The following is a 288,358-nucleotide window of genomic DNA, read 5'->3' as shown; positions in this document are numbered from 1 at the left end:
AGACCCTAAACTCACTACATGCCTTAACAGAATGTGGAAATTACATGGAAGTCACTAAGATAATTCTTTGGCTGTATCAGAGACAAATTGCCTCTTGTTTCTATAAGAGGGATGAAAATTGATCCTTTTGTTGTTCTTGGTTTGGCCTTAATAAGGAAATCATATTCATATCTCACAATCACTTGGAATGTCATGAAGCCAACCATGTTTAGGGTCTTATTCATTCTAACCGACACACTTTAACAAGGAAAATATCTTTGAATGGTTTAATCAACTGTGCTTAGAAAGTTAGACAAGGGATACCATTTAAACCCACTTGAACCATGGAAAGTGGCATACATTTTCTGGATTGTTTAGTTAAACATTTTTAGAAGAAAGACCTAATCCTATACTTCATTGCCAAAAATATAGTTAGGGTCTTCAATGAATTCATGGATACAATTGGAGACCTATGGGTGACCTTTGAGCCAAAGAAACCTGAGATTAGATGGGTTCGTTGGGAGCCTTCCTTCATCCTTTATCAAGCCTAATTTTTATGTGAGGTGGATTTCGGGTGCTTAATTAGCAAAAGATCATGTGGAAAAACTAGGATTTACCATTTTAAAGAGATGGTGTGGTATTCATGGCTATGGCTGAAGCAAAGATTCAAGGTCCTTTGGCTCAAGTGTGGTCATCAACAAGCCATGTCAAGACCCATGGAGAATTCATCATATTACTTTGGACACTCTATGCAAATTGGTGAGCTGAGAGTTCATGAAAAGCATCATGGTGACATGAGCATCACCTAACTTTCCGCTCATCATCTTCTTCTTCATATTTAAATCCGTGTCCATCTAATTGCCATATTGGAAGGAGAGCAAGCATATTGCACTTAATTATCACTAACTATATTCTACAAAGTTTCAGATAATTGTAGAAAATGTTGTTCTGCAATGAAGTTACACAAACTATATTGTGGTTTACTTTTGATTAAAATCGTGATTAAGATTGATTACGTATCATGCCGATGGCTTCTCGATACGCTCCTCCAGGGGTTGTATCGGGTCAGACACTGAATCAGAGGGTAGTCGGGCCTTAAATTGACCCCTTTGAACTGGTTTCGAAAAAAATAAACAAAACCTAAAAAAATACCAATACAGGCCGATACGCCGGTGGGACGTATCGGCTTGTGTCGATACTTTGAACCTTGCACGCAACAACTACACTTTTATTCTATTTTGCATTTGATTTTGGCATTTTCTTTTATTTTTTCATGTTGGTGTTGTAATTTCCATTATATTTAATCTCAGAATATTTGATGGTTTTCTATAACATTGATGAAATTATGGGTGGAGCTAAGCTTAAGATATTTTTTTCCAAATAAAATTACACCTTCCATTAATATGGTTTGAAGGAAATCAAAGAGGCTAAACCAAAGTTTTGCTTTCTCAAAGATAATAAGTTTTAATATTATATCATACCACATATATAAAGTAAAAAAACCTAACTCCAAAAAAATGAACATAAGAAAAATAAAGCATGAAATAGTTTAGTTGTTTTTCTCCTTTTGATTCTCCTATAATAAATAGAGTTACATAAAAACAAGTTTAATTAGCATGTATGTACCTAGTAGAGAGACACATTTTGAAAGAAATCCGCATTTCTTTCTTTGTCTCTTAAACCAACATTTGATATTTTTTTCCTATTTTTTATTGCATTCAACATTCTCATTGAGAGGCCTTTATGTTGGTATGACCAAAAATAAATCATTTCAACCTTTTAGAATTCTATCTATTGGGAAAGCTTAAAGTATTTAACAGAAAGTGTTCCTTAACAGGTTAAGAATAATGTATTTCAAGTTGTTTCTTAAAACGACTATAAAAGAAAAGATTGTTTCTTGAAAAAGTAAGGGTTCCTTCTGCCTTTAATGAAAATTAAAATACTAATACTATATTAATTCAAATCATGACTTCTGAATGACTATTAACACTTAACAAATGAAACCTTTAAAATGTTTGAATTAACCCATACCAATTTTGGAATCACTTGGGTATCCCTAAATTTTTAGATCCAAATTAATTATTTGGTCAAACTTATCCATAAGAAAAACCGACCAATGAGGATCACATGTGTGGCCCAAATCCTAGCCACCACATGTCCTAAACTGGGCCAGAAAATTGGGTGATGACCACCCAACCAATCAATTCATATAGATGCCTCTAGCACACTAGGTTCCAAAAGGGATAACACTAAGAATCTTGAGCCAGGCCCGACCATCGATTCTTAAGAGGATTACAACTCTTCAACGAGCACGGAACCTCTATAAATAGGTAAGGCAACATCTCTAGAAAAAGGTACACACAGTATAACTCCCTCCTTGCTCTCACATTGACTTTTAATCTCCTCCCCAATCAGCCTCCTCAACTCAGTCTAGCAACTTCTTGCTCACTTACTAACTTAAGCATCAGAGAGTTCTTTCTTGGGGACATACCTTAGGGCTCTTTATCTCTTGCAGATGAAGTTCGTCTTGCCAAGTCATCTCGGCTCATCCGATTGCTAGCTCTTCTATATCCTTTTATCTATTACTCAAATTCAAACAACAATAGATTGGCACCATTTGTGGAAATAAACAAAAATCTTGATAACCATGCCTGCAAAGACTTGCACCAATGCCAACAAGCACTCACTGAACTAGTCCCTCTCTAAATAGATTTCCACAACCACCAAAAACTGACCAAAAAATCAACTGCCACCACCAAACCCGACACAATAAATTTAATTTGTTAGACAAGAGCAATTCTAGAACCTTTTAATGTCAGATTGACAACCACCTCACCATACCAACTAATGACTATGGAGCACCTTAGCAGAAAGCCAAGGACCTAAAACGTCCAACTGACTAGGACAATCACATGAATAGTCGAGCTGAGCAACCATCCAAGAACAATCCTCTTCAGTCTGAAGGAAATCAAGCACATTCCTAAGCAACCAAAACAAGCAGTAGACCCCAAGGTGCAACAACGACAAGACAATGCTCAAAATCCACCGAATTAGGGACTAGCTAACATGAACCCCCTCTAAAGACTTACAAAGTTAGACCTAACTCGGCGGTGAACAAGCATAAGTAACCCCCAAAAATCAACTCATAAACCAAACGTTGATCAAGGGAGGAAGAAAGTCATAACCCAACCTTGATCAACAATTATAAAAGAATCCTTCCTTTACTAAACACATCGATGACGAGCCACCCCCAACCAACTTCAAGATGTTAAACATATAGGCCTACAATGGCATAGGAGATCTAGTGAACAACCTAGAGAATTGTAAAGTCCCCATGCTTCTTCATGGTTACAAAAATTCAATCACCTAATGGGCCCTTCAAGCAACATTAGTTCTCTAGATTGCCACCTAAGTTGATCGAGTTGCGGCCCTAGTTCACTAACCTATTTATGAATCACTTCATTAGTAGCAAAAAGTATAAAAGGAATCTAACATCATTGAGGTCAGTTTGACAAAAGCAAGACGAACCATTACATGACTACATTAGAAGGTTTAACATTAAGGCCCTAAAAGTGAGGAACCTTGACCCCTTCCTTACAATGGCCACCCTTACAAATGGCATTTGAAATAGATAATTAAGTTTTTCATTGGCAAAGAAGCAACCAAAATATATGATCGACCTCCTTCGCTGAACCAAGTACATAAATGTCGAGGAAGCACAAGTACACCACCAAGCAATAGAGGAAGAGAAATAGATCAAAGAAATGACTACAAAGACAAAGACAATGACAACTATAAAAGTTCCCAAGCCAACAACTTCAATGAACTCTGAAGGATTCAAGCTACAACCATCACACCCTTTGAACATTTCATAGATGTAGGTTCTACTTAAAGTCTAAAACAAACTCAAATGTTACAAATCCAACTAAAGAGATTAAAACAAATGTTACAAATTCCAACAAGGTTACGGACTAGATATCAAGGGCTAATAAGAACTCAAGAATGAAATTAAATACCTCATTTGACAAAGATACCTTGGTAGTTACATCTCCCTTAATGGAACAAGGAAGACAAAATTATGGAATGAGAATTGACCTAGACAACCAACCAACAGTGGGAATTATAGCTAACACCTTGGGGCCATGACACAGGAAGCCTTGACTCAAAAGTCACTTGAGTGATCACAAAACACTGACTTGTTCAAGAACACCTCTTGTACCTTGCAACGTAAGTGTTAATAAAATTTGGTTTAGATTCCAAATATCTTATTGTTCATGAAAGATAATGGAGCCCTAAGCCCCAAAGATCTAACCTAAGTCATCAATTATATTTTGTTGATTCACTTATTGTACTGATGAGCTAAGGACCAATCACTAGTATAAAACCCAACTCAATCAAGAAGGGATGGACAGTTCATCCAAGGAATTGAATGGTTAAAAGCCTTACACAAGCCACTTGAGAAAACAATAGGGTCATTGCCCTTGGTTGGGCAACTGAGTTGTTACACCAACCCCCCCTCATAACTTGGCCATCACAAAAAATGTGGCTTACCCATAAGACATTAGTAGGGTTGTTCACGGGTTGGGTTGGGTCGGTTTACCGAGGTTTTTCCAACCAACCCGACCTGGTCGGGTTACCTGAGACGGAAACTGAAACCGACCCAGTGTTAAGCAAAACCGACCTGGTCAGTTTGAGTCGGTTTGGGTCGGTTTCAGCTCTAAGTTCATCCATACCCCCCATGGCCCATGTGCCTGTGTGGTGCAAGTTTGGGTTGTCAGATATTTTAGTTTTTATGTAAAACTGAAATATCTTTATTTAACAGTTTTAAATATAAAATATACTTAAATTAAAATCAAAATATATATTTAAATAGATTAGATCGATTTAATTTAAAATCGAAATATATATTTAAATAGTTAAGTAGGAACTAAGTCGGTTTGGTTCGGGTCGGTTTCGGTTTCCACACAAGAAAACCAAAACTGACCCGAACCATCGGTTTATGAATTTGTACAACTTGAAACCGACCGGTGCTGATGAAAACCCAGCTGACTCGGGTTAAATTGGTCCGGGTTGGTCAGTTTGGTCGGGTTGGGCCTTCTTATGAACAGTCCTAGACATTGGGCAGCTCAACCAAGGAACTAAATGGCTAAACCAAGCCTCGATTAGGATGCTACAACAACTAAACTGTCTCAAATCATTTGCAAGCCTCAATTGTGAGACCTCAATAACCGACTTACCCTAACTCATGTATAGGCCTCAGACAAGCTGCCTCGATCACCAATTTGCAATTGCTTAGGCACAACTATTTAGATTTAAAAGCAAAGTTTTCATTACCAGTTGTGTAAAGGTCTTGGAACCCAATGTGTAGATCCATCGAAAATACAAAGAAAAACAAGAACTTTGAGAGCATGTAAGCCCCAAGCAAATGCAAAAAAAGGAAGAAAAAATGACATTAGGCATCAACATTAGGGGCATGTCCCCATCCCTTGGCTTAGGCACCTCCTCTGCAGCCAATGACTCCTCTAAGGCAACTTCAACATCTAGGAAGCTTAGGTCCATGTCGGGGTATTGATCAACAACCTTAGCCCTACACATAATGAATCCCTTCATGAAGGTGATCATACCATACTTCAAGTCATCTTGGTAATCCTTCAATTCCTTGAACTCCACCATAGTGCGGGCCCTCTCCCTAACCACCCTAGCCTTCAACTCGACAATCTCTTGCTTGGCTACCTTGTCCTTGTCCTCAGCCGCCTTGGCCCTCTCCTTGACCGCCTTTACCTCACCCCTCAGGTTCTTGATCTCAACACCTTCTACTCTTCTAGCACCTTGATGCATTACGGTGACACTTGGTTGAGGCGATCATAGATGGTGTTGACAGAAAACACCCCCAACATGAAATCAAGTTAGTTAGTATAAGGTAAAAGACATAATGAACCAAACACAGAGAAAAAAGAGATATTGACTTCCATGGCCATACAATAGGAATGGCACTAAAGAACCTCAATAGTGTGGGGTGAAGCCTCCTCCTGCTCCATTGGTAGGTACCTCCTTAAGCCAAAGCCTCAACCACCCATTTATTCTAAAAAGAGTTGTACACCATGACCAAACAGTATGGAATGAAGACCTGCCTATCCTATACCTGCAAGGTCACCTCGGTTGCATTGGTCATGACTTAGTCATCGTCTAGAATCTCAATATGCTCAAGTTCCTCTTCTTTGCTCGGTTCAGAAGTCAACATTAGTATGAGCATATAGAAAGAAGAAAAAAGAAAAATAACAAGTCTACACTAACCGGCTTGTCATATTCCTCTACCATAAATTCGCCTAATTAATTCTAGCCTCGAAAAAAAAAACGTTTTCACATTAACCTTAGTGTTGACCAACTTGTTAAAATTCCTTTCCTCTGCTCTAATTAGAATGGATTCCTTTAGACCAGTAGCCAATGCCAACCACCTCGTAGGCAAATGCCATGTCTTGTAGCACATATGTAAAAGAACTTCTCCTTCCAACCGTGAATGGAGGAGAAAGTCACAAGGAACCTAGTACCCTTATTTCAAGCTAAGAAATAATACCAACCCCTCAACTAGGGATGGTCCTTTAGAACAAGCAAGGCTTAGAGAATCCATGCACTTAGTTCAACCAGGCAAATTTGAGCCACACACATAGCCACGATTACATGATTAAAAAACTCACCAAGTTCAGAACCAACTTAGAAACGATCACCTAGTGAAGCATCAAAATCTGAGCCACCTACTCATCTATTAGGAATCATAACTCGACTGTGTGGTTGTATTCATACACGTACAACAAGTCCATGGGGGCATGGTAGGCCTGCTCCTCGATATAAGATATTGGCATCAAATCCCCTTCATGTCACCATGCCTCAGTGCACTTTTGATGAGTTGAGAACCCTCCTCAATCAATTCCTCAATTACAAGAACAATAGTCCTCAAGGTCCCAACCTCGAAAGCACCATCATCCTTGTTGTCCATATCGACGGCATTTACCTCAATGCTTTCAACCTCAGCCCCAGTCTCGGTCTCCTTGACCTTGACCTTGGGATCCTAATTCCACCAGACTCTGAATCTCAAACTCCTTAGCCTTAACATCGAGAATATGCTTGTCCCCAACCCGGGGACTACAAACTTTGGTCTCCTTGAGCTCGACAACTATGACCTCCTCAACCAAACTAGAGTGGGCACTTGCCATACAGAACCAAAACGCTTTGTTTCGGAATCAGAGTAACTAGAACCTGAACTAGAAAACAACAAAATAGTGAAAGAAGACAAGCAAAGGAAACTTACTGAATTGACAACCTAAATTGAGGAAGACACCAAGCATCGAGCCAATCTCTCAAACAATCGAGCTCCACTCAACTCTCCCTAAACTCCAAAATAAATTGGAAAAGTCCTAATTTCATTGGACTCCTCCCTTACATAGTAGCCCCAACAACTCAAATTGGCCTCCAATTAATAGCCCAGATCTCACCCCAATTTGCCATTTGTCCCACCATCAAGGGGTCATTTTAACAAAATGACTCAAAAGGTGAAATGGCTACTTCACAACTCATACCTAACCCTTTCTCCATCTAGTAGCACTACTTTCCTAGACTAAGCCAACCTCTTGTTGTATGAGCAATACATCAACCAGCTCAGTCTAAAAAATGGGGGCAAGTGATGAGGCTCATATGTACAGTCTAACTCCAAGCCACCACATGTCCAAACTAGACAGAAATTTCTCCAATGACCTAGACCAACTCAACTAAGAGGAGTTTTCTCCAACATGCTAAATTCCAATAAGGATAACACTAAGAAACTTCGGCAAATCTTGGAAACCATTTCCTATGAGGACTACAACTCCTCAATAAGCATGACACCTCCTCTATAAATAGGTAAGGCATCCCTAGAGAATGGTAAGCATAATGTAGCTCTCTCCTTGCTCTCACCTCATCTTTTAATCTCCTTACCAATTAGCCTCTTTAGCTTAGTTCGGCAACCTCTTGCTCACTTATTAAGTTAAGCATTAGAGAGTTCTCCATTGAGAACATACCTTAGGGCTTTCTATCTCTTGTAGGAGCCTTTGGAAGTAATTCGGCTCGCCTAGTCTCCTCTACTCATCCAATTCCCAACTCTTCTATATCATTTTATCTGTTGCCCGATTTCGGATGAAAACACTAACAATGTCTAATCAGAAATTATAAGATTCTTAATAAAAAAAAATACCAAATGCTACCTTACCTTCCTATTAAATCATAGTTTTCTTATATTCCTTTTTTGTTTAAGAATAATATTAAAATCAGATGATTTTCTAATTGTTGCTTTAAATTAATTTAAAAAACTTTTACTGGATGCAATAGTTAAACCTTAGGCTAACAACCATGAGAACGTAGGTTCAAGTATGAGAGCGACCATTTTCTATGAAAAGACAATGCAAAAGGTTAAATTAAAAATTAATCGAATTTGTTACTGTCAACTATGTAGGGGTATTTTTGTCTTTATGCTTATGTTTAAGCTGTTGATGTGTAAGGTTATGTTGATGTTAGATCTTATGTCCCTCACTTAAGTAGGGGCACATATGTCATTTCCAGATTAATAGTAATATAAAAACAAATTTAGCCGAATGGGAGAGGAGACTTTACTCTCTTGTTCGAACCAGAACTTTCTCTCATTCTCTTCTCTTCTTTTCTTCTTCTTCTCTCTCTTTCTCTCTTTCTTTTACTTCAACTGTTATCAGTCTAACAGGATTCAAGGGCAGACCGAATCCTAATAGAATCCATCCCTTCCAAAACCCCAAATAAGTATGACCAAAATTGAGTAGTGCCTTGGTTGTATGCCCTTGTCATTTAAAGTCAATATCAAACTCAAAGTTTCTTATTATTGCTGGTTTTGAATGATTCAACCATCTAATAAGTTCTGATTTTATTAAAAAAAGTTTGACCTTTTAATAACCTTTCAGTGGAACGAAAAGGGAATAATCTTTGAGAACGACTAGTGTGTGAATGTCCAAGCACCCTTAAGTCTTTCTTGGTGTGAGTGTACAAGTTGGTGTACCTAAGTGACATCACATATTCTCTTTTACAATAAATATTCCCCACTTGTTTGTCAAATAAAAAGGGGATTATTACATAACAAAATGTTGGTTTCCTTTTCTATATTGGTGACCGAAAGCTGAAGGCAGAAAGCAATTATCATAAAGTTAAAAATGATCTCATTCGATTGTTCTTATAGCCAAATTGAGGAACTCTATTAAATGGACGTATGCAACTATTGGAGTTCACCATTCACACAAGACTGAGTTAGACAGGTCTTTCATTAATTGATCTCACCTTGTGTATTAGGGAAATGAATGCAAGTCTTATACTTGTATGTTGTTTTTTATCAGAAAATCCAGTTCGTGTCAGCAACTTATGATTGGTGAATTGGTCAATTATAAACTTCATATAATTGTATATAATATATATACATAATTATACTAATTTTTTATCACTTGGATTTTTTAATCAGATTGTATGGGGTTAAATTTACATCTGATCCAATTATGCAACTTTTAACATCCAAGCCCAGGATTATTGGATTTGGAATCAAATTGGATGCCAGGCTTTTGAAGTCCATTGACAGCCTAGAGGTCCTAGACCCAACTCAGCATTTTGATGGATTACTGTTTTTTTTTTTTTGTAATTTTATATTTTTTGAAATTTTGTCGAGTGGATCCATTGACCAAATGGTTAGACCACTAACCTATTGACCCAGAAAAAAGAGTAACTCAACCTCTGGTCTAGGTTTTTAAACACTACTATAAGGCCCATTCTTACTCTCATTCTTTATCATTCATTTTGGTGAGAGTTGGCCAATATTGAGAGGTTTTGTTTTAGCAAAACCTAAGCATTTTTGCTGATAAGACAGTTGTTTTTATTTGATAAGACAAAATCATTCATATTGACAAGCACCCCCTTAATGGATATGCAAGTGGCACTAATCAAAGACTGGTCAAGTGTCTGATAATCAATTGTCATTACTTGGTGTACTATAGCCCAATATGGAACATCTGGCTCGCTCATGATCAATCATGAAACCAACACAAAATGGCTGAACTCGGACAAGATCAAGACAACTCCGTAGCTTAAACTTTTAGTTAGGCTTATATGTTTTTGGTTTTTAAAGTTAGGCTTATATGGCTTAAATGACTAAATAGCTAGTCATGAACCTTCCCATCCATACATTTTCTTAGGATGCAAGTCACGCCAGGTTAGATTGAGTTGAGGTCAAATCACCCGTGGGCCGGCATGGCCTGGTCACTATAGCAAGCAGGTCTTGCCAAGCCTGGCCAAACCCCCGTGCCATGCTAGGCTTGAGTTTTGAGGCCCACAGGGGCAAGAACAACATGACATAAAAAAGTGGATTGTGCCAGCATGGCCCAGATGGAGGCCTATTTCAACATATAATTTAATAATACGTATATTATAATTATATAACAACATATTAATATATTTTATTGTAATTTTTTCAATTTCGTTTTATTATTCCATATATACACAACTGTAAACATCAAAACTCATATGAAATAAAATTTTAAGGCTTCTTTTTTTTTTTAATTTCTTATTTATAACTTAATTTTAGCTTTTTTATTTTTTTTTCAATTTTTTCTAAAACAAACGTGCCACCCCTGGCTTGGACTGTAGGCCATGTCAGGATTCCCTTTTAAGGGATTCTAAGATAGGTAGGCACGGCCAGCTAAGGTTCGTGTGTTGGTACGGCAAGGACTAGGGGTGATCATGAAATACCAAATAACCAAACCGAAATGGTCGGTTCAGTTTTTGGTTAACCTAGAAAAACTAGTGGTTGACCAAACCGACTACTATGTATGGTTAACCTACCATATATATGTATGTATGTATCTTATATAAATTTTTTAATATACGTCATACATTATGTATATATTATATATAAATATATATGCATTATACATAAATGCATACATATATTATATTTATAATTATCTATTTATAAATATATTATATATTTATTTAATACATGTTATAAATATAAAAAACTAAAGAATCGATCTGGTCAAAAACTGAAACCGTTCAATCATTGGTAACGGTTCAGGGAAATGTAAAAACCGATAAGACTAGTTCGGTTTTAGAAAAATGCTCATGGTTCAGTTAATCGAACCGTGAGCACCCCTAGAAAGGCCAATTACAGTGTGGGTGGCTCGCAAAAGCCGGCATGGCCTACATTACATCTCTAACCCTAACCCAACAGGGACTGTTGAATTCCCCACCCTAACCCTAACCCAACAGGGACTGTTGAATTCCCCACCCTAACCCTAACCCAACTTTCAACTTTCTCTTCCCAAATATTCTCCTTTCTTTAGGCTTGAGATCAATTCCATTTTAGCATTTTTTTATACAAAAGGACATAATTATCATGGTACTAGGGTTATTCACGGGTCAGGTTGGGTCGGTTTACTGAGGTTTTTCCAACCGACCCGACCTGATCGGGTTACCTAAGATGGAAACCGAAATCGACCCAGTGTTAAGCAAAACCGACCTGGTCGGTTGAAGTCGGGTTGGGTCGGTTTGGGTCGGTTTCGGCTCTAAGTTCATCCATGCCCCCCATGGCCACCTAGTTTTCTGAAAATATATTTAAAACTAAAATATGTATTTTAGAAATATATATATATATATATATAAACAAAAATATAAATACAAATATATTGGAATATATATTTTGTGGAAATATATATCTGACATATTTCATAATATATATTTTTTAGATACAGATATTGGAATATATATTTTCAGATATTTCAGTTTTTAGTTAAGTAGGAACTAAGTCGGTTCGGTTCGGGTCGGTTTCGGTTTTCACACAAGAAAACCAAAACCAACCTGAACCATCGGTTTATGAATTTGTACAACCCAAAACCGACCGGTGCTGATGAAAACCCGACCGACTCGGGTTGGGTCGGTCCGGGTTGGTCGGTTTGGTCGGGTTGGGCCTTCTTATGAACAACCCTACATGGTACAACAAAAATTTGCCTTCAAACTTAAAAATTATTTGAATATATGTATATTATTATTAAAATTATAAATGAGGGTGTGGGATTTTTCTTAACTAAAACACCCATATTTATGAATGTATTCTACTTCTAATTGTGAGGGCTGAAAAATGTAATTTCAACTATCACTTTTCACCTCATTTAATCCCTCTCATGAAGTATTATTATATTTAAGGTGTTAACTCCAATTCTCTCTAATTAAATCCTATATTTAAATTACTTTTTCACCGATAATTTACTAATTAGATATATATGTACAATACTTTTGACAATATAAAACCCATGTTTCTAAAATTGACTAAAAAACAAAGCCATTCTTCCATCTAGGTGGTGACTAAGAAATTCAAACATCTAAATCAAATCAATTTATCAATGATATCATAGTTAAATAATTTTTTAAAAAATAAATAAATATATCAAACTACAAAAGATGTAGAAAAATTAGGTACATTTTTAATATTTTATATTAACCAAGTTAAAGAAAATATGTGTGGTAAACAATAATTATTTTTATTGACAATAAAAATGAGATAAAAAATTTAAAATCAAGAAAAAATTAAATTGTTTTCTCATTTGGTGGTGAGTCAATAGTTCAACTTTTGGGTCAAATGTGTCAACCTTTGTGTTATAATTAAAAATGTATAAAAGCACAAAAATATCAAAAAATGCATAAATTTTATAGAAAACATTTGTGCACATGTCTAATATTGTGTATTCATCATATTAAACAAAAAACAAGTGTGAGAAATCAGAATTATTTTTGTACACAAATAAATATAAAAATGTATAAAAATTGAACACATCCATATCTATACTACTATTATAGGTACCAATGAGACCTTAGATTTCTGAGCAGAATTTTCCTTAATTACTAAAAACAATTTCATTTTTGGGTTAACTTTAAATTTTATATTTCATTTTGAAAACCAATAAAAGAATTATTATTTGTTTCACATATTTTCCTTTAATATGATTAATAACAAATATTAGAGACGTGCCCAATTTTTTCTTTAATTTTTTATTTATTTTTAATTATTTTTATTTATAATCTCTATTTTAAAATGTTTATTGTTTAACTATGACATCATGGGTTGACCCATTTCACCTGGATAGTTGAATTGCTTATTCGTCACCAAGATAAAAGAATATTTTTTCCTTTTCTCATCATTTTTAAAAATTTTGGGTTTTATATTATTAAATGTATTGGATATAAATTTAATTTAAGGAATTTATTGGCGAAAAAATAGCTTAAATATAGATTTGATGAGAGAAATGGAAGTTAATACCTTAAATATAACACTTAGGCTGTGTTTGGTTTGAAGGAAAAAGTAGGGAAATGAAAGTAAATGTAGGGAAACCCATACAAGGTTTGTAAAGGTTTCCCTACCTTAATGAGAGGGAATTGAATGAAGTGAAAAAGTAGTATTCAAAATTACATTTTTTGCTTTCCCAAAAAAGGGATACTAAATTTAAAAATAAGGGCATTTTAGTCAAAAAAATGATTTAATGAGAGATAATAGGAGATAATACCTTAAATACAAGACTTAATGAGGTGAAATTAAATGAGATGAAAAATAGTACTTCAAATTAGACTTGTTCATGGGCTGAATAGCCTAAAGGGGCCACCCCAACTCAACATGTTCTTTGTTGAGCTTGGACATTATTTCAGACTTGAGGGTTCGGGCTTGGCCTAAAACACTAGGCCCAACTTTTTTTTTTTCGGGCTGAGCTCAGGCTTTCTCAAAAAAGCCCAGCCAGAACTCGAGCCCAAGCCAAGTAATATTTTATACACTAAAACATGTTTTTTTATATGTATTTTCTTCATTGTTCGTCTTCTTTTTTCTCAAGCCATAGTGAGATCTTTCAACATTTTGGGGTTTTAAGGTCATTTAATATTTATTGAATAAAAAAACAACAGAAATCTTTTTCCCACTTTATAGCTATTGGTTGGCCTTTAGGCTCACGCCCAAACTTTGAGCTTTATAGTAGGGCCAGGCATGAGCTCGGGCTCAAATGTATTTTGATAATAAATAAGCAAGGCATGGCCCAACCCATGTATAGAGTTAGTTCAAATTACAATTTTTTCTTTGGCAAATAGAAATAATGGACCAAATTCAAAAATAAAATATGGGCATTCTGGTCGATAAAAGTTCTACACTACGGGTTCATACTTTTAATTTTTTATAATAGTGATGTATAGACATAGATATAAGACTTCTATATCTCCTTCACAACGTTGGCACTCAGGGTTAATCTAAAACCCCCAATTAGGGAAGAAAGACTCGGAATATTTTCATTTAAGCGGGGTTGTGAATATGATTTTCAGCAATCCAATAGGTTGTTTTAACAGTTAAATTTTCCAATGACCCAATAACTGGGATGGTCATTTGGCATCCCTCCACATGTGGAGGCATGATATCAAATCCATGTAACTACATTATTTTCATGGTAAATGGACCTCACGTGCATCCTGTTCTATCTCCATTTTGTAATCCTCTTGCAATGTGTGATACCTTATGGTAGAAACCGGACTCAGTCAATGCAAAGCCCGTTCGAACAGCCATCATAGCCTTGCATTGGGAATATCTCCCCATAAAATAAAGCATAGAAGTGTGGAAATATTTCCGATGCAAAGCTGTAAAAGCTGTTCGAACAGTATTCAAATGGATCTTGCACTGACTGAAGTCGATCTCCTTATAGTATACCTATAGGCTTTCTATGAGTCAGAGTAGCAGTGATCTCATGTAAAATTTCAGGCGAGAAAGGATGATCAACACTATTTCTCTACCAGTCTCTACAATACTAGCCAATAAGAGGGACCTTTTGATTAAGGTTTAGCATCATTACTAAAGGATTTACCATTTATATCTAGAGGTGAAACTAAGGCAAATATCAACATGATATAATTAAATTTGATATATACATCACTGAGGACAAAGCTGGGTGCATATATGTCACAAAGAACTTGTACTTGTGTAATTTTGATGTTACACCTCCATATTGAAGGGGCACTGGGCAATCTCATTTGCAGGGTCATTGGCAACATAGGTTTTAATTTTATTCTCTCTTTTATAAAAAAAATCATTAACTTATATTCACGTACCTAAATACTCAACCTGAACCAAACCCAAATTTATTATTAAATCGGAGGTGCAGATAGGATTGGTCCCAAGTAGAGCTGTAAACCATGCTATGTCGTTCGTGGCCCAGCATGGCCTACACAATTTGTATTGGTCGATGGGTCATGTTGGGTTTGGGGTTTTAGGTCAGTGGGTCAGATTGGTATGGCCCGCATTGTCATGTCGTGTTATCCAATACGGCCTATATATAAATTATATATATAATATTATATAAATTATAATTATATAATTATCTATAATATATAATATATTAATAAAATAAATAATTTTCTTTAATTATATTATACTATTTTATTTAATTATTGTATATATAAGCAATTGTATACATCAAAGTTGATATAAAGTCAAAATTTAAATTTTTTTAATTTTTAAATAAATAACTTTGGCCTGATCCACAACCCGGCCTGACCCAAGGCTCAGCTTGACATAGGCTTGCACGGGCTTGAGCTATGGGCCATGCCAGGTCGCCCCCCCAAAATATTCTAAGGGAGAGAAAAACGGCCCGACCCACACTTTGTATGGGCCGTGTTGTACTGGCCCAGCACTTCCCGTTTTACACCTCTAGCCCCAAGTAGCTCAAAATGCTCTTACTACCTCATAGAAACCTAGTTTTAGCATCGCAATGATCATCTGTATGAATAGGGCTTTAACTTGGGTTGGGTCATGTTAAAGTTTAGTTAGGGTTAAGATTGAAAAGTATGAACCCAATCCAAGCATAACTTAGCTGCATATTTTTTTTGTATAAATACTATACATTTATTTATGTACATAACAACTTGTATGCAAGTAGTATAGTATTCGTGTATATGTGCAACTATATATCTATTAATTAATCTAAGTATGCATATATATTTATATATGGCTTCAAAAGAAAATGTATTTATGTATCTATTTATCTATCGACATTTTAGTCTAAGAAATAAGAACCAACCCAAGCCTAACATCAAAATTTGAGGTTGGGGGTAAGGTGTTATCGAGTTTAGTCGAGTTGAGTGTTGTGTTTAGAGGTGTAAAGTGGGCTGTACCGGGCTTGTATGGCCCAGTTCGTGGGTGGCCTGCACTTTGTGCGAGCCATGCCATGTTGGTTTGCGGGTGGTTACGGAATGTGCCACCCTTCTCGATGAAAAATTTGGGGGTTGGCTCGACATGACCCATGGTTTGGGCCCGTGCGGGCCTGTGCTGCGAGACAGGCTGGCCCGTGGGCCGAGCCTTGGGCTAGGTCAGACCATGCATCGGGCCAAAGTTATTTATTTTAAAAAAATTGACAAAAAACTTAAAATTTTAATTTTATATGAATTTTATGTATAAAATTGCTTATATATGCAATAATTGAATAAATTAGTATAATAAAATTAAAAAAATATTTATTTTATTAATATATTATTATATAATTATAATTTATATAATATTATATAACTATATATATATGGGCCATGCTGGGCCGAGCTATGGGCTGGGCCGTGCCGACATACAGGCCACGGGCGACTGTCGTGCCATGCCGTATCGATCCGTGGGCCTCGAACCCTCGGCCCAGAATGGCACGGACCTCCATACCGGGCCTGATACGGCCCGTAGACCTTCATACCGTACTGTACCCACGGGCCGACCCGACGTCATTCGAGCTTGACTTGACTCAAAAACTTAAAAACTTGGAACTCAAAACTTTACTCGAGCTTGGTCGTTTTTTTTTCAAAATCGATTTGAGTCGATCACTACTATCGAGCTACTCGTCCTTATTTCGATTTGAGCCAATTATAAATAAAAATAAATTACGTATTTTGATTGTAAATTTATTTATTTATTAATTATAAATAAAAATATTATTGAAAAATTAATATTTATTATAAACTCGATTAGAATTCTGAGCCACTTGAATCAGGTATTGCGAAACTCAAACTCAATTTGATTAGCTGTACTTAACTTCACTAAAGCTTAACTTGAGGTGAATCAACCAGGTCGAGTAAGTGGTGAGCAGCTTGATCCACCTAACCCGGCCGGGTTGCACCGCCAACCACGAGCGGCAGGATCGGTGAGAAAAACCGGGACAGAGACGTAGGAATTAGGAATTTGAGAGATGGCAGGATATTATTAGGACAGGGACGTAATTACAAATTTGGGAAGCTGACGATAATAATCGAAAAAAGAAAGTATAAAAACAGAAATTATACAGTCACCGAAGGAGCAGTCGATCCATCAAAGACATAAAAAGGGTTTTTCTCTCTCAGCCTCACCTCTCTTCCCCCCCCCTCCCCTTTCTTTTCTCTTTGCTGCAGCGAAGAGAGGTAGAGAGATAGAGAGAGAGACGCAACACCTCTCTCTCATTAAAACTCCCATCATTCTTTCTCTCTCTCCTATCTTTCTCCAAACAAATTTTCCATCTCGCCACTGCGATTCGGCGTCGGCGTCTCTCGTCGTCGGTTATTTGTATAAATATACATATAGTCTCCATAGCGTCGTTCCCTTTGGTCGGACGGCGGCGATTCACCAGACCCAGAGTGAAAGAGTGAGTTATGCAGCAGGCAGATCAGACGGTCATTAGCTTGAGGCCTGGTGGTGGAGGCAACCGAGGCAGCAGAATCCTTGCCCCTCGCTTCGACTCTGCTTTTGGCAATTCCGGCGCTGGCGGTGTTGGTGGTTCTTCGGTGATCTCGACTTCGTCTTCCTCCGATCTTCAGTTCCTACGTCCCCATGGCGGTGCCCATCCCACTTCGTCCATCAAGGTCCGCTTTCGAAATATTTTAAAAAACCCTAGCTTGGCGTACGGATCTAGGGTTTGCTTGCTCTGCTTTGCCTTCTACGTGGATTTTGTTTAATCTTTATGTTGATTAAGTACGGTATTGAGCTAAGGATTCTAAAGATTCGGCCCTTTTTCGATTTAAAGATTCAATCTTTTTTTTTTTTCGATTTTGTTTGTTTTGAGTCGTTTTCTGTTATGAGGTCGGACGATTTGTTTAGAGTGGTTTATCTATTGTCGATATTATTTCAGCATGATGCAGATGTTACTGCAATACGACTTTATTCTTTTTAGACGGTGGGAAGATTGCTGATGCGTATGCTCTTTACTGAGATTTGACTCTTAAATAATCGAAAATTTCTTTATGTCTTTTTCTTTCTTAAATCTATGAAAGTAAAGATGAAGCTTCTATGCTGGAAAGAGTTAAGTTTTTTTTTGTGTTTTTATGTTTTCCAATTTGTAGAGCAGCAATTTGGACAATGATTACAAGTCTGGTTATCTGGATTTATGTCCTAATTCTTGGTGGGGCGCTTAAGGATGCGTTCTTGCTGTAAATATGGACAAACAGCAATTTGTAGGCTTTAGGTGGGCATCTGGTGAGTATTGAGGTGCCCATAAAGAACCTACATACACCACGATACTAGAACAGTAGACTGGAAAGGAGACGGAAACGTTGGTAAGTAAATACATAATGCCGACGTGGATGGGGAATTACCTGCTGATTGAACTGTTGGTAGATGATCCAGTCATTTTGTAGTATTTAGAATTGCTTTCCCAAAACCCAAAAGTGGCAGGAAATCTTTGGAGACTGTGAAAAGAAGTCAAATCAACATGCAAGTGCTATGCATTATATTCCTTTTTGTACCAATTCAGTTTACTTGGAGATGGTATCAATATTTTCTTTAGATTGTCCTTAAAAATTATTCTCTTACATTTTTTGATAGGTAACATTATTCTCTTACATTAGAATAAGAGCACAATTGCTATGCATACTTATATTTGTATTTTTTGGTTTTCCTTGAGTTTTTCCTTATCTTTTATGTTTGCCTTCGACATATAATTATTTGGAATGCTTAAACTTATAAGTAAAAATTGGAGGTTATTTGACTCTTTTATATTTTTCTTTTGTTATAGATTGGTGACTCACGGTTTGAGGGTCGTGAGCGTGTTCGTTACACTCGAGATCAGTTGTTACAGCTTAGAGAGGTAATTGGTCTAGTACTCTTCTTGAGTCCATGTATGCTGCTAAGTTTACCAGCACTGATTACCCAATGGGGATAATACCACTTTCTTCTTCCATCCCCAATCAAGGTTCAAAGTATTGAAACATATATCATGTTGTTATTGAAGGCCTTGGATATGATAAATATTGAGAGGTTGGAGGTTTTGATAGTTTTAGATGTTAGTAGTTATCCTATGTAGATTAATCGTCAATTATCAGACTGAAATAAAAAACCACTGTTTGAAAAGCATGATTTTATCGATATTTTAAACCCTTTCCTTGATATAATTGTTAAAGCATGGAAAATAATTTGTGGGATTTTAAGTAAAACTATGACTTGTAGAACGTGCCTTCTATATAAGGGTCTCCTGTTGACTGGGCATGCTGTGTACATGTGCCAGCATTTGGACATGTTGAGTAGGATCTGCACTCTCTTCTGTAGTAAAAGAAATGCTATAATAGCATCAATGAAAACAAAAATTGAAGGATGAAGAGGAGGTGGTGACTGGTGTGAAGCACTTTCCTTTTATCATAGACTGGACCTCATTGCATGTGGAAGTATTTTCCCTCTTCTACAATGAAGGAGAAATAAGAGGTAGGGGAGCACTTTCCTTTTTAGCACAGACTGTACCTCATTGTGGTGTCCAGCATTTGCACTTGTCTATCATGGGTATTTTGGAGATGATAAAAGGAGCTCTAGTTTCATTCTTCTTTCTCTTAAAAGAATCTAGGTTTTTTGGTTTTTTTGTCTTTCTTATAGAATGTGACAGGTTGAGCTACTCAGGTGCACCATGCAATGGCAAAAGGATTAGAAAAGCAGTGTTATTTATTTCCTAGAATAAATGGTCAGTTTGCTATATGTAATTCCTCGTAGAAAGTAATAGTGAGCCATGGGGTTGGTTCACTAAACAGATTGAGTGGTTGTCATCAAGTCTAAATCTTTATAGGTCACTGCTCATGTTTGTAGTTTTTTCATAGATTTTTCAACTAGATTTAAGAAGACGTACAAAAGCATAGTTGAAAGAGACTATCTTGATGTAGAGAGTTCATGCCCATGTCTACAGTTCACAGACCACAAAATTATGCAGGATATGGATACAAACAAATAGGGTGGGATTCTTGTGGCAGTGGGAAATAGACCATTTTACTTGATATAATTCCATGCTTGCTTCCCCTCATTTTCATGTCATCTACGTGTCAGTTTTCTCAAATATATTTGCATTACAGTTGAATTTTTCTTCTTGAAATACAATGATTGACTATGAAATTCTTATATTGATCCAAGATCTTTGTAGTATTATCATCTTATTCTTCTTTTGTTATTCTGACTTTCAGGTTGTTGATGTCCCTGAAGATATCTTAAAAATCAAACAAGATATTGATGCTGAGTTTTTGGGTGAAGACCAGAACTGGATTCGTGGAGATACTAATGTGAGTTTGTTTATTTTTGTTGATCATTTTGCAGCAGCTAAATGACTGTGGCAGTTTGAAAGGCTTTTAATTATTTTGAGTAGGGATTTACTTCAGTTGTTTTCAGTCAAAAATTTGAGTGTTGTTTTCTTTTTTCTGTTTTCTCTAGGTGCAACCTCAGTCCCAAAGTCGTTATTCTGAGCCAGACAACCGTGACTGGCGTGGCCGATCAGCACAATTACCTAGCCCTGGAGAAGAGAGATCCTGGGAAACTCTTCGAGACAATAAAGAGCATGTAAGTCGGGTAGAGTCAAGACAGCAGGATCAATATAATCGCCAAGATCAACTAAACACTCAGTTTGCAAGGACTCAGCTTTCAACCAACCAAGGGGGGGTATTGAGTTTTTCACCACCTAATGACTGATTTATGTGAAACTTGGTTTCTTCTATTAACGGAGTGCTTTTGTTCATTAATGTGTGAACTTGTCTCTAGTTTCTTATCCATTTGTGTATAAAATTATTCATTAAATGATATTTTTGTTGTTTAGAGATATTTTATTCACAATTAGCTAGAGTTTTTGTTTGCAGTGGAATTGATTTTAGTGGGCAAATTGGTATTGATTGTTATATCTATCAAAAAATTGGTTTTGGTGGTTATCAATGATCGGCTACATATGTATGATTGCAGATAGTTATATTAGGATTGTTTTCTTTGGATAGTTTCTGTTGAGCCATGTGGTTTATGCTTCATTTGTACATACATGCTAATTGTTTTTCTTTTGGGAGTGAACTAGCTGGTGACCTATCAGCAAAGAAATTTGTACTGGAGAATTAGAAATTTTGTTGACTTTTTCACACTGAACTGATTTGAGGGTAAATGTTTCATGATGTTGTTCCTTGGCTGGTTTTTGGAAGGAGTTCTTCCTAACATGTGCATGATACCTGTCTTCCTTCATTTTGGTTCTGGATGGCCTATAGGATGAGGATGATGGTCTTGCAGAAGGAAAAAAATACAAAAAAAAAAAATCCTTTTTATGTTCTGTTTCTTAATCTTGGACTGGAAAATTGAGCCATTAATCCCTAAATTTAGAACTTCCCCTATACAGAAGACAAAATAAATTGAAAAAATTGATTAATGTCCAGGAATTAATTGCTTATTATGCAATTATGTGATTTTGTCCATTTTCTTTGTAAATTGAATTTCAGGGTTGTGCTAAAGTTGGTTTTGCATGAAAATATGTACATGGAAGTTGGAAATAGGAAACTGATGGTTTCAGTTTATATTGAGAGGTTAAGAATGTATATTATTTGCAAAAACAAAAGAATCATTCTATCTTACTTGGGGACTTTCTGTTTGAAAAGATGAAATTCATATGTAGCAGATGTTAATTATGGTAAGTTCAGGCTAAAAATTGGGAAGTGCATCTTTATTCATATGTAGCAGATGTTACTTTGACAAGACCCCCCCCCCCCCCCCCAACTAGTGCTGTGAATCTTTATTCTTCTTAATATAAAAGTTTTTTTTTTTTTTTAAATAAAGAACAAAAATGAGATCTCCCCGTCTTCTTCTTCCTCCTCCCCTTCCTCTTCCTCTTGATCCCCCCTCTTCTTAAGGAGGCTTACACCTCCTTGTGTTTGGGAGGCTTACGCCTCTTATGTTTTGAACTATGCCTCATGCCTCTAGGTAATGGAATGCCTTGTGTCACACCTCTGTTTTAAAACATTGCTTTATACTTTCTAATGTATCCTGGCAACAATGGGTTAAATATTCTTGAACTATTTCAATTGCAAACATTCAGGTGCATTACATCCTCACCATTTTAATGCTACCAAAGTAAAGACTTCTGATTCCAAACTCAGGCTTACAGAAAACTAATACAACTTCAAAGTTAATTTTCTGAAGAAGACTAGAAACTTACTAGTGAGACTTTCTTCAACTGTTTTGACTGCTTAGACCAACTAGATCTATTCCCTGGACACTACAATCTGATGCTTTGAAGCTGTATGGTGTGAGAAAAGATTATGCCAAAATAAATGTTCTGCTGTCAAGGCAACAAGGTGAGATAGGCAAACTGCATGGGTGGCACTTAGCTGCCAGTTATATTTGATAAAATAGTTAGATAATTACTTGGAAATGTTTCGTGTTGACATGTGTCATATTTTTTATTTTATTATAAAATACTGATTGAAAGCCAATAGTTAATAAACTTTGCATAGAAAGACACACATACATAATGTTTTTGATGAATATCCCATCACGACAAAATAGCGAGATATGTATAATAAAATCATGCCCTTTTAGGGCTCAATTTGGGAAGAGTGCAAATATAAATATATTCAGTAAAAACCTTGTATACAGTATTTATAAACATTGTATTCATACTCTTCCCAAACTAAGCCTAGATAACAAATATTCAAGCAAATAAGTAAGGCAACGGCAAGAATCATCCACAATAAATAAACATAGAAGTCTACATCATTGTCAATTTGGTGACAGTAAGATTGGCTAATTCTATGTCTGCAAGGGATGAATTATAGGGGGCAGAGTAGTGGCTGGTTGTGCTAACCAAAGAAGACTGGGGATCCAAGATTCAGAGGCTCCAGTTAGTGATGTGATTTTGTTTGATGGTTGGGGTACAGAACTCTGTTGGGTTTGAATTTCTTACACTATAAAAGCTGGCCTATTCAGGTTGGCTTGATTTTAGGAGTTTACCATGTGGGTGCACAGATATCCACCAAGTGCAACTGTGCATAGCTTCTCAGATTTCTCATTAAAGAGGCTAAATCTCTGGCATATTGGATGAGCACAGCCTGTTCAGATGGTTTCTTTGAGCAGTCGATGCTTTAACTGATTCTCTTGCAAGGGGAGGGTAGGGAGAATTATTGATTTTTATGTGTGCTGGCGGAGGGGCAGGTAGTATATCTAGGAGGCTATGCATGTTTGTGTACCCTATTTTCTTTATTCTCTTGCTGTACTTTTTTTTTATCTCATCATTTGTCTGTCATACTGTGTTTTGTTCTCTGGATGCAGGGTTTCTCATACTTCCAATCATGAATAAGTTTTGATCATTGTTGTTTGATAATTTTTATCATTGTTATTTGATCACTGGTAAAAAATACTCTTATGCTTGGATGGTGAAGATATTCATTTTTAGTAGGAGATGAAGTGGCTTGGTACAACTGCACAGCTGTTTAAATTTTCCATGGAGGAGGGTGAGGTTGTGAGCCTAGCTAAATTTCTCTGTCCTGTAAATGAAATTTCCAGATTTTTCCTATTTCTTCCTCCATAGATTTTTGGTTGTTTTCTACCCCTGCTTAATTTAATTTTGTTGGTTTATTTGCTAGGGTGTTACTTTCTCTTTATTTATAATTTCTTGATTTTATCTTCAATGCTTTGCTTTAACGTCTCCATTGCTTTGGTAATCTTTTGGAGGTTATATGGGTTGCATATAGTAGTTTCATAGTTCTATGTTTGATAAAATATGATTTCTATTTCCAATTAATATTTTAAGCTAAATTTATATTCTGGTTTCCCTAGTGTGATGTTTATTTAAACATTTGGCATTGTTTACTGTTTCAATTAATTTAGTTGCTTTCCTTTATGCTGTTTATATAGATTATGTGTCTTATTCTGATTTATTTTCTAGTGTGATGATGTGCTTTTGGTTGTCTTGAATGCTGTATGGCATTAGTTTTGAGCTTTGTCTGTTCTTACTTGAATCAGGCGGGACCTGCTCCTGCTCTTATCAAGGCTGAGGTGCCATGGTCAGCTCGTAGAGGGAACCTCACTGAGAAAGAACGTGTCTTGAAGACTGTGAAAGGGTAATGTTGTCAGTTTTTCTACTTATCTGCACATTTCTTCTGCTGTGCTGTAATTTGTATAATTAATGGTGGCCCACCAAATCAAACTTGGGTTCTTAATTAATAATGTAATTTATTTGTTTGAATTACTATTAATCCACTATTGTTGCTACTTATCCCTGTCAACTTATCTTTCTTTTTATGACAATGAAATTATTCTTTATTTTTGTTTGCAGCATACTGAATAAACTGACACCAGAGAAGTTTGATGTTCTCAAGGGCCAGCTTATTGACTCTGGAATCACAACTCCAGATATCTTAAAGGTTCCCATTTCTTACTGATATTGCATACCTTCTATAGAGGGCTTTGCTTTGTAGCTTCTAATGGAAATTAGGCGTTTGCTTGCTTTGCAGGACGTCATTTCTTTGATATTTGATAAGGCTGTGCTGGAACCCACCTTCTGTCCTATGTATGCTCTTCTTTGTTCTGATCTGAATGAAAAGCTTCCACCATTCCCTTCTGAAGAACCTGGTGGGAAAGAAATCACGTTCAAGCGTATTCTCTTAAATAATTGCCAAGAGGCGTTTGAAGGTGCTGACAATCTTAGGGCAGAAATTAGGCAGATGACTGCCCCTGAGCAAGAGTTGGAACGCAGGGATAAAGAAAGAATGGTGAAGTTGCGTACCCTTGGAAATATTCGACTTATTGGTGAACTTCTGAAGCAGAAGATGGTGCCTGAAAAAATTGTTCATCACATTGTTCAGGTTCTTTTTTGAACATCATTTTACCATTCTTGGATATTGTAAGATGTTTTGGCTGCCTTGGAGTTGACCAACTCTGTTGCTTTTGAAACAGGAGCTTTTGGGACATGATGGTAAGACTTGCCCAGACGAGGAGAATGTTGAGGCTATTTGTCATTTCTTCAATACCATTGGTAAGCAGCTGGGTGAAAACCAGAGATCCCGCCATATCATTGATATGTACTTCAACAAATTGAAGGAGCTAACAACAAATCCACAGTTGGCACCACGGCTGAGGTTCATGATTCGTGATGTTCTGGACCTGCGGGCCAATAACTGGGTTCCAAGGCGTGAAGAGGTGTGTATATTCTCAAGTTCATAAACCCAAATATGTTTTATTTGAACCACTTGGTTGCCATCAATTTTCAAACTAACCCGTTTCTCATTTTCAGGTGAAGGCCAAGACCATTAATGAGATCCATTCAGAGGCAGAGAAGAATCTTGGGCTGCGCCCTGGTGCCACTGCAACCATGAGAAATGGACGTAGTGCTGGTGCTTTAGGAGGTGTTGGCCCTGGAGGCTTCCGACCTGGCTCTGGGGGAATGATGCCTGGAATGCCTGGAACCAGGAAGATGCCAGGTATGCCAGGGCTTGAGAATGATAATTGGGAGGTTCCTCGTAACAGATCAATGCCAAAGGGAGATGGTTTAACTATGCAGCCTGCTGGACGCATCCAATCTCCCCTCGTCAGCAAATCAATGTCCCTCAACTCAAAGCTGTTGCCGCAGGGTAGTGGTGGTCTGATGACTGGTAAGAATAGTGCATTATTGCAAGGTAGTGCTTCTTTTGCACGTCCATCCAATCTAGTTTCAGCCACGGACTCTGTAGCTGCAAGGCCTGTAGTTTCAGCATCACCTACCCTTCCTGTTCCTGAACGGCCAGCTGCTTCTGTTACAAGATCAAACCCAGCTGGTCTTCAGAAGAAAACAATCTCTCTTTTGGATGAGTACTTTGAGATACGTGACTTAGAAGAAGCACTGAGGTGTGTGGAGGAGCTGAAAGACCCTGGGTACTATCCAGAGGTAGTCAAGGAGTCAATCTCCCGGTCCCTGGACAGGAAGACCCCTTGCCCAGATTTAGCTGTGAAGCTCCTTGAGTTCTTATTTGCCAAGAAGCTTCTTTCGGCTAGAGACATTGGGACTGGCTGTCTTCTCTATGCATCAATGTTGGATGACATTGCAATTGATCTACCCAAAGCACCAAGCTACTTTGGAGATGTTATGGCTAAATTAGTTTTGTCTGGGGCTATAGATTTCAAGGTAATCATGGAGGCTCTGAAGAAAGTGGAGGATTCCTATTTCCGGGAACTCATCTTCAATGCTGCTATGAATAGCGTCAGTTCTGACCCTTCAGGGAAGACGGTGTTGAGCGTGCAAGGAGCTGAGATCCAAGCTTGCCAGAACCTGCTTTCCTGATCGAGCCAAACCCATTCTTAGGAGGTAGTTTTTTTTCCTTTTCAACTCGTGTAACCAGGGAAAACAAACATTCATGTTCCTTTTTCTCTTGGTTTTTGTCTTTCCACCTTTTACCCCCCTCTTTGAGGCGAGCAACTTGTGTTACTACAATTTGTGACAAGTAAACAGATAATTTTATTGAGTTGTATATTTTCCGAGGTCATTAGTGTGTTTCATTGAATCAGTATTTAGACAAAAAATGCCGCCATGGATATTTTGCTCTCGGGTGCGGCTAATTATGCCCCGAGATGCTCATGGTGAACAATATGGTCCATTTGTTTTGTCATCATTGTTGTTCAATCAGATTTTGAGATTCCGGACTTTTCCGGTTTTCTTATTTGTTGTGCCAATTTTTATGTTTATATTTTTCATCTTTTCTATGGCTTAAATAGAGGGAGGGGGGGGGGGATAAATGAGCAGTGGATGTGCGGTGCTCTTTTTAAGCTAATCTGCTCGCTCTAGCCTTGCTTTATGATCTTGGACTTCTCTCGCGAGTCATTTTGGTTGTCCAGTAATTGAACTCGGTCAATCAATTTGTGTTAACTGTGACGGAATGGCTCTGGTGCTTTGTCCAATGAGTTGCATTCTGTCACCGCCACATAGCTCGCCGCCCACAACCAGCTTACGCGAATGGAACCGAGCCATTAAGCACCAGGTTCTAGAGGGAAAACTGGCGGGGGCAATCCTATTGTATACAAAGATGCAGGAGACTGTTTTGTCGGGCGACAATTTTACGTTCCCTCTGCTGCTTAAAGCAGCTGGAAACCTTGGTTCTCCCCAATTGGGCTTGGCGCTCCATGGCCAAACAGTAAAGACAGGCTTCTCGATACATGTTTTTGTCCAAACTGCTCTTCTCAATATGTATTCTAACCTTGGCTATGTGGAGAGTTCGAGGACAGTGTTTGATAATATACAGTGGAAGGACATCGTTGCTTGGAATTCCATGCTTCGGCGTTATGCTTCCTGTGGTCAGATGGACAATGCTGAGGAATTATATCATTTGATGCCCTGCAGAGACCAGTTGTCCTTCAATATCATGATCTCTGGCTATGCGAGTATGGGAAATGTCGAATGTACAAGGCGTATGTTTGATGCAGTTCCTACTAAAGATGTTGTCTCTTGGAACTCGGTGATCTTAGCATGTACCAAGGCCGGTGACATGGAGTTGGCTCGCAAGTTGTTTGATGAAATGCAGGAAAGAAGTGTTGTTTCATGGAACACAATGATAAGCGGTTACCTGCAGTCTCAACGTTATGCTGATGCTGTTGATATGTTTAACAGTATGAAGACTGGTAATATTGTTCCTAATCATCTAACTTTGAAGATTGTGCTATCTGCTTGTGCTCATTTGGGATCACTGGAGACAGGTTTAAAGATACACGCCCATGCCATGATTCTAGAACCAGATGCCCATGTGGTGACCGCTCTGATAGACATGTATTCCAAGTGTGGGAGCATAGAGAGAGCCTTAGAAGTGTTCTACAAGTCTGAAATGAGGGAGTGGGACATATACTGTTGGAATGCCATGATCTCTGGACTTGCACTTCATGGTTATGGCCAAGCTGCTCTAAGACTATTCGATGATATGAAAGACAGACACATAAGGCCTGATGATATCACCTTTGTTGCCCTTCTAAGTGCGTGTAGTCATGCAGGTTTGGTTGAGGAGGGCTACCAGATATTTGAGTCCATGGAGGACTTTGGGGTCCTGCCCAAGATGGAACATTATGCGTGTATGGTTGATCTTCTGGGTCGAGCTGGTCTCCTTGACCTTGCATACAGTTTCATGAAAGTCATGCCGTTTGAACCTGGTGCAACTGTGTTAGGCGCTTTGCTTAGCTCTTGTCTGGTTCATGGGGATGCTGAATTGGCAGAAACTGTATCAAAGCATATCATCGATAAGGTCGGTTGTCTGAGCGATGGAGAGTACATGATGCTCTCTAACATGTTTGCATTGCATGGTAGATGGAAAGAAGCAGATGATTGGAGAAGAATGATGAAAGAAGCAGGGATTAGTAAAGTTGCTGGTTGTAGTACTATAGAGGTCAATGGTAGAATGTACAGATTTCTGGCCGGAGACAGAGAAGGTGGTTAAGCCATAGCTTGACGACATCAAGACCTCAAGAATACTTGATTAGAAAAGCTGGGTTGTATGAGTTCGCTTGATAGTTGATAGTTGATACAGGTCTTTTAATAACTTTTACTCAATCTGGCATCCTATGTTAGTCGATTGGTTGCCTTTGAATTCAAGTCATGTTTATAATTGAGGCAATGGACGGTGTCAGTATGCATGCTTTTAATCAAGAGGGTGCCATGAACAAATGTCCTCTCTCTCAGTCTCAGACTGAAATCGCATTCTAAAGAATGCTTGTCAGCTCAAGATTTTACCAATGAACCACAATGGCGTGACATATTGTAAGTACCGATCGACTTGATTCAATTACGAATAAATTAATAAAAAATTATAAATAAAAATGTATTAAAAATTAATATTTTATTATATACTTGATTAGATTTACAAGCGTCTATGTTACAGTCTCACAGACAAAAGAGTCACTGGTGTTGTGTCTTCAATTGCCAATTTGGTCGTCTCGTTTTGAGTTTGGTTCATCAGGATCTGCTTTTCTTTGTGCAAAGAAACAACTTTCAGTCAAGAACCATAGCCGGAACTTTGGACCTTAAATGAATTCTTGTTGGTCTTTTACTACATATCTTAAACCATCTTCTATTTATACCAATCTCATTCTTTTGGGTGGTGGCCTAAGTGGGCAAGCGTCTGGTGGGTGGCATCTGTCTGTCCATCTTACGCAAGTCATCTGTTTGACATTTTGACGCAACTGGCTTCCTTTGAACCTGATAACAATTGGGTTCAGGGTCTTTGGCTCAAGGAGAAAAGAACTCAAGAAATCTTTCTCCCAGAAAAGCTTCTTAGCTAGTCATTAGGTTTTCACGCTCTAGGAAAACTAAAAAATGGGCAATAAGATCCACGCGCTTAAACAAACAAACAAACGATGGAGAGATACTACCAGAGTTTCATTTTCTTGTGATCAGATCAGAGATTTGGGCCCCTGGACCATGACCAATTTAGCTTCTTCTCTCTGGGTTGGTTCTGTGAAACTTCACATACATGTTACATCCTACAGGCACTTGATGGCTATGGTGGGGTTGCTTTGAATATGCCCAAAACCACACAATATCTCAATTTGCATAAATGGCTGATGTGGCGCATTATTATTCATAAAATAGTTTAGTCCCTAATACAGCTATCAAGTGCAGTTCATCATCCACTTCATCCCATCTCTGATTTCACTTTGGCTACATCTTTTTAGCCGTGAATCACGGCCTTTGATGTATTGTTGTGGCCCCATTTTAGACCTAATTTCATCTGATTAAATTGATGCCACAACAATATATTATTGAATGCTGCAAACCTTTGGATTTCAGTCCGTGGCCAAACCCATATTGTAGCAAAAGTGGTACGGCAATGGTTAATATTTTATTATATCCTATAGAAATGAATATTTGTGATAACATTAAATCTTATTACGAGTCAATTACATTAAAAATGTCATATGTATATTTACCTTTTTGATTGGTTCATGTTTATATTTACGAATCATGTTAAGACTTGATTGATGTTAAACGTATCAACCGGAAGATCTCACTTTATCACTTGACCCAAAAATGCCTTGATTGCTTCTCATTGGGAAATACTTTTGTCATTTTACTAGTGACACTCACCTACCAGGCATGGATTTTGGAAACTTTGGAGAGGCTTTGATACTTCGATTACATAAACCCCTCTAATCCCATATACTCACCTACTAACCCAAAACTGTTCAAGGTCGAAAGTTATATTTTGAAATCCACAAAAAGAACCCAAAGAGGGACGAAAAAAAAATCACATTTAACCTAACAACATGGGAATCATTCTTAATATAATACCATATTAAAATCAACAAAATAAACCTTCCTGAGAACCCCAGACGAAACCAAATTAGGTTATGCCAATTTCAAATAAACCTCACTGTTTACAAATCAACAATGAACTTGTAAATCATCTCATTCGGGTTAATGAATCGTTGATCAATTCAACGGTTTTTGACAAGGATCAAGTTTAGAATAAAACAGAAACGGTTGGTTGCCTGAATGATTCCTAGGCCAAACGGGTCAACAGCGGTTCCCAAACATTGGCCCTAACATTTTATTTTGGTTAATGGCAGATTTGGACTTGCAATTAAGTATAACTTTAACTCAACCCTATAAATATGATAAGAAGCCTATCTATCTCATGTCTCCGTTTCCTTAGCCCCATTCTATTCCCACAAAATAGTCGGTCATTTCCATTATCCCCATAATTAGAAGCACTCGTTCGCACACATAATTGATCTAAACTGATTCATCAAAGGTTTGTTCATGTGTAGTCTACAGCCACAAACTCTTATTCCCATCTCCAGAGAATCTTCTTAGCCCAAGAAAGATGCTTAACATGAAACTGTTACTATCCATCACACTCATTATTCTGCTCTCATCCTCTCGATTCTCTGAGTTCACTTGAACCTGACTTGATTCCAGTAAATGGAGATTCTGGGTTTTTTCTCCAACAGGGGAAACCCCATGAAGCAGCTGTCGACAGAGAGAGAATTACAGTCCATCATTCTCTCCATGCCCGAAAGCTCAGAATCCACATGAAGAAAAGAGGGCGTTCCATACCGGCCGGTGGCCGCGGCAAAACTTCATCTGCTGCATTCAAGACATCCATATCCCATACCCATGTTTATTCTGTAATTGCTTCTTTGATTTTGTTTAATTTCTTCTGATGCTAGTTAATCTTACAGTGATGTGTATGTCAAGTAGATGATTTCTCCGATTTATCTATTTATTAAAGACGCGAAGAATCTTATCTCTATGTTATTTACTTGGAAGATGCAACAGAAATAAGAGTTACAAGCAGTGACAGAAGCAGAAGCAAGGTTCTTAAAACCATATGAATTGTTTCTTTTTTTTTTTTTTTTTGAGTTCCAAAAATAAATTAAAACGATCTGGGTAGTCTGAAAACAATTTGGTTCTAAAATACACAAGAGAACATGGTTTTGGTTATATCTGTGTTTTTTGTTTGCAAAACTGAAATAAGAAAACATGTTTTTGAATTTTTGGTTTCAACATGTTTTCATCTAGTTATTTAATAACGTGTTTTATAAGTTACTACAAAATTTATTTTTGTTTTAAAATGCATCCTTTTGATGGTTATAATAACATGAATGGTTTTTTGTTTGATACAGAACAAACTTATTAATTAATTTTCTTTTCAAAACAAAAAATCAATTTTTTTAGGTCGAAAAACAAAAATGCGGTTCAAGAACATATTTTTTATTTTTTTGCTGATGTAACAAATTAAAAAGACAAATTAAAAGTTGAAAACTAAAAACATTAATAATGTTATAGAGCACTCCCTTAATTGTGAATTTGGATATTCTATCTACAAACTGTTTCCACATCCCTCTACCTAGGACATCGGGCTACACAATGGGTATAGTCCATCCCCATCCCTCATCCCCTAAACCCCCCAACCCTCGTGGCAGCAGAATTTGGTCTTTGGACAATTATAATGAGTAGAGATCCTATCAATTGAGTCGTTATGAATTGGGAATATCTCCCTTATCATTCATTAGGAGTAGGTGTGTTTACAGTTCGGTTAACTGAATTGTGGATTTTTTTTGAAATGAACCAACTTGATTGGTTTTTTAAAAATCTGAATTGAAATCGAAATGATGTAACCGGTTGATTGGTTAACTGCGGTTTGGTTTTTTTATTTTTTTATGCACTCAAAATTAAAAAAAGGGAAAAAAAAACCTGAACAAACATGGCAGAGGAGCGAGAGCGAAGTGGTGGCTGATGATTTGTTGGTGCCGGACTAGTTGGTGGTTATTGTCGCCTGAAGTGAAAGCCTGAGAGGTGGCGGAGCTGCAGAGATGAGAGATGAGAGAGAGAGAGACAGAGCCTGAGAGGTAGCGGTCCTGGCGGAGTTGAGGCGGTGACCGACGTCTTAGTTGGTTGCTGTAGCTGAGTCTGGCTAAGCTGGCTTGGTGCTTGTCGGCGAGGCGGCGACCAACATTGCTACGTGCTTGATGGTTGGTGCGGCGGAGAGGCCATCGGTCAGAGGACGACTGGCACAGGAGGAAAGATGGGGATTGGGGAAGACGAAGAGACAAGAGAGACTAAGAGAGTGAGAAAGCCAAGGGTTAGCCTATTAGGTTTATTGGTTTAGGTTTCGAAGAATGGAAAACTGGATGACACCCCTCCAAGCCGTAGGAAAGGGCCACCCCTCGGGGTTACGGACCACAAAGTAGTCCCGCTTCCAGGTGGGAATCTTATTCGACAGCTCGTACAAGTGCTTATAGCCGCAACGGGGAGAGAGGTAATAAAAGCGCCTCTCCGGAGGAACCCTAGGAGCAGCGTTCTTTATACAAAGGATAGAGACAAAAATATCAAGGTCCAAAGGAAGGCAGTACTCGTGACACAGGGATATAGTCCCAACCATGTTTCGAATGGCGTTGGGATGAAGCTGGTCAATAGTGACATTGAAGTGATTTAACACCTTCACTATCAAGGGGTGCAGGGGGAGACGCAAGCCGGCCTCGAGTTGTTCCTGAAAGGTTACTATGTCATCGGGGTCATGCTCCCAAGGGAAGTTACCAGTAGGAAGGCTGTAAACCAGGTCCCCAGGGAGGTGAAAGTAGCGGATCAGAGACCTGAGTCTCTCCGCTGTCATTAAGGAAGGGCCAAAAGTATCAGGCTCCCTCCCCCTAGAAGTAGACGCCATGTCACCAGAGGCCTCCCGAGCCTCCAGGATCTGCTCCCAGGCACCCTCCGAGCTTGAGGGAGCATCATCATCCTGTCTATTGCCCCTGTGATAGGTGTGATATGGATACCTAGACATGGCTGGCAGCAATTGGGACTCACTAGAGTAGATGGAACGAAGCAAACTGAGGAACTCGGGTAGACTAGGTGAAGTGCGCAACCTCAGAATCCAAAGACAGCAAAATGGCGTGGGAGAAAGTAGAGCCCGAGGGGGCCCCCTATTTATAGTCTCCACCCTTTCAAATTGACGGCCCAGATCAAAGCAGATCCAACGGTCCGCAGGCGCCCCGACCGCACGCCTTCTGAAAACCGAAGGCGATTGGCGGCACGTCTTCCGTAGTTAAGGTAGTTGCAGCCGCACGACGTTCGGAGTTAAAGGCCACCTCAGCACGTTTTCGGAATCCGAAAAGTCAGGAGAGTCAGAAAATCTCTTGATTCCTGTGAATGCATTTAATAAGGACAGTCAATCAAGTTTGAATTTCGGTCAAATCAGTCTGTCGCACTTCATAAACTCCCCGCACTAAGGCGGTACTCTTAGCTCAAGGAGTGGGGGGCAATTGATGAGGGATGATTTGACCCAACCTATGAAACGGTGACACGTAGGCGCCGACTTAGCATGAGCGACAGCCTAGCACTGAAGCCCGGAGCGACCAAGTGACGGGCCCACGAAGCAGTCCGCTACGTTACAGCTCGAGGGGAAGAGCCCGCCGCAAGGCGAACTCCGGGTTCCCCGTGCTATCTTGGAAGAGATACCCCGAGGCAACTGTAGCTCGCGAGCTAAAGTTATTACCTCGCCCGAGCCCCCTAACAGAAGTCATTCCGAGGACCAATTCCACTAAGGTAACCCTGGAGTATCCCGAGCTCGCTACGAGATAGCTCGCGAACGAGCCGCGCTAGCACCCTCCAGGAAGCTTCCGACTGACAAACCGTACCGGTCAGACTGCGCCATATCCTCTACCAACGGCGCAGTCCCAGTCCTTCCGATAGTCTGCATCCACGTCTCTCAACGGGCAAAGGCATGCCTGCCACTTTGGAAACGTGTCACTCACCCGGGCGAAGCGTACACCGCAACGGCCACCTGTGCAGCCCTGGCAGGTAACGGCTGTGGCAGGAGCCCAGTGGCGGTTATGCCCGACCTAATGTGAGTGTCTCTATAAAAGCCCTCAGGATAGAAGGGAAACTTCTTCTAAGATCTTCAACCTCGTGAACATAGTGATAAGGCACTATCCTCACTCTTAGCCTTCGTTCTCCTTTCGCTTCTTACACACAGTTCTAACTTAAGCATCGGAGCGTTCCCGTCGGGAAACCCCTCGAGAGTTCTTCCTATTTCCTTTCATCTCAGTTACCTTTCAGGAGTCATGTGAGCGCCAATTAGGAGTGACCGGACCGTGCTACATCATTTTCCAAAGTGTTGATTGCAAGATTTGATTCTGCATTAATACTGACACCAACATATAATTTATTATATGTATAAACTAAAAGAAATCACTTTTTTTGAACATTTTTAATTTATAGTCATCTTAAAAAGATTGGATGTGGATTAAATCCAAACCCATCCGAGTTCACCTAAGTAGATTGCGGATAAAATTTAATTGGATCCAAAGTTTAATAATCAGTTCGGATGTTGATATATAATGCTAGAGGTAATACAGCCCTAAGAAGGACAAGAAGGTAGGAAAAGCAAGTTAGTCCTCATTTGACTTTCTTGGCAATGTATCATATTTAAAAGAAGGGGTTTTTATAATTCAGTCTACTTCAGAAATCTGAGCCTTACCGGTGAAATAAATCTTGATCATGAATTGATGACAATGGGCAGAATCCTCAGGATGTGATTTATAGGAGGCTATTAATAGATTTTAGGAGAAAATTGTAATTTTAAATTTTCGAGGTCGATTGCAGTCTATTTATCCCTAAAAACAAACAAGTTCATCTTCGAGAGAACCCTCAGGTGAAATGTACTGGAGTTTCCATCCATAATAAGCAACCAAATCCAAAACCTAATATAAATAAAACCAATTTTGATGGATACCTTTCTCTTTCTGTGCCGTCAAATCATGCCACCTTACCCACCTAACAGAAATGTTTGAAAAGCTTTTTTGTTTTTATTTTCTTGTATTGGGATGATTTGATAGCAAGAAAGCTCCAAAATCTCACCAACCCAGTACTATGAAAATAATAGTATATTGACAGATGTGGGCCCTGATCTCACGCCTTACCCACCTAAAAGAAGTGAGAAAGCTTCAAATTGGAATGACATTATAAAGTAGCTAGACATGTAAGTAGCATGGTTAATCTTCCAAAATTGTTAATTTAGTTGAAATTAGAAACCAAAAGTTCCCCTAATCGACTAGGATTTAGGACTAAGGTTATCAACTTCATTATATTTTATTTTATTGATGAGTCATTTGACTGCAATATATGGCAATCAACCTTTGTTTATCATTTAGTCATTTTGATAGATCCAAATTATTTGGTTCAATTGGTGCTTGACACATGGCAGCTTCGTAGTCTTGTCCTTTTACGGGCATGGGGCAATTGTGGGATTTCACCCCTAGGTTTAATGGTGACCTCTCTCTAACCATTACATCCTCAACCAAACCCTCAATGTAGGCACCCAAAAAGCGGACACTATAACTTCCTTTGAATTGCAAATTTCCCTTTGAATACTTCACACCATTAATCCAACACCTCCTAAAGACTCGAGGTACCCTAAAACACATGAACGAGTTTGAGGTCATTCACTCTACCGTATCTAAGATGTTTGAGGTCAGATGAACGAGTTTATGTCCTTAGAAAAATACATGAAAGCCTCTATGACAACTATTTTTCAGGGGTATGTTCTTAGCCCATAAATTTTTAAGGCAAGGTTATTTCTGACCCATAATGAAGGAAGACACAAATTTAACTCATCTATAAATGAGACTAATGCTAGAAACATGCTAATATATCACATTATCCTATGACTTCCCTTGTTTCCATCAATACTCCATAGCCTTTTTTTCAGTGTGGAATAGATATCCTTGGACCATTTCCCTTGACCTCAAGTTATAGGTAGTGGCCATTGACTATTTCATGAAATGGGTCAAAGCCAAGCCTCTAACATAGATTAAAACAAAGAACATCCAAAGTTTCTTATGGAAGAGTATCATTTTCCACTTTGGTCTACTTAATATACTGATTGTAAACAATGTCTATCAATTCAATGATTCAAATTTCATGGACTTTTGTGCTAGTCTCAAAGTAGAGTAATAATTCACTCCAATTAACTACCCCCAAAATAATGGAAAAATTGAAGTACCAACAGGGTTATACTACAAGACCTCAAAACCAAATTAAACCAAGCCAAAGGTTTATGGGTAGAAGAATTCCCAAGTGTGTTTTAGGCCTATTGGACAATAACTTGAAGTGACATGGGCGAAACATCTTTTAACCTTCCCTTTGGTAGTGAACCTATCATGGTAGAATAAATCAATTAGTTAATCCTGAGGGCTAACTCGTATAAGGAATATGGGAACAATGAGGAACTCAAAGCCAACATGGACTTACTAGAAGAAGCCTAAAAACAAACCCAGATTAAAGCCATGGCCTACTAGTAGAGGGTGCCTGGTATTACAACTCTCGGATTTAAGGGCGAAAATTTTAGAAAGGCGACTTTATCCTCAAAAAGGTCACCTTCCTTAAGCCTAGTTTGGGAAAACTCGCACCCAATTGGGAGATACCCCATAGGATATTGAAAGCAGTAGGGACTGAAACATATCAACTCAAACACCTTGATGGAAAGCCCATACCTTGTATTTGGAATACAAAAATCCTTTGGATGTATTGTCACTAGTCATCATCAATGTAATCATTTTTATCAATAAGAGTTCCTCTTTTTTCTCACTTATGTACGTTGGGCATAATTTTTTAATTTTATTGCTTCGGCTTTCACCGAAATGACATCAAATAATTCGAGTGCTCATCAATTGTGATATTGAGCTCTCAAACCCTTCACCCTTGTTAGGTGTTGCCAGGGATGAAGGTATACAACCTCATTAGGTTCATGCCTAAGAGGTCTGCTCTAAGGTTCAAAATATCGAAATAGTTTGATACACCGACTGGGACGTAAAGGATTGTATTGAAGCTCAGCTTTATTTATTATTAGTTTTTTTCTTCGAATTTGGTTTAAAGTGTTAGCCTAAATATCAGTTTTATTTATTATTATTTTTTTGTCTATTTTGTTAATTTATTTTAAATTTTTATTTTTTTTCAATTTTTAAAAATATACCTTTCATGATTTGGCCCGATTCACAGTCCGACTTAACCCAAGTCTCAATTCGTAAATCAGCCTAGCCCGTAGCACGACACAGGCCTGTGTGGTCTCGGGCCATGAACTGTGCAGGCCAATCCCTCAAAGTGTTCCAAGGGAAAGAAGCATAACCCAACTTGGCCCATAGGCTGGCACAACACGAACCACCCGTAGGTCGTACCATATCCACCCATACCTTGTACAAGTTGATCAAGTTAAGTATTAAGCGAGCTGAGCTTGAGTAACTTGCAAGTAGATTTGCTCACAAGATTCTAAGTATCAATATGTGTTATTAACAAAAATTAAGTATCACGTGATTCAAAGAAATGACACATCAATTAAAAAGTTTTTAAGTTCAACAATTGAACCAATACATTATACATCTCTAGGAAGGGTATTAACCATCAAAAGTGGTCACATGTCCCAACTCCTAAGATTGTCAATGGACTAGATATTGTTCTATCCCAACCTGATCCAATATGAGTCCATTAAAAATGACCAAGTCCAATCCAATTAGATAATTATTGACTGAACTAATACAATTCAATTTATCTTATTGGACTGCCAAACCTGCTCACGTTGATTTTAATTCATATAGGATCCAACCTAAACCTAGTCCATTCACATACCTATTCTTATCTTCTGTTAATGGATTGGATATTGATTCAATTTGATCAATTCTAATATAAATCCATTACATATGGAGCAGATCCAATAAATACTTTGCACCATTGAATATAGGATACTTAAACTTTGATAAATCTGCTTACGAACTAAATGCTATTTATGCTGCATTTGGCATGCGTTAAGACTTGTCTCCTTTTTAGTTTTTAATTGAAAAAGGAGACAAATCCTTAAAATAAAGAAACGATTTCCCCAAATTCTATTTGTGTGATTAGAAGGAGCTGAGAAACTAAACAAAGAGACACAAATTAAGAAGAAAAACAAAAGTAAGAAAAATGAATGTTATAGCAAGTTATTTTTACTGTCTTAACGTATATATATCATTCAGAAGGAAACAAGCAAAACCAGCAGAACAACCAAAAAAAACTCGGCCAAATATCCGAAATATCGGCCCGCTTAGTAGTTTTATGGGACCGATATATGGCTTGTTTCGGTTTCTTAAAAATCGTACAGAATCTTTTGGAAGACCTTCATGTGATCCGACTGCAGCGAGATGGCCAACGACAAGTTCCCGTCATTCACCGGGCTCGGTAGAAGAAAAGCCAGACCCTCGTAAGCGATCCCACCGGGCCCCATAAATATCGGGCGGCCCCATCCGAAATCCGCATCGTGTATCGGCAGCCGAACCCAGCTGGTGATCCCTATATTGGGGCACCGGAATGTGTGAGCCCCTCGTACGAGAACCGTCAGATCAGGCTGCAACTCAAGATAATCAAGGGCTGATCTCAGGTACTCATCATCCATCCTCACCAGCGCATCATGAATCCTCCCAGCGGCGTATGTCAACGGTTTGGATAGGAGATCGCCGGAGACGGCGATCGGTGTGGCGGTGAAGATGCCGTTTCCGAAGTAACCCGGCGGGAGTGGGGGGCGCAATCTGGACCGTCCATCAGTGGCAATGTACAACTTGGTGTCTTGATCATCGGGGAGGCCACGTGCCTTACAGACGCAGCGCCAGACGTGTCCCGCAAGCATCTCGTAGGAGCTGTAGTTGACTGAGTTGGCTCCGTCCTTGGACTTTGCCTTGAGGATGTTGAGTTGATCCCGGGAGATCTTGAACATGGTGACGGTGGTGCTCTCGGGACCTGATTGGGAATTGGGAGTTTCCGGAGGGTGTTTCATGGGTGGAGCTGGCTGGTACTCGATGTGGTGGAAAGAAGGAGTGGGTGGGTCCCGTGCGCGTAGGAGGGTTCGATCGATGAAGGGCGGGATGGTTAGATCGAGGCCACGTGCCATGTCGGACCATGTGTTGATGAAATGGAGCCCGGATGATCCGTCTGCCACGTGGTGCTGCATCCCTACTCCAAGAGATACTCCTCCGCATTTGAAACGTGTAATCTGATTAAGAAAAAAAAATGCATCATATGGTGCCACATGCAAAGATCTTATGCACGTTTTAATTTTACGTCTCTACCCGTCCGGGTCGAAATTCCCACTTGGGTTTGAGATCTTCCGGGCATGATACCGTGGATTGGTAATTAGTAAGTAAATCCTCAGCGCCTTGGGCCGATGGTTAGTATGGTATGTAGCCCTTTTGCCCCTCTTTGTGACGAGTCGTGAACCAATGCACCATATGAGATGTAGAGTGTCACCGTTAACAAGTAATAACTTTCCCTTCACCCTTTTTCCCCAAAGTATTGGTTGCGAAATTCGATTCCTAATCAACCCTGGAACAAAGCAACTAACCCATGAGCCAGCCATCGGTTATTTGTATTGGAATATATTTTGTTAACGGGTGATCTAGGTTCGAATATAGAATTCGATCACCCGGTCCACTCTTGATTGGTACAAACTAAATTAACAGGTGTTAATATATAAAATTTAAAAATTGTAAACAAAATAAAAAATTGTTTTCAAATTATAGAAACTAGAGAAATTGAAAAACAAAATTAGAAAATAAAAATTGTAAAAAAATACAAAAAAAATAAAGAAAAATACAAAAATTAAAAATAAATAACAAAAAGTACAGGAAAAATTATAGATTGTAGAAAATATAAATTATAAAAAAAAAATTAAAAAACATTGGAAATCGTAGCAAAATACTACAAATGTAAAAAAAAAAATTGAAAATTAAAAAAGACTAATTTTCTTTTAATTCGTTATTCAAAAATAATTTAATCATAAAAATTGTTATTTATGCTGACGTAGACACTTTTATTAAAAAGTGTTAAGGGTGGGAAAGTGAATTTTGGAAAATGAAAAGTTACAATGAATTTACATTTTGAAAAGTTGTGATGAATTTAAAAAAAATGTTAAAAATTCATGATAAATTTTAGACAATTTCTCAATTTATAAATATTTCAATGCTGCAATGCCAGTGAATCGGTTTTAGCGTGGATTTGCATCGACCCAAAACCCAATTAAGGCTGATCCGATCTTTGGAGTTAGTGTCGGGTCCGTGCAGGTGTACCACTTAGCCTACCCACTGACATCGAAATCTATTAATGTTCGAGTTCAAATCAGAGACCAAACGCGTGCCTTAACTTCCAAATAATAGTAATAGTAATAATTAAAAAGAAAAGCACGAACCTGCAACACAAGGAGAGGATACGAAGAGATGTCGCCGGAGTAATCCACTGCCGGAATAAGCTGCTTGAGCTCCATGGTAGGCGCAAAGTCGCCGAAATCATCGATGACGGAACCAGTTTCTGCTTCCACGAACAACACCCCTTCGCCGTTACAGTTGATCTCAATCCGACCATCTTCGTCCCTCTTCAACCTCCCGGCCATGGGATAGAACGGCACAAGAGCCTTGCTCAGAGCTTCCTTGAGCACTTTCGGATCGAAGAAATTGGTCGAACCGGTTGGCCGGTAGAAGTAGACGCTAGGGGTGTGCATTCTCGGCACCACCAGGTCCACGTTAGAGTTCCACAGGCTCCGCTGCGGCGTCTCCTGCGCCGGGCGCACCATAGTCGACTCCTTCACGCTGATAATCATCTTCTCCGGCGTCTTCCGTCAGTCACCTCACCTGCCGCAACCAAATAAATAACCGCGTAAGTACTCATCACCGAGCACAGTATTTTAGCGCCACCCATGTTAGCCCACTGGCTATTATGCGCTGTATGGGACCCAACGACTGAAAATCTTTCGCATATTACTATTACGGAGATTTCATTTTAAGCCAAGGTTTTTCATGATTTTCCGGAATTAGAATTTCTAGGAAAGGAGTGATGAAAAAGAACAAATAGGGAATAAACAAATCTGAGAAGAAGAAGAAGAAGAAGAAGAAGAAGAAATGATGCGTCGAATACCTGCGACGATAGACGGAGAGAATCGCCTGATGAATAATTTGGAAGAGACTCAGACCCTAAGAGAGAGAAGAGAGGGAGTCTCTGGTTTGGGGATTGGTGAGAGCTTCCTTTTTAAGAAAGGGAATAGGGACTTAGGGAGCGCTGATCCGTCATTTACCTACCGCGCCTACTGACGTGGACCAGTTGTGAAGCCGGCGTGAAGAGGCCGTCGTGAGGGTTGGTGAACCAGTGGCACAGAATGGGCAACCTTCTCAGCCGGTTCTTCTCAGTCTCGGGCTCTCAGCCCCTCACCAAACCCCATCCACCCCCAATGGTCGTAATGGGAGTATGGGACCCACGGCCTGGTTGATGTCAGAATAGTAGAGAACCAGCCTCCTATAGAAGTTGTTGGTGAAGATTCTTGTTTTGGTGGCCTGTGACGTAATGTTGACACAAAGATGTGGCCGCAAGTTGGGTCGGGTTAAATTGGGTTAATGTCAACCCTAACTCAACCCGAGTTGTTGAAAGCCCCTAATTCAATTAATTTTAGGTTGTCTTTGGTTTGAGAAAAATAATATTTTTGTTTCTTAAGTTGGATTTGGATCGAGGTTGGTATGAGTTGGTTCATTTATGCACTTATTGCCTATAAACTGTTTTTATTTCTCCACATCTCCCCATTATAGAGTTTGGCAATTTAGGGTTGTTTCGTTTGTAATTGGAATCGGAATCAGAATGATCTTTTTTTCATAATGTATTTGATTAAGACAAGAATTGAAATAGAAATTAAAATAAGATAAAATGAGATTTCTTTGGCGAGGAGGGGGAGGAAATGGTTATTCCCTCAAATGGGGGAATGGCGGAATGCCATTTAGAGTTGTAAATTAGGTCATCCTGTCCATAGCCTAGCATGGCCCTACGTGATTTTGGGTCAGCCTAGAACAGCGAAACACGAGCCGTGTCGGGCATGGCACAACTGTACGGGCCATGCCAAGCCTGGGATTTCAGGTCCATGGACCGATACGGCTGTGCATGTTGCACCGCTTGCGGCCGCGTGTCGACACGACCCAGCACGAGACACAGCCCGGCCTAGCCCGTAGCACAACCCATATATATAATTTTATTATAATATTTCATTTTATTATTGCATATATAAACAATTGTATACATCAAAATTCATATAAAATAAAATTCTAATATATATTTTTTTCAATTTTTTGTCTACTTTGTTAATTTACTTTAAATTTTTATTATTTTTTTAAATATACTTCTCATGGCTTGGCCTAGTCCGTGGCCCAACCTAGCCCAAGGCTCAGCACAAGCCGTGGGTTGTGCCAATCAACCTCCCAAAGTGTCCCAAGGGAGAAAAAGCACAACCTTGCTTGCCCCGCGGGCTAGCATGGCATGGTCTGCCAAAAGCACGACCTGATTTACACCTTCAATGTCATTCCACCTAGGGGTGCAAGTCAGGCGGGTTGGGTCGGGTTTATGGTCAACCCAAGCCCAGCCCTCCCTGTAATTTAATGCACTTGGGTTGGGTTTAGACTCGGCTCAGGATCGGGTTGGTCAATGAACACACTCTAAAATTACACATATATAAATGTATTCATGCAAATATATATTCATATATTTATGTATGTATATAAATATGTATGCAAAATATCTATAAAAATGTTACATATACAAATATGTATGTATATATGTAAATATGTATACAACTTTTATATATATATATACACATATATAATTGGGCTACCTAAGGACTAGGCCCGAGCCCAACCCGAAAAATAAAAAAACCTAACTTCTTGGTACCGAACCCAGCCCGAGGACCGAAAACCCAAGGCCAACCCATATAAAAGTCCGAATTGGGCCGGTTTAGGCTCAAGCTAGACCCACCCAAATTACACCCCTAATTTCACCAGAAATAAAAATAGGATTCTAATTCCACCCAACCAAGTAGTTGAAATTAGAATGACCCATTCTGATTCTAATTCCAAAACCCTATTCTTGCAAACCAAATGGACCCTAAGATGGAGTATGATATGGTCTTCAAGAATACCATCTCTATGGATAGGGCAGTAAGTCAAGTTGTATAACATTTCGGATCTACTGCTTGGTGTATAACCATTCATGCTTGGTAACTTCACATGAAGAAAAAACTCACAACCACCAATATAAATCCATCACATCACTTAATTATAACGGAACAGTGGCAGCTGTTTTGTTACAAATGAATAATTTATTATTTTTATTAAGAATTGATCACCACCCAGTTTTTTTTTTCCGATTAATTAATGTACTCCTCTCCGCCTCCTTCTCTCTCTCATTTTTCTTATTTCCTCTTCTTCCCTCTTCTTCCGAATTGGCAATCCAGCACTCCGACTGAGCCACCGCTTGCTACAAATCGACAACGGTTGGTAGAGAAGTTGTTTTAGTATGTTATACATGTACTTCTTATATCTTGTATCTTCTCCAAAGTGGCAGTGGGCGTTATTCAACCTTATGGATTCGAGAATTCCAACATTTCAATGTAAAGGATACTTATCTATAATCTCATTTATTATTATTTTTTTTCTGCTCATTCTGATATTGTTGGCAAGAGTAAGTCCAAGATAAGTGGTAAAAGGTAGGAAGAAGATTAATATAACAACCATAAGCAAGGCCCTTCACGGGCAAGATTTCACTGATCAATCTTAGCTGAAGAGAAGTTAAATTTTACATTGGAATCAGAACCGCTAGATTTTAATTCTGAAAAGAGTAATGTGTTCAGTCTTATTTCTCTTCGAATTGTCACAGGAAAATATCTGCCTCAAATCCATTAGACATGCTAGCTGCACCAAAAACATTCCTCTCAAACGTTTGTAGTTTGAATTATCAAAACAAACACAGTTCTCCAAGTGGATAACATCACCCATTAAGCAATTTTAGCGCAAAAATGTAAACTTGGCAGGAACAATGATTATCAACAATGAACCGGTTTAACCTTCATGTAAAGTAATCCAAAGAAATAAAGAAAAATAACAGAAAAAATACATATCAGGTATAGGAAGCAGCAATGCATGCATTCCTATGCTCTTTGCTTGCATGTAATCCTCCTGCAAGCTTTCTCCAATATCCAAAGCTTTTCCCAGTGCAATATTTCCGGCCTTATGCGGCACATTCTTATAGACTCTAGGGTCTGGCTTTTCCACATCTTTAAGATCAAATAACACACCAAAATTTCCAACCTTCTGTGGCAATATTTCCGGCTTTCTGCAGTACTGTGTCCAATGCCGGGCCGGTGGTTGCAATGACTTCCTTTGAGCAAGCAGTGGCTCGATCGGAGTGCTGAGTTGCCGATTTGGAGGAAGAGGAAACAAGAAAAATGGGAGAGAAAGAGAGAGTTTCAGTATGGAGTGTGTGTTCTGATGGCGCAACCGTCGCCAGTGGAGTAAAACTTAGAACGGAAGCGGGAGGGAGGGCAAGAGAAAGAAAGTGAAGGGCCGAGAGGAGTGCATTGATTAATTCAAAAAGATTGGGCGGGTGTTCAAATGACCCGTGTGATGCACGGGATTTATTAAACGAAAGCTAAATAATAGAAAGAGTTATTTACTAAAATATCCTTTATAGTTTCATGGCTTTATTAAAATCTATCCTATAGTTAGCATCTTATTAAAACACTTTTTATAATTTGCAATGGATTTGATCAATCTTTCATTAGATGGTAGTGGAAAATGATAGTGTTGACCGTAATGTTCATTTAAATAAATTTAATCAAAAGAAAATAAAAAATAAAAATACTATTTTTGCCCTTAATAAGACACGGGCAACAACTTTGTTGGTTATATTTGGTCAATTTTTTTTTTTATAAAAAAAAAGTGAAGAGTATTTTTTTAATAAAAAATCATGGGCCTAATGGCAAAACAAACACTCCTTAATGAAAAGTTGATTAAGTAAATAAGTTGTAAAATATATGGGATGTTTTAGTGAAATGAAAACTATAAGGCAGGTTTAAGTAAATATGTAAAACTATAAGGTTTGTAGAAATGGCAATAGGACATGGATCATATTCCCCATCCCTGACTTCAATTTTGAAATTAACCTCCATCCCCGATCCCCGACAAGGAATCCCAGTAAGGACCCAAATCCCCAAAATGTTTTTAGATAATAATATTTTCTTAAATAATTTTATTTAAAATAAATAAAAATTTTAAATTATAAATAATATTTTAAATATGTTTTGATATATATATATATATATATATATATAAATAATATAATACTATATTTAATATAAATAACATTTATGATAGATAGATAGATAGATAGAATCAGGGTCGGGGTGGGGGTGGGATGGGAACCTCAATCCCCATCCCCAACCCTGACCCCGATCCCGACCCCGACTTGGGATTCCTATTGTATTGAATGTACAACCTGCAATCCGATTACCGGATCGAACGGTTCTTGATCACCCAGCGGGTCTTAGTTGAATTAGACTCAGAACTTTGACCGGGTGACGATTCGACCGACCAATCAATGACATGTTAAAAACATTATTATTTCCTATTATATATTAATAATAAACAAATAAAATAACATAAACAAAACATCAAAAAGTCTAATTATTTGATTAAATCATATAAACAATACAAACTACTAATACCCTTCAAAATTTACAATTAAATATCCTCTGGTATGTTGGTAATTTAATTATAGGCACTTAACGGGATTTTTATAAATTCAATATATATATATATATATATATATATATAGGGCGGTCAGGGCTGGGTTTTAACCTAATGTCGTACTTAAGCTAAAAAGTATCAGAACATGATTTTTTTCTAAATTAAAAATATATTTTTAAATTTTTAAAAATAAAAATGACCCAGAAACTGTTGCATGGGTCAAACTATCTAGTGGTTTAATCTGATCACTGACCGATTTCGACCGGGTGAACAAGGATTTTAAAACCATTCTTTGCCCAAGACAATAACAATGATGCGCAGAGGCAACATTCCAAAAGCACCAACTCCGAGTCACTTCCTCCCTCGTGTTCCTCATCAGTGCACGAGTGGTCCAGTCCAGCTCTAGACTTTGTCTTCGATTCAAACTAGTAAAGTCAAGCAAATATATTGTGTTTAGATTATGTACTCAGCTATGAAGACGGTATTGAAGCCATTAGAAGACTATCGTGATTTTCATATTTTTAGGTAAATAGAAGCCATTAGAAGATTGATGAAGATAGAATATGAATGTTAACACTTCCAAGCTCTGTATTTTATATACCATCAAGATCTTCATGGAATGAGAAAGAGGAAGATTGTCAGACGTTTCAGACGATTATTGTAAGAGGGAAGTTGGTCCTTTGTAGGGTGAGCATGGGCTGTTTGGTACAGGGTAAGTTTCAGGTTTTTGGAGCATGGGCGGAGCCAGGGGTGGAGTCATGCCCCCGCCCCCCATGTCTTGAAAATTTTCGTAGTAGCTATTTAAATTTCACATATATTTTGCCCCTTTTATTCATGTTTTTTATCTTTTGCCCCCTATCCATGTTTATTACGTTTTGACTCCCCTTAATAAAAAATCCTATCTCCTCCCCTGCTACCTTGGGAAGGTCAATTTTGGCCTTGGTGGTTTCAGGGTCTGTTTTAAGGTTTACTTGTGGAACCTATTTTTTCTTTACTCTCTCCCTTACTAACAAAATTACACTAATTTATCTTTTATTTTTCAATATAAATTAATTAATAATATTTTATTCCCCATTTTATAATATTTTGTTCCCCATTTGTATTTAGTTATTAATATATATATATATATATATATATATATATATATATATATATATATATATATTAAAATTGGCCTATCCATGTCAGCATGTTTCTCATTTTCTCCATTTTTTACATTTTTTATTTTTTTTTGTTTTAAAAATATAAAACAGTAACCATTGCTCATCTTGATTAAATTAATAAATCTTCACACTATTAAAGAGAGACCTTTGAATTTTCCAATGCCTCTTATTTTAATGCATGTTATTATTACATTTAAAAAAAGAAATTTAAGAGAGAGACATTTGGGTTTTCCAAGGCCCCTTATTTAAATACATGTTATTATTACATTTAAGAGAGAGAGAGAGAGAGAGAGAGATAACAGTAATAAAATAAATCAAATAATATAAACAGCTTGAGGTTAAACCATGGTTTTCAAATTCAGACCGGACCAGAAGGTGACCGGTTTCCAATTTACCCCATAATTGTTATTTCCTCCAAAACCGTTGATTTGGTCAGCAAACCGCTAACCCGAGCATTTGAACCGTTCAACGGTTTGGCCGGTTTTTATTTTTTAAAATTTTTTAATTTTTTGTAGGAATAGGCCGTCTATTCGGTTCAAACGGTTAGACCCTTTGCGATGCACAGGAATCGGACCCCTGACCAGTTCATTGTCCGAGTCAGTTTTAAAACCTTGGGTTAAGCAATCAAAAAATTATTAATTTAAAAATCCACTAAACTTTCACTAAAAATAAATATTAACAAAACTTAATAAACTTTTAGATTCAAAGTCTAATTGGGTTTAGCTGAGATATGCACCATGCCCACACATTATCAGGGATAATTAGATTCGAAGTCTAATTGAGTATCAAGCTTTTAGAGTCCAATGATGGCTTTAGCGGATAGGGCCCAAGCTAAACAACCCCTAATAAGCTCAACTTGGAAGTTATATTCATATATGGTAAATATTATTATATAATATTTAAATAACAAATTTTATATTAATATATATAAAAAGGTTATATATATTTTTATAATAGACTAGAATTAAATAAAATTTTTAATTTGTAAAAATCATAGTTTTATAATTAACACGAGCCTCTTTATCAACAAAAAATGTATCAGCCTGAGCCTGAGCCTGGCCTGACCATCAGGCCTAGATCTTGAGCCTAAGCTCGGCCATTATATAAAGCCCAAAGCTCGATTTGTACACAAAATGTCTTATTTTTTGTATACACTTGTAAACTAATATTATATTAATTTGGTAATAATTTAATAAACTAATTTATATCTCCTAATAGTAAATTGATATTTATTAATAATTTAAGAAGCATATATATATATGAAACACAAATACTTTTTTATACATGTAATTGTATCGGGCTGGGCTTATTTGAGAAAGTCTAAGATCGAGCCCACGGGGCCTGAAATTTTGTCCAAGCCTGAAAAATAATGGACCTCTCATAACTTGGCCCAATCTACGACTTGGCCTAGCCCAAGGCCATGGACCAGCCCGACTCACGGCACGGCACTGCCCTGTGTGGGCTTGGGCCGTGGGCCATGTCGAACCGACCCCCCAAATTATCCCAAGGGAGGGAGGCACGGCTCGAGATGCCCCAAGGGCTCGCACGACACAGTGCGGGCCGCATGTAGGTCGTGTTGTGTCGGTCCAACATGACCCAATTTACACCTCTACCTGAACCCACCTAATTCTGGGGATGGGGCAAGGAAATTTGAGGATTCCCCATCCTTGATGAGGAATTGGGTGCCTTGCCCCTGAACTTGCCCGACATTGAGGAGTGGTTGCCTTGCCCAAAACCCGCCTAACACTTGGGATGGGGCGAGGATGGGGTAGAGTGTCTTGACTATGGAGTAGAGACAGGGATGGGGTGCCCCGCCCTGAACCCACCCCGTTGTCATTCCTATATAATTGTTAATTATTAGTGAAATTAATAAAAGTGTTAGCTTTTGTGATTATTTTTATTTATTTAAAGTTAATCAAAATTTCATTTTAAAAAAATAACAATTATTAAAATTACTACAAATTATTAATAAAACTAAATTTATTAAAAATATTTATTCATATTAAATTAACAATAATTATTTTCTATAAATCAACATTAAATAAAAAATACAATTATTAAAATTTTAGATATTATTAATGACTTTGAATACTTTTAGTCAATTAACAACAAATTTTGATTATTAATTTAATATTAATTAATAATAAATAAAATTTATTAAATCTCTCAGATTTTCTCGTTCATCGCACGAGTCCCCGCTAGTTATAATAATAACAATAACTAAAATTTTATACTTTTTGATAATTGTTAAATATAATTCTCAATTTTATAGAAATTAGTTAGAGTGTTCAATTTCTATAAAATGTTGTTAATGAGTTAATTGATAACAATATTTTTTAATTTTTGGTAATTTACTAACCGTACTAATAAGAATATTTAATTTTTGGTAATTTATTAATAGTATTTATTAACTTTTGGTAATAACGCTATTTAATACTCCTTGATTATGGGTGGGATTAAATATTAATCGTATTGAACTATTTATTAATTAATATGAATATTTTAAATGAGGGAGTGTAGATATAGATTGGGGGGATGCATTTTAGGAATTCATTAGGGAGTGGGGCAACATGATACTTTCCTATTGGTTTAAATGAGATACCTTATGAGAGAGATTATAGAAATATTTTTAGGTAGTTGGGTGGCATGGTTTAATGGGAGTGGTTGGAAGGGGAGAGGAGAGAAAGTCAAAGAGATGTAGGGTGGGGATAAAGGAGCAAGGAGAGGCATGGTGATGGGGACTTGTGCTTTGTTAAGGGAAACTTAAACAATAAAATACATAAGATTATACAATTGTTTTATATTTGAACTTTTTGATAAACAATTCGATCAAAATCAACCCGAGTTGGTTGGTTTTCTAGTATTTCATATCAGCTTTGGTTTAATAAATATATATTAATATTTTATATTTTAAAATTAATTTTTAAGTTTAAATCTTTTGAACAAACAAACTAAACTGGAAATAGACCCAAATCGATACAACCCTAGTTGGTGGGTTTTTGCTAATGGGCAATTGGTTTCGAGTGACAAACTACAGACTTGACCAGATCGATTTGGTTGGCAAAACAACATACAACTGAACTGAATCAATCATTAAACACTCTTAATTTCAACTAAAATTATAGTCTAATCTCTAATAAATAACAATAGTTTAATTTCCAATAATTATTGAAAATTTATAGCAAACGTACACAATCATTGAAAATAAGTTTATAATGAAAATACAATAGATATATAATAAAAATACAATAATTACAAAAATATACTAAATTAGTCAATAAGTAGTATAATCTTAAATAATAGTTTAATCTCTAATAAGTATTCATCTATAAATTATAAAAAATATATATAATTACTAAAAATAAATTTATAACAAAAATACAATAAATACGATAAATTAAATTTCAATAGTTAAATAATAGTTGTTTAATATAGAATAATTATTGATAATTTTATATTAAATAACAAAAATAAAAATACATTTATAAATAATTATTCAAAGCATATTTATAAAAAAATATCAATAATTACTAAAAATAAAATAAATATTAATTATAGTAAATATAAATATATAATGAATATACACTATTATTGTAAAATTATTACTAATAAATATAATTTTTTATAGTTATTTTCTATAATTATTAATTGATTTAAGTGAAATTAGTTATTTACAATATTATTTACTTAGTTCAATAATATTGTTATTTAAATTCTTAAAATATTAATTATTTATTGAATTTAATAATCAATAAAATTATAATTGTACTATTATTACATAAATTGTTATTAATTTTGTAAAATATTAAATTATTATTAATATGAATATTATGAATTTTATTATGATGATTTTTCTACTTTTATTTTTTTAAAATTTATTACATAATTTTGTTATTTTAACTATTTGAAATTTTGTCATGTTAAATATTTTGTTATTTAAACATTTATGTAATATGGAAAATATTTAAAAATTTTCATTATTTGAATTTTATTTATTTTAATGTTATTACATAATATTAAATATTTTGTTATATTATTTAGCTACTTTTTAAGTTTTTATTTAAGATTTTTAGTTATTGAAATATTTAAATTATGTTTTATTTTTTAATGTTAAATTTTTTATTTGAATAACATTTAAATTGAATAATTCGTAAAGTTATAATTTATATTTTTAGTACATACTTTCATGATGAATTTTGTAAAATTATTGAATTATTAATAATATGAATATTATTAAATCTATTAATTTTTTGTGTTTTGAATAAATAATTTAAACTTAGTATATAATTTTAATTTTTTTAATTGAAACTTTTTTTAGATAGATATAGATAAAAAGTGGGGGAGAGGATAAATAGGAATTAGAAATAGTTTAGGAGAGAATCTCTCTACTAAATTAGAGATGATTTAAGAGATAAATAGGAATTAGAGATAATTTAGGAGATAAATAGGAATTAGAGACAATTTAGGAGGAAGTGGAGGAAAGTGGTGCCACTTGGCTAAATATTAGAAAAGCAAATCCCTATTTCTTTATGGTTGTTAGAAATAGTTAAGCATATGTGGTACCCTTATTGGTTTAATGGCTAATTATGTAGAATTAAAAAAATAAAAAGTTCAAAAAAAAAACAGAAAATTAGGAAGGGGGGTTTGAAGCAAGGAGATGGCTGCTGACAAGGCAGAACCAATTTATATATATACTAGCGGGGACCCGTGCGATGCACGGGAAGTTGCAGTTTTTAGACTTTTGGTTTAGAAACTTACCCGCACATGAAAATGTAAAATCTTCTTGGACCTTACCCTTCTTACATTCAAGGGTAGGGTGGTTTGGGTTTAGAACCCGTATCTAATTTTCTTTTATTTGTCATGTATAAGTAATAAATAAGAAAAATAACACAAATAATAACAAAATTTTCAATTATTTGATTAAGGCATGTAAAAAAACACATAAACTATCAATTGTCCTTTAGGTAAAATTTAAAATATTACTGAATTCAAGACCTAGTACATAAAATTTATATGCTTTCCAACATAATGCAGGTCAGGGAGGGCGTGTTTTGCCTAAAACGTACCCTACCTGTACCCGTACGGGTTGTAGAATCTCAAAACCCATTCTTAAATTAAAAAAACCTGCCCCATCGCCGCCGTCGAGGAGGGTAAGGGCATGTACCCACCGGGTATGGTAGAAATTGCCATCCCTAGTTTAAATGTTGCATTCACTTGTCACTATATCAAAGTATGAATTGTCATCCCTAATTATTAAAAAATACTGTAATTATTTAAATGTAGTTAAATGTATTTTTTTTAAATAACTACAGTTAATTATAAAATAACAATATGTTGATTTTTTTTAATTATAAAATAATTACTGTTAATTACATATTTTCATATTTTCAGAAACATAGTTACATTGTTTTTGGTTATTGTTTTGAAAATACTGTTATTTAATAAATACATTATTTTTAAATAAATACTGTAATTAACAAATATTTATTGAAAATACTGTTAATTAAGTAATGCTGTAATTTTTAAAATAATGTTAATTATTAAAAATTAGAGAAACACTGTAATTTTGAAAAATATTGTAATTATTAAATTACTGTTAATTAATAAATACTGTTAATTATTAAAAATACTGTAATTATTTAACTGTAATAAAATGTAATTTTCTGATAATTACCGTTAATTCATAATTATTGTTAAACATACAAAATAATTACTGTTAATTATAATTAAGTACTGTTAAATAATAAATATTGTTCATAAATAAATACTGTATTTATTGTTAATTAATAAAAACTGTGTTTATTGAAAATACTGTTAACTAATAAATACTGTAATTTTTAATAATTACTGTTTAAAGTATTTAATTATACTTAAATATTGTCAATTAATAGCTGTTAATTACAGTTTATTTTTGTTACTTTGTTTTTGGTTTTTCTTTTTTAAATACTGTTATTTAATAAATACATTTTAATTAAACAGTTATTTAATAAATACATTTTGAAATACAGTTATTTAATAAATACATTTTAATTAAACAATTTATTCGACCAAAAATTGAACAGAATAAATTGAAATTTTAAAAGCCAAATTAAAAAATAAAAACTGAAGCGAAACTAGACTAGAGAAAAATTGAAATAACTCGGTTCAATTTTCGATTATTTTGGTTAAAACCAAATTTCAATAATTTATATAACATATAATATATATTATGAAACCATGCTTGATTAGAATCTATTATATTATATGTTATATTTAAAAACCAAAATATTAAAAAACTGAATTAACCAAAAACTGAAAAAACCAAATCAAAAGAACTGAAATCAAAATTTTTGATTCATTTTTTCAGTTTTAATCGAATAATGCTCACCCCTAATACCAACCTAGGATAGAACAATAAGGCTAGACTAGGTTTGAATTGTCTTGGTTAATTTTTAATTTGGGATTTTGATTTGGATTGTTGTTAGATAAACTTCCAGCTCGGTTCATCATGCACCATTATCTGAACCAAAGCCCAATTATTAGTTTATCCGGCCGGCTTATTCCATGTTGACAAAGTTTTGCTCGGTTTTGCTTTGTTTAGAACTGTGAAATTGCTGGTGGTGGTGGCTCAGTTGGTAATTAAGATCTTTGACTCATTATAACATATATCTGGGATCGAATTCCACTGCCACCAGGGTTGGGGGAAGGAAAAAAAAAAAAAAACTCTGAAATTGCCATCAAGTTACACCATTAATGGATCAGGGGATTGAGTCATACCTCGTAGACACAAGAAAATAAAAAATTATATGCTCGGAATTTTTCGTGAAAGAATGGCTATACAAGATAATTAACAATTGGGTCATCACTTTTGACTTTGAGGATTCCAGTATATGAACATTCAATTTTGGAGGATTCAAATATTCAGTGGATATTTTCATGAAGGGTTAAGGGACCACACTTGATAATGACCGAATTGATGGACTTGATGTTTTGTCTTAATAATCAGATAATTAAACATTCAATAATATAATATATCAGCTTCAGCACTTAAAAGAAACCAGCAACTTACAAAAAACAAAATTAATAAGAAGCCATTCAATTCAACAATGTGTTGGGTAATTAAGGCTGTAACAAGCTCATTAGTTATAGGTTAAGGTCTTCACAGATCTGTATCAGTTAGAAAGCCTGTGGAGTGATTGACCATGTCATCAAGTCCATTAGTCCATGCAAACCTCTATCCAAGTTGCATTGAACCTTTCTTTCATCAAAGTGATGTTAACTACTAACTTTTTGAATTCACGGAATTCCAAGTAAAATAAACTTTGTTTGGACATCTGGCACGCGTGCATATCGTTGGATGAATTGAACTGAATGACTTAAATCTTTGTCTTTTAGGCTGTGTTTGGTTGCAATACAGTCTTATTTACACTAATACAAATGCAAATTTTGATTAATTTTGTTTTGGGTTTTACTTCATTTCGTTCCACGTCGTATCTTGTTTCATTTGTATTGCAATCAAACAAAATAAGGTAAAATTTGAAATAAAAATAAATCAAATTTTGCATCTAAATCATTTGCACTACTTTATATAGTTTTGCATCAGTACAAATTTATTTGTACTGCAACCAAACGCAACTTTAGTAGATAGAATAATCATATGATAAAATTTTAAGAGCATGATAAGCAATATGACATGCCATCAACCATCAAGAAGCTGGCAACCTACCTAACAACTTATTCACTAAAAACAAATAAGTCATTCAGTTCACCTACTTCAGCTCTTAAAACCCACGAAATTTCCGTGTTAATCTCTTCTCAAACTGCTACTTAATTCCCACATTTCCATGGCCCATCTCTGACATATCCATCCTGCAATCTAGAGAAGTTGGGTAGACTACTTGGTCCAATTTTTGGGGAGACTACCACCGATAACCGGGAATACTGGTGGTTGCCAGTCAAACCTACAGAATCTTGGACAAATAGAATTATGTATAGAACCTACTCTCATGGGACCCACCCTTTGTTAATTAGTGTCACCAGAGACACCAACTTATACGCCGAGGCTTTGTCATCAAGTGGTCAAGGTTGAGAGACACCAACTCCCTTAGAAAGTTAGAAAACGAAGCGTCACCAGAGACAAAGACATGAATGTCGCAACAAATTAAGTATATAGAAGCAATGAATCTCAATCAACCGATTGGTCTCCGTATATATACAACGTAAAATAAACTTATAAGCCGAGGCTTCATCTTCAAGCCTGAAAATGGCGGACTTTGTCATCAGCTTCATCTTCAATCGACGAGTCTACTGATGACTTATCGACTTTGGTGGTAATTAGACCTTCTTCCCTTTTCTGGCAATGACTTTCATCTCAAATTCTAAGTTGGATTATTTTCAAATATTCAGTCAAATAGCGTGGGCTCACAACTTGTAGTAGCATTAATAGTGGTTCGTGTGGAAAAATATAATAATAATAATAATAATAATAATAATAATAATAATAATAATAATAATAATAATAATAATAATAATAATAATAATAATAATAATAATAATAATAATAATAATAATAATAATAATAATAATAATAATAATAATAATAATAATAATAATAATAATTGTTCGAGTGGTTGCTAAGCTGGCCCAGGGCACCATGTCGCTGATTCCGTGGCTGCCCTCTTAGGGCCACATCGGTATCATCAACCAAAACCATGTGAATGATGGGCACGACCAAGAAGGAGTGCCCCACACGGACAAGGAAGCAAACTCCACCAAGGAAGGGGGGACCCCCAAAGAGCTCGACGGACAAGCTCATCCCGACAACCCTGAAAACCCTATCCAACCCAAACACGAACGTCTAATTATAAATAGGTATGCCACACTCACGGTGGTAAGGGACTTTTTGATTCAGAACTCAATCAAGCACCCTTCTTGCATTCACCTCGGTTCGTCTTGACCGATCTCTTTACCACTCACTAACTTGAGCGTCGGAGTGCTTACCTGGGAAACAACTTCTCGGGTCTCTAACTCTTCCTGTGATTGCAAATTTCAGTGTGCAACTTCATTCTTCCACCTCGGCCTTGTCCTGTTGGTAGGATTATTTAACTGCAGTCTCAATTCAAAACACCTTAGATCGGACAACATCAAATTAGTGTCATTTGTGGGAACCGTACAAAAAGCTTATTCCCTAACCTCCTAACCGTGCACCAAATGCAATCATGCAAAAGAACGCATCCAATTGCTCTACAACTCGCTCCTCGTCTCGGGGATCTTGCTCATTCCGAACATCTCCACCTCAAGAACCTCAGCCATAGGCTACGGTCGACCCCACTCGGTTCTAGGCCATGTAGCAAAAGGTCGATCATATCCTAGCCATGATGGAGACGCTGGGGCAGCTAGCTCAAGCTCCCCCAACCCCTCTCCCCGTCACGCAAGTGCCTATGATGGCTGATCCTCAAGCCAAGGACCCCAAAAGGTTAGGCCAACACATGCACTAGTCTCCACTCTTAATAGCCGAATCCAGCTCGATACGAGACCGGCGGGCAGTCCCGAAACTAAAAAAGACCACGGACATAGCCCCAACTGACCAAGACGTCGAGATTAGAGATCTACGAGAACGGTTGAGCAAACTGGAATGCAGCCAAGCAAATTGCTATGTGGCTCCTCTTTTGACCTGATCAATAGAGCAACACCATGGCCATCAACCCGCAAAGGAACCCATCTTCGTCCAACAGATCGTCAATGAGCTCTCCCCAACCAGATGGCGACCCCCTTAGTTCGAGAATTACAATGGAACATTGGACCCTAACGATCACATTGAAGGGTTCAAGGCGATAATGATGCTACATTACTCATTCAAGGGTCTCATGTGCAAGGCCTTCGTCGCCACCCTCCACGGAGTCGCTAGAACCTGGTACACCTCCCTTATGTTGTGGTCCATTTCCTCTTGTGAATAGTTGGAAACATAGTTCTTGGTGTAGTTCACTACCACCCAAAGGCACTGGAAGACTTCGGCCAGGCTCATGCAAGTGCACTAGAAGAAATGAGAGACCTTGAGAGAGTACTTGGCGAGGCTCAACGCTGAGGCCCTTTAGGTCCGAGCTCTAGACCAATCGGTGGCAATGACTGCCACCATGAGCAGGTTGCACTCCTTAACGTTCAGCTTCTCGCTACAAAAAAATCCTCCACCCAACCTAGCTACACTCATGAAGTGCGCGAAGAAATATATGAATGCCAAGGAAGCCCAAGCAGTATGCAAGAGTAAAGAGGACCAACACAATTGGAAGCAGAGAGACCATGATGATTGGAGATCGGACCGAGATAGCAAGAAGCAGGACCGCTGGCCTGACCGCAAACCGAGAACTCCACAACCGATGTATCGTAAATTTACTCCACTCAACGCATTGTGGGCCAATATATTGATGCAGACTGCAGACTCGTCAAGTTGCCCAAAAATATGAAAACCTAGGGTAACAAGAGAGAACAGGACAAGTACTATGAATTCCACTGTAACCACGACCACAAAACCGAAAACTGTCACGACCTCCACCACCACCTAAAAGACCTCGTTTGGCACGGATACCTCCATCAGGGTCATCGCCGCCATCTGGAGTGAAATTGCCTCTGAGGTAGAGTGCTAAATACAAATAAGTGTTTATTCTAATAATCACTTGTTTTTAATCACTTATTTTTTTTTAAGATAAGCACTTGGCCTAAGTTAATGAAAAGTTTTTCATCAACTCCGAGTGGGACTGAAGCTTTTGCTCTCACATCAAAACTTGGCAGGAAGTCTGAAAATTGTTAATGAAAGCGAGGCCATACAAAGACTTTCCTCTCCATTTGATTTCTTTTATGTTTTCCCATTTCCAAGCCATCAAAGTAGCTCCGCTGTCAAGTAGGTAAAAATCGGGTGCACTATCAAGATAAGGTGAGACAGCTCTCTTATCTCCTCTGTGGAAGGAGATCCAATCAAGCTTTTTGAGTTACCCTCTTGGCTGCAATGAATGGTGAGCAGACCAAACGTGATTAAATATAGGCAGGAATAGTAAAATCTGCCAACTTGATAAAAACATTTAAAACAATATAAACAATAACCAGTTCTATACGGTATATGCGGAAAAGAGAAACCCATAATCTATGGTACCTGACCGCATATTTAAACATCAGTAGTAGGTCAGGATGGATGAAAATGTCTCTTCATTTGATATCCAATTATCATCTAAAGTCTAGGTATCACATAGATTACGAAAAGTATTTGTTTGTAGCATTTCTATCGTACAATTTCTATATCGAACATTAAATTAACCATATAATCAGACAAGCTCTGATACTATATTAAGAGATCACTCAACCTTTGCAGACATGGAACTACGTACTTGCCTCGAGCATGGTTCATTTCCATCTCTTCTCCTAGCTTAGCCTCAAGCACTTGTGACATAAGCCCATCTGGTTCATAGTGTGGAGGACTTTTTTGATCCTGCTTTCCAGATCATCTAGTTCCCACAGTATGATGGTGGAAGATTTAGGGGGAAAATTATCAACATTTGAATGAAACAAAAAATGTCCCTTTTAATAATGAATTTTTATGGATAAATGGTCATTCCTTATTTACATGAAAAATAAAAGAACATGGATAAATGCACTTACTCGAATAAGTATTTTTCAGGAAAAACTTACTCAGGTAACTACATTGACCCGGGTAAATAACTTACGAAAAGCAAACAGGGCCTAAGAGACTCCACCAAAAATTCTTCTCCCTTTCATTATACTGCTTGATATTGTATATGAATCAATAAGACTTACATTGATTTCTTCATCAACAACTTATAAATGTCAACTATCCCTGTTTTCTAATTTTATTTCTAGTATAACTAATAAAGTTGAATGTATGTAAATCTGTTCATGTAGACATTAGTTATTTGCTCTCTTACCCTCTTCTGTTCAAGAAAAAAAGAAAAACAAACAAACACATCTTGAAGTGAAAACGATCTGCTTTCTTTCCACTTTTGATACACAAAAAATGAAAAACAATTAAACACAATTAAAGATGTATACTAACATGGTATCAGACAGGATAAACACAGGGCATATGGGTGGAATGGTTTGATAATTTAAGACCATTCCTCCCGTATTGTTTGTATCGATTGGTATAGTAATTTTTAATAAGCTGTTTATAGTAATTGACTAGCGTATTAAGAATTTCAAATGAAGTTGGCATATTTTTTGTTTATATACAAAAGTAGAAATAATAACAAAAAAAGTTGGCTTAGTAACTAAAATATAATAGTTGCATAATGACGAAAGCCCAGACACAATTTCTCAGAAAGAACAAAATATAAATAGTTTTAGTGTTATTAATGTATTTATCAAATTTGTAAGAATTTTTTCAAAAGTATCCATATATTTACACCATATACACGCATATCGCCATTATCAATATGATTTGCGACATTTAAAATTTTGAACCTTGATAGACAAATAGGGTATATGGTCTATTTTATGGCTTCAGAGCTTGCCTTTTTATTTTTTATTAATATGGGATGCATGAATCAAAGTTCAAACTTCAAAAGTATTACAATGTGTTCTACTATATTAGTTGTACAATATGTATTAGAAACCTTCATAATATCATTCCTGAAATATCAGACAGAAAAGTACCAAAAACAGGAATGTGCTTTACATGCCTGATTCTGAAAATTTTGGCATCAAGCAAGTATATCCATACTTTGAACCTTGGCCTGAAGAGGTTATTCATGGGGTGTGGTCATATGGAAGGACTTACAAGAGGCTGCTTATGAGGGACGTTGATTGCAAATACAAGACATTGGTTGTTTAGGAATTCTCTGCTTGTTCGACTGGTCTCTTCCAAAGTCTCCAAATCAGCATTCTTATTAAGTCTTAGTGTATTGGACCGACAAACTTTGACCATTGGATATAATCCCACAGCAATGGATGATTTGTAAATCGTAGGTCACTCTTCCAAAAATTGCAGTGAACTACCAAGGTATTGGATGAAAAAAAAAACACTGGTTTTATCTCAATAATAATAACCATCACCATTAGTGCCCATTGTCTGGATGGTTTCTTACATTGTGTAAATGCCCACTGAACAATGATAATTATTAAAAAAAATTAAATTAATTGTATTTTATTGCAGAAATTACTGAATAATAATGAAAAAATAATGCATTTTAATTATTAATAGTAATATAAGTAAAAATAATTGTTTTTAAACTGTAATTAATAGTAATTATAATTTAAGTTATAGATAGTATAAAAATTACATTTAATTACCAAAAAGTTATATTTAATTATCAGAAAATTATATTTAATTAGTTTTAGCCAACAAATTAGTAATATTTTTGAAAATATGATAATTTCCAAAAATTACTATATTTTAAATAAATACAGTAATTTAATAATTACAATATTTTAATAATTAATAAAAAGTAACAAATTGTTTCTAACTTAAGCAACTATTAAATCTATAAATTTGTAGGTTCAAGCAACTATTTTCTTTTGAGTTAGGTCTAGCTGAGATATGCACCATGCCCACACATTATCAAGGACAATCAAATTCAAAATCTGATTGGGTATCAAACTTTCGGAGTCCAATGATGGCTTTAGCGGATAGGGCCCAAGCTAAATAACCCCTAATAAGCTCAACTTGGAAGTTATTTGCATATATGGTAAGTATTATTATATAATATTTAAATAACAAATTTTATATTAATATATATATATATAGAAATGTTATAAATTTTTTATATTAGACTAGAATTAAATTAAAATTTTAATTTATAAAATATCATAGTTTTATAATTAATACAAGCCTCTTTATAAATAGAAAATCTGCAAGCCCGAGCTCGAGCTCGGCCCGGCCATCGGGCCTAGATTAAATCCAATGGGTTTGATTGGTCAATTACATGAGAAATTGCACCTACACACTTGATTGAAAAATTAGTTTTTTTTCTTACAAAACCCAATTTTGAACTTGTCCCACATTGGAAAATTATAAGCTTTGTTTTCAGTATTTTAATAGGAGTTGAATTGCACTCTTTAGAAATAGTAGAGGAGAGAGTATGGGGGTTTGATATTGTGCAACGCGTGCGCACGTGTGTGTGCAGCTCAATGAGGCACTTTAGAGGCGCACTTTGCTCGCACCCGCGTGGCTCGCGAAGGGCGGCTTTGGTTTTGGTGCGATGCTGATCGTTGATCACTGTTGATGAGATTAACGGTCATGATTCAATCGGGTGTAATCAAGAGGCACAAATCAAAGTTAACAGTCATTAACTGTTAACCACTTTTTGAACAGTCACAATATTTGAAATTGTGACTGTTCAAGGTGCCTTCTCTAAACTAACACCTACCTTTTCTTCATACCTATTCATAAACTATTTAAGGAGCATGAATCAAATTCCAAAAACACACAATTTCGAAATTCACTCTCTCTCTCTCTCAGTCCGGTCTGTTACAGTCTCACAGAAGGTTTTTTTGGAGACTCTTCAACTTTGCTGGTTGCAGATTCTCGCCCAAGGCTCTATTGTATCGTGGGAACGAGTTTGCCTGTAACCCAACAACAAATTCAGTGATATTGAGTGGGGGCAAATAACGTTCTAAAGACAGTGTCTTCAGATGCGTCTCAAAGCTTCTCCTCCAACGTTACAATGAACCCCTTTCCCCAACACTTTTTCTCTCTCTCTCTCTCTTCCCCCCTTTGTCGATCTCTCTCTCACCCCCACTTCTCTGTTTCACGCCACTTTCGGCTATCTTTGCCCTCTATCTCGCTGCCACTGTAATTCAATTGAGCCACAAAGCCTAGCTTGAGCTCATACCCTCTCTGTCTTTGTTTGGAGTAACAAAACTTCTCCTTACACCTATCAAAGTTATGGTTGGTGCCTTTTCTTTTCTTCTTGTTCTTTTGTTAAGTCGTTAATCTAGAGTCCTGTTTTCTTTGTGGGGAAGGGGAAGTGAGGAAGTTCTCTCTCCACCTTTTGAGGTAATGAATGCTGAAAGTTGGGGAGAACGCCCCCAATGTGTGCAGGAGGTTCGTGCGTAACCAGATTAAATGGCTTGGTCATCCAGAAGTCATATGTTCACAAATATCCACTTTCTTCTTGTACTTTAGCTTAACATTGCCAGATTAAATGCCTTAATATGTTCACTGGTTCATGCGTAACCAGATTAAATTTTGCCAGTGCAAGTTTAAATAAAATTTTGCTCTCTTGGGATGAACAATATTTGAAATATTAACTAGTTTAGTGGCATGTTTAGCTTTTTGTTTTATGTTCTTATTTAAGTTGTAGAGTGGTTAAATATTCTCAATCAAATGATCAATTTCTGTTGAAGTCTAGGAATGTTTCTACAAGTAGAGCTTGTTGGCTATAAAACATCAATACGTACGTAGGGACGCCATATATGTTGATTGATGTGAATTGTTTTGGTAAATATGCATAACATGGTTTGTTGTCAGGATGAAATTTATTTATACAATATTCCTTCTTCAGGATCCACAAGTCGTAACTGGTTATCATGACACGACTTAATTGTGAAACTCGAGGTTCATATTCTCCGCTTCTCATTGGAATTGGTAATGCAGTTAAAAATCATCAGGAATGCACCATGGGATAGATGGGGTTCCGCTACGAGAGAGTAATACATCATTAAAAATCATGCACACCAGGCTGGGCATGATTTTGTGTGTAGTAGCCCTGCCCAATGTGCATGATTTTGTCTCCAACTCATCATGTTCTTCCCACACCATTCAAGATCTAATATGGGCATAGGGCATTATCATTGGTTTCACATACTATTATACAGTTAAAGCTTTCAACTAATTCGGATTTCCCATACCCACCCATTCGTAGTGGCGGGTGAATATGGATTGAGTTATCCATTGGTGCGATCCTATCCACTTGTTTTTGCGATCTTGCATCTCACAACCTTTTCATCCCATCTCATTGCATTTTATGAAACAAACACTAAAAAACTAATTATTTAGAAATATTCTATTTTTTATCCATTTCTCACCAGTCAAGGATGGGATGAGTAGGGATGGGAAAATTTATTTTCCCCATTTCTGCCACTTTGTGTTTGATTGTTGAGACATGGGAAGAAGATAAAGGGTTATTAGATGAAGAAGACATGGGAAGAAGACAACGCATTTGACCTTTGCATAAGAGATCTTGATAAAAAAATACAAAAAAAAAAAAAAGATGAACAAAGCAAACGAAATACATCTATAATGCTGCCTTCGCCGGAGAAGAAGAAGATGCTGACCCGGTTCCTTACCGTTTGGGGATCTTAACTCGATCGGAGGGAGAAAGATAATGAGATTTTCAGGTGAAGAAAATACCAAAAAAATGTTAAAATGGCGATGAAAGTGATGACAGGAGGCCCTACCTTCGTTGGGGATGAAGGTTTCAATGGTCAGAGTTTTAGCCATTGTAGCGGTGGGAGATGGATGTTTTAGTGTACCCTGGATAGATTTCTCTTTCATTGCGCTGTTTTCGTTTCTTAGGGCTTGTCCGTTTTCTCTTAATTGTTATCTCCTAAGAAGAATATTTTAATTGTAAGAGAAAAATGGTTGTTCGTTTCCTCTTATTTCTTAAAATGCAATTATACAACTTTTTGCTTTTTAATGATACTCACAAAAAAGACAAACAAAAATTTTCATATATGGGGTCAAAATGGATATTTGATAATTTTCATAATTCAGAATTCATAACAATCTTCTCAGTATTTAGAGTTCAGAGAAAAGAAAAATTCACCCATATCAATATACCTCCTCATGTAATTATATTTTTAGATGTCAGACTTCAGAACAAACAAACAAACCCCTAGTGATAAGACCCTATGTCTCGGATATTTAAAAAATTACTTCTTGTCATATCCCATTCTTTCGTCCAAAACAAGGCGAATATTCTTATTTTCTCGTCTGATCGCACGAAGCAAACAGACTGTTAGGGTCAATGCGGGTACGTTGAGGGTTAGAGTGGGCTGGCCGGTTGGGTCGAGGGTTCATCGGTCTGTTTAGGCTTCGAAAGTCGGAAATTCGAACTTCCACAGTTTCTCCGCCATTCCTAGTGACAGTGAGGTTAGACGTACAGTTCGAAGGCTTCCCTCCAACTTTTCACCTCCGCCGTTCTTATTGAGGTCAGAAGTTTGGTCTGTTCGAAGGTTTCGGCTCTGACGTCGCTCCGTCACTCCCTCGTCTCAGACATCTTTCCGCCTCTCCGTCGTCTCAGACGTCGTTTGGTGTTTCTCTGTTCATTCTCCTTTTCGGATCAACAGAAGTGGTAATCCAGGGTTCTTAGTTCTGTCTGGTTCAGATTCCTTAATCTATTCTTTCTTAAAATAAAGAACCTCCGACATTATATTGTAGATTGTTTCTACTGGTGATTCCTTATTTTTTTTTCTCTTTTCCACTGGAGGTTCATATACTCGTATTCCACTTTAAAAGGAGATGGACTCGTGTTCGATAACTGATCAAAATAAGCAAAAATTGTCCCTTTTAAAATTTTCCAATTTCTTCTATTTTTCTGAATTTAATTTTTTGCTATTTGCTGTGCTCTGTTTTATTTTTCATTTGCCTATATAAAAAAAGAAATCAGTATCATTTGGTCTGAGCTTTGAGCTGTTCTCTGTAAATATGATGGCAAAGGGATGTATCATCATCCGGATGAAAGAAAGTTGTTCTTTGAGTAATTACTGTAACTTCTTGATTCCTTGCAAAATCTCTAGTGCTAGTCCTATGGAACCTTTAATTGGTTTTACCAATTGTGATGCACTAGGGCCTTCTAGCACTGGAATTTCTGATACTTTTTTTTTTTTAAATTTTCTGATAACCTATTTTGATGTAAATGCAATTTGAATTGAACTTATACATGCATTTTAAATTGTTGATGCATCAAAAGTCAGTCAAAAAACTCAAAACTTGTTGATGCTTTCTTTGTCATCCCCTTATAGGTTCCCACTTGATCATCCTGATGCTCCTCTGCTATTCTACCCACCTAGGTGTATCAAAAAACATCTCTTTTTTGATAGGTGTAAGATGACCCAACCCAACCCACCCATTTGCCACCCCTAATTTGACCGTTGCAGCATGAAACCCTCATCCGACCTTTAGTGGTGTTGCATCACTGCAATCGTTAGAGAACAAGAACACACAATAGAGGGAGGCAAATGAGAACATCCACGTTATCTCCGTTCTTTGCTTTACCATTGGTGATTTACTTTCTTCTTTAGTTTACTGTTGGAAAGGAAGCAAACATAGAGGAAAACACTGGTACATCTCCATTCTCACTCATTCTCATTCAATTATTGTCTTGGTGTTTTGGCAAAATGATTGGTTTGCAGCAAACTTTGTTCATTCTACCATTTCTTGCTTATTCTAGAATTTTATTCTTTTCCAGAGAAAGAGTGAACAAGATCAAATATGCTTGTGGTCAGGGTTTGTTTTTTTTGCCCAAAATATAATCTTTGCTGAATTGATCTTTATCTTATTTTCCACTTTCAGGAAGCCTGTGCTACTGGTTAGGGTTTTCTTGTTGATTTGTGCTCCACTAGTTATTCTGGGTGGTTTGGCATATATGCTGCTCAGTTTCTTCTCTGTTTCACTGCTAAAACATTGAGCAAGTGAGGAAGCCAGTCTGAAAAAAAGGAGTTGAATATTTTTGTAAACAAAAATCCCTCCTGGTTTCTCTCTCTAACACATTTTTGATAATGGAATTTGTAAGCCCTGAAGGGCTTCGCTTAGATGGCCGTCGTCCTATGGAAGTAAGTCTCTCTCTCTCTCTCTCTGTTGTGTAGAAAAATATAGTTTTTCTTGTTTCTCTGTACAAAGTTTAAGAATCAATTTTGCATTGCAGATGAGGCAGATCCGTGCAGAGATTGGTGTTGTGGCCAAGGCAGATGGGTATTTTGTCATTACCCAATTATTTTTTTTTCTTTGGAATATACAGATGAAATCTTTTTTCTTGAATGTATTGTGCATTTAAACTATTAAATATAATTTGAGATGTATATTTTAGATATATATTTTGTTTATTCTTTTATGAGAGGTGAGAAACTAAGTGGGTATGAATAATGCCTGTCTTTGTTGCAGTTCTGCTTCATTTGAGATGGGAAATACTAAAGTTATAGCTGCAGTATATGGCCCTAGAGAGGTACAACTCTTTACTTTTTTCTTTAATTTTCTTTCTAAATGATGCAAGGACCTGTTGAGAATTTATATTATGTTCTCTTGTTTGAATTTTATCAAGATTTTATGAATTATCCATGCCCCACAAATGCAAGGGAAAGAATTTGAAAAATGACATTTAATTATCACATGTTAAGATGTTATTCATATGGTAGAGCATAGAAGAGAAATATTTATAAGTAAAATAACTTAATGAAGTTATCATAATTCTCAATACCATGTGAAGTAGAAAAATGAGTTTTTAATGTTTTGGTTAAGTCATTTCCATGAATTTTAATTGTTTGCAGTTGGTAGTAACCTTCATTGAAACTCAGAAGCAACTTGACTAAGGAATATTACTTTCAGTTTTGTTGAGTTTCACATAGTGAAATTAAGCTTTCCATCTTTGAGACAATCCTATTTGCACTGTTACAGTGCTTGATCCATAAACTACGTTTTAACAGTTTTGAATACATGGAATTCAACATGATATGCTCATTTTAGTATATCTGTTATGTAAAAGAAATGATATGGCTTGTATACCATTTGATGACCAATTAGTTTAGCAAATCTTTATTCATAAAGCTCAATGGACATGAAAATACATTTCAGTAGCTGGTGATTAGGGCAAAAGGAGACCCTTAATCTGATCCATAAGTCTACAAGGTTTTAAGCTAACTATTTCTCAAAGGCATGCATTGAGTGGACTTATACTCACAAACAATGCTCATTTTGTTGTTGTTGTTGTCATGTACTTTAATCAGTAATTAATTAGTAAATAAATGTTTATTTGCTGATAAAAAATGTGCATTTTGTTGTCTGAACTTCAGTTTGTTCACCTGGCTTGTTGCTACATTTTTCTGAATTAACCTTGAAGTTGATGTTGAATATGTATTTTTTTTTCGATAGTAAACACAAATACTTTTTAAGGAGAAAAAAGTGAATACAACAGTTTGAGGCTGATGAGTGGCACTCTAGAAGCTCATATGAGTAGTTAAGATACAAAATTCACCCAATCCATTGTTTCTCAAAACTTTTCTATAAATCTGATCTATTAACATTCACAAATTCTGGATGAACCAGTGCCCAAACAATCAACATCTTTCCTAGTCCTATAGCAGCACAAAGTCTCTTATTTCTCTTCTTCCGGAATCCTTAGCAGGCAAGGGAAAAGCAATGCAACTCCAAAAAATGCTAGCCTTCTTGCTTCCTTGGATCTAAGGCCACTTGGAAAAGATCTCCTTAGGAGACAGGAATGCCTGATTGATGCGAGTAAACCCCAGATATACCATGGTGCTGAAACTGTCTTATACTTAATGAACAGATGAACCATGTCCTCTTCACTGTTCTGACATAAATAATATATGATTGTAATCTTAAGAACCCTCTTTTTTAAATGATCAGCTGTTAGGACTTTTGAACCTTTTTCCATATTCCCCTGTTGAATCTCTAAGTATAACAGTTGTGTGCTTGGCACATGCACAACTGCTAGTATATACAGTGAGATGATGACAACTTTGATGATTATTAATAATCATTAGTCCGTACATATGTATACCTGTATGTTGTTGGTTGGGTAATGTGAATGAACAAATGATCTTGTGGTTGCAAGCATGGTTCTATTTTTGCTGAATTTCATGAAACTTTGCAAAATTTCAATTTTAGTTTAATTTTGGAGTTGCATTGAAATTTTGGTAACTTCAGCCAAACATTTTCGGAAAAAAATAATTAAATAGATTGAAAATGTATTTATTTTAAATACCATTTTCAGTATTTTATAAGATACTGCTTAACTCAACTGAACTTTTTCTTAACCCCAACTATTTGAGTTGGGCTACAATAATCTTGTCCCACTGTTATGCTCTATCAAGAGCCATGTTTTCTGTCAAATTGTAAATCCTTATGTACTTGTTACATTTTTCCACCTCAATACAATTTTCTTTGGGCTTCTCCTTTGCTCTTTTAGAGTCCTCTAGTTGCAGCAAGTCATATGATACAGGCATGGAAGTAGGGAAATAATCCATGAAGAAAGAAACCAGTTTTCCATGTAGTCTGCTACCCTTGGGGAGAAGTTGGATTCTCCGTTAAGAGCTACAATTGGCCTAGGGGGATTTGTTATTGCTTCCTACATTTATCAATATCAATAAATTTATTAAAAACTATGCGTCACTAAATTTTAAGTAATGGATATTATCACTTTTTAATTAGGGAACTCCTAGTTAGTATATTCTTGGTTTTCTTTAAAAAATAACCATGTTATAGTTAAAGTAGTTATTAATGAGAAACATGGATTAGGATACTTAATGGAGGGGAGAGTAATGTGTTGGTTCGGCTGATATGTTGTTATTCTCTTGTCTGGGCTGGGTATTAGAGTCTCTAGTAACTGGGCCTAGTAACTTGTATCTTGTGTTTTATTAGACTGGGTGTCCCATCACTAATCAGGGGCATCCTGGTCCTTTCATGTAAATTATGTATTGCTCTTATATTAGTGAATTGGGCCGGCTGATGAATAGTGCCCATTCGAACACATCAGACTCTCCTCTCTTCTTCCTCTTCTTCTTCTTCTCAGCTCTCTCAACAGGTTCAGTTCGGCAAACATGGTATCAGAGCTCTTGGTCTGGTCGTAGAACACCCTTCTCGCCTGGTTGCAACAGCTGTCTCGCACCTCTCTCTATCTTGGTACTGCAAAGAAACCCTAGGTCTGGTCGTAGAACACAGCAGAACCTATACCTAGGATTTCCCTTGGTTGTAGGGCCCAAGGGGAGTTAGTCCCAGTAGCTGATGCCCTAAGAGATACATAGAGCAAGGTGTAGCCATTCGGCTAAGTGAGATCTGTGTAAAACAGATCTAGAAGAGAGGACTGATTTCAGCAGTCCTAGAGCAGCTCGTGGGTGAAGGTTAACCTGTGATAGCAGTGATTGGTGTGGTAGAAGCCACAACAGCTAGGTCAGGGTTGCGGCAACAGTGGCCAAACGCAGCAGAGTTTTTTTTTTTTGGCTCGGCACTTCAATTGTTAGTGGCAGCTTGCGACAGCAGTGAGTGGAGCAGTACAGCAGAGTGGGGAGGGTATTACAGCCCTAAAACAGATCCTCAGGTCTGAGATTACAGTGCTGCAAGGTCCGGAAGTCTGAAGAGGTTTCACATAACTTGTGTGACAATTTTGGTACTCTTGCAAGTCGGAGAAGATGTTTTCCATATCTGGGGAAGTTTCTTCTAGAGATATTAGGACTAGTGGGAGGTCTCATAATCTGGAGAACCCTAATTTGCACAGCCTACCCATAACAAGTGTGTTACTTGATGAATACAACTTTAGGGAATGGTCTGTTTCGGCTATTCTCTTTATCACATCCCGGGATCTTACAGGCTATTTGGACGGGCAGAAGAAAGAACCCGAAATAGGGAGTGCTGAATATGCTGTTTGGAGAAGAGAGAATGCTATAGTCATGTCCTGGCTGCTTGCTTCAATGACTCCCAGGGTAGCTAGGACGGTTCAACAATTCTCCACAGCTGCCAAGATATGGGAGAAGGTGTCTAAGACCTATGGGTAGAAAAAGAATAATGCCCGAATCTATAGACTGAATCAAGATATTGCTGCCCTGAAGCAGGGAGACATGAGTGTTGCTACATACTTTGCTACATTAGAAGGATTATGGGAAGAGTTGGATCACCACTCACCAGAGATAAGGAGAAACACGACAAACAAGTTGAAGAGGGTAGAGCATTCAAATTTTTGGTTGGCCTAGATCCGGTATATGAGAACATAAGGTCCCAAATTCTGGGAAGAGATGAGATGCCTGATCTACATCATGTCTACTATCTTGTGAGAAATGAAGAGGTGAGAAGGAAGGAGATGCAAGTTTATGCCCAAACTAAACCAATAGAGTAGTCTATAGAACATTCAACTCTCATTTCTACAAGCCAAAGGGGGAACAAGTTCTCTGACAAGAGACACCTGAAGTGTACTCACTGTGGGGGAGAAAAACATGTGAAAAAGAACCGTTGGGCTCTCTACCCTCATTTGAAACTAGCAGCATTGAGGAAAGAGAAGAAGCACCAGAAGGGCCATTCGGCAAGTGGGAACCTAGCAGCAAGTCACAGTGATGGAGGTTCCAAACACTCATCCACAGTTGCTTCCTCTTTTTCGGGACAGACTACCAGTTCCCAAGGACATGGGCCTATGGATTTCACAGCTGATGAGGTAGAGGTATTTAGTCGGGCATTGGCCCGCCTAAGGACAAATTCTCTTGCTTCCACTTCCCTTGCCAGATCAGGTATTGTTTCAGCCTTTAGTGCAACTAGTTCCATTGATCTAGCCTCCTGGATTATTGATTCCGGTGCAACTGACCACATGACTCACATGTCTTCCTTATTCTCTTCCTATCATTTAATGTTTGGTCAAGACAAGATGAAGGTTGCTGATGGTTCCCTCTCTACCATATCTGGGAAAGGAGTGGTTGACCTAAGCAAGGACATCTCCCTCAAATCTGTCTTACATGTTCCAATCTCTCTTCAAATCTTTTATCTGTTTCAAAACTTACCAAGAACTTGAATTGTAGCATAACCTTTTTTCCTACCCATTGTGTTTTTCAGGACAGTTTGACGAAGAGAACGATTGAGAGCGGTCGTGAGCGAGGATGCAGACATCAGTTCAGTCCTTCAAACATCTACTACTAGTGGTCAATCTAATGTAGAGTCATTATCTAAGTTGCACCTGTGGCATTCTAGACTAGGTCATTTACAGTTCTCGTCATTGGAAATGTTGTTTCCGGAATTGTTTCAAGGTGTGTCAAGTCAAAAGTTAGTCTGTGAAGTCTGTCAATTATCAAAACAGTGTAGAAATGTGTACTCAACTTCTAGTAATGAAATTCAAGCACCTTTTGACTTAGTGCATTCTGATGTTTGGGGTCCTCCCATTGTTTCTGTGGATGGCTATCGATACTTTATCAGTTTTATTGACCATTATTCTCGATGCACATGGATCTACTTATTAAAGATTCTACACAATTTGGCAAGAAAATCAAGCAATTCAGGTTAGATAATGCTGCTGAATATTTCAAAAGATTCTTAAACTTGTTTATGGAGGATGCGGGAATGATTCACCAGTCATCTTGTGCTAGTACCCCCCCAACAGAATGGGGTTGCTGAGCGCAAGAATAGACACTTATTGGATACTACACGAGCTTTATTATTTCAACACAAGGTTCCAAAAGGCTATTGGTCTCAGGCAATCCTCACTGCATCATATCTGATAAACCGAATGCCATCTAAGGTCTTGGGAATGAAGACTCCATTTTTGGTTCTTTGCCCTCATCTCCCTGTTTTTTCTCTTCCACCGAGGGTCTTTGGGTGTGTATGTTTCATACATGTCAAGGATCCAAAGAAGACAAAACTGGATCCTCGAGCTACAAAGGGAATCTTCTTGGGTTATTCTCCTACTCAGAAGGGATACAAGTGTTACGATCCAGTCACCAAGAAAAGATATGTCACAAAAGATGTGGTGTTCTTTGAGTCTCAATCCTACTTTCAATTTTCCTCGGATCCTCTTCAGGGGGAGACTACTAGGATGGAAGAGGACCCTCCGGTTGATTCTTCTATTCCCCATTTCTTTGTGCCCCTCTCTGCCTCGGATCTTCCATCTTCTCCTCTTGATCCTCCTAGTTGTGGTATCCCAGTTGAATCTAGTGGGGCTCCCATTGGCCTAGTTACTACTAGTGATATGGAAAATGCTACTAAAGGCTCCAACAGGCAGCAGAAAGATATCAGAGTTACCTACAATAGAAGGGAGAAGAGCCCTCCAACTCATGGCAGCAACCAATTGGACTCGGATCAACCTGCCTCAGTAACTCAAGGTAGTCCTATCAATTCCTTTGACTTGGATCTTCCAATTGCACTTCGTAAATCTACTCGTTCTTGTACTATCAGATACCCTATTGCGGATTTTGTGTCTTACTCACACTTGTCCCCTACTTATTGTTCTTTTGTGTCTGCTCTCTCTTCTGTGCATGTTCCTACTAGGTACTCAGAGGCTGTGTCTGACCCAAGGTGGAAAGAGGTTATGAATGAAGAAATGAAGGCCTTGATGAAAGTAGGGACTTGGGAACTAGTAGATCTACCAGAAGGGAAAGGTACTGTTGGATGCAAGTGGGTGTTCACCGTGAAGCATAGGGAGGACGGGTCCATTGAAAGATACAAGGCTAGACTCGTGGCAAAGGGGTTTACTCAAAATGAAGGAGTTGACTACAAAGAAACATTTGCTCCCGTAGCAAAACTCAACACTATCAGAGTCCTACTCTCATTAGCTGCAAACTTCTCGTGGGAGCTTCATCAGCTGGATGTGAAGAATGCCTTTTTAAATGGTGATCTACATGAGGAGGTATTCATGGATCCTCCACCAGGTTATGAATTTGGCAGAAAAGTTTGTAGACTGAGAAAGGCACTATATGGCCTTAAACAGTCCCCTCGTGCCTAGTTTGAGAAGCTATGTGGAGCCATGAAGAAAGGTGGTTATACTCAAAGCGGGGCAGATCATACTCTATTTATAAAGAAGTGGAATGGGAAACTTACTGCTTTTATCGTCTATGTAGATGATATGGTAATTATTGGAGATGATAAGGAGGATATCAATAGACTGAAGGAGGTCCTAGCTGTTGAATTTGAAATCAAAGACCTGGGTCAACTGAGGTACTTCCTAGGGATTGAAGTTGCTAGATCCAAAGAGGGCATCTATATATGTCAACAGAAATACATCCTTGACCTTCTACAAGAGACAGGCATGTTGGGGTGCAGGCCAACAGATACTCCAATAGAACCGAATCATGGTCTACAGAGACAGTGGGAGAGGACTACCTTGATAAGGAGAGATACCAGAAGTTAGTGGGGAAGTTAATTTACTTGTCCCTCACTCGTCCCGACATTGCTTATGCCGTTCATGTTGTCAGCCAGTTTATGCACAATCCCAAAATTCCTCACATGAAGGCTGTAGAAAGAATTCTCAGATATTTGAAGTCTTGCCCTGGGAAAGGGATTCTGTTAAGAAAAAACAATAGAATTGAAGTTGAAGGATATACTGATGCAGATTGGGTTGGTTCTGTGGGTGACAGAAAGTCGACTTCAGGTTACTGCACTTTTGTTGGGGGAAATCTAGTTACATGGAGAAGTAAAAAACAAAATGTTGTTGCAAGGTCTAGTGCAGAGGCAGAATATCGGGCTATGGCTCATGGTGTTGCGGAACTGTTGTGGCTTAAAATTCTTCTTGGTGAACTGGGAGTGAAGACTGAGTGTCCTCTCAAGTTGTACTGCGACAACAAGGCTGCTATCAACATTGCAAATAACCCAGTGCAACATGATAAAACAAAACATATTTGAGATAGACCGCCATTTTGTTAGAGAAAGAATAGTTACAGGAGAACTCTGCATTCCTTATACTCCCTCAGAGATGCAAATTGCAGATGTTTTAATTAAAGGGCTAACCACAGTGAAATTTTTGGACTTACTGGGCAAGCTAAACATGATTGACATCCATGCTTAGCTTGAGGGGGAGTGTTGGTTCGGCTGATATGTTGTTATTCTCTTGTCTGGGCTGGGTATTAGAGTCTCTAGTTAATGGGCCTTAGTAACTGGGCCTAATTGTATCTTGTGTTTTATTAGACTGGGTGTCCCATCACTAATCAGGGGCATCCTGGTCCTTTCATTGTAAATTATGTATTGCTCTTATATTAGTGAACTGGGCCACTAATCAGGGGCATCCTGGTCCTTTCATTGTAAATTATGTATTGCTCTTATATTAGTGAACTGGGCCGGCTGATGAATAGTGCCCATTCGAACACATCAGACTCTCCTCTCTTCTTCTTCCTCTTTTTCTTATCAGCTCTCTCAACAGGTTCAGTTCGGCAAACATAATGCAAGAGACAGATAGACAAAATTGGATTTTTCTAAAAATTGTTTGTATTTTTGTATTCTGGTATTTTGCTTTATTGCCTGTGGGGTCTGACATAAGAGTTTCATTTTTCTAGTCATTGTCGAGTTGTGTTTAAATTTCAGTCATTGTTAACTCTTAACTGCTTAAATAGCTTAGTTTTCTGTGTATATACTTTGTGAACAATCACAAGCTTTTTATGAAAATAGTTCATCCAGGTATGTTGGATGTACTCTTTGCAAATCTAATGGTGAGAGTTGTTTCCACTACTAGTCTCCTGTTCTTTTACTACAAATACTGGGAATGGTTGTTTTTTTTATTTGGTGTAGGTGGAATTTTCCAATAGAGGTTAGTTGCCTGTTTGATCTGTCTACTTTTGTTTGGTTTAAGAAAAGAGGAAAAGTTATGTGGAGATGTATAAGAGCAGCTTCGATATGGACAATATGGGCAAGGAATTTTTTAGAGAAAGAGAAAAGCAAGAAAGTGATAAAAGATTGTGTGATGACCATAGTTCATAATTTCAATATCGATGAAGATTTTGTCATGTAAAGTTGGAGGAATTTCAGAGATATTTTGCTAATTTTGCTAAGATATTTTGAAAATCTAAAAAAATAGGAATGTTTTCTAGAAACATATAATTAATTAATAAACCTTCAAGAGATCATTAGAAGAAATGTAATTGCACATTTAGGGCTCAAAAAACCATAGCAAAGAATTGTAGAAATCAAATAGGAAAAAAATTAAGAGACTGTAATAGGTATCATTCTCTTTAACTCCCTTTTGGTCTTTAGCCATCTTCTCTTCTTTAGATATGTCAATTACTTGCCATTTTAACTTTTGTCTTTATTATTACTGTTGAAAAACAGTTCACTTGATGTATGGAACTGTTTGAGATTAGATGCAAAACAGCAAAACAGCAAACAAGAGAGGAAGAGAAGAGAGAGAGCTGCTTCAATGAGTGTTAGAGAGTGAGAGGTTCGAACATTCCTCACTCTAACACTCTAAACATTTTATTAAGGTGTTAATCTTTGATAAATTACAGAGAGGCCCTTGAGTGGGCAGAAAAATACAAAAGAACAGAACATTACAGAGTATGGGCCCAAAATAAGGCCCATAACGAAGAGAAACATAACATAACATGAAATGACAGTCTATGGGCCATTCGGCCCATCTCCTCTACAATTACTATATGTTTTGATTAGATTGAGAATACTTTTTGTAGTTGTGTGCATTTTTCTTTTTCTTTAGAATTATGGTGACTTAGAGTAAGTTAATCATATCAAAGTAGTAAGCCAATTATCCAATTTCCAATTCTTTGATGGTTCTTTTAGGAACAGATTTTTGAAAAGCTATGATGATTTTAATGAAAGTTTTTACAGAATTTCATTCTTTTGCTGGGGTTTTCTAAAAGAAGACATTATGAAAATTTTCACAGAATTTCATTCTTCTTCTGCAATCTGTACATGGGCTGTCCAGCTTTTCTCCTTTTTGCAACCTGGACCTTTTGTTGGCTCATTTTTGTATATTCCCATTGTACAGGATCTCATTGTACATGGGCTGTAATTTATGTTATTCCTCATACTTTAATACAATTCAATACTTTACTTGTTTCAAAAAAAAAGTTTCATTCTTCTGCTGCACTTCAAAGAAGCCTAAATTCTACTTTCATCACCCTAATCCATAATAAAAAGGTGCTGAAGAGCTTAGGAATTTTAGGCCGGTTAGCCTCATTGGGAGCATTTACAAAATTTTATCAAAAGTATTGGCCAAAAGGTTGAAACCAGTGATAGGGAGTGTTATGTCAGATTTTCTAGGGGCTGTTGTTGGAAGGAAGACAGTTACCAGATGGGATTCTAGTAGCAAATGAACTACTCCAGGCTGAGGAGTGAAAAAGCTGGTTTGCTATGCAAAATGGACTTTGAAAAAGCTTATTACCATGCAAATTTGGACTTTTTCAACTATGTTTTATGGAAGATGAATTTTAGTTCCAGGTGGAGGAATTGGATGAAGGTGTGTGTAACTACCGTCTCCTTCTCTGTGTTCGTTAATGGTGTCGCTTCTGGTCATTTTAAGAGTTCAAAGAGTCTAAGACAAGGTGACCCCTTGTCCTCCCTTTTTTTTTATGTGTGATGGAGGCTTTGGGTATAATGGTTTTGAGAGCAGTTTTGGGAGGTTTTTTTAGAAGGTGGGAGAGGAAAGAGTAGAAATTCCCCTCCTACAATTTGCAGATGACTCGATGTTCCTTTTTAATGCATCTCACAATCAGTTAGATTATTTGATGGCAACCCTGTGGTGGTTTGAAGTGGTCTCAGGTTACATCTAAATGTTCGTATAAGTGAACTGGTGGCAGTGGGGGGAGATTCAGGAGCTGCGACAATGGGCAGATTATTGGGGTTTCAAGGTGGGAAAATTACCAATCAAGTATTTGGGAATGCCTTTAGGGGCCAAATGCAATGCAAAATCCATTTGGGAACCAATGGCAGAAAGGGCAGAGAAAAGATTAGCTGGCTGGAAGGCAAAATACCTATCTAAAGGAGGCAAACTCACTTTGATTAAGAGTGTGTTGTCTTCTCTTCCTGTTTAGGTAATGTCCTTGTACCCAATTCCAGCAGGTATGGTATTCTTAATTGAAAAGAGGATGAAGCGTTCTTATGGAAAGGTTGGAAGCACACTAAAAAGACTCATTTGGTAAAAGTGGGGAAAGGTTTGTAAGCTTAAGAAAAATGGAGGGTTGGGTATAAGAAAGCTAAGAGAATTGAATATTGGTCTTCTAGGCAAATGGTTTTGGAGGTTTGGGCAACAAGGGAGTTGATGAGAATGAAAATTATCATATCTTTATCCCTTAATATTCAGTCTTTTATACTTGTTTAGTGCCTAATTGGATTCACTATTCTTATATTTCGATTTAGGGCACGAAAGGAGGCGTTAGGTGAAAAACAAGGCTAATTGGGTAATTTTGCACAGTTTCGGCGCCGCGTGGTAATTTGGGCATAACTCTCCCATCCGGACTCCGGCTGAGATGATTCAAGATGCATTGGAAAGATAAGGAAAAGCTCTACAACTTTCATGTTTTGAGCTTTGATAGATTTGGACTGCATCGAGGTCAAAATCGGGCCCGAAGTCTCTGCAAATTCGTAGAGAAGCCCTAGTTCGCTGGAGAAGCCCAAACCAATTCAGCATGCAGTAGTAGGGCCCACTCATCATTCCTAATAGAATTCGGCTAAGAGTCTTAATCAGATCCGATTTTTATTGTAATCTTAAAGAAAGAAAAGAGTTAGAGTCCAACTTAGTTAAGAGTTTCTATTTAGAGATAAAGATAAGATTAGATCTGAATTAGGAAATAGGACTTTCTATTTTTGAGAAAGAGAACTCCTAAGAGGAGCTGAAAACTGCTCCCTTCTAAGGCTATATAAAGGGGGACGGACTAGCACCCAAGGATCATCAAATCTTGGAAACAAGAATTCAGCAAGAAGGGAGAAAAGAAGCAGAATACGCCCCCCTCATCCGGAAGCTGCGATTTCTACATGAAGTGTGTGTAAGCTTTTGATTTCTGGTTGAAAGGTTAGGGAAGTTTGATTCTTAAACATTGTGAGATCTAATTGATTTTTATTTCAGTTCATTGTTTATGGGTATTCATATGTTTTCTGCGATTTCCTGTGAGGATTATTTTTATTGATTAAGCAAGAAGGATCCCTTGCTCATTCAATGAGAATAATCCATGGCCGATTGCACCTCCAATTTCGTATATGATTGGTAGGTTTAATCATGGTGGCAACTAACATAAATTGATTGTGGACAAGTTTTCAATTTATGTTAGGAGGATATATGATCTGGTTTAAACGGTCCGAGCTTGTGAGATCGCTGACCAGAATTGGGTCTCTCCTCTCTTAATGCTATTAATAGATTAAATCCTAAGAGCTTGTTTAGGACTGTCTATTAATAAGAGAAGCAATCAAAGAGCTTGTTTTGGTTGCCGAGAAATACGATTTGAGGCTGGCTGTTAGAGCTTGTTAATGGCTGTAACCAATTTATTCATAAACCTATGAATTTAACCTTGCATTGATGATCAATGATAAGAATCAAGGCTGAACTTGTCCCTTCAACCAGAAGCTATCTCCCATCGATTTAATCCTTGCTTTATTTTATTTTATTTTATTTCCTTGCTTTTATAACAACCCCTCTATTTTCTTTTCTCTTGGAAATAAATCCACCCAATCCCTGTGGAGACGACCTTGCTCATCACTATCTACAAAAATATTTAATTTGAGCAGGACATTTATCTTTGGTTGGATTCGACACCCACTAGGAGTAGCCTGTGGAAGAGAGCCATTCAAGCAAAATATAGCATAAGAAATGAGGACTGGGATCCTGGAGAAGCAAATCAATCTTATGGCTCCTTGGTGTGGAAGGGAATTGAAAAAAAGCTACAGTTTTTTAGCAAAGGAGTTAAGTTTGATGTGGAAAGGTAAGCCAAAGTCAAGTTCTGGAAAGATGTGTGGTGTGGCCATCATTGCCTGATGGATGATTTCCCAGAGCTTTTCACAATTGCAGTTGATAAAGATGCCAAAGTAGCCCACTATATGCAGTCCTCAAATGGTGAATGTGTATGGATTCCCCTTTTTAGAAGAGATTTGAATGGTTGGGAGTTAGAACCTTTTGGAGGTCTGTTCCAGAGACTCTACAGCTTGGAAATTGACACCACATGAGAAGATAGAAGACTGGCAGGAAGAAAAATCTGGGCAATTTACTGTAAAATCTTTCTATAACAAATTAACCCAGGAACAGGAGCAGGATTTTCCTATGGGCATAATCTGGTGCAAATATGTCCCCTCAAAGGTGTTTTTTTTTTTTTGTCTGGTCTACCTATATGAATAAGTTCCTGACTAAGGACAACCTGTTAATTAGAGGAATGACGTTTGATTCAGCATAACATGTCCTATGCAATGGGGTGGAAGAGTCTGTCAATATTTGCTATAGCATTGTAATTTCACTTATGTCATTTGGGTGATAGTTTCTAAGATCTTTGCTCTTAAGGGATCCTGTCCAGCATCTATTGAAGGCTTTTTGAAAGGCTGGTGGATCAAAGGTCTGAGTAAGAATGGAAAAGAAATTTTGCAAATGATTCCAGTGTATGGCAGAAAGGAACTCAAGGGTTTTTTCAGAACAAAGTTTGTCAAGTTGATATAGTGTGGCAGAAAGTAGTGAGCAATCTGTTCTCTTCGTCAGCATCTCAATTCTGTTTGGATAGATCAAGTTATTACTCTCATTTTTATTTTGAAAATCTTTTTGTAAACACAAAAAGGATAGTGGTCTGATTTTCTTTTTGTTTTCTCTCTATTGTACATCCTCTGGTTGTACAGAGTTTTTTTATTTTCTAATGAAATCATACTTCATCTCTTCTCAAAAGTATTTCAAATATGCTGCTTTGATGAAGTTTTTTTGGTTATGTGCTATGATCCTATTATATAGTCCAAGTGTGTTCCAGAAACTTTAGTAAACTGACAAAGAATAATGGATTCAAATAGTAAAAGTTGGATTTTTTTTGAATTTTTATGTATTTTTTTATTTTTAGATGATAGGGCATTTTTGTCATTTTGTATGTTGTCATAGTTCAGTTATATTTAAAATTCCAAACTCATTGGTTAAGCACTTGATTAGTTATTTAGTTTTCTTTGTATTAGAGTATGGGAGGCAAAATCATAATTTTGGGTTTTCCTAATATAGGAAGGATTTTGTCTGATCATGTATTTTCTTTCCCTTCTTTCTCATCATCTTCTCCCTGGTTCTGGAAACAGTATTACAACTATCAACAGCCTATAAATTTTTCCTCTAGGAAGTACATTCTACATCCTTGAAAGGACTGAAGTTGATCCATATTACATTTTTCTTTAGTTTCCATTAGAAGCTGAAAATTTTCCAAAAGCCCCCAATAGATTGTTATCGCTTTTGATCTTACTAAATTTATTGTCAAAATTCCATTTAAAGCGCTAGTTTCTGGAATTTGGGCATTTTCCTTATAAGGGATATTTTTATTCATTTTTGACAAATGTCCCCAATGTTTATAACCGGGGAAATTCTTTTCTTATGCTTAATTTTCAAATTTTTGCAGTCCTTGATAATTTAGCTTAGAACATTTCTAACTCTCACAGTTCCCTGTATATTTTTCTTAAAATCATCCTAAACCCTATGCTAACCAATCAATACATTCTTAGAATGATGCTTGGGTTATACTCAATCCTACATAAGAATTATAGAGAAATATTATGAAGGTTGGATTATAGATCACTTTAGGTACAGGAAGAGAGTCAATTAAGAACTAAGGTATGTGAATGAAAAGTATACGGGGGTATTTTAGGAACAAGTCATCTAATAAATTGACAAATAGGTCAAAATTGGAATTAATGACTGGCTACTTTTATAGAATGAGCTATATATATGTATTTGTTGGGGGGAGAGATGGAGGGGACATAGACTACAGTCTCTTTCTTTTCCTACCAAGGAAACATTGTATCATATCTATTTATTAAAAAATTGTATCATATTAAATCAAACATCTATTCTGTTCATCAGGTTCCAAACAGGAGCCAACAAATTAGTGACCAAGCACTGGTAATATTTTCCCCCCTGCCTTTTATCATTTCATTTATTCAGTATTCATGCCTTGGAATTTCTTAGGCATGCTGATTTTGTACAGGTTCGCTGTGAATATAGCATGGCTAACTTTAGCACTGGAGATCGTATGAGGAAACCAAAGGGTGACAGGTCAATCCCTCTCTCTCTGTATAGTAAGAGTATTCAATATGTTTTCCATTCCCTGTTAGAAGAATATTTTCTTGTATGTTCCAATAACTCTTTTAATTGACAGCGTTTCTGGAGGTCAAGATTTTTGTTTTTGATCAGTAAAAGAGAGCTTTATTTAAAATAGGTTTAAAATAAGGTTTTACAACATGTAGATGGGAATATTATTCCCAATTTAGTACAATAGTACATATTTCTGTCCCACTTTATAGCGCAGTCGAAAACAATTGTTGCCTCAGTGCCCCTTGTTTGGCAAGATAGTCAGCTAGCCCATTTGCACTCCTTTTGACCCATTTGAATTCAGTCTCTACCTCCTTTGCTATTTTTTCCACTTCCCTAATCACTTGTTTAAAGGTCCACTGAGTAAGTCTATTGTTTGTAGCCCAAGAGATGACCACTTTTGAGTCCCACTCCACCTCAATCTGCCTAAGTCTTAGCTGCTTAGCTAGCTTCATCCCTTGTAGCAGTGCCAATAACTCAGCTTTTAGTGAATCGCTAGTGCTAATCGGTCTTGATAACAAAGCCAATATCCTCCTTTGAGAATTTTTGATTGCTCCTCCTATACCTGATAGTCCTGGATTTCCAAGGGAGCTCCCATCAAAATTCAGTTTAATCCTGTTGCCTTCTGGAGGTTTCTACTCCATCCTTACTTTCTCTTTCACTCTTGAAGATTGTGCTACTTCTGTCCAGGTTCTTAGAATGCCTATGACTGAGAAATCTTGGAAGCTATGCAAGGATTTTGCCCAATGAGCTACTTCTGTCCAGGTTCTTAGAATGCCTATGCAAGGATTACCATCCCTCTTTTCTTTGGTTGGCTCAGGAAATCACGGTTGAAAAGGCCTGCCACATCTTGAGGGGGAACCCACTTGCAACCAAAGAGGATACAAAAGAACTCTCAAATGTGATGCGCAAAAGAACAAGATATTAATAAATGTGAAAGGGTCTCACCACTTTCCTTACAAAGGGAGCACATGTGAGGAGAAAGGCAAGCAAAAGGCCTTCTTCTCTGCAGCATATCACAAGTATTTACCTTGCCAAGGAAAATTTCCCAACAAAAAGCTTGAATTTTTGGGAGGATAGGCTTACTCCAAACTTCTTTCACAGGGAACTCCCCAACTGATATGCTATGCGAGGCAAGAACACTGAAGAAAGAAGAGCAAGTAAAGAGACCATTTGAAGAGCCTACCCATATTCTGGAATCTTCCAAGGATGGGTCCAAGTGAACTTGTCCTAGTAGATCCAACAAATGAACTAAGGACTCACATTCATTTTCCCTAAGGCCCCTTTTGAGACCCAGATTCCAATTAACCCCATTTAGACTAGGTGTTCCCAAATTAGAAACAGTTCCCCCTTAAAGTTTGACAGAGTATAGAGATTAGGAAAATGATCTTTAAGTGGGATTTCTCCTACCCAAAGATCTTCCTAGAAATGAACTTTGTTGCCCTGTCCCACATCAAATTGAATGGAGTTGAGGAAGGTAGAGTAGATTTCATGAATTTCTTTCCAAGGAGAAGTTGTTGAAACATGAGTGAAAGCTAGTTTAACTTGTATAGACTAGAGGGTCTTACCCACCCGTCAAATACATTTATATTAGGAAGGCACGTAGACCAAGCTAGTTTAGCCTCATGCTTGTATTGTGTGTTTCATGATGAAAACCATATATAAGCAAGTTCAATGAAGAAAAGGAGAGATCTATTCTTCCCTTGCAATTTCTTGTCCCTCTCTTCTCCTCTCTTCTTGAATCTTCAAGAGGTAGGGTTCCCTCGAAGTAACCCCTAAAGTGGCCAAGTTTTCACCAAATTGGTATTAGAGCCAGTTTTAGATAGCAGTGACTAGATTGGCTTCAATGGAGGATAGGGTCGATAAGATTGAAGTGGAGTTGCATAAGGTGTTTGGAAGTATACGAGAGAGGGAGATTAAGGACGGTTTGCTTGCAATGTTGTCACAAAAAACAAAAGAGCAAAAAGGTGAAGGTTCGAGCCAAGGTAGTGCTAGAAGGACATGTGGAAATTTCTTCAGATTGACCAAACTTGATTTTTCAATCAAGTTGGCCATCAGAGGATCCGATCTCATGGATCTTTTAAGTGGAGCGATTCTTTGAATACATTGAATACAATGAGATACTTGGTCATTAGAGGGTGTCAGTAGCTTCGGTTCACATGAAAGGAGAGGTGATCTTGTGGTATCAATAGTAAAGGAGAACTCATTCTCACTTGACTTGGCCAGATTTCACAAAAGGATTGTGCGCTTGATTTGGCCCTTTTAGTTGCAAAGACTTTGATGCATCTCTTTTAGAACGGTGGTAAACTGGGTTAATTTGAGAACATCAGAACGAATTTGAGAGATTAGCCTCTCGAGGGAAGGTGCAAGTGAAGGCTCTTTAGCTAGCAATGGTGATAGCGATGGCTAGTCTAGCTCGACTACATGAAGATCTCCTCAGTTGATTGTGGTGGACGTGGATCCACACACACTAGGAGCCTATTTTGAAAACACTATTGACTCGATCTGATATGGTGGGTCACCAACCTAACTTCTAGAACCAAAATTTTCTTCTCAAAAAGCTTAACCGGTTGGAGATGTTGGCCTAATGATAATGCAGGTTCTGTTTCAATTGTGATGGGTTCTCCCCTGGTCATAAATGTAAGAAGCATAAACTATTCTTATTGGAAATTGAGGATGATGTCGAGGAAGTGACTCCAAAGAGTGCCATGAGTTGGAGAGACAAGAGGAGATGCCAAAGATCTCCTTATAGGTCTACACTGGTATGCCCACCCTTCAAACAATGAGGATCAAGTTATGATAAAAAATCACTCATTTTCTATTTTTGTAGATAGTGGGAGTACTTTAAATTTCATTACCAAGTTGATGGCTCAACAACTGGAGTTGAAGGTTTAATTGGTGGACCCATTTCTAGTCTATGTGGTAAATGGTAGTCAAATGACTTAGATCACTTGTGAGGGCCTTTGTCTTGATGTTGACTTAATGATCTAAGGAAATTGACTCTAGGTGGACCCTTACCCTTTGGGCTTTAGGAGAGTTGGTATCACACTTGGGGTCCAATGGCTTCGCAATCTAGGCCCGGTTACTTGTGATTGGGCCAATTTGAGCATGCAAGTCACCGTGGAGGGTTGCATGTGCTATCTTAAGGGGCTCGGTCTATTTGGGCCTAGATACGACCTAAGCAAATTGGTCTTAAAATGCTGCTATCATATAGACCCTCTGGTTTTGATGTACATGGGCCCAGACCTAGAAGAGCTAGAATTACTTAGCCAAATCATTGAGATTCCAAATCCGAAGTGAAGTTGGGCCTACAACAAACTTCTTAAGGCTACTAGGGCATTTTCAATGTGCACAATGGTCTTCCTCCACTTGTACTTGGGGCCCCACCTGCCAACATTTGGCCCTATAGATATCCTCATTCCCAGAAATCTGAAATAGAGAAGATTATTTAAGACTTGCTCTCAAAGGGATGGATTCAGTCCAGTTCCAACCCTTATTCTTCCTTGGTCCTTGAAGGAGGGCAGGAAGATTCTTTTGTTTGTTGGGGAGGAGTGATGTTGGTCGATTGTAGGAGCTTTTGGGGGGCTTTTTTGGGTGTCTGAAGGAAAAAGTTCTTGTTTACATTGTTTGTTCCATGAATTTTAATTGGGTAGGGAGGTTTGCTTTGTATTACTTTGGGAGGTGTTACCTTAGCGCCCGCAAAGTGGTTTGCTAGCTTTTCTTTTTACCTTGTAATAATATTTTCTTTTTATTATAAAAAAACTTCCTTGGTCCTTGTATAAAAGAAAGAAAACACCAAGTGTTTTCTTTCTTTTACAAAGCCATGAACCACGTTATAGTGAAAGACCGGTTCTCAATCCTAATAATTGATGTGCTCTTGGACAAACTCAAGGCTGCCACATTATTTTCCAAGCTTGATCTCAGGCTGGGTTACCACCAAATTTGTGTACATCCTGATGATATCCACAAAACCGCTTTTAGAACACATAATGGCTGTTATGAGTTTTTGGTCATGCCATTTGGGCTGACTAATGCACCAACCACTTTTCAATTAGTGATGAATGAGATATTCAGATCATTCTAAGGCAAGTTATCTTAGTCTTCTTTGACAAATATAGTTTACAGTAAAGGTTGGACTTCACATCTCCTTCATCTCCAAGAAATCTTGGGTATTCTAAGACAACATTAGTTTTTTGCTAAACCATCCAAGTGAATGTTTGGAAGTTAAAGGTCCACTATTGGGACATATTGTGAAAGCTAGTTAGATGGCATCCAACCAAAGCTTAACTCAACTCACAGCCTAAGGGGGTTTTTAGGCCTAAGCCTGACTGGCTATTATTAACAGAAGAAGAGAGGAGAAATAAGGAAGAAGAAAAGGGAGAGAAGGGAGAAGAGAAGAGAAAGGTTTTGGAGTCAACTAACTAGCTGGCGGCACTAGCTTATATTATTATATATAGGTTGACCATAATTAAAAGGGAAAAGACCCTTATGCCCCTGCTTTAGTTAGAGTACATAAACAATGATAAAAAACTACTTTTTAACCAGACTAAACAGACCCTAACTCAGCAGAATACAAACAAAAAAAAATAAAGTAAACTTCCAAGAGTCCCCCTCAAGTTGGGACATAGATGTCAATCATGCCCAACTTGCCATGCAAATTATTATGCTGCACATGATGAAGGCCCTTGGTGAAGATATCTGCAAGTTGTTCATCTGAACTGACATATGGAGTGCACACTTCTCCGCTTACAAGTTTTTCTCTAATAAAATACTTGTCCACTTCAATATGTTTTGTTCTATCATGGAGGACTGGGTTGGCAGCAATATTGATAGCAGCTTTATTGTCACAATAGAGTGACATAGGTTTGTTAACTACAAAACCCAACTCTCCTAACAAGTTTTTTATCCACATGATTTCAACAACTCCATGAGACAGCTCTGTATTCTGCTTCAGCACTGGATATAGCCACTACACTTTGCTTCTTATTTCCCCAGGTGACTAAGTTTCCTCCCACAAAGGTACAATACCCACTGGTAGATTTTCTATCATCAACTGCTCCTGCCCAATCAACATCTGTATACACCTCCACCTTCAAATGCCCATGTTTCTGGAATAGCAAACTAGCTCCTAGGAACTTCTTGAGGTATCTAAGGATCCTTTATGTAGCTTCAAAGTGAGTTGTCTTAGGGTTATGCATGAATTGACTAAGGACACCCACTGCATAGGCAATATTTCAAGCGTGGTCATAGACAAATATAAGAGTCTCCCTACAAGCATGGTTCAAAGTATCGATACGCCTTTGCGTATCGGCAGAGGTGTATTGGTACTTAGATACAAATGGAATTAACTTTTTTTTTCAAATTTTGGTTTTTGGGGAGTTAAAAAAGGTTTTTTTTTTTATTAGAAAAAGGTGGGGTGGACCCAAAAGATATGATACCATACGCCAAATACGGGGTGTATCGTATTGATTTTTTAAACCTTGCCTACAAGTCTCTAGAACTTCTTCACATCTTTCAAAAACTCCCCCTAGCTATCTCCTAGTTGATGGTTGGGTTCAATGGGTGAATCAATTGATTTCACCCCTAACTTGCCTACATCCTCTAGTAGATCTAGTACATATTTCCTTTAGGAAATAAAGATGCCCTTTTGAGAGCGGGTGACTTCAATCCCAAGGAACTAACGTAAGGGGCCTAGATCTTTCACCTTGAATTGAGTGGCTAGGAATTTCTTTATCTTCTGTATTTCAATCTTCCAGTCTCCTGTGACCACTGTCATCAACATACACAATTAAAGCTGCAATTTTTCCTTCACCTTTCTTCACAAACAGAGTATGATTTGACTGGCATTGTTTGAACCCCATCTGCTATACAACTAAGTGAAACTTACTAAACCAGGCCCGAGGTGATTGTTTCAACCCATATAATGATTTTTTTAACCTGCACACCTTTGGCACAGGAGCCTGGAGGTTGAGTCATGTAAACCTCCTCTTCTAGGTCACTATTCAAGAATGCATTTTTAATATCCAACTGGTGAAGTTCCTAGCCAAGATTAGCTGCTAGTGAAAGGAGGATTCCACTCGAATTCATCTTGGCTATTGCAGCAAAGGTCTCTACATAGTCTACTCCATATACTTGTGTAAACCCTTTGGCCACCAATTTGGCTTTGTACCTTTCTATCGAACCATCAGCCCCGTGCTTTACTGTGAATACCCACTTGCATCCCATTGGTTCCTTTCCTTCATGAAGATCCACCAACTCCTAGGTGCCATTCAGGTTTTGATAAAGCTTCTGCCACATTCTTAGGAACAGAAACACTATCAACGGAAGAAAGGAACACACGATATGAAGGTGAAACATGACCATAGGACACAAAGTGAGATAGGGTGATTAGTAGTACAAAACCTAACACCCTTTCTCTTAGCAATAGGAGCATCAAGATCATTAATAACAAGGGGATCACTATCAAGAGGTTCAGGAACATCAATGGGAACAAGTGTACCTGGCTGACGAGGAGGATCTGCCTTTAGAGAGTTTGATGGTGTTGGTTGCATAGTTTCAGGTTCGATGGTTCTTGAACTCTGTTGGCTCTTATGGCGGCGATGAAAGACATGAAAAGGAGGAGGATCAGGAAGCAGAGGTAATTGAGTCTGAGCCTGGGTGTGTTTCTCCTCCTCAACCCTACTCTCCCCTTGAGGAGAAATCGAGAGAAAAGGTTGACTCTTAAAGGAGACTTCCATGGAGACATAGTACTTGCCTGAGATAGGATCATAGCAACGGTAACCGTTTTGAGATAAAAGGTAACCAAGAAACACATAGGGAATGGCACGAGGATCAAGCTTACCATGAGTAGGAGACAAATCATGAAACAAAGCAACGACACCCAAAAACACACATTGAAATAGGAGACAGAGGAGCTGTAGGAAACAAAAGTTGATGTGGGGCCTTATACTCGAACAACCAAGATGGCATACGACATAGTTTTCAAGGTGCCAAGGCGAACTTAGGCGACATGGGAGCGCTTAGTCGGCTGGTCGCTTGGCGGGTGCCTAGGTGTCGCTTAATGTCTAAAAGAAAAATAAATAAAAATGGGATGAACCCCACTTTTTGTCGTTGAATTAGAAATACAGAAGGGCATATCCCCTATCTTTCTTCTAGAAAAAGAAATAGACCCCTATTTTTTGTTCCAGAAGAAGAAGAGAGGAGGAAGAGGAAAGAAGAAGGGGCGGAGCCCCTCTTTTTTTCCAAAAAAGAAAAGAAAAAGAAGGGCAGAACCCCTGTTTTTTGTTCCAGCAGCAGCTGTAGAAGAAGAGCGGGAGGAGGAGGAGGTAAGAAGAAGGGGCAGAGCCCTTGTTTTTGTTCCAAGAAAAGAAAAAGAAGAAGGGGCAGAGCCCTTGTTTTTTGTTCCAGAAGAAGGAGAGGAGGAAAAAAGAAGGGGTGGAACCCCTGTTTTTGTTCCAAAACAAGAAAATAAGAAGGGGTGAAGCCCCTGTTTTTAAGTATGAAAGAAATAAAAAGAATGATTCGGTGCATCATGTCTATATTTATATTCTAGACTTAAAATATAAACAAATATTAAATATGAAAAAATTACAATATGTTATAGATACATCAAATGGCGTTTGGGCGAGGCGAGATCCAAAAAAAGCCTATACGCCTAGGCGTTGCCTTGATAACTATGGCATACGGTTGATGATATATGCAACACACATAACAACATCCATCCAAAAGCATTTCAGGACATTCATATGGAGTAATAAACCACGAGCTACTTCGAGAAGATGATGCTTTTTTCCTTCAGAGACACCGTTTTGTTGGGGTGTCCTAGTACAAGAGTTTCGATGAAGAGATCCACACGAAGCAAAGAACTCTGTGAGATCACTATGGAAGTACTCCTTTGGGTTGTTTGACTGAAAGATATGAATCTCAGTTTGGAATTGAGTGAAAATCATGCGTTAAAAATCTTTCACAATCTTTGGCACTTCGTCTCTAAATCACATAGGATAAACCCATTTATACCTAGAGTAGTCATTAATCAAAGTAATGAAATACTTATGTCCAATCTCAGAAGGGAGAGTAATAGGGCCCCAAACATCGGAATAGACAATATGAAATGAAAATTCAGATCTTTTATTTCTTAAAGGAAAATAATTTCTACAATGTTTGCTCAATTGAGATGTCTGACACTGCAACTCGCCAATTGACAAAGACTTAAATAACTCAGGAAACATAAGTTTTAAAGACTCAAACGAAAGATCACCAAGATGATTATGCCATAAATAGGCATGATTCCCATTAGATGAACTTAAGGATTCTGTAGCCACAAAACCGGCTTTATTCTCCAACATGTATAGACCATCCACCATGCTTCCTCTACCAATCAGCTTCCCCAAGGCCAAATCCTGAAACACACACGAAGAAGGAAAGAAGGTCATAGAACAATTCAAGGAGTGAGTAATACTGTTAATGAAAAGTAAATTGATAAGTAATTTAGGAACATGCAACACATTAGAAAGGGTAAGACCGAAAGGAAGGGAGATGGTTCCTTGACCGGCTATGGTGGAAAAAGACCCATTTGCCAATCTCACCTTATCTCTCCCAGAGAGGAGATTATGCTTGAAATAAATTTGACTTACCAGTCATGTGGTTTGAGGCTCCATAGTCAATCTGGCGAAGTGTTGCACCATATAATTCCAAGTGGTCACGAAAAGAGTTGATGATCTCTTCTTTGGGGTCAGAACCAGAGTGTCGCTCCTGGTGTGCCATGGGACTAGTCTCTTGAGATGCCACATTTGCTGAGTTATATTTCTTCTGACTTTGCTCTGAATAGGTAGATTTGGCTTGTTCCCATATTTCACAAGCTATTTCATCCCACATAAATGTCTTCCTTACTTGTGGCAGCATGGAAACCAAGAGCCATGACATCACCATACTATTTTTTTGGTCCCATCAATCATGTTCAACACTTTCAGTCTTTGGTTCCTTCACTTTACCATTGATATACCCTATTTTCCCTCTACCAGTAATGTAAAGTTTAATTCCCCCAGACCATTCAAGGTAGTTCAGTCCATCAAAGGGGATTACAGCCATGGGGAAATTCATATCTATCCCCCTACTCATTCCATTTTGACCTCCTGAAATTCCAGAAGTTGCAGAATTCTCAGAGGACATGATTCAAGCACTTTTCATATTCAACACATACCTTATGATCCCTCCTGACACCAAAAACAGTCCTAGAAACACACCAAAGATGCAGCCCACATGCACACACTGCAATTTGGACACAATCTGAATACAAACCAGCTTTGATTGTCCAAAAAAAAGATTTTAGGTTGATTTCAGTGCTGTATTGCCCTAATAGTCACACTTCACCAACTTCTAGACCATCCAAACACATCAACTACTAGGAGGGGTCATAAAATAGTACCATCACACCACAAAGGTTAAAAACAGGCCATCCACGACCTACAGGTTTTCTATTTTCAGGTGTGGGATCACGCGATCCATAAAAAAAGAGGTTAGAACCTCACAACTTCTCTTATGGCATTCAGCAGTCCTGATTCATTTGTTTTTTCTTGGTACACGACCAAGAGAAAAGAAAAAAAAATAATAGAACAAGTTTGTACCAGTCATAGGTCAGCCTTTCTAATCTCAGTTGAAGAAGGCAGCAAGATAAGGAAGAGAGAACTTGTTCAATCTGCTCTCAGACCCAGTAGAACCTTTGCTCTAATACCATATTAACAGAAGAAGAGAGGAGAAATAAGGACGAAGAAGAGAAGGGAGAGAAGGGAGAAGTCGAGAAGAGAAGAGAAAGGTTTTGGAGTCAACTAACTAGCTGGTGGCACCAGCTTATATTATTATATATAGGGTGACCATAATTAAAAGGGAAAAGATCCTTATGCCCCTGCTTTAGTTAGAGTACATAAACAATGATAAAAAACTACTTTAACCAGACCAAACAGACCCTAACTCAGCAGAATACAACCATAAAAAATAAAGTAGACATTCCAACAGCTATTATGGATGTTTTTTTATTTTTTTATGACTGTGGTACCATAGCTGCTACACTCACCCAAATCTTGAAAAAAGAGGCATTCATTTGGGACACCAATGTGAATTAGGCCTTTGAAGCCCTTGAACGAGCGGTTTCTTCTCCTCAAACTTTAACATTGCTAAATTTCTCTTAGGAGTTTGTTATCAAATGTGATGGTTCAAGTGTCAGTATAGGGGTGGTTCTTACTCAGAATAGCCCATTACCTTCTACAGTAAGGCCTTATCTTTAAAGGCCCAAGCTAATTTGGCTTGTGAAAAAGAACTCATGGCCTTGTCTCTTTTCAGTCCAAAAATGATGACCATATTTGCTGGGCTGGCCATTTGTCATTCGAATAGACCATCAAAGTCTTTAGCACATGCTTGAACAGCAAATTCATGGCCCCAAGCAAGAGCAATGGTTCTATAAACTTTTGGGCTTTGATTTGATTACAAAGTTGAATACAAGCCCAGAGTAGTCAATAAGGTGGCAGATGCATTATCTTGAACCCATGAAATCAGTGCCATCTCATTCTCTAAACCTATGTACCCATTACTATCAGAATTAAAGGAGGCAGCCTAGCAAGACTTGGCATTGGCCCAGCTTCGGGCTCAACTGCTATGAGATTCTCAAGCAAAGTTGGGTTTTACACTCAGGGGAACTGATCTACAAGGGCCGCCTAGTACTTCCACCTACTCTTCTACAAATGACTTGCTTCAAGTTATTACTGGCCATGCATGAAGAAGATAATCCGGGAATTCATTACTGAGTGTTCAGTTTGCTAGCAGTACAAATATGATGCTCACCGTCCAATTGGGTTACTTCAGCTCTTACCTACACCAAATCTGGTATAGGATGAGGTTAGCAGGGATTTCATTATAGGGTTGCCACTTTCTTTTTGGCAAATCGGTGATTATGGTGGTTGTCAATAGGCTCAACAAGTATAGTTATTTTGCCTCCCTGCTCATCCATTTCAGCATCTCAGGTGGCTCATCTCTTTGTTCAATAAATTACTCGGCTCCATGGCACCCCTTTGTCAATCCTCTTTGACAGTGTCCCAACCTCTATGAGCAAATTTTGGTTAGAATATTTCAGTGATTTAAAAGGCGTGTGCCTTTTGCGCCTTGTGCCTCAGCCTAGGTGTGCGACTTTTTAAAATTCTGTGCTTTTTGCTTTTTTTTTTTGAGCCTGACGGCTGGGTTGGGGGCTTTGCCCACGCTCCTCGAGTCAAGCCCGAACATGTCCATGTTAGGGTCTTAAATTCTTATATCGCTTGCTTTGCTCACTCACCGAAGCCCACCTAGGCGTCGCCTTATGCATGTAGGCGCTTTTTGGATCTCGCCTCGCCCAAACCCCATTTGATGTATTTATAACATATTGTAATTTTTTCATATTTAATATTTTTTTTATATTTTAAGTCTATAACATAAATATAGACATGATGCACCAAATCATTCTTTTTGTTTCTTTCATATATATTATTTTTTTATTAATTTCTTATCTTTTTAAGGTTTATAGATAAAATATATGAAGGTGGGTTCTGAGAAGGTATGGCTTTTCGAAGACGAGTCAAGAGGTATCCTCATCAAGTTCCAAGCTGTATGTCTTTGAAGAAGAAAGGCAAACCGATCACAGAAGGTATGGCTTTTCGTTCTTCTTCTTCTAGAACAAAAAACAAGGGCTCCACCCCTTCTTATTTTCTTGTTTTGGAACAAAAATAGGGGCTCTGCCCTTCTTTTTTCCTCCTCTCCTTCTTCTGGAACAAAAAACAGGGGCTTTGCCCCTTCTTTTTCTTTTTTTTGGAACAAAAACAGGGGCTCCGCCCATTCTTCTTTCCTCCTTTCTTCTTTTTCTGGAACAAAAAATAGGGTATTTTTATTTCAACGGCAAAAATTGGGGTTACCATTTTTATTCTATTTTTCTTTTAGACATTAAGCGATGCCTAGGCGCCCGTCAAGGCGACTAAGCGCTCCCCTGTTGCCTAGGTTTACCTTAGCGCCTTGAAAACTATGGTTGTTCATTTATTCATTTCAATAAAATTTCTTCTTAAAAGGCAATTAAAGTTATAAAATCATTATTTTTTATGTGAGAAATAAGAATTTAAGACCCTAACATGAACTTGTTTGGGCATGCCTTAAGATGCATGGTACAAAGGCGACTCATAGAATCAAGAATGCAATATGTTTTACATCACATCTACTTGAGGTAATGCAATTGAGAAAAAAAAGAAATTGTAGGTTTTACATGCTTGAAAATGCTTTATATGTTTGCTTTTATTTTTAAATTTTCATTCGAATATGCTTTACATGTTATGTTTATGTATTTTAATTTTTGATAATAGGTTTTTTAAAACATTTATTTTAAAATTTATGTTTATATTTTTTATTAACATTATGTTTAATATTTTTTGATTTTTTTTAAAAATTGGCATTTTTCTGAAAATTTTGGCATTTTTTATTATTTAGTATTTTTTTTTTGTAATTTTGTGCCTTGCTTCAAAAAGGCGTGTGCCTCGCCTTGTGCCTCAAGTGCAAGTTGGCCCTTGCGCTTTTTTTGCACCTTGCGCTTTTAAAACATTGGAATATTTTAAGCTTTAGGGCACCGACCTTGTTCATTCCACAAATTATCACCCTCAAACCAATGGTTATTTGGAGATGATCAACCATTTCTCGGGAACATACTTGTGGTTTTGGTAGGTAGAGGGCCGGGCCGCCCGTGGCCCGGCTCGATTTTGGATCGTTTTGGCCTGACAAGGTATGAAGGCCCACGGGCCGTGCCAGGCCCAACACGAAGGTTCGTATCGTGCTGGGCCGGGGGTTCGAGGCCCATGGGTTGGCACGAGCTATCGTGCCATACCGCCCGCGGCCTACGTGCCGGCATGACCCAGCCCGCAGCACGGCCCGCAGGGCTCGTAGCGTGCCGTGCTTGGCCCACCAGGAATATAGCCGTTGCCCCCCACCCCCCGCCCCCAAAGGGGCCCAACGGTTAGTTTCAGCTGTTTGGGGTTTTTTATAGAAATACCCCCCAACAACTATAAACAACCATATTAGGGTGGTATTTGTGTATTTTGCCTATGGGGGGTTGAAAAAATGACATAAATGCCCCCCAACAGCTATATAACAACTAGTTTAAGGGGGCTTTTTGGGTAAAGTTATAAATAACTTTACAATAACCAAAATACCCCTCCTAACAAGTTTTTTGGGTATTTTGGGCAATTGAATAATGTTCAATTCCTATAAATAGCCCTATCCTCCACCATTCTCATCACACCAATTCAACAATTCTCTTAATCTCTTCTCTCTCTCATACTCATACATTCTCAATTCTCTACAATCTGAGTAATTCTGATTAGCTGATTGTCTGATTCTACATTCTCCAATTCTCAAGTCAACTTTATTGAAGTTTCGACTTTCAACAAGAAGAATGCTTGCTCAACCAGCTCAAGTATCTCAATTGGGAGGCTTGGACGTTGAAAGGCTTCAACCATTGAAATCAAGTTGGGATTTTGAATCGGCAATCCGGGTAAGTTGAATTAGATTAATTTTTATCTTTTCAGAATTCAAAAAAATGGCCGGCTCTTTTGAAAAACAATTCCCCAACATGTTCACCATTGATGATATTCAATCACATCATGATAGTGTCAGCACTGATGTGATTGATGTCGATGGAAGTGGAACTTTCAACCCCGGTATTGATATTAGGGGAAAAGGAGGGTCTCTAAGTTGAGTAGCCCGGTTTGGAAAATTTTTGAAGTAGAGGATATTGAAGGGAAGGGGAAAAGGGCCGTTTGCCAAAAATGTAGGAAGGACTTTAGTTATTGTAGCAAGGGTGTTACGGGTCATTTGAGCAGACATCTGCTCACACATGAGCAAGAAAAATATGAAGGGAGATAAATAACCCAAACACAGATTGGGAGGGGGAGTAGTTTTGGTACTTTTAAATATTCACAAGAAAAAATGAGACAAGAACTTGCTAAGTATATTGTACATGCAAAACAACTATTTATATTAGTTGAAGATCCAAAGCTAGAAAAATGGTTGTGTGGTTCTGTAAACCCACAATATAAAAAAGTTTCTAGGAATACTATAAGAACCGATGCTTTAAAATTTTTTTGTTCATATAAACAAAAGTTAATTTCTTTGTTAGCAAATCTTAATTCTAAAGTTGCAATTACTTTGGATGTTTCGACATCCAAATTTAATATTAGATATATTTGTGTTACCAGCCATTTCATTGATGTGGCTTTTGAATAAAAGAATTTTAAGTTTTACTAGGCTTGAATGGCCACATAGTGGCCCAACTATTGCTGCAAGTATTTTAAATACTTTGCATGCTTATGGAATAGAAAATAAATTAGTTTTGATAATGCCAGCTATAATCATTCTGCAATAAATATTTTAAAATCTCAATTAAGACCATGCTTAAATAGTAAATTATTTCATATTAGATGTGCATGTCACATATTAAATTTATGTATTCAAGATGCCTTGAATATTATTTCTACTCATATTTCAAAAATTAGAAATTGTATTATATATATAAAAAGTTTAGGGGCAAGAAAACAAGAATTTAAATATTTGTCAAAATTATAGTTTAAAATATAAACATTTTATATTAGATGTAAAGCATAGGTGTAGAAAGTTGTATATCTCATAAACAAATTCTTTTTGATTTTTATAATTTAAAAATACCTAATGATATGATATTTGAGGAAGACTAGGAAATGGTAGTATGTATAAGAGATTTTTTAAAACATTTTTATGATGTAACTAATGAATTATCTGGAATTTATTATCCAACTAGTTATAATTTACCTTATCAATTAATGGTAATTAGTGATTGTTTTGCAATATATAGAAGTAATCCACAATTTCAATGTATTGTTCAAATTATGGAAAATAAATTTAAAAAATATTGGGAGAACGATTCTCCCCTTTATTGTTTAGCTACAATATTAGACCCTAGGATTAGGAAAGATGGTTTAGATATTTTACTTGAATCATATTGTGAAAATATGAATATTGATATAGGAAATAAAAAAGAAGAAATTAATAATTTATTATTTGAAATGTACAGTTTGTATGAATCTGGAGTTGTATGAAATATTCTTACAACTTGTTCATCATCTTCTTCTACTTCTGACCTTGAGCCCAGTAGTAGAAGAGAAAAACTTTTTTATTTAATAAGTAGAAGGCAGAAATCTGCTAGTTCTACAAGTTCATTTACTGAACTTAATTTTTATTTACAAGCAAATTTTTCTAATTTAGGTGAAGGATCAAACAATTTTGATATTTTAGCCTGGTGGAGTGAATATTCGAAAAATTATCTGGTTCTTGCTGCCATGGCACGAGATCTACTAACCCCTCCGGTGTCTATAGTTCCATCAGAGTCTTGTTTTAGTGCAAGTACCAAGGTGTTGGATGACAAAAGAAGCTGTGAACAATGAGAGCATAGAGATGTGCATCTGCTTCAAGGATTGTCTAGATGCAGAAGATGATGAAAGTCATGAATGATGATTCATGAATTTGATTACTTGTATAGAATTTTTTATTTTTTCAAATTATTGTATATTTTTTTAATTTTTTTAAATTTATTTGATATATTTTTTTTAAATTTTTTAACAATGTAATTTTGTATTTTCATTTGTAACCATATTGTGTTTTTTATATTTTATTAATTTATTCCATTTTCATATTTCATTCATCCAAGTATGCAATTATCCAATCATTGTATTTGTAATTTGTACCATTCAAATTTAAATGAAATAAAATTCCTATTTTTCTTCCAATTTGTTATTCCATCACTCTTATTTCAAATTGGTTAAGTATTTTTTTTTTCATTTATGTGTTAGATAACTTAGATTTCTCATTTCTTAATTTTTAAATAGTTCCAAATTCCCAAAGTTCAAAGGAAAGTTAAATATTTTAGTTTTACAATTTTACTTAGAAAAGAAATCAAAATTTTCAAAAAAAAAAAACAGTGCAGCCTGGTTCGGCCCAAGCCCAAGGCCCGCCCTGTGGCCCAAGCCCACGGCACGGGCCCGCCTGGGCCTGGGCCATAGGTCTTGCTGGGCGGACCCCCAAAATTTCCACCGGGGAGGGCGGTACGGCCTGTGATAGCCCATGGGCCAGCACGGCATGACCCTCCTTTAGTGCGGGCCGCCCACAGGCCGTGCCGTGCCGGCCTGGCCCAACCCACTTTAAACCTCTGTTTGTAGGAGAAAGACCTCCTCAATGGCTTTGCTGGCTACCATGGGCTGAGTTTTGGTACACTTCCACGCACCATGCATCGATGGGAATGATTCCTTTTCGGGTTGTCACTGGTAGGACCCCTCCCCCCCCCCCTCTTTTTTGTCTTATGAAAAGGGATCTTCCTTGAACATTGAAGATGATGATCAGTTGTCCTTTGAGTGGCATGATCAATTGTCTTTAAGTGAGATGAAATTTTTTGCTCACTCATGGCACATCTGTTGCATGCCCAACATCATAACGTGGAATACCAAGTTGGAGACAGGGTTTGTCTTCAGTTGCAGCCCTATTGGCAGTAGTCCTTGGCCAAGAGAGTGTGGCAGAAATTTGCTCCCGAGTTCTTTGGGCCATTCTGCATTATTGAGAGAATAGGGGTTGCAGCTTATTGTCTGGCTCTCCCGACAACCTCTAGACTCTATCCAATCTTTCATGTTTCCTTACTCTAGAAGGTTCTTCCTCAGACAACTTATATTAGTCCTACTTTACCAGTGGTTAATGATGATGACCAGTCTGTAATATTATTGAGCCTAACGGACTCTTGGATGTGCAATGGGCCCAAGTTGGAAAAAATATGACCAAGTGTTGGTTGAATGGACTTAGTTACTTGTAGAGGAGGCTACATGGGAAGAATACTCTTCCTTTATAGCAATTTCCCCACATAAATCTTGGGGACAAGGTTGCTTTTAAGGGGAGGGGAATTGATGAGATTGAGTTCAGAAAGTAGGACCAAGCCCATATTTCTCAGCCTGCCTAGACTAGACTCTAGAGGCTCTTGCCCACCCATCAAATGCATTTATATTAGGAAGTAGGGATGTAACAGGGCGGGTTCAGGGAGGGTTTTGTAAATTCTAGACCCTACTGCCTCCCTAGACCTCCCAACCTGTATCCTCCTCAAAACCCGTAGCGGGTTGGATTTTCAGATTTCAGACCCTCCCCGCATGTGAAAATGCAAAACCCTCTCCGACCCTACCCTCCCCACATTTGAGGGTGTAGTGGGTTGGGTCCAAAACTTGCATCTAATTTCCTATTATTTCATGTTATATATAAGCAATAAACAATTAAAATAGCATGAACAAACATCGGAATTTGCAATTATTTGATTAAAACATGTTAAACACACATATACTATCAATTATTGTTGAGTGGGCCGATTTGTGTTTAGTTTATTTTCTTTTAAATTAAGAAGTTGTTGGGCCTTGGGCCCATTAGTTTTTATTTTTAAAAGGGTTGTAACTATTTAGTTTGAGTTGCCGCCCTACTAAGGGCATCTTTGTAATATCTCATATTTAAGTTAAATATAAATAGAATGAGGGGCTGGCGGCTAGGGTTATCACACACAATCCTAGTTGACCTTCTCCTTTCTTCCCTTTTCTCTTTCTATTGCTGGAATCTACAACTTTCTCCTATTCCTTTCACAAGAAGCTTGACCGAATCAGTAGATGGTGGTTTCTACTATTATCCTTCACAAAATTCAAAATATCATCACAATTAACATCTAAAACATAAGTTCATATGCCTTCCAATAATATGCAGGTTGGGGTGGGTCAGGTTTAGCCTAATACCGTGCCTTACCCATACTCATACAGGTTGTGAAATCCCAAAACCTGTCCCCGCCCCAAAATCCATTTTTCAAGGGAAAAAACCCTCCTTGTTGGGGCGGGTACGGTAGAAATTGCCATCCCTATTAGAAGACACGTAGGTCAAGTTAGTTGTGGCCTCATGCTTGTATTGTGTGTTCTATGATGTAAACCATATATAAGCAAGTTCAAGTAAACAAAAGGAGAGATCTGTTTTTTCCCTTGCAATTTCTCTCCCCTCCCTTCTCTTTCTCTCTTCTTCCATATTCAGGAGGTTGGTTTCCCTTGAAGTAACCCTAGGTAAGTAGTTCTCACCATAGGCCCTCTATAACCAGAGAGGAGGAAAATCAATAGGCAAGTAGGAGAGATCCATTATTAGTTAATATTGTGTTATAATTTTATATCTTTCTAAAAATATAATTGATTAACCTAGGAAATGGATGTTTCTATTTTGGTTTTATTAATTGCAGTGAAGCTTCTATGGCTGCAAATGGATGTTTTTATTTTGGTTACCAGTGTATGGGCCCATTGAGTCCTCTCTGAAATCCTTGTTGTGGGAGGAATTAGACAAGGTAAGAAGCAGATGGTCTGGACCTTGGCTAATAAGGGGAGATTTTAATGTAACTTTGAGACCTGAAGACAGGCAGGGGGAATGTTGGTATGATAGATGTAGAAGATTGTTTTCAGATTTCTTACAAGGATGGGAACTTCTGGACTTGCCTCTTGCAGGTGCCCGTTAGCCCATTACACTTGGATCAATAACCAAGATAGACCATCTCTAGTGTGGCTTGGTTGTTTTGTTATTTCTTCAGTTGGGGAAGACTTATTGTCTAATTCATCACAGGAGGCTCTTACAAGGGTAATATCAGATTTGTTGGATATTGTAGAGAAGATGGGCCGAATGGCCCATAGACTGTCATTTTATGTTATGTTATGTTTCTCTCTGTTGTGGGCCTTATTCTGGGCCCATACTCTGTAATATTCTATTTTTTGTATTTTCCTGCTCAGTCAAGGGCCTCTCTGTAATTTGTCAAAGATTAACTTATTAATAAGATGTTTAGAGTATTAGAGTGGGGTTATGTTCGAACCTCTTACTCTCTAACACTCATTGCCGCCAGCTCTCTCTTCTCTTCCTCTCTTGTTTGTTCATTTTCTGGTTTGCATCTAATCTCAAACAGTTCCATACACCAAGTGGGTTGTTTTTCAACTTGGTATCAGAGCAGGTCATTGCTTGGCGTGTCCCTCATGTGGTTCTAGTTCAGCCAACTACATGAGGAGGTTCTAGGGCTGAACGTTTACAGTCATCCGCCTGGTTCTTGGAGGTCATTGGAGGGTGCCCAAGTTTCTATACACTTGGAGAAGGGTTCGGTGACCAGGAAGAATCAGAGAGCAAGTTGTTTGGCTTGATTTGAAATCAGAGAAAAGACTTTCGAAATTATCTCAGAGAACAAGTGTTCGGCCTGGTTTATAGTTGAAACCAGAGACTCTCTTGCTGTAAGTCTTTTCTCAGTTCTTTGCTGAGTTATTCTTTTGTTATCTGGGAGGATTGTTAAAGCATTCAAAACACCTCCATTCGGCCCACTGTTGCTGGACTGATTTCTGGGTTATTCTGGAAGTGTGGTTCGGCTGTTATTGGGCTTCCAAACTGCTAAAAAAACTGATCTAAATTAAGTGGTACAAGCCTCTACTTAGTTCAGCTGCTTCTTGGACTTAGACAAAGTGTTCTTGAAGTGATTTCTGCTTGTTAACAGTGAAGTGTTGACTGTTGCATACATAGTGTTTGTAAAAAGTCCTCTTAGGTACTGTGGACTGTTTTCTTTGTTCTCCTTGGGAAATTATTGTTGGGAACCAAGAATACATATTGTTTGGAGGCCTACTGATTGTTCCTTGAAGGCTGAATCAGGGTTTCTCCTCTTTGAAAGTGCTGCCACCGAACTTGGTTCTCACGGCTGTCAGTTCTGAACTGAGTTTGTGAGTTGTTGTGTTTGCTACTGTTTCAACTCAATCTGAGTTCTTTGAAATCAGATCACTTTTAAAGGCCTGTCGAAACCCTAATTGAAGCTGTTACATAATGGACTTCTCAGAAATTGAGAACAAGAGCACTGCTGAATATGGACATAATTTGGGAACTACAACTGATTCCTTGTTGGCTGTAACTACAGTTAAATTGGATGGAACCAATTATTTGGCCTGGTCACAATCCGTAAAAATTCATATTTGCAGTAGAGGAAAGTGGGGGTTTATCTCTGGGAGCAAGAAAGCTCCCCCAGAGGAGGATCCCTCTTATGAGAAATGGGTGCAGGAGAATTACACAGTGATTGGGTGGCTTGTGAACTCAATGCAGCCATAGATTAGCCAACATTACTTGTGGATGAACTCGGCTAAAGAAATCTGGGATAGTGTTGCAGAAACTTACTCCCAGAAGTTGAATGTTGCCAGAGCTTACAAACTGAGAAGTGATGTGAAGATTCTAAGACAGGGGGAGAAGTCACTTGCAGCATACTTCTCAGCCCTAAAATCTATATGGCAAGAGATTGATTTGATAGAGGCCGTGACATGGGATACCTCTAAGGATGCTGAAACATATAGGAAATTGGTTGAAAGGAATAGGGTCTTTGAGTTCTTGACAGGGCTCAATTCTGAATATGACATTACAAAGCAAAACATCTTGTCCAAGGAAGATGTTTCATTGTCTCAAGCATATGCTTTGGTCAGCAGTGAAGAAAGTAGGAGGAAAGTGCAGGTTCAAGGGGTCAGTATCAATGATCATTTTGCAAATATGGGAATCAAACCCAAAGGGGTTACAGGAGCTCCCAGTGGCACAGGAAAGAAGGAGGTGGTGTGTGAATATTGCAAGAAGCCGAAACACACTAAGGACAAGTGCTGGAAATTGCATCCCAGTCTTGTTCCTATTCGATTCCAGAAGAAGAATGACAGTAGAAAGACAGGAAGTGCACATACTGCCACAAGTACAGATACAGAGTTTGAGTCTGCAAGTGCACAATTGGCAGCCATGAAAGCTGAATATGAGAAGTTTGGAAGGATGATCAGCCAGCTTGAAGGTGTAACTTCATCATCCAACCCTTCTGGAAGTCCAGCCACCACTGCATTTGCTCACTCAGGTATAAGGGCTTCTGCTAACCATGCATCTACCTCAGGTAATCCCAATACCCCTTGGATCATTGACTCAGGTGCTTCTGATCACATGACCAACCTTTCCACTTTGTTTGTGTCATATGATTTGCTTCTTGGTCGTGACAAAATCACCTTAGCTGATGGTTCTCTTGCCCCCATTTCTGGCAAGGGAACTGTCAAGCCTACAGACTCTTTACTTTTATCTTCCACTCTTCATGTACCTAAGTTAAATACCAACTTGTTATCTGTAAGTAGCTTGACCAAGTCATTGGATTGTTGTGTAACCTTTTTCCCTTCTCACTATGTGTTTCAGGACCTGAAGTCTCGGAAGGTGATTGGGAGTGGCCATGAAGCGAATGGAATATACTTGCTTGACACCCCTGGCCAATGCTTTGATCATCCCAAGAATGTTGCTTTTGGTTCTACTTCTTCAGAGTCTGTCAGTCAAGTTATGTTGAGTCATTGTCGGTTGGGTCATTTACCTTTTTCTGCTTTAAGTCATTTGTTTCCCAAACTGTTTAAGGGAGTCAGTGTGTCCAGTCTCAATTGTGAGTCATGTCAGTTGTCAAAGCATTGTAGAAAAACTTACCCTGTGAGCAATAAAAGATCCTCTTTTCTTTTTCATATTGTACACTCTGATGTGTGGGGGCCTTACCACTTACCCTCTATGGGGGGCTACAAATACTTTATCCTGTTTATTGATGACTTTTCTAGATTCACTTGGATATACTTAATGAAATCCCGAGACGAAGTCCCAAGACTTGTGAGGCAATTTCATGAGCTTGTTTTAATTCAATTTGGTACCAGAATTAAGGTTTTCAGATCTAACAATGCAAAAGAGTATTTTGAGAAGAGCTTATCCTTGTATCTCTCTGACATGGTAGTTATTCACCAAAGCTCCTGTGTTAGAACCCCTGAACAAAATGGAGTTGCTGAGAGGAAAAATAGACATATTGTTGAAGTTGCAAGGAGCCTTTTATTTGCCTCACATGTTCCCACAAGATTTTGGGGTGATGCTATACTTACTGCTACCTATCTCATAAACCGTATGCCATCCAGGGTTTTAGGGTTTAAATCCCCCTTCAGTCTTCTTCATCCAGATAAGGATCTCTTCCCAATTCCTCTTCGTGTGTTTGGTTGTACCTGTTATGTTCACATTCCAAGTGTGCAGAGACACAAGTTTGAACCAAAAGCCCACAAATGCATCTTCCTTGGTTACTCCTCCACACAAAAGGGTTATTGTTGTTTTGATCCAAAGACTGGCACCAGACATGTCTCTATGGATGTTACCTTTGATGAACTTTCTCCTTTTTATGGTTCCTCTCAGGAAGGACATTGTCAACAGGGAGAGAGTCTGTCACAAGTTTTTGCTCTTCCCCTTCCTGTCCCAGTTCAGTCTCTTGACAAATCTGTATCCTCACAAAATGAATCAAAGGAGGATCAGCCACTTCATTCTTCTTGTTCTAGTGCTCCTATTTCTTTACCTCCTCGTCCTACCCATAATCCCAAAGTGTATCAAAGGCAGAGATCCGGGAATGAGCAAGTGGTTTCCCTTACAACGGATGAGGCTCATACCCTCCCAATCACAGATGAGATAACCGGTATTGCTTCAACTCCCTTGGAATCCTCCTTCCCAGATCTTGATGTCCCCATTGCTATTAGGAAAGGAAAGCGGAAGTGTACTACACACTGCATTTCCAAACACCTTTCTTACGACCTACTTTCCCCTTCATATTGTGCCTACCTCTCTTCAGTTGCTTCTAACCCCATTCCTAGGTCTGTATCAGAAGCTCTTGGGATTCCAGAATGGAGAGATGCCATGCAGGCTGAAATGGATGCTCTACATGAAAATGGTACTTGGGAGGTGGTGGATTTGCCTGAAGGGAAGGATCCAGTTGGATGCAAGTGGGTTTTTACCATTAAATACAGGGCAGATGGGACTATTGAGAGGTACAAGGCCAGACTTGTTGCAAAGGGCTACACACAGACATATGGGATTGACTATCTGGAGACTTTTGCCCTTGTTGCTAAGATGACATCTGTGAGGGTTCTTTTATCTCTGGCAGCTCACTTTGATTGGCCTCTCTATCAGTTAGATGTAAAGAATGCATTTCTGAATGGTGACTTACATGAAGAGGTCTACACGTGTCTTCCTCCAGGAATGTATGGGAAAGATATGCAAGGAAAGGTATGTAAACTGAAGAAATCTCTTTATGGCCTCAAACAATCTCCTAGAGCCTGGTTTGAGAGATTTAGAGCTGCACTTGTTAAATTCGGCTATGTTCAGACACAGTCAGATCATACTCTTTTTGTGAAGAAAAGTGGGTCTCTAGCAGTGCATCTCATTGTGTATGTTGATGACATTATAGTGACTGGTGATGATGCCTCCGGCATTCTGGGCCTTAAGTCTTTCCTCCGTACAGAATTTGAGATTAAGGATCTGGGGGAGTTAAGATATATCCTTGGCATAGAAGTTGCCAGATCCAGGGATGGGATTCTAATTTCCCAGAGGAAATATGTCCTTGATTTGTTGTCTGAAACTGGCAAATTGGGTGCAAGATCAACTGCAACTCCTATTGATATGAGTCACAAACTTTCAGCTTCGGATGGAACTTTGTTGGAAGACAAAGGGGTCTTTCAGAGACTTCTTGGGAAGCTTTTGTACCTGTGCATGACTAGGCCAGATATTGCGTATGCTGTCAGTTGCATTAGCCAGTTCATGCATGCTCCTAGAGATACCCATATGGCAGCAGCAGAACGGATTTTGTGCTATCTGAAAGGCTCTCCAGGAAAAGGAATTCTATTTGCCAAACATGGTCATCTGAAACTTGAAGCCTATACTGATGCTGATTGGGCTGGAAATATTGATGATAGAAGATCTACTTCAGGGTATTGCAATCTGGTGGCTGGTAATGTTGTCTCTTGGAGGAGTAAGAAACAAACAGTTGTGGCTCGATCCTCCGCAGAAGCAGAATATAGAGCCATGGCACATGGAGTTTCGGAATTGTTGTGGCTAAGGTCCTTAATGGAAGAACTTGGGGTAGATCATGACAAACCCATGATGTTGTACTGTGATAATCAGGCTGCCATCAACATTGCTCACAACCCGGTCCAACATGATAGAACCAAACATATTGAGGTTGATAGACACTTTATTCGTGAAAGAGTCTCCTCTGGTGAAGTGTGTCTTCCATTCATTACTTCTGAAGGACAATTGGCAGATTTTCTCACCAAGGGCATTTCCAAGGCAAGGCTTCAACATGACACTGGCAAGCTGGGCATGATTAACATCTATGCTCAGCTTGAGGGGGAGTGTAGAGAAGATGGGCCGAATGGCCCATAGACTGTCATTTTATGTTATGTTATGTTTCTCTCTGTTGTGGGCCTTATTCTGGGCCCATACTCTGTAATATTCTGTTTTTTGTATTTTCCTGCTCACTCAAGGGCCTCTCTGTAATTTGTCAAAGATTAACTTATTAATAAGATGTTTAGAGTGTTAGAGTGGGGTTATGTTCGAACCTCTTACTCTCTAACACTCATTGCCGCCAGCTCTCTCTTCTCTTCCTCTCTTGTTTGTTCATTTTCTGGTTTGCATCTAATCTCAAACAGTTCCATACACCAAGTGGGCTGTTTTTCAACTGATATCAAAGGAATTAGGCAAAAACCTCCTCCTTTTAGACTAGACCATAGATGGCTGGGTATGGAAGAGTTTGATGCAAATGTGTTTAAATGGTGGTCAGATGCAAATTTTGAAGGTACAACTAGTTTTATAATCAGCAAAAAATTACATTTTCTGAAGGCACACATAAAAGATTGGCAATCTCATCAATTGAGAGAGTTAATTAAAATGGAGGAATGTGGGAAAATCATTGCTGATATCAACAGGGAGGAAGAACTCACTATAATTGATGAAGGAAAGAAAAAGAAAAGATGGCTAGATAAGAAGGAATTTGACATATTAACCTATCAAGGCGAAATCCATTGAGGCAATGCTCTTGAGTACAATAGTTGAAAGACGGGAATAATAATACTTCTTTCATAAGGTGACAAATGAGAGGACCATTGAGGCAATGCTCCCGAGTACAATGGCTGAAAGAAGGGGATAATAATACTTCTTTCTTTCGCAGGGTGGCAAATGAAAGGAGGTGGATAAATACAATCAAGAAGTTAAATGTTCAAGGAAGGGTGATTAAAACGGAAGAAGAACTAGGGAAATCATTTATTGTCTATTATGAGAACCTTTATGCTGATCCAGTGTTTTAAAAGTGCAAGGTGCAAAAACAGTGCAAGGGGCAATTTGCACCTGAGGCACAAGGTTCAAGGCAAGGTGCACGCCTTTTTGAAGCAAGGTGCAAAAATATAAAAAATGCCAAAAAAATTCAAAAAAAAGTAAGCATAATATTAATAAAAAATATAAACTTAAATTTAAAATAAATAATTTCCTTACGTTTTCTTCACTCCTTCCCGGCCCGAAAGTTTCCTATTGCCTTTACCCAGCGACAAGACGCTTATTTTTGTCGGAAAGGGAATGCTTCTTCCCCTTTACTGTGCAGGTGCTAATACTAGGCGAAGAATTAAATGAATCAGCTACAAGGGGTAGACTCGGAAAGCATAAGTCAACGCTTTCAAAAGCTCTTTTGTGAAGCCTTGGATACCATCAAGTTAGAAGCAACTAGTCATGAGCTCATTAGAGGGACTACAATCTCTTGTGCGACTCTGGTCTTAGGAGTGTTGGTGTCCATCAAGCGGGAGGGAGCCTTAGAGATGAGGGCGCCCATCAAGCGCTTTAAGTGAAAGCTAAATCAAGCGCTTGACAATGGCATAAAGGAGATGCAAAAGAAGCAACTCAACCGCTTTTTGAAGCTTTTTAGGGTTTTCATTTATCTCTAAAAACCTATTATCTAAAGTTGAAGTACATAAACATAACATGTAAAGCATCTGCAAATGAAAAGTTAAAAATAAAATCAAACATATAAAACATTTTCAAGCATGTAAAACTCACAATCTCTTTTTTTCCTCAATTGTATTACTTCAAGTAGCTAATGTGATGTAAAGCATATTGCATTCCTGATTCTATGAGCTGCCTTTGTACCAAGCCCCTCAAGGCAAGCCCAAACAAGTCCATGTTTGGGTCTTAAATTCTTAATTCTCACACAAAAATAATGATTTTATAATTTTAATTGCCTTTTAAGAAGATATTTTATTAGGATTAGACTTGGCAAAAAGTTGACCCAACCCAACCTGAAAAAATAGGGTTAGGGTATCATATATAGCTACCTGAATTTCAGAATGACCTGATCCGATCCAACCCAGAAAAAACTAGGTTGGGCCATGGGTTAACCCGCTAACCCGATTGTTAGGTCTAATTGGGACTATTTATGTATTGTTAGAAATTTCCACTCTTTAATCTTTGCTATTTAGTGTTTACTCTTATTGTTTACTCTTTGAATTGTTAAATGTTCAAGTTTTTTATTTTATTTTTGGAATTTTAATATTAATTCCTTTAATTTTGGCATTTTCTTGTATTTTTTTTTTGAATTTTAGTTATTTTTTTGGATGACCCGAATTGACCCATGGGTGAACCCTAACCCAAACATTTAGGGCTAGGGTCTAGCATTTGCCAGCCCAACCCGAAATCAACCCGAAGTGTCTTGACCCAACCCGAACCTGATCCACCCACCCAACCCCATTGCCAGGTCTAATTAGGATGAATGAATGAACAACATTACCAATTAGGAGGTTCTCGAAGCTTTGGTGAGCGACTGAAAAAAAAAACAAAAAAGTGTACAAATTTAAGAAGGCACACGCTTGGGCTAAGGTGCAAGGTGCATCACTTTTGAAAGTGATGTGCCTAGGACCTAAGCGAGGTGCATACCCTAAAATGTGCCTCCCTCTACGCCTAGGTGCGCCTTTTAAATCATTGTGCTGATCCGATGAATATTTGGCCAAAATTAGATGGGTTGCAATTTGATGGTTTCTCAGAGGAACATGCGGCAGACTTGGAAAAGCCTTTCTTTGAGGAAGTCAAAGCAGTTTTGGATGAAATGGAGGGGTACAGAGACCTAGGGCCAGATAGCTTCACAATTATATTCTACAAGAAATATTAGGAACTGGTGAAGGAGGATTTGCTAAAGGTTTTAAATGTATTTCACTCTTCAGCAGCTTTGGAGAGAAGGCTCAATGCTGCTTTCATTTCTCTAATATGAAAGAAGAAAGGTGTTGCTGAGTTGAAAGACTTTTCAGGCTAATAAGCTTAATTGGCAGTGTCCACAAAATCATAGCAAAATTGTTGGCATCAAGGTTGAGAACAGTGATGAGTTCAATCATTTCAATCTCTCACGGGGCTTTTATTCACAATAAACATATCCAAGATGCGGTCCTAATAGCTAATGAGTAAATAGATTCAAGGAGAACCAATGGCATGACAGGTATAGTTTGTAAAATTGAACTTTGGGAAAGCCTATGACCATGTAAATTGGGCTTTCCTAGATTATATGTTGGCCAGGATGCATTTTGGGAAAAAGTGGAGAAATTGGATGAAGGTCTGCGTCCAAGTTCTCGATTATTTTAAATGGTCTAGCAAAAAGAAACTTTAAGAGCTTTAGGTGACTGAGGCAAGGTGACCTCCTCTCACATTTCTTATTTCTCATTGTGATGGAAAATTTAAGCAAGATGACTGCTAGAGCTGTAGAAAGAGGTTGTTTGGAGGGCTTTGCTGTCAACAGCTTAGGTGAGGACATTCCCCTCCTCCAATTTGCCGATGAGTGTTGATACTCTATTTTTTTGTGATGCTAAAGCCGAACAAGTGATACACCTAAGATACTTGTCAGTATGGTTTGAGGTGGTTTCAGGACTGAAGGTAAGTCTTGCTAAAAGTGAGATGATGGCAGTAAGAGAAGTGGAAAATTTACAAGAGTTGGGAGACCTGTTGGGTTGCTAAAAGTGAGATGATGGCAGTATTTGAGACTACCACTAGTGGCAAATGTACCTGAAAAGGCGTATGGGCTTAGGTGGTGGAGAATGTGAACAACAAATTGGCTTCTTGGACCTTGGTCCCTAAAGCATATTCTAAAGGAAGTAGAAATAGTGGCTGAATTTTAATGGGTTAGGATTGCAAATGGTTTAGCTGACACCTTACTAAGCAAGGCGCTATGAGGCAAGGACTGTTTTGGGTATCCTTGTAATTTGGAATAGCAAATTGGGCTAAAACGTTTTATATCTTTTCTTCTTTCCAAAGTTTTAATAAAATCAATTTTCTACTGATCAAAGGGGGGGGGGGGGGGGGGGAGCTGACTTTGATAAAATGTGTTTTGGCTAGTATTCTAGTTTAATTCATGTTCCTCTTCCCTATACTGTTGGAAATAGCTATGAAAATTGAAAAAGCAATGGGAGATTTCTGGTAGATTGGCTGAAGCATTCTCAGAAATATCACCTGGTAAAATTGGGAGCAGATTTACAAACCCTTCAAAGTGGGTGGTTTGGGCATCAGAAAGCTAAAGGTTTTTAACATGGCACTTCTGGGCAGGTGGTTTTGGAGATTCTTTGATGAACCTGATCATCTGTGGAGGAATACTATTGCTCAGAAATATGGGTTAATAATGGTTGGGATGCAACTAATTCTAAGCGTCCTTATGGGTCTGGTGTTTGGAAGGAATTTACAAAACTTAACCTCATTTTATGAAAGGGATCAAGCACAAGGCAGGGGTGGGTGATAGGCTGGAGTTCTGGAAAGACAATTGGTGCGCAGAGTTTCCTTTTAATGGAAGTTTACCCAGATCCGTATTCACTGGCTTCTAATAAAGGGAGTTCAGTGGCTGCCTTCTATGTTAGTCAAGGTGATTCAGTTCTTTGGATCCATTCTTTTAGAAGAAACTTTTATGATTAGGAGCTGTCTCAATTGTTTGAACTGCTTTCCCTACTGCAAAACTTGACATTAAATCCACAATTTCCACATCAACGGGTTTGGTTATGGTCTAAATCGGGTTCTTTCTCAGTTAAATTGTTATATAATGGCCTGAGGTTGGAGTCCACCAGCTGTTTTCCTAGTAAAGCCATCTGGGGCTGGATTGCTCCTTCGAAATGTAGTTCTTTTCCTGGTTCACTGCTGAAGAGAGATGCTTCAGAAAGGATATGTTGATCAGAAAGGGGCTGAGTTTGCCTGATGCCCTATGTGTGCTATGCAACCAAGAGATGGAGACTTCCAATCGTTTGTTTATTCTTTGCAAGCTCTTCGCTAGAATTTGGTTAATTGGTTACATTTTCTCAAAGCCATAGATATTCCAAAATTGCTTGCCTGCTTTAGTCAAATCCCTTTTTGAAAGCTGGAAATTTGGAGGTGTGATAGAAAAAGGGCAGATATTATGGTCATCTATTCCATTGGCTGTACTTTGGGCTATCTGGGGTGAAAGGAACAGGAGGATCTTTGAGCAAAATCAGAATCAAGAAGAGGTTGATTAATCTAATCATTGGAAACCCAAGAGCATGGCTGAGTATTAATCTGCATTTCAAGGATGATTTTGTCTTCTTTTTTGGCTGTTGAACTTTTGGGGGTTCTTAATGGTGTTCATATGTACATAATCGTTTTGTACAGTGAACTAGCATACACGTATACTTCTTTTTGAATATATTAATACAATTTTACATTACCTTTTCAAAATAAAAAAGAGTTACAAAAATAGGTGATGAGAAATCACTGAAAGAAGAAAAGGAGAACAACTAATTCCAGCTTTTACAACATTACAAGGAGTTACCTAAAATTGCCATCTTATACAAGTGTTTCCCAAAACTTTGCTTCAAGAGTCTCTTGGGATATCTCTGAATTCTGGTAGTAGTGCCCAACCCATTATCTTTGGGCCAATCCTTGAGCATATCTTCATCCTATGGCAGGCTTTTCCTTCGAAGATCCTTCTATTCCTTTCTTTCCATAATTCCCAGCAAACAGAAAAAGGAATACAGCTCCAGAAGGTTTTATCCTTTTTACTTCTTTGTAATGTAGGCTGGCAAGTGAAAATTTCTCCTGGTGACCTTGGAGTTGAGAAATTACAACCATAATATAGGTGAAGAGCATCCTCTTCCTTTGACTCACACAGAATACATATTTTGGCTAGTTGTAAACCTTTTCTCTTGATGTGATTGTGTAAGGGTGCTATCTAGAGAAACCAGCCAAGCAAAGGCCTCCATGTTTGGAGGAACTGGGTTTCCCCAGACACCTTTAATCTTGGATCCTTCCACCTGATTTCTTGACAGTGCCTTGTAGAATGATTTTACTGTGAATCTACCATTCCTGCACTCTTTCCACCATCTTTCATCAGGTCTGTCCACATTAATCTCTGCTTCTTGTAACTTCGACAGTGGTTGAATGCATTCTTCCACTCTATCCAGCAATGGCCTTCTAAACCTTGGAGACCAAACTACTGAACCCTATCTTAATTCATGGTGTCATGAAAGCAAGGTGACTTTCCATGGCTGCCTTGTTTCCTAGGCATCACCTTGACAATTTGCATCTTTCTTTCACAACAAGTTTTCTAATGTTCTGCACTGTTCTGCACTAGCAGTTTCTTCAGATTTCAGCTAGATTAGAAAGACTTGGTCAAGTAGGGTCCTTGTATCAAACCTCTGGAAGAGTTGAACCTCTGACCTCATTAACTGTCACAGAGAATTAACTGTTTGAGATGCAGTTATCAACATTTTTGAGGAAAAAGGTTGTGGAGAATCAAATCATAAAAAGAATGTTTGGTGAAAATGGCCACCCAGCAATCACAGGCTTTAGCCATATCAATATCAGGGGATGCCATTATTTTTTCTAGATTCCTTTTCAAATCTATGCCCTCGGCTAGAAGTAATGTGTTAGTGATCTTCACAAAGTAATAAGAGTATATATGCAACCTGAAAATATCTTTGTGCCATAATTTTCTATAGTCACCAAAATCACCTTTGATTTTGATTCTAAGGTTCCCTTGGATGTTTTTTTCTAGAAACTATCATGGTAAAATATTCTCTCTGGTTGGAGGCCTAACCACTTTCTTTTGGAGCAGGAATCTTTGGCACTAGTTTTGAAATTTAGTATACTATTTTGCACTATTTGTACCATATGATGTTTCTTACAAGATTTATCTTGTCATATTCTTAGAAAGCCAATGTTGCAATAGCTTACCAGATCAAAATGGATCTATTGATTGTTATCTTGTAAATAGATTTACTCCATAAACAAAAGGCTTTTTTTCTTGTTGTTTCGTGAATGTTTCTTTTATCATGTATAGGCGATCAATGGAGATATCCCTTGTCATTCGCCAAACTATGGAAGCATGCATATTGACACACCTAATGCCTCGTTCTCAGGTTTTTTTACTTCTCTTTTCGCCTATTTGCCTCTCTTACTGCTGCATGGGGACATTTTCCACATTTATTTGGGGTGTCTATTTACTAAAGCTCCCTTCTGTATGCATCTAAGATAGATATATTTGTTCTATTCTCTAATGCTTGTTTGTATATACATCTCAGATAGACATATTTGTCCAAGTTCTACAAGCTGATGGAGGTAAGTAGAAACTCTCCTCTGCAAATTTGCAACAATGGCAACTATGGGAGCAACAATAACAATGGAGTGTAATAGGAAAAAGTGAAAAGTAAAAACTTGGGTGATACCTAAATCATCTTGGGTCTGGTTTATGACAAGACTCTCTCTCTCTCTCTCTCTCTCTCTCTCTCTCTCTCTCTCTCTGTGTCACACACACACACAAATAGGAAAAGTTCAAATGATAAAAAAAGGGGAAGTTCAGAGTGACCTAAATCTTTTCACTTGAGTCAGCCATGGGGAACCACCCTAATGGATGGTATGTCAATCCCTTTTGGATGCTGAGATTAATATACAGTACTTGGACAGAGTAAACCGATCAAGGTTTAGTAAATATTAGATTTCAAACATTTTTGTTTATTTTCTATTCTTCTGAGGATTATAAGAAAATACTGTAAGAGACTAAGAGGTTGATGATCTTTTACAATATTTTCTTTTATCATTTTGAACTTTTAATTAACTATGATTCAATTAATTCCTTTTTCTTAATTTCAATTTCTGTATTTGTTGATAAACTGTAGCAGTACTCATCTTTGTGTGTAGGAACAAGATCTGCATGTATCAATGCTGCAACTCTGGCTCTTGCAGATGCTGGGATTCCTATGTGTGACCTCATCACTTCCTGTAGTGCTGGATATCTCAACAGTACTCCTTTGCTAGGTATTTTCCCTTAAATTTGTTATTCAGAAGTATTTAAGAGTTCATATATTTGAGCTCTTAAACTTCTCTCATTTATTTATTTATGTACTTTTTGTGATATGGGCAGATCTGAACTATGTAGAAGATAGTGCTGGGGGCCCTGATGTCACTGTAGGAATTCTATCAAAGTCAGATAAAGTGACACTCCTTCAGGTCCCAATCTGATATTTCATTTCTTTGATTGGTCTTCTGTCCATTTTCAAACATGATATTTTACTAGTGTACAATACTCTTTGAAAATGTCATAGTATGTGCTCTTTGTCATTTCAGTTTTCAGTTATTTTTAAGAGATGATTATACTTTTTATTCTGAAATTTTTAGTTAAAAGGACCCCAGACTGAGGAAACACAGTGTGGGGACATGCATGCCGGTTTACTTATTAGATTTAATTCACTGTGGTCTTATTTTTACTTACGGAACACATCAGATCTGGAATGCTTTGGATGCATCAACATTTTGAAGTTGCCAATTTTTATCATGCATTCTGTCCTTGATTAAATCAATATTTTCTGTTTTGAATTTGACTATTACTTTTATGATGTGGAAGTTAGAAAGTTGTCACTTGAATTATGCATAGAATTTTAACTTCTAGAACAATCCATTACAGATGGATTCTAAACTACCTATGGACATCTTTGAAAATGTCATGCAACTTGCAATAGAAGGGTGCAAAGCAGTTGCAAACTACATTCGAGAGGTGAGATTTTTGCTAGGTTTACTATGTTCAAGATTTATGCACATTCTCTTTGCTATTTGAATGTATTTGATTCCATAAGCTTTAGATTTCATTGCAGTTAAATTACATTTTCTTTTAATATTGTTTAATAAAACTGCGATTCTTGATGAAATATAAATTGATTACATTCCACAAGCCCAGTGGGTGTTATTGATATTTAGCTTTCTTCTTCCTGACAGATACTGTTGGAGAATACCAAACAATTGGAATACCGCCGGGGCACATAGTCTTTCATCATCTAAGGAGCTTGAGTGCTTTCTGTAAATGTAAAGAATTGATATTACTTCCTTTCATAATTAAACTGATTTAATTATTGCAAGAATGTACTTGAAATGCCAGAATGGATCTTTAGTCCAAATGTGGCACACGTTGCCACTTGCCAGTTAGATTTTTCTTATTTGTATACCATAGTGCCAGCATAGACTCAAACCTATGAAATGGTGTTCGATTCCTTGTTCGGTAAAATATGGTGGGTGGGACCCAGAAATTTATTTGGCTAGACATTCTTGAATTCTTTTTGAAATAAGTTTTTTGAAATGGTGTTTCGATTCCTTGTTCATCATGCTATTCTAACAGGTTTTTAAATTCCCAGTGCATAGGATTCTTTATCAATTTACACCAGTATTGACCTGTGGCTCAAGCACCATGAATGATTCTCGTATCGGTTGCACGCTTTTTTCTATTTAGACTCCTGAATTTCCTTTCTGAGAATAACTGACCTTGGGATGCTCTTTGATGCCAATTTGGGGTATAATTATTTACCAGTGGTGTATCATGTCCCTCCGCCCAAAATGTATATCTATTGACCGTATTGTATCAATGTTTTAAACCTACTCTCAGGAATGGAAACAGTTCAGCATATCAAACATATTGTTGCAATGACCAGAAGAGAAAGAAAATGGATACTGCTTGTAATGCAAAACAAATGAAAGTGTATTCACAATTTTCACATTCATTAGTAAATATGTATGTAAGTTTGTACGTGGCAATTTTAGATAACAATAATTTCAATATCCTTAGAACCATTTCAAAAGGATAAATAATCGAAGCATGGTGTGCTCTTGGATTTAGATTTTATAATTCATTTAGATTGTTAATAAAAATAGTTCTTATTTATCATAATTGTTTTTGTTTAATATGACAAATATATAATATTAGAGATGTGCACAAATTTTATACATAATTTTTGTGTTTTTTATATTTTTATTTTTATCTATTTTTGAGTTTTTATTATATAATTATGATATCATGTGCTAGCTTATTCCATTTGAAAAAAACAATCTCATTTTTGGGCAATTTAATTTTTTTTATTCTATTTACATAATTAATTCTATAAGTAATTTGCATTTATCACACTTATTTTTGTTTGATATGACAAGTTTATAATATCTTCAATATGTCAAATTTTTCTATAAATTGTGTTTGTATCTATTTTTTAAATTTTTATTATTTAATTATGACATCATTAGTTAACCCATTTATCCAAACGAATGGACCCTTATGTTGCAAGTTGAGTAGGCCCAACTTGCATTGAAATTTGGTGCACTATGGTTACTTGGTTATGCCAATTAGCCCCATATATGTATTTATGATTGTATATATATAATTAGGCTTGACTTTAGCTACATAATGGCTAAGCTTGGGCCTAACCCGAAAATAAAAAAGCCTAAACTTTTGAGCCTATGATTAGGCCCAAGTCGAGTATTGAAAATCGAAGCTAGCTTGTCTAAAATTAGGGTCAATTTGAGCTTGAGTTAAGTCACATAATTTACTTCTCTATGGACCATTGATCATCAATTAGATGCAAAAACAGTTTTCTTTTTATGCTAGTTTACTTTTTAATTCTATTTTTATTATTAATAAAAGTAACTCTATGAAGGTGTGGTGTGAATGAAAACACACCATTCAATTTCTCATCTACGCTACAAAGCACCCCCTTAATTTCTATCATTGCCATAGCTGTGTTTCAGGTCACAAGGGAATTCTATGACAGTGGTCGTAGAAATGTGCTCTCTTTAGAATACCACTTTGATTGCCTTGATTTGGTATATTTTTTAGATAACCTAAATTAGTTGAAATCTAGGTTTACATAGACGATTCAGATTAATCAATTAATCTTAGTAGATTACTTTATTGGCTTGGATCTTTGGCTCGACTAATTTTAGTACTTCATTTTGATAGCTTAGATCAATTGATACAAATGAAGTGGACAAGGGTGTGTTTTGGTAGCTCCTACCTGTACATGTTGGATTCTTTTCTGTTTTCCACTATTTGAGAGTAAACGTATGGTGGGCTGGTTACACCATTATTGTAAAGTCCTATGGATGGTTGTGGAGATGCTTCTCCCGGTGAGTACGTACAAGCTATTTGAGGGTTTTCCCTTTTGATTCTAGAATGGTATTAGGGAGAAGAGTGTAGATGGATTTCTCTTGGTATACAGATCTACTGAAGAAGAAGAGGCGGAAGGGAACCTTTTTGGATTTAAAGGGCTTCAAGAGAATAGGGCTTCCTCCTAAAATGGAAAGAGGGGGCAAGGGAGAGGAGAGAGGAAGAGGGGAAACCAAAAATGGGTGGAGAGGAAGACAAAGGAAGGAAAAAAAAGAATCTAGGAGGGAGACTGCAGGGAGATATGGGGAAGAGAAAAAGAGAGGTCGGAGGAGGAAGAGGGAAGGGGGAAAGAGGGGAATGAAGAAAATAATGGAAAGGAAAGAAGGAAAGAAGGTGAGGCCTGCAAGGGGAGAGAAGAGAAGAGGAAGAGAAACTAAGAGAGAAAGGAGAGGAGAGAAAGGAAGAAAAGAAAACGAAAAAGGTGTGGTCCACTAGAAAGGAAAATAAAAGAAAATAAATAGGGATATTATCTAAACTCACCATGACTTTTTCACATCTCTTAAACTCACCATGCATGACTTTTCAAATTTTCTAAAGGGCCCTTGGTGGTGAGTTTTATTATCCAAAAGTCACCTTCCCTTGAAATTTCGGTTAGATTATCATTAGTGATCATTAATGAAAATTGTCCACATAAGCATTTAAGTATTTTACATGACTAGACTATCCTTGAATGACTGGTCAACCTTACTAAACATTTTGTGACAAAATAACCCCTGATGCCAATATATAATAATTATAAATTTATATTCCTTTGTTTAATCAGGATTGGATGGATTAAATTTAGGGGTGATCATGGGTTAGTCTGGGCCAAGCTTGGGTCAAGTTTTGTACCTATGATAATTGCTATAGCCTAGGCTTGGCCCAACCCAATTTCCAAGCTTGAAATATAAGCCTTGGGCTTACATCTTTTACATATAATATATAATATTTTATATTAAACTAAATTTATTGTATACATTATTAATATATAATATCATACATAATATATATTATATTATAATATTTCAAATGTAAAACATATAATATATCATAAAACAACAAATGTACATACTAAAATTTGCTAGCTTAGTGTGGGTCCAATGGCAGTTTTCTATTGAAGCTTGATTTATCAAAGGCCTAGAATTGGGTGGAATGGAACTTGCTTCTCTAGAGTCTACATTTGCGTGGTTTCTCTCCTCAATTCTGTAAGTTGATCAATGCCTGCATTACCTCTAGGTCTTTCTCTATCATTCTAAGGCTTTGTTTGGTGGAGAGGTTTGGAGAAAAAGTATTTGTTGCATAAGTACTTTTTAGAAGTGCTTCTTTTAATAGGGCCTGAAGGCTATTTGGTGTCCTACTTTTCCCATAAGTGCTTGTATTACTTAAATGACACTTTTAGCCTTCACTCCACACATACTTATAAACAATGTTTTCCATATCATTATAATTTACATTTCAATGAAAAATCGCCACATCACCATATCATGACACATGAGAGCCCATGTAGGCCCACACATGGAGTGCCACATGGACAATAATAATAATAATAATAACAACAACAACAAAGTACTTTAGGAAGCATTTTCGAGGATCAATTTCAAAGCATTTTTAATGATTAATTTCCCCAAAGTACTTCCAGAAAGCATTTTCAAGGATTATTTTTCATAAAGTGCTTCTAGAAAGTGCTTTTAAGGAGTAGTTTTTACAAACTACTTCTATAAAGCACTTTCAAGGCGCAATTTTTACAAAATATTTTCAGAAAGTGCTTTTATGGTGCAATTTTCAAAAATTACTTCCAAAAAGCACTTTTAAGGACCAATTTTCATAAAATACTTCCAAAAAGTTCTTTTAGGGAATAATTTTCACAAATTACTTTCAGAAAGCACTTTTAAGAACCCATTTTCACAAAATACTTCTAAAAAGTGCTTTAGGGAGCAATTTTCACAAATTACTTTTAAGAACCCATTTTCACAAAATACTTCTAAAAAGTGCTTTAGGGAGCAATTTTCACAAATTACTTTCAGAAAGCACTTTTAAGGACCAATTTTCACAAATTCCGTCCAGAAAGCACTTTCAAGGCACAATTTTCACAAAATACTCTCGGGTAGTGCTTTTAGGGAGCAATTTTCACAAATTACTTCTAGAAAGTGCTTTTAATGACCAACTTTCACAAAATACTTCTAGAAAGTGCTTTTATGGAGCATCTTTCACAAACTACTTCCAAAAAGCACTTTCACAAAAAACACCACCATTATCAAATTAAAAAAAAAATAAAATAGGATGACTAAATTCAGATTATTCAAAAAAAAATGAAAATTTAGGTTATCAAAAAAATATTAAAAACATCACCAACAAAAATTCATGAAAAAATTCACAAAAAAAAATCACAAATATTCACACTTCAAGAATATATTCACACAAATATTCACAAATAGTCATATCAAATAAAGAAAAAAATTCAATCACAATTGAAGAATATATTCACACAAATATTCATCCAACTTCAGCAAAATTTCACACAAATATTCATCCAACTTAAGCAATTTTTTTGCATGATTTCTAACAAAAAAATGCCCAAAAGAATTTCGGATTTCTCATATGAATACAAAAAAAAATCAGAGAAATAATTATCCAAAAAACCTAAAAAAAAACGAACATGGAGGGGAGGAGTTTAGGCGAACTCACCTTCTAGTCATCGGTAGCTAGATGGTGGGAAGTGACCATTGAAGTCACCCAAACATAGGACCCCCAACCGTTTTTTCTCACCATCGAACGCCACCGGTGGATCCACAATGTGGGGGTATTTCTGTCATTAAAAAAACAAGGACAAGTTCGTCCCATTCAAATGAAGAAGCACTTTTTCAGAAAGTGCTGAAAAAAAGCTACATCCTGGTCATTTTTTTAAGAAGTGCTAATCCCACTTGGTAAAAACCTATAAGTACTTAAAAACCACTTAATGTATGGTCCCATGTCTTAAGAAAAGTACTTTTTAAAAGAGAAATCAAACAAGGCCTGAATGGCTTTCCTAGTGAACCTTTTAAGCCTCAAAGAGGTTTGCGTCAAGGCTGTCCTCTTTCGCTATACCTCTTTGTTCTTTACATGGATATTCTCTCTAGAATGCTTATAGGAAATTTGGAGAATGATACACTTTCTGGCTTCAAACTTGCCAGGAAACTGCCCCAAATTGAACCACCTGATGTTTGCAGATGATATCTTACTCATTGGCAAGTGTTCTTCAAGAGAAATCACAAATCTTAAACATATTCTCTCTCTGTTTAGTACTTGCTCAGGTCAAGAACTCAATTTAGCCAAATCCTCTATGTTTTTCAATTCAAATGTTCTTCGAAGACACAGAGGTGAGATTGCAAAATCTTTGGGTGTTTGGATTATGACCGGCCATGAAAAATATCTTGGCATGCCCTTTCTCAAGCAAAGTTCTCGGGCGAAATCTTAGAATTTCATTATTGATAAATGTAAAGAAAAAAAAAATAAAACTCAATTCTTGGAAAACCAAATCTTTTATCCCATGCAGGAAAGGTGTCAATTAAATCTACAATTGAGGCTATTCCTTCCTATTTCATGGCTACCCAAGTATTACTCTAATCGATCAGCTCCAAAATCAACTCCATGGCAAGGGATTTCTGGTAGGGTTACTCTCATGTCAATCCTCACATTTACCTCCAAAGATGGGGAAACTTTATGAAAAGCAAAGATTTTGGGGGCTTAGGCTTTCAAGATTCTACCACCAGGAATGTGGAATAGAATATTGATTATGGAACTTTCCTAGAGATTCTTAACCAATCAAAATAGGCCCTGGGCCAATCTTCTATCTCTCGAATACCTGAATGGAAATGAGTCATTTTGGCAAGTTGAAAATAGGGGGCAACACTTCAGCCACTTGGTGCTGCATGCTTGACTCCAAAATGAATTTACTTAGGGGAGCCCGTTCCGTGATTTCAAATGGTTGGAGCACCAACATTTTTGACGACCCATGGGTTCCTGGGCTTGTTCTTGATTCCCCTCCTCATTCTATTAATAGGAATGTGAAAGTAGCTGAGCTCATCGATTTCTCATCTAATAGGTGGAATACCCAAGCTCTTAATTCTAGGTTTGGACCTGAAAATGCTAATAGGATCATGAAGTTAGAGCTCCCCATGAACCCTTACTCAAAACAAGATCACCTTGTTTGGACTCTTAACTCCTCACGGAAAATTTACTTGTGCCTTAGCATACAAAGAATTTCAAGCTTCGCAACCAAGCACTTCTGGTAACACCCTTGCTTTATCGGGTCTCTCCTGGAAATCTTTCTGGAGCCTTAATGATCTCCCCCCACCCCCAGGATTTTGGTTTTCATTTGGAGATGTATTCAGAAGATTCTCCCTATTAAGTCATTGCTCTCTAAAGCTTCTGATCGATTTGATCCCACTTGTGTGCTCTGTAATAATGGTGTTGAAGACTTTTCCCATCTATTTCTCAACTGTTCTGTAGGTCAACCTGTCTGGTTCGGTTCTTGTTTTGCACTTCGATGTGAGGACATCCAGGGGAGGGACTTGGATTGTTGGCTTGTCTACTAGTGGAGAAATAGCCAGGACTCTCCAAATGGGGATATCGGTTTCTTCAATAAATTTGCTATGATTCTATGGCTTTGCAGGAAAGCTCATTGCGCCCAAGCTCTCCGTGCTGGTCTCCTCGTAGCTAAAGAGGAACTCAAGCTCTCTCATGTCTTCTTGGAAGGTGATGCGCAAAAGGTTATTTCTTTCTTGTCGGATACAAACTCTGATGTCCATTGGCAACTTCTAGCTATCATCGCCGATTGCAAGGACCTTCTAAAGGGTTACGGTCACTCTTCCGTCTCCTACATTTCCCGTACAGAGAACGTGGTGACTCACAAGCTTGCAAGATTTGGATGTAACACTCACAGAATTATAACTTGGTCATCACCTGCTGATTTCATCCGGCCTGTACTGGAAAAAGATTCAATGATCTGATCTAGTCTTCGGGCTTTCTTAAAAAAAAAAAAAAAAAAAAAAGTTAGGAAAAATAAATTTAATTAACGGAACTTCAAATTCACTTTGGTTCACATCACATATTGATTAGTTCTCATTCCCATGAGCAAGCGGCTCAAATTAATTAGGCTTTCAAGACATTACATTTCTTTGGATTCGGTTCTTAATTGAAAATAAAATGTAATTTAGTCTACTAAATCAAATAAAAAACCCAGTCCAGCTCATCTGCACAAGGTGGTGTAAATCCTGGCTCAATATTTTGAAAACCGTATAGGACTAGTGGTCGGACCGGAACTTGGCTCCTTTCTAGGTCCTTGAGAAGTGGGAAAAACTAGGATCTGGACAGGTTGAAGCCCAGACTGAACCGGGAATAGGGCAGCACTGTTTCCAGTTTGATGGCCAATCAAGTTTTCAAAATCATTGATTTTTCCTCCAAAAATGATATCAGATTTGTCTAACAATGTCTTAAACTCTTAATCACTCAATTGAACTCCCACCCTCATCCTTCTATCTTTTTCATCTCCACCTCTTCCTTCCCCATTTTCTAGAATATAAAAATCCCTAATCTTCCTTACGTTGACAAAACGAAAAAAAAAAAAAAAAAAAATCCAATCCAGATTGTGGATAGCCCATGCATATGCCGAAAGGAAAAAAGGTTAACAATTAATCTTTGATTTATGTGATAAGTATGATAAAATTGCTTTGCCACATGGCAAAGATACATAATGTTATGAACTATTCTAAATTAAAACTCTGAAAGAAGAAATTATAGGTTTAAGTTTAAGATGATAGGCATGAACCTACAGATATAGGGTGTAAGTGGGCCGGGCTGGGGTTTTATTTTTTAGATGGGCCCCAGCTCCAATCAGGCCCAGTTTGTTTCAATACAAATACTGAAATACTAGCAGAGATGAGAGAACCAACATCACAAAATAAAAAAAAAAAAAAAAAAAAAATACTAAGACAGTGATGATGATTGATGAACTGATGATCCCATTTCCTAATTCAGCTCTCTGTGACTGAGAATGGATTGAAGTGGATGATGGGCTGGCAGACCAAATGGTGGGCCATGGGAGTTGCTAAGCCTGTTCCCTCAGCCATGTCCACCAGCCCATCCTTTCCAACATTGAGAACCTTCCAGTCAAAGCACTGGATCATAGCAGCTATAGTTACGTGCAGAAGATGTAGGGCCAAGGTCGTCCCCGGACAAGCCCTCGTTCCGGTTCCAAACGGCATGAAATGGAAATACTGGCCCCTTACATCCATTGAATTCCACCCGTTCTTGCCTGAAGGCATGAACCTCTCAGGGTTGAATGTGAAGGGATCCTCCCAGTAGTTGGGGTCTCTTGAGATGGACCACAGATTCACAAACATCCTAGCATTCGCCGGTATGTCGTAGCCTCTGATGTTGCAGTGGCGAACTGATTGCCGGACGATTAGTGGGGCGGGAGCATGCAGCCTCAGAGTCTCCTTTACGACTGCCTGGAGGTAAGGTAGATTAGGGATGTCATTTTCTTCGACCAACTTTCTCTTGCCGACGACGGAATCCAGTTCTTCTCTTAGTTTCTTGAACAGTGGAGGATGGTTGATCAGCTCTGCTAGCGCCCACTCAATTGTCAGAGCAGTTGTATCCGTGCCTGCTGCAATGATGTCCTGTACCAAGAAAACCCATTAATATATATATATATATATATATATATATATATATATGATGATTAGATTTGAGTTTCATGGTGAAAGAAGCGTCTGAATTAAATTACCAGAAGAAAGGCCTTGATATTCTCTCTGGTTAACCTGATCTCAGAGTTCTCGTCCTCGGCTATATCAAGCAGCATATCAAGAATATCCTTCACGCCGTCGCCTTTGATCTCCTCCTTCTTCCGTCGAGCCTCTTCGTGCTCTGTTATGACCTTCTCCATGATCACATCGAACCTCCGGTGGACATCCTTCACCCTTTCATCAAAACCTTTGGACCCAAAGCTCTTGAGTAATGGAACGAACTCTCCTATATTAAACGCCGCCAGGAGGTCAGCTATCTCCATTATCAGATTCTTAACCTCCTCGGCCTCATCGTCGTTCCCTGAGCACCTCCTGCTTATGGCCATCCTGGAAATCACGTTGTTGGTCAGTCTGATGAGCTCCCCGCTGAGATGAACTTCTTGTCTAGCTTCCGACTTGTTCACCAAAAACTTGATAAAGCTCTGTGTCTCGTCATGCCGGATAGCGAGGAACTTGTCGAGCATTCGGCTGCCAAAGAGCTCGGACATGATGAGCTTCTTCATGAACTTCCAGTAAGGGCCGTAGGGGATGAAGGAGAAGTCGGCAAAGTTGTAGCTAATCTGTCGTGCGGCTTCGGACTGAGGGCGGGCGGAAAAGGCCAACTCATGGGTGCGGAGGAAATCTTTGGCGATTTCAGGGGAGGAGACGACAACATGAGGGACGGAGCCTAGGCGGAGGTAGAACAAGGGTCCATAGCGGGCGGCCAGCTTGTGGAAGGCCTGGTGAGGGGAGGGGCCAAGGAGGTGAAGATGTCCGAAGACGGGCAAGGCCATGGGGCTGGGAGGGAGGCGAAGGCGAGGCCGACTAGTCCTGCTGAGAACTGTTCGAACCAGGATGGTGGAGATGAGCCCGACAAGGAAGAGAGTGGCCAGGGACTGAAGGTCCATCTCCATCATGGTGAGGGATGCTTGGGGTCCTAATAAGAACTGTAAGGGAAGAAATAATGTTCAAGAGATGGGTGAGGCTTAATTTCAGGAGAGTAACAAAGTTAGGTGTTGATTTATAGTAGTCGTGGTTCTCAAAATCTTACAGTTATTGATCATGCTGAGAATTGATGACAAAAAGGTTTCAATGGCGTCGTGGCCATTTGGTTGTAGAAAAGCCAAAAGCCCAGCAGCCCAGCCGCAGAAGTTCATCGCATCAAGACATATATTTGAATTAAATATATTATCAGTTTATCACATCCAAAGCTTCCAAATTTCAATGCTGAGTAATGAAATTGGACTGGACCAGGGCCTATTCCATAGAGCTCCCAAAATCAAAATCCAAGATTATGAAAGTTCAACTCAGTTTCCATTTTTCCTCAGTAATATGAATATCAAGTCTGTGAGTATTTTGGGTGCTATTTTTGATGCAACTAAATTTGGGAAAAAACGAAAAAGTAATGCTGTGGATTCCACGTTTTAGGAAATGCAGAATAACGGTATATGAAGCTAGTTATTCAAAACCATTGAGCTTTTCTGATCCAAACGCAGCCTTGGGGTCCATAACTTGCATTGTGTTCTAATTCCATCGGGCCCCATGATGAGATAATCCAAGCCCCAAATCAATCAGATCTTTAAAAGTTTTCTAATTGTGTTAAATTTTTGGTTCGTTCTCTCCCATGCTCACGGACACACAAGACACCAACAACTATTTGGAAGAAGTACAAATATAAATATAAATCAAGAATTTCTAAGGCTCAGTACAAATATAAATATAAATGAAGAAAAGCCGCCAACGTAAAATAATCAAAATAAAATTCAAAGTTGTAATAAAATAATAATAAGTAAATTACAGAAAAGGCCACCAAATTTGACTGAAGCTCACAAGCATCGACCTAATATTAATATCACTCTTCACAAGCTATATATTTCCTACCAATTCCATTTTGTCTACACCACGTGCTTGATTATATAATTGGGCTTCTTCGTCCTATTACCTGATAAATGTATCCATTTTCGGGGTTCATAGACTGTAGCCTTGGTTGGGTTCAAGGTTTAAAATTTTGATATTATACGTTTAGAGTGTATCGTATTGAAAAAAAGATATGAGATATACATAGAAATCAGACGTATCATCTTTTTTCATGCATATCGGATCATATTGGGGTGTATCAGGGCGTATCGGGGGTGTATCAATAACATATTGATGAATTAAATTCTATGGATGAATTAATTAATTATATTTTATCATTTGATCACAATGATTGAATATATTATAATTCTATGGATGATCTATCATATCCACAAAGCAATTGAAATTTCTTCTTTAATAACTATTTTTTGAATATATTATATAATATTTATTTATTTTTATAATTTTTGAAAATAAATAATTATTAATTATATTTTTACTTAAAAGTTGTGCCAATGCATGTTTTATGGATAGGAAAGTTGGGTCTTTCCCATCCCATAAAACATTAAAACTTAAGAATTATAGTTAAGCATAGGATTTTTAATGAAATTATAATTAACCACAATATATTTCTTTATAAAACCATTAAAATATATTAGTTTAATGTATATACACCTCATTAAGGTCTTATATTTAGTATTATTGATGTATTTTTATGATTTATTAAAGTATTTATAGTGTTTCCAAGCGTATTTTTATGTATCTTGGTTTTTCTCCGATATGCATGTATATCTAAGACGTATCCTGATACATCTCTTAAAATTACCTTTCCGATACATTTGATGTTTCCGATACTTTGAACCTTGATTGGGTTGACACTCTCTGATCCTTTTCTAATAGAGAGGACATCTGATTCCTGCAGGCCCACTTGGGTTCATTTGATGTTTTCTTATGTAAAGCTGTTGGATGGGAATCTTTGAGGGGGTTGGTAAAATATGATAGAATTAAAAACCCACAAAAAAAAACCTCAATCTATGGGTTTTTTCTCAGAAATTACAATCCCATCTGTGTAGTTAAACCAACCCTAACAACGAAAAAGTTCCCAATTCAACCACTGTTGCACTTAAATCAGTGTAGTCAAATAATCTGGAAATGTTGGCTCCTATCTGGAATATTTGTGTCAATCAAATGCATTTTATACTTAAATTTTAATATTTAAGAGTGTTTTAGGGATTAAGGTTAAGGTTTAAGATTTAGGATTTAGAAATAGAAATCAAGAGGTGGTTGCCAGTTGGATGACTTGATCCTCATTGGTTGCTTCTACTAATATTAGAATTTTCTTTGTTTACTTCAACAATAATAATCTAAAAACGTCTCATCATCACCGATCACTAAAACCACAAAAATCCATGTTTTCAAACAACCAGCTTATCTCCTTATTTGTTTGGATATGAGAAATGAGAAAGATAACTGAGGCCTCGTATGGTTCACAAGAATGGGGTTTGGAATTGGAATTGGAATGGGCTATTCTGATTTCAATTGTTTGATTGGGCAGAATCAGAATTCCATTCTTATTTCTGTTAGAATGGCATTCTCCCATTTGAGGGAATGGCCATTCTCTGCCCCTCATTTGAGAATGAAATCACATTCCTGCTTATTCCAATTCTTATTTATATTCCTGTCTGAACCAAATAAACTATGGAAATAAACCATTTCGATTTCGAAGAATTTTGATTCCGATTTCAACTGCAAATCAAATGGGGCCTGAGAATCAATAAACAACTGAAGGCAGAGAAAACGTGGGAGGGGATTGGTCAGATAGATGGCTGAAAAGTATCCCTCACTCCCTCAGTTCCACATCATTGTTTGCGAGCACACACTAAATGCAACTCATTGTTGGACTATTAGTTCAGACTTCAGAGAGGCTTCGATAGTCAAGGGTTATGAATATCTTGTCCCCCAATATAAAATCTTAAGTCACCAAGCACATGGATGACTTCTCAGTGCAACTTGAAAGTTTTGTCATCAGTGAATAAGAACTTTTGTAGGAAAACAAATAATTTAATGGAAAGCATTAGGCAAGCCCTAGACTATCATCTTATGTTTAGAAGCCAAAAGCAGTGGAGAAAATCTGTGATTACTTTTATTAATCGGAAGAGTTGAACTAATAAATCATATAATTAGTTAACCAATTACAAAACTAAATCAGTTTTTGAATAGTCAAAAAAAGAGGGGGGGGGGGGGGGGGGGGGGGGACTAATGAAATTGAGATAGATGAAAGTCTTTAGTGACTAACCAGGATCATCAGTAATGAAGCCAATGATCCAGTAGTTAGAGGTAAGAGTGTCAATGGACCTGTTTTGGATTAGGCACCACCCAAATAAAAATCAATTTGGATGGATTGGATGGATCAATAAAGCATATTGAATTGGACCAGTCTAGACTTAATGGTCCAACGTGTTTATTGGGTTGGATTGGATTAGACCTGATCCATCCATAGTAAATTTACATTGGATTGGGTTGGATTGAACAAATATTTGGTCCATTGATAGAAGAAAACAATATAGGTGTCAATGGACCAGATTTGGGTTAGAACCAAAATAAAGTAAAATCAATTTGAGCAAATTGGACGATCCAAATATTAAATTGGACTAGTCCAAAACATTCATTGGATTGGATTGGACATGGCCCATTTGTAATGGAATCACATTGTACTGGATCAGATTGGATCTAATCCAGACCAATTGGCACCCCTAGTCAGATGTGGTCATTTGGCATTTCCTCCAACCCATAATAGCAGGCTCTTCTCCGGTTCTCCCATGTGCATCAGCTTTTTGCTCTATCCTCACCTAATGCGTTTTATGTAATACCAAAAAACTAGAATGCTTTGTCAAAAAAAAAAAAAAAAAGAAAAGAAAAGAAAGAAAAAATAGCATGTATGTTACGTAATACCTAAAAAACTTCAAGCTTCACATCTAGTTTGTTTGTGGTGCAAATTTCTTTTGCACTGGTGTAAGTGCATGGAAGTGCAAATGTGTCAAGTGTAAATTCTGGTTTACTTTTGCTTTAAGGTTGCCTACATGTATCCCTCCCCACACCCCGCATTGATGGTAGCCTTGTGCACTGGATTTGGTTCGATCGAATCCAGTCCAATGTGAGTCCATTATAAATAGACCAGGTCCAATCCAATCCAATGAATGTTTTAGACCAATTAGGACCGGTCCAATTCAATGTCTGGACCATCCAATATATTCAAATTCATTTTGATTTAGATTGATTTCAACCCAAACCCAGTCCATTGACACATATATTCTTATCTTATATCAATGGACCAGATATTGGCTTAATCCAACCCAATCCAATATAAATTTGTTACGGACAGATCAGGTCCAATCCAATCTAATAAATATTTTGGACTGGATTGGTCCAATCCAATATATCTTGTTGGTCTATCCAGTCCATCCAAATTGATTTTGGACTGGACGGGGTCCAATCCAAAACCGGTGCATTGACACCCTTATCAATGTTTAGGGAATTGCCTACAAATAGTCCATCGTACAAAATCAATTTTTGTGAACTGAATACAAATTTGTTTAGATTTTTCTCTTCTTGTGAATCCTAGACTCTTTTTTGAAGTAGACAGTGTTCTTCCTACACACTTTCTGCAACATCATTCCCACTTTATACAAACACTGCCAATGAGTGCAAATCTTATTGGCAATGTCTGATAAAATCTTTTTGAAGACTGAAATTAAACTGTAATAATTGCCCAACATCTATTTAATGGTATAATCAAAAGTGCCTAAAGTATATTTGAATAAATAATGCTTTTATTTTATTGAATAGGCAGTAAATATTTGATTGGGATTGGATCAGGTAAGTGTTGGATCACCACTTAACCCAAACCAATAACATGTCCATTGGGATAAAAGTATTGACTATTGTGTCTAATATGGTTCAACGGTTCAACGGTTTAGGCGGATCCAGTCTATCAAAACATAGAAATGCAGGGAAACCACTAATAAAAATAAAAAGTATTATAGAACTAATGCTCTAAAAATCAATTGGAAGAGTTCCCAATTTATTTAACAAGTCAACTTATAGTGATGTTATAAATTAAATAAATAAAAATAAAAAGATAGAAAATTTTATAAAATTTAAAAAAAAAATGAGCATGCCTTTAACATTATATTTATGATATTTAACAAAAATATGACTGAAAATGAGAATTATTGCTATTAATGATGGAAATGACTAAAAATTATAAAAAAAAAAAAAACATGAGAATTAATATCTTGCTCACGTCCCATTGACCTGGCCAAATAGGTCAATTGTTCAACCATCAAGTTCATCCGGTTGTCGGCTAAGTCAATTGTTTGGGTTATAATGTATACTTATAAATTTGTCCGGGTGATAGCTCAATCAATTCAACTGTTTAGTTTGATAGCAAGTCAAAAACACTTGTATGACTAATGAATTACAAATAAGAAGGCTTATAGATAGACGCTTAGATTTAAGGCTATGTTTGGTTTGAAGGAAAAGGTGGGGAAAGGAAGGAAAACCAATACAAGGTTTGTAAAAGCTTCTTTGCCTTTCCCTAGCTTTTCTTTCAAACCAAACACAGCCTAAAGGCAACAAATGCACCATTACACCATCCTCCAATTAATTTCCTTTGTTATATAGATTCTAACAAAGATGGATCTTTCCTTTGCACTCCCACATAATATAAAGATAGATATTTGAAATTATCACGTAAACATTTACTACCGAGATAAAAAAGTACAAAGTTTATATTAGGTAGGAGTGCCAATATATGGTTTTATTTCTCGAAACAAAAAAGAAGTGCTACATCAACAAAACAGAAGAAATCACACACCAAACGCAAGTAAATATGTGATGGGTCTAGCCTAGCTTCAAAACATCACACACCACACATTCCAGCTTAGAATGAAATGATATATGTGCTTATGCCTAACCCTTCGTCAGGGTTACTCCATATCTGAGTCCAGTTTCATTTTCAGTAGTGCCTTTGCCAAGCTGACTGGGCCGGGTTAGCTTTGACACAGTCACGTTAGAGGCACGGAACCATGCGTGTCACTCCCTGTATTTGATCCAGTGAAACCAAAACTGGCTCTCACTGTCTCAGATAACCTATACAATTGAGTGATTTGTGCAACAAAACCTAACTTTAAACTCTCAATTAGCAATTGATTAGGTTGGGCCTGTGTCCCACTGCATTGCCTGTGCCGAGTTTACCATTCAAAGTGGAGAAAATTGTTCATGGAAAGGAAATAGATAAGGCCACGGTAGGAATTCAAGAAAATAACTCGTTTCTTTCTTGCTTGCAAGTAAGTGTGTGTGTGTGCGGGGGAGGGACAGGGAATTGCCATAATCATCAGTCTTATTGGGTAAGCAATTTCAGAATATAAACCAAAGTTCCTAGCTGTAAAGAAGGAAAGGATCTCCATCCAGCACCTATTGCATGTTTTTAAATCTCAAAATTTGGGGCACATAACTCTCCAGACTGTGCATTCATCAAGGGACCATTTGATGGATATCCTAATAGAGAGTGATAAGTGATAACACAAAAAAAAAATCATCATGATCAGGTAATTTGAACCATCTGATTTATGCATTGTTTGTATATCTTCCTCTAATGCATAGGGTGAAAATTAGAAACAGAACCCTTAACCTTTTGGATGGAGAGAATAGAGTGATTGCACACAAAAAAAAAAATCATCATGATCTATTTGGGACCCATATATGGTTGGCCCTGAACCTTTGGATGGAGAGAAATATGGTGGAAATTTATATGGCCTGACATATTTGTGTCCTGTAGCTCCAGATTCAACGTTTTGACTATTGTTAAGTAATGTGCAAATCCGTCAAAATCAACCATCCAACTAATGTGGACAAACTCTCGTTCCAAATTGAAATTTGGCATGCATATGCAAGGCAATGGAGAACTGGTTGCAACAACTTCTGCGTTCTAGGGGAAAAACTCAGAATTGAAACAAGCCAAGGGACAGGATTTGAATTTTGATGGTCAACCCTTATGTTTCTATCTGAACTAATTGATTCTGCACAGGGAGTATGCAAAGTTCTTGATTATGGCACTGTGGTGTAGATACGGGATGTCCATGAGAACTGCTGCTGTATTGGTAAAGAGACAAAATGCATCCCCATCACCAAGTAGGCCACACTGGTAACCATTGATTCACAGAATCATCAAGGACTAAGTTTTGACGACCACAAAGTTACCCAAGAGGAAACCTATTCAAATGTAAGCATCTCCCGACTCCCATAAAGCAATATTCCTAAAGTAGTAATCCAATTGCCAGCCACTTGTATTACATGAGTAGCATACAGCAATCATATAAATTGCAACTTAGCATCCCATTATTTTCAGGGGCCATTGTTTGGTGCGACGATAAAATCTCAGGCTGACAAGAATGACAAGATTGGTATAAGTCTGAGTGTAGCCACATTGTGCAAAAATAAAATGCCAAAAGTTGCCTATATATCCACCCCCCCCCCCCCTCCCCCAAGATAGCTGGGGACCAACATTGGGTGAAGGCCTTCATCCCACACTTTTCCTTAATAGCAGCTAACTGTATTCTGTGTCCAGAATGCAATTACGTATTCCCTCTAATAGTTTCTTGTTTTTCCTTTCCAACAAGGACAAACCATATTTCTATCCAGAAATTTGCATTGGGAGAAGGTTATTGATCTTTGTTTTGTTTCAAACATTTACACTTCATTTGATGCAATAATTTAGCCATAATTCAAGCTTTCAAGTTTATAGTGGATCAGTCAAAACTCAAAAGTACCACACTTTGAATAATGAATATAAATTCCAAAACAAATGTCATGATCTACCAAATCAATTGTCCATACCCATCATTTGCACCAGGTAAATGTAATTCCAACATTCAAATAAGCCCCATATTCTCTTATGAGTTCATCTTGGGATTTGTTCTAATGGCAATTCTTTTTGACTGATTCAAAATAAGTAAACTATCAAAGGCTCATAAAAATTAAGAAATAACTGTTATCCAACTATTTCAGCTGTTCACTAGCAACTCAGAAGCGGCCCTTCAAAATTCTCTATCAAGTCCACCAAACCAGTTACATTTCTATCTTCTCAATTACCTATTCAAGAGGGCAGAAGGTCCTAGAAAAGCTTTTGTTATTGTTTTTCTCAGAAGAAATCCACATGTTGCAGAAGGGAGCAAATTATGCAACTCCTAGTAACCAAAATCTCTTACCACCAAGACAACAGCATCTCCATGTCCTATGTTATCATACAACTCCAATTAAATAAAGCATAGAAAATAACACCATACTTTATAGGGAAAGAACGGTTCTTTGGTTTCAATTCAAGGATCTTCCTGCCCTTCAATTTGATTTTGTATCCTTGGTTTTCCAATTCTTGCACCCCAACCCACCTCACACTACCACAAGTCATAATCTTCCTACTTGATGTTGTTTTAATTCCTATTTAAGACCTCTCAATCCTTGAATTTGATCTTGCATCCTCTATTTTCTAGTGACGTGGACAAACAGACTTCAATATTATTTGCCTGAGCAATGAATGCATCATAACCCCTAAGACCACCCACTAAGGAAGTCGCTTCTATTGAAACAATGGCAATATGGTATTCTGAAAATATTCTTCTCCTTTTTCTCTTAGTAAGACCTTTAACCCAACATACCTATCCGATCACCCACCGACCCATAAATCCTAAATTTGCAGTGGATAAGAAGATGGTTTCCGGAGCTCCATATCAACTAAACCAAATTCCTCAAAATCGGCAATGATCGAAACAAAGACAAACATAAGAGAAATCCATTCCATGGTCATCACTCATCATAGTTACTATTTCTCATCATTTGGGACCAAATTCCAAATCATACAAAGAGAGAAAAGTGATATATAAATTTCATTTGAACATGAAAAGTAATAGACGGTATGAAGAGAACATTACATTACAGTATACATAGAAAGAAGAAGATTGATGGAGTTAGCCATTGATGGGCTGCCAGTAATCGGTGCGGTACATATCGTGCTCCACTACCACGATTGCATATATGGCGTAGATGATACCCGGAATGTAACCCAACAGAGTCAAGAGCAAGCAGATGCAGAACTCAACCTGTAACAATAACCGCAATGGAAAATCCACCTTTATTTAAAACAAAACAAATGAAAAACTTCTTCAAGAGAGGAGATGTACACTGCAACCATGCCGGAAGAAGACACCCAGTGGAGGAAGCAGGACGGGCTATCAAGATGTCGCAGAAGATCTCAGTTCTGGTAGCCATCTCAGTCGAGTCAGTCTCAGGCTCTCAGCACCACGCCACCACCGTCAACTGCCAGACACTGAAAAAGAGAATGCGAGATCGGGGATTTGGTTTCTTTTGACTTTCTACTCCCTCTAGTTTATCACACGTGGTTATTTATTTTAAATTAAATTATTAAAAATACAAGAAGTTACAAAAAAAACTCCCATCTCCTTTATTTTAAATTAAAGGATATAAGTCCAGAAATGTCAAATGCAGCCTTTATTTATAAATTAAATGGGTTAAGGGCCAACTTGACCCTAAACATAGACCTGGCCTGGACCCAAAGTAATACGAAAAGCCAATTTTTTCAATTCAAAACTAACCAAATTTCTATTCAACCAGATGCATTTGCATGGGTTTACTTGCTAGTTACTTATTTGAGTTATAAAGCAATTTAAATTAATGGGTTCAATCCAAAGCCAAACCAGCCAGTTGGAGCAATTGATCTATCATTAGGCTAGTCTGTTTCACTTTCCAAATTGTTCTCTTGTAAAAAATCATTGACTTAGTTATGACGTATTGCCTTATATGGTGTTTAGAAGTCTGGGCGCTTTTTAGGACTGATTTTCAAGAAAAAACATTCATGCTTTCAAGACCCTTTTTTCACAAAAAAAAAATGTTTCTGCCACGTAGGCAGTGAGCAATACTATGCTGTTTGGTAAGGTGATTTTCATCATCGTTTTTCATGTATGTGCTGACAGGTAAGTACCACATAGGATAATCATTTGACGTTTCATGCATCGGCAGGGTCCCGATTTTCAAAGCATGCCCAATTTTTTTAATAACCGGCTGAACCAAACAATGAGATACATGAACGTTTGTTGAAACGCCTATGTCGATTTGATGTGGCATTGTTTTTTAAAAAATGGCTATTGTTCCAAACATCCCCTTAGCTAGTTGGATTGTTGAATCAACGGGTCACAGGTTAAACATTTATTCTCTTTTTCTTTTCTTTAGTAGTAGTAGTAGTAATAATAATAATAATAATAATTCTCATTTATCACATCTATTTTGCTTAATATAATAAATATACAATATTAAAGACACCCAGTTTTTTTGGAAATTATATAATTTTTTATATTTTTGTATTTTATTTTAACAACTTTCCATCCTTTCGCTTTTGGTCAATTTTCATAATCAACGTTATCATTTTATATTTTTATTTAATTGAAGGTATCATGGATTGACCATTTTGATCTGAATAGTTGAACCGTTGATTCACCACCCCAATGAAAAAGAGATTCCAATTTCGAGTCGATTTTGAGAACATTGATTTTTAAACTCGAGCAATTGATTGACAAGGTCGAGTCAAACTTGTATAACTATAAATACCTTACTTTCTCTTGTCTCTATCTGATGAGGGCGGATTTGGCTCTCTAGTGAAATTGTGACACCTGGCACCTCATGCTAACTGTGCAGCCTCTTGACAACTAAACAGCTCGAGCTAGCCACAGGCAGCTCACCATAGGCAGCTCACCCTTAGCCTAGCACAGGCGCGGCCTGGCCCTGGCGTGAGCTGGCCCTGGCACGACCTGGCAGCCTGGCCCAGGCACCAACTTGGCGGCCTAACAGGCGCCAACCTGACAACCTGGCCCAGACACCAACCCGTCGCCTGACACAGGCGCCGACCTGACAACCCGGTCCAGGCGCCGGCCTGACCGCCTGACACAGGCGCTGACCTGATAACCTGGCCCAGGCGCCAACCTGGCCGCCTGACACAGGTGCTAGCTTGACAACCCCAAGGAGCTCACCACCATACCCCAGTTCTGACGGGATGTGACGAGTCTTACCGTTTGAAGGCTTTTCACCACCTAACACGCAACGGGTCCCATCACAGTAGGGATCCAGTGACCGTTACACTAACCCATGAGAACTCCAATATATAAAGACCTCACCCCCCAGAGGGGAGAAGGAGGAAAAAATGATGGTAACCCCTGCTCTCTAGCTCTCTCATTCTCTAATATCATCTTCAAGCTCTCTACTATCAGAGTGCTAACTTAGCCATCGAAGCGACCTCGCCAGGTAAACACCCCCGGGTTCTCTGATTCAATTCTCGTAGGTTACGTCAATTGCCACCGTCTACAAAGAGGAGCAGATCATCTCATGCAGGGAGCAGTCGGGTTGCACTACACTAGGGAGCTCGCCACCAAGGCAGCGCACCAAGCAGCTCATCAAGGCAGCTCACCACCTAGCATCTCATCGAGGTAACTCACCACCAAGCAGTTCGCCACCAGGGAGCTCCACTTCAACCTCTGAATTGTCTCTATTTTTAACTTTTCTTCAAACCTCTTATCCATGAAATTAATGGCTTGCAATTGTCTCTATTTTTAACATGGCCTCATTCATTTGCTTGTAATGAATTCAGCCTTTATGTTTATGTATCTATTGGTGGTGCAGATTTCTTACCAAAATACCTGCAAAATTGAATCAAAGTACAAGCTATAAATTCATTTCAGTCTTACATTCACTCCTACACACTCTTGCTTGGAGTAAAATTTGCACTTCTTTATATGCATTTTTTTTTTTTTTGTTCGAACGCTGCCTCTCCCAAAAGCATGAGTCAGATCTGCTGGTAACAAACAATGCTAAGTACATCATAGGTTTGTTCCATTTGTCCACAACACTAGAATTTTCAAAAATTAATATGAATAAATGCATCTTGCTCATGTTCTGTGGACAAATGGCTGAAAACTAAGAAGTTGCTAGGGTTGTTTATTACTAATGCACCTTTGTCATCTCCCCTATAAAATGGGGATCGCATCATTTTAAAATTTATAAGTATCTATATCTATGCGACTTCTATATAAAAGAGATAGTTTCAGGTTCATTCCCTTTTGCCCTACTTTCGAATACTTAATACTCCTATTTATACAAATTTCCATTTTATCCTTATAAGTTAATTCATTAATATATCTATATTCAAACTTTTGTATGTTTAAAATAAAATTAAATATCCTTCTTTATCTAATTTTATATTCTATCCTTTCTTTTATGTCCCAAATTTAGCCATTGATTTGACCTTTCTACTCATATTTAGAAAATTTCCCATCTTATCCTTATAATCTATTAATCAATTAATAGGACTATGTAAAACTTCTATTTTTTTTAAGTATATATCTGTTATTTATATAATTTCCTATTCTATCCTCAACTTGTATTCATTATGCAACATTAGTCAATGAGTCCATATACTTTTCTTTCTCCACTATCTCCTCTTACGCTTACAAATGCATTGGTTACTATTCTCTCTTTTTTCACATGCAGCTAGTTGATACAATATGCATTCATTAATTTTGGGGGTTGAGGGGCACAATACACCAACCAATTATCTAAATACAAATTGATATTAAATTTATATACTTTTAAATTTATGAATGCTAATTCATCACAATGGGTTCATGTTAGTTTCACTCACAAATATTAGTTATGATTGATTCATGTCCCATAAGTAGATGAATGATGAAGACCTGAAGTACGTATTCATACCAAATCAATAGATTACAATCTGAGAAATTCTTACATCAAATCAAACCATTTTAGTATTGAAACCAAATCGAATCAAACCATAATAGTACGGCTTGGTCAGGTTTTTAATATAGTTTGGGCCATTTTATCAGGTTTAATCCAATTAGAAAGCCCAAGTAACACATATACCTACATAAATAACAAATATAATTAAAATATCATATAGCCTGGGAAATTCTTAAACCAAACCAAATCGTTTTTAAAGCTAAGCCAGACCAAACTGGTAGTTTCAATTTGGTTCATTGTAATTTGGTGGAGATCATATTGGCACCCCACAGCACCTTTCTCCCGTGTATTGGGAACATCTTCCCATGATAAGTATGGGAGATGTTCCCAATGCCTGCTGAGATGTGCATGTGGGGTGCCCTGTGTGGAGCGCCAATCTGATCTCGGTTTGGTGGTCTAGACCATATAATAAACACCCTTAGTGTATCTAAAACTCTTTGACATATCTATAATTTTGAACATTGAAAATATTATTTCCCATTTTACTCCTCTAAAACAAATAAAAGAAAATTAAAACATAAGGCAGAATTTACACTTCAGGTTCTGAGTATCAACATTGCAAATAGTTTTGAAGGCAATTTTTGGGAGAAATATCAAAATACACTTTGAGAAACACTAGGGCATAGTATATAGTGGAGCGATGCATGAATAGGGTGCAACTCAGGTAAATTGGATTAGGTTGAGGGTCAACCTAAGCCCAACCTTGAAAGTTTAAACCTTGGGCTCAGGCCTTAACCTATCACAACTTGGACTGGACTCATGTTGAAGTTAGGTTGGGCCAAGCTTACTTGGGTTTAGACAGGTTGGTCAGGTTTGAAAGAATTTATTAACATATTTTTATATGATCATCTTTTATTAGGATTTTATATCCAATTTAAGAATTTAATTGATCGAAAATATTAATGGGATTTGTGTCAACTCAATTGGATTGGAATTTTTTACCAAACAAAACCTACCAAATGAACATGAAAATCAAATTGAAATGTTAACAGTCAGTTTTGTTGGGTTGGTCAGTTTAAGAGTGTGTTTTGTTCCGTGGGCATTTCATAATAAGCATTTATCAAAACATTCTCTTGTCATCGCCAAATCAACATTTTTCTCATCATATTCATCTATATGCATTGATATTGACAAAAGTGAGTTTTGATTTATGTGCGCACCAACCGTTGGGGAAAACATTATTCACTGTTCTACTGATGTGGCCCCTAATGGCACCTAGTGGCGCCTAGTTGTCTATAAAAAGTTTATTAAATACTTTTATAGGTTTTGAAGACAAATCAAGTACAAACTTAAGCTATACCAAACATATACTAAATTCAACCGAGTGAAGACTGGTCATCAATGGGATTTGGGCTCATTGCCCAAGAAACGGAGACCGTCAAGCATTTGATTTTATAATTATTTTGTTCTTAGTTGGCTATTGAACCCCACAACTTTTATGAATATGGGAAGATCATGGTTTTCAAACTGCCGTTGATATGGATGGTCGGACCATTCAGCCCAAGAACCATCTAGGCAATGAGTTCTGTTTTATCCTGAACTCAGCCTTCGGCCAAAAACCATTAAATTGGTCAGCAATCCGCTGACCTGAATAATTGAACCATTGGCCCATTTAATTCTTTCAATGGTTTTGACTATTTTTTATTTTAATTGTTTTTTTAATTTTTCTTACTTTTTAAGTTGAAACAGACCATCCATTCAAATTAAACGGTCAACTAATCGACCCAAAAACTGGTAATCAGAACGGTTTCAGTTTCGGATTGATTTTTAAAACATTGGGAAGAGGAAAAGTAAAACTGTAAAAGAACATGTTGGTTGAGAATTTACCCATTTATCCATTTATTGTGGGTAAAATACAATAATTTAATGAATTTTGACGTTTTTTTGTAATCATAAAGACAGCCAACCGGAACATTGAGGAAAGAGAGAGTGGGAGACAATTCCACTCCCTTTCTTTTGGCACATTGGACTTACAAATTTTAAAATTACTCCTCTAGTTGGTTAATTCGGATTATCTGGGTTTGTAAACTCAAAAATCGAAACCGAACTGACCGATCGGATTATGCATTTTTCTAAATCAAAACTGACCGACCAACTTTGAAAACCGACCATCTCAGATCGAATCGGGATGCTCGATTGGTTTAGTTAGACAATTAATCTATACTCGAGACAGTTTTGGTTAGATAATCCTGAACTTGTTTAGCAATTTGCCGAGTTCTACCTATTGATCAGAGAGTAAGGTCTGCCTCTTTAGTCTACCTTCCAGGAAATTCTAAGTTCCTAGACTTCATCTAAAGAAAATATTAGTAGGTCTTTAGCTCCGAAGGAGCTTAAGGTGGTGAGCTTGGGCTTGGCTTTTTTTCGTTTTGATATTGTCGATTTTAGCCTAAAATGTGTGGATAAAGCCCACAATTACAGGCCCACATCTTCTATTCAATTATTAATAACTTTTTTTTAAAGAATATTCATTTTCTTTAAACCTTTCTATCCCATTTGTCTCCAAACCCTACCTCATGTATTCCCTATCTCGTTTTCTTGTTGAACTAAAGAAAATTCCTAGCTCCAGCACTGAGCATATCTATTACCTTCTCTTAAAGTGTGAGTAAAATTGATACGCATTGAAGTGTCTATCTTCTTAATGTCACGAAGAATATGAATCACCCTCCAAGAAATGGAAAAGCTTTCAAGAAAAATGTCAATTAAACATTTGTTGTCACTTTCCACCCCCACGACGATGATACCATGATTGCAACATAAGCGGAGGCTATCAAAACGACTCTTACCTATTTTGTTTATCTATCATAATTATATACAAATATGCATTATAATATTTAAAGGAAGACAAATTCAAGCTTCAAACAAGTGAGCGTGGTCAGAGGGATGGAAAATTTTCAAACAAATAAGCTTTTGTTTCAACACTTTTTTTATGGCAAAGACTTGGTAATACATTCCTTTTAAATTTGCATCCATGTAAATGAGAATAAAAGCCAGCTTAGTTTATATATATATATATATATATATGGATTCGTGGCAGCCTGGTAAGTAAATGGCATATCCACGAGTGACCATAAAGTGTGCGTGTGAGGTTTTTCATTGTTTACGCACACGCACGTGATATCCTGTTCCAACGGGTGATTCTTTCACCCTCTTCTCTCAACTTTTCTTTTTTATAATATTGTTCCCCACCCGTCTCTCTCTGTTACCATTTTTAGGTTGACGGTTCAATCATCTTGTTCGAACGAATGGCCCATTTTAACAACAAAAATTATGGAACCGTTTTAGCCACTGGTTTTTGGCTTGATGATTAAAATCGATGGCCCGTTTTGATAATAAAAATTACAAGCAAAAAATTGAGTGTGAGAGGTTCATTAAGCAGTATCGTACGTGTTATATCATTCGAACGTGTGACTCATACGACCTGAAAATAGAACCGTTCTGGCCACCGGTTTTCAGGTCAACGGTTCGACCATCTTGTTCAAATGGATGGCCCGTTCTAACAACAAAAATAAAAAAACAATAAAATACCATTGAACGGGTCGATGGTTCGACCGCTCGGGTCAATGGGTCAATGGGTCATTGGCTGATTGCCTAGATAGTTCCCAATTAAAACGGAGTTGGTTGCCTAGATAGTTCCCAATTAAAAAAAAAAAAAACATAAAAAACAATGGATCGTCGTCCGATTCGGATGGATGGCCTATTCTGACAACAAAAATAAAAAAATAAAATAAAAGAATGGACAAACACCATTGAATGGGTCAACGGGTCGACGGTTCGACCGCCTAGGTCAATGGGTCATTGACCAATTCATCGATTTTTGGCCAAGGACAAGGATTGGGATAAAACGGAATCGGTTGCCTAGACGGTTCCCAATTTAAAAAATAAAAAATGGCCAAAAACCATTGAACAAGTCAATGGGTCGACAATTCAACCGCCTGAGTCAATGGGTCGTTGACCAATTCAATGGTTTTTGTCCAAGGACCGGAATTGGGGTAAAATGGAAATGGTTGTCTAGATAGTTCCCAAGCTAAATGTTCGTCCATCCAGGTCAACGGTGATTCGAAAACCATGGTTTTTATGCTTTTGGATTTTCATTATTCAAAGGTATGTTCCTTTTTTTATTTTTTGTGTTTTCTTTGTATTTGGTCTTCTTCTTTAAGATCCTCCAAAATAGTCTAGGGTTTACCACCATTTTATTTCTTCCCTTCTATTTTTTCTTTAGGTTTTCTTGTGCAATGTTTTTTTTTTATTTTCTTACAAGACGATTTGCTTTGTCTCTTTCTTTGATTGTATGCATGTTTAGCTCCATCTCAAAGCGGAATTTTGGACTCGATTTTCTGATTTTTTTCCTTAGTTTTTCCAATTTGGTGGATTTACCACCAATTTTTTCTGTGTTTAAGGTCACTTTGGATTTGTCTTTCAAGATTTTTGAATCCTTTGCAATGTCCACCATTCTCATGACCGTCTAGTTCGAACGGATGGCCTGTTCTAACAACAAAATTAAAAAAAATATACAAAACATTTAAAAATAAAAATGGCCAAAACTGTTGAATGGGTCAATGGTTCGATCGCCCCAGTCAATAGGTCATTGGCTGATTCAATGATTTTTTGCCAGGGACCAGGTTTGGGGTAAAATGGAACAGATTGCCTAGATGGTTCCCAAGCCGAACAATCCTACCATCCGGGTGAACTGGGAGTTTTCGATGTGAAGCAAATGACAACTATGAAGTAGAACTCAAAACTATCACTGTATGATCGTGTTCTTTTATATGATATGCTTTGTTGAGCAATATTTAAAAAACGATCACATGATGATCTCTTTTAAGTCTTTATATGAGTTTCAAGACTTGAGTATTTATAATTACAAGTTTCTTATTAAGAAACCATGGTCTTTTTAATGTTACAAATAGCAATGTTACAATTTCAATCCAGCCCCTGCAAAGCAGGGGCCCCTCTACTAGGCTAACTATTATATAAATGATAAATTCTACTATAAAACTCATCATTATAAAATTGTATATCCCCATGTAAGGGAACAGAATTATCTATGCTCTTTATAGGATTAGCTGAATGCAATACCTAGTTGTTCAGTGAGCTATGGAATTAAAGATAACTCCCCACACTAGTCCTAAAATGCATGAGACCCACAACCACTCTCTATGGGCTCCAGCATTTTAGGACTAGGGTGGAGTGTTATAATTGGTTCCACAACCTGCTACACAGAGAAAGAGTCACCTGCAACCAGGCTAGTGTGTGGTGAAAAAGATAAATATCATATCAAACCAATACCTAATTAACATCAAGGATTAAAGTATCAGTATCGGATATCATATCGGACAACTTGGATATGGATATGGATGCAGATACATTTTGAAAACACATGGATACAAATCCAAAATATGAAAACATTCGAATACGTTAAGGGAATGCATACAAATTCCATAAATATATCGATAGCATTAAGTTTAATGTCAAAATAACTATAAATAATGTATAAATACATAGGAATTGTATATTTAAATGGTATATATAAAAAATATATTATAATTAATATAGCGGGACACGTATATATTATACAATTTTATTAATAATGTATCAATCAAGAGTCCAAGGCACATATTATATAGATTTTTACAAATTAATACATGTAAAAAATCCATTATTATTTTATTATCTATTCAAGTGCAAGGCATAAAACATATGCAACTATTATATTTGAATTATAATATCAATTTTTTCTATTTTTCTATTTTTAATTTTTAATATTAACAAAAAAATAATTCTCAAATGTTTGCTAAATAATATTTTTATTTTAATAAAAATAAATATATTATTATAAAATTAAAATTAAAATATAAATTAATAATTTATAAAAATGTGTGTGTGTGAATTTTTTAAATTATTTATTCCGTTTGTTTATAAAATATTTTTTTTTTATATTATTCCTTTTAATTTGTAATTGAAGTTGTTAAAAATAAATTTATGTTAGTTTTTTATTGCATGTAGATATTAATCTTAATAAAAGTCGATTTATTTACCCTTATTGACATGAATTAAAAAGTAGTTTGGTGGTTAAGGAGGCATAACTGTCTAAACACTAAGGTTCAAATCACACCACTCCCAATAACCTATTGAGTTAGACACCAAGGCATAAGTGTCCAAGTACCAAGGTTAAAGAGGCATAAGTGTCTAAGCACCGTGAATCCTGTATCGGTGTTCAGCTAATCCTTTTTTATTTTTTTGGGTTGCATTATAGTCAATTATTGACTTATCGGTTTATTTTTTCCATTGATCAAGATGGTTAAATCGTTGATCTGTTGACCCATACAGAAAAGCAATTCAACATCAAGGCCTGGTTTTAAAACATTCCCAGATTTGACTATCATTTTAAAGCAATTCCTTGTCCAGGAAATTTATAAGTGCTCTTAACATAACATTCTCGGCCACCTGTAGACCTATTTGCAGGCCGGGCTTTGGATTTGGCTTAATATTCTTTTGAGCCTGGGCTTCGGGTTGAATCCATTCAAATTTTGATAAATGTTAAGCTAAAGTCCGGCCTAGTATGATGCTAAACGTACACCACATCAATACTCTCTCTTTTGAAGAAAAGGAGATCACCATCGATAAAACTTTTGACTCTTATCAAGTTGTTTGGTGGGATTGCTTTTCATGGTAGATGTTAAAAGCAACTAGGCATAACCTTTTTATCACCCACCGTACAAGGCAATTATAGCCACAATTTAAAAGGACGGAAGCTGTTTGGATCACCGTTAGCTGCTTGTGCATTATTGTGCATAAATGGAATTAACATTTACATTTGAAAAGAGAAGAAAGTTCGGTGGTACATCATCTTTCATGCAAAGAGAGAAAACCAGAAAACATATGTAAGGTCTGGTCTCTCGTGGACAACCATCCATTTCCATTTCCCCCTCTGAAAGAAGCCAATCCAAGCTGTCAATCATGTAATATCTTTTCAGGGGTTTTGAGTCCCCTACGGCAACTAGAAGATATCTGCAATATTGCCAATATGAAGTGTGGACGACTACATGAAATGTACTGTTTCCCCATTCCTTTTTCATGGCATGATGGCATAGTGCATCATGACTTCGTCCCATCTATATATAAATCCTATTTCGCCATTGCATTCTGCATCATGATCTTAGCAATTTTATTAGTAAAACTGTAGATGACCTAAACACTTTTTTAAGGTTCCCGTCCTTTTAAAGTATATGGGGAAGCCATCAAAAGTCTCTCTCTCTCTCTCTCTCTAAATTTACTCCCTTTGTACTCTCTTATTCACCTTGACACACTTGACACCTTGGCTTCATACTAAATTCTTCAACTCGTCTTCATTTCAAGCCTCTCTATTTAATTTGACCATTGACCAATAGGGTCTTTACCCCCAAAAGGCCTCTTACAATTGTTCATGATCTCAAGTGATACGCTTTTACCAAGGTCTTCAACCCAGCTTTCCAATTCTACCATTGCCTCTAGATTAGGCATCAACAATTATAGACCCAACATCTTTCTTTCCAACATGACTTTATGTTCTTAGGTTGTGTTTGGTACCATTTCTATTTTTACCTAAAGCATTTTGGATTGATCAATACAAATAGGTGAGAAATATGTCTTGTCACATCATATATGAAAGTGACTTTAGTTAGAAGAATGCATGTGTGAGTGATCATTGATGTATATATAGTTGAAACTTTGATGTTGTTTGTAAAAAGTACAATTTGTATTGATCAACCCAAAAGATTTCAGGTAAAAAAAAAAATGTCTTTCTCACTAATTTATATTGATCAACCCAAAATGTCTCAGGTAGAAAAATGCAATGGTGCCAAACACAACCTTAAATTTAATCTAATTTACCATACGGTTATTGCCTTCCTCTTATTCTCTTTCCTTTAACTTCCATTTTCCTTTTTATTTTGTTTTCAATATAATTACTATTCTATTCTCAAGTTTTAAAATAAACATATAAATTTGATAGCATCTGAGTCTGTGACTATAAAAGTGGTGTGTTTAATTATTTTCTAAATTTTCAGGTTCTTATATATTTTATTATTACTAAAATCCATTGTTTAAGTACTTAATCATACAAGCTTCTTTGGTTTTCTATAGAGCATGTCCCCGTGAAAAAGACAGGAAAAAGTATCATTTGTAATAAACTATTAAGTATGGTTTTCAAAACCGGACCGGACTGGATGGTTGGATCAGAAAAACTGGGAACCGGTCAGGTGATTGGTTCCATTTACCCCAAAACCGTTATTTCCCCACAACTGTTGATTTGGTCAGTAAACCGCTGACCTGGGTGGTTGAACCGTTTAACGGTTTGATTGGTTTTATTTTTTTAATTTTTTTTTTTTGTCAGAATGGATTGTCTGTTTGATTTGAATGATCGGACTATTTAACCCGAAAACCGAACCCCTGACCGATTTGTTGTCCGGGACTTTTAAAAACCTTGCTATTGAGTTTCTATGTGTCCTATCTACATTGGAAATAGAATTGAATGGAATCAACGATAGGCCAATTCCAAAAGTCTACAAATCCAATTGTTTGAGTTCAAATTCACACTGGAATAGACGTTGGAAAAGGGACGGTAGTGGATTTTAAGCCTTAAATTCAGCAATCTTGTGGGACTCAAAATTCTACATAAAGTTTTGAGAATTAAGCCAGCAATGAAATTAAGTAAGATTAAGAAACTCATTGTCTCTATGCTGTCAATTAAGAAAACCATTACATTCATTAAAGAAAAAAAAAACACAGGAACAAACAACTGCATGCGCATCAGCCAAAACAAAAACCTTGTGCCATCACAGCTGCTTCTGTCAAACTGATGTCTTATTAATTTCATCAGATAGATTTCGAGTGGGTGAATCATGACAACTACTTCTGTCAAACTCTTGGATCTTGGGTTGTCTAAAAGAAGGTTATTAGTTGAACCATGGACCATATCCTATGGTTGTTAAGATCCATTTTCAACATCTATAAATTAATAATAGATTTGATAAAGTGATTTTAATTACAGGTTGTGGGCAATCGATTTGTTCTCTAGTTCATCGTCTTCAAGTAAAGATCTATCATCTCTGTTAAATTCTCAATTCCTCTTCTATTATCACAATTCCTTTTCGTTAGGGGTGAGTAAAAAAAATAAAAAAATCAAACCGACTAAAAAAACGACCGAAACCAAATCAAAAAATCGGTTAATTGAACTGATCAGTTTGGTTCCGGTTAATTAATATAGAAAATCGGCAGTTAATCGAACCGACTGGTATACATATATTTCTATATATTTTATATATGTGTATGTATTATATATATATATATATATATATATATATATATATATATATATATATATATATATATATTATGATGCGACGCAATCCGGCTGCTCTTAGCTGGTGATGACTTAGCTTCCAGTAGACGATAGATTTGACTAATCTGCACAAAGAGAATCAGAGAACCGGGGGTGCTTACCCGGCGAGGTCGCCCCGATGCTTAAGTCGGTAACTTGCGAGCTGATGGTAGCTTAGAAAGTAAGAGAGCTAGTGAGCAGAGATTACGCGTACATTTGCCCCTAGAGGGTTGGGGTCTTTATATATTGGAGTCCTTGCGGGTTTCTCAGAGTGGTTCCGGGATTCTTGCTATGGTGAGGCCCATTTCCGTATTAACAGGAGATAACGCCACTATCCGATAAGGCATATCACTGCCGTCCGAATCGGTCGGAGGAGATAAGGCTAGCTGTTACGAGGCACGATCCCATAAAGCGTGGAATCTGGTGGCGTGATCTTTGGGGTTGTCATGCAGAGGTCGGCTAATATTACCTGAGCTAGTGCCCCTTGGATCCGACCTGGTACGAATGCCGAAGTGCCTTGGAACCGAGGTGATCCTGATGCGACCGTATTCTGAAGTGAACTTGTCCCGAGGTGGACTTGCTTCGAGGTGGTTCGGTTATCCAAGCTCGGTCCGTTGCAGATTTGATACATCGGGATGAGTTGTCATCTTGTCAGTTAGATCATATCCACGTGTCCCCCTATTAGCAGGTTGGGCCAAATCACCCTACATTATATTATATTTATATAATATATATTATAAAAACTAAAAATCCAAAAAACCGACGAACTGAACCAATCAACCAATTAACCGATTGACTTTGATTCGATTTTGATTACTGGTTGGTTAGCTCCCGTACTCTTCGTCACATATTTGATCATTTCATTTTCCATTATTTCAATCTGTGAGTCTATCTTCATTTAGGTCTGATTTGATCGTTGTATTTGATAATGAGGAAGAGGGAGAGAGAACTCCTGGAGGGTCTATGGGAATTATCACAAGTATGGAGAAGGGGAAGTTTGTGATCATTGTATTGATTGGGCTGCCGCAGAAACTATGGATGCTCAAGATCTTTTGGAGGAATACCTCATCTAAAAAAGGAAACCTGGATTTGATTGGAGTAAGAAGAATCCACAATTCCACATGGAGGTAACTTGTGATGGTTTGAACTTTTTCAGAAACTTTGAATTAGTGGAGGAAGTCCCTCCATTGCTGGAAGCATTAATATAGGTCAATACTTAATTGATCTGGGAAATCCCAGGGGCTAGACCAAAAGTGAGTTTCTAAATGTATACAAGTAATTAACCCTTATATCAATTTCAGATAGATGAATCTTTATTATGTGACAATTGGAAATAGTGACAATGAGAAATTAATGCCAATACAAGGAGGGCAGAGTATCGTAAGTGTGGGTTTTGGAAATTACAATTTGTTATGACTATATGGACAAATAAAAATTTGTTAGGTGGGCTCTAGTGAAGATTTTCCTTTTAATTTTTAGTGTTTTCAACCATTTACAATGAACTTTTTTTGCCTTGCAAGGTCTACATAATTTTGATCATGTTCAGGCTCCTTTTTTAGGTGGTGTTTGGGACCATTAATTGTCATTTTCTATGAGATGGTGACATGTGATGCTACCAATTAGTGTTTCAACTTTAGTAGGCAAAATGCTTATTTATCTTTTAATTTCTATGTTTTATATCTGTTTTCTTTCTATTCTCTAACAAGCAATCCCATCATTCTCTATTTCAGGTCAGTGGAACAAGGAAGAACCAAGGCCCATTGATATCTTATCATATCACCTAAGAGATAAGATTTAAGAAGTAAGGGGGAAGAGAACAAAAAACACTACTGAGAAAGAATAATAAATAAACAACCATTGCCTTTTTTTAGAAAATGGCTTACATGGCAGCAGCAATGGAATCAAACAAAAACATTATCATCTTTGGGGAAAATAGTACACTATTGCAATGAAAAAATGACAATAAAACCAAACATCACCTTAATGTTTGGTTAATAAAATATGGCATCCATCTGATGGTTGGTACTGATCCACACAAAATTAAACGTGTAGGGCAGTAAACAAATCTGACCAAATTTGGATATGGGTTATCCGAATCCGATAAGGATCCAAAGATCCCATTAATCTGACCCCATATCTAACATATATGCAAAGCATGTATATGAATTCAATTTATTTGGATATTTAGATATCTGATCTGAATTCCATTTGATTAAAATAGATAAAAAACAATATATATTATAAATAAGAATATAAACAAATACAAGTAAATTTAATTCTGATGATTTTTTTAATGCTAAAAACTAGTATTGTATATATATATATATATATAATCGAATCTAAGTGGATCAGGTCAAACAATATCGGAATTCAATCTGATTAATAAACATATCATGTTTTATTAGATCCGATTATAATTACATGGGTTTTTAAATCTGTCACAAACAAATTAAATTCGAATTCTAATTGAATTAAATTCGATCCAGTTGCAGCCCCAAACATGGCAAGATTGAAGACCCTAGACATTTTTTTCTTGTTCCCATATCTACATAACTTATTCCTGCAATGTAAATACTTAATATATGGAATAATGGAAATCATTCTATTTTCATTGATAGTTTGGCCCCTTATCTAACTAGATTCCCAACTTTGTAGTGATAAATAATTAAAACATTTATGTTCTTGGAGAAAGCATTTGAAATTTTGAATATTAGAAAGTAAACTCGTTACCAAACTACCTGCCAATACTAAAAAATACAAAAAAAAATAAAAAAAAAAGACCTCTATCTGTGGACTGTGGAATCATCCATCAAAAGATTCCCTTATTGCCATTGGTTGCTATATAAAGAACTGCAATTGAATGGTGAGTTGCTGAAGACTTTTATAAATGCAAATATATGCTAACATGCTTTTAGATATCTGCTTTTGTCTGGTTAATTGATTTGAAGAAATCTATTATATATTCTAATCAACTTCATTATTTTTTTATTTCTTTCTTTAGTTGGCACTGTACGGCATCTCAGTTAAAGGGGGGCAAAGGGTGGGTGGCTGAACCTGTGGGCGAGAATCCACAGGTTGATTGTACTCACAAACATTCAAACTGTAATACAGCGATTGAAACCGGGCCTCCACTATATTGGAGCTGTTTCAAAATGGGACAGGATTTTCTGCAAGCAAAATCTCTACATACCATAAAAGCAAGGGAATTTTCTCTCATGTTTCTATAAATTTAACATATATTAGTAAATGTAGACGTGCGTTGCGTGTTGAAATTTTAAATTATAATAATAATTATTATCATCACCATTATTATTATTATTATTATTTAATTTTGTATTTCATTTCTATTATAAATAAAAATAATTTTTTATTTAATATGATGAATATATAACATTAGAAATGCCCCCAAATGTTTTCAATAAAAGTATATATTTTTCATATTTAATTTTATTTAGTATAATGAATATATAATATTAGTGATTTGCTCGATTCTTTTTTTGTGTTTTTATATATTATTTATTTTGATTTGTTTATTATTTGATTATGGAAATATTGATTAACCCATTTGACCCAAATGGTTGAATTGTTTACCCACTACTAGGAGGGAAGAAAATGGTTTTATTTTCAAATTATTTTTTAAATATTTATTTTTATATTATTAAAATCAATGTTATGGATTTAATTAATAGAATTTAATGATGAGAAAATATATCTTAAATATAGGATTTAATGAGAGAATATATCTTAGATATTAGACTTAATGAGAGAGAATAGGAAAATAATTTTATTTCCAAATGGTTTCAAATTTTATATTCCATTTCCATCATTAATTAAAGTATTTCTTATTTAACATACTTATTCATGTCTAATATGATGAATATATGATATTAAAGATGTTCCCAAAATTTTCTTTAATTTCTATATTTTTTGCATTTTATCAAGTTTTAATTTTTTTTATTTAATTGTGGCAACAATGCAACATGGGTTGGCCTATTGGACCCAAAATTGTTTAATTTCTTACCACCACATAAAAATACTGCTTTTCTAAGTCAATTTCAAAAGTACAAGTTTCTATGTTATTAGAATTATTTATGTATGGATTTAATTAATGGAATTTAGTAATTAAAAGAAACAAAAATGTTTTAAATGTATGGCTAAATGAGGGTGAATGAGATTTAATACCTTAAGTGTAATTTAATGAGAGTGAATTAAATGTAATAAATAATAGTATTGAAATTATATTTTCTACCCTCATAATAGATAGGGACCCTATTTCAAAAATGGGGTATTTTAGTTCAAAAAAAATTCAGAAATCTTAGAGCCTATTCATACTTTTTATAGTGTATATATATAAATATATATATATATATATATTTATTTATAGTAGTATAAGATGTATGAAAGATATTTTAAATGTACAAATGAATCTTATGTAAATAGAATTTTTGTTTGCGAGAGATCCCAGCTCTTTTAAATTGGGCAATTTCTATGGTTCTAAATTCTGCTTTTAGTGGATTATGTAAACCCATTTTGACAAATGAGCACCAGTGTAGGGGTGTAACTTGGGATGGATCAGGTTGGGTTTTGATCCGAATGCATTGGATAAAGGCCTCTTTACCATGAAAAGTATGTATATGCGTATCATTGTTGACAACTTTTGACTATTTTGGTGATAGAAGTTTGCATTAATTTGGTTGTTGAGGAAGAGTGAGCTTTTTCTGTTTACATTAAAGGGAAAGGACTAAGGGGCCATCACTTGGTTGCATTCCTTTGGCCATCCCTACATTCTCTCCCGAATGTGGTTTTTGAGTATAAAGGTGGCTAATTTGTGCTAAAATATGCCCATGCTTAGAACATATACCCAATCTACTCCTCTTAGACTTGGCAAAAAGTTCACTCAATCCATGAATCTGAGCCAATCCAATCCCAAAAAATAGGGTTAGGGTCTCATATTTAGCTACCTGAATGCGAGAATGGCCGACCTGACCCGACCTGAAAAACTGGGTTGGGCTGGGTTGGGTCATGGATCAACCCGTTGACCCGATTGTCAAGTCTAATTGGGACTATTTATACATTATTAAAAATTTCTACTCTTTAATTTTTTTTCTATTTAGTCTTTACTCTTTATTATTTACTCTTTAAATTGTTAACTGTTCAAATTTTCTTATTTTATATTTGAAATTTTAAGGTTAATTCCTTTAATTTTAGCATTTTTATAGTTTTTTCTTTATTTTTTAAATTTCAGTTATTTTTTTAGATGACCCGAATTGACCCATGGATCAACCCTAACCCAAACATTTAGGATTAGGGTCTACCATTTGATAATCCAACTCAAAATTCAACCCGATGTATCTTAACCCAACCTGAACCTGACCCACCCAACCCAATTGCCAGGTCTAACTCCTTCCCAAGGCCCCATATAGCTGTGGCCAACACTGGGCCACATGAGCCCTAGAACAACTTGTTCACTCCTATCCCAATTTATGTCAGTCAATCTTCCATAAACAGTTAATTAACAAATCGGTAATTTGATCTCCTTCACCACATATGCATGAAAAAAAAAATAGAATCTAAGCATTTTTTGTATTAATTGTAGAGATTAAACTTTTCACAATCAACTTGGAAATAGAGTAAAGAAATTGGCCCATCATCCTGGTTAGAGATGCCACTATTCCCTTCATAAAAAAAAAATGCAAATTAACTTGAGTCTAAGGGTTTATTTGGGAGGATTGAAGTTTTGATTGAACTACTTTCACAAAACTGCTTTTGGAAAAATCACTGAAAGAATCTTAAGTGGATAGCTATATTTTTAGCTGATTGCTAGTTTGGGCTTTGTAAGATTCTCACCAAACATTGCTTATAGACTGGATGGGAGGGGCTCACCTTGTAAAGCTAGAAACCATGTAACAAAGCCTGTTTATGTAATGTGTACAGTGTGCCCCATCTAAGAGATTCATGGTGCCAAAATTTCTTAGGTCCAGAGCATTTTTGGCTGTCTGATTTTTTGTGTGGTTTCAGATTTATAGTACATTATTTTGCACAGTCCCAACAGATGATGATATTAATTTGATAGTGGGTCCTGATTCTTTTTTATACACTTGAATCTGCAATTCAGGAATCAAGGTAGACTGATGACTTGATTTTTTAAATATAAATTTGTTGGAGTTTGTTGCAAGATGATTCATACTTTCCTAGTCGGTCCAATTAGAGTAGACCACTGCTTTTCTATGCTTCTATGTAAGTTATCATGTGAAAAAGACAAAAAACACACTGGACATCATCATATGAAACAGAAATGGTGGGGTTTTGCCAATGTATTACATTTTGTATCTCTAAACAAAGATGATGGCTACAGCAACAAAATCATATTGATTTTTTTTGTATTAACTGTTCTGAAGGTTCTATTTGGGAGTACAAATATATATATATAGATTAGAAAATCTTGTATTTTATATTATTTTATATGTATTTATATTATACATATTTATATTTGTGTTCTTTCTAAATTGAGCCGAAAAAATAAAATCATACATATCAAATCTAAAAGACTCTGTAAGGCTGCTGTGTATGGTTTAAAGGAAAAGGTAGGCAAAACAATGAAAATGTAGGAAAATTTGAGCAGATTTACCTTTTCTTTCAAACCAAACACAGTCTCCACGTCCAGCCCCTAATGCCCTACTGGAAAGAGTATGATTATAATTCCTATTTGGTTCGATATTGTCAAATACAAAAAAGCTGTTTGAACTTGGGTCAGGCTGAGAAGTGGGTTCTAGCTTGCTCTTAGTTTGAAGTTTGAACATGAAAACCCGAGGAAAAATCTTCTACAACCAAGGTCGCATCAAATACGGCTGTGCTTAGACCTGGCAATTGGGTTGGGTGGGTCGGGTTTGGGTTGGGTCAAAGTACTTTGGGTTGATTTTAGGTCGGGTTGAATTTTGGGTTGGGTTGTCAAATGCTAGACCCTAATAGTGAAATTTTGGGTTAATCCATGGGTCAATTCGGGTCATCCCAAAAAATAATGAAATTTTAAAAAATAAAGAAAAATTACATGAACAAATGTCAAAATTAAAATAATTAACCTTAAAATTCCAGATATAAAATAAAAAATTTGAACATTTAACAATTTAAGAAGTAAACAATAAAAAGTAAAGACTAAATAGAAAAAAAGAAAGAGTGGAAACTTCTAAAAATGCATAAATAATCCCAATTAGACTTGACAATTGGGTCAACGGATTGACCCATGACTTAACTCAGTTATACACGTATAACCTTCACTACTAAAACATCTAGTTCTAATAGATGAAGAGAAAATTTTTGGTCTTTAACAAATAAAAGGCAAAAATCAACTACCACTTCATCATCAAGTTCATTTACTGAACATGATTTTTATTTACAAGTTAATTTTTTAATTTAATAGATTCCCTCAACTTGAAGGAATTAAATAATTTTGATATTTTAGTTGATTGGAGTGAACGTGGAAAATTTATTTTAGCTTTTGCTACCATGGCATGCAATTTTACTAACCCCTCTAGTGTCTATAGTTTCATTGGAGTCTTTATTTTAGTACATGTATTAGAGTACTAGACAACAAGAAAAACTACGTGAACGATGAAAGTCTAAAAATGTGCAAATGCTTGAAGGATTGGTTGGATGCTAAGGATAGACTATAAGATCAAGGAGGGCATGACACTTCTCCTAATGTTTCACCAAAAGCAAATGATGTAGATCAAGTTTAAGGAGATGGAGGTGGAACTTGAAAAAAAATAATGAAATCAATATTTTTGCATACTCAATAATTGTATAGCATTTTAAAATTATTGTAAATTTTGTTTTTTTCAATTTTATTTAAAAGTTGTTGCTTATTTGTTATTTTTTCAATACCATTGTAAATTTATATTTTCAATTTTATTATATTGTTTTTATCTATTTAGTACCAAGTGTTTTTTGTTAAATTTTTATTTTTCCCAAACATTGTATCATCTATGGACTTAGCAAAAAATAAACAAAAAAAAAAAGACTTGGCCCTACATATAGCCTAACCCAGACTAAGCATGTGACACGGCTGGTCCAGCATGGGCTTGCCCGGGTTCATGCCATGGGCCATGCTAGGCCTGACCTTATAGGGGTTTCAGGCCAAGAAAGCATGGCCCACTTAGGCCCACATATCAGCATGACACGACCCGTTAAGGCATAGGCAACCCAGCAAAATCATATTATGCTGTTATGACACAACCCACTTTACATCTCTATGTAGCCCCATATAGCGAAAACAAAAAATAAATAAATAAAATAAAGCTATTTACTCTAATATGAATCCATATCACCACCACATTAGTAAATTCACTTTTTCCTAGTGGAAAAATGAATCATTACCAAGGTTAAGGGATATTGGTATGGAGGAATGCTACCCCGTATTGGGTACTCTCATATAGAAAAAAATAAAAATAAATAAATAAGTCATTTGCCCAATAAGAATCCATATCACCAAAATACTAGCAAATTAATTCTCTCCTAGTGGAAAGAAAGAGCCATTACTCATGTTTAGACCTGTTCATGGGTCGGGTTTGGGCTTGGTTTTTGCCAAAATTTCAATGGGTCTAGCCCGAAACCTGAAACCGACATAGTGTAAAGCCAAACCCAAAGCCCGACCCATGAACAGGTCTACTCATGTTGGAGGATATCAATATGGGTGTGTGCTACCCCTTGTTATATAGACCCATGTAGAAAAAATAAAAATAAATAAATAAATAAAATAAAGTTTTTTGCCCCAATAAGAATGCATATCACCATCACATTAGCAAATCCATTTTCTCCTAGTGGAAAAATGAGTCATTAGCAAGGTTAGGGGATATTGGAATGAGGGTGTACTCCCCCCTATTGTGTAGCCCCATATAGCAAAAATAAAAAATAAATAAATAAAAGAAAGTTGTTTGCCGCAATAAGAATTCACATCACCACCACTTTTAACGAATCATTATCTCTTGATGGAAAAGAAAAAATGTCATTATCTAGGTTGGGGGATATCAGTACAAGGGCATGCTACCCCGTTGTGTAGTCCTATATATCAAAAATAAAAATAAATAAATAAGGCCGTTTGCCCAAATAAGAATCCATATCACCACCAAATTAGCAAATCCATTGTCTTAGTGGAAAAAATTAGTCATTATCCAAGTTGAAGTTATCGGTATGGGGGCATGCTACTCCTCATTGTATAGTCTCTCATGTAGCAAAAATAAAAAATAAAAGAAAGTTGTTTGCTCCAAAAAAGAATCTATATCACCATAACATTAGCAAACCTATTTTCTCACAATGGAAAATAAGGTCATTATCTAGATTGGGGGATATCGGTATGGGGACATGCAACCCCCTGTGGTAGGTATAGCCTCATGTAGCAAAACTAAAAAATAAATAAATAAAAGAAAGTTCTATGCCACAAATAAGAATCCATATTACCACCACATTAGCAAATCCACTTTCTCCCATGGAAAAAAAAGGTCATTACACAAGTTGGGGGATATTGGTATGGGGGCATGTTATGTCTCATTATGTAGCCCCATGTAGCAAAAATATAAAATAATAATATAAAAAAAAAAAAGTTGTTTGCCCTAATGAGAAGCCATATCACCACCACATTAGCAAATTCACTTTCTCTTGGTGGAAAAAGGGATATCACCCAGGTTGGAGGATATCAATACAGGGGCATGCTACCCCCATTATATAACCTTATGTAGCCAAAATAAAAAACAAGAAAAAGAAAGTATTTGCCCCAATAGGAATCCATATCATCACCACATCAGCAAATCCATTTTCTCCCAAAGGAAGAAAGGGTACCATTACCCAATCTTGGTCCTCTCTATCCAAAGTTGTAAGAGGGATGGATTGGATATTAACCTAACTTTCAGCATTTTCTTGCAATAACATGGATGCTTTCAGACTCAAGCCCATTTTCTTTACCAATCAATGGCCTTAGTTTTTTCAAGAATGGACATGTTCTTTTTTTTTTTTTTTTTTGACAGTAAGAATGGACGTTTGTGATTTTAGAACAAGATCAATAAATATGCTTTCATATTACAATGGTACACAAATGGTGCTAAACAACTTTTTATTTTTGTTACATGGGGCTACACAACACCCCATACCAATATTTGTCAACCCAAGTGATATCCCCCAAACTAGGAAAAGGTGGGATTTGATCCAAGTCTTTGCTGCAGCCTGCTAGAGACCTTACCTACTTAAACTAGTTGGTACTTTCATTGGGATTTTGAAAGTTTCAATGTTTTCAAGGGAATGTTTAAGAATCCATTTTACCACCACATTAGGAAATCCACATTTTCCTAATGGAAAAAAGGGTCAATTACCCAATATTAGTCCTTTAGATCTAGAGTCCTAGGAGGGATGGATTAGATATGAACCTAACTTTCAGCATTTTCTTGCACAAATGGTTGCTTTCAGCATTTTCTTGCACAAATGGTTGCTTTCAGACTCAAGCCCCATTTCTCATGATATCAGGTAAGATTTTATTATTGGACCAAGCAAAGGCCCAATTTTTCAAAATAATGGACATGTTTATGATTTTGAAACAGGATCAGTAAATATGCTTTCAAATAATGGAATAATGAGACCTACCACTAACATTATCAATGACATTGATGATCCCAAATATACTTAGCTTTAGAGAAGCCAAGTTATGTGGACAAGAAAAGAGTTGGCCCTATATTACAATGGTAGACAAATGGTGCTACTACCGGTCTAACTGCTTTTTTCTGGGCTAAACCTGAGAACTCATTGCCATGGTCCACCATATTTGAGATGGTTTGGTCATGGGTCTTGGATCCTCTAAACCTAGCTACGACCCATGAAAGTAGACTCGAATATTTATAGGATCTTCCTTTCATACATTAACGAAGAGAGAAGAAAATGATCTATTTCTGATTTTCTCTGAGGTATTGTTTGGGAAGAATACAAATATAAATGCAAATCCATACAAAAGGGAAAATCTATAATGCGGGAAATACTAGGGGTGCAAATGGATCCGATTCCAATCCGATCCAAGATCCAATCCTATTTTGTTGGATTCATATCTCTCCTGTTCGGATCTTTGGATAGGATCGGATTATAAAATAGGATCTGATCAGAAATCGGATTGGTTTCAGATCATCCCCTATCTGATTCAAGAAAATCTGATTCGATATATATAAATATATATGTTATTTATTTATTTATAAATATATTATTTATATATTTATTATATTAATTATTTTTTTTATAAAAACATGTATATATACTATGAAAATATTGTATTTTTAAATGATTATATTTTATTTTTTCTTTTAATAATTTATTATTTCTTAAGAAATTTAAATCAGATTGGATTGGATCCGAAAATCTGACTTCATCACCCGATTCAAATTCGAATCCATACTTATGAGTAGACCTGTTCATGGGCCGGACTCGAGCTTAGCTTTTGCCAAATTTTGAATGGGGCCCAGCCCAACACAGTGTAAGTCAGGCCCAAAGCCCGGCCCATGAACAGGTCTACTTATGAGATTCGATCAAATATTATCAGATTTTAACAATGTCGGATCGAATTCAGATATACCCTAATTCTAATCCCATGAATTTTGACCCCTTTTTCCCTAAAGTGTTGGTTGCGAGATTAGATTCTACATTAATGCTAGAAGCCTGGAACAAACCAGCTAATACACCAACGAGCCAGCCCTCGGTATAAATGGCATCTAATTGGCTATCACGTTTATGATTCACGCTGACTAGTTAGAAGTTTTTTTGATATCGTATATTTCCCATATCACGTGTATTATTGGCTATGTTTGGAATTAGTGTAAAAGTACATCGATGACGTTTTACAGTGAACCATAAAAGTGGTTGTTGCTTTTTGAAAAATGTGATGGGTGAAGAGTGTAAAGTTTTACATCGATAAACGTTTGATAGGTTTTACATCGATTGTCGACATAAAACTCCACTCCATCCAAACGTATGCAAAACTGAACCAGAGTGGAGTTTTACATCAATCATGATTACACTCTCCTTCTAAATGCGAACAAAATCGAACCAGTATAAATTTTTACGCTATTCTTGATTTACTTTAATTCCAAACGCAACCTACATGTGGGGGCAAGGTTTTAAAAACTAACCTGGAAAAGGATTTGTTTTGGCCATCGGTTTCCAAGTCAGCGGTTCGACTGCCTAAGTCAAACAATTTAAATATTTTAATAGGTGATATATCATCTTACTCATTAGTTTGGAATATTAGGGTAAGATGCATATAAATATAAGAGAAGTAAGGTTTGACCATTTGAGGATGAGAGAGATTTGATAAGCTGTCGGTGGCTAGAGAGTTTAGAAGAAAAAGAAGAGAGAGAGAGAGAGAGAGAGAGAGGGAGAGGAGAAGAAGAAGAAGAAGAAGAAGAAGAAGAAGAAGAGGAGGTCACTTGCAGGTTGCAACGGCAATGGCAAACTACAACGGCAAGAATGTCGACAACGAAGTAGATTTGATATTTCTCTCAATCTTAGATTTCACTCTCTCTCTCTCTCTCTCTTGCAAATATGTTGTCTAGACTGCTCTCCCAGATCTCTAAACGTGAGATCTCTTAGATCTCTCTCATTGTCTCAGACATCTGTCAACTGATCTCTTTCTCTCTCTAGTAGATCTCATATCTGAGTCTCTTTTTTCTTGTTCTAATTTGTTAGAAGTAATAAACCGTGAACCATTCTTCGAGTCAAATGGTTCAGCGGTCAAACCATCCGGATTAACGAATCATTGACTAATTCAATAGTTTTTTACCAAGGATCGAGTTTGGAATAAAACGAAACCGGTTGTCTGAACGGAAATGATTTTCCGTTTGACCATCTGAATCAACGACAGTTCAAAAACATTGGTTTTGAGTTGTGCACTACATGACCCACATGGATAAGGACTTGATTGGTGACAGGTCTACATATTTGCCACGTGTACGGCAGATATGGAATGAGATGAATAATGCGTAGTCTGAATTCAGAAAGTCTGCCCTTTATTTAATGCTTATTGTAACTGGAAATCTAAGATCTTTTCGTATACATAGAAAACACATCGGTAGAAATTTCAAATTAAGAGAATAAATCAAACAAATTGTATTTTCATGTAATATGTAACGAAGAATGTGAATTACTAATTTGCTATTCAAACCAAGCACAAGAAGAATGAGCGAGCAAGTGAGAAAGCAAGATAATAGTTCTCTAGGCGTCAATTGAAAGGTCCAATTCCAATACTCCGAAATTCTCTCTTTCTCCCTCTGACTGGCCGCTGGCGTCTGCTGTGATTTCACCGACTGGCGATCTCTCTATCTCTCTTTGCTCTGCAATCTTTTTTATCTTTCTGCGTCTTTGATCAGTCTGAATTCTTGTCTCAATTAGTTACAACTTGTTATTTTCTCCAGTCAAGAACGAGCAAGAATCGTCTGGGTTTTTGTTGCAGTCGCAGGAACAACCATCTCTATTTTACCCACTTGGTGTTTCTCTCAGTTGGGTCTGATTAGAACAGTGTACGGTCGCACGCCCTGGCACGTGAGTGCATCAGGAACCCTAGAACTTCCGCTTTTGTTTTTAATTTTTAAGATAAAAATTCCTATTATTTTATTAATATTATCAAGAACTGTCTTCCGGGTTTCCAGTATTTTAGTCAATCTGATGTTTGGAAATTTAGTTTTGGGAGACATTTAGAACTTAGATCGGTTCTGCAAGCCTCTTTCTCCCTCTAAGTTGAAATTTCCTACTTGGGTTTGCTTTCAGGGATTGAATTTGGGTTTCATTTTTGGGCTTTGGTTATAGCTAGTTTGAAGCAGTTTCTAGTCTTTGGTCATTCCTGCTGAGAATCTGTAGTCTGGAGATTCCATATTAGTGGAATTTGATAGGATAACACTCGTTTTAATTTGACAAGATGCACAGTTGAGTACTCTTGAATTAATCCACTGGTCACATAAGATAACCTTGCAGAGGGTAATCATCTTGTTCTTTTTGCATTGGTTATTTTTCTTTTTAATTGCATCGTTCTATTAATCTGATAGTTAATAACACTTTTTCTTAGATCCAGGAAGGAATGGGGATATATCTCAGTAGTCCCAAAACTGAAAAATTTTCTGAAGACGGTGAGAATAGCAAACTTAAATATGGCTTGTCTTCCATGCAAGGGTGGCGCGCAACCATGGAAGACGCAGTGAGTATACTCAATGAAACCTACCTTTCTAGTTCTTTCTTTCCTACTTTCTAGTTCGGCAATAGATATTTTTGTTGTTCTTGCTGATTTTTGTAAGTGAACGTAACTTGGATTTGTCTAATGTGTTTAGAGGGTGAAATCCTTGGTCTTAACAAGTTTGGTTTCATATCTATCAAAAAAAATTAAATAAAAAAAGTTTGGTTTCAATTTGTTTGAGTAAATTGGTTCAATTGTTGTGGGTAAAATCAATTTGGATGCAAAATTGAAAACATTAGTCAAGGGAGGAGTAAATCTTGTTTGATTAATTAAACGGTTAAGGAGTGCTGAACCACTGTTTAAAATATTGGGTTTTCTCCGATCGGTTAGTTGGGGAAATTATAACTTACTGCAAATTATTGACAATTCCTATGTTTTAATAATTCATATTCTCATTATGCTATACTTGCTGAATATTTTGATTTAAGTAATGCTTATATTAAAAATGTTAGCAACGATCTCCCCCATTTGTGTGTAAACATTAGTCAAGGGAGTCCAATTGTTGGCTTTGAAACATCGGATGTAAGAAGGAATACTGCCATAGCCCATAATTTAAGGGCTATGATGATTCCTTGTTTTTGGAATGTCCTTTCCAGGGATGCCTTCCTAATTGACTGGTCTTTAGGCCTTATTGATTTATAGCTACTGATAAGATCAAAATTAGTGAGTGAAAGTATTAGATTTTCATTGATTTCTATAATTTCCTACCATATTTCCATGTGTGGAATTACCAGTGTTTTCTTGTAGACTACTGAGACTTATTTCTTCAACCTAGAATTCTCCTATGTTAAGATGGCTGGGTCCTGATGTTATGCCTCTGACTAGGGATGTCAATGGACTGGTTTTGGGTTAGACCCCATCCAAATCAAAATCAATTTGGACGGACTGGACAGGCCAATAAGACATTGAATTGGACCAGTCCAAACTTAGTGGTCCAAAGCATTTATTGGATTGGATTGGACCCAGTCCATCTGTAATGGATTGGATTGGATTGAACCAATATTTGGTCCATTGATAGAAGATAAGAATACAGGTGTCAATGAACCAGGTTTGGGTTGGAACCAGTCTAAATTAAAACCAATTTGAACATATTGGACGGTCTAGACATTGAATTGGACCAGTCCAAAATGGTCCAAAGTATTCACCGGATTGGATTGGATCTGATCCATCTGTAATGTGCTCATATTGGACCAAATCCGGTCCAATTGACAACCACTGAACTTACCAGAACCAAGAACCCCATAGAAGTAAGGAATTGACTCATCAAAGTATTTATTTTTTAATTGATAAAATAAAACATTTTTCAGTGGTTAGTTAATGTAGGGAGTAAACCACTGGTGTTACTGGGAACACAAATCTAGGGCTGTCAATGGGTCGGGTCAGACCTGATAGACCTGATGGAACCGGACCGATTGGGGCGGTTCTGGTTCCAGAACTTGTTCCGATGGGTCGGTTCCGGTTCTTAAAATTTTCCGAGTATTACCAGGTTGAAACCGGGTCCACCTTGTCCCGAACTGATTTGGACCCAACCCGACCCACCCACACCCCCACACACACATCAATACAGTTATTATTATTTTTTATCAGTTTCCTTTTTTAGCAGGGTTTTTGTTGCATCTTAGGTTTTTGCAGGGTTTTTATTGCATTTTTAGCAGGGGTATTATTAGCATACATATCAAAATCGGTTTGATTCTGGCTCCAGAATTACAGACCCTATAGGGTCTGGGTCGGTTCCAGGTCCATGAGTTCTCCTATCGGTTCCGGGACCAGTTCTACCTGGTTCCGACCCAGAACCGACCCCTTGACAGCCCTACACAAATCTCCCTTCAGAATAGATTAGCTACATCAGTATACAGGGTAGTGTGGGTTTCCAGAAAGTTGTGTAATCTCATATTATCAGTCTACATTACATTTCATAGATCTTCTATCTTGTGATTTTTCTTTTTTTTTTTTTTTTGGTATTTGATCGTATGCCTGAATCCCTCATAGGGGCCATAATTCTTTTTTCCTCTTTTTTTTTTGGGAATAGCACAGCATCACACTAATAATAACTCTCTTCCAAAGTCAGTGGTAGCTAGCGGGATTCGAATCCGCACATCTGCTGGAGAAAACCAACTAACGTACCTACTGAGCCACCCTCAGTGCCTGTGGAGGCTTGCAACTTCATTTCTGATCTTCTTCTTATTCTTCCTTTCTGTCTGTTGCTGTCTTCTTATGAGTTCCTGATTTATGAACCTTGTCAATATACTAAGCAGTTCTGATTTATTTTATTTTATTTGAGTTGTAATCTTGTAAATTGTTGATGGAACAGATAAACCTTTGTGGTAAATCACCATTTAGTTGGTTTTAGTTTAAAGTGTTTAGTCTTTGTAACGCATTAATTGATGTTTTCTAGATAGTCACTCCCATCTCAAAATATCATTCTTCATTTTTGTGTTTTCACTATTAACTTTCATATCTATAGTTAATGTGGCTGTAAGTCATTATGTTTTGAAGTAAAAGCATCACTATTTACTACTCATACCATTTTTTCTTGCCATATTCTAAAAAAGAAACCAAACTTTAATATTGTCATTGTGATGGAACAACAGACCATAAAATTTGTTCCTTGTGATCATGGCAGTTTTCCCTTATAATATTGGATTCTCTAAAGGCTAAAAGGGGGACATTATGCATCTATTTCCTTTTCTTTGCCTCGTACCACAAGGACATGATCCGCCATCAGGATCACCTTATATGAAGTGAATACGTTTATGGCCTTTTGGGGATCGATTGACCTGGGTTTACAATAGGAAGTTAACCAAATGCTTTTTGTAAAACTCTTAAGGCAAAACTTTATTTTCTTTAGATGAAAGCTGTACTGTCAGAAACTTCAAAATATGTCATTAAGCATTTGAAGTTAATTCCATTATTTTTTCTTTCCTTTATTTATATATATTTATGCAATGGAAAGTTTTAGAAAGGTTTGAATTATCATGGATTTTCTACATTAAGCTTTCTCTCTAGATCTTCATTTTAGTTCTAGTTCCTAACTTCGTCTGGCAAAATGATGTTAGTGCCATTAAGCATTCTATACTTCTGCACGTATCAGCATGTTGCTTACTCTATGGTGTTAGGATTAGGACTATCTCTGGATGCTTTTATAACCACACATGTTGTTCAAGTTTGGTTGTAACTTGGGTAGGCCTTGGTTGAGCATGTATTAGTTTTTGAGGAAGCCAGTTTAAGGTCCCAGGATTGATGCAGTTGAAATCCTTCAAATTGGGTACCCAATTTGTACCCTTATGTTCAAGTAGTTATTGTTTTAACCAGACTTTTAATTTGAACTTGCATTATCTTGATATCTGTTTAGCTTTATTTTGTATTATATTCTGTTATTATCCTTGCTTATGTGTTTTTTTCTATAGCATGCAGCATATCCAGATCTAGACAGTACCACATCATTCTTTGGTGTTTATGATGGGCATGGAGGTAAGTATTAGATTCTGGTATTTGAGTTATTTCTTCCCAGATGATTTCATTTCTGTTTGTTATCCTATATGGATATTTCTGATAGCATCCATTTTTGATAGCTCTGGTGATTCAATAGATAGCAGTTTTGATATATAGCAAAAGTTTGGTGCAGAAACAAGGTTCATGCCTCCTAGAGCTGTAGTACAACAAAAATCCAGTCAAAAAAAAACAATATGGAAAAGATTCTTTTAGAGATATCTTTGTTTTTAAGATACTTTTATTTTAAAAAATCAGGACGAAATTATTAGTATATTTATGTGGAAACATGGGCATTATATATTTGATATATTCAAATTTAACATTCTACCAAAAAAAATTAACATTATGTTTATAGATAAATGTATATAACCTTATTTTGTTAAAAATAATTCCCTCTTTCCCATTTCCCATAACATTATCAATATTTGCTTATTTACTACTAGCAGAGAGTCTAATCTTTTCAATAGTTTGTGTTTTAAACATGTATTTATGTATATATTTGACAAGAGCAGTTCCTAGCCACTGGTTCAATTTTTCCTTTTTAGCCTGATTCAAACGCTCCAAGCACCACTGCTTCCACTGGATAACTAGTCATGCGCTGCTTTGTCCATGTATTTTTTTGTACAATCTTTTATGACATGAATTTAAAGGATATTGAAAGACTATCCAAAGGAACTATGGTTTTTGTTTACTGGACTCGTATGTAGAACATGTGGCTAAGACACTTCGCTTTTTGCAAATATTGTCATGTTGAAAGATCAATGCATTTCATGCAAAAAGTACTGTTATTCCAAGTAATCATAGTGCATCAAATGTATTTTTCACTCATTACTTGCTTAGGGGTTCTGTAATTTTAATTGATACCAATGTATCAAACAATTTTTACTCTTATTTGGAACCTTATTTGCCTCTCCATTCTTGCACATTTTTTATCCATATAGATTGAAGTTGTGTAGAGATCCATCTTTATGGACACATAACACTGATATGTTTTCAACTATGCATTTATTTATTTTTGATCAATAGCTGTGAAAATTTATTAAATTAAAAGAATTAAGTACAATCTTTTATGACATGAATTTAAAGGATATTGAAAGACTATCCAAAGGAACTATGGTTTTTGTTTACTGGACTCGTATGTAGAACATGTGGCTAAGACACTTCGCTTTTTGCAAATATTGTCATGTTGAAAGATCAATGCATTTCATGCAAAAAGTACTGTTATTCCAAGTAATCATAGTGCATCAAATGTATTTTTCACTCATTACTTGCTTAGGGGTTCTGTAATTTTAATTGATACCAATGTATCAAACAATTTTTACTCTTATTTGGAACCTTATTTGCCTCTCCATTCTTGCACATTTTTTATCCATATAGATTGAAGTTGTGTAGAGATCCATCTTTATGGACACATAACACTGATATGTTTTCAACTATGCATTTATTTATTTATTTATTTTTGATCAATAGCTGTGAAAATTTATTAAATTAAAAGAATTAAGTACAATCTTTTATGACATGAATTTAAAGGATATTGAAAGACTATCCAAAGGAACTATGGTTTTTGTTTACTGGACTCGTATGTAGAACATGTGGCTAAGACACTTCGCTTTTTGCAAATATTGTCATGTTGAAAGATCAATGCATTTCATGCAAAAAGTACTGTTATTCCAAGTTATCATAGTGCATCAAATGTATTTTTCACTCATTACTTGCTTAGGGGTTCTGTAATTTTAATTGATACCAATGTATCAAACAATTCTTACTCTTATTTGGAACCTTATTTGCCTCTCCATTCTTGCACATTTTTTATCCATATAGATTGAAGTTGTGTAGAGATCCATCTTTATGGACACATAACACTGATATGTTTTCAACTATGCATTTATTTATTTTTTATCAATAGCTGTGAAAATTTATTAAATTAAAAGAATTAAGTACAAAGAGGCATATGAATGGGAGAGATTGTTCTCTTTGCTCTCCCCATTTAAACTCTCAAACAAGTTACATTTGAGCCCAAAACATTTGATCTGTACCCACCCCTTGTTTGACCAGTACGCCAGTAAAGGAATTAGCACTTCTTGTAACCCATTGTAGTCTTACTTCCATTATCTTGTGTGAGCCATTTAAATCTCTTCATTTCATTTTTATTGATATCCACAAACCAGCTTCCTCCTTTTGTAACCACTCCTCATTTAAATCTCTTCTTTCTAATGCTCATCTCCTTAGCCCTTTTCACCCCTTCCATTGCAGCCATAATCTCAGCCCTTATGGAGTTACGTACACCAATTGGACCTGAGTAAAGGGCAATGTCTATGTGCCTAAAGCTTTAATATGCAATGTCTATGTGCTCCACTATCACCTGACATGACATATACCTGTATATTTAATATGTGAATAGGTTATGCTATGATTATGATAATGGAATATAATGATTCATGATACAATAAACCACCTACATAACCATTTTACAATTTGTCAGGACAGGTTGAGTTGGCCTTTTCTGATATATTTGTAATTTTTCTTCAGACAGCATTTTTATCACTTTCATATCCCTCAATATGGGTTTGTCTATAGATTTATTCTGTGCTACACTAAGCATTTTCCCCACAGTTTAGTGTAATAATGCCTTCTACTCCTATTGGTACTGTACCATAGTTGTCAAGGTTTCTAGGTGATTATGAGCAATAGTGGGGCGCTTAGTCGCCAAATCACCCTAGGCAATAAGAATTTTATAAAATAAAGAACTAACTTTTGGCTAATTCTCTAGTTTTATATGCCATCAAACATGCATATTGATTTTAAAAATAGCAATCCTTTTTATTAAGAAAGTAGATGTTCAAGACTGCTATCAGTCTTGAACCCTAATGGATTTCAGGTTCGGAAATAGAAGAAAAGGTATAGAGAAGAGAGAGCAGTAGAACACAAGAGTTGAAAGGAGGAGCCGAATCTTAATGTTCTGCCGCTGCCACTTTATTTAGTATTTATAGGTTATGCTCATTACATGGAAATGACAGATCTGCCCTTAGTATTTACATAACAAATAGAACAAAATAAAACTGAAATAAATAACAACTGAAATAACCAACTGACCACCAGCTAACCCTAGGATGACTAGAACACCTTCTACCCTACGAACACAGTGGGACCATAGCTGTGGGGCCCACATCAGTGTTCTCTACACTCCCTCTCAAGTTGGGAATAAATGTTTATCATTCCCAACTTGGAGAGATCCACCTCTAGCTTCTTCCTTGGTACAGCTTTGGTGAGGATATCTGCTAGCTGCATGTTGGATGTGATGTATGGGAGACACTTCTTGTGATGAGACCCTCTCTCATACAAAATGTCGATCAACTTCAATATATTTAGTTCTGTCATGCTGCACCGGATTGTGTGCTATATTAATAGCCGCTTGATTATCACAATCCAATATCAGGGGCTTCTCATACTCAATACCCAACTCCTCAAGTAGTGATCTCAGCCATAAAATTTCAGCCACTCCATTAGCCATTGACCTGTATTTAGCTTCAGCACTAGATCGGGAGACAACACTCTGTTTTTTACTCCTCAAAGAGACAATGTTACCTCCCACAAGGGCACAATATTCAGAGGTAGACCTTTTGTCATCAACACTCCCAGCCCAATCGGCATCCGTATAGACCTCCACCTTCATGTGGTCATTGTTCTTGAACAGTATACCTCTACCTGGGCATCTCCTCAAGTATGCTAATATTCTTTTTGCTGCAAGAAGGTGCGTGGTTCTAGGAGAATGCATGTACTGGCTGACAACACTAACTACATAACTGATATCTGGCTGAGTGAGGCAAAGATATAGGAGCTTTCCCACTAATCGCTGGAACATAACTTTGTCTTCAAGAGGCTCCCCACTCTCTGCACTAATCCTGTGGTTCTGTTCAATGGGTGTATCCGCAGGCTTGACACCTAACTTTTCAGTTTTCGCCAATAGATCTAGAACATATTTCCTTTGAGAGACAAAGATCCCCTGTTTAGATCTAGCAACCTCAATACCCAACTGCATGTAAACCTCTTCTTACCTGTTTCTGTATCATAGAATCCAGGAGACAACTGCATGTAAACCTCTTCCTGTAGGTCTCCATTCAGAAAAGCATTTTTAACGTTCATTTGGTACAAAGGCCAAGTATGGCTTGCTGAAAGAGATAATAGAACTCGAATTGTGGTCATCTTGGCTACCGAGGCAAATGTCTCCAAGTAATCTATACCATAAGTCTGGGTGAACCCTTTTGCAACTAGCTGAGCTTTGTACCTCTCAATGGAGCCATCCACATTGTGCTTCACAGTAAATACCCATCTGCATCCAACTAGTTTCTTTCCTTTGGGCAGATCAACTAGCTCCCAGGTATTATTTTTCAATAGGGCATCCATTTCAACTTGCATTGCACCTCTCCACTCCGGGACTGATAGGGCTTCTTGCCTTGTTCTTAGAATAGGGACATTAGCAACGGAAGTAAGGTAGGACCTGTAGGAGGGAGATGGGCGATCATAGGATAAAAACTGGGAAATGCAGTGGGCTGTAGATGTGGTGCAATGCCGTTTTCCTTTACGAATGGCAATTGGAAGGTCAAGGTCGTCTGCAGGAGGTGAAGTGGCAACAATGGAAGGAGTCTCTGTGGGCCCTGGGACTGTAATACCTGGACTTGGAGCCGTAGAAGAGGTTGGAGCTGGCCTGGACTCCTGATGACCGGGATCAACCTGCCTGCATCGCCTGTGATAGACTCTCAATTCCTGATCCCTCTGACCACTCTCATTACTGCAGCCCTCATCACCCAATGGAATAGGTAAAGGAACAGCCCCAAAAGTATGAACCCTACCCTCACTGTGCTCCCCCTGAAGAAAAGGACCCAAATCCCCACTCTCATTGCTCTCCCCCTAAGGAGAAACCCGAGAATAATAGGGTGTCTTCTCAAAGAAAGTGACATCCATGGAGACAAACTTCTTCCCTGAGACAGGATCATAGCAGCAATAACCCTTCTGAGTTTGTGCATAACCAAGAAAGATGCATTTGGAGGCCTTTGGTTCGAACTTGGAGTGATGGGGTTTGAGAAGCTGAACAAAACAGGTACAACCAAATGTTTTAAGGGGAACAGTAAACAACTCCTCATTTGGGTATAGAAGGGAAAAAGGAGGTTTCATATCAAGAACCCGGGAAGGAACCCGATTAATAAGATATACCGCTGTGAGGATAGTATCACCCCAGAAGCGAATAGGGACATTGGAGGTAACATAATACTTCTAGCCACCTCCAAGATGTGCCTATTCTTCCTTTCTGCAACCCCATTCTACTGAGGTGTATGAGGGCAAGTGCTTTGGTGGATAACCCCATGATTAAGAAGGTAAGATGCCAATGGCTTAGCAAAGTATTCCTTTGCATTATCAGATTTAAGAACTTTGATCTTGGCATCAAACTGGGTTAGGATCATTTGGTGGAAGTTTTGGGTCAGGGCGGGAACCTCATCTCGTGAATGCATAAGATAAACCCAAGAAAATCGAGTATGATCATCAACAAATAACAAAAAATATCTGTACCCACCCATAGAAGGGATGTGATATGGCCCCCAAACATCAGTATGCACAATATCAAAAGAACTATTACTCCTTTTATTACTCAATGAATAAGAGTTTCTACAATGTTTAGCAAACTCACAACTTTCACATTTCAACTGGGACAACTCAACAGACTCAAACAAAGTAGGGAACAAACTCTTTAAGGACCGAAAATACAAATGACCCAATTGGTTATGCCAAAGCATAACCGGACTCACAATCTGAGAAACAAGTGACTTCTTATCCACTGACTCTTCCCGACGAGAACTCTCCCCGAGCAGATAGATCCCATTTGTCTCATGGCCAGTCCCAATCACCTTCTTCATCTCCAGGTCCTGAAAAACACATCAGTCAGGGAAGAAAGTTATTGAGCAATTCATATGTTTGGTAATACTACTAACTGAAAGAAGGTTAGTATCAAGTTTAGGGACATGCAAGACAGAAGACAAGGAGATAGTATCTGACAATTTGATGTCACCCTTGCCAGAAATGGGGACAAGAGAGCCATCAACAATAGATACTTTATCCCTACCAGAAGATAAATGATAAGTGGTAAACAATGAAGGATGAAGATTGGTGGTTGTTGTTCCTTTACCTATTCCATTGGGTAATGAGGGCTGCAGTAGTGAGGGTGGTTAGAGGGATCAGGAGTTGAGAGTCTATCATAGGCGATGCAGGCAGGTTGATCCCAGTCATCAGAAGTACCGTACGGATAAGACTTGTAGTAGGGTTAATATGAAACCCTAAAACTGATCAATGTTGAGGAGAGAACTTAAGAAAAGCTTCACAGGTAGATCACAAGGTTTGGCCCAGCATTAGGGTTTGCCGTAGGGTTAAGACAAAACCCTAGAGAATAGAAGGAAGAAAACCCTAGAGTGGTTCGACCGCCCTTTCTAGACAGGTCCAACCTATCTTCTCTGATAGTACTTCTCTCAAAAAATAAAAAACTTACAAGAGAATGCTGTTCGCTGCCTTCCAAGGTTATCCGAACCCTAGCCTTCTCTGATTCTTCCTGATCACCAACACTCTGCAACCGTGGCAAATCTTCAAACAGCTACTAAACCCTCTGGCGATCTCCAAGAATCAGTCAACGAACTCTACTTTCTCAGCTTCCAGCCTTAGATGGTTCTCATGTGGTCGGCTGGACTAAACTCACATGAGAAACCTGGCTCTGATACCAAGTAGACGTTCAGGACTGCTATCAGTCTTGAACCCTAATGGATTTCAGGTTCGGAAATAGAAGAAAAGGTATAGAGAAGAGAGAGCAGTAGAACACAAGAGTTGAAAGGAGGAGCAAAATCTTAATGTTCTGCCACCACCACTTTATTTAGTATTTATAGGTTATGCTCATTACATGGAAAGGACAGATCTGTCCTTAGTATTTACATAACAAATAGAACAAAATAAAACTGAAATAAATAACTACTGAAATAACCACTGACCACCAGCTAACCCTAGGATGACTAGAACACCTTCTACCCTACGAACACAGTGGGACCATAGCTGTGGGGCCCATATCATTGTTCTCTACAAAGAACATTAAATTGCCTCTTAAAACATGGCAAATCATCCTATGTAAAAGAAAAACATCTTAAATATATTAATTTCAATATTTTCAAAAATAATTACTAATATAATAAGTATTTAATAGAGCAATTCCATATAAATTAGCTTCTAAAGATGGCTATAATTTTATATGATAAAAATTTAAGATAGAAAGTAAAAGTGAAAAAAAAACAAGGATGGTGCTGCTGTTTTATATATAGAGAGAGAAACCTCTTTATATTTCTATGCTTCCTTTTTTTTTGTCTTCTCAAAACCCTTTTGGATCTTTTAAACTTCAGTATTAAAACTTTAAAATAAAGTATAAATGATATATTTAGTATATAATAGAATTGTTTAACACAAATATTAGTAAGAAAAAGCAATATGAATGATATTGTAATATAGTACCTGTCTTGCCATTTTGTTTTGCTTGGGTGGGTGCCTTTTTGCTAGAAGTCAAGGTGTTTAGGCTGGCAGGGCACCTAGTTGCATAGGTGACACCTTGACAACTTTGGAAGATAGAAATTTTATTTTGTAAATTAGTAATATCTGACTGCTGAAAAAAATGTAGAAATATCTTACACCAGGGTTTGCCGTGATTGATTTGTTTTATGCTATTGGCAGGTAAAGTGGTTGCTAAGTTCTGTGCAAAATACCTTCACCAACAGGTGTTGAAGCATGAAGCATATGCAGCTGGAGATATAGGCACTTCTGTTCAGAAAGCATTTTTTAGGTATCTTGATTCAATGTATTTGAAAATTTCAGTTTCTAATTAGATGAAATGGTCTACTTTTAACTTCTAGGAGGGGAGATCTTTTCTTTAACAACTCATAAATTACATCAAAGAGTTTTAAACCAGGCAGAAGTTATAACTTTGAGATCATGTATCAGTTGTCAAGAAGAGATAAATATGAATTCAATACCCTCCAGTGAATGCAAATATTTGCTTATGTAGCTGCATTTTTTTTCTTTTGTTTAATTTATGGCACTATTTCTATTGATGCAGGATGGATGAGATGATGCGCGGACAAAGAGGATGGAGAGAGTTGGCCATATTGGGAGATAAAATAAACAAGTTTACTGGAATGATAGAAGGGTTGATATGGTCTCCTAGAGGTGGTGAAGCTAATAACCACTTTGATGATTGGGCCTTTGAAGAAGTATTCTCCAATATCTTCATTAATGATATTTATTGTGGTATCTAGCTATTTGTATGCTGTTCATGTATATGTTTGTCCTTATTTGTTCCTTTGATTGGGATCCACTTGAAAGTTTGTGATCATACAATCAACATTGACTTATATAAATATTTATGTTAACTAAAATACTTGAGAACATTGTCAAACAGTTAGGATATACAAATGAAAAATTTGCATATGGGAGATTCTGTGCTTTCTGACCTGCATTGATATCATATCAGTGATAAACTATGTTGAGCATGTTGAAGCATCTAGATATCATAGTAGAAACTTTATAGACATGTTCTATTGAGCTTCATGCTAAAGCAGTATATAAAATATCTTCTTCTTTTTTTTCATGGGGGGGGGGGGCAGGAAAAAGAGAGTTACTTGTCTTTCAATGAACACATGTCCCTGTTCTCAGCTAACCAGAAAGTTCATGCTAGAAAATATATGTAACCATAGTTGTGCGTATTATAAGTTTGACTGTCGGACATGATACCTAAGAAACATATTGCCTTTATCCTAAAGAGTCATAGATTTAAAACTCAGATTTGAAATTACTTCCTTTTCTCTCATCTTTTCAGACATGAAATATACCTCAGATTTGAATTTTCTTTGTCCATTCTTTTTGACTTACTGTTTCTATATCTTTAGGACGCTGTCCTCCCATCCTACATAATATCTGCATAAATTCCAAGTGTGCCTTGTCAGTAATTAATAAATGGTCTAAAGTTATCAAAGTTCCTTGTCTATTTGGATTGGAAAGCTTATGGAGAGGTGAATGTTTATGATATTGTGTCCATTTCTGTCTTTATTATGTCAAAAAAATCCATATAATGATTGAGAAATTGAAATAGGAAGGGAAAGAGCAAAGTGTAGGTTTACAGTGACATTGCTATCTTCTCTGCATTGGAGTTTAATATAGATTCTGAAACAAAAGTTGGTTCATGTGATAGAAGGAACCATAGTTGTATTTCATATGTAACTGCTGTATCAATCTGTTATTTAAACTAAAGGCTGCATTTGTTTTTATGTAAAAGAGGTGGGAAACAAAGTTTTTGGCTGTAAAAGGGCCAAAATATCTAAAGTTCTACAAACTGAAAAGTTTTCTGAATGGGCCTAAATAACAGCATTCTCTACTTAAACCTTTTTTTATACATGGACACTAAAAAAATGGGTACCATACCTGTGTCAGACAGACACCGATACAACACTTGAAGGGACTCTTCCTGTCACACTCATACTTTGTGACTAAAGAACCTCAAACTCCTGTTGTAACTTCTGGACATGGATAGTAAATTTGTAAGACTTGATATGTTTGCTTATGTTCTTTGTATTGATTTATGCATCTAAATATACTTTTTTTTAATAATTATCCCATTATTCATATAACATAAAAAATATTTTAAACTAGAAACTAAAGTACAGTAGTTGATTTGTTGTAACTTATTTTTCTGGCTTGCCAAGTCTGAAATTTGTACCCATTGTCAGATTTTGATACTCATACTAGTTAGTATCCATGTAACATAGATTCTCTTCTCATGTAAAATAGCACAAGCTTTATTATTTTTGTAAGTATTCTTTTTGGCACTTTCAGCATAATTTAAGATTCTCATCTACTGTAAAAATTGCAATTAGGGGCCTCACTCTGATTTCTCTGGACCAACTTCTGGATGCACAGCATGCGTTGCTATTATTCGGAATAATCAACTTGTTGTTGCAAATGCCGGTGATTCTCGCTGTGTAATATCTAGGAAGGGTCAGGTATACCTTCTCCTTTAACATGATGGTCTTTCTGTACATTATATTTGGAAATTCTATGAAGAGAAACTTTTATGCTCTCAATGTGACATACACATAACCCACATCAGTTATTCCAGATAGTTCAATCATTAGACCACCTTTTGGATGGGACTGGGACAAAGAATCATTTCAATAAAAAAATTCTATGATTCTAAGCTGGCCATTCTATTTGCATTTTTATCATATTGTTAGCCATACTTTACTTCCCTTGGTTCAAAGTGTATTTTTGTCCCTCTTAAGTGGACTTTTATGATAATGGATTATGAGTTTTGGCTCATGGTGCACTGAGGATATGATTCACTTTTACACAATTCAGACAATTCTCCAAGAAGAAAACTTTTTTTTATACTAATCATCAGCGAAAGCTTGCCCTACATGCATGTATGCAAGGTACACGTACATGTAAATGTGTATTCATTAATATATGTGTTTAATATTTTGTAAGTGGGTAATGTGGCTTCTTTTGTGCAGGCATACAATTTATCAAGAGATCACAAGCCTGAGCTTGAGGCTGAGAGAGAAAGGATTTTAAAAGCTGGTGGTTTCATTCATGCAGGACGGGTTAATGGAAGCTTAAACTTAGCAAGAGCAATAGGTACTTCATGTCTTCCTTGTGGGCTTTGTAATTCCCAAATAAAATAAATCAATATCAAGAGGAACTCATTATTGGTTGCATTTTTTTTGAACCTAACCTACTTAGTACTGAATGCAGGAGATATGGAATTTAAACAGAACAAGTTTCTGCCTGCTGAAAAGCAAATTGTAACTGCTAATCCTGACATTAACATTGTATGTTTCCTTTCATTCTTTCTGGTCTTTTAACTGTTTGCAAGGATCACTCATGGGATTGTTTCTGGGAGATCCCCCTAGTTCAATACGAAATCTCTTTCCTCCAAGAAATCACATCATTTTCCTATTATTGATTTGAAATGCATCTAGATGATTCTATGGGTTGAGATATTGCAGGACTTTAATGTTCTGTAGGTTTTCTTTGTTGGGTCTTGTTTTAAGGGGGGTTTAATTTTATTGAGTTTTGTGGGACAATGTTTTTAGGGGGGTTAATAATAGATGGAAAGATTAGTCGTGTTTAGGAACTGTTGGTTTGTTCTTCCAGAATATGGAACATTGGGTTCATCTTAGTTAAAGTCTTGAGAAAGAAAATGGTATTGGGTTTTTGTTTCTGTGTGGGTGATATCTTATCGCCCTTTCTGTAGTCCTCTTTTCTTTCTTAATAAACTTTCATTTTCATTTACTATAAAAAATAATGTTTCTAATCCTCCAATTTAAGGACCACGCCCTGAGTACCTTTGACCCTATCTTTTTTGTTTGTTTCCTTCTAACTTTCATTTTTCCAGTGTTTAGAAAACCGGACCGGACCAGCCAATCGAACTGGTTGAACCATGACCCGGGGTCCTGACCGGTTTGGTCACACCCCAATAACTGGACTTGCTCAAAACCGGCTGACCGGCCGGTTTAATCAGAAAACCGGTAAACCAGTCCCAGTTTCATGAAACCGCCCAGGTCCATATATAAGTAAAATTTTAAAATGTTGTTAACAAGATTTGAACCAAAGACCTCTTATTTGCAGAGATTACTTAATTACCACTAATCAACCTCTTTACTTATGTTAATTAATGATTATTTATTGTACATATTACATTATTATGCACGTATTTTAAAGAAAATGCAAGTTAAAAGGCTTGAACCCTAGTCATTTGTTTTAAAATTTAAGAAGCTTACCATCCATCCACCATATTTAAGTACATTAAAAGTTGTAAAATATATTATATATAGTATTTATGTGACCCGTAGTATATATATGTATATGCCATGTCATCACGGTTTGACCCCGGTTGAATCTCTGACCCTTGGCCGTGAACCTCTCCCTTCTCTGGTTCTATGCCCGGTCCAGTTCTCTAAACATTGCATTTTTCTTTCTTTCCTTCTTTCTTCCTTCTATTCTTACTGTCAATGCAATAGATGAATGATTAAGTTGATTTTTTCCTTCCCTTAGTTTTGATATTGGAGATATTATTGTAGTCCATTTACTGGTGTATTTGTAAGCCCTATGCATATAGACATGTGAACCATAGTTGTCAAGGCGTCTTGGTGATTCTGGGGCACCTAGGCGATAAAAATTTTATAATATAAAGAAAGTAACTTTCATTAGTTCCCAAGTTTTATATTCCATTCAGCATGCCATATTGATTGAAAAAATAGCAATTCTCTTTATTAAATTTCCTCTAAAATGTGGCAAATCATCATATCTAAAAGGTAAAAAATCCTTTAAATATATTAATTTCATTATTTTCAAAAATCATACTACTATAATAAGCATTTAATAGAGCAATTTCATATCAAGTGGCAAAGGTTATTAACTTTACATGATAAAAATTCAAGGTGGAAAGTAAAATAGGAAAAAAAAAGTATGCAGTTTCTGTTTTATTTAATTGAAGAGATGGGGGGGGGGCGAGAATAAAGAAACGAAGCCTCTATACTTCTATTATTTCTTTCTTTCTTTCTTTCTTTTTCTCTTCTCAAAACCTTTTGGTCTTTTAAATTTCAAGTAAAAAATTAAAACAAAGTATAAGTGATATATAGTATATTATAGAATGATTCACACACCTATTAATAAGATGCATCAATATAAATGTTACTATAATAATGTACTCCCGCCTTATCATTTTTGTTGCCTTGTCAGGTGCCTAGTTGCTTAGACGGGTACCTAGTTGCCATAAGTCAAGGCATTTGGGTGAGGCAACCAGCCAAGGGCGCCTAGTTGCCTCAGTGATGCCTTGACAACTATGATGTGGGGATGAACAATGTGTAATGTGAAATCTCTTTCCTGCAGGAAATCACACCATTTTCTTGTTATTACTTTGGAATGCTTCTCTTTTCAGTTTACTGAAACCATTTTCATTTGGTTTTGACTTTTGACCATTTGCAATTAGGTTGAGCTTTGTGATGATGATGATTTCATTGTACTAGCATGTGATGGCATCTGGTGAGTCTTTTCTGTCCTTTTCCCGTATCTGATATCTCTAATCTTATATGATTACTGTGTAGAGAAAAACTGATTTTGTAAGTTGAGTTTGATTTCAATCAAAGACAATACCTAGGAGACAAGGCGCCCTTGAAGTTTCGCCTCGCCTAATTTCCAAGCAGTTTTGTACATTGTGATATAAAATACTTTTATAATCTTAATTTTTGGGATTGTAATTATAAATAAACATTATTAAACTAAAGTATTCATATTGTTTGTTTATATACTAATTTCTTTTTTATTATTTTCTTATTTGTTAGGGTTTAATCAACACAAACATTGCTAAATGCTGTATTTTCTTCTTTTCCTATAACAAAATAGGGGTTCAGCCCACATTTTTTTGAATTTTCTTTCTTTCTTTCTTTTTTTCTTATGAATATGTTGATTTTCTATACTTTAACATGAAGTTTATACTTTTCTTGTGAAAATGATGGATTATTATTAAGGAATGGAACCTAGGGAACTACCCTAGGATATCTGTTTTTTTACTTTAAAAAAATCAATCGCCTAGGCGGGGTGCCTAGGCGACAAGGTGCTCCCCTGCCACATAGACTTGCCTTGGCGCCTTGATTGGAGATCATGTTGGCTTTATTTAAGGGATCTAGTAATGAATGCACCCAAAAAATGTCACAAGTTTAAAAAAGGGGATTAGAAAACACCAAGCAATCAGGTAGCAGGTCAAAACAAGTTGAACAATGAACAATTCACAATGCCTAGGAAAGGAGCTAGTGATGGAGGAAGACTCTGACTTGAATCAGGCATCAAACTTGTGCTAGGAAACTGGTGAGTGCATCTCTCCCATGAAGCAGTCCGAATTGTCTAGGTGGTAGGCTTGCAGGGACCATTGATCGACATGTGAGAGAAATAGAGTTTGAAATGTAGAACCCCATTTCTGGCCACTGGGAACTCCCTAAAGGAACTAATAAGGGAAGTATTATCAAAGTCATTCTTGGAAAGGGGTAACAACTTCTGGGCCCACCCTAAGGAGGCATAGACAAGCAAGTCTAGGTTGGGATGTAGACTGACGGATGAACTTAGTTAGACCAAAACCTGGGTGGGTAAAAAGAACATCTAGTTGACCCCAACCTAAGTAGGGTACATTCTTGCACCATCAAGGATCAAAGATCATCAAAGGTAATTTGCCAATGGCTTCGGCAAAGGCAGTGTAAAGTAACCAATAAGGCCAAGCATCCAAGCAAATCTAGGTTGAAGACTTGCCAAAGGGAGGTGAAAGGCTATCGAATTTGGGGAGGGTAGACCCAACTCAAACTCCACCTACAAAGCCCGTGGTCTTGGCAAGACCTTCGTCTTTGCTCCAATCAGCTCAACTCTAGGTCAAGAAGATTATTGATGGCAACAAAAATATAGAGTAGATGCTTGGGTTCGTTATGTCAATCATCAAGTTCCAACAAACTCCCTCTCCACTGAAATCAAGTTCTACACCTAGCAAAGGAAAGAGGGCAGTTCACCTAGGGAGTGTCTAGAGTTGTAGTGAGTGGAAAAACAAGTTATCTTTGTATTTCCACTTGTAGTGGTGGAGTCCCTCATAGAAAATGAAATGGTGATTCAGGTTGTTTCGATGAACAAAGATGATTACTATCAGAATTGATCAGATTAGGAAATCAGAATTGGGGGAGAACTTCTGGAATGTTCTTGAGTTACAGTCTTGTCCCTGCGAAACAGCTCTTTCCTTATACTCGGTTTCATTGTACAAAAAAATGAGTGTGTGTCAAGATTTATAGTTCCTCGACTGATAAAAAAAAACCTAATAAGTATATTTGCCCCCCCCCCCCCCCCCACACACACACACACCCTAATGTTGTGTTTAGTTGCAATGCAAATAAATTTGCATTAATGCAAATTTATGACAGTGCAAATGATTCTAGTGTAAATTCTTACCTATTTTTTATCAAATTTTAGCTTATTTTATTTGATTGCAGTACAAATGAAGTAAATTAAGACATGAAGCAGAATAAAATAAAACTCAAAACAAATTTAAATGAGAATTTTCATTTTTTTTTTCATTTGCACTCCCATGCATTTGTACTAATGCAAATAAAATTGCACTGCAACCAAACACAGCTTAAGGGTTTGTTTTCTTGTGCTTCTTTGTTCAAGACCTTTTGTGAATCCTCAGCTTCTTCCTTTCCCTTTAAAGAGTTTTGGTGTAGTCCCATTCCACCCAAAGTAAGAGCTTCTGTTGGGAAGTAGTTCACGGGAAGATAAACATTCTGGATATGCTACAAAAGAGAAGATGTAAGTTGGTTGGAGACAGTGTGTGGAAGAGTAGATAGGTCTCTCATCAAATGGGCATCCATTGTAAAAGATTTTTTTTTTTTTTTTCTGGTTTTGAGTATCTCACTTTTGTAACCATTGGGAGCGGCCTTGGCCAGTGGCCACCAGTCAACATGTGTAAGGACACACCAGCACAATTAAAGTGGCCTGTTCCACATGGTTTTTTTTTTTTATCAATGCCTGTTCCACATGTTTTGCTTTGGATGTAATAGTAGCCTTTTAAATGAATGAATAAATATATCAAGTTTTCCCTTCTCATTCTCCTCCCTTGAGAGCTCTGTTTCAAAGAGGTCTGAGCTCCCTTGAAGCAGCTCAAAGAACCAGATCTTATCAGTTTACTTGACCACAAGGCAAATAAATAAAATTGATTGAAGTGCAAGTAATTGATCAAAAAAAAAGTGCAAGTAGGCCCAAGATTAGCAGATGGGATTCCGATAAACTTTTGTTTTGGGGGGAATATATGTTGTAGTTTCCCTTCACTCTGAACTTTGTATGTTATCAGATGTGTAAAAGATATGATGGCTTATTCTGAAAGTGAAAAAACAGCAATCAAGATGAATCAATTTCATAGTTTACCCAAGATCTCCATTGGATCTATTGGGAACTAGATATGAAAGTTTTCCCTGAATCCCACAATTCAATCAACCCAAGTTGTTCACCAATAGAAATCACACTACTTCCATTCTCTTTCACTAATCCCCATGTTTTAGGCTGAATAGAAATCTGAAAGTTTTTCCTGAATCCCATGATTCAATCAACCCAAGTTGTTCATTAATAGAAATCACACTACTTCCATTCTCTGCAACTTTCACAGCTCTCTAGCTTGGATCTATTGGGAACTAGAAGTTGTAGTTTGTCCTCCTTTCTCTAGGGTTTGATTGGCTCACTCTAGGGTTTGGAACAACATCAATTCTAAAGCTCTCTATATCTTATATAAAGAGGTAGGTGAATTGGGGTGTATGAGATCCTTTTATGGTTTCCATAACATAAGAGTTAAATTAGAACAGGAGTAGAAATCCCTCTCCACCTTGAGATAGGAATATTATTCTTTTAATATGTGTGGTCAAAATTAAAATATCTTTTTAAATTTCTGTTAGGTCCAATAATTCCTCTACAATTGCTGTTAAGTCCCTGGGCTCTCTTATGCAAAGATGATTTCAGCTCTGTCCCTCCACACATCAGTGTTTTATCCTAGTTGGGAAAACCATACTTGTGTCACCATTTTGACTTATCACCAATGAAATGAGATTTATCCAATGAGTTTTGCTCAGACCGGAAAACCCCCTAAAGATGTCAGATCTACTAAAATCTCTTTCCAGGGTAACTGCTAGCATATGATAACTCAGGTATATCAGGGATTACTTAATCAATCAAGACACTGCAAGATAAGCCCTAAAAACTATCCTGTGGCTCCAAGTGCCACTAGGACACTTTCCATATTCATCCTAGGGTGATTTGGGGATAGAATATAAGAGTCCTAGTGCAACCTGGATTCCTTCCCAAGAGTCCCAGTTTGACTAGGATTCCTCAATACTCATCCTGATATTACCTAGAGATCTGTACGAGTCCTCTTACTGGGATTCTACTGCTAGAGTCCTAGGCTCCTAGACAAAGTCCTAATGCAGATCAGCTTCTTGACTGTAACACTCTCCTCTTGTCTGAGGGTGTAGATTCTTTATTGACAATCCCCAGTACTGCAATATCACTTTCAGCCTCCCAACATACAGAGTATGTTAGTTACAATCCAATAGTAACCTCACACATAGTATATCAAAGTGTCTAGATCATGATATCACGACTTTGAGAATTTCTTAGGTCCAAGAGTAAACATCTTTGCATCTGAGTGGTCACAATCACTAATAGTGACTGATAAATCTTGTGATGGATCAAGCTCAGTTGGATCAGTATCAGTATGCATATGATACACACCCGGAGTTTTCACTCCAGTCGCTGAGATATCACTGTTGACTATCCACATGCCAATCATAAAGTGAATCACCCATAGTTGGGATATTCTAGGTTCACAAGGAACCAAGCCCTTCAGGTCTCTTGTGATAAATCTCACCCATCACCTGAATGCCCTATAATTTAACCTCTGGACTAAAGGAATGCCCCAAAAAGGTCTCACTTTTATTAAATAAAGAAACACAGTACAAAGACATAAAATGGCTTTAAATGAGCACAAGGAAATCATTTTCCAACATATTCTTCACTTGAGAGAGGATATATTCAAGTGGGTAGGAACTTTGTGTGATGGTGTCTTCTTTGCTTTGGTTAGATGTGTCTTGGGATGTCCAAATGCTTTTTCTTTTTGCAAATTATGACATTATTATTGAGGAGGATGGGATGCCTTAAAGCATATTCAAGCCATGATGCCACTGAACTTAGATCACTCCAACATACTTGGACCACTGTTGCCTACAGTATCCACTAATAGTCCCCTTATTTTTCAAGTTTGCACAAAAATTGATGCCTACCTTAGATTGGATCCTGGGAAGACATTGAATGCATTTTTAATTAAAACCAATCAAGTGCCCCTAACACATGGCTTCAAACATACTGTGAAGTGCTGTTATATTTTTTAACTAGCAATAAAAAGAATAGTATATTTTCATGAATATTGAATCTATTGTTCGACAAGCAACAGAATTCAGAATAGAACATTTATGTTTAATAGATCATAAGAAAAAGGGAAGATTCTGAGCTCCAAGGTTCTGTTCCCTTCCAATACAGAATACCTGTCACTGGAGTGGTTTTATGTTAATACAAATCATGGGGTTCCATCTTTAGCCACTTCAAAGGCTCTATACTCTCCAGCCCATCCTTAAGAATCAGAATGCAGAAAGCTACAGTTGATAGAGCACAAGCACTGGAAGAACAAGATTGATTATGTCTCTCTTTTTTTTTTTTTTTTAAACCCCAAAATTTACTCTGGGTGGAGGTCGGAGGGAGGGGGGCACCTTAATTATGTCTCTTGTTTTCTTCTTTTGGCATTTGCCTGTTTTATATTATTATTAAGAACTACTTGATTAGGAATTTCAATAATTCAGTTAAACAACTTTTTTTTGGTAAAGATCAGTTAAACAACTTAGTATGTGGATCTTGTTTTTCAAAATTGTGATTATTGTTGTTGTTATTCCTGTTTCCAGGGATTGCATGTCAAGCCAACAACTTGTAGATTTTGTTCATGAACAGTTAAACTCTGTAAGTTGACTAGCCCTTCAAAGTTGAAAAATACGCTAATAACTATGCATAATACAAATACGTACCTATGCATCTATCAATGTTGTAAAAGGCAGCAGTTTGCTTCTGAGACGAAACACCCTATGTGGAAAGAATATTTCATCTTCTGAAAATTTGCTTTATTGGACATCTTGTTGAACTTGGACGTTTGATGCATGCTGGACTTTTAGTTCAGAGACACCTTAAAATTACCATCTCTTGCTTCAATGTTTATTTGCATTTGATTTCTAGAAATTTTCATGCAAATCAATCTCTTCCTGTTGGTTTTTATTATGAACCTAACTTCTATAGGAACATATCTTATGGTATGTGAATAAACTATATGGGTTTGTCTATATCTTGGATTTCCTGATGTTGTAGTCAGTCAACTGGTATTGGTTTTGGATGCTGATGTGCTAGGGTACGCTGCATATAAAAGACCATGATTTTGGATAGTGAGAATCATTGATCTAAATGATCTTGTCATTCCACAGTTGGGCTTCATTTGTAACCTGATTTACATGCAAGGGGTGGTCTTATATGCATCAGTCTTGACATTAACCATAACAAATGGTGCAGGAAAGCAAGCTTTCAACAGTATGTGAAAGAGTTCTTGACAGATGTTTGGCGCCATCAACTGCTGGTGGCGAGGGATGTGACAACATGACCATGATATTGGTGCAGTTCAAGAAACCTAGTGAATCCAAAGCATCTATGGAGAGGTCATCATCATCCAAGCTAGCAGATGTTGATTCAAAATCAGCAGATAATGAATCAAAGTAGTAGTTATGGTCACTCCATAGATGAAGTGGGTGGATCATATTATCTGTACACTGAATCTTGTGGATATGGCAGTTGTCATTTTCAGATTTCACACCTGAAACAACTTGGATTCTCATATAGTATCTGTATATTAATGATTCAGTATGAAATCAATAGATTAGCTTTTCTTGAAGGTGTAGGCCTGTGTCTTGTGGATATATGCCGATTTGACCTGCTTAACTGCCATTTGTTGGAATAAAGTGTACAGATGTTTCTAACTGTCCAGTTCCATAAGAATCAGTGAGAAAAGTTTCCTACCCAAAGATCTTCCCTAAGGCTACGCTTGGCTTGACAGAAAATGAGAGAGAAATTCCTTGCGAAGCATCTGTTTGTGTGGTGTGCACTCCAAGGAGAATCTGTTTGTTTGCACTGGTGTAAATGAATAGGTGTGCAAATGGGCTGTTTGAAAATCCTGGTTTACTCTTGCTTCAGACTTTGGCTTTGTTTTGTTTGTTTGTAGGGTTCGACTATAAAAGTGGTAGCCAATGTATTCATCAAAATTTAACCGGGAGGGGGGGTGCGGTGATTGGTCAGAGTTCCTCCAGCATCATGTCTTTCCGGCAAATGTTGTGGTCTCCACTTACATAAGATAGAATGGAGGCTGGAGGAAGGTTATTTGTTTGGGAGGAAGCAAACAAATTGATGTGATGATGTGATGCCCACTTTATGTGCGAGAGAATTGAGGTAGGAGGAAAGTTGTACAAATTTAATATGTGATTTTAGATGCAAAAACCACTGTTAATGAGTACAAATGAGATAAAAAATACAAATTTTGGATCAGGTAATAGTGCAAATCATAATTCCAAACGAATGCAAAAACCACTGCTGAACATTAATTCACCACCAACAACACTACATAGTCTACATTAACTCCTCCGACAATCGCTCATCATTAATACCAGTAAATCGAGGAATCTAACGTGGAGAATTGCATTTTAAGTATATACATAGATTCAATTAAATTAGTTAAGGCAATCTAATTTTAATTATGCTTTATGCTATATGATAAAAATTAAATTAAATTTAATCATAATTCATAGAAAATCTAATAATAAATATTAGATTATTGACTGAATAACCTATTTCCAATTTTGAAAATAAATGATCTATGAGTCAATTAAATCAATTCAAGACTATAGTGCATTTATTATTTGTTCGTGTTTAACAAAGTGTATTTTCATGTTTCACAAGGTATGCTATCCAGACTTTAACAACATTAAAGATGTTAGTTGTGTATCATTGAATTATTTTTTTCCTTCATTACATTATAAATTATAGTTATTTATATGGATTTTCAATTTTTATTTGTAATTAATTAAATGCAAGCATATTAAACTTATATACTAGGTAGTTGGTAAGCTTAATACAACTTGATGGGTCATATGATTATCAAATACTTGATAGACCTTAAAACAATGGCTATGGATAATGGTGCTCTTAGCTAAAAGTATTCTAAACATATAGTCAATGTCTATAGCTAAAGTTAAGACACAAGTATATATGTTCATAGCTACAAACAAAACCATAGCTAAAAGGCACAAAAAGTTGTAGTTATGTTATCCATGGCTATACATGAAGACGTAACAAAACATAGTCCAATGTTTATACTAGGTAACCAGAAGTAGCGGTTATAACCGTTGTTGTATGAGGTTTCAACTTTGTTATAAGTTTATCTTCTTAAAATTGAAACTATAACTCTTCATGTATTTGGTATTAACCCAACTTAACTTTGTTATACAAGAAAGTCGAACAGAATCGGATGTGGGTATATAGATTTAATTCATTTTACATTTGAATTTAACTTAAATCATAACCATGGGACTAAAATAAATTCTAATTGAATTCAGAATGCAATCAGATAATGAGTGGCATTAATAAGTAAGAACTAAAAGCAACCAAAACATTATGTGATGCATGCCCTTAACCTACTACCTTTTTTTTTTAGTCACATGTTCCACCTCCTCAAGTGGGAACCTTTTAGGCATCTTCCTAAAATATAGCCTCTCTAGATATTTACATTGATAAACCTAGCATATAAGAAGATTCAAGATAACTCTAAAGAATTTTATACACATAGAACTTCATACTTTTCAAGATGGCTTTGGAAGACTCTAGAATCTCTTGGGCTTTACTAGAAATCTCTAGAAAGCCATGAAACCTCCATCCTCTAGTCTCCTTTCATAGCACTATCTAGGCAAACTGTGACACTCAGCACCTATTAAAGGTTTTCGCTTGGGCTAGGCTAGGCCGGATTTTGGGCCAATGAGATTAATCATCTTAATATCCCTTATTTTTTTGGATAATAAATCATGATGTTTTACTATAATTCAAAACCAACTTTCTAATCCTTTATTTTTGGTAGATACCAAACTTTTATCTTATCAACTTCAACAACATATTATCTTCTAATGAATAAAAAACAATGATTATAGTCTAAAACTCTTTTTTTTTTGGTAAATTGAAACTTTCATTAGAATAGAAAATAGATAACTAAATGGCTTTTGTCTGTTCCTAGATGAGCAACACCATTTGCATACTAACCAAAGAAAAACAATAGTTTTATTGTTAAAAAGATACACAGGTAAAAAAATAAAAGAAAATAGTCACTTGGTCATTTGTCCTTGAACTGATTAAGGGTTTCAATAATATTATAGCAATTGCTTTTCAGTTTTCACCATGATTCAGGCAAAATCCAAAGCCTAATGAAAACATTCATTCCTTTATTGCGACATCTTCAATTTGAGAAGGAGAGAGGGTGTTTGTACCTACCCCATTTTGCACCCAAAGAGAACCATTTTCATCTTGAATAACTTTACCAAATGCAACAATTAGCTTTAATCTAGCAGGTGGTATAGATTGGCTCAAGAGCCAATCTCCTTCCTCATTGAATCCCTTTTGCTCCTCTCAAGCTGCTTCCGAACAGCAATATCCTTCTTGATAGGGTGGTATAGATCCTCAATGACAAGATCATGGGCCTTTAGGATGCACAAGTTTTGCTCAGTTACACTCTTGGCCTAAGAAATATCGTGAGGTGAAACCATGCAGAATGACACCAACATAAGGAATCAAACCCTTGTTTGTGAACTTGTAGATATTCTCCTTAGTATCCAAAGTGGAGATCTATAGCCAAGAAGGTAGAGTCCTCTTTGTATGGTAGAGCTGATGGGGACATATCCCGTTTTGTCATGATTGTGCATACAACCACCCATGGTGGTGGCATTGGAATTGCAACTGTCTCTCTCCCCTTTACCTCTTCACTTTAACTTATTTTAAGAGGATGTAGAAATCTTAATAAAAATATTAAATAATATAACATAACACAAGGGGCATATATATACATGTTATATATACCAATTGGTTAGTGGTCCAATTGGTAGGATCTTGACTTTGTTGTAATAGTCTTAGGATCAAATCCCATTGCCACCAGGGTTGGGGAGGGTTTAGGAGACTATCCTCGGTTGTGGGCCAACCTGGGTTTAAAGTGTTGGGCCCAAACCCATCCAGAAATTTGTAGGCTTCATGCTTCTAGGTTGGGCTGGGCTTGAAGTCAAAAGCCTGGTCACCACTCCTACTTATGGGGCGGGCTAGGTTTGAATTGTTCAAGGATTGGCTCTGACGATCCTTGAACTTTGCCAAAAAAACCACTTTTATACCCTAAAGAATTTACATGGCCATTTTTGCCTTCAAACTATGATGGAAAGGACACTTCAATGCAAAAACCACTTTAGAAGCATCTATCGGTTAAAAAATGAATTTTATTAACCTTAGCGTAAATTACTTCAAGGATATCATCAAATTAGAATATTAAATTAATAATAACTAAGAGTAAATTATTACTTAAATACTAACTTAATTAGCTTAACTAATAGTAAATTGACAATCACTTGATTTACTTGATCAACTTTGTTAGCTTAGTAACTCAATTTGCTTAATTACATTAATTTACTTAATTTCTTTAATTACTTTATTTACTTAATCAACAGTAATTTAATTTACTTAGTTACCTTAATTAGGTTTGATTATTTAATTACTATATTTACTTAGCTTAACTTACTTAATTGACATACTTAATTGCTTGATTTACATAGTTGGCTTAATTATCTTAATTATTTTAATTTATTTAATTTAATTACTCTATTTACTTAGCTTAATTTACTTAATTGACAATCAAATAATTAATTTACTTATCTAGTTTAGTTAGATTAATTTCTTTAGTTGCTCTATTTACTTAACTTAATTTATTTATTCATTTAGTTAATTCACTTAATTGCATAGTTTTAAAATCATCGTTGACTTGGGCGATCAAATTCTTCAATCTAGGAACCATCCAATTGTCTGATTTCATTTTATACTCAACTCAGAATTTCCAAAAAAATGTTGACTTGGTTAGCAAATGGCTAAGCTGTTTAATTCGATGAATGGTTTTTGGGTCTTTTTATTTTAATTATTGTTTCATTTTCAAAATGTTATAGGTAGATTAGTTCGAACCGAACGATCGAACCATTGACACAAAATCTTATGGCCAAAGTGGTTCCATTTTCAAGTCGATTTATAAAATCTTGCTTAATTGGCTTAATTTACTTATTTAAATCAATTAACTTTGTTTGATTAATTCACTTATTTAACTTAATTTCCTTAGTTAATTTAATTTATTTATTCAATTGCTTAATTTACTAAGTTGGCTTAATTATCTTAATTAATAAACTTTATTTAATTACTTAATTAACTATAGACTATCATTCCCTTACGTAATTTACTTAATTAATTTTATAAATGTAGCCATTTCAAACTTAATTAACTTTATTTTATTAAGTGTTTAATGAAACTATCAATATCGTCTCATTGTCGGTTTTTTTTAAAGTGAGCTAGTTCATCATAGTTTGAAGGGAAAAATGGACTTTTCATAGTTTAAAGGGAAAAAAATGGACTTTTTAATTCTGTGGATGATTTTTTGTTTTAAAGTTCAAGGGTAAATAAATTTTTGGCATCATCACCCCTACTACTCTCCTGCATCATCTATATGGATGAGGACCTGATTGATTGATGACGTGTTTACATATTTGCCACGTGTACGCAGATAGGGAGTTAAGATGGATAATGGGTGTTCTGGGTTCAGAAAGTTGGCCATTTTTGTTGCTTTTAATCCTTACAGACGGAATTCCCAAGATATTTTCTTTAAAACAGAAAACAATAAAGAAGACACGTATCGATAAATCCAAATTCAGATAACAACTCATGAAATTGTATTCTCGAAGGAAAAAAAAAAAAAAAACTCAAGAAATTGTATTGATGTAATGTGTAACGATGACTGAATTTTTATTCAAACCAAGCACAAGAAGAACGAGCGAGCAAGTGAGGAAGCAAGAAAATTCTCTGGGCGTCTATTGATCAGCAGTCGTTAAAAGGTCCAATACTTCGAAACTTTATTTTTTTTTCCCTCTGACTGGCGTCTGCTGTGATTTCATCGATTGGCGATCTCTCTGTCGCTCTCTTTGCTCCGGAATATTTTTTGCCTTTCTGCGTCTTTGATCAGTCTGAGTTCTTGTATCAATCAGATACAACTGGTTTTTACTCCAGTTAAGAACGGGCAAGAACCGTCTGGATTTTCGTTGCATTTACAGGAACCATCTCAATTATACCCACTTGGTGTTTCTGTCAGTTGTGTCTGATTAGAACGGTGTACGGTCGCATGAACTGGCACGTGAGTGCATCAGGAACCCTAGAACTTTTGTTCTTCTTTTTTTTTTATCTTATTTAAATAACATTCGTTTTATTTTATTAATATTATCAAGAACTGTATTCCGGGTTTCCAGTATTTTAGTCGATCTGATGAGTGGAAATTTAGTTTTGGGGTAGTTGATTTTGGGAGACGCTTAGAACTTAGATCGGTTCTGCAAGGCACTCTCTCTCTCTCTCTCTCTCTCTCTATTGAAATTTTCTATGTTCTATGTGGGTTTGCTTTCAGGAATTGAATTTGGGTTTCAATTTTGGGCTTTGGTTCTAGCTATTTGGTCATTCCTGCCGAGAATTTGTAGGATAACACTGGTTTTAATTTGACAAGATGCATAGTTGATATTCATGAATTAATCCACTGGTCACAGAAGATAACCTTGCAGAGGGTAATCATGTTGTTCATTTTGCAGTGGTTGCTTTTCTTTTTAATTGCATCGCTCTATTAATCTGATAGTTAATACTTTTACTTAGATCCAGGAAGGAATGGGGATATATCTCAGTACTCCCAAAACTGAAAAGTTTTCTGAAGACGGTGAGAATGGCAGACTTAGATATGGCTTGTCTTCCATGCAAGGGTGGCGTGCAACCATGGAAGACGCAGTGAGTATACTCTGTGAAACTTACCTTTCTAGTTCCTTCTTTCCTACTTTCTAGTTTGACCATAGATATTTTTGTGCTTCTTGCTCAATTTTTAAGTAAATTAGTGAACATTACTTAGGATTTTTGAAATGTGTTTTGAGGGTTTAAGGCCTGGTCTTAACAAATTTGGTTTAAATTTCTTCGAGTGGATTGTCCAATTGTTGTGCTTGTGGGTAAAATCAATTTGGATGCTAAACTGAAAACATGGAATTCTGCATTAGATTCTCTAAACCCATTAGATGTATATAGTTTGTACCTAACATATCCAACTATATGAAGAAGTGATAAGTAAATCTTCTGTGATTAATCAAATTCCTAAGGAGTGATGAACTCCCTTTAAAATAAAATGGGATTTCTCAGATCAGTTAGTTGAGGAAATTATTATTTTTTTTGGAAAAGGTAAGGTAATTTATTCATCAAAGAAACATTACAACAAAGCCCAGGCTATAAAGGCTGCCTGGGCCCACATCAGACTACATTCTCATCCAAGGCTGAGAACAAAACAAAAGATGCAAGTTCTGATGTTTAAATTCCTCCATCACCGACGCCCAAGAAAATAACTTGCCCACAGCTCTCTAGTCTCGCACTATTTCATCTGGGCTTTTAGCTTTACAACAGAAAATTCTGTTATTTCTCTCAGTCCAAATGGACCAAAGCACAGCTGCCGGAATGGTGTTCCAAACCAGCTTTCCTTTCTTGCTGAGGCCCTCAATACTCCCAACAGTTCAGCAGCTCCTTCACTGAATTTGGCATTACTCAACTAATCTCCAAGGCCTTAAGAAAGTGACCCCAGACATAAGAAGAAATTGGGCAATGGATACACAAGTGCTCAGTAGTTTCTGCAAGAGTACCACACAAGCCACACAAAAGATCCAGAATCTGAATACCACGTCTCTCCAGATTAACTCTAGTCAGACATTTATCAAGAACCATTGTCCAAACCAGAAAATTAATCTTAGAGGGGCTAGTTGAATTCCAAATCTGCTTGGCGGGGAAATTCTCCTGACCTGAACTAAACAGCTTGAGCACCATAGATTTAACAGAAAAACTACCATCTGCATTCCATTTCCAGCTCCATTGATCCTTCAGACTTAAATCAATCATCTGGTTTTGAAGCAAACCCAACAGTGCCGCATACTCTTCCACCTCCCAATCAAACAGGCTTCTCCTGCAAAGCGGATTCCAAATAATGGAGTCACCTGATGCATTAAAATTCTCAGCGATAGAAGAATCCTGATTTACAGAGATTTGTAACAGAAGAGGGAAAGCTTCTTCCAAAGACACTTCTGAACACCAGAATCCTTCCAAAATTTAATTCTTTCCCCATTTCCCACCTTAAATCTGATCCCTTCCAAGAAGATAGGAAGGTTCTTCAAAATACCTGCCCTCAGGGAACTCGCCCCTCTTGAATGAGGACACTTGGATCTCCAATCACCCCACTCCACCCCATGCTTTGCCGCAATAAGTTTTCTCCACCATGCATTTCTTTCAGTGGCAAACTTCCATAACCATTTACTAAGAAGGGCAGAATTAAATTTCTTCAAATTCCTTATTCCCGCCCACCAACTTCCTTTGGGAGACACACTTGCTCCCATTTTACAATATGGATCTTCTTTTCCTCTTCCCATCCCCTCCATAAAAAACTCCTCTGGATTTGCTCCAACCTATTTGCTATTTTGATTGGGATGGGGAATAGACAGAGGAAGTAAGTAGGAAGAATATCAAGAGTACTCTTAATCAGTGTCACTCTGCCCCCAAATGAAAGATGTTTTGCCTTCCAAAAAGCCAATTTTCTCTCCATTCTCTCAATAATTGAAATCCAAGTCGCAAAAGAAGAATATTTAGCCCCAAGAGGCAGCCCCAAATACTTGACCGAGAGAAAAGCAGTTTGCCAAGCCATCACTTCTGCATATTCTTTTAAATTTGGTACAAGATCCACTGGGATGATCTGACTCTTACTCAAGTTAACTTTGAGACCAGACACTACTTCAAACCAACTCAGAATCCCTAGCACTAATTCCAACTGAATCGGGGATGCATCAACAAAACATAAGGTATCATCTGCAAACTGGAGGATATTAACTTTTTCCTTTCCTGGAGAGATTGCAAATCCATCCCAATACCCATTATCTGCAGCCTTCTTATTGAAAAGAGTTAGAATTTCCATGATACAAATAAACAACAAGGGGGAAAGAGGGTCTCCTTGCCTCAAACCTCTAGAACTACCGAAAAACCCCATTGCTTGGCCATTAATTAGGATAGAAAATTTTGGGGTCTTAACACATTCTCTGATCCGGTTTCTCCATTTCTGCCCAAAATTCATTTTCTCCAGCACCAGATCCAGGCAATTCCAGTTAACATGATCATATGCTTTCTCAATATCAAGTTTACAAATTACACCCGGGGTACCCTTTCTTCTAGAGTCTAACAACTCATTTGCAATGAGTATTGAATCAACCATCTGTCTTCCCGGAACAAATGCACTTTGGTTACTAGAAATGCACTTTGGTTAGTTGAGAAAATTATAACTTAGTGCGGATTATTCTCAATTCCTATGCTTTAATAACTCAGTTGCCAATAGTTCTAAACTTGTAGGACATTCTGATTTAAACATCAATTGAGTCCAATTGTTGGCTTTGAAACATTGGATGTATGAAGGAACACTGCCATACCCTATAAGTTAAGGGCTATGATAATTCCTTGTTCTTGGAATGTCCTTGACAGGGATACCTTTCTAGTTGACTGGTCTTTTGGCCTTGTTGATTTATATATACTGACAAGATCAAAATTAGCAAGTGAAAAGTATTAGGTTTTCAGTGATCTCTATGATTTCCTACCACACTTGCATGTATGGAATCTCCAAAGTGCTTTCTTAGTTTCTCATAGACTACTGAGATTAATTTTCTTCAACCTAGAATTCTCCTATGTCAGGATTGTTGGGTCCTAATGTTATGCTTCCTGACCTTCTTACCACCACCAAGAACCCCATAGAAGCAAGGAATTGACTCATCAAATATTTGGAATCACAGTATTCATTCGTTAATTGATTAAAAAACATTATTCAGTGGTTAATTAATAGAGGGAGTAAATCATTGATGTCTTTGGAAACAAAATTCTCCCTTCAGAACAGAAACTTCATCAACATACAGGGTAGTGTTGGTTTCCAGAAACTTGTGTAAACCAATATTGTCAGTCTACATTACGTTTCATAGATCTTCTATCTTGCAATGCTTTTCTTACAAAAAATTCTTGCAATGTTTCCTTGGAATTAGATCCATATTCAGTGCCTGGAGGCTTGCAACTTCATAACAGTTTCTGATCTTCTTAATTATCAAAAAATCAGTTTCTGATCTTCTTCTTATTCTTCCTTTCTGCCTGTTGTTGTCTGTTTATGAGTTTCTGATTTGTGAACCTTGTCAATATACTAAGCCATTCTGATTTATTTTATTTATCCGAGAGCTAGTCTTGTAAATTGTTGATGGAACAGATAAGCCCTTGTGGTAAATCACCTTTCAGTTGGCTTGAGTTTTAAGTATTTAGTCTTTGTAATGCATTAGTTGTTGTTTTCTAGACAGTCACTCCCATCTCAAATTTCTATTCTTCATTTTTGTATTTTCACTATTTACTTTTTTTTGAGAAGGATGTTCACTATTAGTTTTCATCTCTATACTTCATTTTTGTTCCTTGTGGTTGTGATGACATAGTTGTGTCTCATTGGATTACCTAAAGGCTAAAAGGGTGACATTATGCATCTATTTCCTTTTCTTTGTCTCATACCAGAAGGACACGATCCACCATCAGGATCACCTTATATGAAGTGGATGCATGTATGACCTTTTGGGGATCTATTGACCTGGGTTTATACTAGGAAGTTAAACAAATGCTTTTTGTACAACTCTTAAGGCAAAAATTTATCTTATTTAGATGAAAGTTGTAATGTCAAAAACTTCAAAATATGTCAAAATGATGCCATTAAGTATTTCAAGTTAATTCCATGATTTTTTTTCTTTTCCTTCTTATTTATTTTTGTGTTGGCAAGTTTTACCAAGGCTTGAAGTGTTAGTGGGTTTACTACATTAACCTTCCTTTCTAGATCTTCATTATGGTTGTAGTTCCTAAACCTGCCTGGTGAAATGATTTAGTGCCATTAAGCATTGTATTACCTTTGCATGTACCAGCATATTGCTTAATCTATGGTGTCTAGGACAAAGACTCTCTGGATGATTTTATAACCACACATCTTGTTCAAGTAGGGGTGTAACTTGGGTAGGCCTGGGTTGAGCGTTTGTTAAATTTTGAGGGAGCCAGTTTAAGGTCCCAGGATTGATTTAGTTGAAATTCTTCAAATTGGGTGCCGAATTCGTATCCTTACCTTCAAGTGGTTATTTTTTTCAAAGGTAAAGAGAAAAATCATTCAAATAAAAAGAAATACATAGGAAGGTGATAAGAAATCACCCGAGAGAAGAAAGACAGACTTAGACACTTCTCACACCAGAAAACAACAGACAAAGACTCCAAACAGAACAGCAAAACAAAACCCTCCGACACCAAAACCTAGACCAAGAATAAAAGGACAACAGAAAACAGGAAAAAAGGTACTAACAGAAGAGATAAACTAATCTTCTCCATCAAAAGCCTCCTCTTGGTTGTTGCCATCTTCACCCTATCTCCCTCTTCCAATTAACCCTTTTATCGAGCTTTCTTCCTTCTTCCTCTCAAACTCTTCTAAAGCTTTTAAGGCAAAATCTTCACCTCCTCATAAAAACAAACCCAAGCTTTTACCAATTTCTACATCCTTTCTAGCCGCTTCCTTGAATGAGACAAAACCAGTTTTCTCCACCTCCTTTTCGAGACATTAATCAAGTTCTCTAACAACAGAATTGAAATTCTTTTTAGGGGTGCCAACAAGATGACCATTCCCCAGCTGTTTACCCGGGTTAGAGGTAATATGAGAGTTCTCAATATTCAGATTTTGCTTTGAAATTTTAGAGGTCTTACTGTTTCTTCTTTGTACACCCTTTTGTAGTTCTTTGTAGGGCCAGACCCAACCAAACCAAGCTTTAGATGGGAAAAGATCTTGGTGACATGCACAGTATGAGAGGATCTCACTCCAGAGGCTCCTTGACACTTTTTGGGTGTCACAGATTCAGCCCCAATCAAATCTTTCTTATCCTCCCCCCCTCCCCAAATCCATGCCTAACTTCCCGATCACCACCTCCTCGAAGACACAAAGATAAGCAATGTCGTCTTTGATTTGGGATGGTGAACAAAATTCCTCACCAACAAATTCGCTTCCTCCACCACCAACAATAGCATTTCCTGCGAGGGTGGCAACAGTAGACCCATTATTAGCAAATTCCTCCTCCATCAGGCCAATCTCTGCTTCTTCGTGGATCTTCCTGTCTGCTCTAGAAACATCCAATCCATTTAGGAATCGCAACAGGGCGGGGATTACATCCCCCATCCTCGACCCCGACCCCGACCCCCAAATCACCCCCCATCCTCGTCCCCGATCGCCGGTGGGAAAGGAGTCCCCCCTCCATCCCCAACGAGATATGTATGCACACACACACACACACACATAGAGAGAGAGAGAGAGACGGGCGACGGTGACTTGACGTCAATAGACGAAGGTTGAAGCGACGACAATCGGCGAGTGGTGACAGTGACTCTTCTTTGAGTAGCTTTTCTCTGTCACTCGAGTATCTCTATCCTCTGTTCGACAGGCGAGTGGCGACAGCGACGAGACGATGGTCGGCGAATCGGCGACGAAGACAAAGACGAAGGAAGAGTGGAAGACAAAGGTTCAGAGACAGAGTTCTCTCTTCTCTTTGTCGAAGTGTTTTGTGTTTTACTATCGAGGGTTTTAATATTTTTCTATTTTTTAAGTTTTAATCTTTTAAAAAAATGAATAATAATTATTATACTTATATAATATATAATATAATATTATATATTATATATCTTGTCGGTTTGTTAAAGCTATTTGGGTATGGTTTACTTCTCTGTTTGGATGCAGGTGGAACTCCCCCTTTAAATGTTCCAAGCTTGTTTTCTTCCATGCCTAATTGGCCAACTAAAAGGGCTAAAATCATGTGGAGGTGTGGTAGAGCTGTGGTCTGCTGGACAGTGTGGGAGGAGAGGAACTCAAGGATCTTCTCAAATAAAAAGAGAAGTGTGGAAGAAATCATGGAGATCATCCACATTAGGATGGTACAATGGTTGAGAACATTGGAGCTGTTCAAAGTGTTCTCAGTTGATGAGCTGTTAAGAAATTGGAAGGAGATTGCAGATTCAGGCTTATGTAGAAAGATATCAAAAGATTGCTGGACTCCACCTATTGGGTTCACCAAACTGAACTTTGATGGCAGCAGCATTGGCAACCCAAGGCCTTCTGGAATTGGGGGTGTGATAAGGGATGAAACAGGGAACTTGTTGGCCATGTACTCTGGGCCGATTGGGGTGGGAAACTCTTTGAGGGCTGAGATTTTTGGAGCTATTGAAGGGATACAAAGGGTCAAGGAAATGAATATCAAAAAGGTGGTTATAGAAGGTGATTCTGAAATGGTGGTGAAATGGCTAAAAGAGGATAGTGCTATGATGTGGAAATACAACAATGAAAAGATGAAGTATAAGTGGTTAACCAAGGACATGGAAATTCAATGTAATTGGATAAAGAGAAGTGCAAATGCATTGGCTGACGGTCTAGCTAGGCAAGGGGTAAATAGAGACATTATTTTGGGCTGTTTTGTAATCACTGCATGATCAGAAAGTTTCTTGGGTAGCTGGAGTTAAGACTTTTTAGCTCCATCCCTTTGTAATCTTGATTTTTATCATTAATAAAATTTCATTGTTACTGATAAAAAAATATAATATATTATATTATATATATATTAATCGGAGATGGGTCGGGGCGAGGATTGCATTCCTCGTCCCCGATCGGGGATTCAAGGGTAGCCCCATCCCCGACCCCGACCCTGCCAAGGTACCCCCCCTCCCTGACCCCGTCGGGTCGGGGAGCCCGGGTACCTGTCGGGGACGGGGAAAATTGCCACCCCTAAATCCATTCGAGGAGGGGGCCTTGGCAGTTGCATCAGAGTTTTTCTTTGGAAGAGCATCTTCAAGAACTTCTATCGACTCTCTGCTACTTTGATCACAACAACCAGAGTCGCCCATGTTGACCCCAAAACATCAAGATGCACCGTAGTCCCCCACTGGACTTACAGCATCTAAGACCACCGATTTTTCCTTGTTTTGATCGTTGTTTCCAGAAGCACCTTCGCTGTAGCCAGGACTCCCGGTCACGTTAGAAGTTCTTCCGACAGCAGGTCTCTTAACAACCTTCAGCTTTGACGCCTTGTGCAGTCTGACATTTCTTTGCTTATGAGCCAAATTCAAAATGAGACTATTTGCTTGCCTACCTTTGGTAGCATGTTTGAAGAGATTTTTACTCCTCTTAATAACCCCTACCTTGGGTGGGACATTAGGCCTCCTCGCACTAATTGATAAAGGATTTGGAGAGTGGGCCCTAGTGGAATCTCCATCCCCGATGCAAGACACCCATTGAAGATGTGGAGATGGGGACTTTCCATCTTCCCGAACAGTTACCACCGAGTGGGTCCCACTCCCCTCATCCTTATTCAAGCTCACCCCCAAATCATTACTCCTTCCTTTTCCAAAGTCTCGAAAGTCTACCAAAGCCGATGTGACAACCCCACTAGAAACGAAATCTTTTTTGGTACCCAAACTACCCTCATCTTCAACCTTCGGAACTCTCCATGAAAAGTATTTTCGAATTCCGCCTTCTCGAACCAGAGGGATCTTGAGAAGCACCTCCTTCCACCTTACGCGAGACTGGGTGATTAAGCCAACCGCCTGAGTAAGTTCCTTCTATTACCACTCTTAAATCGAAAAGTTAAGTTGTCCGCCAAAGCGAAGCAAAAGGGATGTTGGAACCGGATGAATTTCCTCCACCTTAATTAATATCACACACTCACTAAGTTCTTCCAATCTAGAGTTCTTGAGTCAATGAACCTAAAAATCCCACAAGCATCCCCAATCTCCCTGAAGGTATGGAAACTCCAAGCATGAAGAGGAATGCCGAACACATTAATCCAAACGAAGCTTGAAGGCCCCACATTTCTCAACGCACCACCGAGAGGATTCCACTTCCCCAGTCTTAACTCTGGACACCGAACTTGATCCTGTTCGGGCTCAAGAATATCCGAAGCTTCATTTTCACTACTGAAGGAGAAAAGAAAGAACCCTGCGCCTAGTCTTCTCACCTGGAAGTGACTACTTGGCATCCATTCAGTCATTGCCCAGTTCCAAACTACTTCAACATCTGGTTTAGAGTTGACGAAACAACCAACCAAGCATTTGTTTAAGAGCTTTAGTCGCTCGAAAGTTCCTTCAGTAGAGCTCAATACCACTTCTTTCATCATCTTCAGAGGTTAATGGAAGTATCAACTTGGCTTCCATAACAGCTTCCTCCACACAAGGTGAAGTACCATCATATAGAAATTATGTTGGGTCTGTACCTATGAGGAAGATGAACTGCACTGCTAATTTGAACTTGTACTATCATGATATCTGTTTACTTCCATATTGTATTATGTTATGCTATTATCCTTGCTTATGCGTTGTTTTCTATAGCATGCAGCATATCCAGATCTGGACGGTACAACATCATTCTTTGGTGTTTATGATGGGCATGGAGGTAAGAATTGGATTCTGGTATTTGATTAATTTTCTACCCAGATGATTTCGTTGCTGTTTGTTATCCTATATGGATATATCTGAAAGCATCAAATTTTGATAGCTATGGTGCTTCAAGCCTTCAATGAATGGCAATTTTGACATATTGCAAAAGTTTGGTGCAGAAAAAGTTCATTTCTCCTAGAGTTGTACTACAAAAAAATTCAGTCCAACAAAAACAATATGGCAAAGATCCTTTAGAGATGCCTTTGTTTTTAAGACAAATTTATTTTAAAAAATAGGATAAAGTTATTGGTATATTTATGTGGAAATATGGGCATTATATATTTGATATATTCATGTAATATTATGTTTATAGATATAAATGTATTTAACATTTTTTTATTAAAAATAATTCCCTGTTTCTCATTTCCCATAATATTTGTATTTATATGTATTTTTTTTACAACCAAGATTTTCAGTTGTTTGTATTTTAAATATGTATGTAAATATTTGGCAAGAGCTGTTCCTAGCCACTGGTTCATTTTTTTTTCCTTTTAAGCTTGATTCAAACACTCGAACTTGAAGCACCACTGATTCCACTGGATACCAGTTAGTCATGCTGTGCTTTGTGCATGTATTTTGTTGTATAATATTTTATGACATGCATTTAAAGGATGTTGAAAGATTATCCAAAAAAAAAAAACTATGGTTTTCATTTACTGAACTCATATATGAAACATGTGGCAAAGACAGTTCAATTTTGCAAATATTGTCATATTGAAATATCCACGCCTTCCTTGCAAAAATATTGTTATTCCAAGTAATTACATTGCATTAAATATAATTTTCAGTGATTACTTGCTTAGGGGTTATGCAATTTTAATCGGTACCCATTTATCAAACAATTTTTACTCTTCTTTGGAATCTTATTTGCTTCTCTCCACTCTTTCACATTGTTTTAGCCAATATAGATTGAAGTTGTGTAGAGATCCATCTTTAATGGACACATAACATTGATGTGTTTTCAACTATGCATGCATTTATCATTATGCCTAAAGCTTAACTATGCATTGTCTATGTGCCCAACTATCACCTGACATGACATATATCTTTATATTTAATATGCCAATAGGTTATGTTATGATGATGATAATGGGATATCATGACTCATGATGCAGAAAACAACCTACATAATCATTTTATTTTACAATTTGTCAGGGTATCTAGGCGATTTTAGGCAATGGTGGGTCACCTAGTCACCTACACGATAAAGAATCTATTTATATACTAAAACAAGGTTGTCCATGTCAGCATCCCTATCCATTCTCCCCCACCCTTCATCTATCTCGTTTTTTTTTTTGATTTTTGATTTTTAAAATTTAACAAAACAAATCAATCAGCCAGTCATCTTCAAGACTTTCATCTCTCATTTAACTTGTCATTAACTCTCTTGTCTTATTCGGAAGAACAAGATGTAATGAAGACTTTCATCTCTCATTTAACTTGTCATTAACTCTCTCTTGTCTTATTCGGAAGAACAAGATGTAATGAAGTGGGAATGCGAGAAGTGGAAAGTGGAATAACCCATTAGACTTGGGAAATTGAAATGGCAAATGTTTCATTGAAATGGAAAATGTTTCATTCACAAACAATTCTATGATATTCTGACGAAGGGCATCACCGGCGACAGTGAATTGCGTCACCAGAGACTGTTAACACCGGCGACAAATCTCAGGTAAAAAGCTGTCAGTTTAAAGAAGGATGGGGAGGTTCGAATTAGTGGGAAGATGGAGAAAGGAAGCGCCCGTTAACGCAGAACTTTTTAAGTTTGAGGAAGTGAAGTCAAGGAATCTGGTGTCGATGAAGATCAGAGAAGAGAAAAGAGCTTCAGTGTACCTTCCGAAGAATGTGGTTGTATGGTTAAAAGGTTTTCTGGACGTAGCCATAGTTTCAAGAAGATCTCAGAATTGGAAGAATAGTATGAAATTAAATGGTAAGATGTTTGAAGCAGAACAACGGTTCAATAGGAAAGGGTGGTTCATCACAGCCACAGAGTGGTTTGGGCTGGGCAAAAAAACAGATGATATGCATCCCATGTGGAAACCAGAGTGAAGGTTGGACTACGGTTGTGAAAGAACTACAGGATTTCTTGTGGAGAAACTGGAACAATCAAGGCAAACCCAGGCCAACAACAGTGAAGTCTTCCAATCAAAAACAGGTTCAGGAAAGGAAGAAGACGGGAAGGGTAAGGACTGGAATAAAAAATATGTAGTCTCTGCAAAAAAGAAGGTGTCCAAATGGGGTTTGATAGCAGAGGAACTGAAACAGAAATTGGAATTCGAAGGTTCCTTCAGTCTGCAACCTTTTCAAGCAGATAAGGCCCTGTTAGAAGTGGGTAGGATGGTTGGGGAGATTCACGCTCTCCCTATTCAGACTTAGGAAGGTATAATGGTAGTTAGCCAGTGGACACCGAGTGCAAATCGCGTAGACCAAACAGAAGTATTCCTGCTGAAAGTTTTAGGACTTCTGTTCAACTTATGGTCCCCTGAAACTTTCAAGCAAATTGCATCCCAGTGCAGAGGTGCCTTGGAAGAGCTGGACACTTCAAATCTCAGTGCGGCTGTACTGGGTTTGAGAGGGATTAAGATGGAAGAAGTCCCAAGAACAGTGAAGTTGGAAGTAGGAGAATCTCAGACTGTGGTTTGGCTGCTATCATCGGTGGAGGAGAGACTCTGGAGAAACTTGTGGGAGGTAGAAGATGATGACGTGGCAAGGGTCAAAGAAATAAAGAAAGTTGACTGTTTTTGCAAAACAAAGTTAAATGAACAATCGCCCAGTTTGAAAATTGGAAATCAGGGCATTAAGGAAAACTTTAAATCTGAGCCGTCTATTAACACACGCGTGGCATCCAATCAGTCATTTGTGGAGGTGACAGCTGGAACGAGCAATAAATGCTCCTTTAATGCTAAGCACGCAGCCTTAGTCAGTCCGATGGGTGAACCGGCGAACCAATGAGCAGTTCAACCCAAAAGATTGCAGACAATAGCAGGGGTCTATCATCATCTTTCTCGACCCCTGTTGTTCGTCCCCCGCTGCGGGTTTGACACAGAGAAGTAGGGCCACCACTAAAGGTTCACGGGACACTGGAAAAGGAAGTGGCAACACTTGGGTATGGAAACCAGTGCCGACGAACAACTCTACATCCCCTGATAAGCCAAATCCGAAATTTAATAGGCATGAGAGTGACAAATCTGAAGAGGAAAGTGACTGGGAAGATCTAATGCAAGAGAAGGCATATCATTCGGAGCTAGAAGATAGCATCAGAGGTGTCAACACTGCTAAAACACGCATCTTGTGGGAAGATGAAACGATGGGAACAGAGTTGCTGTTCGAAGACCCCTCTAACTGTTGTAGCTTGGTTCCAAGAGAAGAATCGGATGATGGTCCTGCGCCAGTCTTACTAATAAAGGAGTGTTGGATCTCGACACTGACCCAAGCCAAGAAGCACAGGAGGATCAGAAAATTGATGTTATATCAGTGTTGCCTGACAGGGATTCCGAATCAGAGGGTATTGATAAAGGGAAGGATTCAGAATTGCTGGCACAGGGAGTCCCTAACCCCGTTTCTTTGTGTTTACCTTTTTAGTCTGTGAATTCTTGTTTACACCCCTCTAAGCTTTGTGTTTCGAACTACGCAGGTACAACCAATGCCATTCCTCCCTTGAATATTCTAATGGATTGTGCCACAGCTCAAGAGTTTGAGAACATTTCGGAAGATAGCTTAGAACAGGAGAGAGCTAGAATTTGGTCCCTAATTCTGGAAAACCTATTGGACCCGACCCTAGGAGCGGAGAATATTGATAATAGAGTAAACCACCCCTTCACCCAACCAAAGTTAGTTCCCCGGACTTTAACCCAGGAGGAGGATAGGAGGCTGAGTCAGGAGGAGAAAGAAGAGTCAGAGGAAAACCGAAGAGTGGGAAGAAAGAGTGAAGGAAGAAAGGTATATTTAAGGAAGAAAGGAAAGCAAAGAAGAAGAAAGCAAAGCGAGCTAGAGAAGCTTAAGTGTGGAATTAACTATGAGAGGAAGAGGGGAGCCTGAAAAGAAAAAGAGGGGTACAATAGGCAGTCATTGATTAGGGGTTTTAAGCAGGTTGAAATGAAGATAGTCAGCTGGAATGTAAGAGGCCTTGGAAGTGCCAAAAAGAGGAGAATAATCAGGAATATTCTCAGAAAAGAAAGACCAGATCTGATTTTGATTCAAGAAACCAAATTATTAGAGTTATATAGAAGGTGGATAAGAAGCATTTGGGGAGCTAGGGGTCTAAGCTGGTCGTTTTCCCCATCATGGGGAGCCTCAGGAGGGATTTTGCCCATTTGGAGAAATGAGGAAATGGAATGTGTGGAGGAATTGATTGGTAGATACTCAGTCTCCATAAAAATTAGAAGACCCTCGGATGGGAGTGAATGGGTGGTAACAAATGTATATGGTCCCAATTCCTATAGAGACAGGGAGGCCTTTCGGGAGGAGTTATGGGAGGGACCATGGTGTGTGGGAGGTGATTTCAATGTTATCAGATTTTTGGGAGAAACAAACAAGCCGAACCAAGGAATCACTACCAACATGAGGAAGTTTAATAACTTAATCGACTCCCTTGAATTGAGTGAAACTCCAATGTTGAGGGTGGACTATACATGGTCAAACTTCCAATCTCCTCCAACCTGCTCTAAACTGGATAGATTTCTAATTACTCCTGATTGGGAAGAATTGTGGGGCTCAATAGTAGTGAAAGGGCTACCTAGGGTTACCTCAGATCATTGCCCCAGGTAGTGTTTTAAAAGCGCAAGGGCCAATTTGTGCTTGAGGCGCAAGGCGAGGTGCACGCCTTTTTAAGAAAGGCACGAAATAAAAAAAAAAACTAAAAAAGTCAGAAAATTCAAAAAAATGCTAAAAAATGCAAAAAATTCAAAAGATATTAAACATAATGTTAATAAAAAATATAAACTTAAATTTTAAAATAAATGTTTTAAAAAACCTATTATCTAAAATTAAAATACATAAACATAACATGTAAAGCGTACTCAAATGAAAATTTAAAAATAAAAGCAAACATATAAAGCATTTTCAAGCATGTAAAACCCACAATCTCTTTTTTTCCTTAATTGCATTGCTTCAAGTAGCTAATGTGATATGAAACATATTGCATTCTTGAGTCGCCATTGTACCATGCCCCTCGAGGCAAGCCCGAACAAGTCTATGTTAGGGTCTGAAATTCTTATTTCTCACATAAAAATAATGATTTAATAACTTTCATTGCCTTTTAAGAAGATATTTTATTTCAATGAATGAATGAACAATATTAGCAAATAGGGGGTTCTACTTCAAATGCTAGAAAAAGGTTGGGCTTTGGAACCAAGTGGAGATCTTGGATTAGAGGATGTCTAAGTTCTGCCCATTATTCAATTCTTATTAATGGAGTAGCGAAGGATTTCTTTTCGGCTGAGAGATGTATTAGGCAAGGAGATCCCTTATCCCCTTTTCTCTTTACTTTAGTGGCTGAGGTGTTAAGAAGAATGGTGGCGAAAGCCGACTTCTAAGGTTTGTTTAGAGGGTGGAGGATAGGTAGAAATCAAGAGGTTGTTACCCACCTTCAATTTGCAGATGACACAATCTTCTTTTGTGAGGGAGGTGTGGTTAATCTAAAGTTGCTATTGGATAACTTTGCGGGGATGACAGGTTTAAGGATAAACTGGACCAAAACAGGCATTGTAGGGATCAATCTGGAGGAAGGGGAACTTAATAGATTTGTAAAGATTTTGGGGTGTGAGATTAGAAGTTGGCCAATTAGCTACTTGGGGTTACCTTTAGGTGGTAACCCTAGGTTAGAAGCTTTTTGGAAGCCAGTCATTGAAAGATTTGCTAGGAAGCTAGCTCTATGGAGGAGGAATTGCATCTCTCTTGGTGAAAGGATAACATTGATTAGAGCCATGTTGGCAAACCTCCCTATTTACTTCCTCTCAACCTTTAGAATACCCTGTAGAGTAGCAAGGAGGTTAGAAAAATACACGAGAGATTTCCTTTGGGACCCAGGTGAGGAGAGGAATGATCACTTGATTAATTGGGATCAAGTTAGAAAGCCCAAGGATAAAGGGGGTTTGGGAATAGGAAATATTTCACTTAGGAACTCAGCTCTGTTAGGAAAATGGTTGTGGAGATTCCCATTTGAGAGAGATAGGTTGTGGCACAAAGTCATTGTGAGTATTCATGGTTTGGATGGAAATGCTTGGGATGCAAAAGTTACCCCTCAGGTTTCCTCATCTTCTCCTTGGAAAGCAATTTATGAAATTTACCCATCATTCCTTAATTCCATTCGGTTTGATGTGGACCAGGGTAATAAAGTCTGTTTCTGGGAAGACCTTCGGGTGGGAGATAGTCCACTCAAGGACCTCTTCCCTGACCTAGACATTTTGCCAAACTTCAAAGGGGAAACAATAAGCGTTTTGGGTAATCTTGGTCCAAGTGGGGTCAATGGAATCTGGGTTTCAGGAAGCGCCTTAGGGAAAATGAATGTGCCTCTTTAATTCAATTTCTGGATCTAATAGGACAAGTTCATTTGGACCTGTCCTTGGAAGATTCTAGAATTTGGAAAGGCTCCTCAGATGGCCTCTTCTCTTGTTCCTCTTTCTTTAATGTTCTTGCCACACCTAGCAACCCGGTTGGGGACTTCCCTGCAAAAGAAATTTGGAGTAAGCCTATCCCCCCAAAATTTAAGCCTTATGTTGGGAAATTTTCCTTGGCAAGGTTAACATGTGTGATATACTGCAGAAAAGAGGGCCTTTTGCTACTTGCCTTTCTCCTCACATGTGCTCCCTTTGTAAGGAAAGTGGTGAGACCTTGACACATCTATTATTATCTTGTTCCTTTGTGCATCATATTTGGGAATCTTTTTGTCTTCTCTTTGGTTGCAGGTGGGTTTCCCCTCAAGATGTGGCAGGACTTTTCAATCGAGACCTTTTGAGGCAATCAAAGAAAAGAGGGAAGGTTATGTGGAAAGCTACAAAGGCAACTATTTGTTGGGTGATATGGGAAGAAAGGAATAGCAGAATATTCTTGGATAAGAGTAGAACAATGGAGGAGGTAATTGACACAATCAAAGCTAAAGTAGCTCATTGGGTAAGATCTTTGCATATTTTTCAAGATTTATCAGTCACAGACATTATAAGATCCTAGACAGAAGTAGCACAATCTTCAAGAGTTAAAGAGAGAGTAAGGATGGAATGGAAACCTCCAAATGGTAACAAAAGTAAACTGAATTTTGATGGAAGCTCATTTGAAAATCCGGGATTGTCAGGTATCGGGGGAGTAATCAGAAATTCTGGAAGGAGAATATTAGCATTATTCTCTGGACCTATCGGCATGGCCAACTCTCTAAAAGCTGAGCTAATGACATTGCTACAAGGATTGAAGATAGCCAAGCAACTAGGAATGAGGCATATTGAGGTTGAAGGGGATTCCAAGTTGATCATCTCTTGGGCTAAAAACAATAGAACTACTCCATGGACTTTTAAACAAGTGATAAGGGAAGTGGAAAAGGTTGCAATGGAGGTAGAGGCAGAATTCAAATGGGTTAGAAGGAGTGCAAATGGGCTAGCTGATTATCTTGCTAAACAAGGGGCTTTGAGGCAACAATTGTTTTGGGTTGCAATGCAAAAAGGGACAGAAATATGTAATAGTGTGGGACTTCTAGTCCCATACACAAAGTTGTAAAATTTTTTAACTTTAATTTCAAATAAAATTCTCCTTTGATGATAAAAAAAATTTAAAATCCATTAACTAAAATAAATAAAAAATGTTAAACTTTAGCAAGTTTTTATTAAACAATTATTAAAAATTAAGAAATTAATAAAAAGTAGTAGTTCATAAATTAAATATTCAAATACATTTTAATTCCATTTAAAATAACTAATATTAATATAAAAATTAAAAAAACTATTAAAAGTAATAAAAACAATTGGAAATGTCATAAGGTTCCTACTTAGGGATGATCATTTATGACCTAGTCAAGCAACTATTTTCTTTTAGGCTAGCCTAGCTTGGATCTGCATCAAGCCCACACATGATGTTGTTGAGCCCAGGCTAAGTGACCCCCAAGCTCAACCTGGAAGTTATGTACATATATGGTAAATTTTATATATAATATTTAGATAAAAAATTGTATATATATACATATACATATATAATTTCTATAATTGACTAGAATTAATATAACAACATTAATTTGTAAAAAAAACATAGTTTTATAATTAACAAAAGTAGACATGTCCCTGTTCTAAGCTCAAACAAATATTATCAAGCTCAAGGGTGTGGATTGGGTTAGGCACTTGCAGCCTTAAAGGCTGTTAATATGCTATCAAAATCCGGCCTGGGATCTTTTATTTTTATTTTTTATTGGGTTCACTGGCCTACAAAATGGGGAGGTAACCTATGACCCATACTCATAACCCCAAAACCCTTGGTGGTAGTGGGATTTGATCCCAAGTCTTTGCTAGAACGAGCTAGTGGCAGTACCAATTCAGACACCCATTTGTTGGGTGGCTTGGGATTAGCGTGACCCATGCTCATCTATGCTTCTACTTTAATTTCATAGGCTCCTTCCACTTCAATTTCACTTAACAAAGCCTGTGCATCACATGGTCTTGACTAGTTATATAAAATAAGGAACTAACTTTTGGCTAGTTCCCTGGTTTTATGTACCATTCAGCATGCACGTTAACTGAAAAAATAACGATCCTCTTTATTAAGAACATTATATTTCCCTTTCAAAATGTGGCAAATCATCATATCTAAAAGATAAAAATATTTTAAATATATAAATTTCAATATTTTCTAAAATAATTACTAACATAATAAGTATTTAGTAGAGTAATTTCATATAAATTATCTGTTAAAGAAGGCTATAATTTTATATGATAAAAATTTGTGATAGAAAGTAAAAGAGAATCAAAAGAAAACAATGATGGTTTTACTGTTTTATTTAAATTCAGAGAGAGAGAGAGAGAGAGAGAGAGAAACCTTTATTTCTATTCTTTCTTTCTTGTTCTCTTCTCAAAACACTTTGAACTTTTAAATTTTAATAGTAAAAATTCAAAACAAAGTATAAATGGTATATTTAGCAAATAATAGAATGTTTTAACACAAATGTTGGTAAGAAAAAACAATATGAATGATATTATAATATGGTGCCTGCCTTGTCATTTTTGTTGCCTAGGCAAGTGTGCTGTTTCTACAAGTCAAGGCATTTAGGTAGGGCATTCAGCCAAGGCTGCCTAGTCACTTAGGTGATGCCTTGACAACTATGCAAGTTGGTACAAATTTTATTATGTGAAGTAATAATATCTGACTGCTGAGAAAAAAAAGGTAGAAATGTCTAACACCAGGGTGTGCCATGATTGATTTGTTTTCTGTTATTGTCAGGTAAAGTGGTTGCTAAGTTCTGTGCAAAGTACCTTCACCAACAAGTGTTGAAGCATGAAGCATATGCATCTGGAGATATAAGCACTTCTGTTCAGAAAGCATTTTTTAGGTATCTTGATTCATTGTATTTGAAATTTTTAGTTTTAATTAGTTGAAATGGTCTATTTTTACCATCTAGGAGGGGATATCTTTTCTTTCCCAACTTGTAAGTCATATCAGAGAGTTTTAAACCAGGCAGAAGTTGTAAGTTTAGATCATATATAAGTTATCAAAAGGAGATGCATGCGAATTTAATACCCATCACCTTACAAGTATTGAACCAGGCAGAAATGTACCAACTCTGAGTGCATTTCTAGTTGTAAAGAGGGGACACGTGAATTAAATACTCCAGTGAGTGCAGATATTTGCTTATGTAGCTGCATTTTCTTGTTCAAGTTATAGCACTGTTTCTTGTAAAGTTGCCTTTTCTTGTTAAGCTGCTCTTTGTAAAGTTGTTTTTTCTTGTATTTCTTTTCTTGGTTGTGAGACACCTGGTTAGGTGTTCTGATGTTCTATATTGTACCAGTTTTGGCCTTCTGTTTTTTTTTTTTTTTTTGGAGCTGATTGGCTTTCTCTCAATGAAATATTCGTTACTGATAACAAAAAGTTATAGCAGTATTTGTATTGATGCAGGATGGATGAGATGATGCGTGGACAAAGGGGGTGGAGAGAGTTGGCCATATTGGGAGATAAAATAAACAAATTTACTGGGATGATAGAAGGGTTGATATGGTCTCCTAGGAGTGGTGACGCTAATGACCATGTTGACAATTGGGCCTTTGAAGAGGTATTCTCCAATATCTTTTTTTTTAATCAATAACTGACATATTTCATTAAAATTAGAGAGAAAAGATACAATGGTACAAGAAAAGGGAGATAAACACTCTTATCTCACCTATCCAAAACAACAAGATGGGAAAAAATTACAAGATAGCCCAGAATAAAGAGTCCCTAGTTGCCCCTTGTTTAGCTAACCCATCAGCAAAGGAGTTTAGCACTTCTTTTAACCCAACTCATCTTCACCTCAATATTCTTGGTTAACCAATTGAATTTCCTCTTCTCATTGCTGTAGTTCCAAAAATTAGCAGTATCACTTTTCAGCCAATCCATTACCAGTTTAGAATCACCCTCTATGACCAGTTTGGTGATGTTCAGTTCAATTGCGCTCTGAGTTCCTTCAATAACAGCTATCTCAGCTCTAAGAGAATCACCCATTCCAATTGGCCCCAAAAAGAGAGCAATTATCACTCCTTCTTCATTTCTTAAAGACACCCCCAATACCTGATGGACCCGGATTACTCATGCTACTTCCACCGAAATTAAGTTTGATAAAACCACTAGGAGGAGTCGAAGAAGGTAGGGATGTGTCTTTAACTGGAACTGATCTTGCAATTTCCTTCCAATTTCTGAACAAATCATCCACTGAAAAGTCTTTAAACAGAACCAAAGACTTCAGTCAATGCACCACCCTAATTTGAATCAACTCCAGAATTTCTGGCAGACTTCTTTCCCTATCTGAGAAAATTCTTCTGTTTCTTTCTTCCCAAATAGTCCAACAAGCAGCAGCCCAAATAGTCCAACATGGATGGAGCAAATAGGCTCTATGCATCTGGTGGAGGTGACCATATGCATCCAAACAAAGATAAACACCACTCCCAAATGTGATTAGTAACAGATAGGAAATCGGTAAATGGTAACCAGTTTCACCTTCAGCTTTGCAATGAACACACCAGTGAGGAGATAAACAACTCTTAGGCCTTTTTCTCTGAAGAAGATCACAAGTGTTGGCTCTTTCCAGGATTGCTTCCCAATAGAAACTCCCAACCCTCGGAGGAATCAGTTTGCACTAGACTTCCTTTACCGGAAAAGGCTGCCCTAACTGACCCGATGGATGAACTATAGCTTTGAAGTAAGAGGCACAAGAAAAAATCCCATAGGCTGATAAAGTCTAGACTCTTTTATCTGATTTAGAGGGATCTAAAAAAAAATCCTTAAAGGATATTAAGAAGAGACAATTACAAGCTGGTCTCCTCCATCAAGGTGTTCACCCTTAAAGGATAAGTCAATTACAAGCTGGTCTCCACCATCTGAAGGCTCACTGAAGCTGAACTTTGATGGAAGTAGCATGGGTAATCCAGGCTTATCCGGAATGGGGGGTGTTTTGAGAAATGAGAAGGGAGAGATTCCGTTGCTCTACTCAGGTCCCCTAGGAGTTGGGGACTCCATCCGGGCAGAGCTATTAGCTGCTATACAAGGGGTGCAACTTGCAAACCAGCTGGGTGTACAACATCTAGTAATTGAAGGAGATTCCAAAGTGGTGGTGGGCTGGTTGAAAAATCCTGAAGATGCTATATGGTGCTACAAGAATGAAATGGAGAAATTCAGTTGGTTGACAAGGAATATGATGGTCTCTTTATAGTGGTTGGGGAGATCAGCAAATACTTTGTCCGATGTTTTAGCTAAGCAAGGGGTAAATCGGGAAGAATTGTTTTGGGCTCAGCTGTGATTCCTGTTTTTCTTTCCTAGTTTTACTTGTAAGATTCAAGGAGGGGCTGCAGCTTGCGCCTCTCCCTGGGATGTTGTATGAATTCACAACTCTAAATCAGTTTTTGATCTAATAAAATTTACTATTATTCATCAAAAAAAATATTAAGAAGAGACAAGGTGTTATTCAGTTCTGACTTCCTAACTGCTCTTCTAAAACTCAAGTTCCACCCAAAGCCCGAGGAAGCTTGTTAGGGTACCAAGAAACTGGAAATAAGCATAATTTTCAAATTGGACAAGGCAAACAGAGAAGGGAATTGATCCTTCAAGGGAGAATCCCCAATCCAGACTTCTTCCCAAAATTTAATGAGATTATTGGAGTGCAGATCATACCTTGTCCATGGGATGAAGAGAGGCAAAGAAGCTTGGATGGCTTTCCTTGGAGAAGCTCTTTTAGTCCTAGCCGAGATTCTAGCATCCCATCCATTGTTTGCAAGCCCATGAATACTCACCACGATCTTTGCCCACAACTTCTCTTTCTCTAGGGGAAACCTCCATAACCACTTGCCCAACAATGCCACATTCCTCTTCTGAATATTCCCTAAACTTAGGCCTCCACACTCTTTAATTCTGCTCACCAGATCCCACCTAACCCTATGATCCTTTTCTTCCTCACTTGGGACCCATAAAAAATCCCTCATTAATTTTTCCAGCCTTCTAGAAATCCTCCCTGACATTTTAAAAATTGACATAAAATATACTGGAAGGTTGGCAAGGGTAGATTTTATCAAAGTGGCTCTCCCCCCCAAAGACAAATAATTTCTCTTCCATGAAGCTAGCCACTTCTCAAATCTCTCTACCATCAGATCCCGGAAATTTTGTCTCGTTGAATTATCCCCAAGAGGCAACCCCCAAGTACTTCAATGGCCAATTGGATACCACACACCCTAAAATGCCTGCACACTCCACCTCTTTCCAATTTCTATTCTTCATTAATCATATTTATTGTTGCTTTCTTCTCCGCATTGGAGTTTAATATAGGTTCCGAAACAAAACTTGGTTCATGTGGTAGAAGGCTGCATTTGCTTCTATTTAAAAGAGGTGGGAAAATAGTTTTTGGCTGTAAAAGGGCCAAACATATATCTGAAATTTTACAGACTAAAAGGTTTTCTACTCCTTTTAGGTAAGAAAATGGAGCCTAAAGAACAACATTCTCTACTGAAGTAAAACAGTAATACCACTTTTAAATGGAGCCTAAGAATCTTTTCTGGAAAGAAACCTAAGAATCTTTTCTGGAAAAAGCAAAACAAAGGAGGAAGTTGTTGAAGCCATAAAAATCAGAACTGCACATTGGGTGAAGACCATGGAGATATTCAGAAACTACTCCACGAATGAGATCCTAAGAAATTGGGCTGAAGTAGCACAAACAGATGTACCCAAAGTACTTGTAAGTATGGAATGGAAGCCACCACCACTGAACAAACTAAAACTGAACTTTGATGAGAGCTCTCTTGGCAACCCAGGAAGGGCAGGCATAGGGAGTGTGTTTAGAAATCATCTGGGTGTGGTGGTGGCACTCTACTCAGGACCAATAGGTTTTGGTGACTCAATACAGGCTGAATCTCTAGCCCTACTTCAAGGTCTAAAGATGGCTGAGCAGATAGGAACAACAGACTTAGAAATAGAAGGAGACTCACTATTGGTCATCTCTTGGGCCAAAAACATCACATCAGTACCTTGGAAGCTCAAGTTTATCTTCAGAGAAATTGACACACTTGCAAGGAAGTTCAACTATTAGTTTGGTTGGAGAAGAAAAACAGCCTTTTGAGAAGAAAGGACTGTTTAGAAAGATGCAAAGTTCAGAAGAAAGTAGCAGAAATCAGAGTTCAAGAGGAGAGAAGAAAAAGAAGAAGGTGGTGGCAACTTGGGTTCAGAGAGAGATTTTCGAACACAATCTCTTCTCTTACACCCTTAATTCTACTTTATTAAGTTAAACTTTGGTAATTTACAGAGAAGCCCCTAGTTGGGCATAAAATTAAAAAGACATAACGTAAGAATAAGTCCAGATTAAGGCCCATTACAGCAAAGAACATAAAAGATAAAAAATGATAAACAACCTATGGGCCATTCGGCCCATCTTCTCTACAGTTGGGTCAAATGGGATGCAAATGGGATGGCGGATACCTAGCAAAACAAGGGGCAAATAGATCTTCATTGTACTGGGCAGAATTGTAACTAATTGCTGGAGATTGCAGTTTGTCCCTCTGCAATCTTTATCTATTGTAACTTAATTTCTCTGTTATTAATGAAAGTTTTTTTGCTAATGAAAAAAAAGAACATTCTCTACTCAAGCCAATTTTATACACAGACACTACAACATATGGATACCAAACCTGTGTGACATGTGAGGGCACTGTGACTGACACCAATACACTTGAAGTGACTCTTTGTCACACTTATATGTTGTGGCTAAATAATCTCAGACTCTTGTGGTAACTTTTGGACATGCATGGTAAATTTGTAATACTTGGTATTTTGCTTATGTTGTTTGCATTGATTTATGCATCTAAATGTAATTTTCCTTATTTAATAATTATCCCATTATTCATATAACATAGAAAAATATATTATCAAAAATGTAACTAGAAACTAAAGTATAGTAGTCGAGTCCTTGTAACTTGTTTTTTCTGGCTTGCCGAGTCGAGTTTGAACTCTGAACCATGTAACTATGTCAGATTTTTTACATTCTTACTAGTATCCATGCAATATAGATTCTCTTCTCATGTAAAGTAGCACATACCTTTCAAATAGGGTACTTTATTATGTTTAATGTTTGTAAGTCTTCTTTTTAGCACTTTCAGCATTATGCTATTAAGATGCTCATCTACTGTGAACATTGCAATTAGGGGCCCCACTCTGATTTCTCTGGACCAACTTCTGGAAGCACTGCATGTGTTGCTGTTATTCGGAATAATCAACTTCTTGTTGCAAATGCCGGTGATTCTCGCTGTGTAATATCTAGGAAGGGTCAGGTATATTTTCTCCTTTAACATGATGGTCTTTCTATACAAGAAACTTTTATACCCATGATGCAACATACACATAACCCACGTCAGTTATTCCAGGTTGTTCAATTACTGGCCCAGCTTTTGGTTGGGATTGAGTCAGTAAAGAAACTCTATGATTCTAAGCTGTCCATTCTATTAGTATTTTATCATATTGTTGAGCCATGCTTCACTTCCCTTGGTTCAAAGTGTATTTATGTCTCTCTTAAGTGGAATTTTATGCCCTGGATGCAGCATACACATTACATGATGGTCTTTCCATATGTTACATTTGGAAATTCTATAAAGGGAAACTTTTATGCCCTGGATGCAACACACGTAACCCACAGTTATTCAAGATTGTTCAATCACTGGACCACCTTTTTGATGGGATTGGGAGTTAAATAAAAAATTCTATGATTCTAAGATGTCCATTCTATTAGCATTTTATCATATTGTTGAACCATACTTAATTTCCCTTGGTTCAAAGTGTATTTTTGTCCCTCTTAAGTGGACTTTTATGATAATGATTTATGAGTTTTGGTTCATGGTGCACTGGGGATGCGATGTGATTCACCTATTCACAATTCAGACAATGCTTCAAGAGTATAACTGATTCTTGTAGTTTAAACTTTTTTCTATATTTATTAATCATAAAAAATATAACTTTTTCTTGTATTAATCATCAACAAAGGATGTCCCTTCTAAGAATGGCTCCGTTTCATCCCAATGATAAATGTATATATGCAAGACATATGTATGTGTTATATATATATGTTTATTAATACTTTGTAGTGGGGTAATGTGGCTTCTTTTGTTCATTTATCAAAAAAAAAAAAAAACAGAAAAATGTGGCTTCTTTTATGCAGGCATACAATTTATCAAGAGATCACAAGCCTGAGCTTGAGGCTGAGAGAGAGAGGATTTTAAAAGCTGGTGGCTTCATTCATGCAGGGCGAGTTAATGGAAGTTTAAACTTAGCTAGAGCTATTGGTACTTTATGTCTTCGTCGTGGATTTTATAGCTCCCAAATAAAATCAATTATTATCAGGACGAATTCCTTGTTGGTTGCACTTTTTGAACCTAACCTACTTGTGCATTGAGTGCAGGAGATATGGAATTCAAACAGAACAAATTTCTCCCTGCTGAAAAGCAAATTGTAACTGCTAGTCCTGACATAAACATTGTATGTGCCTTTCACTCTTGGTGGTCATTTAACTGTTTGCAAGGATCTCTCCATGGGATTATTTCTTATGAAATCTTTTTCATCCAAGAATCACCCCATTTTCCTGTTATAATTTGAAATGCATCTAGGTCAATAGTGATTCTAATCCTCCAATTTATGGATCATGTCCTGAGTAGCTTTGACCCAACTTTTCTTCGTTTCCTTCTTCCATTTTTCTTTCTTTTCTTCTTTCTTCTATTCTGACCATAAAATGCAATAGATGATTAATTTTTTGATATAAGAGATATTGCTATAATCCATTTATTGGTGTATTTGTAAGACCCCATGCATATTGACATGTGCACCTAGCCATATTGGCCTCTTATTGGTGTGAGGGTGACCAATGTGTAATATGAAATCTCTTTCCTGCAAGAAATTGCTCCATTTTCCTGTAATTAATTTGGAATGCATCTCTTTCAGTTAAATAAAACCATTCCCATTTGGTTTTGACCATTTGCATTTTGCAATTAGGTTGAGCTTTGCGATGATGATGATTTCATTGTACTAGCATGTGATGGCATCTGGTGAGCCTTTTATGTCCTTTTTGCTTATTTCTAATCTTATATGATTATTGTACAGAGAAAAACTGTCTTCATTTGTACATCAATTTGGTATCAATCTACTTAGAATATATTGGAGACGGGTAGGATAACCCACTTGAGGCTTTGAAGGCTTCAGAGCCTCTGTATACTATCAAAGGATTTATGTCCTTTTTCCTTATCTCTACATACTATCAAAGGCTTCAAAGAACAGGGGCAGGATAACCTACTTGAGGAGATGCATAGTGGGCAAGTTCAAAGGGACCCGTCTCTCCCATAATCAAGCTTGAGCTCCATCTTGAAGAAAAAATGGGGTTTACTTCTATGCCTGGAATTCCTCAAGCTTCCATAGGGAATGTTATTAATCCTATTGCCATTAGAGAAAGAGGTGGATAGGGTGTTTAAGGGTTGGCCTCAAGGTTTGATGGTCAATGAAGGTAAACTCTGGTTGGAATAGAGGTACCCAGGAGTCAAAAGGGTGATGGAATAATGGAACGTGAACACCTGCTGGTTTAGAGCCTTTGGCCTCCCAATACATTTCTAGAGTGGAAAAATCCTCAAAACTATTGGAAACTTATGTTGAGGCTTCATCTGAGCAAAAAATTCCAACATGGTCAAAGAAAATTGTGAGTGGATTAGAATGGGAGTGAGCTGGAAAAGGTCACTCCTTGCGTTGACTAACGTTGTTATGGAGGGGGAATCATGCATGCAATGACAATATGGCTGGAGTTTCTTCCCGATCTCTTTCTCATCCTAGACAATCTTGATGAAAAGGAAATGATTAGCTCTTAGGTGGTGGCTAGAATCATAAGGGACATGGATGGATGAGTTGATGGTCTGTGCTTGAAACTCTCTCCTTAAAACCCATTGCATTGGCTGGATATTAAGAAAAACCATAATAAAGGCCCTCAACCTGAATGGGAAGGTAGTAGCAAATCTCACAAGTCTAAAAGGGGGGATTAACTAGGAAAAAACCAAGCAATCAGATATGGGGTTGAAATTGAGTGGCATTACGAACAATTTGTGTCACTTGGGGAAGGGCCTGGTGGTTGTGGAGGAGGAAGACTTTGACTCGAATGAGTCATTAAATTTGGGCCGGGAGAAATTGGTGAGTGCAGCTCTATTGAGAGGTAATCTTGACTGTCTAGGTGGTAGACTTGCCAGGACTGCTGATCAACATCACAAAGAAACAAAGTTTGAAATTCAAAGCCTCATTTCTGGTCTTTCTCAAAATTCCCTAAGGCTGTGTTTGGTTTGAAGGAAAAAGTAGAGAAAGGAAGGGAAATGTAGGGAAAACTTTTACAAGCCTTGTATCCGTTTCCCTATGTTTCCCTTCCTTTCCCTACCTTTTCCATCAAACCAAACACAGCCTAAAGTAATTCGTAAGGAAGGACTTTTTTTTTTATCAATAACAATTTCAGAAATTTTATTAAAATAGCACAAGAATACAAGAATAGTTACAGCAAGGAAGACAAACACTCTTATCTTCCTGAACAACTTTAGTCCTCAAAGAAAGAAGACAAACACTCTATAGCTCATCAGCTATAGAGTTAGCTGTTCTTTTGACCCAACTCATCCTGATTTCCATATCCCGCACCAGCCACTTCAATTTTCTCCTCTCATTGTTGTATTTCCATAATCCACAATTGTCTTTCCTCAGCTACCCTATCACCACCTCCGAGTCCCCTTCAATTATGAGTTTTCTGACATCCATTTCCTTAGCTTCCTGAACTCCTTCCATAACTGCTAGGATCTCAGCTCTAAGAGAATCCCCCACTCCAATTGGACCTGAGAACATGGCTGAAATGACCCCATTCTCATCCCTGAAAACACCCCCAATCCCTGATTGTTCAGGATCCCCCCTACAGCTCCCATCAAAGTTCAATTTTAGGAATCCAGCCGGTGGGGGGGTCCAAGATACCTTCACAACTGGTTTAGGCTTCATGCAATTTGCAATCTCTCCCCACTTCCTCAACATGTCATCCACTGTGTAGTCTGTGAATAGCTCTAAATATTTCAGCCACTGTACAGCCTTGATATGGATCACTGCCCTTAATTCTTCAGCCCCTCTCTCTTCTTCCGAGAAGATTCTGAGGTTTCTTTTTTCCCATAAGGACCAGTATATTGCAGCCCTCAGTCCTCTCCACATAGTCCTTCCCCTTTTCATGCGCCACCTGAAAAAAGAAGGGGAAAAAAGGCTCTACAAGTCTAATGGAGGGTTCCACTTGCGCCCAAAAAGAGAAAAAGCCCATTCCCAAATTGACCTTGCAAATTGGCACGACACTAGTAAGTGAAAACCAGTCTCCCCATCCGCTTTGTAGAGAACACACCAATGAGGTGACAAGCATGTGTTGGGTCTCTTCTTTTGAAGCAAGTCACCAGTATTGAATCTTTCCAGATAGGCATTCCAACAAAAACTACCAACCCTAGGCAGAATTGGTTTGCACCAAACCTCAGAAACCAGGAAATGGGAGGTTGCAGAACTGGTGGACTGACATAAGATTTTGAAGAAGGAAGCACAAGAAAAGGAGCCTGTGGGGGTCGGGGTCCAAGTCGTGGAGTCCACTTTAGAGGGGTCAATGAAAACATTATCAAGAAGGTCAAGGAGGCTCAAAATATTGTGGATGTCAGAGTCCCTCACAACCCTCCTTAGACCTAGGTTCCATCCAAACCTAGGACTGGAGGAGGAAGGGGTGATGAAGAAAGAAATTGGCTTATTCTTAAAGTCAGAGAGAGCATACAAAGAGGGAAACTGGTCCTTAAGTGGAACATTCCCCACCCAAGTTTGTTCCCAAAATTTTATACAATTACCAGAATTCAAATCATACCTGACAAGTGAGGAGAAGATTGGAAGCAAATCATGAATGACTTTCCAGGGTGAATTACTTGTGGTCCTTGCTCTGGTTCTAGCATCCCATCCATTCTGCTCCATCCCATGTATGCTTGCCACTATTCTAGCCCATAGCTTTTCCTGCTCCAAAGGAAACCTCCACAACCACTTTCCCAAAAGGGCAGAGTTCCTCTTCCCAATGTTCCCCAGCCCCAAACCTCCACAAGCTCTACTCCTGGTCACCACCTTCCAGCTCACTCTATGGTCCCTCTTCTCCTCTCTCGGCTCCCAAAGGAAATCTCTCATTAATCTCTCCAACCTACTGGAAACCTTCACTGGAATTTTGAACACTGAAAGGAAATAAATAGGTAAGTTTGCAAGCGTGGCCTTGATTAGGGTAGTCCTCTCACCTAAGGAGAGGTAATTCTTTTTCCAAGAAACAAGTCTTTTTTTAAAACCTCTCCACCACCAGGTTCCAAAAACTCTCACTCTTGGGATTATCACCTAGTGGCAAGCCTAAGTAACTCAACAGTCAAGCTAAAACTTCACACCCAAGCACTTCTGCACTCTCCCTAATCTCTCCCTCCTCCATATTCATACCCACTACACAACTTTTCCCAAAATTCACTTTCAAGTTTGACATTTGCTCAAAAAGTTGAATCACTAACTTCAAATTCCTTATGAACCTCACATTACCTCCTTCACAGAACAAGATCGTATCATCAGTAAACTGCAAGTGATTAAGTGGGATGTCCTCCCTACCAACCCTCCATCCTCTAATGAGGCCCCTAGAGTCTGCTCTGTGAATCAATCTCCCCAGCACATCAGCAACAAGAACAGAAAGGGGGATAGGGGGTCACCCTGTCTTATACCCCTAAGAATAGTAAGGAAGGACTTATTGTAGTCATTCTTGGAAAAATGTAACAACCACTATCGACAAGTCTAGGTGGGGATGTAGATTGATGGATGAGCCAAGTTCAACTGAAAACCGAAGCGGATCAAAAGAATATCCATTCGGCCCAAACTTGAGTAGGGTATATTCTTGCATCATTGAGGATTGAAGATCATCAAAGGTAATTCATCAATGGCTTTGTCTAAGGGAGTGCAAATGACCAAAGGGAGGTGGAAAGCGATCAAATTTGGGGAGGGTAGATCCAACTCAGACTCCATCTTATGGGATCCCTAATCTTGGCAAGACCTTTGTCATTCTCCAACCAGCTCAACTTTAGGTCAGGCAAATTATCAATTACACTTTACAGCATAGAGATAGATTGGAGACTTGGGTATGTTACACCTAGGCAAAGGAAGGTGGGTAGTTCACTTAGGGAGAGTCTAGAGTTATAGAGGGTCGAAGAAGCCATCTCTGTATTGCCTCTTGGGGTGGTGGAAGGCCCCATAGAAGATGAAATGGTGATTCAGGTCATTTTGGTGAACAAAGACAATTACATCATCAGCAACCCCCTTGTTGTGGGCTAATGAGGTTGAAGCCTAGGAGAGGAAGAATTAGGCAAAGGCAAGAAGCATTTCGGAGTGGGTTCATAACAACATTTTAGACGTTAGAAAATACTTAGGAGTCTCCTTTGTGGATCATAAACAACATCTTAGCTTTGTTTGAGGCAATTGACAAATGCAATAGTAGCTCGGGTTAGGAAACCTTAAACAACCTACTGAAATGCTAAAGTAGAACCGCCTAAAGTAGACATTGAATGGACAGACCCTTGGTAAATAATTTGCCAAAGCATTGGCTGATCTCCCAACCCATTGAATTCTTACAAGCAAAACCCCTGTTAGCCGTTTCAACCTCTTTAACGTACTTATAACACCACACTACAGATTCTGGATTCTGTAGCCAACCCACTACCTCCTTGGAGTCTCCCTCAATTAACAACTTTGCCAGACCCATCTGGTTTGCAAACTGTACACCTTGAATTGCAGCCAACAACTCTGCCCTAGTGGAATCCCCAACTCCCAAGGGACCCAAGTATAATATCACATTTTCCAGCCATGTTCCTGAGAACCCCTCCCAACCCAGAAGGACCTGGATTACCTTGACTACTTCGTCAAAATTCGGCTTCAAGACACCTGTAGGAAGGGGGGGGGGGGGGGGGGGGTACCCAGCTTACACTTACTCTAAGCTTTAGGGAGGTACAGCTTGTGACTGAAGTGCAATTCCTCCAAAGATCACTAAAGAAGAAAAGGTGGAATAGCTCTTAAGAGATTTCAACCACTGGACAGCCCTATTCAAGATACAACCCTCAAGCTCTTGTAGATTTCTCTCTTCTTGAAACACTCTGGCATTACTTTCTTCCCAAACTGTCCAGATCAATGCTGCTCTTGCACATCTCCACATTAACCTCCCTCTTCTTTGATGCCATGCAAAGGTAGAAGGATCGAAAAGCAAGCTTACTTCTGTTGGCATGTTACACCTGCACCCAAACAACAAAAAGAGCCAATCCCACAACTCTGAAGTAACAGAACTGGAAATTAGTAATGGTAACAGTCTTCACCATGGGACCTGCAAAGGATACACCAGTTGGGTGAGATGAAAAGGAAATATTTTCTCTTTTGTAGATTGACTCTATTCTTTGACAAGCAACAGAATTGAGAATAGAAGAACATTCATGTAAGAAAAAGGAAGGCTTCTGAGTTCCAAGGTTCTGTTCTCTTTCAACACAGAAGACCTCTTTCACTGGAGGGGCTTTACACTTCCACAAATCATGGGGTTCGATCTTTATCCACTTGAAAGGCTCTCTATCTCTACAGCCCATCCTTAAGAATCAGAATGCAGAAGTCACAGTTCATAGAGCACAAGCACTAGAAGAACAAAATTGATTATGTCTCTTGTTTTCTTCTTTTGGTGTTCACCTGTTTTTTTTTATTATTATTAAGAACTACTTAATTATGCACTTAATAATTCGGTTAAACACCTTGGTACGTGGATCTTGTTTTTCAAATATCTGATTATTGTTGGTGTTCCTATTTCCAGGGATTGCATGTCAAGCCAGCAACTCGTAGATTTTGTTCATGAACAGTTAAACTCTGTAAGTTGACTAGCCCTTCAAAGTTGACAACTAAGTTAATAATTATGCTATCTATACAAACTCCTTCCTTTGCATTGATCATTGTTGTAAAAAGAAGTTTACTTCTGAGAATAATCCCTATATGTGGCAAAGAACATTCCATTTTCTTAAAACTGGTTTTATTGGACATCTTGTTGAATTTGGGTGTTTCTTGCATGCTGGGACTTTTAGTTTAGAGAAACTTTAAAATTACCATCTCTAGTTTTAATGTTTTACTTACATTTGATTTCTAGAAATTTTCATGCAAATCAAGCTCTTCCTGTTTGCTTTTTATTATGAACTAAACTTTGTTAGGAACTATCTTATAATATGTGTAAACCATATGGTTTTTTCTGTATCTTGAATTTCCTGATGTTGTAGTCAGCCAACTAGTATTAGTTTTGGATGTTGACGTGCTGGAGTCGTTGTTTCACATAAAAGACCATGAATTTGCATAGTGAGGACCATTGATCTAGATGATCTTCTTATTTAACAACCTGACTTGATTTGTAGTAGAGGTACATGCAAGGGGTGGTCTAATATGCTTATCAAGGTTTCTAAAACGGACCTGGAGAATGAACCGGTCAGGGGTCCGGTTCCCGGGTCGAACGGTCCGACTGTTCGAACTGAACGGTCAGCCCGTTTTGACAAAAAAATAAAAAATGGTCAAAACCGTTTGAATGGTTTGAACGGTTAACCGCCAGAGTCAGCGGTTTGCTGACCAAAATCAATGGTTTTTGGAGAAAATCCGGTTTTGGGGAAAAATGGAACCGATCACCTGACTGGTTCCCAGTTTTGAAAACCATGATGCTTATCATTCTTGACATTAACCATAATAAATAATGCAGGAAAGCAAGCTTTCAACGGTATTATTCAACAACCTGACTTAATTTGTAGTAGAGGTACATGCAAGGGGTGGTCTAATATGCTTATCATTCTTGACATTAACCATAATAAATAATGCAGGAAAGCAAGCTTTCAACCGTATGCGAAAGAGTACTTGACAGATGTTTGGCGCCATCAACTGCTGGTGGCGAGGGATGTGACAACATGACCATGATATTGGTGCAGTTCAACAAACCTGGTGAATCCAAAGCATCTACGGAGAGTTCATCACCATCTGAGCTAGCAGGTGTTGATCCAAAATCAGAAGAGACTGAATCAAAGCAGTAGTTATGGTCATTCCATGCATGAAGTGGGTGGACTATATTATCTGTACACTGGTGATCTTGTGGATATGGCGATTCTCATTTCAGATTTCATACTCAAAACAACTTGCATTCTCATATAGTATCTGTAAATGTAATGATTTAGCATGAAACCCATAGATTAGTTTTCCTTGAAGATGTAGGTTTGGTCTTGTGGATATCTGTGGATTTGACCTGGCTAACTACCGTTAGTTTGTTCGAATAAAGTGTACAGATGTTTCTAACTGTCCAGTTCCATTATCAGTGAACAAATTTCCTACTTGTAGATCTTCTCCGAAGGCTATGTTTAGTATGATGACAGACAATAAGAGTGTGGACTGTAAGGAGTATTCATCTGCTTTACACTGGTGTAAACGAATAGGAGTGCAAATGGGCCGAGTGAAAATCTTGGTTTACTTTTGCTTCATACACGGTTTAGTTTTGTTTGTTTGTAGGGTTTGATTATGATTCCATATTTCCACCATATCATAGGTTCTAGTAAATGATGGGAAGTATGTGTAACTGCACTTTAGAATTCGTTGAGCCAACAACTATTAGCCAAATCGAAATGTCATTTCAAACACCAATTAATTTTTATCTGTCTGTTGTCTGTTTGTACGTGTGAGTACAACAATTTCTAGATGATAAACCTACCCACTACACATGTAGATCATGTATGAGTTGTCCAACTTGCAACCCCATCACTCCAGCTTGCTTCCAATCCGTAAATTTCCTCCCGTTTTCCTAAGGTTTGTCCCTAAATATCCGGTTCCTTAATCAACAACTAATCCAGCATGGCTGATTGATGCCCTTCAGCCCTTGTTGAGATAAAGCTTGGATGGTGGTGATATTTTCAAGACCACATGAAGGGACAAAGCCCTTCTTTGAGCACTCCGGATCTCTTACCCATAAACTGTTTCTACATGCCTACCCACAAGATTAAGGGTGTCAATGGTATTTGAAAATCAAATTGAATAAGCCAAAATTTTAAGAGGAAGAACCGAATCAAGACCAAATTAAGGAAAAACCAAAGTTTTTGGTTCACTTTTTTGTTTTGTTTTGTTTTGTTTTTTTTTTGGCTAATTGAATTCAGTGAAGTTTTTTTTTTTTTTTTGGTTAATTGAATTTTTTATACTTAAACCCAAAACCAATAAACCAAAATACCTAAAAACCGAATTAGCTAAACTGAAATTTCCTAAAATTTAAATAACAAGATAAAAAAAAAAACCAAAATTTTCAGTTTTAATCATTTAATTCTCACAAAAGTTAAGGCATGAACATTGATATATTATTCATCCTTATAATGATGATTGGCTTGATTCAAATTCCTAAGCAATATGACTTGAAATATAAACACTAGTGAATTAAAAGTCTTCTCTTCATCTATATAAGGATGGATAATTCTAGAGAGCAAGTTATTCTCTCCTACGTGAGTTGACTCATGTGTAAACTAATGAATCTATATATCTTTATATATAATAGAAAGAGGAAAGGAGGTGAGGGTCCTCTCACCATAGAATTCATATGTACCTCCTCCTCCTCTCCTTTCTCATACATGTGCACATATTTATTTTTATATTAAATTATTAAAAACTTCATGGGTCTTTATTGTCTCTCATAAAATCCACATTGTGTTCCCTCTTTTTTGCTTATTTCTTTGTGCTCACATTTTCCCTTTGTTTTTATCAATTTAATTTAATGTAGAATTATTTAACGGATCGTTCTAATTCAATAATAAAATGTAGTAATAAAGAACTTAATGCGAGTTTTTGGTTATCTTCATTAGTTCAATTTTGAAATTGTTTTCTTAACTTAGTTGTTAATTTCATGCTAAACACTTTTTTTTTTTTGCTTTATAGGGCTACACAATGGGAGGTAATCCCTTGCCCCCAACCCAGGCCTTTGATACAACTAACTAGAAAAGGTATTAACTGGGCCACCATTAGTTGGTTTATGTGCTTTTCATAATATATATAAAAGGAAAATTTGAAAACAAATAACTTAAAAAAAATAATTTTTTCTACTATTTTATGCATAAAAAAGTAGAATACAGCATCCCATGCATAGCACGGGTCGTCGCTAATATGTATAGTATATATTAAAATTTTATATAAAATAAAGTAAAATATATATGTACGTCTATAAAATATTAAATATATGTAATTTATTATACATAATACATAACATAATATTTTACAATATATAAAATATATATTTTGGGTTGGGCTAGATCTAGGCTAGGCCAAGAATGATTACCTGTACTGTTTACCCATTTTTGAAGAAAAACAAGTTGTAGAGTGATTTTGGAGGTGTAGTAGTACCCTTCACTCTCAAAATGTATTCACATCAAACCCGTATTAATAATGATCAGCCTTTCTAATTCACTTTTTAGTTTTTATCAAAACAAACCAAAAAAAAGAAATATGAAAATATAAATATTTACAAATAAAAACTGATTTAATATCTGAAATCAAATAAGTAATCTAGCTTAAATAATTCAACCGCCCCTGAATTTGCTAAGTTGCTTACATGGTGGATGTGGTAAACTTGACATTGCAGTGCAGGAAATCGGATTTGATCCTTACAGCACATCGCATCAAATATGTTCCCATGAATCAAGTCTCGAAGAGGTTGGTGTGATTTTCGGGTGAGCCACGCTCAATCGGTATTAATACGTTCATCTTGACAGATGAGGGTAGATTTGGCCCTCCAATGACACTGTGATACATGACATCTTAGAATAGCTAGATGATACCTAGACACCACCTAAGTGATGATTTGGAGTCCCAGATTGGGCTCGTCTTTACCCCGACCTGGCAACCTGCCTTCACCATCAACTTGACAACCTATCTTTACGCCGACCTAGTGAACTCGACCACAACTTAGGTCGGCTTGCAGCATCTCGTCCAGGGTTAGCCTATAGCACCTCGTCACTGGCCAAAGTGACATCGACATGAGGAGCGACATCCCTCGAGGGCTTGCCGACTTGACTAGGGACTAGGCTATGACTTACGAGATGTGCTCACCGACAAATTCGGCATGCATATCCCGACACTCCCAGGTTTCTCAGAAGTTGGCCCACGTATCGAATGTTTTGGAGGATGGTCAACGTGCATGGCGGTTACCTCTGAGGATCTCAAACTGATTAGGCACGACATCTCAGAAATCTCGGATGCGGTGCGTGAGGCCCAAACCAAACAATGCCTATATAAAGGCACCAACCCCAATGATACAAGAGAGAGGCGAGTAAGCACATTCCAGCTCTCATACTTTATGATTTTTTAGCTCGTAATCTATTACGAGAGTACCAACTTAATCATCGGAGCGACCTCGCCGGGTTAGCCACCCCGAGTCCTCTAACATTGATTCCTTGCAAGTTTCTCTGAAGAGCTACTTAGCTCAGCAATCAACCTAGCTCGGCACTCAATCTACCCCCAATTCGACCTGTCCAACTTGGCATCCAAGTCCTCATCTAGCAAAAATCCTCCACTTTGGCCTCTAAGTCATCGGCCACCTGGAAGTAGTTCGAAAAACAGGGTGCTACCCAAAAAACCCTTCATCACTGACCATTAACTTTAGACATCAAATAAAGGTTCCAATCCAATGGTTAAATCAAAGCCCTTTTATCGGTCCCACAAACACATTTGCACGCACTACAAAACTCCTTGGTGTCTTGTGACGGGTTTGCATCTGCCCCCACATATTTGCCCCCCAAAAACGTCCAACAAAATTGGAATGCAATGTGTGTCATTACACACGCGCATTAAGTGAAACGTGTGCGAAACCCATTTCACGCCGTGAAATGCACCTTCGTTAATTCCTCTCTTGCCCAAAAGCGTTTCTTCTCCCATACTCCTCCATTCTACTTCGAACTGAAACTCTTAGTGTCGGCCCCCTTTCATAACCCACTCACCGGAGATTAACTCGGTCGAGTTTCGTTGGCCAACGCTGATGGCCATACTGATAGGAGGTAAGTACTCTATAAGTTTTTCTCATTTCTTTTATATATATATATATATATATTTTTGTTTTTTCTCATTCGTTTTCTAACATTCACAGATCTGAACCCGTCGGAGTGGGAGCCCCTTGACGCCGTTTCAAACCCTTGACACCCTTGAAATTCGAAAGCCCTCCAAAATTCCAAACTCTCCGGAATTTGAGTTTTGACTTGAGGCACTTGGCTATGGCTAGAACAGCCTGGGAGGAGGAGTGGGAGCTGTGCAACAACGATGACTTCATCTACAAGAGAAAGAAAAGAAGACAAGATTATATTGTTGCTGCTGCACCACCAGTACCAGCTTCTGATCCAGTGGTGGAGCAGAGGCAGCGGAAGGAGCAAAAGAAGAGGATGCTGCTGAAGCTGAGAGATCAGTTGCGACAAATGAATTTGATCATAATTCCCTTTGTAATGATTGTCATGTATTCTCTCATGAAATATTAAAGGTTCTTTGTCAATATTCCGTCTCTCTTTGGTACTTTTTATGATAACCCACTCAAGTTGGAGAGGATTTTAGAAAATGGTTGATAGGACCGACTGCTGAAAGAACTCAGACCTTTGGCTTCTCTCTTTATAATCCTGCTCCCGAACGTCATCTAACGCAGATTGCTCCATGATGCATCAACACAAATTGTCAGCCATATCCTCTTACAATCAAAGTGTTGAAACACACCAATAGTTCCTATCATGGCAGTTATGTTTCCTTCCAAACTACTATTTACCATTATGAATTTTAATTGTTTACCATTATGAATTTTAATTGCTTATGACTAGAGAGTTTGGAATTTTGCGGGGCTTTCCAATTTCAGGGGTGTCAAGGATTTGAAACGTCATCAGGGGGCTCCCACTCCAGCGGGTTCAGATTTGTGAATGTTAGAAAACGAATGAGAAAAAACAATATATAAAAAATGAGAAAAACTTAGAGAGTATTTACCTCCTGCCGGTATGACCGTTGGCATCGGCCGGCAGAACTCGACCGGATTAATATCTGGTGAGCGGGTCATGAAGGGGTCACGAAGGGAGCGGGTCACGGAGGAACATTTCACGGCGTGAAATGAATTTCGCACGCGTCTCGCTTAATGCGCGTGTGTCACACACGCGTCGCGTTCCAGTTTTGTTGGACGTTTTTGGGGGGCAAGTATGTGGGGGGGCATATGCGAACCCTATTGCCTTTCAACGACGAGTCGACGAGTGGACGACCATGCGGAGATTGTCGTACACCTTCTTCCCCTTTCAAGTTTCAACCGATCGGCCGTTTTCTTTTCTTTCAACTCCCAACCTCTGAGCGTCAGGGTTTCCTTCTCTCCCCAAAAGCCCAAATCTCCATTCCTTAAACCCTAATCAGTTCACAAGTCAGTACCTCCGGTGCTCTGCATTCCCCATGGATTTCCGGTTTCGACGATACGACGGCGCGCCTTCGACGTTCTTTTCTTCTGCAACTACTAGTAGCTACTTCACCGAACAAGCATTGCGTGGTACGTTCAAGCAAACCCTCTCCCTCTTTCTTCATGATGATTTTGGTTCTTGTTTCGAAGCTCTACTCCTCTTGATCCTCTCTCTTCCTTTCTCTTCAGCCGGGTACATAAGCGGCGATATCAGAGGTAATGGTTTCGTGAGGAATTCGGTTGACGTACAAGAATCGATTCAGCGAGAGATCGAGAAGGATAGGATTAGAGAGGAGATTCTCTCCGCAGAATTGGAGCGGAGGCGGGTTCTTGAAGCAGAGGTCAGGAGAGAATTGCAAATGGAGAGGGAGTTGGCGGCGCTACGTAGGGCGGAAGGGTTTTTTTCTGTGCTGTCCGAGCCAAGGGTTTCATTTATACATCATCTGAGAGGCAGTAGGTTTGAGGAGAGGCTGTCTTTTCCAGGTAGCCGGGAAATTGGGGTGATGACTCCAGAGGGTAGTAGGCGTGAGGATAGATTGTCTTGTTCGGGTAAGCAAGAAACTGGGGTCGTCGAGCCATTGCCATTTCAGCGCCATCCCGAAGCGACTGAAATTAGCAAGGGGAAAGTTGTGTTCTTGGTGAGTGCCTTTTTGTTTATTCTCGACAGTTTATGTGGGTACTATTAGTTTTGGTTTTATGCTCAAGAATTCATTGAATTATGTACTTATGTTGATTTATTTCTAAGTTTATGGCTGGACACAGAGTATTGTTCTTTTTCTCTGAAAATGTTGGATTGTAGTGTTTAGTTTCGGGGTATAGCACGAGTCCATGCTCAGTAGCTGAGTACGTATTGAAGGTCTTTTCTGCTTCTACTGTTTCCTCGAATACTTATGTGCTTTTGTTTCTGTATTGGATGTTATGCAAGGCGTTCTTCCCTACCCAAAAGAGATTTTAGAAAATTTGTTAAAAATTTGCTTATTGCATGCAAAACACCTTGAATATATGCTCATTAGCAATGCTAGCTCTATTTGTTTGCACTTTGCGGTGCAAATCTGAGCCGATTCATATTTGCATATGTTGGTTTGTAACTATTATTTGCATTCTCACCTGATGCAGAGTTACATAACCTTCTTCTACCTTAATTTCCTCTTATATAAGGTTGGGACTGCATCATTTTACTCCTTCAAACAAGCAGCCTTTCTTCTGTTTTCCTTCAATTTCATATAAAGTGGGGACTGCATCATTTAACTCCTTCAAACAAACAGCCTTTCTTCTGCTTTCCTTCACTTTTATATAAAGTGGGGACCGCATCATTTCACTTCTACTTCTACACCTTCAAATTAAAAAGGGATTGTAACTGATAAGGGCAACTTTTGGGCCCTAATATCAATAAAAATTAACTTTTTAATGTAATTTCTAAAATAAGATAAACTTTTTATTAAATATATCAAGAAAGGGCAAAAATTGTTGAGACACAAATAAAGGGAATATAAGTGTACAAGAAAAAGCCACGTATTTGTACTATACATATTTGTATTTGTACTCCTTCTCAGTTTGGAAGGAGTACAAATACAATTATGTAGAGTGTAAAACCTTGTATTCTGTATTATTTTGTATGTATTTGTACTATACATATTTGTATTTGTACTCTTTCCAAACTGGAGCCTTGCAAACAAACAAAACAAAATCAAACCTAAAGCAAAAGTAACCAGAATCTCTACTCAGCCCATTTGCACCTTGGCTCCGTTTGGGTAGAGTGCAAATGCCAGATCAAATGCATTTGTGCACCCTGGTTCTGTTTTGCAGGTGTGTGATAAGAATGCACTTGTGTATTGAAAGTGACAACAATCTTGAATTCTAAGACATATTTGCATTCAAAATGAGTGTAAAGTCTGCATTCAAAAAATGGATGCAAACTTTTGCAATAAAACTTGGTTAATGTAAAAAAGGTTTCCAGACTATGAATGCCTTTCTGCACCCATCACAACTAATAGAAATCAAAAACTCTAAAGTTAGTACTTGAGAACATGAAGAACAGAAGACAATGCAATAGAACTCTAAATTTCCTTTGTCAAATAAAGAGGCAAGAGAACCATCAACAATAGAAACCCTATCTCTACCAAAACACAATTGATATGTCAAAAATAAAGAGGATTAACTAGTCGTATGATTAGATACCCCTTAGTCTTTAATCTAAAGAGGATCATCTTTACCTAATCTGATAGCATGGTTTGTAATGGAACGAGGTGCCTATATGAGCAAAGGTGCCTGTTCCCTTGTACTAGATGATTCAAAAGGCTAGGATGCTATAGAGGAACTTCCAACACTATCATCTAGCTGACTTAGGTATTGACTATGCATTTCCACCTTTGCCATTGGCTATTGCACGAAAGGATCTAAGTATCGGTATCGAGTATCATATCGGACAGCTCAGAAACAGATACACGTTGGAAACACATGGATATGGATGAAAAAAGAAGGCAATTTGACCCATCCCCTGGGGCTCCATACCACCTTGCCCTGGTTGGGGCGGGTTTTTTGACCACTAATCGGGGTTCGGGGAAACCCAAAACTTGGGGGGCTAGGGACTAGGTGGGGATGGTATTTGTTCACCCCACCTAGCCTTGACCCTAAATCTACCCTTCTATAGTGTTATTATTAATATTATATTATATAATATAGTTCTAGGTAGGTTTCAAAAAAAAAAAAAAAACTTGCAAGTAGGAATGATTGGGGCGAAGCAAGTTGAAATTTGAGGACCCCCGTTTCCCCATTCCCCATGGGGTTGGGGATGGGATTAGGATTTCTAGCCCTGGTGGGGTTCGAGGTAAAGATGGGGTGGGGTATTTTAATTTGGGATCAAGTGATAGGGCATGCAAGACCCTGCCCCGTTGCCATTCCTATGGACGAAAGATATTGAAACACTTGAATATGCTAGGAAATGCATACAAATCACATCAATACATTAGTGGCACTAAATCTAAAGCTGAATTGTTTGTGAATAAGGTATAAACACATGAGAAATGCACAGTTTAATAGGTTATGTGAAGAGGAAATTGCAATCAACAATATCGGAACTCTAAAACATGTACACATCATACAATAATTATGACTTATAATTTTCAAATTTTATTAAATTTTTGGAAAAAATTATTTATTTAGTATTTTTACATAAACAATAACTATTTTTTCAAATACTAAATATGCTTCCATTTTTAACATATAATTTATTTGTAAAATAAAACATATAAATCATTTAAGATAGATAAAATAAATTATTTTTATAACGTTTAGTTCTTACTAAATTTTTGGGAAAATTAAATCTTAAATTATTTATTTCAGTTTTATAATTATAATTCTATTTCATTTTTTATAATTATAATTTTCAATTTTTATTAAAGTTTTGAACAATCCAAAAGTGGTCAATACATAGTTCCATGCATATCAGATTGTATCCATCAATACGGTGTGATGCGGCTCGATATGGAGGTGTATCGTGCCGATATGCACGACTCGTGGGATATATACCCAATTGTGACGTATCCCATGTTCATGGATATGGATACGGTACACTCTATACGATACACTTTATTGGGAGTATTGCATCGATGCTTTAAACCTTGATTGCAAGTAGGGGTTGCAACGAGCTGAGCTTTTCACGAGTTGCTCGAGATCGACTCGTGAAAAGATCGGCTCGGCTCAACTGAGCTCGAGCCCAATTCACTAGCTCGATTATTAAACGAGCTAAGCTCGAGCCTACTAGAGCTCGACTCGCAAGTCTGCTTGAATATATATTTGATATTTAATATATATATATATAAAATATAATAATATATATATAATAAAATTATAGAAAATGATATATATAATAAAAATATTATAATTATTAATTATTATAATTCTTAATCTTTAAATATCAAATAAAAATATATATATATATAATTTTTTATATTTATAAAATATTTTTTCTCAAAATCAAGCTCGAGCCGAGCCGAGGTTGAGCTTATGAATTTTTTACTCGAGCCGAGCTCAAGCTCAAGCTCAAGCTCAAGCTCAGCTCCAATTCACCCCTGGTTGCAAGTTTCTTGAGGAATGGTAAATCAGGGGTTAAAGGTAGAGACAATAAAATCTTCAATAATAGAAACATTAGCATCCCCTTCTTATTTCTAAGACAGGATGGTATTCAAATAGGATGAAGTTATCAACAAGTGTCCTTGCTATTAGGCACACCAAATTTAAGCACTAGTAGTTTAATAGTGGATATGGCTTTAAATAGAATGGATTGGTGAAACAGATTCATGTAGCTGACCTCATATGATGGTGATGATTCTTCTTACTATCATTACTACTCCTCGTCTCCTACCATTTGAGCTTTGGTATTCACAATGGCTGAAGCATCAATTCTAGGAAACTTAATCATTGTATGTCTCGTGCTTTCTTCTCCATGACCCAAGGAATAAGCTTGTGAGAGAGTAAACCTACTTTGTCTCATTATACCATATTTTGAGTGGTATCTAGCTAGGAGCTCAAACACTATTTCTCTCTATCAATTTCTGGTAGTAGCAACATCTTTGATACTTTCCCATTGAACAGCCTTCTAGATAATGATGATCTATCTCTTACCACAATGACTTTAGAGAAGTAAACAGCTAGAGATTTCTTCCCCTAATCTCTGAGGTAGATTCTAGAGGGCTAATCAAGGGATGGAGAGTTGGCAGGGAGAGTATACCACTCACACACTCGCAGTTTGTAGATGATACGATTTTATTTTGTGAGAGGGGGGCATGAATTGGATTAGGAATGTGAAACTTACAGTACAACTATTTGAGCAAATGCCGAACTTGAATGTAAATTTTGATAAAAGTTGTGTTGTAGGTGTGAATAGGGTGAAAGTGAGATCCTTGAGTGTGCAAATATTTTGGGTTGTGGAGTATTGAGTTGGCCTTTGATTTATCTTGATCTTCCTCTAGGAGATAATTCTCAAAAAGGAAGCTTTTGGATTCCAATAGTGGAGAGGTTTGAAAAGAGACTTGCTTCTTAGAAGAAAAACTACCTATCTCTTGGAGGAAGAATCACCTTAATCAGGTCTACCCTAGTTTATCTGCTCATTTATTACATTTCAGTCTTTAAGGTGCTTGTAGGGGTGGCTAGTAAGTTGGAAAAATTAATGAGGGACTTCCTGTGGGAGCCAGGGGATGAAAAAACGAATCATAGGGTTAGATGGGAGATGGTGTGCAGGAGTAAGCATGATGGAGGGCTAGACATTGGGAATATAAGGAAGAGGAATTTGGCTTTGCTAGGGAAATGGCTGTGGAGGTTTTCATTGGAGAGGGAGAAACTGTCTACTTAGATAATTTGTAGTATTCACGGGCTTGCAGAGAATGGTTGGGACTCTAGGATTCTGGCTATGGCTACAAGAGCATCACCATGGAAATCCATCCGAGATGTTTTGCCTCTTTTCTCTCCTTGGATCAGGTATGATTTGCACTTGGGTAATCTCATAAAGTTCTGGGAACATGTTTGGGTTGGGGAGACCCCTTTGAAAGACCAATTTCCGGCTTTATTTGCAATTTCCACCCTAAAAAATGAACCAATTACCAATTTCCTTGTTTCCTCAAATTCAAATTCCGGGTTTGCATGGAACTTGGGTTTGAGAAGAGCACTTAGGGACACAGAACTGGATAATATTTCAACTCTTTTGTCCATTCTTGATGGGATTTTTCTAGAGCCTACAAAGACAGATAGTAGGATTTGGACTTTGTCTCCCTCCGGATCCTTTACTTATGCCTCCTTTACTTATGCCACCGAGGGTTGGGAGTTTCTATTGGGAAGTTTTCCTTGAAAGAATCAACACAGGTGATCTATTGCAAAGAAAAAGACCCAATAGCTGTTTATCTCCACACTGGTGGTGTGTTTTATGCAAAGCTGCTGGTGAGTCTAGGTACCACTTACTAATATCTTGTGTTTTGGCAAAAAATATTTGGGATTGGTTTACTTCTTTATTTGGGTGCAGGTGGACATTTCCAACTAGTCTACAAAGCTTGTTTTCCCCTTCCTCTATTGAATGCTCAGCAAAAAGATCAAGAATTATGTGGAGATGTGTGAGAGCTGCTGTTTGTTGGACATTATGGGAGGAAAGAAACGCAAGGATCTTTTCGGAAAAGGAGAGAGGCCTGGAAAATATGGTAGAGTTGATTCATATAAGGGTAATACATTGGCTGAAGACAATGAATGAGTTCACAGATTTTTCAACAAATGATTTGCTAAGTAAGTGGAAAGAGGTTGCTAGCTCAGTCTCAAGGAAGAAGGCTTTGAATTTCAATTGGAACCCTCCACCTCCTAGTTTTATCAAACTAAATTTTGATGGCAGTAGCGTGGGGAATCCAGGGCCTTCGGGTATTGGGGGGGTTCTTAGAGATGAGAGAGGTTATGTAATAGCTTTGTTCTCTAGCCCAATTGGAGTGGGAAACTCCTTGAGGGCTGAGGTGTTAGTAGTGTTGGAAGGGGTGCAAAGGGCCAAAGAAATTAATGCTAAGAAACTGATTATAGAAGGAGATTCTGCGGTTGTTGTGGATTGGTTAAAAGAAGACACTTCCAAGATATGGAGCTACAACAATGAGAAAAGAAAATTCAAATGGATGATTAAAGATATGGAAGTCCAATGTACTTGGGTTAAAAGAAATGCTAATTCTTTTGCTGATGGATTAGCTAGGCAAGGAATTTTTAGTTATTCTGGGTTCTGGGCTTAGTTGTAAGTTTCTGTGTGTTTAAGTCAGATGTATTTCTTTTCTGGGGAGTTAAGAATTTTTAGCTCCTCTTCCCTGTAACTTTTTTCCATTATTAATGAATTCCGTGGTTATTGATCAAAACAAAAAAAAAAGAAGAAAAAAGATGGAAGAAAAGAATGGACAAATAAAAAGTTTTTCTACCACCCTCTCCATATGTACAATGCCAAAAATATCCCTAGCTTCCCATGTATAAAGAAAAGCACTAGCATAAAAATAAACAGATATAAAGCAGTGCAATTGCAGTTTTAAAAGAATAATAATTTTTTTTTGATCAATAACACCATCTTCATTAAATTAAAAGAAGAGAGGGAATAAGGATACAAAGGGGGAGATAAAATAACTTAGCTCCCCAAAAACAGAAAACAAAGGGAATGCAAAGAAAAAGATTAAAAATAGCCCAAAAAACAGACTCCCTATTCACTCCTTGCTTGGTCAACCCATCCGCAAATGAGTTGGCACTCCTCTTCACCCAGCTGTACTGAATCTCAATGTCCCTGCCCAGTCATAAGAACTGTTTTTTTTTTTTATTGTTAAAGTTCCACAAACCACTGGTCTTCAACCAACTAACCACCACCTTCGAATCACTTTCCAGAATCAAACAGCTGATATTTAATTTCTTTGCTCTTCGAATTCCTTCAAGCGCTGCAAGGATCTCAGCCCTAAGAGAGTCACCTTCTCCAATAGGGCTAGAGAATAAGGTAATAACAATCCCTTCCTCATTCCTGAAGACTCTTCCAATCCCAGAGGGCCTTGGATTCCTTACACTGCTGCCATTAAAATTCAGCTTTATAAAGCCCGAGGGGGGAGGGGAACAAAACGGACAAAGAGTCCTCTTGCATCTAGCAATGGAAGCAATCTCTTTCCAGTTTCTTAGCAAGTCATCCACAGGAAAATCTGAAAACAACTCCAAAGATTTTAGCCAGTAAACAGCTCTTAAAAGGATTCGATCTAACAATTCTTCCATGTTCTTGTCAGAAAAAATGCGTGAGTTTCTTTCTTCCCACAAAGACCAGCATACCGCTGCCCTAATACACCTCCACATAGTCTTCCCTCGCTTCTTAGGCCAACTTCAAAAGGAGAAAACAAACCTTGGACAGTCTCCAGAGGATACTAAGAACACCCAAAACGGGAGAAAACCCACTCCCAAACAGTTTTAGCAGCCTTACAAGAGACCATGAGGTAGTAGCCAGATTCCCCATCAGTTTTAAAAGAATAATAATCACAACAATAAAATGAAATCTGAACATTTACCAAAAAAAAAAGATTATTTGGTTAATCTATTAGAATCGTTTGCACATTTAGAGAGTCTTAAGTTTCATTTAAACTTACTCTATTATGTAGTTTTAACTGTCTATCCAGCAACTTTATCGCATGTTTTTGATTTTTAACTTTTGTTTCTTGGCTCTTTTTGATTGTACTGAACAATATGATAATTTAAAAAGTGTGTTCTTTTCTTATCACCATACAGTATGTGTATTTCCTTATATTTTACAATGTTTTCACATGTCTATTGTTTTACACATTTCTGACATTTTCCAGATTTTTCTCATATTTGAATGACTGACATTGAACCCAACCCAATTCTTTTTTAAGGTGCTAGGTTTGGGTTGGCTCAGCCCAAGTTGCAGCCATAGCTTTTTCCTTGCATGGTTGTCAAAATCTCATGATTTATGATGCAATTGACAATTTGAATCATGAATATCAAAAGGTTTCAATTTGAATCTTATTTTAGGATCATTTTGTTAGAAAAGATCTTACTATTACTGTCTGAATCTTATATTTTATATGATTCATGCATGTTTTTCAAATCAGTTCAATTGAGGCATAGATCTCTACTTTGTACTTCATTCCTTTGTCTCTTTTACTTATTTTCTCAAGGGACATTCATTTTAAAACCTTTACTAGAAGGCTGTTCAATGTAGGTGAATATGGGTTAATTGACTTTTATGTCAAACTTAATTATATCATATTAAGTTTCTAGTGTACAGGTGGTAGATTCTATTGTATTAAGTACACAAATGGTAGATATGAATTAAAAAATGGTGTATCATTTCTTTTTTTTTATAATATATTTTTCTTTTTCTGAAGGATTTTTGAAAGGCAGAAATAATCTATTCAGAATGTGATTTGATTCAACTTTCTCTTCAATTTACAACATCATTACAACTTTCAGAATAATACTAAGAGATAAGATTTGTGGATTTGAGCTTTTTGAATCAACTGCAGCATGCCATAGCTTATGTAGCATGTAAAAGGGCTGAAGATGTAAAGCTGTATATACTGGCACAGGGGCTTAATGCACTGCAGTTTCTGAATCTAGTGAAATGATCCCTTTATGTTAAAAAAATGCTTTCAGAAATTCTGTGACTGACTTCAGTTTTTCTTTTTGGAAAATAGATTGGTTTACATGATGGGCAATTTGTTTTTGCAAGACTACTTTTCTCACCCATTTACTTGGCCATGTTGTGATTGTCAAAAACACTGAAGAGGGTTGCAAAGTTATCTCCAAGATTTCAGATAAAATTTCTGTCTGGTTTCTTGAAAGGAAAATGCTGTAGAATCTGCACTTATGTTCAGAAGTTTGTTGTTGCAATATATTTTCTTGTTCCTTAAAATTATTCTTAGTTACGGCTGTTGTTTGTATTTACAGTGTCTGGATTTCTCATACTGCCAATTCTTTCAGGAGGCTTACTACTTTTGCCCTTTAACCTAATAAGAGGCTTACTGAAAAAAGTCAGCATATGTCTGAGTTGTAAGGATGGATCTGTCCTGGGAAGACTATGATCATCAGACCAATGTTTTAAAATGTGGAGGCGTGATGCGAGGCGTTCCACTACCTAGAGGCGTGAGGTGTAGTTCAAAACGCAAGAGGCGTAAGCCTCCCGAACACAAGGAAGCGTAAGCCTCCTTAAGAGAACGGGGGTTAGGAGGAGGATGAAAAGGAAGGGGGATCTCTTTTTTTATTTTTAATAAAAATCTTTTATATTAAGAAGAATAAAGATGCATAACATTAGTTGAACGGGGGGGCAGGGGGCAAGCCACTTTCTTTCCCCTTATCTTTTTTCTCTTTCATTTTCTCTTTTTTTCTTCTCTTTCTTTTTCTTTCCCTTCCCTTTCTTTTCCTTTCCTTTTTTTCTTTTTTTTTTGTCTTTTTATATCAGATGTGCATGAGGCGCATGAGGCGTACGCCTCTAGCATGCCTCATGAAAAAAGTGCAAGAGGCATACACCTGACGTGTATGCCGCAGAGGTGTCAGCGACTCAGGGCCTCTGGCATATGCCTCAGGGCGTTTTGGGAGCACCTCACCTGGAGGCACGCCTCCAGGCATACGCCTCCCACGCCTTTTAAAACACTGCACCAGACATAGGGGTTCAATGTCCGGAGTCTAACCTGGATCAGAAAGGAAATGCAAATCACTCAAATGGATTCCATGATGTTTCTAGTGGTGTATTTGAATGGTAAGACAAGATGTTTAGTAACCAAGGCCTGGCATTGTGCCATCACATAGGAACTTACTGATTTATATTTTATATGGTTATGGATATGATCCCCTACCCAATTTCTGAAAGGCAAGATAATCAACTCTAGAACTACTAAATTGCATTATGTGTAGTCAGTCAGCTCTACCTTACTACGTCTGAAAAAGCCATAGCATGTATTTATACCTTCTATTAGTAGATAGTAGCCTCATTTTTTGATATTCCTTGAGAATAGTATTTCTTTGAGGAAGGAATGTATTTTTTGAGAAGTTACCTGCTCAGTGGAAAACTTCTACCCTCAACCAGTTATTATGGCATCTTCTGCTTAAATTTTAACATCGAGTCTCTAGTTTGTTGTTGGGATGGGTGTATTGTTGTTTGTATTCTTGAGGTTTCTTGGATTTGCATGTGCAAGACCTAATTTTAGTATTTGCCTTCATAACGTACTATTATTTTATTTGCAGATTTCTGCAACAGCAATGCCTCTTTTAAAGTTAAATAGTCTGCTTATATACCAAAGACTTTGTATTAGATGGCATATTATCTGTGGAAAACATCTATTTTATTCAATGATTATCAGCCTTTAAGTTCCATTTTAAGTATAAAGGCTGCAGTAAGCTTTATATTGTATTTGTAACATTCAAAGGAGAAAGCACTGGTGTACTAGTGTTCGTGACATTTACTAGAAGGTGCACAACTATTTATCCTGAGGTTCCATTTAACGATAGATGCTGCAGTATGTTGTATATTGTGTTTAAGACATAAAAGGGAAAAAGCACAATTGGTAGATGGTACACAACTTGATGAAAACAGCACCTCGGAGTGCTACTTACTCGATGACTATTTGCCCCGGGGTTTTATTTTACTTATTTTAGACATGGAAGAAATATTTTTCCTATTTCTTTGTTAAAGTTTTCATGTATTTCATTCTAACCAAATATGTTGTCTATGGCTAAAGAAGATGGTGGCACCTTTTTTCTGGAATAGAGGATTTGTAACACGGTAAATCTCTCAGATCAGCCATATGGTCTTTTGAGGTGACAAAAGTTGGCTGGACTTTCTAGAGAGAAAATCTCAAGGAACATCTAAATATTTTTTGCTTGTAGTTGTCACTTGCTCGAACTTGGACTAGGTGAAAATGTGTTGTTTCATCAAGGATGCAGTTACATGTTGAACATCAGTGTGGCCTTAACATCCAGCAGAATAATGATTATTCATTCAGTTCAGTGATGGACATGTTCTGATTTTCCATTGCAGGCTAAGCCCGTAAACACTAGTCTTGCAGGAACAAAGAGGAAAGAAACAGCAGTAGCAACAGGTACTGGTGAGCTTTCTATAACAGGTGCAAAGAAGAAACCTCAGGAGTGGAGCTGTGCTTTGTGTCAAATTAGTGCAACAAGTGAACAAGTCCTGGAAGATCACCTCCGAGGGAAAAAACACAAGGCCAAGGAAGAACAGATGAAAGCTAGTAAAATGACGGTAAAGAACACTGGTAGCTCTACTCCATTGCCAAAGAAAACGGACAAGCCCACCAAGCTATCAGCTCTCAGTGAGGAACCGAAGCAAGGTAAGCAACAGGAAGGGAAGCAGCAGCATGCTAAGCAAAATGTTGTGACGTTGGTGCAGAAGAAACAAAAGAAAGAATCCAAGAAAAAAACTGCAGAAGCACCACTTTCTAAAAAGCAAAAGAGAGAAGATTTGAAGAATAAATTCAAACTGTGGTGCGACATGTGTCATGTAGGAGCAAATAGCGAAAGAGTGATGGCTGCTCACAAGAGTGGGAAAAAGCACATGGCTCGGCTGAAGCAAGTGAAGCAAAATGGTGGGGCTGACCCAGATGCCACCACGATGCCAGATACTACTCAAGGAGAATCGGAAAATGGGGAATTGGCAGCCAAAATAACAGAGGAAATGGAGAATGTTGTCGAGGAGGTAGGTGGAGTGGAAGATGCTGAAGATGTTACTGAAAATGCACTGAGTGAGTTGGTGGAAGCTGAAGCAACAGAGGAACTAGGAGAAAATTCAGCAGAAGCTGAAGTGACTGACAGGCAATTAGGGGCAGAATCAGCTGAGGCAGGCCATCTTCTGGATGAGTAATGATGGTGCAGGAAAATTACCAAATAATTTGTTTCTAGTTTTGAAAACAAATGTTAGAGGGGAGAAGAAATGGGGACTTTGTTGTGGACCTTGTGGTGACTTCTGACCTTGTTCATAACTTACTCTATAGTTTATTTGAACTTCAGTTTTTCTTTTCTTTTATTTTAATTCAACCATAGTTTATTCTATTTCTGCTATTTGGGGCTATGTTTGTTTGAATCTTTGTTTTCAACTCATGGTCGAACTGGACGATTGGACCACTTTACCCGTTCTGGTTACAGGGTCGTTTCACCCCAAGCCCCATTGTTCATGAAATACAATATCAAAGTCATTTCTAGTTTATTTTAATCATAATGTATAATATCTTGATCATATATTTAATTTGTTTATACTATTCAATATTGGGTTGCAATTAGAACAAGGTTCGATTCATTTCTAGCCGTATCAAACATATAATTGTCTCGTTTTGCTTAATTTCAAGTTCTTCAAAATGATGTTAGTATGGAGTGATGACAGAAATTGAATATGCATTTTGATAGTATGTAGAATTGAAATTCAAGCCTCTTTTACTTCAATTTCATAATTTATTTACTAAAAATGACAAGCCCCACTGAAATAATTTGAAATCTACAAAAATGCCAAGTTAACAATTAAGCTTTCAAATTCTGAAAGAGGGCGGGATTCTAGTCAATGGTGTAAAGTATTTATCAATGAATAACCTCAAGTTGTGTGTCTTTGTTGTAAAGAAAAAAATAGAAGGCAAAGTCAACAAAATGGAAATTTGTTGAGTCAACTATTAGCCAAATCCAAATGGGTCAGCTGATTGCTGCTTTTGCTCAGAAGATATTTCCCGGTTTTCCCTTGTTCTCTGATTTATATGCAGTCATTTTGAGTTTAAGATAGCTGGTAAGCTTCACCTAAAAAAGTTGAGAGTTGAAGTTGGTTATGCAAATGCTATAAAGGCAATTTCAGGATATTAAAGATAAGTGTGTGTGTGTGTTTCCTTTTATATATTTTTTTTAATCGGGCTGAATGGCAACTTCTTGGTCTGGATGTATTCCTTCCTCTATGCTGTTAGATTGTATGGCTAGCCAATACCACAAGAAGAAAATTTATTTAATTGATTCTTTTTCACACATAGAGAAGTAAATAATGTAAGGGCAAATTTTTTAAACTATCCCTACCATTTAGCTAATTGATGAACTATATTCTTATTGTATAACTATTGTTTTAAAGTATCCTCGAGTTTTCTGACAATTGACTAATTACTTCCTTGCTGTTAGTGTTCTGTCACAATTTGATCATATGCCACACCATGTACTGTTATATTTTGAAGAAATGACAGTAATACCTTTTGGAATGGAGAATGGAGAAACAACTCTCTCAAACAAACAAGAACAGAATCTTTCTAACCTACTGCAGCCTTACTCCTTGATGAGGAAGATCTCCACTGTTTCCAACCTACGGCGGCCTAGCTCCTTGATGAGGAGGATCTCCACTACAACCTTCAATCAAGTTTCTGAAAGTCTTCTGTACCCTCTCTGTGATCAATGTTATTAGATTGCCATTACCCTTTATTAATATCTATAACTTGCAGACTACAGTGTTCTAGAAATGCCCTGTTATATTCGACCCAAAACCCAAAACTGTTTGAACCCTATCATTTCCTACTATATCTACCCATGCCCCTTTTAATCTATCACTAGCCTTTTTAGTCCTTTAGACTTGCAAAAAATCACTTTTCTAATTGGTTCTTTTGATGGTTTTCTCTACAAGTGACCAAAGTTTATTTTCTCTCATTTTATCACATATTAGAGTTATTTATGGGTTCCTACAGATGATTTCATTCCTGATCTTATTATATCCCTTCATTTTGCCCATTCATCTTATCATTCATATTTCTGCTACACTCATTTTATATCACCTTATTCATAATTGATTATCTATTTTATTTCGTCCAGACTCTACGAAACCAGAGCAGATTTAAATTGTTTGAAGTTCTAGCCATCATGGTCTCTTAAATTCTTGATACAAAAAGATACAGACATGCTATATGGTTGATCTGGAAGAAAGGTCTTTCACCTAAAGATGAAGGCGATATTGCAACTTGCATGAGCACAAGCTAACAATGACACTCTAATCTTGCAGCAGGCCACTTATTAGGTGGTGAGTAGTAGGGGAAGGTCCAATTACATGTCAAGCATTCATATAGCAAAATATAGACTCTTTTCTACCCTTAGGGCTGCGTTTGTTTCAACTTCCAATCACTTTTTCAACCCAAGGTAGAATCAGCGAGTCAGACCACTTGACCCAACAACTGGTGATAATTCGGGGTTTCTTTTGCTTTTTTTGTCATATTTTTTTTTTTGTATTTCTATTAAATTTATGACATCACGGGTTTGGCCTATTTACCTAAATGGGTGAAAAGCGATTCCATTTTGGAATCAGGTTTTAAAAACCTTGATTTCAACTTTCGAAATGGAGCACACGCCCGACCCGAACAGACGGTACTCCTCAGTGGGCCTCGTACTAAGCCACTGTTAAAAAAATCGTGAAAAGCTCGGCATATGGCCACCCCCGCTACTAATCCCTCCACTTATTCAGTGGCCACTAAAGATCCTTATTGGTTTGTTACCATAGCTATACAAATTAAAGCACCTGAGTAAAGTGGTACCTGGTCCATTGTTGATCTCCCTCTAGGAAGAGAGCCATTGGGTGCGAATGGGTCTATAAACTTAGACTCAGTTTGGAAGGAGTACAAATGCAAATATGTAGAGTGCAAAACTTTATATTTTATATTATTTTATATGTATTTTCACTGTACATATTTGCATTTGTAATGCTTCCAAACTAAGCTTTAAGTACTATTTTGATAGGTCTCATTAATGCTACAAGGCGTGCCTCATTGCCATAAATTTGCACTGATGCACAAATATGGTAGTGTAATTGATTTGAGTGTTTTTTTTTTATTTTTATTTTAAATTTTAGCATATTTTATTTGATTGATGTACAAATGAAATAAATCAAGATCTGAAGCAAAATAAGGTAAAATCCAAAATAAAATTAAACTAGAATTTGCATATTTTCATTTGCACTCTTATACATTTTGTATTAATGCAAATAAAATTGCACTGCAATCAAATGTAGTTAAAAATTGGCATCTTTATCAACTCAATGCCAACAATCAACAACACATATTTACATGGTGACTTGCATGAAGAAATTTATATGAAAATCTCTTAAGGATTTGTGAAACAAGGGGTGCATTAAATTTGTTGCCTTCACAAGTTCATTCTCATTTTGGCATCAAGGATCTAAACTGCTTAAAATATCTTCTAGTCATTGAAGTTGCTTGTTCTGTAGAGGGGAATTTTCTTCCTCAAAGAAAGTATGTGCCATTAGACCTGTTCATGGGTCGGGTCGGGCCGGGCTTCACTCTGTATTAACAGAATTTTCTAAGGCCCAAGCCCGAGCCCAACCTGACCATCGGGCCTACAACTTGGGCCCGAGCCCAAAATTTAGCCCATACTGTTAGTGGCTGAATAGAGAGAGAAAAGAATAAAAAATGTATATATTAATTTATAAATATATATTTTATATAATATATAAAATACATTATATATTTTATAAAATATATAATGCTGAGTCGGGCCGGGCGGGCTTTTTTGACAAATCCCGAGCCCAACCCGAAACACAGTCGGGCTTACTGTGTTAGGCCCGAGGTCAGGACCGCAGGCCTAATTACATGACCAAGCCCGACCGGGGTGCAGGCCGGGCCGGGCCAAGCCATCGGGCTACCCGGCCCATGAACAGGTCTATGTGCCATGAATATCCTCACTGACATGGACTTACTTGACTCTCAACTCTCTTCCTTTCAAATGGAACAAAATAGATCTTTGTTCGAGTGATACTATTGGTTCCCTCCTTGAAGATCCTTCCCACTATAGACATCTACTAGGGAGATCCAAGAAACAAACAATTATTTCCCACTCTGTTTTTAAAGGAAAATACTATTCCATGGCTAATGCATCTTGTGAAATTCAATGGCTATACTATAGTACCTCCTACATGATTTTCATGTTGCCGTCCAGTCAATTTGTTCTAAAAAAACCGTTGAATTGATCAACAATCCATTGATCTAAGTGGTCGAATCATCGACCCAAAGACTATTGGCTAGAGTGGTTCTGGTTTCAGGTCAGTTTTTAAAACATTGCTCAATCATTAAAACAAATGGAACCCAAAGAAGAGAAACCCTACGGTACAAATGAAGTAATTCTAATGTTTGAAAGCTGGCTTCGATGACATCACTATTTCGGCTTGGGTTTGGATAAATTTGAGGATTTATGCTTTTAAAACTCCAATTATATTTTAATGTTTGTGTTTTGGGGCTTAAAAGTGTTTTGACTTCAGGTTACCTATATTTTTAAAACTCACCAAACGCTTACAACACTTTTGCCTACGGGCTTCAAAAAAAAAACTCTTACAAGTTACAACACTTTGAGTTTTTCTTTAAATATTATTTTCTTTGGCTTAACATTTGAAGACACCGTTATCATCTAAATGATGTTTTCAAACACCACATAAATGGACAAGGATTTGAGACAGATCGAGATAAATAATGCTCTAATCAGATTAGAAAAATACTTTACAAAGCTTTATATCAATGATCCCGACTTTCTACCTTACTGTTCTAATCTGACCTACCCTAATTTTGATTTATCATCAAATGGGAATCATTTAGTTGATAACCTAAGCAATCATGCGTTCTATAGTTTTTTAATCGATCCTGCCTTTGCCTTAGAAGCAGTATTTTAGAACCAACCTGACGTCAATAGCTGTCAAAATGACCGGTTCAATGGTTCGGCCGGGTTGTTCACTTATTGTGAAGACCCAATCCATCAAAGACGTAAGACCCACTTGGGATTTGTTGTTTGCACCGCTGTGTATTGCAGATTACAAGACTAATCAGGAGCAAGTACACACAGGACCTGTCTGGGTTGTTCAGAATCTTCAAATTGGCACCCTACATAGTACATACCCCCACATGCACATCTCAACATCTCCCCGTAATTGTCATGGGGAGATATTCTCAATGCACAGTTGAGATGTGCTGTGAGGGCATTTGTAGGCACGCTCTATGTGGTTCCCAACTGTCCATACAAATTCCTATCTAAGTTCCCTAAGACCCAACTGTCCAAATCATCAATAACGTTTAAAAGGGAGAATGATTGATCAGCCTAACTCAAAATTCTTTACAGGAGAGAGAAATCCTGATTGTGGCTTGATACCAAATCTATAGGCAGGATGTGGTTGTAGAATATGAGAGGTTGTAATTCAGAATTCTGCGAGCGTACTTTTCCCGTTTGAAAATACTGGCTCGAGGGAGAAACTAGTGACATTGCCAATAATTTGATAGACATATAGATGTGGATAAGCAGTCCCATCAGTCACTATCTGGACCATGGACTGATGGCCCAATTGCTCTTATCTATTATTGGGCTTGGTTAGTGGTAAACCCTCTCTCCATATTGATCTGGCACTCGTGACTTTTATCACTTTTCAATCCACTTTTTACCTTTTCCGTGACTTAATCAATTTGAATCCACTTGGGTTTGGACTTTGGAGGTGGAGGCCCCATTTTTCAAGGATCAGACCCACCATTGAATGGGTCCCAATCTGATTTGGGCATAGTTTGTGGGGTGCTTATTGACAAATAAGGCTTTTTCATTACTGTTAAGATGAGATTTTTACAACTTTTAGTCCATGCTTGGCCCAGCTAATCTACCCTATTGGGCCCACCTAATGCTGAGTCCTGATCTTTCAAACATATTGCAGGTGGTGAGTTCATTGGGTCCCATATCATCTACTGGTCTTGATCTCTCTTTCTCTCTTTAGATTCTTATCCTACATTTCTATGAGACTTCTAATTTGAAACTACGACCTTGAAATTTCTTTAAAGGAGCCGAATGGAACTATTTTCCAACTCCAACCTAACGATGGATTTGAAATTTCCCCGGTTGGTCAAAATCAACTCGGCCTGGTCCAAAACCGTGCTCAAGTCCAACGCACCCCTAGCTTTTGAATGGATAGGTTTGGGTCCAGAGTCCAAACTGGACCGAGTCGTTCCAATTTGCCCGCTCAACTCATTCACTACTCAGTCATTCTGTCCCGCCATACAATTTGCCACGTGGAAGATTCTTTAGTTCCTACGTGTGACTTCTTCTCTTATATTTTCTTGGGTCAACTTTTTATTTATTGATTTTAAATATTTTAGAAGAAAAAAAATCTGTTGAAAATATCGTCGTGGTCTGGTCAGTTCAATCTGAACGCAATGAAATTAAATAATACAACAACATCAACGGACACGTACGACATGTGTACCTCGCTAAAGTCCAATTAAAAGAGTAGCCGAGTAGGTAATAAGCGCATTAGTGGAGATACACATACTAGGGCTTTATCCTTGCATGGGCCCCGCCTTGAAGATTAGGGCAAAATAATTCAACGGGCCCCGCTTGGTGGTTAAGGGAATATTATACGTGGATCATATGGTCTATCCCACAATTATGAGGGTCAATTTTTTTATGTTGGGTGGAGGACAGAGAACTGTTTATACTTTATAGGGTTCCATAACTTGCCACCTGTCCATATTTCAAAACTCAAAAAAGATGAAATGATTTTTCTCACTATCTGATAGTGGCATTATTCATAGAGTTACATCTTAACTCCATTTTGATTCTATATATAAAAAGGGGTGGAAAATTTTTGGTTCAAGAGAATTTTAGTAATTCTTGCTATGTTTTTCAGTTTTCGCCATTCTAAGTTGGAACAAATTTATGCAGCCAAAAGCAAAAGAATGCTAACTCTATTGATACATGTTTTGTTTTGGGAAATTTAGAGTTCAGTACAGTCGTCCCCCTCTGCAGTTTCATTACTTTTGGCATGAATTGATTAAATTCAAAATATAGGGGTTGTCACAAAACTTTATCATCATCTAAGCCTTATTCCAATTTTATGAGATTGGTTATTTGAATTTTGTTTTATCATTATGTTCTATTTACTAAAATTTAATCTTGGATTTTTTTTGAGGGGTGTGGGTGGGGTAAAAGAGAAGAAATAGGCTAAACAAACCAGGGGTAATATGAATAGAGTGACCCTAATTGGTTAATCAGTTCTCCATCATGTCAGCCTCTCTATAAAGTATAAACATAAGAAAATTAAACATTCAGCTTTGATCCTTACAACTTTCATGGAAATTCTCAATAATTGTGCTAAACCCACCATGCATAAGGTGGTCCATGAATCGGATGTTGCTCCATCCAATCCAAATTCCTATATAAGTCGGATTTGGATATGGAGAAAGAGATAATAAAAGAGACGGTTCCTTGGGGCTGTTAGCTACTTGGCTAAGCTAATTACGTGGCGTTTCCTTCCATTTTTCTTTTGGATTTTTCCAAAGAAAAATTTCTCACTTGTTAACATGGTTTTTAAAAACCAACTGGTGACCGAATCGGTCAGGGGTTCGGTTAGGTTTGAATGGTTCGACTGTTTGACCTAAATGACCGGCCTGTTTTAATAAAAAAATAAAGAAAAATTAAAAATTAAAAAACAGTCAAAACCGTTTGAATGATTAATCGGCCGGTTCAACGATTTACTGCCCAAAATCAACGATTTTAGAAGAAAATTGATTTTAGAGAAAAACGGAACCAGTCAGGTGATCAATTCCCGGTTTTTCTGGTCCAGTCCGGTTTTGAAAACAGTGCTTGCTGATGCTTGCATGTAGGTACTTCTTTGTCTTATTATATTCTTATTTTGTACTTTTCTTTACTAATAATCAACATGAGCTATCCGATGCTTATCTCAGTCCACTTCAAAATATGCCCTCCATGCTATTGAAAGCAACTTCCCTCATGATTTTTTTTTTTTATTTGTTGCTTATCCTTTCTACCAAGCTCATCCGCCATATACCAAAATTTCTCCTTTCTCCGTAGTTTTCTTTCTGAGTTCCTACATCTGTGTGTTGCCCTTCCCATCTCTCACCACATTCTCTTATGGGTATGCCACCTAATTTTTATCTTTTTAAAGTTTTCAGAATTAATATTAAATATCTTTGTTTCATCTGAATAGGATGTCCGGTATTTAATTTAGTTCTTTTCGATCCTTTCATTTTTTTCCTGTCTTGATAGAAGTATTTAGTTCTTTTCAGTTATCAAATTTATGGTTTAACTTTCTTTTCTTCTCTTTACCAAAAAATAAAATAAAATAAATCTCTTCTTCATAATAACAATTTGATTTTCTTGCATAGAATAATTTAGCCTTTCAATTCCTCATATTTTACCTTCTTTATTCATGACTTCATTATGGCGTTTGTTGGTTTTCTTCGTCTTTGCATCCCTATGTGTTCTGTAATTCAACATATTTTTATAAAGTAGTAGATATTATTGATGTGCATGAGAAAGAATATCTTCTTTGTTTTTTTGTTTTGTATGGGGTTTTATACGGGGGTTAAACTCTCTCTCTTATTTTTTCTATCAAATTACAAGAATGCCACTCTCTCTCCTACCAATTCTTTTTCTCTCTCTCCTTATAAATTACAAGAATGTCACTCTCTCCAACTGAGGGAGACCTCAGCTCGACATCCCGACTACTAGGGGACCTACAATCATAGGTAGTTGAGTTCAAGCCAAGCCAAGCTCAAGCTCAAGTCTCTAATTCTAATCGAGCTCGAGCTAGACGACACCTCGACCACTGAGGGAGAATCTCGGCTTAGCACCCCGACAATTGAGGGAGACCTCAACTCGACACCTTGTCAACTAAGGGAGACCTTAGCTCGACACCTCGCCTGATAGGGAAACCTCAGCTCAACACTTCAACAGCTAAAGGAGACTTTGGCTTGGCACCTCGGTCACTGAGGGAGATCTTGGCTCAGCACCTCAACAACTAAGGGAGACCTCAGCTTGGCACCTTGTCAACTAAGAGAGACCTTAGCTCGATACCTTGCCTGCTAGGGAAACCGCAACTTGACACTTCAGCAGTTGAAGGAGACCTCGATTTGGCACCTCAACTATTGAGGGAGACCTCGGTTCGATACCTCGATTGCTTAAGAGACTTGCAATTAAAAGTAACCGAACTCGAATTCCCAAACTTTTGACTTTAGTCGAGCTCGAGCCTGATAATTTATGAATGACCTTTGCAACGCAGGCCCCCCCTACTAATATATATATTACAAGGAGATGCATGTCTTGAAGATCTTTACAAACAAAAAGAAATGAAAGAATAAATAAAGTATATACAAGGAAAAATAAGGTTGTACATAATTGAATGCCCGTATTGACTTGTGCCAAATTTTCTTCCTTAACCCATTCCACTTTCTTCGACACACTTTAATTTGATATTATTTCTAATAGAGGTAACCACCTCCACCATGTTCACTTCAATGTCATCTTCCTTAACAGTTGGACGAATTTGATTGCATCCATTGCGTTACATGGTAGGTGTTTTAGGAGTTCGGCAATATTCAAATATCGCTTTCAATTCTTTACCTATATATTCTTGATTTTTAGACAAAATGGCTGAGTGTGTGTTGGGCAACATTTATTTTATTTTTTTGGTAGCATAGGATTAAGCTTCATTGAACTGAACTGAGATAGAAAAGAAGTACATTTAGATCGAAGGCTGAGAGTCCAGCCAATTAGCCATCCAACGGGGCATGCCTTCTGTAAACAAACCTTTCCTAGCTAATCTATGACCCGGCATGTTCCCTTCCTCTTTTCCCTTTTAACAAAGGAGAAATTACAACTTAAATTATCGCACACACTGATAATGTTTAAGTTAAAAATAAATGTTTATTGAATAAGTGCTTATTCAAATAAACATTTATTTGTATTTAGTATTCAATTTTTTTAAGTGCTTATTTTAATAAATAAGTACTAATTTCATATTGGGCATTTGATAGTCTTTTCCTTCAATAAGCACTTAAATAAGTATTTGTGACTATTTTGTCCTTTATTTTTTTTCAAAATTTCAAAATGTACCCTTATGAAAATACTTTTATGAGAGTACTAAAAACACTTTTTATAAAATTCGATCAGGGATAATTTTATAAGCAGTATTTTAGAATTCAAATAAGAATAATTTTGGAAGAAAAAAAATTGAATAAGTACTTATTATATAAACTGAAAATTTGAGCTTAAAAAATAAACTCTTATTTTTAAAATAAACACTTATTTAGAATTTATTTTCCAAATATCATTAAATGCTTAATTGCTCAAATAAACACTAATTTTTAAGCACTCCGGAACGGAACATGGCCCAATTCAATCAATTTGCCCAACCACAACTCCTTCCATCTCAGACATTTTTACGGAAATAGACATCCACCAACTTCTCTCCTGATATCTATCTTGAAAAACCGAATTCAAACGGTCTTGAATCGATCATACCTCTAATCTGCAAATTCCATTTAACAGGTCAAATTATCTAGTATAGTTTCAAAGGGTACATTAACATTATATCTAGTTCTCAAACTCCACAGGGTCCGGGTCCACCACTCTGGGTCCGAACCCACTTATCAACTCCTTGAAATGTATTATCCCAAGTTCCCAACGTCTTTCACCCAATCCAATTATCCAGCTAACGACCTTATCCATATTTTAACCCGAAAAACATGAAAGAAAATAAAAGAATACCGGAAAACCGGTATCGTCTACCGATATATACGACCCACGTGTCGGATCCATGCACAGAAAAATTTACAGAAGGTGGAAATGTAGAATAAAGATCTCGAGACGGAGCCGTTTGGGTAAAGCAACTCCCATCCTCTCCCTCCCAACCCTAGCTTTCGCTTTCCCCGGCCGTCAGACCCAGAGAGAGATATAGATGACCTGTGAAAGCAAGCAATCTTCTTATCTGAAGCGTTGAAATCAAACAAAGCGCGACCGCGCGACTCAATCAATCCAAATCAAAGCGAAGGAATCCGTGGAGGGACCCATTTGCCTTTGCGTATCGTTTGATCGACTCATTATTTATTCGGAGCTTCTTCCTTCTACGGTTGCTTTTCATATCTGAGAGAGCGAGTTGGAGAGGAGGGATTGAGATTTCAGAGTGTTTGTTTGGTGGGTGGGTTTGGTGATCTGATTCGATTTCGTTTCTTGTTGGCTATGGCTATTGCTGGTGCTGGGTTGGTGGGTTGTGGGTCCTCGTCGTGGATTCAAAGCGGTTGCGTCGGGAAGACAAAGAGGAGGGTCTGTCGTTCTTCCTCTGTTGTGTCGGCAAGCTTGACGGAGCAGTACAGAACTCTCAGAATCCAGCCTGGGGCTTCTGAGTTGGAGGTCAAGAAAGCTTTCAGAAAGCTTGCTTTGCAGGTTCGCCCTTCTTCATTGATTTTGAGAAGGTTCTTCGGAGACTTGATCGAATGAGTTTCTGGGTTCCTGAGAAAGTTTTCTTTTTTCTGGGTTGAGTCTGGGGAGTGATTTTGAATTTTTGATTGATTCTGCTGCTTCTGGGAATTTTAATGAAAAATCGTTTTTTCTTTTTGAAATTTTCTTGATTTTGTATTACTTTTGCAACTTTCTTCAGTATCATCCAGACGTGTGCAAAGGAAGCAACTGTGGGGTCCAGTTTCACCGGATTAACGAAGCCTATGATGTACGTAATCATCTCCCTTTCTCTCTCTGATCCGGTTTTAGATTAACAGATACGAACCGTTGATGATCCTCACCTATTCGGATAATGCGGCTTAGAATGAAGTGGCCATTGATTGATGTAGTTGTATGCTTGTGTGTTTAGATTGTGATGAGCAATTTGAGGGGAGAAGCTGATTCGGCGGACGGCTATGTGTCATCATACGAATATGACAACGTGGAGGAGCCGATGAGGGGAATGTGCGATTCTGATTGGGACCAGTGGGAGGAGTGGATGGGATGGGAGGGTGCAGGGATTCGTGACTACTCCTCCCACATCAATCCCTACATCTAGCTGACCCCACCCATATTGACAACATCTGGAGCGTCCATTCGACATATCAAGGCGAATTGGAGACGTTTACAATTTGTACATAATGTATTTCTCAAACAAGGAAATTATTCTCCTTTGTAAAATGTAAATAGTTCAGATGGAAGCTGTGTTTTCTGAATTTCCTAAGAGAAGCCCACCAGCGCCAGGAGGCTTTGCTTGTAAAAATCATACCAATAATAAAATTTCATTGGAGAGTAACAACTCTTCTGTGGCCCAGGCCCAGGCCTATTTCAGTGCTTCAAAAGTGTGGCCGAGTGAGACATTGATAAAGGGAAATCCTGCTTTTGCTTTTGGTTGATAAAGGATATAAGGAATCGTTGAGAGATTTCAGAAGTCCCAGCACCAGCAGCAATTCCTTCATCAGGGACATGTAGGTTTGCACCCAGAGTCCCGGGCCACCTCTTGTCACTTTATTTTGATAAAGATGGAGCCAGCCATCCCAGACCCTCATGTGGGCCGTGGTCAGTGGTCACTCATGGCTTTTGTCAAGGCCATACCACACCAGGCTGCCCAATAATGAATAAAACATCCTTTAATGTGACCTCCAAGGGTCTAATCTCATCATGGCCAGGGGCCATGTGGTGTCTAGGGTGGCCATTGCGAGCAAAAGCCCAATGGGTTCAGATCTGCTACTCATAAATTGTTCCCATATCTCTTACGCACAAGACATTACAGTTGCGCATTAAGAATACCACTTTTTATTTATATGGAGATGTTCTCGATACACGGCGGTGGGGTTCCGTGGGTATGGATGTTGGAACATTTTGAACAATTTTGAAGAAGCTATTAGATGAGGCGTATATGGATAGCCATTGAAGGGAGTGTTTGGTAGTATGGTCTCTATAAGGTATGGTGCGTTTTGATCTACTACGCCTCATTATGATGTAGTTGAAACCACATGGTTTGAATTACACCACACTCCATAAGGTGATCATCCAATTTAGGGTGGTATGGACCAATCCATGAGATTTTGGTATAAATGAGAAATTTCGATATTTTGTGTTTCAAGACCAACCACAGATGGTTTTAAAACATACCATACTCTAAAAAGAACACCTAATGAGTGTGATGTGTTTCAGAATCAAGCAGTACACAGTACAAAACACCCCCTCTGTATGACAACTAAATTTGGTTCTCTAGATTTTTTTTACCCCACGTTGATTATAGGCATTTTTAGGTGAATCCCGCCTCATAAAGCCAAAAGTCCTCCCAAACAGACAGAGGATGTGGAATTGGGTAGGTGATGAGATGTGAGACTGCTTGTACACTACAGGGTTCAAAGATAAAAAGGTTAAAGGCCTAAGGTCTGTGATTTGTGCCCATCTGAAAATGTCAATTATATAACATTTGTTCAATGAGAATGTTTATCTATAGGGAATCTAATTTAATGGCAGGTTGGTTGGTGTGTGTTCATATTCCTTCCATACAGGTCTCACCTCTTCCAATCACCTTTTACCAGTGTTGTAATATTCTGGACTGAACCGAACAGTTGAACCAATGACCCGGTGGCCTTTCTGGGTTCTGATTAAACAACGGTTTCGACAGTTTAAACCAGCTAATTGTCCAATGAACTGGTAAAACCATGACCCAGTGAGCATTTCAGTACAACATTGCCTTGTATTTGGAATTTAGGGCATATACTGTGTCCCATTCATGCACGGAATTCACATGGATTCAAACGGAATTCACATCTCTTCATATTAAATACGGAATATATTTTCAATGCACGTTGAGATGTACATGTGGGACGTTAATAGGGTACACTTTGTGGGGTGCTAATCTGAAATCCAAAACTACCTAAGAGCTAAGGTCAGGCTCTCTGTATAATGAATATCAGTGTACTGCACGTGTACCCTGCCATCACTAACCCACTAAATAGATCTAATGAATAACACCCACACGATGGGTCCCCATCACATATTCACATGTACTAAGAAAAGATATTGCTGGGTTTTGTCTTTCAGTTCGCAAAGGGGAAAATCTTTAATGCCGGAAAGACATGGTACCGAAATAGTTTTGATCAATTAAAGCCCATTTGTGAGTTTTGATAAATAATATCTAATTGATTAACATATTTATGATATTGATCATAAATTTTTCGGATATGATGTCTTGCTGGTATCATAATCGAACCCCCTTGTAAATACATTTGATTTGATTGAGAAAGGTATAGAACAATTCCTCACTGATATATTTAACTATAATTTCCTTCCTTTTATGCCAAAGATTTTTTTTTGGCTGCAAGGCGAAGATATTGTTTTTTCTCACTCTAAAATGAACAGAAATGAGCATTTTTTGAATCTATCAGAATAGAAACACCACTAGTAAAATGAAATCAAAATAGATACCGAAAGTAGATTGGAGAAAAGATTTCAAATTTAAAAATGCCGCATGTGCGTTTTAGTAACTCACAAGTCACAGCCTATTTGTTTGTGGAATGATGAAGCATAGGCTTTCGAGTTGGTTGGGCCGGGTTTATGGTCGACCCAGGCCCGGCCCTAAAATTTGGACTTAAGGCTCGAGTCCGATTTTTCCAACCGGAGTCCAGCCCGCCCTGTAATTTGATGCATTTGGGTTGGGCTCAGGTTGGTCAATGAATCCATTCTAAAATTATATATATATATATATATATATAATTGGACCAGGCTCAGTAAGAACTAGACCCAAGCCAAGCCTGAAAAAAAAAAAAAATCAACTTCTTGGGCCTAAGCCCAGCCCGTGTAAAATTCCAGGTTGGCCCGATTCGGGCTCGGGCTGGGCACGCTCAAATTGCACCCTGCTGACAGTCCATTTGGTCTCTCTGGATTTTTCATCAAATATAGGTTAAAAGCCGTTGGTGTAAAGCCCACCTTGGAAAGCCAGAAGCTGCTGTACTCCAGCCCTCTCAAATGGGCACTTAATACTTCAAGCCTCAACACAAATTAAATTATTCACCTTCATCAAGGTGTACCAGCCTCCTTCACAGCAACAACAAGATTTGTTACCAAATCATACAGTCATTCAACATAAATAAGATCGAACTCCAATTGATAATTGGGTCTTACTGGGGTTCATAAAAGTAATAATCAATTGAAACGAAATTCTACCTTTGAAGTTCAACTGGTTATTGACTACCTAAAATTAGATTGATAGGTGCCAATTAGCTTGTTGGTAAAGTTAAAAATTAAATCGAATTTAATATCTTAATAATTAAATTTGAATCTAAATCTAATTCAAAACCAAGGATTAAATTTGAGTCTAGTTTTGTACAAGGTGTACCAGCAGTCCCATTCTCATTATTAATGGGGAGAATAAAATGGACCCAAAACCAGACCAATTATTAATTAGGAAAATCCGGACCCAATTGTAATTTAGAAGTTCATTTTGATAATATAACTGTAATAAAATTGAAATTAAACACTAATTTATGTTTTCAATCATAATATACTATTATGAAATTTCCTCTTTAAGACAAAATATAAAAAAAGAAAAAGAAAAGAGATATTGACTATATAAATGTTTCAGGTCTGAATTGGTTTGAAACTGCAAGAACGTAACTGGTCCCAACCCAACCAATTATTAATTGGGGCAAAACCATAAAACCAGAAGTGACATGATCAGTTGGTCAGTTCGGTTATTTTGGGCAAACCCGACCCACTGACAACCTTTAAATGACCCGAGAGATGAAAAGAGTGAAAAAGAAAGGAAATGATTTTGAGGTACTTGGTCATGGGGCTTCAGGCCTGACTTACATTATGTCGGAGTCGGGTTTGGATTTCAGACTGGGCTCATTCAAAGTTTGGCAAAAGCCAAGTCCAAGCCCGACCCATGAACAGGTCTAGTGGTAATTTCAGCAATGGAATCGGGGCATTAGTTGATAGGTAATAACCAACAAATCTGGATTGATCTCAACTAAACCACCTAGTCGAAATTCACACACATAAACAAATAAAAAAGGAATAGTAGGGCTGTGAGCCTGTCCAGAATTTGCCTCACTACTTCGATGGATCTTTTCTGTAGTAGAGCTGCTGATTTTGGAGCCAAACTTTTACATGCTAAAAGATTGTTTAATTTGTTATATATTGTTATGGTAAATAGGAAATTTCTTCAGTGAAAGAAAGATCATAGCTTCACACAAATTAATCGAAGTAACATAAAACTGCCTAAAAGCAGAAGAATAAACGAAACGCCAAAAGAAAACAAAGGATCTTATTGAATAGGTCTCTCAATCCAACTTGGTCCAAGTAGGGAAATGGAAAAAAAATGTCAAATGTCAGATAAGAAAACCTAATTTATATTACTTGATCTTTGGATGAATCATTGACAACTCCAAGAAAATTTATTTGTGCTTCAATGATGCTTGCGTCATTCACCAAGAAGCCCCTTGATTGGTCCTTGAGAACACTGAGTGGCATAAAGCCAGACCATCCCCAACTTGCTTCCTTTATATTGAACCCATGAGTATCTACAAAAGGAATGCCAGCACAAGCTTCAGAAGTTGAACAAAATCTTCGAGGTGTTTGGATCACACAATATGTTTTCTCTGGCAAAAACTAGCAAAACAGCTAAATTGCATGCTGCATTGTCTGGCTTATCAGCTTTTATTACCATTTCTATAATGAAACCACCTTCACAAAAGAAGAGATCTAGAGAGAGAGAGAGAGCACCTTTACGTTCAATGTGTTTGCCACCAAGTTGGTCCCTTACTCGTAAGATGAACTCTATTTGAACTTTCTGTTCTGGGTGAAGGATGGCTCTGTCAGCATGTGTCAAGAATAAAGAAAGACTCTGTTGCATTGATGCACTACCATTTGGATAGAGTAACACCTTCCTGATATCACACACACAAAAAAAAATGAATATTTATTGATAATTGATATGAAAAAAACTTGAAATATTAGAGACATAAAATTAACTAGCTAAAAACTAGGGAGGGCTTACCATTTATGGTTTCCAACTGTGAACACTTCAGAGAAATTATATTGAAGATTCAACCCAGAAAATTTCTCCACCTTCCAAGTGTGGGAATAAGTCAATGGTTCACTAATCACAGGAGGGCATTCCCCTTTAAATTGCATCATCTTCCTTGCAAAGGAAGACTTCAGTTCCAAAATAGCAAGTGTCCTCAACTAGGTATCCACAAGAGGGGTCGTTGAATGTATTTAGAGGAATGAATTGGGAGAAACCCCATTCTGTCGTCATTGAATGAAAGCGTCTTGGCTTGCAATTTGAATCTAGGCACAATGACACTTAACTTATAAGTAAAAAAAGTGGAAAATGACTTATTTGGATACTTTGGAATTTTCACTTACAAATTACAATTAGGGAATGTGAATAATAATATAAGCAAAAAAGATTCCTCCAATGTAAACTTGTGCCTACTAGCTAGGTCCTCCTTGTATTCAACTTCTTGTAAATATTTGTTGAGGGAAAAGGGTGAAATGTTTTTTCTTCATTGTTGTACTTGTTTCTTTTGTTTTATTAATTTAATCATTTACCCTTTAAAACATGATTCTAGAAAGTCAAGTTTCAATCACAATGTATATGTTTGGCATCGACTGCAGCATCATTTTCTGATGTGGTTGGAAGCACCGTTTTCTCAGAAAATGGAGCATTTATTTTTGTTTGGAATCGTTGCTGCCAGATAGGACGTTTCCTGGAGCAGCAGCAACTTTTTCTGTTTGGTACCAATGCTCCAGGAAATGTTTTAAGCACCAGTACCCATTATCCAGTGCCACATCACTGCCCTGTTGGCAGCAACGAGCTGCAGCTCCAGGAAACTCCAAATTTGGCATTGCTCCAAGCCATGGCTTCCCGATTTCTGAAACGTGGCTTGGAGCACTGTTTTTTATGGAAAAATGTTTCCAAACAAATGACCATTTCCTGGAACACCATTTTTTCGATGTGGCACTGATGTGGTGCCGTTGCTCCAGGAAAAGATAACGATGCCAAACAGCTGCAATATAATAGGGAGAAAGAATATGTTATGGTCCCGCACGTAGGATCCTGTCACGGGTCGGTCCACGGTGCGAAAGCCCTGCTTCCCCTTGCGCCTTCCCTTGCTTGCAGACCCGATTACGGAAACTGAATGGGTGATTTGTCCAAGAGACCACCCGAACTCTCCTAAGAGGGTGTTTGTCCAAGAGACCACCCAAACTCTCCTCACTCTTTTCTTGACTAGAAAACTGAATGCTCTATTTCAATTCGTAGCTTCTTAAATAGGAGATTACAGAAGAAAATTCCTAATTAAACTCAAACTCCAATTTGAACTCAAACTCCTAATTACCTACTCCTATTGGTAACTCACTCTTACTTAAGATAAGATAAAGATAAGATTAGATAAAGATAAGGGATAAGGGATAAGATAAGGATAAGGTAAGCTGGCGGCGAGTTGGCTTGATGTGTCCAGATAAGGATGGACCCACCCCTATGAGCTATCGTGTGGGTCCCGCTCTACTGTTGCTGCTGGCTGCCGCGCGATGCGTGCGCGCAGAGCGTACGCGCGCCTCAGGGTGCCGCTGCCGTGCGCGCGCCTCATGGTGCTGCTACCGTGCGGTACCGGGTGTGTGCGCGGTGCGTGCTGGCGTGCAGTGCGTGCGGTGCGCGCTGCTACCTGGCGGTGCGTGCTGCGCGCCTTGCTGCTGCTGCCGTGCGGTGCCGGGCGTGTGCATGGTGCGTGCTGGCATGCAGTGCGTGCGGTGCCGGGCGTGTGCATGGTGCGTGCTGCCATGCGGTGCGTGTGGTGCGTGCTGCGCGCTATCGACGGTGCATGCTGCTGTGTAGTGCTGCCAGGCGGTGCCCACTGCTGTGCGGCCTGCTGTGTGTGCTGCTGCCTATGACGGCGCCGCGGTGCCTTGCTGGATGGTGTGACCATAACATTACACCCCTCCCGGACTACGAGCTTGTCCTCAAGCTCGTGTTCTGGATACATGGCTTGGGACTCTGCGAATGGTTCAAACGGCTGCACACTGTCTCTCAGTCCACCAACAGTATGAACAATAGGGACTGCCCCGTAGCTCAGTGCATAAAGCTGGATTATTTGATGCAGACCCCAGCCACCTTCTTTAGTTTCCAGCTCCCCGGCGTAACCATGGCTTACCGTGACTACACGATCGGCTGCACTCAGGCCAGCCGCAAGGATATTGTTGTGTTCCCTACCTCCCGGGTCATATAGTTTGAAGTAGTTTTGTGGAAGATCCACATAATAGAAATCACGTACTGGACCACGACCCCGTTGTGCTCTATTGTGGATCATAAGAATGCTGTACCGGGTATGCTTATAGTAGAGGACCTCCAGAGCGGCCTTACCGAAGAGGACCATGCGTTTTAAAATATCCTCTCGGCCTTTCCCATATATTCTTTCCTCAATATTACAAAACATAGGGCTGTCCATGAACACAAAATCTATGTCATCAATATAAGCTTGGAAGAAAATTACCTCTATATCCTGCCCCTCCACCTTACATCTCTTGCGCACTCCTGTTTCTTGGATTTCTGTATAGTTACCATACGGTGGTGCCACAACCATAACTTTATGTCCACACTGAGCCAAGGCCTTCGGTAAAGCCCTAGCAACATTGCCAAGCCCACCTGCCTTCGTCAAAGGAGCGCATTCAGTAGGTTCTACTATAATGTTCGTGTCATCGTCCCTGGCCAAAAGAGGAGACTTTACAGTTTCATCCTCCGTGCGCTGATCCTTGGAATTAACTACAGCTGTAGGGGCAGCGATCTGTTGTTCGCTGCATGCCTCTACCCAGTCCGGACGGCGTCTGTTTGTGTTGGCGATTCCCTCCGGACTCATTTCTTTATTGGAGAGGAATGCTTCCAGCAGGCGTCGCATCTCCCGGACGTCTTCCCTGACTTCACGAACCTCCATGCTGGTTTCTGCAAGTTGGTGTTCCAGTTCGTGGACCTTGGAAGACAACTTCTCCATATCGCCCATGACGTTTGGCTCTGATACCAATTGTTATGGTCCCGCACGTAGGATCCCGTCACGGGTCGGTCCACGGTGCGAAAGCCCTGCTTCCCCTTGCGCCTTCCCTTGCTTGCAGACCCGATTACGGAAACTGAATGGGTGATTTGTCCAAGAGACCACCCGAACTCTCCTAAGAGGGTGTTTGTCCAAGAGACCACCCAAACTCTCCTCACTCTTTTCTTGACTGGAAAACTGAATGCTCTATTTCAATTCGTAGCTCCTTAAACAGGAGATTACAGAAGAAAATTCCTAATTAAACTCAAACTCCAATTTGAACTCAAACTCCTAATTACCTACTCCTATTGGTAACTCACACTTACTTAAGATAAGATAAAGATAAGATTAGATAAAGATAAGGGATAAGGGATAAGATAAGGATAAGGTAAGCTGGCGGCGAGTTGGCTTGATGTGTCCAGATAAGGATGGGCCCACCCCTATGAGCTGTCGTGTGGGCCCCGCTCTACTGCTGCTGCTGGCTGCCGCGCGATGCGTGCGCGCAGAGCGTACGCGCGCCTCAGGGTGCCGCTGCCGTGCGCGCGCCTCATGGTGCTGCTACCGTGCGGTACCGGGTGTGTGCGCGGTGCGTGCTGGCGTGCAGTGCGTGTGGTGCGCGCTGCTACCTGGCGGTGCGTGCTGCGCGCCATGGTGCCGCTGCCGTGCGGTGCCGGGCGTGTGCATGGCGCGTGCTGGCATGCAGTGCGTGCGGTGCGCGCTGCTACTTGGTGGTGCGTGCTGTGCGCCGTGGTGCCGCTGCCGTGCGGTGCCGGGCGTGTGCATGGTGCGTGCTGCCATGCGGTGCGTGTGGTGCGCGCTGCTGCCTGGCGGTGCATGCTGCGCGCTATCGACGGTGCATGCTGCTGTGCAGTGCTGCCAGGCGGTGCCCACTGCTGTGCGGCCTGCTGTGTGTGCTGCTGCCTATGACGGCGCCGCGGTGCCTTGCCGGATGGTGTGACCATAACATTACACCCCTCCCGGACTACGAGCTTGTCCTCAAGCTCGTGTTCTGGATACATGGCTTGGGACTCTGCGAATGGTTCAAACGGCTGCACACTGTCTCTCAGTCCACCAACAGTATGAACAATAGGGACTGCCCTGTAGCTCAGTGCATAAAGCTGGATTATTTGATGCAGACCCCAGCCACCTTCTTTAGTTTCCAGCTCCCCGGCGTAACCATGGCTTACCGTGACTACACGATCGGCTGCACTCAGGCCAGCCGCAAGGATATTGTGGTGTTCCCTACCTCCCGGGTCATATAGTTTGAAGTAGTTTTGTGGAAGATCCACATAATAGAAATCACGTACTGGACCACGACCCCGTTGTGCTCTATTGTGGATCATAAGAATGCTGTACCGGGTATGCTTACAGTAGAGGACCTCCAGAGCGTTCTTACCGAAGAGGACCATGCGTTTTAAAATATCCTCTCGGCCTTTCCCATATATTCTTTCCTCAATATTACAAAACATAGGGCTGTCCATGAACACAAAATCTATGTCATCAATATAAGCTTGGAAGAAAATTACCTCTATATCCTGCCCCTCCACCTTACATCTCTTGCACACTCCTGTTTCTTGGATTTCTGTATAGTTACCATACGGTGGTGCCACAACCATAACTTTTTGTCCACACTGAGCCAAGGCCTTCGGTAAAGCCCCAGCAACATTGCCAAGCCCACCTGCCTTCGTCAAAGGAGCGCATTCAGTAGGTTCTACTATAATGTTCGTGTCATCGTCCCTGGCCAAAAGAGGAGACTTTATAGTTTCATCCTCCGTGCGCTGATCCTTGGAATTAACTACAGCTGTAGGGGCAGCGATCTGTTGTTCACTGCATGCCTCTGCCCAGTCCGGACGGCGTCTGTTTGTGTTGGCGATTCCCTCCGGACTCATTTCTTTATTGGAGAGGAATGCTTCCAGCAGGTGTCGCATCTCCCGGACGTCTTCCCTGACTTCACGAACCTCCATGCTGGTTTCTGCAAGTTGGTGTTCCAGTTCGTGGACCTTGGAAGACAACTTCTCCATATCGCCCATGACGTTTGGCTCTGATACCAATTGTTATGGTCCCGCACGTAGGATCCCGTCACGGGTCGGTCCACGGTGCGAAAGCCCTGCTTCCCCTTGCGCCTTCCCTTGCTTGCAGACCCGATTACGGAAACTGAATGGGTGATTTGTCCAAGAGACCACCCGAACTCTCCTAAGAGGGTGTTTGTCCAAGAGACCACCCAAACTCTCCTCACTCTTTTCTTGACTGGAAAACTGAATGCTCTATTTCAATTCGTAGCTCCTTAAATAGGAGATTACAGAAGAAAATTCCTAATTAAACTCAAACTCCAATTTGAACTCAAACTCCTAATTACCTACTCCTATTGGTAACTCACTCTTACTTAAGATAAGATAAAGATAAGATTAGATAAAGATAAGGGATAAGGGATAAGATAAGGATAAGGTAAGCTGGCGGCGAGTTGGCTTGATGTGTCCAGATAAGGATGGGCCCACCCCTATGAGCTGTCGTGTGGGCCCCGCTCTACTGCTGCTGCTGGCTGCCGCGCGATGCGTGCGCGCAGAGCGTACACGCGCCTCAGGGTGCCGCTGCCGTGCGCGCGCCTCATGGTGCTGCTACCGTGCGGTACCGGGTGTGTGCGCGGTGCGTGCTGGCGTGCAGTGCGTGTGGTGCGCGCCGCTACCTGGCGGTGCGTGCTACGCGCCATGGTGCCGCTGCCGGGCGTGTGCATGGTGTGTGCTGGCATGCAGTGCGTGCGGTGCGCGCTGCTACTTGGTGGTGCGTGCTGCGCGCCGTGGTGCCGCTGCCGTGCGGTGCCGGGCGTGTGCATGGTGCGTGCCGCCATGCGGTGTGTGTGGTGCGCGCTATCGACGGTGCATGCTGCTGTGCAGTACTGCCAGGCGATGCCCACTGCTGTGCGGCCTACTGTGTGTACTGCTGCCTATGACGGCGCCGCGATGCCTTGCCGGATGGTGTGACCATAACAGAATATTTATCAAAATGGGATTTGTCCAGATTTCGGACTTGGTGGGCATTAACTTAAGGAAAATTAATACAAAGAGTTTCTTGCACTTTCCTTTGTTGGCATAGGGAATTGAAATTCAAGTATACCCTTCTATAGTTTCCCCTAAAAAACTATTTGACTGGCAAAAAACACAAAAAGGAGAAGCATACAAAGCTTAGGAAGCCGTAGTATCTTTCCAAATTCCATTGGTACAATAATTTCTTTTTTCTTATAGATTAATGTCTACCACAATGTCTCTTACGCTGGCAAGCCTGAGAGTGCAGGTTCAGTCTGAGAACAAGTACATGGGGCAAAAAAAGGCCAAAGGTTAGGACCATATCCGATTCCAATCTACCTTTCCCAAGACCCTAGATAGCTGACGGACATCGGGTAGTGATCTTTATTAATGTCTACCACAACATTCATTATTATATTATACATATAAAATGTGGCATAAATCAGCCTCAGTTCAGATTTCAAACCCAAAGGAATAGGCAAAAGCATCTGGCTCTTTGTCAACTACATTTTTTTCCACTAAAACAATTTGGCATTAAGTTAAACAAGTGACAAGTTGTGAGCAAGAAACAAAGGGGGTTTAGGATTTTGACAGAATCAGCAATTCGATAGACATTATTTTGAAAACAAGTCCGGAGTCTAATAGCAGATCCTGAATCTTTATGGTCTCAAATGATTAAGAAGAAATATTATACAAATTGTAGCATCTTTCAAGAAAAGATGATAGGGAATCAATCAATGTAGTAGGAAAGTACAGTTGATATTTTAAAAACATTGATGAAAGATATGTGATAGACAGTGGGGTATGGGAATTGTTAAGACACATGGTTTTCATGATCCTTGGGTTCTCACATGGGAAATACTCCTCAGATCAGACAAGACATCTATCTTCGCTTGATGGGGGTGAAAGTGAAAGATTTACCCAATGACAAAAACGGATGGAGAATAGAGAGGCTAAGAGAAATATTCCAGTCACAACCTCTCAACCATATTACCCAGATCCTGTTGACTCAAAATGATCAGAAAGACAAACTATAGTGTTATGGAAGAGGAATTATTCTGGGTGCTACACAGTGAAATCATCTTATAAATCATTTTTTTATATTAGCTAAATCTAGTAACTCTAGTTCCTACAAGGATTGAGGGTGGATATGGCAAACTAAGGTTCCATTAGGATTCCATGTATTTACAGAGAAGCTACTTAGAGGTGGTGTCAAAACAAAAGATAGAGTGTTGAGACATGAGAAAATTATGAAAATATTTGTGTGCTATGTAACAAAGATAAAGAGACACCCAAATATCTATTTTCTAAATGTGACTTTGCTCGAGCCATCTGGTTTCAAGCCCAAGTTGGTATTGCTTCAGAACACATTCAATACATGTCTATGCAGAATTTATAAAGGAATGGCGAATAAAATTAAATAGAATATTCGGAAAGAACGATCCAAAAAAACTAGTGGGGAAAATTCCAGCAAATTCTTTGCTTGTGCCAAGAAAGACAGAATTTTCAACAAGAGAGCCCAAGATCCAAGAAAGGTGGTGGACAAACTAGCATGCAGAATTTTTGGAAGTGGGTTCCTCTACTAATTTAAAGATCCAAGCAAATGTAACAACTTGCAATGAACATAACAATAATATGTACTAAATGGATCATGCAATGCAGGTAAAGGTATGGCCTTATTGCAGCATCTAATGGATCATGCAGCAACATGCAGTCAAAATGGTGAACTTTGGGGAATCATCAGAGGTCTTCAGCTCACCATGGATTGAGGAGCTCAAGAATTGAATCTATACCTGGACATGAAAAGTCTGAACTAACTTTAAGAAATAGACAAGCATATCATGGTCACTTCTTCCACTATTAGATGTACCTTCACCTTCTTGGACTATTTTCATAGTGTATTGACTACTTAAACAGATCATCTAAGGTGAAAACCCATGTAAATTAAATATGGAGAAGCAATGATGTAAAGATTTGAAGGGCATGTGTATATATAATGTAATTCAGGGAATGGAAGAATAGCTAGTTGCTCTTTTTGCAAAAAAAAAAAAAAAATCCAGGTAGAATAGAACCTCCTGAATTCAACTATAATAAGGCAACTGAGTGGCCTCAACAGGATGTTTGTATATATCTCTGCTCTATTTCAAGCTTTCTATGTATATGTTTGCATGTATTAATGGGATTTTGCATTTGCAGATGCTTGTGACAAAAAAAAAAAAAAATCAATCTAGATAAAAAGGTTTCTCATTTGTGAAAAATATACAATGGCATCTTTGTCAATTAAATCATTGAATAGTCACATGTCTTGATAAAAAAAATCTAATTACTATATAATATTGTGAACTATTGTTGAGTGATATTCAATTCTAATGGGAAGATAATCCCTGAATTGGTCAAACATATTCACTTTTTATTTTTTTTTTCTTTTCCTGAAATCACTCTTCGATTCCTAGATCGTATGGAAGCTTTTTTCTTACTCCCTAGAATTGCAAAATCAGGAGTAAAAGTAAAGCTCCTAAAGCTTAAAAAACAAAGCAAAACTAAAAGGGAAATTACTATCCATATTAGTTTAGGATGGACAAGGATAGTGGGAGTAAACTTTTTTGTCTATTAATAAAATAGATGTTCATTGTATTTGTGATATAATTGAGAATACCTATTGACGCTCTTGCATGTAAAGATAAAATAGAAAGAATGAGTTCTAATAATTGAATGCCCAAAATGGGGATGCATTATTAATTTTGTGAACCATGTCTTAGAGAAAATTAATTAAACTCCTTTTTTTTTGGGAGGAAAGATATCAAAGAATCATTAGCCTTTATCCTTTCAGATAAATGTGGCCATTTGAATGTGAAAACACATAGGGAAAGGGTACATACTATGGTGTTTATCAATGGTTATTCTAGATTTGGATGTGTGTACTTGGTTAAAGAAAAATCTGATTAGATAAAATATAAAATAAAACGCCAAGGAGAAAAAAAAAATCTCTTGAAGAGAAATAGTGAAGAATATATCTCTAACCTGTTTAATTTTTTTTTCCCAACAAAGAAGTAAGTTAGATTACAATAGAATTGAGTGTAACTTTATATACTATTCATATAGTGAAAAAATCAAAGGTTACATATTTGTTAATTACAAATTTTGATGGGGCTATTGTATTAATGGAGAGTAAAAGAAATTGTATCCTTGGAAAGCAAATTTCAGGGAGGGTGAACCTTATTGGAAGTTCTAGTTCTGGTCATTCTTGTACAAATTCCCATAGTACTTGACCTTACACTTTTGAGTCTAATACCTTTACCTCTTCAAAGAAAAATGTTTCCTTCATTAGGAATAATGGACTATTACATCTAAATAAGCAATTCCTTATGTTTGGGAATTAATTGATTTTATCAAAACAAAAACCTATAGGGTATAAATGAATATTGAAGGATCTATATATAAAGAATTACAAATCAAGCTTTGCATATCAAGAAAGATATACTCTAATAGAAGCATTGATTATGAAGAGATTTACCTCATCATTTACTAAGCTTACTTCATGATGTTATTGGTTGTATATCTTCATTTTTTTTCTCTGTGTGAGAACTGCATTTCTTCATGAAGAAACATATACGACTCAGCTTATTTGATTTACTACATATGGATTAAAATAATCCTCCAAGATTTGAAAGCATACATTTTGTGATGCAATTAAAAAAATGGTTTATTCATAATTCCTTGTGCTTATTCTTTGAATAGTGGGAGTATATTTATTATTCTTCTCTTGTGTGTAGAGCACATCCTAATTGCTAGTAGTGATGTGTCCACAATCAATGAAATGAATGATTCGTTGAAAATCAATTTGATAATGTAAGATGCTTGAAAAATGGATAAGAATGTCATAAATTTAGCTCTTTCACAAGAGCATTACTCCCGGAATATTTTGAGATAGTTTATGTCAAAGAATGCTATGGGGTTGAGATTCGAATCTGCTAGATAATCAGATTTAGATATGGCTCCCATTAATGAAGAACTAAAAATGCAAAGCAGATCTTGTGATTAAATCTATAGGTGGCTTGATGTATGCAATATATTATAAGACCCAATATATAATGTGTTGTTGGCCTTGTAAGTAGATATTTAAGGACCCAATTGGAAAGCTATTAAAAGAGTGCTTGGATTTTTAAAGCTAGTAAAACACTTCGAACTAATATTACTTGGAAGTGTTGGATTAGTGTCATGCTATTTTTGCAGGTGACCCAAATGATAGCAAATTCACCATTACCCTGATTCCTCTCAGGAGGATCAATTATTTCATCGATGAGCAAGAAAGCTATGTATCTAAATTTGTCATGCATACTGAGTTCATTACTTGCAGATTTGTGGGTTCAAAAGCAACGAAAGTTCTTGATGTACTGATGAGAACTATGAAGATACTCAGTTATGCCACCATGGCATGCCTTGAAGTGAAACATATTGATATCCGGTACCGGTACTTATATCATGTCTACCAATGGAATAGATCATGGTAGAATACGTGCCTACAAAAGAAATGATTGTCGACCCAATGACTAAAGGCACATCAAACCAATGGAATTGGTTGGCACTTCTTCATCTCGAGCCTAACTGGTCAAGTGGGAGATGTTGGTAGAGTGGCCATAGGCCCTCGTTCAATCCTCAACATGTTGGAATATCCAATGGCCATATGACAAGCCACATGTTGATGGAAGATGATTATTTTATGGTTATTTCTATGCAACACTTTCACATACAATCATTCACTTGTTTTTCTCAAATTATTATCTATTTATTTATTTTCTATAAAAAGTTATTTATTTGATTGTTTACTTGAAAATGTTTTATGCAGAGATACCAATATTGTTGGATTATTCTGGATCCAAATTCCAGCTCTTATTGGGTCAATGGATATCCATTTGACCCAGTCTAGACTGGATGACCATGTAGCTAGATCCTTGGTCAGTATGAGACATTTGTCTCAATCTGGATAGGCCTTAACTTGGTCTTCCCTCCAAATGTTCAAATTGATTAAGTTTCCTCCTCAAAACAAGGAAGGGAACGTTGAGGGAAAGACCTATATATGGCTATCACAAAGATAGCAAAGTGTGTGCAATTCAAGATCACTTGGAAGGTCAAGCAACCTCCAAATTTCGGCCCCATCCAGATTTGACAGTTCTCTCTTGCATTTTGTTTGAGAGATAGGTGTCTCGGATCCTATATTGTGCACTCTTTTTCTCCTTGTATGCAAGTTTGATACACTAAGATCTCAGCCATTCATCTCTGCATCTACTCGGTCTTTCAATTACTTGATCGAGCTTGTGTTGGAAAACCAAGTTGAAAATTGGGTTGTAGTCTAAGTATGAGAATATTAGGTTGGGCTGAGGATAAACTCAGCAAAATGGACAAAATACAAGTTTTTCTTCTAGATGCATGGCTTCAAGATTAACAAGGATTTAAAAAAAAAAAAAAGATGATGATATCATGAAAACATCAAAACAAGCATTGTTATACATAGCCACAGTCTAGAAGAGATTAGCTTGTACCATAAAAAATTCATCCAGAAACTTGTCAAATATAAATAACCTGAATATCACATTAACCTCACAACCAAGAGGGAGAAAATTTTTCTCAGAGAATGCCAAGTAGAGAGAGATATGACCTTTCCCATTTTTTCTCTCATTTTCTCTTGGATATAAAATCAGATTCCTGCAATCAAAACAATTTATTAGGTTTCACAATTCTCACTAATTATACACATCAACTTCTTATCCTACAATCTGATAAAATGTTCCCATCTGATCAGTTCCACATATAAAACTAAGTTCTAATTTAATCAGGCTTCCCTTTGCTTTCTATCTTAACCTCCTATTGGGATTTTAACGTGTATCATGGTTGTATTTTCCGAGTGTTCTTTCATTCAGTCAATAAGATTCTGATCTTACGAGGCAAAAAAGTAAAAAAAGAAAAAAAATAAATTGAAAGAATACCATTTATATCCTTCAGCTGCTTCAAAATCGCCAGAAACATATTTCTGCAATGGAGAGTTCAAAATTTGAGGAGAAGGGATTAATCAATGTGCTGGTTTTCTCTCCTAAAAGATCTTGAAATTCCTGCAAGATGTGGGAAAATTTGATTTAGATGTGAGCATAAAGACCCAAGCGTAGTCTGATAGCTAGAGGAACTTCACGGTTCATTTTTGCCAAGGGGTCAAGCACTTAGTTCTTCTGAGAAATTATAGCGATAAACCACAAATTAAACTATGAGAGTCGAACAGTCGGAGCTGCATGCAAATAACACTTTTGAGTCAATTTGTTTGTTTGGGAATTCAAATTACTCGTCGGTCGTCGCCTTTTTTAGTATTCCCCTTAAATTCACTAAATAAAAAGAAATCCACCATGCGTAATCTATGTAATCTTTTACATGTTGTTTTCGAGGAGAGACGAGACTTCAGACTCGAGAGTGCAGCTCTTTGACGTCTAATCAATAATCATATCATATTCGTCAGGCAATTAAACATATACTTGAATTAAACTCTCATGTAATCCGGTTCGGTTCTGGGTAAATCATTAATGCACTTATCCGCCGGGTAGGTGATACACGATGAACGAAAACAAAAGAAGATAAGGAAGAGAAGTTAAGGCTCTGTTTGCATAATCAATTCAGAATGGGGATGAGTATTGTTCAATTAAAACCGAAAAATAGAATAAAAAATTTTGGTTTGCTCAGTTGTTTCAGTTTATTTAATTCTGGGTAAATCATAAAAATTGAATTTGTCGAACGTTATTATTTGTTTTATATATTATTAGTATATATTATATTATTTAGAATGTCTATGATATATTATAATATATAATATTATATATATGTGTGTTAATGTTTATCAATATATTAAAGAAATTCAATTTTAATTAAAATAACCAAAAATCTAACTGAAAGCTTCAGTTTTGGTTATTTCGGTTTTCATTAATATTTTGGTTTCAATTCCATTTTCATTTTAAACTTTGTTTTTTTTAATTTTAATTAATTAAAAGATAAATTTCTTAAACTACCCTTATGATTTAGCTAATTAATTCCTACTATTTGAAAATTAACCAATGCTACTCTTATTGTTTCTTACAATTGATTATTTCTTCTTAGTCATTAACGTCCGTCAACAGAGATGTCAAAAACACTATTGTACCCTTGTTATAAATTATTGGATCTCTCCCTTTCCTTCTCGTTTTCTTTGCCGGAACTATCAGAACCGTTGAAACTGCTAAAACGGCGATGAAATCTTAGATCCGAGTATCTCTCAGATCTATGTTTCTTGAGAGATTTAGGTTCCTTGTTTGAGAATCTGAGAGATAGTCAATCTTGGGTCTTCTGATTTTTCAAAGGACAGCACCGGTGACATCAGCAAAAGTCACCCGTCTCCAGGGCCTCCTAAAATAACCTACTGAACTTCATCGGACTGAGGCCGCTGGACCTCCCTGTACTCGTTGAAAGAGGAAGGCAAAGGTGAGAAACGGGAAAAGAATATTTCCATCGGACCACTGAAGTCTTCGTTTCCTCCTCTGCTCTAGACGGAAGCAACAAGATTAAGTTGCTGATTTTGGGCCGGCAAAGAAGGCGATAAGAGAGAAAAAGAACATAAAAGTGGGGCATTTGGATTAAGAGGTACTTTGGTTTATATGTTGCAGGAATCCCAATTTTCATGTACCCGCCCTCAACTTTGAACGTGTGTGAGAACCCTGGAATCTTCACCGAAACCAATCCAAAACAGTAGGGTACTAATGTCCGTGTTAGCTCCACACTTTTACACCGATTTACCCGTTATTATCTCCGACACGGCACAAGACCCCATATGTCGGCCGGCGCCTCGTGTTCATTGCCGGACCTCCCTGTGCTCATCGGAAAGTAAAGTGAAGGTAAAGAGCGGGAAAAGAAGATTTCCGATGATTGCTAGAGTTACCCTTCGAACGGGAAAAGAAAATTTCCGATGAGGAGCGGTGATGTTTCTGCCGTCGAAAATCTACTTGTTCATCTCTTCAAGAGCATCTCATGGACTTCATCGCACAAAATTACTTGCTGCCTGATTTCTCGTGCTCATGTAAGACTTTGAGATGACGGGAACCATAAAGGGAAAATGGGATTTTGACAGAAGAGAGTAACAATGGGATTTTGTCAGTCGATCTGAATCCATGGAGTCGTGTTGGTTTGGAGAATGAGTTAGTTAGATGATGAGCTCACTGGGTTGGCGTCAAATTTTGTTAGTGGGAACCTTTGCTGCCAGTAGACCCACGGAAGTTTCCCCCTTTTCAAACATTGGGGCATTCTAGTTTGGCCTTGATTTGGAGAGTGTGTGAGAGAGGAATCGGAGGTAGAGGTAGTTAACGCAAGCAGGGACCGAACTAATTCGGTTTGTAGTTGAAAGGTAGAAGACAGTAAGGGTAAAATTGAGTTTTAAAAAAATATAGGTTATTTGTATATGAATTTAAAGAAATATTAATGGATGCAAAGGTTAAGGGTAGAGCTGGTCAATTATCAGAAACAATAAGAATAGCGTCAATTAATTTTCAAACAATAGAGATACCCTTAATCAATTAATTAAACTATAAAAATAGTTTAAAAAATTTACCCTTAATTAAACCGATTGCTCACCTCTAAAACCGAGTACACAAACAATCTGCTTCAATCATGCAATACTTCCTGATGAGGAAGTCTTATGATAGATCATTCATATCAATAAATAGCATGAAGTGAAGCAAGCCAAAAGCCACTTTGGGCTGTTAATGGATCAGATATTTGTCCAATTTGATCTGGTCTAATATGAATCCACTACAGATGGATTAGGTTCAATGCAACCTAATATGAATCCACTACAAATCATCTGCATTCACTCAGTCAGCTTGGATGGAAAATAAAAGCAACTTTATGTATCCGTCAAATATTCCCAATATCAACAGCAAACAAAATGATAGATTATTACCAATTCAATGTGGCTCGGTTAATAGATAAGATCTCAATCGGCTGGTTGATAAGGTCTCTTATTAATTATAGCAGAGGCATGGGATCGAATCGTGCTTATACTGGGTTGGGGAAGGGTTACCCCTGTTTGTAGCCCTTGAGAAAACTTGTTGTAACAGATTTCTTGTATCAAATGGCACTGCCACCAAAATAGATCGATTAATACATAAATATATCCAGAAGAAGATAATAGCACTCTTAAATGGGATATAAAGAGACTAATTTATTTGTTGTGTTGAATCATTGACGACTCCAAGAAGAGTGATTTCTACTTGAATCAGGCAATGGGTCCTTGAAATCAAGGAGTACTGGCATGAAGCTGTTCCATCCCCAACTTGTTTGCTTAGCATGGAACACTACAGGGCCTGCAAAAAAAAAAAAAAAAAAAAGCTTGGGACATTTCGATGATATAATCAGTTTTCTTTCAAAGCTCAGTTTGGATGGGTATAAATACAAATATGTAGAGTGTAAAACCTTGTATTTTGTACGTATCTACACTGTATATATTTGTATTTGTACTCCTTCCAAACTGAGTCTAAGGGAAAAATCTATGATGCCGGAACGACGAGGAATTGCAATATAGATGATTTTAATGGTATAAAATCAAATTTTGGTCTGCCCAAAATGGCTTAAGTTCGGTTCTGATATGCCTAAGTGCAGAAAGCTAAGGTGCCGTTTGGTAAGCTTTCTTTGAAAGATTTTTTGATAGACCTGACAGCTAAAAGATGTAAACTTTTGCATTAAGAACTTAGCAGTCTGAAGATCGGCCGTTAGGTTAAGACATGTCTTTCTGCATGATTTTCCACATGAATATGTGATAAGAAAAGTTGAAAAGCTCCATTTGAAGTTTCTTGAAAATGGTCTAAAATGAGCTTTATGCATATTTTCAAAATGCCATCTTTTGATGGTTAGATATTTTTCCAATCAGACAGGAAAAGACCAAAACATGGATTGATAGACTTTTAAACAGTCGGCGATCCATGCAGAAAGACACGCCAAACGGAGAATATTTTGTCAAAGATTGTATTTGGTGGAGCCCTCCAATTTGTAATCAACAGTTTGTAAATTCCTTTAGTTGGTATACTGTTATTTTATCTATATAAAAAAAGAACAAATTAACACTAAACCTTATAATCACCTGTGTTTTCAACATGTTTCCCACCTATTTGGTCCCTTACTCGGCAAATATACTCAACTTGAACCTTCTGACCTGGATGAAAGGCTGTCTTGTCATCAGCTATAGTCAAAAACAACGAAAGGCTCTTGGCCTTCTCCCTTCCATTACCATTTGGATAGAGTAATAACTTCGTGGAATTAGGGCTTTTCACAGGTCGGGTTGGATCGGTTTATTGCAGTTTTTCCAACCGATTTGGCCTAGTCGGGTTACCTGACATAGAAACCGAAACCGATCCAGTGTTAAGCAAAACCGACCTAGTCGGTTTGAATCGGGTTGGGTTGGTTTGGGCCGGTTTCGGTTCTAAGTTCATCTCTGTGATAAAATTTTGATAATTTTAAAAACAGTCATAAATTGAACATCATTTCAGCCATCTCCTATGATAAAATTTAAATGAAAAGCTAATCACAAAAGTTGTTCATTAATCACTATTCACTAATCCAAAGTTTCTTGCAACCATTCAAAAACTAGGTGGCCTAATGGGCTTTGGAACTTCATGTTTGAACTAGGAACTAAGTCGGTTCAGGTCGGGACGGTTTCAGTTTTCTTGTGTGAAAACGAAACCGACCCAAACCATCGATTTAGGAATTTGTACAACCCGAAACTGACCCATGCTGATGAAAATCCGGCCAACTCAGATTGGATCGGTTTGGTCGGATTGGGCCTTCTTATGAACAGCCCTACCTGGAATCAAAGGATGCAATGTCCCATAATAAAAAAAAGTGATTATTTAATTGCTAATAACACCAAAACCTTAGAATGTTCAAGCCATAATAACTAGTAAAGGCAAAAGCCATTACCATTTATACTCTCCAAAAGTGAGCACTTCAGAGCGATAACACTCACCAGTCAACTCAGAAAACTCATCTATCTTCCAAGAATAATGGGTACATGCCAATGGTTCAGTACTTAACTTTAAACTTTGATGAACATTCCTCTTTTCCTTTTATACCAGCATCATTTTTTTTTCGCAAATGAAAACTTCAGCTCCCAAGTAACATGTGCCGTTAACTAGGTATCCACAAGAAGGGTTGTTGAAAGTATTAAGAAACAAGAATTGGGCAAAACCCCATTCGGTGATCACTGAACGAAAGCGTCTTGATTTGTTTGAAAAACCAAGAAAAGCAATAATAAACCCGTTGGGAAAAACATTAAAATCAAGCTTCCCCCAACAATAGACATGCATATAAACCGAAGCATAATTTTACAACTCCCTATATGTATGGATTCATATAATGGAGGAAATGCTGAAATGATACTTATTTGACAGCGTTTATTTAATAAATGCCCACAATTTCAAACACCCTCATCATCTCCTCATAAATTTAACATACAAGTATATATGAAATATATTCTCAATGTATGGCTGAATGTTATGTGAACAGAATATTTTGCTTGTTTGAGATCCGAGATCGGATATGATATTCAACAAAATGGAATGATTCCATGGCTTATATAGTATCTAACCTCTACTAACAAGTAATTTTTAAGGAATTTCTTATATGATATAAGATATTAAAATGTATTTTATTATACTAATACAATACATTTTGTATATACTACATATCCTTAATATATAGTATTATTATTTCAATCGGAAACCAGTAAATTATTAAAACTAATTAAAGTATGTATATATAGTATCTTAAGAAACATCATATTGGTTTTTCGGTATATAAAATGCCATATTTCATTTAATGTTCTACTTCAAATAGCGCTGTCAATTGTCTGAGTTGACAATTACATAGAATTTGGGTTTTGTATTTTAGTACCAATTATGAACAGAGTCGGTTCTGGGCTTTCATTAATTATGAGTTACGATTAATGATAGGGTTGGAATTGGGTTTACTTGTTCCGATCTAATTAATTAAGATCCAAACCGATATATTTTTTATGGTTCATCTATAATAATTCGACATAAAATATTTAAATTTACCACTTTACAGAAGATAAAACAAAATGCTTGGAACAGATGGATTAAGAAAAAATAGTAGATTTATCATTTATTGTCATAAATAAGGCCTGTTAGTCAAAATCAGACCTTATAGGGCACTGTTTCATAGTAAGGTCGGTTCTGGGTGTAGGTGTTTTTTAATCAAATTGGGACTAGGTCTAGTGGTCTACCGTGATTCGGCCCAAACCCTCTATTGATAGCACTACCTTGAAATCAGTATTTGCAAGGGATAACATGATGCAAATACAAAAGGCTACAAAATGGATTTACTTGGGATATGTCTGGTTTGCACGGGTTTCTCTTTGCTTCCCTTCCTTTTCCTGTCTTTTCCTTCAAACCAAACACAACATTATTAATTATTAGAGCTCCAAAGCTTGTGTGTCTGAATGAAAGCCGAGGTTAAGAAGATAGCTAGGCTGAAACTTCGGTCAGTGTTGAAGTTTCGGTTTGGCTTGGGCATTGGGCTGACGAGATACTTAACCTGCGGGTCCAAGTTATATACAAGATTAACAAGGGAAATGTGATGCAGCTAAACCAGCATTACACATGACCACTGTCTAGATATAACCTTGTACAATCAAGCATTCGTCCAGAAATTGGTCATATTTGAAGAGGCGAGAGCTTGTCTCTGAAATTGCCAACTACAAGGAGATATGATCTTTCCCACTTCTTTTCTCATTTCCTTTTGGGAGTAAAATCAGTTTCCTGCAATCAAAACATTCCTTACAGGAATAAGCTTGAAGGTATGAACAGTCGATAAAGTGAAGTTTGCATATAAGATTGGTTTTACGTTATAAAAAAAGTCGAATGGCTTATGCTAAGAAATTACCTGTTCTTCCCTCTCTCTCTCTCTCCCTGGTATTGTTAATTCTATACTTGTATTCAACAGAGATTAAGGAAAAAAAGAAAGGATTGTTATGAGAAATTCTCCAGTTTCAGTAATTTTAGTAAGAATCTAATCAGTATGTATGAATGAAAAGGAAGAGTGTCCCGGAACAAAGTTTTGTCCATAATCAGGATATGGAGACTAACCAATCAAAAAATCAGGTTTTGAAGACTGGAAATTTCTGCAACTTTCAAAGTGAGCCAATGGGAATTAGTGTTCAGGTAAGGTGTATATGGAAACCATTATCAAACTATTGGATTAGGATTGAAATTAGAACCTTAGTTTAGAATTAATCTAAGTTTAAATTGATTGGTTAGAGTTTCTATCTTAGTTTCCTATTATCCCTTATTCTTTTACGTGTTTCAGGGTAAGTGTTCTGTCATTTAATCATTGAGATTCTTATTTTTTCTGTGCAAAAAAATTGAGAGAGAGAGAGAGAGAGAGAGATCAAAGTAATTAAGAACTGAAAGAACAAAGAGTTTAGATTGATAACATACCATTTGTAACCTCCAGCTACAAAATCGATAACCAGAAACATACTTCTCGAATGGAGACTCTAAAAGAACCTGTTGCGGTTGTGCAGGAAAAATGCAGGCACAATTTTAATTAACGCACGCAGACTATAGAGATACGAGAGAGTCCACTACTCAAAAGAGTCCGACTCCATCTCAAACTCTAAACAGACCACTACTCAAAATAGTCCGACTCCATCTCAAACTCTAAACAGACCACTACTCAAAAGAGTCCGACTCCATCTCAAGCACGACCAATTCCATAAAAGAAACCAGCGAAAAAGTTTGACTAATATGTAATATCAATCACGATTTGGAATCGTGACATACCAGAAATCCACCCAAACTAACCAACTCCCAGTTTCCCTACAGAAGGCTTCACTGATCTGCAAAAGCAGTGGATATCGAGATTAAAACCTCTCTACAGCCCGGAGCACGGTTTGTATTGGAGAGCGAGCTATATATATATATATATATTAATCTGCAAAAACAAGGGCGGAGAACGGTTGTCTTCTCAACGTCTACACTCTACAGTCCGGAGCACGGTTTGTATTGGATTATAAACCTCTCTTACATCATTCACTCTCCCAGTCCCAGGTATGTATTCCGACCATATATATGTTTCGCTCTTTTCGCCGATTTAAGAACATAGGTTTTGTTTGAATCCATTTGGAACGAAACAGGGGAGTTTCAAACGAAAGAAGAGACTTTACTGGCCGAATCTAGCTTTTCTTGGCCGGTTTTGTTGCAAAGACCGGACGACGGCGTCTTTGCTTCCTTTTGGACGCCTAAACTCAGTAAAAACGGGAGCCTGTTTCACTACTGTGGTCGCTGTGTCGAGCGGAGCGACCACTATAGGTCCAAAATCCATCTGGGTCGAGAAGAAGAGTTATATGGGTCGGTGTCTTCTTGATCCGGTCGACCCGGCTCCAATGGCAAAATTAAATCATGTTAAATTATATTTAAATTATTTAAATTATGTTCTAAACTGCAATTTAGAGTAATTACAACAGTAATTATATTTAATGTAGTTAAGAATAATTGTATTTTAAATTTAAATTATATCTAAGTTATATTTAAATTATTGTTTAAAATTGTAATTTAGAGTAATTACATTTAAATTGTAATTCAAGTTTGAATTATATTCAAATTGTATTTAAATATAGTTTAATTTATAGTTTAAAAAGTAATTATATTTTCAAATTAAATATATCCAAATTATATTTTAAATTTAAATTATATCAAGCTAGCTAGATTATTTTTAAATGTAAATATAATTTAACTTATAATTAAAACTTAAATTATATTTAAACTGTAACTGACAAAATTAAACTATGTTGATTTATATTTAAATTATGGTTTAAACTAACTATATTTTAATTATATATTTAATATAATTTAATTTGTATTACAATTATATTTTAAACTAGGGAAAAACTATAATTAATAGTGTGATCAACGGGGGATAGTGTATTGTGGGTAGACTCGTGGACAGGAGATCTGGTGTCTTCAAATATAGGGTTTAATTATTAATGAATTATAATTATAAAATGACAAAATAATTATTTTTGTGAATAAATTATAGTTTATTAAAATATTAAATCATAGTTTTGTTGTAAGATACTGTTAGTTAAAAAAATGTTGTTTTATTTGAATAAATTACTATAATCTTTTAATTGTTAGCAATAATTGATGACTGCTGCTAATTGAATTGATTTCATTTTTTTTTTGAAAATGCAATTGATTTCATTTAATTTTATGCATTTTGTGTTTTGAAAATCATTGTATATTTGTTGGAAAATACGGTTAGTTAAAATGTTGTCATTTGAAACCTTCCTTTTAATTTTATCACTATTGTTATTTGAAAATTGTTGTATATTTATCTGAAAAATCAGTTAGGATGTTACCAATAATTTCGTTTTAGTTAATTAACAGTTAATTATTTGTAATTATTATAAATTGGTAGTAATTACCGGAAACTATCTCTAATTTATTAGTGAAATTAATAGTACTTGGTGAAATACCCAATAATTTTGTCTTAACTAATAATAATTATTTCTTTAGTAGTAATTACTGAAAGTACCAGAAATTACTAGTATTTATGAGAAAATTAGTAATTACTAGTATTTCTTAGGCTTCTAATTATTCCTCTTCAGATTCAAAGCCTATCCATTAATGGACAAAGAAGATATGTTCAGAAAGAGGAAGAATAATAGTCAAGACATCCATCACTGGCGGCCCTTTTCCTCAGGGGAGTTCGATGATGATAGTCTTGCTCTAACTCTTTCTCCACCTTCAACCAAACCAAGACCACCACCACCGTCACCAGCGCTACTGCCTCTTCCATCGTCGCTACAACAACCGAAACCGCAACCGCAACCGCAACCGCAACCGTCACCACCACACATGTCCCCACCCCCACCACCACCACCACCACCACCACCCCCACCAACACCCCCACCATCACCCCCACCCCCACCCCCACCCCCACCCCCACCACCCCCGCCACCACCACCCCCGCCACCGCCATCGCCACCTCATCATCCTCTGTATATTTCTGCATTTGTTACTGGTCCTTTAATGTCAACACTAGCCCCCCAAGAGTCCCGTCCTTCCCGTCCCTTATGCACTCGACGTAACCCTAGACAGGCTCCTCGTCGCGGAAAGAGCGAAGTCATCACCCCTCCTTATCCATGGGCAACCAACCACCGCGCCACCGTATACAGTCTTCACGAACTCTTGTCCATGGGCATCCACGTTATACCTGGGGAAGTAAAATGCAAGAGATGCGAGCATCAATACTTAATGGAGTTCCAACTTGAAAGTAAGTTCACGGAGGTCGCAGCATTCATCACAGCAAGGAAGAGCACGATGCACGATCGGGCCCCTAGAGAATGGATGTATCCACTGCTCCCCACATGCAGGCACTGTGAGCAGGTAAACAGTGCGAGGCCCATTATAGATAGGAAGAAAAGGAAGATCAATTGGCTTTTTCTGCTTCTTGGACGGATGCTTGGGTGTTGCAACCTAAATCAACTGAAATACTTTTGTAAGCACACCAAGAATCATCGTACAGGTGCTAAAGATCGGGTTCTTTATCTCACTTATCTTGGATTGTGCAAGCAACTCGATCCTACAGGTCCTTTTGATCGTTGACATATTTGTTTATGTTTGATCCGTTCTTTCTTTTCTTCATTACGGCGGTCATCTTGTGTAAAAGAAACTTATTAATTTCCTCAACTATTTTGAGTTCCTTACAAAACTATGATGATTCTTCATGTTGTTTGTTCCGTTGCCATACCTCTATTACATCTGGTGCCATTGACTTGGAATCCAAGTAGACACTCATCTTGCCACAATATATCTAAAACAGAATTGAATAATTTTTTTAATACATTGTTCCATCATTAAATAATTGTTGAATCAGTCCTTATCCACATGCTAATGGAGTTTATGACATATTTCAAATCTGTACTCATGCAAGCAACGTCTTCAACATAGAGGTGTTAATTCCGGAGGCTTTGGGTTGCTTCGAAGTAATCCAATCATATTGAGGCCCTGTTTGATTCACTGGAATAGGGGTCTGAAATTGGAATTGGAATGGGTCATTCTCATTCCAACTATTTGGTTGGACGGAGTCGGAATCTCATTTCCATTCCTGCTAGAATGACAATCTTTTACTTGAGAGAATGGCCATTTCCTGCCCCTTCCTTGGGAATGAAATCTCATTCCTGCTGATTATAATTTTCATTTTGATCACAGGCATAGAGTAACAAGGGGAGCAATTAGAAAAGGCTATGGCATCACTCTCAACATGACAGCAAGACCTCATGAGTCAAATGGCTGAGCGCTGTTTGATAAACTCACTATAGGGTTGATCAATTGACAGACCTCAATTTGGTAGAGAAAGTGGAGAAACACCCCAAACTCCATCTTGAGGAATGGAAGCTTGTATGCACCCAAGATTGTGATGCATTTCAATGAAGAGAGGACCCAACGTGCTGGTTTTGTTGAGTAGAGCAGTTTTTCATTTTCAAGAGATTAGGGAGATAAAGTGCGTATCTCTGCCATCCTTTTCCTTCACTCTGCTACTACTATTGTAGTTCGGCTGATTAAATGCTATCATAGTTTAATTGTTTAACTCTTAAGACCTAACCTTCATGACAAGTTGGGACCAATTAATAAACAAGTTGAAGTTGAAGAGAATCCATCCCAAGACATCTCCATTTGGGCGTACTTGTTGGGATCAGTTCTTAGTGTTCCAAACTGATTATATATTAAATATTATATAAATGTTTTATGTTTTTTTTTTTTTGTAATTTTTGTTATAGTTTATGTATATGATTAGTTCTGTGGGTGTTTATTTTAATAATTCTATTTTAAGCGCTTTTCTTGCTTTTATTGTTTGGATTCCATTTCAAAAAAATGACAAGGCAATGGAGGGGGGGAAACAAGAATTTAACATTTCCCCAAATGCCTCATGCACATAAATCCATATGTTTATGCTTTTTAGCGTTTATTTGATGAATAATGAAACCAAACAGTGGTTTCATGCTCAATAAGCACAAATGTCCATGTGGTGCTGATGTGGCAGTGCTTCTTGTGGTTTTTCTTATTGTTCCAAATCCGTCTTACCTTTCTTCTTAATTTGCCCAACAAAACTAACGGGGTTTTAAGATCCTGATTTGGGTACTAGAAAGAATTGGTACTTATAAGTGTACAGTTTTGCATATGCTACACGGCCAAAGTTACCTCTTGGAAGACAGTTGCAAGAGGAGATGTATGGTCTGGCATGATTGCATCGATGAAGATACTACTACTAACTGCAATCTTCTATTCTTATTGCCGCTAGGAGAAGCTCTCATGGCAAGAAAAATGGTAATGCGGCCCAAATATGGATGAGTATCTTTCTTGAAGCAAGAGTTTTGGGAAATGTCTTTTTTTTACTCTCTCTCTCTCTCTCTCTCCTTTAGGCTATGTTTGGCTTGAAGGAAAATGTAGGTGGGATGGACAGGGAAAATATGGAATATTTTGGAATATTCTTCTTTTTTAAATTTGGTTTGTGGGATGTCATGAGATGGGATGGGATAAAAGTGGTATTATAGATCCCAATTCTTAGAATGTGAAATCCCACCATTTTAGTGGAGAACAAGTTGGAATGGAGGAGAAAACTTGTTTAACAAAAAGAAAAAATAAACACCACCTTTATAGTAATATTAGACCAATGCCCAATAATAAATTATTAATTGTTTAATAACATACAAATAAAATAATTTAATAAAAAATAATCATAAATAAATTAAAATAAACAATTAGTAAAATATTAGTAAATTAAAATAATTTAATAATTAATTAATAGTTCAAAATAAAATATTAAAATATTAATTAATACAAACTAAAAACATTAAAATATTAATTAATGATAATAATTAATTAATAATAAAATATAAAATAATATTTTACTAATTACATAATTAATTAATAATTGTTATTAGGGTTGATTTTCCCATTATTCTCCTTTTTGCAACCAAATGATGGGACGTGAAAAATTTTCACCCATTTTCTCTTTCTCATCCCATCCCATCCCATCCCATGCTTTCCTATCACACAAAAATCTCCCATCAAACCAAATGCAACCTTAATTATGATGGAATGGATGGACTATGGAGATGAATGGATCTCCTACCCACAATTCTTTCCACATCCCTACCCAAAAGACACTATAAGTGTATATTTGGTGAGTTATGTTCTCCAAAGTGAGTTTGTGACTAGGAGCTCCAGAGTGGATGAATAAATGACTCGGTGAGTTATGTTCTCAAAAATAAAAAAAGAAAAAAAAATCAGAAAGAAAATCCAATCTATTCCATGTGTTAACAAATGGGATAAATTTGAAAAAGATGATGCATTATGAAAGGAGAAAATACAAAAAAAAAAAAGAGAAAATTAGAAGATGTTAACTTGGCATTAAGGAAATGCTGCTAGTAAGGTGAAATGGAGAAAGGAGAAGGAAAAAATTCCTATTTTTCATTTTTGTACTTAAGGCTTGATTTGGAAGGAGTATAAATACAAATATTTACAGTGCAAATACATATAAAATAATACAAAATATAAGACTTTACACTACAAATTTGTATTTGTACACTAAGGCTTATACAAATACAAATATATACAGTGCAAATACACACAAAATAGTTCAAAATATAAAGTTTTGCACCATATATATTTGTATTTGTACTACTTCCAAGCTGTTTGGAAATAGTGAGCATCTCCAATCTTAGTTGATACTTGATAACAACGGCTCACAGTTCCTCAAAGATACAACCTGCCGACCCTATTGACAGTGGTGTTAGAGGAGAAGAGTGGTGAAGATTTTACTTTAGTACCGTGTCCCATGATTGTATGGGTGAGGTGGTTGGTGTCTAAGCAGCCGTGTCCAATGATTCTTGTCCTCCAGTGTGGCAAGTTGGGTGGTGCGGTTGAGGATGCAGAAGTTCAGTCCATGGTGGATCCAGGATGCGTTGTTGGCACCTCGGAGGAGGAGCGCTTGCTCACTGAAAGGGTGGAACCGTTGGCCTTGTTTTGTTTCGGTGGAGAGGAGGGAGGCCGCAAGGCTTGGTTGAGAAGTCGAGAGAAGTAGATCAGATATCTTTTAAGCCTTAAGGCTTCCTTTGGTAAAGAAGTTGAAGGTGATGATTTCTATTCTCTTGGTGAACTTCCAGGAATCAAGAAGCTGAAAAGGATTTCTGACTTTAGATACATTGGTTGTATGACAATTTTCCCAATTCCTGCCGAGTACCTGGCCTCCCAGCTGATGAGATTTGGAATGGACATTGTCTTGGTCTTGGGCCTCTTTACAAGGAATCCATCTCTATTGGGGATTGGAGTTGGGGAGAAAGATTTATTTCAAAGTCAAGATCAGGGATGAAAAATATGGTATATGTTTGGCATCTAGATATTATACCATTTTTTGAGAAAATTATGTATTTTTTTTGGAAACGTTGCTACTAGGTAGAATATTTCTTGGAACAACAACAATACTTTCTGTTTGGTACCGATGCTCCATATCTATTTTCAGCATTGGTACCCATTATAAGAAGTCCACGTCATGTCCTCGTTGACAGCAACAAGTTGTAATTTGAGAAAACGTTAAATTCAGCATTGCTACAAAGTCCAAACCACACATTCTTGATTTCCAAGGCATAGCTTAAAGAACCGTTTTTTATGAAAAAATGATTCAAAATATATTAACATTTCCTGAAACACCGTTTTTTCCATCGTAATACTGATGTATCACCGTTTTCTAGAGCAACGGCATCAATGCCAAACAGACACGCATGATCTCCGCCTCAAAGTGGCCGCGTTGCCATTCCTCCAGAGAGAGGGCTGGGTTGGTTGCTGTCTTTTGCTGGTTGGGCCTGTTTGGTTTATGTTACGGGTAGTACTTTGTTTTAGGTTGTTGGGCCGATTGTACATGTTTTGTTCAGATCCTGCTGGCTGGTCGTTTTTATTTTTTGAATTTTGGGCAAGCAGTTTATTTTTTTATTTTTGCTTTTTGTTTTGTTTTTTTTGCCCTTCTATCCCTGAATTATTTTTTTCCTTTAAATTAATAATTTTTTGTTTTACTATAAATTAAAAAAAAAGTCGGTTGATCAATTAAATCGAGTGGGGAAATTCAAGGGTTTAAAAAACTTTCAACTGTTTTCATTTCTATTTGCCTTGATCAGTTAAATCAAAGATAAACTTATTAACAACATTTTAAAAAGAACACTTTAAATATTTGTATAAAATAAAATTTATTTTTCCCTTTTAAAAACTCTTTCATGTATCAAATTAATAGTTATCAAGTAGTTGAAACTTGAAAAATGATCTATATATAATTAATTGGCCAACTTATACTCTTTCAGCTTCATCCATCCAGATCTTGTAGGTGGCTGAGCAATTCAACTTGGATTTTCCATACAAATTTCAAAACCATTAAAAGCAGTTCCACTATCGAATTAATATTTGTTACAGAATAAATAAAGAAGAAGACATCATCCACTAGGAAGCCTTTTGATGGGTCCAACACGATCTCACACCAGTACACCACACATCTTCCGTATAGCAGGTCCCACTTTTATTGAGTCCCAGTTTCATGATGAGTTGTATTGTATTGTATCGGTAGATATAGTTCAATACCAGTCAATACATGTGGATACATTGCACTGCACAAGTTGGAATCTCTAGCTTTTGTAGTTTTAATCAAAATTTTCATCAGATTTTTTCAGAACCTTATTTGTATAACCGAATTCAAATCTTCGCCTCGTCTCACAGCACATCCCTGCCGTGTATTGAGAACATCTCCCAATATTAATACCACTCCCAATGATGTCATTATTGAAAGATGTTCCAATGCACGGCGGAGATGTGCTGTGGGGCGTTGTGGGGCAGAGATGTAAACTATGTATGACCTAGCTTGGTCAGGAACTGTTTCTTCACTCCCAACCTGCACAACCAAAGAGAAGATGAAGAGAATATAATTTTACTTTTATGTTTTGTTAATTTAATCATTCATATGCTCACCTTTTAGGTAGAAAATCATTCATATTTAATTGATGTATGTATTTTAGGGATCCAAATGAAAATACAGATTTGTTGCCTATATTTTGTGCACCCCCAAAATATAGAAAAATCCAAACGTTTACAAAAAAAAAACAATTATTTTATAGGTCTTACTTGATTTCTATTAATGATTTATCAAATCCATTGATCCCCAAATTATTTTAGTAATTTATATTAATAAGAATAATAAAATAATTATATCGATTTTTACAAATTCAAAATTACAAAACGCCAAATTCAAAATTATATCATAGATCTAACCATTGTGGTTTTTTAATTAATAATTTAATGCATAATAAACAAAACATAGTGATTATTTTAAGAAATAGAATTACTATTTTTATAATAATACTAAATAAGTAAAAATTAATGATGAAATTATGGTTATATCTATGATATCTTAAGTTTCTATTAGTAAAATTATGGGTTTTACCCTAAAATTTAGGAAAATCTGAAAAATGTGAAAATAATTTATTATGTCTTAAATGATATTTATGGTAGTAAGGAACTATAAGATGAATCTACAAATGATTTATAAACCCATTGATTTAACAACAATTTATGTCAAAAATGTTTTCTTAAACCTTTGGTAGTTTACAGAAATAAAATCATTATATTATTATTTAGTGACTACTAATTGAAAATTTTGAATTGCATATTATATGCATAAATCTAAAAACTAATATAATTTTAAACTTGCATTTAGTCATTTTAAGAAGTTATTCCCATGTTTTGTATTTGGTTTGTTGGTTTCTAGGCTTCTTAGTCTTTAGCACAGTCAATTGGTTTCTTTTGTTGGCCTTTTAGGCCTTGGCTCTGTTTGAGGAGCTTGTCATAAATTTTTACCTTACCTATTCTCCAAAAGAAATGGGCCTTGGCTCTGTTTAATGATCATAGTTATTTCAACCTTAAATTATTGATGTATTAATTTGTGATATTTGTAATTAGAGTTTCTCTAATGTATCCAAGTGTAATTATATCTTTCCACAGCATCCATACATATTCCGATACATATCGGTTAACCTTTCCAATATATAAGATACACAATACTAATACTTTGAAACTCGGTCTGCCCAATGTCTTCTCCATAAATATACTCGCAGAACAGTTAAATTGTATGTAACACTGTTTGGATTACCTCTTATTACTGTCTGTACTCTTAACAAATTAAACAGAAAGGTGCAAGTGATTAATGAGAGAAAGACACACACACACAGAGAAAGAGCCTTAGAAAGCTATCTCACTGTGAACATTTAAACCTTGTAGATTACCTTCGTATTCAGAGTGCTTGCCGCCCACTTGGTCCCTTACTCGTAAGATGAACTTAACATGAACCTTCTCTTTCGGACGAAGGGTTGTCATATCAGCCAATTCCAAGAACAGAGAAAGGCTCTTGCTCTTTTCACTTCCTTTTCCATTTGGATATAGAGCTGCCTTCCTGAAATCAAAAGGTGATTCAATGACTGATCAGAAAAATGAATATTTACTCATGATAATATCAAAAGCTTTGTCAAGTGCATGCCATCAAACTATAGGGAAGGTTACCATTTATGATCTCCAACAGTGAACACTTCAGAGTAATAGCGTTCATTGACCAAACCAGAAAACTTCTCTACCTTCCAAGTATGGGTATAGGTCAATGGTGCAGTATTAAATATTGATGATAAGAGACATGAATTGAGCAAATCCCCATTCTGTCTTTGTCGAATGGAAACATCTCGGCTTGTCATTGGAATCTAGGCACAAGGACAATTTCTTGTAAGTAAAAAAAAATGAGAGCAATATAGAAAACTTATAAAGCCATAAGCCCATAAGAGAAGCCTTATCAATTTCCTTTTCCATATACAATGTCCACTGCAGTCTTGATTCAGGTTTAAGACTCATCAAATTGTAGGATTGTCATTTAGCACTTTTGTCAAACACATCCTTGTATATAGCTTTTGTTTCCTTTTTGTTTAAATTCGATTAACTATTCTTCCTTGAAATCTATATTATCTAGTATTTGGAAAGCAAGAGAAGTGTCTTTCTTTTTGATTTTGATATATACTTAACCCAATCCATGTTTTACTTCTACCGTGCATAGCTTCATCAAGATTAGAAATGCATGAACAGAAGAAAACCAATTATGATAATCAAATTGAGCATATAGCACTTCTGTGGTGCATCTACATGCATTCTCACTGTCTAGAACAATTAAATTACCTTGTACAATTAAAAATTCCTCCAGAAATTGGTCAAATATAAATAACCTCAATTTTGCATTAACCTCCCAGCCAAGAGGGAGAGAGTTTGTCTCTGAAATTGCCAAGTACAAGGAGATATGATGTTTCCCACTTCTTCGTTCGTCTCCTTTTGGATATAGAATCAGCCTCCTACAATCAAAACCATCAATTTAAGTTCGTACTGTGTACTTCATAAGTATAAACCAATCAAAATTAAATGATATCCTTATCTAATTTTTCTGAACGTACAGAAAAAATAAAAAAGAATTGTAATGGAGATATTGTAGATACTATATCATTTAGGAAATTACTAATATTGTATTTAGAAAGTTGCTAATATTCTATTTAGGAAGTTACTAATATTGTATTTAGAAAGTTGCTAATATTGTAATTAGGAAGTTACTAATATTGTGCATAGAGTTTTAGGAAGGTATGATTTTAGGAAGTTGCTAATTTGATCATGATGTAATTGTATATATATGGGGCGATTGCCTCCATTGAGAAATAAGACAATACAGC

At 37.3% G+C, this 288,358-nt stretch overlaps 10 protein-coding genes, 2 long non-coding RNA genes and 1 other non-coding gene across 41 annotated transcripts; 10 read left to right on the top strand and 3 right to left on the bottom strand.

Annotated features, from left to right (window-relative positions):
- The first annotated feature begins 17,355 nt into the window (after positions 1-17,355).
- Positions 17,356-26,950, top strand: LOC104603247 (eukaryotic translation initiation factor-like). Its single transcript, XM_010267224.3, has 9 exons — positions 17,356-17,898; positions 19,047-19,118; positions 20,470-20,565; positions 20,714-20,938; positions 24,269-24,366; positions 24,582-24,669; positions 24,760-25,110; positions 25,202-25,444; positions 25,539-26,950. Exons 1-9 carry the CDS (start codon positions 17,689-17,691, stop codon positions 26,559-26,561), a joined length of 2,406 nt encoding a protein of 801 aa, XP_010265526.1. The 5' UTR covers positions 17,356-17,688; the 3' UTR covers positions 26,562-26,950.
- On the top strand, positions 18,443-18,547 carry LOC148802084 (small nucleolar RNA snoR103). Its single transcript, XR_016083313.1, has one exon. It is a non-coding gene; the product is annotated as a small nucleolar RNA snoR103 (small nucleolar RNA).
- A 203-nt stretch (positions 26,951-27,153) lies between the features above and the next one.
- On the top strand, positions 27,154-28,695 carry LOC104603397 (pentatricopeptide repeat-containing protein At5g08305-like). Its single transcript, XM_010267423.1, has one exon. The coding sequence runs from the start codon at positions 27,154-27,156 to the stop codon at positions 28,693-28,695; it is 1,542 nt and encodes a 513-aa protein (XP_010265725.1).
- Positions 28,696-38,700: 10,005 nt separating this feature from the next.
- On the bottom strand, positions 38,701-41,971 carry LOC104603248 (shikimate O-hydroxycinnamoyltransferase-like). The gene is made up of 3 exons (XM_010267225.3): positions 41,685-41,971; positions 40,963-41,401; positions 38,701-39,771 (listed from the first exon to the last, which is right to left on the bottom strand). The coding sequence occupies exons 2-3, from the start codon at positions 41,368-41,370 to the stop codon at positions 38,872-38,874; spliced, it is 1,308 nt and encodes a 435-aa protein (XP_010265527.1). The 5' UTR covers positions 41,371-41,401; positions 41,685-41,971; the 3' UTR covers positions 38,701-38,871.
- Positions 41,972-64,270: 22,299 nt separating this feature from the next.
- LOC104603249 (exosome complex component RRP41 homolog) lies at positions 64,271-115,083 on the top strand. 2 transcript variants are annotated; one of them, XM_088898819.1, is made up of 13 exons: positions 64,537-64,763; positions 65,984-66,243; positions 66,336-66,382; positions 66,572-66,632; positions 81,132-81,170; positions 81,256-81,323; positions 112,606-112,684; positions 112,847-112,883; positions 113,463-113,579; positions 113,686-113,771; positions 114,226-114,315; positions 114,534-114,620; positions 114,947-115,083. In XM_088898819.1, the coding sequence occupies exons 2-12, from the start codon at positions 66,190-66,192 to the stop codon at positions 114,579-114,581; spliced, it is 726 nt and encodes a 241-aa protein (XP_088754945.1). In that variant the 5' UTR covers positions 64,537-64,763; positions 65,984-66,189; the 3' UTR covers positions 114,582-114,620; positions 114,947-115,083. The 2 variants fall into 2 exon arrangements, with proteins under 2 accessions (XP_010265528.1, XP_088754945.1); XM_010267226.3 differs by lacking the exon at positions 114,947-115,083 and having other exon boundaries at positions 64,271-64,763; positions 114,534-114,865.
- A 7,280-nt stretch (positions 115,084-122,363) lies between these two features.
- Positions 122,364-124,833, bottom strand: LOC104603250 (cytochrome P450 93A3-like). The gene is made up of 2 exons (XM_010267227.3): positions 123,488-124,833; positions 122,364-123,380 (listed from the first exon to the last, which is right to left on the bottom strand). The coding sequence occupies exons 1-2, from the start codon at positions 124,400-124,402 to the stop codon at positions 122,733-122,735; spliced, it is 1,563 nt and encodes a 520-aa protein (XP_010265529.1). The 5' UTR covers positions 124,403-124,833; the 3' UTR covers positions 122,364-122,732.
- An 8,429-nt stretch (positions 124,834-133,262) lies between these two features.
- On the bottom strand, positions 133,263-133,767 carry LOC148802083 (uncharacterized). Its single transcript, XR_016082927.1, has 2 exons — positions 133,580-133,767; positions 133,263-133,498 (listed from the first exon to the last, which is right to left on the bottom strand). It is a non-coding gene; the product is annotated as an uncharacterized LOC148802083 (long non-coding RNA).
- Positions 133,768-159,635: 25,868 nt separating this feature from the next.
- Positions 159,636-183,941, top strand: LOC104603251 (putative protein phosphatase 2C 60). 10 transcript variants are annotated; one of them, XM_088897407.1, is made up of 13 exons: positions 159,648-159,828; positions 160,011-160,137; positions 160,363-160,569; positions 160,658-160,786; positions 164,230-164,293; positions 172,067-172,175; positions 172,449-172,602; positions 174,262-174,387; positions 174,898-175,021; positions 175,139-175,215; positions 177,378-177,430; positions 182,914-182,968; positions 183,566-183,941. In XM_088897407.1, exons 4-13 carry the CDS (start codon positions 160,670-160,672, stop codon positions 183,767-183,769), a joined length of 1,083 nt encoding a protein of 360 aa, XP_088753533.1. In that variant the 5' UTR covers positions 159,648-159,828; positions 160,011-160,137; positions 160,363-160,569; positions 160,658-160,669; the 3' UTR covers positions 183,770-183,941. The 10 variants fall into 10 exon arrangements, with proteins under 10 accessions (XP_088753535.1, XP_088753533.1, XP_019054294.1 ...); XM_088897411.1 differs by having other exon boundaries at positions 159,651-159,828; positions 183,481-183,941; XM_088897410.1 differs by having other exon boundaries at positions 159,688-159,828; positions 160,664-160,786.
- Positions 183,942-188,971: 5,030 nt separating this feature from the next.
- Positions 188,972-223,006, top strand: LOC104603253 (putative protein phosphatase 2C 60). Of its 19 annotated transcripts, none has more exons than XM_088897400.1 (12): positions 189,014-189,213; positions 189,774-189,927; positions 190,013-190,141; positions 198,836-198,899; positions 208,355-208,463; positions 209,027-209,180; positions 213,784-213,909; positions 214,791-214,914; positions 215,031-215,107; positions 215,618-215,670; positions 221,502-221,556; positions 222,541-223,006. In XM_088897400.1, the coding sequence occupies exons 3-12, from the start codon at positions 190,025-190,027 to the stop codon at positions 222,745-222,747; spliced, it is 1,086 nt and encodes a 361-aa protein (XP_088753526.1). In that variant the 5' UTR covers positions 189,014-189,213; positions 189,774-189,927; positions 190,013-190,024; the 3' UTR covers positions 222,748-223,006. The 19 variants fall into 19 exon arrangements, with proteins under 19 accessions (XP_088753525.1, XP_010265541.1, XP_088753526.1 ...); XM_010267241.3 differs by having other exon boundaries at positions 189,075-189,213; positions 214,767-214,914; XM_088897401.1 differs by having other exon boundaries at positions 189,155-189,509.
- On the top strand, positions 205,488-205,986 carry LOC148802082 (uncharacterized). The gene is made up of 3 exons (XR_016082305.1): positions 205,488-205,626; positions 205,706-205,766; positions 205,849-205,986. It is a non-coding gene; the product is annotated as an uncharacterized LOC148802082 (long non-coding RNA).
- A 4,907-nt stretch (positions 223,007-227,913) lies between the features above and the next one.
- On the top strand, positions 227,914-240,906 carry LOC104603254 (uncharacterized). Its single transcript, XM_010267246.3, has 3 exons — positions 227,914-228,233; positions 228,333-228,781; positions 239,668-240,906. Exons 1-3 carry the CDS (start codon positions 228,140-228,142, stop codon positions 240,505-240,507), a joined length of 1,383 nt encoding a protein of 460 aa, XP_010265548.2. The 5' UTR covers positions 227,914-228,139; the 3' UTR covers positions 240,508-240,906.
- Positions 240,907-251,303: 10,397 nt separating this feature from the next.
- LOC104603255 (chaperone protein dnaJ 8, chloroplastic-like) lies at positions 251,304-252,763 on the top strand. Its single transcript, XM_010267247.3, has 3 exons — positions 251,304-251,867; positions 252,082-252,150; positions 252,292-252,763. The coding sequence occupies exons 1-3, from the start codon at positions 251,664-251,666 to the stop codon at positions 252,478-252,480; spliced, it is 462 nt and encodes a 153-aa protein (XP_010265549.1). The 5' UTR covers positions 251,304-251,663; the 3' UTR covers positions 252,481-252,763.
- Positions 252,764-279,191: 26,428 nt separating this feature from the next.
- Positions 279,192-280,246, top strand: LOC148802081 (uncharacterized). The gene has a single exon (XM_088897817.1). The coding sequence runs from the start codon at positions 279,192-279,194 to the stop codon at positions 280,170-280,172; it is 981 nt and encodes a 326-aa protein (XP_088753943.1). The 3' UTR covers positions 280,173-280,246.
- Positions 280,247-288,358: the final 8,112 nt, after the last annotated feature.

Source organism: Nelumbo nucifera, chromosome 2 (genome assembly GCF_055504915.1).
Source record: "Nelumbo nucifera cultivar China Antique chromosome 2, China Antique-T2T, whole genome shotgun sequence".
In the NCBI taxonomy this organism is placed as follows: domain Eukaryota; kingdom Viridiplantae; phylum Streptophyta; class Magnoliopsida; order Proteales; family Nelumbonaceae; genus Nelumbo; species Nelumbo nucifera.
Note: the sequence above shows the minus strand (reverse complement) of the source record. Positions and strands in the feature narration are given on the sequence as shown.

Coding starts and splice junctions, on each gene's coding strand:
- LOC104603397 (XM_010267423.1), top strand. CDS start 27,154: ATGGCTCTGGTGCTTTGTCCAATGAGTTGCATTCTGTCACCGCCACAT.
- LOC104603249 (XM_088898819.1), top strand. CDS start 66,190: ATGGAATTTGTAAGCCCTGAAGGGCTTCGCTTAGATGGCCGTCGTCCT. Junction 81,171..81,255: donor AAATTAGTGACCAAGCACTG/GTAATATTTTCC, acceptor GATTTTGTACAG/GTTCGCTGTGAATATAGCAT. Junction 112,884..113,462: donor AGTTCTACAAGCTGATGGAG/GTAAGTAGAAAC, acceptor CTTTGTGTGTAG/GAACAAGATCTGCATGTATC.
- LOC104603247 (XM_010267224.3), top strand. CDS start 17,689: ATGCAGCAGGCAGATCAGACGGTCATTAGCTTGAGGCCTGGTGGTGGA. Junction 24,670..24,759: donor CAACTCCAGATATCTTAAAG/GTTCCCATTTCT, acceptor CTTGCTTTGCAG/GACGTCATTTCTTTGATATT. Junction 25,445..25,538: donor GGGTTCCAAGGCGTGAAGAG/GTGTGTATATTC, acceptor TCTCATTTTCAG/GTGAAGGCCAAGACCATTAA.
- LOC104603254 (XM_010267246.3), top strand. CDS start 228,140: ATGGATTTCCGGTTTCGACGATACGACGGCGCGCCTTCGACGTTCTTT. Junction 228,234..228,332: donor CACCGAACAAGCATTGCGTG/GTACGTTCAAGC, acceptor CTTTCTCTTCAG/CCGGGTACATAAGCGGCGAT. Junction 228,782..239,667: donor AGGGGAAAGTTGTGTTCTTG/GTGAGTGCCTTT, acceptor TTTCCATTGCAG/GCTAAGCCCGTAAACACTAG.
- LOC104603255 (XM_010267247.3), top strand. CDS start 251,664: ATGGCTATTGCTGGTGCTGGGTTGGTGGGTTGTGGGTCCTCGTCGTGG. Junction 251,868..252,081: donor TCAGAAAGCTTGCTTTGCAG/GTTCGCCCTTCT, acceptor AACTTTCTTCAG/TATCATCCAGACGTGTGCAA. Junction 252,151..252,291: donor GGATTAACGAAGCCTATGAT/GTACGTAATCAT, acceptor TTGTGTGTTTAG/ATTGTGATGAGCAATTTGAG.
- LOC104603248 (XM_010267225.3), bottom strand. CDS start 41,370: ATGATTATCAGCGTGAAGGAGTCGACTATGGTGCGCCCGGCGCAGGAG. Junction 39,772..40,962: donor ATCCTCTCCTTGTGTTGCAG/GTTCGTGCTTTT, acceptor TTTCTTAATCAG/ATTACACGTTTCAAATGCGG.
- LOC104603253 (XM_010267238.3), top strand. Junction 198,900..208,354: donor TGTTTATGATGGGCATGGAG/GTAAGAATTGGA, acceptor TGTTATTGTCAG/GTAAAGTGGTTGCTAAGTTC. Junction 209,181..213,783: donor ACAATTGGGCCTTTGAAGAG/GTATTCTCCAAT, acceptor CATTGCAATTAG/GGGCCCCACTCTGATTTCTC.
- LOC104603250 (XM_010267227.3), bottom strand. CDS start 124,402: ATGATGGAGATGGACCTTCAGTCCCTGGCCACTCTCTTCCTTGTCGGG. Junction 123,381..123,487: donor ATATCAAGGCCTTTCTTCTG/GTAATTTAATTC, acceptor TTCTTGGTACAG/GACATCATTGCAGCAGGCAC.
- LOC104603251 (XM_088897409.1), top strand. CDS start 160,670: ATGGGGATATATCTCAGTAGTCCCAAAACTGAAAAATTTTCTGAAGAC. Junction 160,787..164,229: donor GCGCAACCATGGAAGACGCA/GTGAGTATACTC, acceptor TTTTTTCTATAG/CATGCAGCATATCCAGATCT. Junction 172,603..174,261: donor ATGATTGGGCCTTTGAAGAA/GTATTCTCCAAT, acceptor AATTGCAATTAG/GGGCCTCACTCTGATTTCTC.
- LOC148802081 (XM_088897817.1), top strand. CDS start 279,192: ATGGACAAAGAAGATATGTTCAGAAAGAGGAAGAATAATAGTCAAGAC.